At 38.8% G+C, this 270,992-nt stretch overlaps 3 protein-coding genes across 20 annotated transcripts; 2 read left to right on the top strand and 1 right to left on the bottom strand.

Moving 5' to 3' along the window:
• The first annotated feature begins 45,137 nt into the window (after positions 1–45,137).
• LOC136098272 (cadherin-6) lies at positions 45,138–152,827 on the top strand. 8 transcript variants are annotated; one of them, XM_071804500.1, is made up of 14 exons: positions 45,138–45,526; positions 45,684–45,885; positions 83,308–83,390; positions 98,806–99,165; positions 121,795–122,089; positions 123,543–123,662; positions 125,694–125,861; positions 127,753–127,940; positions 129,400–129,653; positions 135,554–135,690; positions 140,197–140,318; positions 141,119–141,236; positions 141,324–141,575; positions 145,350–152,827. In XM_071804500.1, the coding sequence occupies exons 4-14, from the start codon at positions 98,938–98,940 to the stop codon at positions 145,838–145,840; spliced, it is 2,373 nt and encodes a 790-aa protein (XP_071660601.1). In that variant the 5' UTR covers positions 45,138–45,526; positions 45,684–45,885; positions 83,308–83,390; positions 98,806–98,937; the 3' UTR covers positions 145,841–152,827. The 8 variants fall into 8 exon arrangements, with proteins under 8 accessions (XP_071660601.1, XP_071660600.1, XP_071660602.1 ...); XM_071804499.1 differs by having other exon boundaries at positions 45,138–45,554; XM_071804501.1 differs by adding an exon at positions 91,412–91,596 and having other exon boundaries at positions 45,138–45,885.
• A 19,088-nt stretch (positions 152,828–171,915) lies between these two features.
• Positions 171,916–246,864, bottom strand: DROSHA (drosha ribonuclease III). 3 transcript variants are annotated; one of them, XM_065830234.2, is made up of 32 exons: positions 246,771–246,864; positions 243,243–244,100; positions 241,553–241,645; positions 240,394–240,625; positions 239,354–239,495; positions 236,332–236,486; positions 233,203–233,283; positions 230,966–231,052; positions 230,773–230,859; positions 227,774–227,845; positions 226,132–226,213; positions 224,756–224,830; positions 221,155–221,324; positions 216,355–216,479; positions 213,231–213,330; positions 210,143–210,250; positions 205,400–205,507; positions 203,204–203,342; positions 202,467–202,527; positions 200,479–200,538; positions 198,453–198,552; positions 195,383–195,485; positions 192,790–192,860; positions 191,683–191,727; positions 187,859–188,016; positions 186,501–186,606; positions 182,788–182,929; positions 181,726–181,808; positions 181,511–181,614; positions 178,535–178,627; positions 177,688–177,734; positions 171,916–175,258 (listed from the first exon to the last, which is right to left on the bottom strand). In XM_065830234.2, the coding sequence occupies exons 2-32, from the start codon at positions 244,091–244,093 to the stop codon at positions 175,128–175,130; spliced, it is 4,011 nt and encodes a 1,336-aa protein (XP_065686306.1). In that variant the 5' UTR covers positions 244,094–244,100; positions 246,771–246,864; the 3' UTR covers positions 171,916–175,127. The 3 variants fall into 3 exon arrangements, with proteins under 3 accessions (XP_065686306.1, XP_065686307.1, XP_071660598.1); XM_065830235.2 differs by lacking the exon at positions 241,553–241,645; XM_071804497.1 differs by lacking the exon at positions 177,688–177,734 and having other exon boundaries at positions 175,180–175,258.
• On the top strand, positions 246,803–262,597 carry C2H5orf22 (chromosome 2 C5orf22 homolog). 9 transcript variants are annotated; one of them, XM_065830240.2, is made up of 10 exons: positions 247,046–247,063; positions 249,561–249,706; positions 250,109–250,199; positions 250,876–251,025; positions 253,223–253,685; positions 255,753–255,815; positions 257,958–258,079; positions 258,950–259,016; positions 259,629–259,768; positions 261,131–262,597. In XM_065830240.2, the coding sequence occupies exons 4-10, from the start codon at positions 250,901–250,903 to the stop codon at positions 261,261–261,263; spliced, it is 1,113 nt and encodes a 370-aa protein (XP_065686312.1). In that variant the 5' UTR covers positions 247,046–247,063; positions 249,561–249,706; positions 250,109–250,199; positions 250,876–250,900; the 3' UTR covers positions 261,264–262,597. The 9 variants fall into 9 exon arrangements, with proteins under 9 accessions (XP_065686308.1, XP_065686309.1, XP_065686312.1 ...); XM_065830241.2 differs by having other exon boundaries at positions 250,832–251,025; XM_065830236.2 differs by lacking the exons at positions 247,046–247,063; positions 250,109–250,199 and adding an exon at positions 246,803–247,018.
• The last annotated feature ends 8,395 nt before the right edge of the window (positions 262,598–270,992 follow it).

The following is a 270,992-nucleotide window of genomic DNA, read 5'->3' as shown; positions in this document are numbered from 1 at the left end:
AACCTTATTGTAAGGGTTCATCATGTAGATTCCCACATACCCAAGAGCCATGCCAATGGAGAATGTCAAAATCACGAGCAGGTAGACAAGGCTGATAGAAATGAAGATGCCATTTCCACTCTTTGTAAAATAAAAGACCAGCAGTCAACAATGATGTTGCTTAGAGAAGGGATGTGAACAAGTGTTTACAATATAGAACAGCTATTCTACAAGACATTGATAGTCACATGCCAGTTGTCTTGAGAAAGCATAACAAGGAGCATCTATAATATTGCAGTATGAAAGCAGGGTTTAGAAAAACACTGCTTACAGAGGCTGTCTGAACTGTCCTCCTCAAACAAAAAGAAAAAAAGGAGAAAAATTGCACCTCTGCCTCACACAGGAATGCACTGAGGACTGAAGAATTTTGAGAGTCAGGGACTATATCTGCAATGAAATATTAAAAGCAACTGAGGTATTAGAAGAGCCAACCCAGGGACAATTGCTTCTCAGGACCAAGTTGTTTTATTCTCAGCCTCATCTCTGGCAGATCTTCCCAGTTCACTTAAAGGAGACCTTGAGGTAAGCACACTTGAGGTCTCCTCTTCAAGAACACTTCAGAAAACCCTATGCTGAGCAAACACTTGCATATGATCGATAAAAATGTTAGACAAATTGTGACTTGAGAATCAAAACTCTCCCAGTACAGACATTGTCAGCTGCACATAAGTGGCAGGCTGAATTCTGTGTTTAATATTGAAGCTCTCAGTCTAAGGGCAAGCATGAAAACTCAAGAAAATTACTTTGTCCAGTTAGACAGTGAACAACAAGTATCATTTAATACTGATGTTTTGTATTCATACATACAAAGTGTTTGATTTGGGGTTTTTTTTAGCTGTTTATCATACTACTCACACAATGAGTTTAGGGGTTTTCGCTCTTATTATTTTTTTGTTTCCCTATTTTTGTCTGTAAACTATTAATTAAAAATACAGTTTGTGGTTCTCCCTTTGTTAGGTGAGGCTGGTTATTTTGATCCAAAGTATGGTTGACAGAAGGAAAAAAAAAAAATTCTCCCTCCATATGCCAAGAGAGACGTCTTGTCTCCCCATAGACAATTTCATTGTCAGGCAAGCATAAATCCTTAAAGCAGGAGCTAATGTGGTAACAGAATGTTCTATCAATTGTTCTTGGGAATTAAATTATGATTAATAGAGTTTTAGAGATCACCATACCTCAACAGAAAAACACACTAAATATTTAGAAATAATTCCTGATAGCATTGAAGTTTCCTTCAGAAACTTAAGAAACTACTTTCCTTCAGAAACACAGGAACTGGATGGTGACATATTGGCAGCTGCTCTTCAGGTGTCTGAACTGCACAAGTAAATTAATCTTAAAAGAGTCTAATAGCAAACGGCTTAAAAAAAAATAATGACAACACACTACAACTACTTTTCCAAAATTATTCAAGCATTTAGCTGCTAACTGCCTTTCAGTGAAGGCATTTCTGTCTTCTGATTTGTGTGCGGCAATGCTCAATTTTTTTTTTTTTTTTTAAACACCCATTAGTGCTGCGGAGACAATCAAGCTAAGACAGTGTAAATAGTAACCCATATTACAGAGTTCAATTTCAGTTAGTCACTTGGAGCTGTAGATATTTCTGGATTTGGTATATTTCAATAAACTACTATTCTACAGAAGCATTACTGCTGCTGGTGGTAATGGAGAAAAAATAATTCACCAGTCTGAACCTCAGATGCCAGGATATAGTTACAAGGTTAATCAATATTTTAAATTGTATGTAGACATCGATTTTGCTTGAGTAATATGAAGATTCAATATAGAAATTATTGTGATAATGCACAAACCCTCAAAAGGAGGCTTTCTGCACCTACTTCTCATCCTGAAACTACATTTTAAAATTCTTCAGTGTTTCACCAGAAGTTTAAACAGAAAACAAACAAAACAATTATTTCACTTTTTTCCTCCCCCTACCTCTTCCTTGCTCCTTAGTTACAGTTCTCAAAATATAACGGTTTTTGCCAGCTCTGCAAATTCAGGTAGGTAGCACCAATATGCAGGGGAAAAGGCAAGGCACACTGCATATGCAGCTATTGTTAAACAAATAATGAACATTGTTCATTTCAGCTTCATTCAAGACACAGAATATCTCACTGGCCCTGGCAAATGGAAATGAACAGAAATGAAAGTGATTTTTTTCCTTTATAATAATTTTTGGGTTTCTGACAGCATGCAGATTCCAGAAGGAAATATATGTCACAAAATTTGACTTCTTTTTTTTTTTCCTCCTTGGTTTATCTACAGTCACTCTCTGTATAGAGACGATTCTTGTATTTCATAACCTGTAGTATCTGAGACAGAATAATTGTTAACATGTAATTATTCTACCGGTTCCAACTCTCATCTCTACTACCTTCTCCCATGTCCATAGGTAGTGACACAATTTGTTATGTGTTTCTGTACTGACATTATACCAGTGTTCTGCAGAGAAACATACTAAAGTCTATGAGGTATTTAGACACTGCAGTAATGCAGGGCTCATACAAAGGAGTGAGAATGGAAAACAGAGAAAACTCTACACATTCAAGATCTTATCTAGCCCAAAATTCATCTGTGCAGACCGCCTGATTTCTGTATTTTGAGCAATGCAATAGGGATACTCATTCAGAAAAAGTCAAAACAAAGTCAGTACCAGGAACCAACTTGGTTTGTAGCATGACGTGTATTTATGCCTGGCTAGATTACTCAGGCTTTCGCTCTTCTCCCTTCCCTCATCAAGAAAACACAGATAATGATGAGAACAAGCTTTGGCCTGCACTCCTGGGCTGCTTCTGAACTGTGCTTGCAGTAATTCAAGGGAAGGCTTCAAAACCATCTGCATGAATTATGAGGGAGCAGGTCACTTGAGCCACAACTCATCCCTTGTCACATACCTCTGCATACCCTTACGAAGCTGGAGGAATCACTTACACAAAAGCATACTCCATTGGAAATTTAAGCTGGATTTAGGTTGCTCTGCAGTGCTGAAGCAGTGCAAAGTTGCCTTCAGAGATTTGTGAATGTACCTTCTTATTGTTACACCTCAGCTTTCAATGAATTTTCCTCTAGAGAACACACTTTCCTTCTGCTCTTCCTATTGTTTGGGTTATCTTTTGCTATCTACACCACATTATTTATCAGCATCTTGCTCTCCTTTTCTCTTATTAAGTTAGGAAATGCATCTCACAGAATAAGGTGAAGAGAATAAATTACTCACTATGACAGACACATAAAGAACACAAACCCAAGCCTGCACTTCCCAGGAGGAGTCTTTGTACTCTCTGGCTCTCTAAGGAACGAATACCCATAAGCACTTGAGCATGAGCCAGCTGGTACCACTCATCCCCTGCTTAAATCCAATGACCAAGGAGAGATGTTATACACATTGGGGAAATTTCTAGCAGTACTTGTTTGAGAATTTTTAATTCAATTCAATGGTAACCTAGCATACATGGTCTAAGGATGAGGTGGGCTTTAGCACAAAATGTACAAAGTTCCCTTTTACTTTTTTCTCTTCCTCTCCTCCAGAAATAAACAAATGCTAATAATCAGTCACCAACAGTATCACAGCATTAATGATCAATTGAAAAGCACTGCTCCTTCGTGTGATCCTGGGATAGGTCTGTTTGTTTTTAAACCAACAACTGTGTTAAAATGGCAAGGCAATTCTTAATGTTAACACAGTTTTTATTCTTCCTTTTGTTTGACTCCTATAGTTGCTTTTCTTTTTTGCCTTATTAAAAGATTCCTCAATATTATTTTAAATCAAACACTAGCTTTTACTTTATGACATTGAGGTGTTTTGATTAGATCCTCAACTGGTATAAACAGATATAATTCTGTAGGTCTATGAGCTTCTGCAGGTTTACCTTCTGCTATCTATGCCTTTCTATGTCACACTCCAGACAAAAATAAACATGTGCACTAGGTTCACCTTATCAGACAAATTATCAGTGTCGTGATTGATCTTGAAGAGCAGATGTTTTCTAAAATAAGTTTTCTTTAAATGAGGGGGTTAAATATGACCGAATACACTGCAGCAAAACACTGAAGGTAATCAGTAAGACTTTTATTATTTCTTGAGATGGATGGAAATCTGCTATTTCCTACCTTCTCTTCCAATACCCCAAAAAATAATGATGTGATTTAAGAACATAAAGCTTGCAGCTCAATTGTCGCAATTTATGTTCCTGTAAACTTGATGTAAGCCTGAGCAGCACATTTTTTTACTGCATATTGTAAAGGATGGTGTCTAAAAGGTCATAGCAATTTCCACAATTTTATTTCTAGGATATTCTTTTTAAGTTTTTCACAGGAAAGTGTTGAGATTTACCTCTGATGCAACCTACTTCTGTCAAAACTCGAACTTCATGTAAAAAATTGAAGGACTGCCCAATGAATGAGTTCTTTTCTGTAAAATCTGATTGAAAGACAAACCTCATATCATAAGGAGGTATAACATACCCATAAACACATTTCATCTCTAAGTGGGAATGGTAAGCAAGCTCTTGCTCTAACCTTTTCTCTCTATTCACTGAATGTAGTGTTTTTGGATTCTGTTGAGAAGTGTGTCTAATTCATTTTTCCGGCTTAGTGAGACTGTCCCCCAGTCATTTCCTATTTGCTCTCTTGCTGTGAGTGGAGTCATATTCCCAGTGAGAAGTCAGCTCAGTTCCAGTGATTATCTCTGCTGCGTGAGCATTCCCAGACCTGAGCAATGGCCTGAGAGGATGCCTGCTCATGCTGAGAACATAGTTTAACAGTATGTTAATAAACACACGGGGAATGTGTTATGCAAACAAAGGCACATGGCCCCAAGGCAAATCCCTTCACCCTCAGAGATGCAAAAAGAGTAATACATTTGGGGGGAACAAAGGAATAGTACTGCATTTAAGAAGCAGCCTCATTGTAAATGCGTCTAGATTCTCAGTAGGGAGAGCTAACATGAAAACACATTGTCTATCGTTTTCTTTTGCCCTTCCTTTGAAGATCATTAGAGTTAGCATTAAGAGGACTTATACAGATTAAAAGCAGCCAGGTCTGCTCTCACTTCTCAATGAAACAGTTATCATCACAAAGCAGCACACCTTCAACTGGCTATTAATTGAATTCTACTGAAGTCCTTAAAAAGTAGTGGATTTTAACATTAAAACTTTACTGTTTGCCTGTGAAAGACCTTCCACTTCTAGGGTAATATTAAAATGGAGACTTTCAATCACCAGGCTTGAAAATATTTTGTATAGTCACTATTTTTTTTCTAGTCTTATCTATAAAAAAGGATTGGTACCTTCTTAAAACACTCTATGCCCCCACCTCACAGCCCAACACTAAACCTGGAAACTGGCTCAGGTTCTTCAAAAAAGCTAAAATGTCACCAGTCTTCCCTTTTCTTCATCTCTCTTCATCCCTATGCCAATTTTACACTCCAGCCACACAGAGATATGCATTAAGAAGCCTCACATTTTAATATGTCACTTCAATACAGAAAAATTATAATCCTAAACGCATTGGGAAAAAAAAAAAAATATATATATATATATGTGTGTGTGTGTATATAGGAGTGATAAGAAATATCCACTCACTAATTGAAGGTTATTTCAAACTCAGAAGGAAAAAGCATAAGAGAACTCAGTATACATACTCCTTCCTCTGTTTTCATTAATGTTTGTATAATTAATTACAGTCCTCAGGGAAAAAAATAACTAATATTTTATATCCTCCTTAAGTTCTGAAAAGCAATCAAGATCTATAATAGCTTCTGAGTTCTGAAGTTTATTGTAAGCATGTGTGAGTGGGGGAACCATCGTGTTTGGTTGTTTGGTTTTTTTTTTTTTCTGTTTCTTTGTTTTGTTTTGGTTTCTTGTTTTTGTTTTTAAGATAGAAGAAGTAATAATATGTGGCTCTTGGGACTAAAAACATTTTAAAAAATAATAATTCTATGTCCCAATAGCAAATAATACATTTAGGAGCCTGGGATGAATTAAACGACTGGTATTTTTCAGTCTAAAACTGTATCATTTACAAGCTAGTCAATTTGTATCAAATACAACAAAAAATACCCCATAGCATTCTAACACTTTATAGGTCCATGAAGTAAAAAGGAGGAAGGATTTTTTGTTGTCTTCTGTTTGCTACTGTAACCAGATTCTGGGGACACAATTCTGCATGGAAATAGTTGTAAATATGCTCTACATTTCCAGCTCCTGGAGGCAGTTATATTGGACATATTAAAGAGAAGTTTTACAACCAAATCTGAGATGCAGAATGCTCTGATATTGATAAAGTTGCACATCTCTAAGGGTGGGATTAATCCTATCCAAATTTGACTGTTCAGAAAACTAACCTAAGGTCCCTTTATAGTCAACAGAGACAGTTAAGTAACTCCAGTGGGGGATTCTTCCTATCTATCTTGGACATCAATGTTTGTATCCTAATGGGCAGTCTGACACACTCCACTGACTTGCAGAGCACACCTAAATGCGACGCTTAGATTAAAGAACTCATTTTCAGACAACAGAAGTTAGCAAATCTAACCCCATGCTGCAGGCTGTCTGCACTGCAGCTATAGTCAACTGCAAGGTTGTGTTTTTATGAAAGCCTAAGCTGGGAACTGACCTAAGCTGGGTACCATGAGGAGCTGGAACCAGCACAGCAGAGGTTTCACTGTGGGTCACTTGCCTGGGCATCAACCTGGGGCGCTTCATCAGACTGCTCGGGGACTGTGGCCTCAGCCCCTGTGCTGATTTAACAGCTCAGGAAGTTCAGGCTGCCTCCTCACCTTCTGCTCCCAACTGATTCAGCATGATCCTTCTCACTGCTCCCTGTGCTGAGACAGCATACTAAACTAACCTAGGCTGGGAAAAAAAAAAATGTGTAAGGAAGGAACAGGAAGGAATAGTTTTCAAGTCTGCTTACTAAGGCACTGAGGCAGAAGACCCAGTACTGGGAGGGTGTGGGACCTCGGGGCCAGGAATAAAGGAAAGAAAAGCAGGAAGGAGTGAAGAAGGAGCTTCTTGGCAGTGCTGAGCCATTTAACTGGTTTATCTGCACGGTCTGAGGAAACCCAAGTGCTCTGCTACCCTGCAGCACTCGCTGTTGATATCAAGACAGAATGGTTCAAAACTCAAATCTAAACAAAGTACAATCAGTCCTGTGCAATATAGGTAGATACCAAGAAGATAGGCTTGATCTAGAGCATACTGCTCTAACCCCACCTTTTCTCTTGGCAGTGTTACTGAGTAGCCGGTTCACAGTTCTGCCTTGGGAATGGGCTGAGGAGGGTACATGAAGCAAGATAAAGCTGTATTGAGCCCCATGTATTGCAATGTGCACAGTATAGCTCTGAGGATGGAAATCAGGATCTTCCATCTCTTGATAATGGGAAAGAAAATAGCTGAGCACTGCAGCATTGAGTCAGCTAACTATCAAATCCCAGTTTGTTCAGCTTCTTTGGTCTACGAGTATATAAGGACTATGGAAAAGAATGCCCTTCATGAACCATGTGTACAAGAAAGCAATGTGACAGATAGATAAATCCAGATACTTGAGAAAAATATGTTCGCTGCCTGCAGGGCACAATGACAAGGAGAAAATTATAGTCTGTATTGGGTTTTGCAGGAACATAAAATGCATAGATTTTATGCCCTCATGCTCTAGTTTGCTCTGCTGGACTGACAAGGTGCACACATGCATTGGTACCAATTTACACATATTTTTGCACAGTGAGATCCAATGCTACACGGCACGTGTTTCCTACCAAGGCAATGCCCAACCACACCAGCAGTTCTGTAGACCAGCTAGCAATCACTGACTGACTGACACTAAAAGACCGGTCTGTGATCATTCCTTCCCCTTTATCAACACACTGACTATTGCAGCAATAACCATTACATAACATTGTACAAAAACACAGTGCAAAAGCTTAGGTTTACTACACTGCTGATACAATTTACATCCAGCATTTGAAACCTCCCCTCCTTCCTGTGATTTGCAGTAGAAAACAGGGCATTACAGTGCTGGGTGGGCAAAAGCTGAGAGTCTGTTATGAGCCTCAGAGAAGTCAGGACATCACACTTACCTTTTTGGCAAAGTGGTAGTTAGTGAAAATATTGGTGATGATAATAGTAATGAACAGAGAAGCAACCCCTCTTTCATAATCCTGATGCCAGGAACTCTCATTTCTCCCAGTGTAAGCCAGTTGGACAAGCGGGTAGGCATGGCCTCACTGAAGGCTGTATCACATGACCTCCCTCAACATTACTGCTCTGCATCCACTGCCTCCTGTCCCACAACAAAAACTTGCAAGGCAGTGTGGGGCAGTAGCTTAAAAATAGCCATAGGCAAATTCTTCAGTGACTGTTACTTGGGCTCTTATAGCCCCTGAAAGCTCCTGCCCATAGACCTGTCCAAGTCTTGCATAGCCTGAGACAGGGAACATTGCACCCCATTTTAAGTACTTGGCCCATCTTCCTGCTGTGTGACATATTTGGCCATACTGTCTAGGGCAATTTGCATGGGAACTAGCATGCTGGTTATTCTCTGGCACCACTGCCAAGTGCTGTGTAGCTAGAATGACATTTTTCAAGGATGCTAGAGAGTGGAGCAGAACAAGTGTGGGCTTTTTTATTTTCTTGTTTGACCTGTCTCCTTGTCTAATAATAATATTCTAGTGATTATACATGACACGTAACATCCTCCATCTGAACTGCTTCACTACCCTGCAGAAGAAAAAAAAAAAAAAAGGATAGCCTCTGTCCTTACATTATTAAGGGGGAAGGTAAGGAAATATACAGAAAGATATGCTGACTGTGGTGACAGAACATAGCTCATGAGTACACCAGACAGCAGGACTCACAGCCAGTCCTGAGCCTTAACTCTTCGCTTCTCTCATCCCACCTCGCATTCACGATCCTCCTTGCAATCACTCTTTCCCCACCACCTCTCTTCTCCTCTTTTCCCAATAAAATTTTCCCACATTTACATTTGTTATTAATTGTTATTATTTTCTCTAATGTTTTCTTCCTCAACTATACGGTTCTCAGCTAGTATCTTCTGCAAAGTATTGCTTTCAGCAGTCCTATTTCTCTGAGTAAACACATCAGCTCTCCATTACATTTTCTTCCTTGTGTTGTGGTATTTTTTTCTTGATGCTCAAGAAGGAGAAACAAAGAACTGACAATGTAAAAAGGCAGCAGGGGCTGGATATTTCTTCTTGCCTTGCAGGACTTTCTTCACTTTGAGCTGCGCTCAAAAGCACAGGTAGAACAAATGAGTACGGGGAGCAGCAAAAGCAGAGGAAACTAGGAATCATTGGCTATGTCTACTTGTTTCACTTACCTGAAAGACAAACCTACCAGGGAAATCTTGCAGTCTTGCATCTGAGGAATATTTCTGTTTGGCAGAATGACAGGATGACAGAAAGCCCAAGGCACAAGTTGACAGGGGAGCCAAAAAAAGCATTGGTTTGCCCACTAACACAGGTCAGCATTGGACATACTACTACAGCATATCACCCAAATCCAACCGTACAATGGTTCTTGCAAGGTTATAGTCCACAACCCAAAGCATAAGGTCATATTAGTACAGATCTCACTAGAAAACAGTCCAAATATGTGTTAACTTGGGTCCCTAAAGTCTGAATATTACTGTAGGTAGCCGAAAATTGGGCTTATTATCAGACATAGTGAAAGCTGTCAGAATTTCAGCCTTCATTTTCTTAGGCTGAGAATAAGAAGAATCAGGCCATATGCTCTGCAGGTCTTAGAGTACATCTAGATTAAGGTGCAAAAACTTCTATAAATTTAAATCACCTATTTTCCTTGCCATAATTTTGGACAAAAATATAAGGGAGAAAATTCACTTTTTGAAACAAGAATGATACCCACTTTTGCAAAGAATCCTTTAAGTACACCCTCATATGTTGTTTGAATAGGGATAAAACTGTGCTTTGGAAAAAACAGTCCAGAAAAGTCTTTCTTAGACCTCTTCCTCCTCCACACAAAAAGATAATTGCTTCTCAAAGCAGCATGGTAGAGTTCAAGTTCTCTTGTCCTCATAGCAGATCGGCCAATGTGCTCAGCTAACTTGTCATTTGGTTTTTATTTGCAAAGGACAGCATCTGGTACTTAATCTCCAGAGTAGAAGGAATCATTTACACAGATCTGAGATCACTTTGTGACAGGTGCCAAAGCGTCATTTCCAGAGCCTTGTGAGCTGACCATATGCTACATCTTTCCCCAGCTGGAATAAAGACATTGAGACATCATATAATTCATCCGTAGCATAGGATAAATAGATAAATGTGATAAAATTACACCATCTATAAGACTGTATGTCTAAGTCTCAGACAAAGTATGCAAGTAACTGCATGTAAAATAATTACTATGCAAAAACTATGGTTTGGGGCTTAACTACACTTCAGAAGCAAGTAAAGACTAGGTCAAATTTGTAGTTTCGCAGTGAAATGTATCAAATAAAAAAGTCATACCTCAAAAACACTTATTTCCCATAGTCTGTGTTTAATACGTTACAACTCATACAAGACTGAAACCATATTTATAGAAAAGTCTCTACCAATATGTGATTAAAACATGAGAGGATAATGGGAATAATTCACTGAATATTCATTGGAAATAATAATAAAATGATTAAATTATTCCATAATCAAAGTACTTTTTCAATCTGATAACTAAGTTAATGTCCCAAAACTGCAGTACCGGGAGACGAACTAGACCCTGGATGCTAAGGTTTTATTTGTGGGAAGTGATGAGTAGGACCATATGAAACAGTCATGAGATTTCCCTCATCCTTAGTTTCGTCAAAAAATTCTGAACTGAGCTGATGTATAAAAATTGTATGCAGACCTTAATTTTTCCTAAGTAGCAGATGGTTCTAGGGTCTAAACGCAGCCATCCATATTCCTTAATACAGGAGAAAAAAGATGTATCCACATGTTGGTCTCCTGCTTGTCAAAACCCCTCAATAGTCTAAAGAGTGATACCTGGGTAGTTAATTCTAGCATGTTTTCAGAGGCACTGCCTGGGGCAGGAAGCTTTTCTACATTTTTTAGAGGATCTGGAGAGAGAAAGCAGAAGAATACGAAGCATTTAGGGGTCTTCAGGGCAAGAAAGAAAAATCTTGCCTCCCATGATTGATGCTACACAAATGGCATCTCATGCACTTCATAATCTCTACCTTTAATTCTGAAGACCAAGGTAAACTGCAAGAATCCTTTGAACCATGGGTGGCCAGTGTCAATGGGAGGGAGAGGATAAGTAGTGGTTCAGACTCTCCAAACAACCCTGCAGGAGTTTATCCAGAGTCATTCCCTGAAAAAAAGGTTTTTCATGATCTGGACTGTGTAATGAGCATAAGGTTAACAGTTCAACCATCATTAATTTCCAGCCATTTGGGAATGGGTGATTATTTGACAGTAAGGTGTGATCTAAGAGAGGTACTATTATAATGTGGAGACAGCTGCTATTTTTGTACTGCAGCAGAGAGTTGATACAATGGCAAAGCAGTGTGACTGTGGTGAAATTCACAGGGGAACAGACTCCTTCCCAGGGCTCAAATTATCAGTACATTTTCATTGCTGCCTCCAGAAGGAGATACGTAATGCTGTCAGATGCTGTTGAGTTGGGAGTTTTTAAAAAGAGATGGAATTGTATGCATTACAGAAACCAATATTTACACAAGGACAATTCTCTCATGAAATATAAATGCTGGAACTCTGATGGTTATAGCCCCTATTTTGAGATTTTAGATGAGGACAGTAAACTGAAGAGGATGAAATGCCCCCTTACCCACTCAACGTTTTGATTATCACATTTGAATTTTAAAGAGAATAGGGAAAATCCAATCAAAGCTGCATTTATACATGTTCATATTTTATACTGCTGTCCTTGGTACACTCGTTCTCAATCCAAGTAAAGTAACTCTAATTCGGGCTACAGTTCCTGAAAAGGAATGTGAGTTTAATGAAATAAAAGGCTCATCATGCAAAGCCTAAGTTGAGAATAACACCCCATTCTGTTGCCATTACAGACAGAGACAGAAATATATCAAAGTCACCCAGACACTTGAAAGAGAATGGGAAATAAAAGGGACGTGTCCAAGCAGTGCTGGTGGCAGGTGTCAGAAAGCGAACGTCAGTAGGATCAAATAGGAGAGCTTTTCTTTCCTGCTTCTTGAAAGGAAATAAAAAACCCAAGACCCACAGATTCTTATTAAATACAAAGGAAAATTAGATTAAGGTAACACTAAAGGAAAAGCCTGGGGTTCCTACAGCATGTACTTGCAGGGCTTGGCTTACTTGCCTCCCAGGACATAGTACAAAGACAGAGTATTTGGCACCAAGTCTTTGCTAGCATTTCCCTATGGACTGCCTGAAAGAGTTTCTGGGTGGGCTGGAAGACATGTCAAAGCAGTTCAAGGTGCATGAGGTACCTTTTATTCCCCCCACCTTGGTGCAACCCTTTTGTGATGCCCCACTGAAGAACAGCACATACACATACCAAAGAGGTTAAAAGTTCACATCAGCTGGGCCAGATTTGATTCTAAGAAGAAAGGTAATCGGTGTTGGGTACATTGTTCTAGTCCCTACTCTAGAGGGAGCTGATTTAGCTTCCATAGTTAACTAAACTAAGACTCAGGAGAACTGAGTTCATTTCTCAGCTCTGCTGCATGTGTCCTGTTTGAGTTTAGTCAAAACACTTCGGGCACATGTGCACCACACGATAACTGGGCTAGTACTGCTCGTAGCAGAAACCAGTGGTGCACATGTAGCACTGAGCCCAGGACCAGAAGTGATTCATCCACACAACACTAGGTGAAATTGCCAGCTTGGTCTAGAGCCAGCTTGGAAATTCACGCATTGTGCTCCACTGATCCATAGAGATATGTCTACGCTTCTCTACCAGGTGATCAAGCTGGTACCATTTAATACGCTCATTAATATTGCCTAGTTTCATATCCTCCAATGAGCTCCTCTGCTCAGCTCTTTCCCAACTTTATTCAATTTAACTTGTTTGGCAGAAATTTTACTTGCCCATTATCTCTGCAGTTATTTATATCTTTTTCCTGGAAGATTTCAGCCAATGCTTTTCAGTCATTTCCAAGAAAACGGCTAATGAGAAAATACATTATCCTCTTCATGACAATCCTTTCTTTGGAATGCTTTCCTGCAACTGAGCATTAGGCAAAGACTAGAAATTTGTCTGGGGAGAGAAACGAATGAATCAGGGTTGTGCCTTTTGCCCTATACGAAAATTAGCCCAAATGTAGCCAAGTTAAAAGCCTTTGAATAATTGCTGTTTGTGCATATCTACAATAGGCTGCTTTGATTTTAGCAGCTGAATTCCCCAAAGAGACTTCACAGGACATGCTGGAGATTTTCACAGCTCCTGTGCTTGAGGAAGTGGTGTCTGTACTACTAAGCAGAGAACAAAGGAGTTTGTTTGAGCTGAGGGTTATAGGTATGGTTTTCCCCTGTAATGACTGCTTTGATTCAAACATGAGTACTCAAACCAGACAGGATTGTCTTTCACATGCTGTTGGTGCCTCCATTGCTGTTTGCATCCAAGCAGCATGACAGATACAGCTGTCCCATCTGAATATGGGGGAGAAGAGGAAGAAAAGAGACAAATCTGACATAGAGTTGGTGTGGTATGCAAGGGGATATAGAAGTGAATGAATTTACTAGAAAGAGATGAAATAGGATCATGATATTATTGTGACTGATGTAAAGGAGACCTAAACGTACATAATATTACCATGTTTGTTTTATCAACATAGAACTGATGCTTACCCCACATATAAAATATTTAAATTCTGATATCTCCTAATGTTTGAGTACTATTCTTCATAGGTTTATTAAAAAAAAATTACTATCATAAATAGTATCATTTTGTGTGTGCATTCTCCCAAATTTATCTAAATAAAAATATATAAATAAATAAATGGCCAAAGAAAATACAGCAAAACACACACAGACATAAAATTATTTATTTGGCACATTCCTAAAACACATGTAGGTCACCAGCAGTGTTCAAAGCTTTACTGCCAAAACAGAGGTTTCACCACTGAGCTAATGGAGCAGTTGTTTGCTTTAATAGATTGTTGTCCTCCTCGCGGACAGATGCTGAAGGGGTATGCAACACCCCATTCTGGCACATGGTTCCAGGGCAGAGTAGTGACACTCAGGATCTTGGGCTTGAAATATATGCTCAGATCTGTTTATGAGATATCTGACTCAGGAAGGGAGTGAGCCATTGCAGCTCAGACACATCTATTGTTGCTCATAATCTTGGTTTCTTTTCTCATTAAACCAACCAACAAAAGCCTGATCTTGCCTTTTCCTCACCCCTGGCTCCTCAGCCAGACACATACTCAACAGGGTTCTCACTTGACTCCCAACCTTCTTGCCCACCAAGTCTTTATCTCCCTGTCTATGCACAGACCCAGTGCCTTGTTGCCTTTCCTGTGCCACACCCAGCCTCCCCATTCTCTGACCTCCTGCACCGTATGTGCTTTTCACAAGGCCTTCCACCTCCATTCTCCTTGTGTGGGTCTCCTGACTCAACTGTTTCCTTCACTCTTCCAGTCAGATCTGTCCTCCCTTCTGCCTCTTCACCTTCTCTCAGTTCCACAAGATTTGCTTACTACCCTCCCAACCCCTGCAACTTCAGCTTCCTCCCCCTTCTTCACCAGCCCCAGCCTAGCCTCACTTTTGCTTCTTTCCCAGATATCCACCAGTAGCTCTCAGACTAGTTTATACAAACCACAATCTTCAGAGTTTCATAACAAGAACAGATTTTATTGTTCTGCCAAAAAGACGGTAGGCATCATGCCTCACACAAAGGCTATATCCCCAGTGAATTTCAAAGCTTGAAGTTTTTGAGCCTTCTAAAACTGTTTTAGCTTGGTCTAGACAAAATGTTTCTAGTCAGCTCCTTTCTCCAAACCAGATGAGGCATCTCAATACTATGAAAATTTGGCCTCTTGCTAAAAGACAATCAATGAAAATCATTGCAATGCTCAGTGACTACTGCTAAATGACAGACTAGGGAAAGAGTTGGTCAACCCTAAAATTGAGCAATGCCATCAAACACGCAGAGACTAAAAGCTGCTGCAGATAGAGTGCTAGAGTATAAGATAAACTATAGTGAAGTCAATATGAAAAACAAGCAACTAGCCTTTCAATTTAAATGCAGTTTGAATGTAGGTCAGGGAGAACGAGCCACATCAACGTGGTCTAAATTTCACCTGTACCTCTGTGTTTTGTCATTTCTACTAACCAGTTTGAAGTCCAGATATTTATGTACAGCTAATCTGTTCAGTGAACGGCAATCGTTATTTAGATGTGTTTCATGCAATTAATGTAATTTAGTTGACCAGTCATCATTTAGCACCATTCCAAAACTGCAAATAAGGAAGAAAAAAAAAAATTGAACTCAAAGGCTGGATATAAAAATGTAGCTGAAAAATAATAATCTTGCTTTTTTCCCACAAAATCAAAAGAATCACTAAATATGTAATTTGTTTCAAATGAGTCACTCAGATTCATTATTAATTGTACTATCTTTGGCTACTTAGTGTTTTTGATTGCTTTTGATATTCTTTATTATATGATGTTCTAATTATTGTTGTTTATTTATTACAGTAATTGCATTTTAATTGTCTTTAGAGCAACACCCTGATTATCTTGGCAGGGAGGCACTAAATAAATAAAATCATTATTATAATAAACATAACTGATGGTAATAGTTTTTCACTGTGTAATGTTAGTAATGCAGAACAGGGTACATACGCATATATTGTCTGTGAGAGAAAAACAGTAATCAGAACTGAACATTATATATCCAACTCTGCCACTGATTATATCTGTGACTTTGAAAAGTCACTTAGCCTCTTTCTTATCTCCATTTATTCATCTGTGAAAGGATTATCATAACACTATCCAGTCTCCCAGGATTAGTAGGAGAATTAGCTAATGTCTTTAAAGCATTTTGATCTCTTCAAATGAAAAGTGAAAAAAGCTTTAATCTTTAGATTATTAAAGATATAACAGAAAAACTGGTATAATCTACTAAGCCAGAAAGACTTACTCTAATATTAGTATGTCTACCTATAATTGGTGCATTTATATTGTCCACACACTTAGGTATCTTTCACAGATTCACAAATAGCTACTACTAATAAAGGTGCAGGTATGTTCCAGGGGAAAAAAAAAAAAGCCCTCCAAAGTTTCCAATCTGAAGAAAATGGGGGAAGCAGTGTTTTTACAATCATAAATTGTTGCATGTTTCCTATTCCTACATACAAATAATTACAGAAAAAAAACCAAAAACAAACAAACAAACAAACAAACAAAAAAACTTTTTACTTAGGGTGCCAAAAGACAAAAGTTTTTTGCTTTTTTTTTTTTTTCTGTGAATTCACAGCATAAGAATGAAAAAAATTGGGGGGAGAAAGGGAAATGCTACACTCTACAATTCAGTTAAGAGATCCAACTTTTAAAATCAAGGCCACTTTAAAAGTCACAGAAAAAGAACTTCAAAACCAACATTGGGTAATAGAGAGAGGTTGAAGGTTGAATTTTTTGTAAGTTTAAAATATTCTGACTTAGTTTAAACCAAATAATATTGTTCTAGGCTCTTATTCATTATGTTAGACTTTGACCTAATCAACAGGTTTAATTTTTTTTCAGGAAGCTTGTTAGAAACTCCTAAAATTTAGTGAAAGGAACAGAAAGAAGCACAACTTTACACTACAGTATCCTACCTGCTTGCTAGGAATCTTGTGGCTTTTATTAATAAAAGTTGACTAGTTGTTTCCAGCTGGAGATATCCAATCTACTCTCCTTTCTCCATATTCCCATCCAACTTCTTACATGCCTTTTTACTGTTGTAATTAAGAGCCAGCTCAGCTAAAATATAGGAAAATCATCCCAAAAATTAATTCACCTTCACTATGAAAAGGTTCTCTTGTCCTCACTGAGATTCATTTTTCATATCATTATAGAGGGCTACACCTGACATTTGTTCAGAAAATGCTGACTTGTCATTCACAGCTGCATGGTTTCAGTTCTCCTCCTCCCTTGATCTTTGCCTTGTCATGCTTCACTTGCACACATCAATACTGATGCCTCTTGACAGTCAAATTGCTGTTCGTACTCCTATTAATTAAAAATTTATATAGCTGATAATTTGTTAACACTAAGAATGTTGCAGCTATTATTAACGACATTTGACTTCCCATCCTTTTCTCCCCCCAGTGCCATTTGCCATATTATTAATAACTGTAACAGGACCTCATCAAGACACTTCACCAAATGAAATTCTGGTTCTTGTGGAAAAAAAACAAAACCTAAGGACTGTAAACAATAAATTAATATTTTACACATATAGCATCTCCAATACAAAGGTTTCATATTATTTATGTTTCATGTTGGGACAACTGTGTTTGGTAGATACCACCATTACAACTGATTTTATATTGTGATTTTACACTGTGAGATCATGACAAAAGTATTAGAAAGGACTCAGAATATCTCAGGTGAGCCTTCTAAGGTTTATATACCAGATCTGTCAAGCCCTGGGTGTCAGTCATGGTCAATAAAAAACACAGTAGCTGAGCACCTCCAAAAGTCAGACCCCAGATTATTAGGGGCAGGCATCCAAAAACCCAGAAACCCAAGATCAATGACAATTTTCAGCAACTTGCCTGAGGTAATGGAACAGAATCTTGGCAGAGCTAGAAGTATATCCCAGCCTCCTGCTGCTCAGATTGCTCTTGTATCTACTGCGACATCTTCTCTGCTAACAAGGGTCATGCTTAATGTGTCACACTTCTCCCACAAATCCAGAACCAGAGCACTCTGCACACACAGGCAAAAAGGAATTTCACCTTGCCTGATCCCTGTACTTAACTCCTATTAACTTCCAACAACATCTTAAGTGTGTTGGTATTCAGGGCCAGCCAAAGGAACATGTCACGTGCTGCCATCCAGGGTCTCGTCTTCACCATGTTTTCTTTTGGTCAGCATCCTTTCCAGATGGCATTCCTGGCTCTCTGGCTCAACTATCAAAGAAAACTGCATTGAAAAATTCAGTTCTCTAAGACCAGCAGCATCTACATCAGATACCTTCACATTTCATTCTGCCGGCACACTTATTTTCCAGTCACCAGTCAGTCTGTACCCAGTGTTTTGATATCTAGGAGCTGCTGAAACTTCACACTCTCCAAAAATGGGCCTCTCCATCATCTAATCATCCCCCTCACCAAGACTCTCTTCGCATCTCAGAGGCTTAACCAGATCTGCCCAGGCCTTTTAGCCCATGGACATCCAAAGAGCTTTTTTGGCAGGGTAAACTAAAGCAGAGATTTGCAGTACATCACTCTCCCTTCTCCACATTTTTAAACCTATGATTAATGCACTGTGTCTGTCGAGGGTTAAGATTGCGGGGTGACAATCAAACCCTGGTAGATGTATTGTTAACCTCCTCTCCCCCCCACTTCCCCCTTTTGCCTCTCCCTCTCCCCCTTCCCACTAAGGACAGGCAATCGGGAGGGAAAGAAGAAGAGAGAGAAGAGAGTTGGAAAAATTAAAGATGTTTTACTAATGCTACTAATAAGAATAGAGAAAATAATACAAAATATACAAAACCAATCTTGAAAGTCTCAGCAACTGCAGAGCCAGCACCCGAAGTCCTGGATTAGACTCTGTAGCCAACCGGAGCTGGATTCAGTCTCTCACTAGACCTCAGTTCGCAGGGATGACCAGCAAGGTCCTCTCCTAATGTCGGCCATAAACACAAGGGAAGGAAAAAAGAGAAAAGGGATGAGATCCTCGTGATCTCCCACTTTTATATGAAGTATTCATGTGAATGGAATGTTATACCCCATTGGTCAGTTCCTTGGTCACCGGTTTCTCGTTCCCCCTCTCGCGAGATGTCCATCCATGCTTATCAATAAGTTTGCATTCCATTGCTAGGTTTACCAAAACATGTATCTGGTTCTCCAGGAAAATGCAGCTAATATGAAGGCTTTAGCTGACAGGCAAAATTCACTAAAAGAGAAACTTGCTTTTTAACAAAACCAGTACAGTGTCTTATACTTACCCTTCTTTCATAGAAGGATGAAATACTTCAGATTATGTTACAATTACCATGAGTTAAGAGTATGCATTCAAAAATGTTGCCATGGAGCTACTGAAACACTGTGAATTCACAGCTTCACTTCCACTGTAGAAACTTATTTGGATGTCCATACCCACAGCTTATTTGCACAAGTTCTCAGAGAGACCTGAGGCTGGCACCAAGAGAATCAAACCTCCCTGCTTATTATGGTGAAAGGGAGTTGCATATGTTGGAGTCTCTGGGCCTCTTCTTGTCTCTGAATAGCTCCCATTAGCATTTATGGGGGGTATGCACATTGAGGGAAAGAAGAGAATAGGCTCCCACTGAGAAGAGAGCAGACTCCAGCAATTCTATTATTACATTGTGTGCTTTGGTCTTCACTAATCTCAGCAAAGTATCCTCATGCAAGAGTTCTGAAGTGTTTTTTTTTTCTTTTTATCTCCATGGAAATTGTATTTTCTTTTTTTTTAATAAGAAAGGTGACAAATAGTTAGCTTATGCTCCAACTCATTTAAATATCTATTCAGCTCTCAAAAACAAATACCGAATTTGAGGCTTTGCAGATACATTCTTTGCTGGAATAAGTAGAAAACTGTCCTTTGTCCCTGTTCAGACCACTTCAGGATCTGCTTATTCCCTCACCTACCCCGTGTTCTCTTGTAAGCATTTTTACCTGTCAAAGGAAGGTCTCTCCCTTTGTCAAAGGGCCAACAGTCTTTCATAACATGACCAGTTTCCCAACCTTCTGCCGCGCTACCAACAGCACAGCTTCACCACAGGGAGGATAAGCACAGAGCTGGCAGTGACAGGATTTTCACTCTTGCTTGCTCAAAGCAAGATTAAAATGCCAGCGGCTAGTCCCCATTAGCCCCTCTGACTGTTGTTATCACCAGGAGAGGTGAATCAGTGCTGTGCAAATGCTGGGAAATCTAAAGAAAAATGTTAGTGCTAGCAGAAGCACAGAGGCTTAACTGAAGTGCTGATAGAGAATACTTTGGACAGCAAGAACTGATAGTTGTGCTATAGAGAGAAAAAGCCTTCAGAGCTTGCCTTTTATTCTTCAAAAGCACACATGAAAATTTTCATTTAGCTAAGACTTAAATTAAAGATTTGATTTTTAAAAGGTTTATAGTTCTGTCTGATCTGCAAGTAAGTAATGCTGGTGTGACTATATCAATATCAAATGTAAAAGCTAACAGTTTCTTCTCTCTACTTCACACTCACAGCAATGAAAAAGAACCAGCATGATCTAGAGCAGATTTTTTCCCCTTTAATTCAGAAATTCCTTTAATGTAATACCAACTACCAAATAGAAAAACATTTAGGGTCTCCTCAGATTTAGCTCACAGTTAAATTCTTAGAAACTTGGGAAATGCGTAAGTAGGGAAGATTACTGTTTGCTAGAAATTAGTCAGCTTCCTGTGAGGTTACACCATAAAATCTCAGCACCAAAGAGCAAGAAGTGATTTCCATAGGACAAAGGACAAGCTTGAACTTTGGACATTGTTCTGGTATACCATTCCCCCAAAATAAGAGACTGAAAATAAGGTCCAAGATCTTACCATAAACAACAGAGATTAAACCTGGCAGGCAAAAATCAGATTCTCACTTGTCTGGCCCCTTGAAATAAGCCTCAGGAGATGGTTCAGGTGAGAGTTCTCTCCCAAAGAACAGCCCCATGGAGCTCATTTTGAGCAATGAATTACAACCTGAAGATACATAGTTCAGTCAGACAGCTTATTTAATGAGAGAACATCGAGGCACACAGAAGCATTTGTGATGATGCAGGTGTTACAAGCTATTTTGGATGAAGTTAACTACATTTGTACTATTGGGTCATTAAATCTTATTCATTCTTCAAAGATCCTCTCTGCCTACCAGTCACTTCTATGGAAATGAAAACTAAAAGCTCTTATGGCACAGCACTGCCCTGCTCAGCAGAACAGGTGATGATGCTTAAAGCTGTGACTGAGCTAAACAGAACTAAGGTTTGGAAGCAACATTTGGTACACAGCCTCCTCATTAGCAGTATTTAATCTCTGACAGAGCTGAGTGATTCATGTTTTTCAAAACTGCAGAACTTTAGTGATATAGGTGAAAACCTGTAACTGGTAGTTCCCTGATCTGTTGTCCACTTCAAGGGAGGAAAAGCCCAAATGGGGCTTTTTATTCACTTAATAGGGCTACTGAAACCAGTTAAGGACATACACATCCTAATCAAGCAATGTGCTCGAGCCTATGATAAATGATGATTTTGTGTCACCATAAGTGTGCTCCATTGTCCTGGTGCTTTTCTTGTTTCTTTTTTTATGAGTGCTGTCAATGGCTGCTGTAGTCTTGCAAAGTAAACTGATGCCCACACCCAAGTGAAAACACCATTCTTCAAAGTGACTCCTGTTTCCTGTCAAGATACAGGCTTTCTTTCTGGCACACCACAATCCTGATAGCTATTTTTCTCTATGAAGTTCCCACAAGCACTGGAGGTTACTGCATCTTCCAATTTCTGGATTAGGTAGTTTAGCATGCAGAGCAGTGAAAAAATGTCATGTCAGTAACTGAGAAGAGATTCCTGATTTTTCTGTTTTCAGCAACCAAGTCCTTAACCAGTAAGTAGCAAATATAGCAAACAGAAGTTGCCATGTGGAAGGAATTAGACCTAAAACAGACTGGTAACACTGACAGTGACAGATGCCCTTAAGACGGATAGGTGATCAACAGACAGAGAGTCTAGTTCTTTTTTTTTTTTTAAACATTATCTATCGTACATCTTAATGCATCATTCTGTAAATCTTCATCTCTTTTAGAACAAAAGCATTCAGGAAGTCTAATTTATTTTATTTTATTTTGTTTTGTTTTGTTTTATTATTTTTTACCCAATGCATACACTAGGCAGCAACTTAAAAGCAGGAAAAATCAAGTTCAGGACAAACTAGTTGTACTCAAACATTTGTAATTAAGTATGATAACCAATTACAGAAATACCTGGAATAGCTCAGTATTCACTCTGCCACATCAGAGGTTTCCTAATTGTTTTGAAATAACTAGACACCGCTATAGAAAATAAGCAAGATCACAGCATTTGCTAATGAGTCTCAAAAATGGATTTCGCTGCATGAAAATGTTCATTGTCAGGAGAAAGTCTGTGTTCCCAGAATCTTTAGGGTCATTTCCATTTGCATTTGATTGGCAAAAAGTCCTCTTTGTTCTTTTCTTACTTCTCACATCCTCTACAACTCTGTGTTTTTTTTCTTCCCCTCTCTCCCTTCAGTGAGTTGGTGTTATTGTATCAATGTGGTACACTGACTGCTAAAAATATATCCAAATAAGATCCTTTGTGCTGAAGCAGCTAGTATCCACTTCAATTATTACTTAAGTTCTCCATGTTACACTGATTACCTTGAATATAAATTCGGAGATGTATGACTTCTGGAAAATTATATAGCAGAAGATGCAGCAGCAGAGCTCTGAAGAACACACCAGGGTAGTGTATTATGCCATGGATAATACCACTGAAACATTTGTAAAATGTAAAGCTTTCCTGAGCTCTTCTCCTTCCCTTGGGACTCGAACTCTTGTTCAACAAGCTGTTCAAAGCTCACCACTCTCATAAAAACCTACCCAAACAAAAGAGTGACAGTGACTTTTTTTTCATTATTATTATTAAATCACTGTTTCAGGTTGCCAGTTGCTTGCTCTTCCTGCAAGAAAAAAACAGGTACCATTTGACCTACTTGTCCCTGATCCAGCAGTGTTCAGAGCAAGATGAGATCTGATGATAATGAATTTATCTTGAAAAAGGAATTGCAAACTACGTCCCAGGCCCTGCAATCAATTATTCATGTGAGTAACTTTGAACTCAGCAGGAGTACCCACAGGCATAAACTTTCTTATAGGGGGAACAGTTGGCAGGATCAAGACCCACCTTGGGAGGAAGACACACAACATAACATATGAACCCTCTGTGACTCTTTTTATTTTATTATTTTTTCCCCTTTTTGTCTTTGTTATTGTTCAATTTCGTTTGTTAGTCGATTTCCCACTTCCAGCTGGGAGTAGAAGTGAAGATGCCAGAATACAAAGACAAAAGCTGCTGTTGTGCTCAGCTGGAAGAGAAAGTACTAGAAATCTCTCTCTCTCTCTCAAAATAAAAGAAAAAAAAGCATAGAGATTTCCAGACCAGCTTTATATTCCCCAAGGGCATCATGACAGTTCAAAGAAACTTTGTAAAACTTGTAATGGAAAGCAGAGGAAGAAAGGCAAGTTACTTGTGCATTGAAATTGTCCTGTCTAACTTCCCTCAGCCTAACATATGTAATTCTTCTTCATTAAGATGTTAACAGTCCCTACCCAGATGATGCTGCAGAGCCCTCTAGATGCATAAAGACCCAGGTACACATACCATGTAGCTCTCAGGCCTATCACAACAATAGAAAGGACTTTCTTTATGGTCCTCCTCCCAAAGAAAAGGGGCTCAGACACCGCTGGGCAGAGTGGATGTCACCTCTAGAAAACCCTACTACTTTATAAGAAGCACTACCTTGTCTTGGAGCTCAGCTAACCTAGAAAGCAGATGAGATGGCTGGCTGTTGATAAGACAAAGCTTAAATACGTAAGAGACATCTTCCTACACCTGCATCCCTTATTCCAAACCACAAAAACTTGGCCTTAAAAAGTAAATTGCTGAGTCAGGTTAAAGCTGACAAGACAGAGGCAAAGCAGGGGAAAATTCCAAAGAAATTAGGACCTGGGAGGACAAGGTTATAAAACTAATAAAGAAAAGTTAACATTAGGATTACTGGTGTTCCTGAAGAGTAGAAAGGGGAAGACATGTTGAGCTTGAAACTCTTGAAGTAGACCTTGAAACTGGTGGCACTGAGGGGGAAGTAGGAAGACCCTCTCTGAGCTTCTGCATGTTGATTGAGCTAGCATAACCATTACTAACATACTTAGATGTACAACTGTACAAGAATTGCTCAGGAGAGCTGGAACATGTTAGTTAGAAAGGGAGGACTTATTCCTATACAGAGTTGTTCCGTAAGTGTTGTAAAATAAACACATACTATTCATGGCACCAGGCACAGCAAAATACAAACCATGAAATGCCTCATGAAATGCCTAGCTACTCTGTGCAAGCTGTGTGATAGACATTAACAATTTCAGGATCCAACTCTGACAAAAGCCTCCATTAAACAAATTCAGTTCTTCATGCTGTTCTTGGGTAAATAAGCAGAAGAACCCCAACTGAGATTAAGGCATAGGATATCAGTATTTTGCATGGTGTGAGACTACATCCAGAATTCTGTCCTGTTCAGGTGTCCATGCTGCAGGGGGGCGGGAGGGAACTAATAATAAATTGATAAAGGTTATGCGAAGAGCTATTTGTGAAATGTACTGAAACACATGCCCTATGTTCACATTTCTTAGCCTAATTACAAGGAGATGGAAGTATGATTTGGCCAAAGACAGAGCAGTACTACCTGGGGACTCTTCATAAATGTCTCTTCTTTATCTCAATTTAGCAAACAAAAACATAAGAAAAGCCAAAGTCTGGAAGTTGTAACTAGATAAAACTCAAGCCATCGATAAGGCAGACATTTTTAGCAGTGAGGGTAATTAACCACCGAAGTGTTAGAAGTATTACAGGGTAGAATTTCCATCAATGAAAATGTTTTAGTAGGGATAGGATGTCTTCAGTTTTTGGTTTGGAGGGGTTTTTTTGTTGAGTTTTTCTTGGCAAGCTCACATGATAATTAAGTCAATTAGGAAAGTCCTATGTCCTGCATCATTAATTGATCAAAAGAAATGGCTCACAAAAGTGTTTCTTATGGCTGTGCATTTTGCATCCTGAATGCAAGAAAAAAAACTCCTGCAAAACTCCACAGTGCATAGCTGAATGCCATCTGTAATATTGGATTTGTCTTCCTTTCATCCATTGTTTTCCTTTCATCTGTTGATCATGTCCATAAACACTGCCAGTGGTTAGGCTTTATATGGTGCTTACTGGCACAATCCCACCATCTCCTAACTATCAGAGCTATACAAAATATGAAGGAGACCAGTCCTTCCCACCAGCCTACAGAAGCCTTGCGTGGAAAAGTACTCAGAACTACACATTGTTCTCATTTTAGCTCTTATACTGGTTTGAAGTAAAAAGAAACACTCCAAATCACTCTGCATCTTTGGAACTGCAATACCAATGGGTGTCTTTGGGATCACAAATTGTTGCTTGGTCAGAGACAAATTAACAATTCAAACATTTATTAGACCATATGAGCCAAATATAGGTAGAGTAAGTCCTGGCAAGCAACCAGGTAAACACAAGGAGACTTACACATTCTACTGTCAGAAAGAAAACCTTTTCTCTTTGGGAGTTTATTTAAGCCTTGAGAAGAGATTATCTTCTAATATCACTCCTTAGCTGAAACAGCAGATGTTGCAGCAATGCAGATAATCTTGAGATTAGACTGTAAGAACAGAAATTTAAACATCTCTTATTTTGGAGGCGAGTGTTTCAGGCAGGCAGGGAAGATAAGTTCTTTCTTATGGTCATGGCCTTCATGACTTTCAACATTGATGAATGGGAGATTATTGAACTAAATAGGTTTGCACCCTTGACAACCTCAGTATTCTAAGCTATAGCAAATACTTATACAACAGAATTATAGCATACTCTGCAGTAACAGAAAAAAAAAACTTCATAAAGGCTAATAAAAATTGGCATCTGTACCTGAAACACTTAAATTTATACTAAGATCATGCAAAAAAACTATGAACTAAAAATCCTAAACCAAATGAGGTAATAGCTTAAGAAACATAGTAGAAAATGAAACAATTATGTTTTATTTTGCCTTAACTAAAAATTACGGAGATCATAGAGAAGTAGATACATAAATTTGTAGTACATAGACTAAAACAAAAAACTATGGTCAACTTTGTTTAATTCCTTCATGTTTTTTAATACTAAAAATTCCTGGGAAGAACACCTGGGAACCGCACTGCATTTCACAGAAATAGACCTAACCGTGAGAAAAATGATAAGTCCCAAAACAGCAATGGATTTCCAGTTGAGTTTTATTTAAACTCTAACTAAATGACCCACAGGGTCTCTGATAAGCTTAATGAGGCCAAAAGAGCAGTATCTCACCTCTGATCGAGCAAGAGGTAACAATATCTGTTACTCAGGCTAAGGAAAAGATCCTGCTGACTCTGCATGTTGGAAGCCCATTTCATTGATAAATTATGACATGATCATTCTTGCCAGAGCCTCAGTCGTCAGTTGGAAGAAGTTATTACTCAAATTATTCACGTAAAACAGGTCAGATTCATGACATGTCAGCTTTGGACAGACCGCCTCAGGCTATTCAGTGATACAAATACAATTTCACAGCACTCACAAGAGCTTTGGGAGCTTTTTTTGCTAGATTCTTTCCTTAGATTTGGCTGGAATGTTCCCATCATTTCTTAATAATGTACAGGGGGGTGGCCATTGTTAATTAGAACTGATTAAGCTGCTTTACACCCACTCCTCCTGCCTGTGTGCTTACTTGCCTTGTTATAAAGGCAGGATTGCTTCATCTCTGCTGTTGCTGAGTCAGCACTTGTACCACTAAAACAAGCAGCTGTAGGGCTTGGAGAGTGCAATGTAGAGTTAAAGCTGACTATATAGAATGACAGCAGCAACACGCTGCTTGTTTGGACCGGGCATAGTCTCAGTTCTTCCGTTCACAAAACTCAGTGTCCAAACCATTGAACAGTTTGGGTTCTTGCCTGGGCATTGGACTAAAAAGAACAAGTATTTGGTGGAATTTCCAATTATATTCTGACTGACAGGTAGATTTATATAACTAGGAATTACAGTTTCAGGGAATTTAAAACAAATGCCTCAGTTATCATACCAATCACAGATAAACTAGCTCTATCTCCATCACGTTTCATAAAATTCTACTTCATTGAAACTGTTGCCCAGCCAGATCACATGTGCAGGCAACTCCATCACTATGCTCCAGAAACAGAGGCAGAACTGAAGATTCCCTGATCTGACATCATGACACCTTTGTATTTAGTTCAAAATGTAGTCTTTTGAACTACTCTTAAAAAAAAAAAAACAAAACAAACAAACAAACAAAGAAAAGCAAAACAAACAACCAAACAAAAACTAAACCAAACCAACCAAAGAAACAAACAAAAAACCATAGAAGGTGTTTATAAAGCTTTGGGATTTTGTAGATACCAAATATTATGACTAGTATTCAGCCCCTGCACTGCCCACTGCATGACAAGGACTTCATGCACTTAAGTCCCTCCCCTTGGCATTACAGAATCACAGAATGTTAGGGATTGGAAGGGACCTCAAAAGATCATCTAGTCCAATCCTCCTGCCAGAGCAGGAACACCTAGATGAGGTTACCCAGGAAGGTGTCCAGGCAGGTCTTGAATGCCTCCAGAGTAGGAAACTCCACAACCTCCCTGGGCAGCCTGTTCCAGCGTTCCGTCACCCTCACTGAGAAAAAGTTTCTTCTCAAATTTAAGTGGAACCTTTTGTGTTCCGGTTTGTACCCGTTGGCCCTTGTCCTATCATTGGTTGTCACCGAGAAGAGCCTGGCTCCATCCTTGTGACACTCACCCTTCATATATCTGTAAACATTAATAAGGTCACCCCTCAGTCTCCTCTTCCCCAAGCTAAAGAGCCCCAGCTCCCTCAGCCTTTCCTCATAAGGGAGATGCTCCACTCAATCATCTTTGTTGCCCTACGCTAGACTCTCCCCAGCAGTTCCCTGTCCTTCTTGAACTGAGGGGCCCAGAACTGCACACAATATTCCAGACGTGGTCTCACCAGGGCAGAGTAGAGAGGAAGGAGAACCTCTCTCAGTCTACTAACCACCCCCCTTCTAATACACCCCAGAATGCCATTGGCCTTCCTGGCCACAAGGGCACAATGCTGGCTCATGGTCATGAGGAGAGCTTCAGGTATGGCTTGATATTGCAGCTTCAGATATGGCTACAGCACAGTATGGAGATCCTTAATCTAGCTGCCATCCAAATAGTACAAATACCAGGCATAACAGACTTGACACAATAACATGGAGATCAGCGTAGGTCATTCATCCACACTGAACTGACTCCAACCCAAACTAGTCCTTTTGTGATAAAATATCAGATGTAGTCAGTGCAACAGTACTAGTAGACTGGAAGTCCGGAATAAAATCTGAATATAAATCCACATACTTTCATCCTCTGTATTGCTCATTCGTTCTCTCTGTTCCCAGTCCTCTTTGCAGAGCTTGGTGATACTGAGATGCGTGACTGCACACATACCCCACCGTGGGCCTGCCTGCATATGATGAGCTAGGAAAACACAACTGGATAGGTTTCAGCAAAGTATGCTTCTCACCTGCTCTGGATTACAGATACTCAGTTCAGCTCAGTTGACAACACTTTATATTAAACATACCTGCAAACACTCAAAATTTTCACACCTGCAGCGGCGTTGCAGAAATACTGGTGGTGCACTCTAACTTCCAGTGGCACTGCCAGACTACCCACTGCATCTTCCCAACTCCACCACCAATGTCTTTTTCCTCTCCCTTTCAACTGCTTTTTGTTTTTTGAAAACAGTTGGAGCAGCAAGAATCCAAGCACTGTATAAACACTTTTCACATTTTCTCCTTTCTGGTGCATAGTATTTTGGTACCTAGAATTTACTTTGTTCAAGTACTTGAACACATAATATAGGAAAAAGCACACAAACCAAAAGGAAATTGCTTCCTGGCTGAAAGTCCAGCAGATTGTGAATTACTGTAAACTGACAGATAAGTACAGAAATAGCACAGTTTGCACAGAACCACTATTCTGGAAGCAGTTGTTTCCGTTTTAGGAATGCTCACTAACTTGTTGCACACCTATGTAATTTTCTTCATTTTTTTTTTTCCTTTCTCCTGTTTTTATACATGTTACTTTTGTTTATGGAAAAGTTTGTTTTAAACATCTGCACTGTGAAAAAAGAGGAAGGAACCTGCAACAGAACTTTGAGGATGCTCTACCTACATCTTTAACTTGAGGTGAACTGCCCCTGAAATCAAAATGCCTGGTAATTTTAAAAACTAATTTTGATTAGAGTATAACCTAAGACAAACAGCTTTCTAAAATACAAAAAACCTGACATAAACTTCAATTTGTTAAATGCAATTACCAAAAGAACTGGTGAGAAACAAGACAAATAAAAATGGCTATAGTCAAATCTGCATTACCGCTAACTGTGTCCCTAAAGAAAGCTCCGTTACTCCAGGCTTGATTTCAGCCCATTCATTCAGAGATACAGAAAACACTATACCATGCCCTCTGGTCCCCATGTAAAGTCTTTTTCTTTCTGCCACCTCTGAGACTTGGCATTATGTTTACCCCTGCTCCTCTTCAGGAGTGTCCCAGTCCCTTTTACCTGCCCCATCCTCCAGAGTCTCCTCTCACTAAATAGCCTCAGTTGCTCACAGGTAAGAACTTTCCTCCACCAAGAAAGGGTGCACCCACAGAAAGGGCTTCCTCTGGCTCTGTGTCTTCGTACAGGACCATGACCTAACATAAAGCAAACATTCCACATCCCAGCTTTCGTAGTTCAGGTGTTGATCCTATGGGAAAAAAGAAAGCTCTAAAACACAGTTGCAGTGGTTTTGTTGAGAAGAGGAAAGAAAAATATTATAAGTACTTGTGGATTATTTGCATAATCTTTTTGTTCCATCATCCTTACTTATATGTAGCTGTCAGCTAATACTTCCATAATGTTGGGGGCAACAGCTAACTCCCACAGATGGCAAAATTAATGCATAGTACCATGGTAGAAATGACTCACATCTCAAAGTGAGCTTGATTCTGCTCCCACTTCAGAACAGAACAGAAACTTTTTCTGATGAAGCTACAGTGAACTGAGAAAATTCACAGAACTTGTAAAGTGTTCAGATATTACTATGATATTATCTATGCAAATATTGAAATAGATACATTGATCTTCTTTTTCACAACTGAGGTATCTGTTTAGCTCACAATTCCTTTTGCTTCAGTTGATAACTTTCAAACCACCTCATTTTTAACAGTCTCCTATCCTTAAACTCTCCACTTCAATTTATGGTTGAAAATGGTAAAGCTGTAGGAAAAAAAAAAAAGAAAAGAAAAAAAAAAGAAAAGTATTGTACTGATTGTACTGTTCAGATCACTCTACAGTATAATCCAGCCTGATTTCTCAGACAGTCTGGGACAGGAGAACAGGGAAAGCATTTCTCCATTCTCCATTAATAGGAAACTGCAGAAAGATAATGGCAGCTGCTGGAGTGCCACTCCTTGGGCAGATGTCCCTCCTGCCACAAAGGCATTGTTAGTTCTTGTTTCTAGTATGGATCAACCTTTCCTGCAGCATCATGATTGGGAAAGTGATCTGGGTAACCTTATCTCCACTCTACTGCCCTGCAGGAGTATGTGGAATTTCATCTTGACAACAAGATTTGCTGTTGAGGTTTGAAGGAACCTCTGGAGGTCACCTGGTCAAATCCCCCTGCTCAAGCAGGGCCAGAAAGAACAGGTTGCCCAGGATGATGTCCAGCTGACTTTTGAGTATCTCCAAGGACAGAGACTCCATCATCTCTCTGGGCAACCTGAATCAGTGCTTCCTCAGTCTCACAGAGTAAAAGTGTTAATAGATTTTCAGACAGAAACTCCTGTGTTTCTGTGTGTGCCCATTGCCTCTGATCCTGTCACTTAACACCACTGAAAAGATCCTGGCTCCCTCTTCTGTGCACCCTTCAGTTATTTACACATATTGATAAGATCCTACTGAGCCAGCTCTTCTCCGGGCTCAACAGTCCCAGGTCTCTCAGTCTTTCCTCATAGGAGAGATGCTCCAGTCCCTTAATCATCTTTGGGGCCATTTGTTGGACTCTGTCCAGTGTGTCCATGCCTTTCTTGTACCGAGAAACCCAGAACTGGACACAGCACTCCAGGTGTGGCCTCACAAGACTGAATGAAGGGGAAGGATCACAACCCTCCACTTGCTGGCAATACTCTGCTGAATACAGTCCAGGATACCATTAGCCTCCTTTGCCACAAGAGCACACTGGCAGATCATGTTCAATTTATTGTTCACCAGGAGCCTCATGTGGTTTTCCGCAGAGTTCCTTTCCAGCTGGGTGGTCCCCAGCATAGATTGGTGCACAGTGGTTTTCCTCCCCAGGTGCAAGACTTTGTAATTCCTCTTGTGGAACTTCATGAGATTCTTGTCAGTCCATTTCTCCAGCCTGTCAAGGTCCCTCTGGATGGCAGCACAGCCCTCTGGCCTATCAGTCCTTGTTCCTAACTTTGTATCATCAGCAAACTTGCCAAGGGTACTCTCTACCCTATCATCCAGATCATTAATGAAGATGTCAGATGACTAGACCCAGTGTTGCACCCTGGGGTACACTTCTGGTTACCAGCCTCCAACTACACTTTGTTCCTTTGATCATTACCCTCAGGGCCTGTCCATTCAGCCAATTTTCAAACCACTTCACTGTTCATCAAGCCTGTACATTGATAGATTCTCTATGAGGATCTTCTGGGATACATTGTCAAAGGCCTTACTGAAGTCTAAATAGAAAATACCGACTGCTCTCCCCTCATCTACCAGGACAGTCACTAATTTCACTCATATATTCTAATAGCAGAAAAATATGTAGGCACACTTGAACTTTGTTTCAATTCATAGGTGGAGATGAAAAAAAGCAAAGCAAAACAGTACACAGGTAGTGTCCCATGAGCATATTAAGGAACGTGAGCCCTGATCTCCAAAAATAGGATTAATGATAACTGATGCAAACTACAGTAAAAACTGTAAATAAAGTAAGTATGGTGACTATATTTACAAAGCAAGCCAGGTTTTGAGATGTGTTTTGTTTGGGTTTGGGTTTTGTAATTTTGTTTTTGGTTTTTGTTTTGTTTTGCTTTTTAGTTTTAGGGCATCTATCAATATTAGCATGAATTAATGGATACAAAGCAGTGACATGGATTTGCTCCTCATCAGTGAGTCTGTTCCAAAGAAAGGACGTATTTCTGAAAATAGATTGTGGTAAGGTAATATGGAAAGACAGAAAGAAAAAGATTTTGTTCTCTACTACAAAATAGTCATTACAATTTTGTTTTCTGTGATTAGAAAACCAGTATCACAATAGTGTTTTGCAACCCAAGAACACCTTTTAGTTAACCACAAAGACACATCGTGAGCATGGATGGCTAGCAATGTATCTGCCACCTACACAATAGAAGGGGACAAAGCACTGAGGAGGAAAGAAAAAGGACGTTTTCCTATTTATCAACTTCCTAGTCATCCAGACGTTCCATTAGGAAACATCACATCCGTATTTTTCATCTTTTCCTTGCTCCACACCATGTCTTTGATCCCACTTCTTGGATAACTTGGTGTTTGAAAGTGAAGTCTGGAAAGTCAATGAGTTTCTCCTGATTAAAAGACAATGAGGATCTGACTTCAAAGCTCTATGCAAACAAAATAAATAGAGTCACTGTACAAGACAACTGCGATCATGCTGGGCTTATGATTCTGGCAGCTACTTTCAATATTAAGGAGGAGGAAACAGGATGATAGATGCCTTTCTGTACATACCAGACAGATACTTCAAGCCTTTTGTTAACATTCAGAAGAGTTTCTCTATAGTCTCAGAGAAGAGCACAAACACGAATAATATTATTTATGTTGAAACTACATCAGTTGCTGCTGATGACAGTGGTATGGGAAAAGAAAAGTGACGTTACTTCCTCTGCCTTCTGCTCATCAGCAGTATAGTGGCCTAGGAAGAAAGAAAATATAACGTGAGAAATCATAACACTATAGTCAGATCCAAAGCAAAAAATTGTATAATTTTAGTATATATCTCAATAGGCAAACTTTTATTAAATAGTATTCATATGTGTTGTATCTGAATTGTTGTATGCTAAAATATATTTGCAAATATGAGTACATTTATTATTCAAATTAGTTTCTCTGCCTCCCCTGGAAGATACTAATTTGAGATCTAATAACAAAAATGGGATAAAGGATTCTTTTGTTGAAAGGGTGATGAACTAAATTGGTACAAAGTTGATTAAAATAAGCATAAATCACTGCTTTTTAGTCTAGTATTTTGGCTAATTCTGTGGCAAACTGAACACCCAGCTTACAATCTTTTTTGCCCCAAGCAGGAGACATGAGAGAGAAAATACCCAGCAGGGGATAATGTAATGTGACCTTATTGGGGCTTTCCTACAGAGATAATAACACAAGTTTTTGATCATGACATGGCACCCTGCAAGTATACTAGTTAGCTAGGATCCCCTAAAATTTTTATGTATATGAGTGTGGCTTTTTTGCTGCAAAAATGCCAATAATATACAAAATTACTATTGCAATACTAGTGGGATAATTGTATAATATTTACTTGATCCCTATAATGTAAAAACTAGGTACAAGGAAAATAAAAACAAAACAAAACAAACAAAAACCCTGCACCCCTTGAATCCTAAGGTTGCTTTAAAGGAAGAAATAGCAGTTTAGTACTCAAATGCCACTGAAAAGAAAGAGAAGTTTGGCACTCAAGACTGACTAGGCTAAATGTTTACATGCGGTTACACACTCTTTGAATTACAGAGAAACGAGAAGAGTCATAGATGAGCCTGAATCGCAAATTAGATACCACAAAACTAATTTGCTCCATCTAGAGCTTTTGTTTTACTGTAAGCAAATATCTTTTAGCCTGTTCTGCCTATTTTAAGATAAAGACTGTACCGTTCCTAAGATACTCACACTTCTGGAAGCAATCTGCAAAAATACACTATATTCTTCAACTCTGACATGGAGGGACTGCCAGGGAGCTCAGAACAGAATAGCTGGGTTAGCGTAGTTACCTGCCCTGCTTCTCACCTCACACTGCAGTCTTACCCTCACGGCTGTGCCACAACAACCGCTTGTCTGACTGCTCTGTAAACCAGATCACTCAAGTGCTTGTATTTAATAGTAACCCAGAAGGTAACAGTAAAATAACTTCAGTGACCGAGCTCACTGGTTCAACTCTCATCGAGCTGTGTAAGCACAGCTGGGGGTGTTGGGACAGTGAACTGCAATGCAGTCTTCAGCACTTTCCAAGTATCCTCCCCAAACATAATATGCAATTACACCATCCTCAGCCTCTGCAACCTTAAAATCTCTATGCCTTTTACAAAGAATCCCACAAATAATAAGGCTGTGTTTTGACAATATAGTATATTTGGTTTCAGAGATTACTACGGCTCTTGGGTGTAGAGAGGTGACTGTTAACTCACTCTACCAGTTTTGACAGGTGAATTTTCACCAGTTGGCTGTATCAGCAACTGCCTGTTGCCCTATAGCCAATATGGAGCCATTGTACCAACACACAGTCATCTATCACTATGAACCTATGCTCTAGTTCACCAAAAAAAAAAAAAAGCAACACACAGACAAGGTAGCAGCATTTGCTCTACATCACGTCAGCTCAGCCGCTGGAGATCTTGGCACAAATAAATTGCTGAGCAAGTTTGGGAAATCATTTTCAGCCAGCACTAAGGGTGTTTTTCTTTAGAATTTTGCCCACTGCGCAGCGAAGTGAAAGCAGTGATGGATTGTTGTCTGACAGGCGGCTGACGCAACTGGCAAAAGCTAAGTGGAAAGGCCTTCTTGAGGAGGGAGAGCTCCAAAAGCCATTCTGAGAGAGGAACTTTCCCATAAAAGGTAACACCACAGCTAGGAGATTTTGCAGAGAGATTTTTTAATATGACTGGAGCAGCTTTTGCAGTGATTGGTTCCCAGTTTCAAATCAATCCTGGTCACTGCAAGCAGGGTCCACATTCAGTCAACAGCTTCAGAAGTAACAGAAAAAAACCCCTCTGAAAATGTTAGGTCATTTCTTGATACAATCTGCATTTTAGGCAGATTATTTTACACTTTCAAAAGTAACCACTGAATACAGCAGCAGTGTTCACCTCCTCTACTGATGCAGCGCCTCTGCACATGTCATTTTTCATTTCAAGATTTTGGACCTCTGAATAGAGATCCCCTGTCTTTTCACTACAATATTCCTGATCCTTTCTTTTTCTGTTGACTATGCCCCTTTTCCTTACAGATTTCAAAGAGGAGAACTGCATGGGCAGTTTTTCTCCTGCAAAGTAGCCAAGAAAAGTAATGGAAGTATATTGTAAAGCCCAAAACAAGTCAGCATAAGCTAGCGAGTACAAAGGGAGAAAAAAAACTGTAATATTCTGGAGGCAAAATACAAAGATAAGAAATGATCCTCCGTGTGTTCTCACCTTGTTACGCACATAATGTATTCATTGCAGACTTTAATTACTGGTGGGGGTGGAGAAAATAAAAGGGTTGAAGAGGAATGCCAGGGAAAAAGTAATGGAAACCTGACCAGTGACAGGAGCTGATTACTGTTGGCAGACTGTGTAGGTTTCAAATTCATGCTGTGACTTAGGAAGTAAGCCTGGGCTGGGATGCATTTTTCTGGAATATCCCAAAGGAATATCTGTCAGTGATTCATCTAAGCAGCCACTGGATATCATTACCGTTCTACCAAAAATGAAGATAAAATAACAATCTGGAAGAAATAAAAGAAACAAGTGCCCCAGATTTTCTCTCAAACTGTAGCAAAGAGATCACAAGGAAGGGCAAAAAGAAGGAGGGGGGGAAGGAAGAGAGGGCTGAACTTTTCATCTTCATGTCCTCAGTTTGCCTTTAAGCTGTGCATATCTAGTTTACTCTTGTCAGAAGCTACCACCACTGTACTTTGTAGCTCTTAAAGAAAGAGATAATTGCCTTTTTTTTTCCAGCCACATGCTTACTAGTACAGAACTTGTTTTTTTTTTCCCCAGCCCTACACAGTAGGACCTCCATCACTCAGAATAGTATAAGCTTTGCTAGAGATGTTAATGCACTATCCAAAGCAAATACAATGCACAGGCTCTGACATGTTCACTTTTTGAAGTCCTTTTGAACTCAGAATTTCTCTCTTTTTTGTCAGATGAACAGTGGCCAATTATAAATTATGGCTCTTTCCTAAGGCCCACCCCAATATCTCCTATGAGTTATGTACCTACTGGGTGCGTATTATATTAGGCTGGGTTTATATCTCCAAATAGTTGTTGGGTATTTTCTCTACTGTGGTGTTTAGCTAATACATAACTACTCATACAGGAGAAAACAGAAGAAGGAATTAATTCTAGCAAGAAAGTGTCTCATAAATATTTTTTGAGTCAAAGACATGCCAAGAAACTTATTTTTATCTATTGCATCAGATATTCAGCTGGACCTCTAACAACAGTTCACTGATTTACATGAGATACTCCATAGGGTCTATTTGATTTGCAAGTTTAAGTAGAAGATTGTTATCAAAATCGCTGTTCTTATGTATAAACATATAGCTGATCCAAAGAGAATGTAAATTTCTACCACAAACCAAAACTAGCCTAGATTTTCTGAACCTTGTAGGAATTAATTGCAAGAATTACACTTTGGAGCTTTTAAAGTAAGAGGTAATTGCCTCTCTTTCTGTCACAGGCTTACTAATACAGAACTTTAGTTTTTCCGAGTTCTCCACAGTGGGACCCCCATAAGTCAAAGTAATGTAAACTGTGTGAGAGTTGCTAACATTAAACACTACAAAAATATTTAAATGGGCTATACAGTATTTCAAGTGTGAAACAAAGCCTGTGGGTTCAGGAAATATTTTTTTATGGGATTCAAGGAGAACATGTAAACAGGATTTTCTAACTCTTTGTAGTCTGCAGAGCACTCACTGTAGTGCTAATCCCCATAGCACCTCAAGCTCTGTTTCAACAAAGATATTAAGACAGTCCTTCCAGCCTTTGGGGGACCACCCAGATGCCCAAAGTTCAGTCTGTTTCTAATTAACTTGCAGAACTACAGCCTAGGTCAATAAACGAACATGTGCAACAGGAATCCAAGAGCAGCTACTGTCTTCTCCTGTTTTATCATAAGTACTTCCTAGTCTACTTATTTTCACTCAGCTACGAGATAGCCTTTCTTACAAAAACCCGCTTGCATTGCTCTAGTTCCTGCTCAAATGTTTCCCACCTTGCTAGATGGCCCGCTGAATAAGAAACAAGAAAAAGGATCAAGAAGATGATGTTGAGTTCTCTCCTTTTCAGTTCAGTACCTATTAATGGGAACTAGGTACATCCCACAGCGTTGCAGTTCCTAAAATAGCTACAGGAAGAGGAGACAGTGAAATGCAGAAGCCAGTGTGCTAATTCTCTTGTGAATTACTATCACAGTTTGCTACCAATTGAGAAAGTAGATAAAAAAGGTCCTGACTATATGCTCTTTTCTAATGGGGGCTATTCTTATTAAATGCAAAATAAAAGGTTGTTGCTTCTCCTTCTGACTGGAAATCCTTATAATGGAGAGAAAAAAAGACACAAAATTATATTAATACCAGGCTGAACAGCCAGCTGTTTTATAAAGTTTCACTATTTCCTCTGCACTGCAATGGCAACCTGCAGTGACCTGCCACATCCTTAGGGACTGTACTCCAAATGTCACCCATAGAGGTAGTTATGCAACTCCATATGAAAGGAGTCACAAAAAAATCCACAAAGAGTTTGACTCCTGGTTTCTTCAAGTTCCCTGAGAGGACCGAAGCTTGAGGGACAGAGGATGCAGGATGCAAATAACCCTGAAGGATTAAGATAAATGGTTATGAGCAACCAGCATGGAAGCAGGCAAGCTGAAAATTTAAAAAATAGTGTAGCCTCCTAAGAAAAATATATGTATTTACAAACACTGCACAGACAGTGCAGTGTTTGTAAATACATACCTTTTCAGCTGCAATACTACCTTTTCAGCTGCAATACTGCCTTCATTTGAAATTTAAACATTCACTTAAATTCAAAATACCCCTTCCTTCTTAAGATGCAGATTCACATCAGTGTCACTCTTCTACAGTAACAAGACTTTTACATCCATCCACAAGAGGTAGGGACAAGAGAGTCACTACAATATTTGGTCACCGGATTCGAAAAGCTGGGGATCTCTAATGACTAGTCCCTCTGGCAGCTTTGAAGGTAAACACAAGGAGATGCAATTTCCACTCTTCAGATAAAGGCTTTTGTGAGGAAACAGATGAGAACATATTGTGGAGAAGAATAGCCCATGTGAAATTTCATTAAAAATTTTACTAGCCCGCTGCCTTTAGTCAAACATCAAGAACACTGTTATATTATTTAGATAAAATGAGTGCCACACAAAGAACCCACAAAGCTGTGGTGTAAAGGATATTTGTTTTATCTGGGATGACAATATCAGTTGGCAAGTAGAAAGGCAGTAGCAGATTTGCTGATTAGCTCAAGTAAATGCTAATACAAAACTCTAGCTCACTTTGCAAATTCTGTATATAGCTAGAAAAATAACTTCCACAAATGTCCTGGGGACTTTCCATCATTTTTATTATTATGCTGCTATATAATTTCTCCTGAAAAGGGAAAGTATCTTTTAATGTGCAATGTGACACCACATTTTATTCCAATGACACAGTCATTTGAGAAGTTTCCCTCAACCACCCCTCTCCTGCATTTACACAGAGATGCAGTCGTTCAACATTCCCTCAGATTTACCACTACAACAGGTGACTCAAGTGATTTGAGTTACAAAATTAACTTCGGCAACAGTCACTTTTAACCATGTCAATTACTGTGACCAGGTTACAGCACATCCCACACATGGGTTTGATGACAAAACTCCGAAGAGAAGTCAGGTGGGGCAAAGGCAAGAGTGACTAGCCCACAGGTAGTGGATGGGGAAATTACTTAAACTGCTTTGTTAAGAAAAACCTAATGTGGATTTGCAAGCTTAGTGTAAGGTGTGTGTTGCAGAGTTCAAGCCTGGTATAACTCCAGAGATCATTGCAGCCATGCAAGGAATATACTTGGGATTATATGAATCAAAATGTGGAGGATATGGGGGAAAGCAAAGCACCACCTTTTAGAAAACTACTAAAAAATGATCTATTGTTCCATCTGTATATGACCTAACCTACCACACAGACAGGTATATGCATCAATAGTATTATCAGGAAAGATGGAGATTTGGACTAAGTCATAATTCCGAGAAGGAAGAATTGATGAGGTGGGGGGAAGGAGTGACCTGTGGTTCTCAGCAATTCTTATCTGAGATATAAGAAAGATGTGCTTGGATTGAAATCTTTGGTCAGAACCAGACATGGCAGGCATTATGAATAAGAGGATAAGACACTGGTGTGAGCTAGAGTAGAACAGGAATCAGGTCTAGATTTTATCCCTGGATCTAAACTGACCCGTTGTGTGAAGCTTAACTCATTCCATCTCTTCATTTTTCTTTTCAGCATCTTCCTTTCAGCTCTGTTTAGATGACAAACCCTCTGGACCAGGAAGTTTACAAGTGGATGTGCATGTGTGTGTACTACTGAAAAATACACTGCGATTTTGATGTATTAATTATTTGGATAATTTTTTCATGCTTTTTCTCTCATTGTGCTAGGTGCTGTGCAACCAGAGGCAGAAAAGACAGTCTATTCTCCAGAGGTTACTAAAATATAAAGTATGTTCATGTCAGACTCACAAGCAAGTTATTACTGCACAGCAAGTAGCCTACATCAGCTGAAGCATAGTAACTGTTCATATAGTCACTCCTCGCCAGGAATAAAAGGAAGATAATTCTTTTTAGCCCCGTCCCTTGAGAAAAGGGATTGACAATGTCAAATTACATGGCGTTCTCTACCACCTGAGAGTACACACAGAAAGTTACTGTGGCTCAGGCAGTGAGGAGTAACTGGTTAAACCATGGTAACTTACACAGAAAGTCTGAGCCCTAAGAGAAGAGAGACTCAATGGACACGAACAAACAGGGAACTGGCAAGAGTGTTAGCTTCACACAAATAAATAATAGGTTTTGTGGCCAAAATGGGACATTTTGATGGCAAATGAAACTCTGCAGAAGAGTTCTACAGGTTCTGCAATAAATTAGAGGTTTGGGTTGGTTGTTGTTTTTTTGTTTGTTTGGTTGGTTGGTTGGTTTTTATGTTTCAGAAATGAAACTTTTCTTGAAAAATATTTATCTGCATTTTGTAAAAAATTCCCGAAGGACCCAAAACTTTGGCACAGCTGGCAAAATAGCCTTCTAATTTTACTGCAATAATATCGCATGTGGAAAGGAGTAATATCTACAGATTCTGCCTAGTGCCCATGACTAACAAGTCCTACAACAGCTGCATCAAAGGATCACTGATAATATTTCTTATCAGTTACAGAGAAGATATTGAGATTCTGACTGTACCCAAATGACTCACAGTGAAATTTGGTCATGAACTGATTTTATTGTACAAATGATTATTCAGCTAGGGGGATATAATCTGATTTTCCTTTTGCTTCTATCCCATGCATGCAGATGTGTGTAATATCCTCACTTACACTAATGATACAAGCTTTTGGATTTAAAGATCATATTGGTTGTGGTGTATTTGATCTCCATGATGTTTTGAATGGAAGATATTTCTGTCCTTTAAGGCCTCTCCTATGGCAAGTAGAAGTGCTAAATGTTTCTGTGGGTGCAGATTAGAGCAATTATAACTTCATGTACCTGTTGAGGTAATGAAACTCCTGAGGCATTAGCTGCTATTTGCATGTCTTATTTGTTATGCTCACATTTTTATGCTTTTGTCAGGAATCATCAGTCAGACATATTGGTAATGCAGAGGTGAAGGACTCACTATCATTATTAACAGCAGAGTTTCCTTGTAGTTTGCAATGAATGAGGGGTGAACCCCAAAATGGAAGGGTTCAGTTCAGCTGAACATACCTACACTAGGTATATGTGAAACGTATCTATTACCCTTCAACTTGTTACTTTCGCAACACAGTTCTGTAATTACTGACACCAGAAGCAACATAACAACAACTGTTCTTGTGACATTTCAATACCACTGGAATTAGGAGAGGTAAGAAATTCAGTGTATTAAACTTTTAAAATATCTGTTTCAGTATGAGTTCAACTCAAAATGACATTTTTTTTGCCATCCCTAGGCAAAAAAGACATGGACTAGTCACCAGAGGGAAAACTGGGGGAGGGTCATGATGGTCAAGCATTATTCAATCCAGAAGTAATAGCTATTTCTTAAAGAAAAATAGTGCTGTTTGGAACAGTTCAGATGGACACAGAGCAGCAAAGGAATAGCTATCAATGTAGTTGACTAGAAAATTGAATTTCCAGAACACTTTTTGAAATAAATTCTCATATTCAATCAGGTCAAGAAGGTAGAAATTCCAGACTGTTTAGAAGAGCTAAACTATTCAGGAATAAATACAACTATTTAAAGGATAAACTTGAAATTTTATTACTGCTTTATAATTACTTTCATTTTCTGACTTCCACCACTGAAATGGGGAAAGATGGACACTCAAGAAGCCATGAAACCACAACAATTCAGAGAACGGGAATGAATACGCAATACAGGGTTACTTGTAATCACTGGGATCCATCTGGCAAGCCATCACTTCTCTGGTGATCTAGCAGACCAGGGGTATGGGTAGGAGAAGACAGGAAAGGGTTTGGAGCTAACCTATATGGACAGGAGAAGACAGGAAGGTGTTTGGAGCTAACCTGTTTCTTTTCTATTTGCAACAGATTAAGACTAGGAAAACACAATGGGTCACTTTCAGTCCTATGAGAAGCACGTCTGGCTTGAGGAATAGTAAACTGCAATGTTATCTCAGCCCTTACAGTTGCCTGACTAATCCTTCCACACATAGATCTACAGGACTGGATTTAGGGACCTGGAAGACACAGCATTAAAGCTTGAGAAAGCAAAAATTAAAACAACTTGAATTCTATGAGCAAGAATAAATGAAAAATATGGTTAAAATTATCCAACAGCTGATTATTTTCTTGACATTTAATATAAAACTGACACTGAAATTAAAATGATGTAAATATAAAACAAACAAACAAACAAACGAACATACCTTTTTGCTGTATGCAATTTGTCTGCGGAATTCTTTATCACAGAAGGTCAGAAGTGTTAAACTGTGGATTTTCAAAGATCTGGATAGTGAACATGCATAACATCCATAATGATGTGACACCAAGTCAATTATTTATCCTACCTCAAAAATCTTTGTATCATCTGGTCGCCTACCAGGTTCAATGTATTTTTTTTTCCTTCTGCTGCAGTGATGTGAAATTGTATTCATACTCTTTTTTTGGATTTATTTTCTCTCTTCTGTGTGCCCTCACACTCATCCCTCCCTGCCCCATTCTCCCCGCCTCCAAAAAAAAAAAAAAATAGGCAGAAAAGAGTGCAAAGAAGTTCTCTTAGACGGAGGTTTTCCCTTTACAAATTCAGAATAAGTCCCTCAACATTTTTGGAAAATAAACAGGGCTGGGAAAACTCTGAAGTCCCAAATTCTTGTGACGAGTTACGAAGTGAGACCTTCAGATTATTTCATAGATAATGCAGCTTGTAGAAAACCTTCTCATCATCTTCATGACTTTTCTTCTTAGTCCTTAAATCCCACATAGACACCTTCCATCACTTGGAAACAGAATTTCTCCTGAATAGCTTAGAAGAAACCATCACACATTCCTAGCTCCTGCTGTAGCTTGCTTTTGTGCTGATGACTGAGATTCATGGACATTTTCATCACAGTCTGAATGGTTTGAGCATTCCAGAGAGACCACAGAGTCAGAAGTTTACACTTTGGGTCTTCATCCTGGCTAATTCAGTACTGTGACTGTCCATGGGCAGGTATACTTGCTTCAGAGAAGAGCCACAGATGGCACAGATAGGATAGGTATGAGACAGTATGTTTTATGTGGAGTAATCATCCTGATGTCCAAATATTAGATTGGTTCAAGAGCTGGGGGAAAAAAAAAAAAAAAAAAAAAGAGAGAGTTTTGTCTTTCCAGTCTTAGCTAGACTCATAAACATTCAGGCCTTCTTTGAATCTTCTTAAATTCTCCACCTCATGACAGGATAGTTGATTTCAACCAGTGCTGATCTTGATTAATTTTCACCAGTTTAGCTGAGCCTTTCACTCAGCTAATGTGTCAGGTACAGGACACTTCATGGGCTAATGACCTGATCTAGTCTGGGAATTCTAATATCATTACAGCTGTCAACAGAAGAGGGTTGAGGAGGAAGGGCATTGTCTTGACAATGTCCCTCAAGAAAGAGAAAAAAAATTTCATACTTCTTACGCACTTAAAATTGTCAACCACAAACTCATATCACTAACAAGAAGATAAAAATCTAATGTACGTGCTGTGGAGAACACAACAGTTTCTGCACTAACTCTTAATTTTTGACAAAAATATGAAATTCCCTCTTGGACATAAATAACCCTTTCCCATATGAAGAAATAATGAAGATATAAATAAATAAATAAATAAATAAGTCGAAATAAAAGCCTAAGGCAGCCTTATTAGAGCTAACCAGAATGAGATAAATCCAGGAATGAATAATGCCCAAGGAGACCTCAGGGTCAGAGTGGGCAGTGAATCAGACATTGCCAATGCAATATGGCAGGGCAAAATAAAGCCTGCAAATGTGGTTTGTCATAAAGGATAGATACATTGTGTCCAGAAGACTCTCCTGGGAATACTCTGCAAATACTCACTGAGCTCCTGACCTGTCAATGCCAAAACACAACAACAACAAAAAAACCCAACAACAACAAAAACCCAACCAAACAAAAACAAACAAACAAACAAACAAAAAAAAACCAAACAAAAAACCAAACCAAAACAAACAAACAAAAAAAAAACACAAGCCAGAGGAAGTCCAAAGAAGAATATTCAAAATGATCTGCAGGCTGGAAAAGCTCAAAACCTCAGTTGTGTGGAAAGACTAAAATGGTTAGGTAGTGGCAGTGGTACCTAAGTGGCTTTTCAGGGTGATTTGCTGATGTAGAGTTTGCAGAAATATGGAAAGCAGAATCCTGCCCCTTTACACTGCTTTGGCTTTTGTAGGTATCATAGAGAGTCCTTAAAAGCCCAGTCTTGCACTGAAGAAGGACTCCACCAACACAGTCGCTGTAGGGAATAGCTTGAAGGCTTCTTTAAGGAGCTGAGTACAAATTTTAGGTATAACTGCTATGCTGTGGAGATGATGCTGCAGCACTGTAGAAATTACGGCACAAGCAGCAAGATTGTTACCTGAACTTCTGATACTCGGAGTATTTAAACTATACTAAAAGCCCTGAAATGGTCCAGAAACAGGAGGACACAAAAGTGACTTAGGGCCAACACAGACCCATCCTTAAGACATACAGCAAGCAGAAATTGTGAGAGGTGGGTAGGAGAAAGGGAAGAAAACGAAAAAAAAAAAAAGCTTAAGATTGACTAGCAGGGAAAAAATACATCATAAAGGTCAAATTTAAGACTGTGGAGATGTGAGAGGCAAATGGCAGAAAGCTTAACTTCTTGCAACATTTGCCATGAATCTTGAAGAGACACAATGTGACTGAGTTGGAGTGGACTCTTGTCAGGCAAATAATAAACTATCAGGCAATTTCCAGCTTGCCATTTAATATATATTTAGATTAAACCACCCAAAGCTTTATTTCAGGGTAGACTTTGGGCGGGGGGGGCGGGGAGGGGGGCTGTACCACCTGCATGTGTGTAGAGGGGTTCCACAAGTCCTACGGCAAAAGCCGAGATATCAATTCTTACTGCATTAAGATTAGTCACAACCTTGTGAGTGGGAAGCCCTCTAGAAAGAGGGTGCCTGAGCAAAGGCAGGCACCTGGAAAATCCTCTTCCACTGCTTCCCATTCACACAGAAACCACCACGTGTGATCACCCCCACAAAGTCTCATCTCCATTAATAATTCACTGAAATTCTTGATTCATCAAGTCCAGGAAGTTCCCGGGAAGTGTGGGAAAAGGCCACTCGGGCATCTCTGGTGTCAAAAGAAGGACTTAAAACCGGCTCCGAGGATGAGAAACGGCACGGCACAAACACTCGGTTCACAACAGAGGAGCATGACTCTCCCTCCTTTTTATCCCCCCCTCCCCTGATTTTTATTCTGCTTTTACTGTCACTACCAAACGATTAGGAATAAAGCTGGCTGCTCTCCACCTCAAGCTCCGAGCGGCTCTCAGGGGAAGGGGGCTCCTTAGCACAGCCCTCCCCCTCTGCCCTCCCACCGCATTCACTTGCAAATTCCTGCCCGCCCGGAGGAGCCCTCTCCGCGCCCGTGCCCGCTCCGGCATCTCCGTCCCCAGTGCGGCAGCTCTGGTGGCTCCGGCATCCGCAGCGCCAGCGCCAGGAGTGCGTGTGCGAGTGTGTGTGAAAGAGAGTGAGTGTGTGTGTGCGTGCTCCTGCCAGGGAGGCAGGAGGGGAGGGAGGAGTTTGGCTTTTTTTTTCCCCTTTCCCTACCCCCCGCCTTTTTTTTTTTTTTTTTTTTTTTTTTTTTTTTATTAATCAGGAGCACTGAATGGAAACCAATCAGATAGAGAGGCCCCTCGGCTTGGGCTGCCTGCGTGCTGGAGTTAAAAAGTGCTGCTGGCCGACCGGGAGCCCCAGTGAGAGGCGGGGAGGCTGAGCGGCGGGGAGAAGGGGCCGGGGAGCCGCGCTGCAGCCGCGCCGCCGACCTGGGCCAAGTTCGGCCCCGTCGTCCCTGCTTGCCGGTAAGGAGATGCGGCTTCGCACTTCTTTAGGAGCAAGTTTCAACTGTCAGCAGGCACTTGCCGTCTTCCCTTTTTCTTTTTGCCGCTCGTGGAGAGAATGCTAATTTTTTGGGGGGTGGAGAGGGTGGGGGGGCTGGCGGGCGGGGGGAGAGATGTGCAGAGGGAGAGCCAAGCACCTATTTTGCAAAGTTGGCAGTTGTCTTGCAGAGGGCTCTGCACCCCATCCCCGCGATGGAGTGACCCCCGCCTGGGGCTCCGCGGAGTGCCCGGCGGCTCAGGGGCGTGCGGGGACCACGTTTGCTGTCATTTTAAGTCAGGCGAAGCGATGCGGCGTTTTCCTGGGAACTGGTATTGCCAGTAAAGCACTCCGGTCGAGGGGAGGTGGTGAGAAGCGGAGGAGGGTCGCGTGTGTTTGGAAAGGAATAATAAGAATAATAACAACGACAATAATAACAAAAGAAGAAACGTGATAAATAACTACAAAATAATAATAAAATATCCTGTCTCGGTTTCTTGCCTAGTTGTTGTGAAATGGATACAGGGCAAAACCCTTCAGATCACAAGCAAAATCCGAGGCAAAGTACAGAGCTGAATGTAGAGCACAGTTGAAATGAGGCTCTCCCTCATCAAAAAAGAAGGGGGCAGAGGGGGTAGACCCGAAGACACTACAGGAATTGCCAAATGTGAAATCTTTTGATAAAGGAATGAGTTGGGGAGTGATGGAGGTGGTGGAAGAAAGGGGGTAGGCGTACATTTTACAGGAGAGAAGTTGGATAATTGCAGAAAGAAAGTGCTGAATTTGGTTATATTCTAAATGTTTCTAAGGAGCTGGTAGCATACTTTGTATGTCAGATAGATTGAACTATTTATATATTCACATGTGTGTAACACCTACATGCACACACAGAGAAACCAATACACAGTATGTATACCATATATATGTATTCTTATGCAAAAGGTTGAGTCAAGAGATAAACAATAGCAGTAGAGGTCAGTGGCTGTGGAAAGAAGTCTCGTCACTGCTGCAATAAAATCCATATTTTATGGAGACTTAAATGCTGTACTTTGTAAGAGCAAGCGGATGGTCACCTAAGTAACTCCTGATGACATTCAAGGATCAAGAAGTTTAATGACCAAAATTACTCCCAGCATGATGGCACAGCTGCTACTTTAATACATACCAAGAAGATACGGCACCTTCTTCCTTCTACTTGTGTATGATGTGGCATTTTAAAGTTCTGTTAGCACTGCACAGATGACTGTGTAGCAAAAATTGCTTACAGAATGTAAGGTCAGTCCTTCCTCCAAATTTACTGTTCTTCTAGTACAGCAGTAATAAAGAGTACAGTTGTTTGGTACATACATCCTACATGTGTACTTCATGAGCTGTGTGCGTGAACATATGTGCAAGGAGAACACTGCAATTGAGAGCAAGGTTATTTCCATTCCCTTTTGTCATAGGACCATATGTAATAGCACACTGGAAATAACATAATTCCAAGGGAATAAAATTGTCTGAACTGCAGACCTCTTTGGTTTTAATCAAAATAGACGTAACTCTTCTAGTCAAGATAAAGGCTTATCTCATGTATTTACTGGGCTCAAATCTCTATTATGTAGTCAGTTCTGTGCAAAAACGCTTGCATATTACTTAAAGCATTCCATAAAATTGATTAACATCTGTTCCTGAGCAATATAATGCTATGGGTAATGGTGCATCCCTATTCATTTCTTTTTTTCTAATTCCTGTTTAAAGGCAATAAGTTTCCATGTCACAGGAGAGTTGTGTAGGGCTTGGGGGCTTGTGATCAAGATCAAGCAGATTCCTTTGTCGTGGATATATACTGTTTTAAAGGCTTGGCAGCAATGACACAATTGGATAGCTCCTTTAAACAGCCCAAACATGCTAATAAAGACTGCAGGGCTGAATCCCTTTTTCCTCTCTTCTCAGATGTTATCTGACACAGCACCGGTAAATATATAATCTCATATGCTTCTGGCTTTCAGCTGTGCCATAATCTTTCTGAACATATTTCTAGTGGCTTGCAGTTGACTTTTGAGCTGGGGGAGGGAGGGAGAAAGCAGCCAGTCTTTTCAGAATAACATAGTCAGAGGCAGCAATGCTACTGTTGTAGTTCCCTGCAATTATCCTTTGCAGCCATTTAAGGAACTGGGGTCCCCATAGGGACTTATTAGTCTCTCTAGGTATTTTAGCTTTCACACCAGTTCACAGCTCTTGTATATCTCCATGCCAGCACTCCAAAGATTACATCTATAGACATGGTCATCACTTTCTAACCAAGTTGTTCAGCTGGAGATATGAATCTTAACTTCTGAGTCTTTCCTCCCTCCTTTCCTCCCTTGCACAGCTCTCTCATGCAAACAGTAACCTGCCGCTCAAGGCAGCCTTCCCTTTCATAAAGTTTGCATTTTGCCATCTGCTGTTTCCATAATATTTAGTTGAGAGACTTCCTTGAAAGCAAAACACGCACATTGAAAAATGTTGTGGCTTTTTTTTTTTTTTTCCCCTCCTTTCTGCTGAAGATCCTGAAACTAATGCAAACTTGATAGAAGTTATGACCGTGCCTGTGCTCCTCATCAGCTGAGATCCTACCAGGTCACTTCCTCCCTGTGAACAACCCTCTACTCAAGGGTACACTGGTTTCCTGGGGGCAGGATCCTCCCCACGGTCCTCTGTTCCCTTAGGTGTCCTACATCATTTTGCTTTGGCTGAAGATTTCAGCACACCGATCTGCTGCTTGTTAATAGACTCTTGCAGTATTTCAGGGTTTGGAAGTAATTGCTCTTGGGTTTTCCAGTGGATGCCTGCACACTGTGTAGCGGTCAAGCAGATCCAGAGGGCACTGACATTTATCTGTTGTTAAATAAAATAGTGGTCTTCATCTCTTGCTTAACTGAACTTTTTAGTGTGCCACCTGCCCTTCATTGGCTACTATTAAACAATGTTCCCTTTCTAGTGCAATCTTGTAGTATTATGGTTCAAGATGGGCAGGAAATTGCTATGGATCTCCTTGGAAATGGTGGCTAATTACTAAAATGAAAGGTAGCTGAAATCTATAAAAATGAGTGGGTAAAACCTGTTGGAAACAGCAGGCCCCACTGTGGTGGTGCCTCATCTTGCATAATGGTTGTAATTCCTCTAGTGGCTCTGCTGCAATTATACCAGAATAAAGAAGAATTGGTTTTCAGTTTGCTCTTTTTTTATTATCATAAGTGTGTGCCATAGAGGAGCTGTGCCTTGGAAGCTGAGTGTTAGGGAGACTTATTCATTAACCCATTAAAGACCTAGTTAGCCGCAGTAACTGTTGAGATAATTTCAAAGGCTTCATGTCATTTGGTGTTTGCTCCTTTTTCATTTTTTTTTTTTTTTCTAAATAAGCATTTGGGTTCACAGCTCTCAGAAACAGAGCTGATAAACTTAGTTGTGATTATCCTTACTATCAAGTGAGGCTAAAGCGAGTGCCCCATCCTGCACATGAGTGTCTCTATGTACCACCATACCCAATCTTTTCTGCTGACTTTATGAAATATTCAACTTGAAGTATAAACATGGTTCTCAAGTTTAAATGTGTTCTGATTGAGATCAAAATCCAGTAGAAGTTGGTTAGCCCATGCTGCTTGCTTAGTCACGACAGACCTTTCTGAGGGATCTGGAGAAACTGAGCTCTGTGAGGAAAGAGGTGTTACGACATCTCAACTTGTTTCGTTTGGGATGGGGAGACACAAGATGTAGAGGAAATGTTTAATGCAATTCAACGCAGCTGTTATCTGCCTTTGTTAATTAACAAAAAGTACAGGACAGATTATTAGTCCCTGAGTTTTAATGACACCCTTGAAGAATACATAATTAATGCAAAATATCAGCGGAAAACATCATCCCCTCTGGGTGGTATCGTGAGTGATGCTGCAGTGGAACTAGTTAAGGAAAGTGCTGGATAAAAACATTTTTAAAGTTGGAGTTTGAGTACTTCTCTTCACATCCATTTGGGTTTTTCTTGTGATAAATCTCAGCCTAAGAACTCTTCTCTCATCCTTCCCCAATGACTGGCTGATATCTGTTGACACTCTGTCCAGCCTCTGATTCCTAAGGTTCTCCAGGGCACTGCTGTTTGTCCTAATCCTGATCACCCATCAGCAGTTTCCCTTCCCTATTCCAGGCAAAATTATCCCTCCTTTCACTCGTGACCATCTCCTGTACTTATTCCAGGTGTGGCTGGTTGCCAGCATTGTCTTCCACTTTATTTATTTTCCTGGTTGTGCACTTGGCAGTGAAAGGCCCAAACAAATACCATGAATATTTGTATTTATGCTTTTGTTTGTTTGTTGACAGGAGCATTCCCAGAAGAAGATAGGATAACTGTAATTCAGGACAGTCTAGAGTGGTGTGAATTAATGTTACTGGTTGGTACATTCAGTCTTGTGAAGCTGCCCACTCCTTGAGTATTTTCCTCTTTCAAAACAAAGCAAAAATACAGTTTTTCCTGCAGCTGCAACCACCTGAGCAGCAGCAAGGAGCAATGCTGTTGGGGAAGGGAAACTGCACCATTCTGATGAGGGGAGCTTGCGAGCCCTGCCAGGATGGAAAAGGCATATCTGGCACGTTGTCCTTCATGAGTAATAGTGTTGGACCTTCAAAAAGAAGCTTTAAGCAAGGGAGTGATTGCTTGACTGTGACGGTGCCAGAGCACTTGATAGCACTGTGCTGAGACATCCAAGATTACACTGATACTGCATTATCTTTCTTCACATCCAGCCACAAGACACCCTCTCCATACTCAGAGAGGACAAGCACACAGACAAAAGAGCATATACATTTCCATCTGGTTGCATTCAGGAACAGTGCCAACCTTGCTATGTTTTAAGTAACCTGTTTAATAATGGCTTCATTCTGGTCTTGTGGGCAAATATTTTATGGATTAATCAGCCTGTCTTGTCAGGGTATACATATGTATTTATATATATTCAGAAAGTGCTTAGTTCTAGCCAGAATGGGACTATTACATTTGATTTGCAACATTAATACCCGTTGTAACCCCTCAACTCTTTCCTAGTGACACACCACAATACACAGAAGAGAGCATTTTATGAATGAGATCGGTCCTGTACTATCTGAGTACCTTAATTCCTCCCAGCTAAACTAATTCTGTTATCTTGCTGTAATGTTTACAGCTGCCTGTGAGATAATAGGTAGTGTATCTTTCCAGCATTCCCACTTCTGCATCTAATCACAGAGCCAGAGCGGGAGGACCAAGGAGAAGGGTCATCAGGAATTGAAAATTAGCACAGAAATTAAACACTAGCCGAGTTTCCCTGGGTACTGCAGGTGCATGCTTGTCTGCATGTAAGGCAGAGCTGCCTACTCCGTAACTGATGCATTTCAATTGTCAGTTAGCAGCTTCTATAAGCACAAAGGCTGCTTAATCAACACGACCATTAGTGTGTAGCTCTGCTTTGGTGTGAAGGGTAAGACCAAACTCAAAGAAAATACTTGGCTCTGATGGTAACCCCACACTTCATTCTTGAAGGTCATGGGAGCCCAGATCTGTCCTGCGCATGAGGTGGTGAGAAAGCCACATGTGCCAGTGGTCCCAATCAGGGTGCTGGCACCATGCAGCACAGGGGTCAGCCTCTGTACTGACACCCTCACCAGAGGGAAAGCTCTCTCACTTATAAAGATATTCCTGTGTCCTCCTCCCTCATCCTCTTCAGTTCCAAAAATAATTAAAAGCACAGTTGTTTTTAGTTTTGCCCTAAGCATTCAGGTGAAATCTGTTTCCTCCCTGAATTGATTCTCTTTGAGTGCCTGGTGGTTTGTAATTTCAGAGTGTCATTAGTCTGACAATCATTATTTAACAGAAGCATCTTCATGGGCAAAAAGAAAATGAAATAGCTTATAATATCCTGCCAAAAAAATAATCTGATTGTGAGATGCTCTATGGACATTCATGTAAGGGACAAGGCATAGTTGATCAACATGGGGCCTTCTCTCAAAAGCAGTTCAAGTATTCCACAATGTCTAAAAAATACATTTCCAACACATGGCCCTCTGCAAGCCTGGCCTGTGTAACTGGCCTTGTTTTACAGCAGGCGGAAGTGTGTCACAACAGAGGTGAGTGACTTGCCTAAGGTCACATGTGGAGGCTGTAGCACTGCAGGGATGATGAACCAGGATCTTACAGCAAGTACAGCTTCCAGTCAATCCTCCTGCCTCTCTGTTGCTCACTCCAGTTGGAGCTGATCAAAGAATGGATGGGAAAGAAAGAAAAAAAAAAACAGCAAACAAACAACAAACAGATATGGGTCACTTTTTTCATCCAAAAGAAAACCAATTATTTTTCTCAAGGACTCCTTGCAGCCTCTTTGACACTCTCTCCCCAAAGGATTTTCTGGATGTATTTTGCTTGTTTGTTCAGCTGTGCTCTGTGTGGAGGGAAAGAAGGAGGCTGGGGAGATCCAGAGCCGTCTGGGACAAGACTGAATATATTATTCCCGGGAGAAAATAATCTTAACTATCCCTAAGCAAGGTGGTGATGACCTTCCTCTCTACATTAGCCCAGTTGGACTGGCCACAGAGATTTTTTACCATTCCCTGCCTCATCGATTCCCACCTACTTATGCCTGTGGGAGAGAAGAGGATGAAAAAGTCTCATGAAAGGCTGCCTTTTCTGCATGCTGCATGCATGTGGTTTGGGGCAGCCGGAGGTCACATCACACTTTCTCTTGTTCACGTCCATGTCTGTATGAATTCATTTCAAAGCACCCCTGCTTTGTAAACATCTAAAGAGCAGTATTCCTAGTGCACAGATATGAAGGTGAGCCAAAGGGAAGTTGCGTGAATAAGGACATGGTGTACACCAATACCCCTGGCATGGGTATTGATCCCAGTATAAATAAATAGAAGCAAAGTAGAAAAAGAGACATAAAAATGACAGACATGTTAAATTTACAAGTTATATGGCAGGATTAGATACAAATAGTACCAGTTTATGAGCTGTGTGCCACCTACTATGTCCTAACGCTTTTGCAGCTGTCCTTGCAAACTGATCAACCACTACAAGAATTCAAGAGAGCTTATTTCCTCACTTTCACAGTGTGAAGAGTGCTCTGGCAGATCACAGAGCAGGAATATATAGAGTTAGAATCACTTTCAGGGAGCAAATTCCTTTTGTGAAATTGGTGTTCAATTTAGCTGTCACTGCTGAAAAGGAAAAAGATGCAGAAGCAACTTCTAAGTCCACCAGCCACATCCATTGAAGCAATTCATGCTGTGCCAACCAGTTTCATAAATGGAGTTTAGATGAAATACGAAGTTTTAAGTTTAAATAATATGAATGCCTTGCTATGTTATTTCCCTTCTCACTGCTGATAATTACCAAGTTATTTCTGCTATAAACAAAGCAGTGATCTTCTTTTTCTCTGTCTTATCATACCTGGTCCCACAACAGTTTACTTTTAAACATACCAATAAACTGCACTGAAGTCCACGAACTGAATACTGAAGTGCCTTTCTGGATCAAGATGTGGGGATCTTGTAATGAAGTGTTTACATCTTTGTAATTATTTCCATGGTGACTAAACTGTGACCTCCAAAAATTTGTATACTTGGTCTCCCTAAATAGTAGGTTAGGAAAAGTGAGAATGGAAAAAACTTGTTTGAGGAATGATCATAATTTCCCATTGAAACCCCTTCAGCAATATAGTCTGGCTTATTCGTACAGCACGGTGATGGATTCTCTGCTGTTCTTCTGCTCCCATCAGCAGCTGGTGGCAGTTGCAGCAGGGATGCAGAGGACTGGACTGAGGTCGTCACATTCTGGGTAGCTCTGCTGGAACACAGCAGAAGCATCTTTTCTTTGTGCAAGCATCACTGTGCATTACATTTCTAAAGCTAATTCTTAGCTCAGATTCTTCCTTCTGGTGCCTGTGTCTTCAGGTCATCTGCACTGAAGAGGAAGCAGTGCATAAACGTCTGAGGAAAAAAAGCTGGCCCAGTGTATCATATTTATTAATATTTACAACCATCAGCACAATTCTGCAGATAATCTAATCTCAAGCAGCTTTGAAATTAGGTGCTTTTCAGAGCAGTGTTTCCTATCAGAAACAGAAGTGTGCACTTTAATTTGTAGAAAGGACTTCTTTTCTTCTTGAAAAACAGCAACAAAAACAAAACAACACTAAAACAGGCTCCCACTTTTCTGAATGCAAAATTTATATTGTTATTAAATGAAATCTATTATCATGTTACATTAGGGTGTCTTTTGTAGGATTTCTGAAATGTCTCCTCATTATTCTACTGTAATTCATGTGTCAGATATCTCAGAGCTACTTGATATCACAGTTGTTTTAAGGTATGACAGAGTTTTCCTTAGCAACAGGTTGTAATTTCAACCGTGCTGGTAAATGTGAGGTCAGAGGCTGGTTGCTGCAAATCTAGGAGGTTAAAATACACTGAACATCCATCTTTCCTGTTGCAATACCATCCTGAATCCAGATTAGCAAAAATAAATACTGGAGTTACTCAGGAATTAATAGGTTTTCTCCTCTGGGAATGGCACATTTAATTTTAAGTGTATTTTGTGTTTATTACAGGGGTATATAAGTTTTGTCAAACTAGAATTAAACCAGCTTTCATGTAACGCAGGCACCTCAGGTACAGATTTAATTTCGATCCCTGACCTGAGCAAGTATCTGTTACATCTCAAGAGACTGTGGGTCACCACAGGACAGAGCTACTGGAGTGGTGATGCTGCTTGTGAGGGTGGGTACGGGCTTAGCAACAGGCATTCTGACATGTACAGGCATCTCAGCCCTAGGAAGCAGCGAGAAAACTTACTTCTGTAGGTTGAATTTAGCAACAGTGAGCACATAAACTAGATGGCTATCAGTGACCACAGTTTTAGTAACTGTTTAACTGGGACCAGGTTGGTGTAATGCAAAACACCAGGGGTCTTTAGTTAAGTCCCAAACTTAGTGTGTTTGGCTACTGCAGTGATAGAAAGTACTAGATTATGGCCGTGGTAGTGGTTTTCAGCTCTGAGAATGGTAGAATGAACACAAAGAGGAGATACCCAGCCAGCTTCAAGTCCTATTATGCACTTCCTTCAAAGGTGACACTATAGAAGGTTTGATAGTTTTTATATGCACTACTGATGGTAGTGCAAGACTCACGGTTATTCCAGATTTATGTATGGAATGTGCTGTTGTCGAGGGTTAAGATTGCAGGGTGACAATCAAACCCTGGCAGATGTATTGTTAACCTCCTCTCCCCGCCACTTCCCCTTTTTGCCCCTCCCTCTCCCCCTTCCCACTCAGGACAGGCAATCGGGAGGAAAAGAAGGACAGAGAGAAGAGAGTTGGAAAAATTAAAGATGTTTTACTAATGCTACTAATAAGAATAGAGAAAATAATGCAAAATATACAAAACCAATCTTGAAAGTCTCAGCAACTGCAGAGCCAGCACCCAAAGTCCTGGATTAGACTCTGTAGCCAACCGGAGCTGGATTCAGTCTCTCACTAGGCCTCAGTTCGCAGGGACGACCATCAAGATCCTCTCCTAATGTCAGCCATGAGGAGAAGGGAAGGAAAAGGCAAAAGGGACGAGATCCTCGTGATCTCCCACTTTTATATGAAGTATCCACGTGAATGAAATGCTATACACCGTTGGTCAGTCTCTTGGTCACCGGTTTCTCGTTGCCCCTCTCATGAGATGTCCATCCATGCTTATCAATAAGTTAGCATTCCATTGCTAGGTTTACCAAAACATGTGTCTGGTTCTCCAGGAAAATGCAGCTAATATGAAGGCTTTAGCTGACAGACAAAATTCACTAAAAGAGAAACTTGTTTTTTAACAAAACCGGGACAGCTGTACAAAGGGTAATAAGGACATGTTTTTAGGGACCACTCAACTTCCTATGTTCTCCTTCCCTTATATATTTATCTTCTTCCGTTGGAGTGTTTCATGCTTATCTGTTGTTTTATAAGATAACGATTCTTTGCCCAGCTCTGTGCGTGTTAGAATAATAGAATTGTTGGAAAAGACCTTTAAGACTATCAAGAATATCAAGTCCAACCACTAACCTAGCACTTCCAAGACCATCACTAAACCATGTCCCTAAGCACCATGTTGCTTCTGGGAAGACAAGACATACCAGGAAAACAAAAGTTCAGTAGACATCAGTGTGTTGAAAATATGTCTTTGTCCTCACATGGAGCATCACAGGGCTGGTTGAGCGCTCTCTGCATTTGCTATTTCACAATCAACTCTGACTGTCTGAACAGAGCACAGAGACAAGCAAGATTCAGCTGCAAGCTGGGATAGGATGAATTATTGTAAATAACTGAGCTGAGCCATTAGAAATAAGTTGCTAATGTAAGCAAGATTAACTTGATGTGCTGCCTGAAATGAGATATTAGAGATGATAGGGGAGAGAGAAAACTTTTCATTTAGATGGAAACAGGACTGATTAATTAAGCAGTAACGAACAAGGAGCCTTGCCTTAAATTGCTATGAGGCTTGCAGTGCTAATTTAACACAAAGTACAGCTCCCAATTTGTTATTAAATTAAAATGGCTTTTAAAATTGTTTACTTTTTTTTTTTTTTCCTTATTTGCTTCTGTGTGGTAAAATGATTATTCTGGCTAGTTAAAAAAAACAACCAGAGCAACAGAAAGTGTAAGTTGAAGTGGGGAAGTATTGTCCCATTGTGTAATTAAGAAATATACACTAATATCCATGACATCATGAATAAGCACTTCAAAGTAGTAAGTGTGCTCTGTATTGCATATTAAATTCTGCAATTAGCATGCTAACAAGCTGTTTTGAACATACAGTGAAAATGCATTACACTCAAGGAAATGACTGCTTCTTATGTTTTTGGTCTAAAGATCTGCTCACCTGACTGACAAGTATTATTAAGAAATAATAAGGAAGAAACTTTTTTTCCTTTTGTTTCCTTTCCCTTTTTCTTGCAATTTTCAAAGCAATTTTAATTTGGTATCGTACACACTGGAACTTTTGCTACCTTCATCAAAGTATATGATGGAAATGTGAGACATTGTGTGTGAAAGACAAATCCTATGGAACAACAAAGAAAATAACCTTGTAGCGACATTGCTTTTTTAGTCTCAAACTAGTTTCACTCCTGACAGGAATGAGTCTATGTTATTTATTATATGATAGCTCAACAGTAGCAATTTATCATGTATTGTGATGCAATTTGATGGGTTCATTTCTTAAATGAATTATGGATTATGGATTACCTCTGTATATCAACAACAGAGCTGTATCTTTTATGTAAATATTCCCTCAACTTTTCCTTCCTCTTCCAATCCATTTTCCATCATACAGAGATGACTTTTCTTCCATCTAATCTTTCTACTAATAAGGTGTTTAATAATTTAGCAGCCTAAAAAATGAGCTTATTTCAAAGGAGTTGGTATCAATGGTAGTGTAAAAGCCTCAGGCTACGAAAATGTGGATGAGGCTACCAAAGTTTTAGAGTCAGGATGCCAACTGTCTTTCCGCTTCAGGCAGCTATTTTATTAAAGCTGGTATTAAACAACACTGCCTAGGGCCTGATTAACAATGTATGACTTCCTAAGAAGGATTATCAGAAGCCTATCATTTTTATACTTAAAACTTAATTTTAAAACATCTAAGAGAAACCATACCAGGTTTATATTTTTCATTATTTGTTATTTTTATTATTACTGTTGCTGCCTTGGAACATTGCTTATATAAACATTGTGGGCACCAGTTTGTTGTACTGACCTTTTAGTACCTCATCCTCTCACACGTGTCAGAGGGAAAACTAGCTTCTTGTGTCATGTGATGGGCTTGATGTCACAGAATGATGGCTTTTGTCTTTTGATGGGCCGAGTTGCTTTTCACTCTCCCCGGAGTCCATTGGGATAGAGAGTGATTGGCATTTGACAGAGTCAAACTGAGATCTGCAAGCCCAGAAGCTGAATGTTGTCCAGCTAGCATTCCTTTAGAGAATGAAATCCAGATGTACATGACCCAGGCTTGCCTGATGTACCTTTCCAAAGAGGAATTTTCCTTTCTGACATTTACTTTATGCAACTAGTTGGATCTCTGTCTCAGAAGTGTTTTTCCATGACCCTCCCAGCCCTGCTTGTTAGGTTACTGCTGCGCAGCCTCTGCTAGGAGAGAGGGCAGGGTGCGATCCTGCTGTTATATTCTGGGAAGCAACAGAAAAGGAGTTGTTGCTTTTTGCTATTACAGAAGCAGCCCAGGAAGGAGAATGTTATCAGGTGAGAAGAGGATGGAGAGCAGATACAAATAAATCTGCTGGGCAAACTTTTCTCACTCTCCTGAGTATAAAATCAGGCCAAAGACGTGCAGTTTAGTGGAACAGAGTGGATTTTTTTCCACTTCTGGAAAAGCTATTTTTGATCTTTATTTTTAATGTTCAAATATAAAATAATAACAATGGTCTGTTCTGTTATCTGTTTTCAAATTGACCTAGTGGCCCCCCTTGACTTTATCTTCTCCAAGTTCAGTTGCTTCAGAAAATGTTATGATCTATTTTCTGCTTTTTCTTTTTTTTTGCTGTGTATTTCCATTTCTGATACTCTTCAGTGGATTTAACACTCATTTCACCAAGGGTTGGATGTGGTGGTCATAGCCTGTAGAGCTCAGGGAAAAGATTGTCAGCTAGGGGCTATGAGCTCCACTAGCTCACAGCAAGGGAGATGTTATTTTTGTCTTCTTGAGCTTCTCTAGTCAGTAAGACACTAAAAGGCTCAAAAGAAATGCTGATATTTCAGCATCTTCATTGCTTTATTTGAACTCTCAACATCTCCAAAGCTTTTATTTTAATCAATAGTTTAGCTTTTGTCTTGGACTCGAGGGTTTTAAGTTTTAAAATACTAGAGCCATAATCTGAAAACTGCTGGTTATTCACAGCAAAAAATGAGGATTAACACATTCAAATGAAGATTTCTCATTTTGCTGGCTTTTCAGGATTTGATAAATGGAATTTTAGTTTTAGGGTTGCATTCACCTTTAAAGAATCTGCTGTTAGAATGACTCTGAAAACCACAGTCAGAATATTTTCTGGCGACGCTTGTGTTCAGCATGTGCTTGTGGGCCATTACTGTCAGTTGGATTTAAGCAAATGCGGAAAAGATTGTGCTGAATCAGGGACTGAGCAGTACCTGTAAGGAGTAAGGCCCTTAGTATCGGGATTAGCAACACTCAAGGTTTCTATCTTCTCCTTCCATTGTGACTGGAATTTTATCTAGTCACATTCTCAGGCCAAAGAGGTCAAATTCTATTCCGCCATCTTCTAGGGAGCTGTAATGATTAACATGAGCTGAAAAACTGGACCAAGTAAGGAGAACAAAATGCATTAATAAATTATCAAAAGTGGCCATGCCCAGGAACTGATACCAGTCAGCTCCCCCCACTCTCTCGTCACTGCCCCATAAAAAATTCTCAACTGTTTAGCCAGAGAGCAGGAGAGATATCATGGGACTTCTGTGGCCAGCGACACAGCAAACAACAGCACGAGCAAATAGTTCATACTTAATCTGTGTGATGAATTATTTATCCAAACTATTATACAGTAACATATTATTATTTATTTGTATGACATTAGGATCCACAGGTCCAAACTGCATGAAGCAGTGCTCTAACCTAATAGAGTCCCAGTTGGCAAATATGTTTAGAGAATCAGTCTTGGTTGCAGGATTATTTGACCAAAATGTGGCTAACTTCACAGGAAATCATATTAGAACAGAGTGGTTAAGTAAGTTCCATCCTGTAATAGATGTGAAAGTTAAATACATCAGTTATGCTTTTGTCCAATTAAAACCCATTTACTAAAAAATATAGCTGAAGCCCTACTATATTATGATTCATTCTGTAACCACTGGAATGATTTTAAAGTCTTTTGTGTACAGAATATTCAGGTGAAGTTAATGTGATTTCATCCTCTCAAGGATGGCTTCTTGGTTCCCTTAAATGAGTCAGAAAGAAAAAAAAAAAAAAAAAGTAGACCTGTCCATGACACACAAGAGTATCTTATGTAGAGGAACAACATGATATGAAACCTAACATAAGGATATTACAATTCTTGGATGAAAGCAAGAAAATGAACTAGGAAATTAGAAGTACGGTATAAAACATTTGCTGGGAGCTCCTGGAGGTCATTGGAGATCATAATATGTGCCATCAGCAGTCTTCAGGATAAATATGCCCTCAGTGTCACACACCTTTCCACGGTATTTGTGAGTAGGATTGTTGCCAGGAAAATGGCCTCTTCTTTGCCTTTTTTTTTTATTTCATTTTATTCCAGTTCTGTGACTACACAGTCTGAACTAGGCACTCACTAGTGCATAGTTATATATAAGCTATTCAGCTTCAGTCAATAGCTATTTTATGATTATCCCAGATTGCTTTGTCCAGCAAGGATAACACACTTTTGTGAGAAATGTTGGTTTTGTTCCACGAGTTCACAATAGCATGCCACAGTTTGCAGATATGGACAAGATGTATGCGTAAAAAAACCTGCTAGATGAAAAAAAATCTGTCAACACCTGGTTTGTACATATCTCTCAATCTTTGCTTTTGGATGTTCATTACTAATCAAGTTCCACCACACACAAACATACTAAAATTTTCTCCTGTGGATGTCATTTCCAGGAGAACATGGATATCAGCTTGCAGCGGAGTGTCAGCTGGCCTGAATGCAAACCATAAAGCCAAATACCTTCTCACGATGAAAGAGTGGAGACTGAACTGAGATCCATGTTGTACAAATGGCCTCATCTTGGCATGCCTGAAAGAGGGAAATGCATGAAGTTGTGATCTCTTAACATCTGCTCCTGTCTTATCTGAATCCCTTAAAAACGAGCAGACACCCAGCCCTGCATCCACACACTCCAGCTTTAAATGGGTTACTGGTACCCAGCTCTGCACTTTGCCACTTGAGCCTTTCTGCTGCTTCAACCCAGCTCTGAAATGTGTCCCTCCAGTTTCGCTTGTGTAAACAAAAGAACCAAATTAGCATTGCAAGCAACCATTGCCCTCAAAAAACAGTAGTTTTTCTGTGCTCAGTGCATATTTGCCATCTGTTAATGAATTTTAAAAAAGAAAAAAAAAATATCTGGGCCAAGTCCTTAATTGGAGTAAACCCATGTGTAACTCTAGTTACTTTAAGGAACTGTCATTGTCTTTACAAGCAGATGAACGGACCTCTGTGACTGCAAAGCAGAGGATGCTTTGGAGCATTTAGGCTATGCTTTGTTTCTGCCTGACTGAAAGGATTCCAAAAGGAGTGAGCATGTTTTCTCGAAGGCAGCCTTCTGGTTGTTGTCTGCTGTGCAGAATGGGGTGTATACACCTACACACTGCAAGCCTTCTGCACTTCTGGCTGCTTGGCTCTAGGCACAACTCATGTACCTTGTAATATAAATACTCAGATTTGCTTTCTCAGCTCTAACCCTTCCCATGCAAAGTCAGAAGTATGCACACTGTGCCAAAAATAGGAGACTGAACTCTAGCTCCTGCAGAAATGACATCATTAAAAGCCAAAAGCAAAGACGAAAAACGAAAAAGGATGTGTGACCATCTCACACCAGAAAGGATATTTTGATTGTCTGTGAGATTTTTCCTCTATCAGAATAAAACAAACAAAAAAAACTTAAAAGGTTAAAATAACAACCCCAGTTCTTTCAGATTCAGAGCTGAGCATTTTAACCTGTCTCCTGCCTAGTATGAATAGAACATGATAGCCTGGGTCATGCTATACCAGTACTATTCAGGCCACTGGCACTGGGAAAAAATACAGGAGTGACAATGAAATAAATGTAGAATGATGCAAATTTATAAAGAATATGACTTTATTTTACTTCTAAAATTTTCTCTACTTTCAAAAAGAAAAAGAAAGCCTCTTAGCGTTTATCTTTTCCCCACACTACAGTGGATTGGTAAAAATCTCTGGGGGAGGGGTATCTGTGAACAGAACAGAACACCCTTTAAAAGCTTTTAACTAATGCTACTCGAACAAAGTAGTTCAGTAAGACTGTTTAAAAGGCTTCACAAGAGAAAGTTTGCATCTTCATGGCTCACCCTCACATACCTGTCTCTTTCAATGAACTGTTACTCTGCCATTGAGAGAACCTGGCTTGGTGGCTGGTATCACACACCTTTCAGTCTATTGATATCCATGTAGCTGGCATTTCTCAGGGGATTGGCAAGCAGAGGGATTTTTTAGAGCCCTCTTCTTTCAATGGCCCTACTCAAACCCCAGCTAGAACAGATACCAGCAGTCAAAAGCACAGTTAGTACCACCTAATGGTTCTTCAGAGGACTGTGTAAGCAAAACAAGTATTTCTACTCCCTTTCATTTGGAAGATAAAAAATAGTAGGGGATTGTATTAATATCATCATCTGTTGAGAACTTTAATGGCACTGGCCTGTGAACCAGTAGAAAAAGTGGCAGCACTGCAGAATGAGCTCTAGGCTCCTTGGCAAGGTGGGCTGAAGATATTCTCATTGCTGCTGTTTATCCATTATCTGTTCTGTGGACGAATAAAAGCCTTCACCCTCTGCAGCTACCAGTGTCTACACTGCAGAAGCATTGCATCAGTAGAGAGATTTAAAAGAAAAAAGAAAAAACTCATCATTCCAAGGTAGCTGATTTGCCATGGAGGCAGGCACAGGAGATTCCTGAACTTTTGAGCCTCTGAGTTACTGGAAGAGCCTGTGTTTTCTCATATCTGCAGAGAACTAAAGACAGGGGAATCTCTTATCTCAGGGAAGAATTTGCTTTTCTCACACTCTAGTCATGCAGTGAAAGTTAATATACCTGATGTATTTAGGCCACATTTTTTAATCTTAAAGTTTGACTTGAAATATCTCCTGTGATGGAGGAGGAACAGGAAAGGGAGCGGGGAGAGAAAGAGACACTCACAGTTTTGCAACCACCCATTAGAGACCAATTTTTAAAAAGAAATTGGATAACTCAAGGTTTAAGTGCCAGTGCCCTTCCTTTCATGAGTAATACTTACTCGTGCTGAGTTTAATTTTTTTTTTTTATGAAGTGCATTTTATCACTACGTTTAAAAGTCTTTATACTCCAGAGCAGATCACTTGCAAATTTACAATGAAAAATTATTTCATTAACCCAGTGGTGAGTCATTGAAATGGGAGTTTACAGACCTGGACAACAGGGTTTGGAGGTTCTCTGAGTATTCATGGCTTTGCGCACATGTACCTTAACAGAAACACAGGCACACAAAAAGAGACCATATGGTAGGCATTTGTAAATAGAGCAGATTTTGCCCTCACACAAATAGACGTCTATGCAACTAAAATGCACATAGCTGTTCTTTCCATGCAGACACCTTTTTCTTTTACTAAAATATAAGTCACATCTGAGGCACAGCTTTATGTTTCAGTTCATCAGACAGGCAAATCAGTATTCTTCCAAGGGAAAAGTAAAGCAAAAACAAATGAAATTTATAACAGCTGAAGACATGATCCTATTTTCTGTCATTTATACTGTCAGATCAAATGACAGGACATACGTTCACTCTTATCTACATTGGAGATCCTGGAAATATCTTCAATGGAATTTTATGGGTTTGGGAGGTTGAGATTTTGCCTGTAGATTTTAATGAAAGTATTCTCAGCCTATGTGACTAGTGTCAATTGATCAAGCCCTTATATATTAGTTTCTTGGTAGCCTTTATTTTGTCTTGAAATCCACTGCATATGTCATTCCTCGTTATCCACTCTTAACATTCATCTTCCTTAAAGCTCTGACCTGTTATGATAAATATGTTATTATGCAGGGATTTCAATTATCACTAAAAAAGTAAAATTATTAGCGCTTACATATAAGGAAATCCCTGAAAACATGAAGTACACTACGGGGAAGAAATATAAAAGAGCAATCTTAAGTTACTTTTAAGCTAGTCCAACTTATGATTTAGTTTAAGATTTGAGGTTGTCAATTCAGTGAACTAGTAGTTTAGTACACTACCAATAAATTTCTCTCTCAGCCTTTTGGAGCAAGGCAGATTTCAGAACTCTGTTCCTGTGGTCTCACTGGCTCACCCGTGTACAGTCTGACTAAAGACACACAGATGCCTTTGTCACAAGCAACTGGATAAAACAGAGTATATCAAGTAAAGGTGAATGATAATGACTGTAACATTTAACACTTGCATGTTCTTCCGTGTTCAAGTGCTTTGCAAGTAGGAACTAATTACTATACATTCAGTAATAATGGTATGTTCAGAGAGATGTTAAATTGTGTAATAAACTGCTGTGCTGGGATAGGAAATCACTAGATTACAAGACAGAAGGAGGCAGCTTTAGGATAATGCCTCTGTAACCTCACGCACCTAGGTCTCTCACTGGAAACGGCACGAATCTAGACTCCCGCGCGAATACTTGCTCTTTTTTCAGAGAGGCTTATACCTTGACTACACAGTCTCTGCTTCAGCTTTATCAGTGCAAAGGGGCTGCAGGGCTACAGGACCCTCTGGCTTTGTCTATTCATGACAAGACAGAGAAGAAGGGTAGGGAAAACACTTTTTAACTGTCACAAGTTTAAAGAAAGCTGACTAACCGCTGAAGAATTTTTCACTTACATACTGCACAGCAAGAGAGGCAAAATCCCCTCTTCGCTGCTCTGCTCATCCTGCTGTAGCAGAGTCATCTTGTGTTTTCTCCTTGAATTATGTGTTGTCACAAAGAATAAATGACTTGAGAAAAAAGAAATATAATTGCAGGGGAAAAAAAAAATAACCAAAAAGATTTGTCATATTAACCTGATCATAGCTACAGGTAATAGATAATCTCATTATTTCTCCTGTGGAAGAAAAGATAGCTTGTTTTGAAAACTTACTAAATTTTTTTTACGTTTTTTTTATGAAGTGACTAGCATACAAAAAAGAAAAAAGCATCATCTATGGATTTTTGTATGTAGTTACTTGTAGAAAAACTTTCCATGGATAATTCACATTTCAATGTTACCTCATTTTTTAAGTTGATCTAATAACCCTTTTCAGGAATTAAGTCCAGTACATGGAAAAGGTGGTGACAGATGCTTTCTAAGAGGCAGCTGAATTGTGTGGGTTGTGCTTTCTCTCTGCTGACCTGAGCTCTCTCTAGGCTCTCTGGGGCTACCCTAGAGCTGCTCCTCGGGGGTAGCAGGACGCAGTAATACAATTGCCATTGCCCAGCAGGGAACAACCAGGTCATTCTGGGTGAGAGGCAACTACTAGCCAGTGAAGTTTTTGGCATTAATCAAACTTTGGGAATGAGAAGGACGTTCTGTTGACTTGGCCAAGCTCCCAAACAACTGAAGCTTATGGCATTTCTGAGCTTATCCAGAACACATCATTGAAGGCAATTTTGCTTTTCCTTGTAAGGGATGGTGTGTAGGTGAGTTTCCCTCTTTGTGGGTGCTCCAGGCATAGAAAAAGTATACAGCCACTAAATGGCAGTGGTGGGTATGGTAGTTACTGACAATGTTCAGGGTTATAGAAGAACACCCTTCTCCAACTTTAGTTTCTTGACATTAAATATTTATATTGAAATACAAGCGCTGTGAAGTCCAGCGATCACTGGTTCTAATTCAAGAGACAATGCATTTCTAAACCTCTTCAGGATTTATAATCGAGCTTTAGTGAAGGTAGATGTTGCCAGTTTCATGGATGGTAACAGCTCAGGTTGTATTCTGTCTGCTGATCATTGTTTAAGTAGAACTTGATGGTAGTTTCCCTCAGCTAAGATGCTGAACACCTTTTTCTCCTCTCAGCTTTCTAAAAATTAAGTGTAATTCAACTCCTGTGAATGTTAACCTGCAGATTACAATTCCAAATGATGCTCATTTAAAGAGGTCATTATTCTTTATAAACAAACAAACAAAAAAAAATTTTAAAAAAAGTTAGTCCTTTTTTCTCAGTAAGAAGTATGAGTAGTACTCTCCTCCACCTACTCTGTGTTCAGTAAATCCTATAAATTGGGCAAATTCTTAAACCAATTTTTAAAGGTATTACAACACAATTTTACATTAGATAACAGATATGTTGAAAACGTATTTTTTTTCTTTTTATTTTTTTTCCAAAGCCCTTCCTAACACAGTATCTATTCAGCCGTAGTTAGCAAAGCAGTAAGAACTTGGAAGGTATTAGATTATTGGCATAGTTAGCACAGCCCCTGATTTATTTAACTACAAGAAATAGTTAATTTTCTGAAATGTTGTTTAAAGAAAACAATAGCAAACAGAAGGTGTTTATACTCAGAAGACTAGGATAATGCATTTAACAGGAAAGAAAAAAAAAGGCAAACACCAAGATGGGGTCAAAAACAAACAAACAAAAAATCCCCAGCTACCCAAACAGACTGTGAAAAATGGGAATGATTAAAAAAAAAAAAAAAAACAACAACAAAAAGATCAAAAAAACATCTGCATGCTAGTGTTTTCAAGTGCAACAACAGAATAAGAGGAAAAGCCCGATACATTTCAGAAGAAATGTGAGAAGCAAACAAACCAGAAAAAAAAAAAAAAATAAAAAAGGAAAAATATGACTAAGTCAGAAAAAATCAGAGAAAGAAACAGATTGAATCTGTTTGTTCTTTCACAATGGAGCTTCTGCTGGTGACTGCATATTCAGCAGTGTGAATATTATAATTAAAGAATGTCAGCTCAAGCAAAATGTTTTAAAACCTTCCTATTAAGCAGATAAACTGCTTAAAAATACTGATTATATTAGGAAAAAGGGATGTGTTTGTTTTCTGTGTTTCAATTCGTTTCATCTACTATAACACATTTAAATAGCAGATGTCTCTCCCAGGCCACGCGTAATAGCAGTGCTGTTGATTTTGACGCTGAGGTGATAAGCACATATTTTACGGAGGGGTTCGGTGCTGTGCCGCAGATCCCAGAGCTCACTGGTACCCGCACAAGAGTCGAGTCCAGTATCCAGCAGAGCTGCCACAGCAGCAGCCCAGCGGTACCAGCCCTATGCCGTGTCCCGGCTGGTTAACTCTGCCTGTCAGCAGGACAGATGAGATGAGGTGCAGCACAGTCCTGATGCGGCGGGGCTGCTGGCAGCCCCGGGAGGGCTGGGGGGCTCTCTGCATCGCTCTTTGCTGCACAGCCCTGAAGGCATGTTCTTACAAGTGCTGCAGACAAAGAGCATCACTCTCTGGGATGGTGGGCAGCAAGCACTGTGCAGCACTTGATCCCAGATTCAGACCAGAACGGGAGCACTTAAGAGTGAGCTCCCCAGCACTGTGAAATGTGGATGCAAGGTCAATGTAAACCTCTTTCATCTCTGGAGTTTGGAAGATTTTTCACACCTAATTGTAATTAAAGTGACTTCTTCTTTTTGTGATAGCAAGCCGAAGTTAACAGGGTAATGGACAAAGGACAGTTAGAAGTGGAAAAAAAAAAAAAAATTAATATTAGCTCTGGCAGGCACAGGTCGGGCCAGACGAGTCCAGTCTTGCAAATACTTATGCACAGATATATTTTAGAGACACAAATAGTCTCAAGCACTTATGTGTGTGTCCACTTGCTTAACATTCAGAGGTTTAAGGAAGATCTAATCATCACGTGCAATGATCTTAAGGGAGATCATCATTACAATGTAGCTTAAACCCACAACCTTTTAGGTCTCTTTAAGATACTGTTCCAACACAAATAAATCAAAGTTGGATGAACTGTGAAAAATGCCAGTTGAAAAATAACTGCTGATGTATATATTCATCATGAGCTCACGTGAGAACATTTGTCATTTGGAAAGCCACTCTGAGCTTGCTTTTTCAGGACTCAAAAGTATCAGAATATCTTTAGATTTTTGTCAGGTTCTACCTGTGAGGCTGCAGTGCACTTTTTCTCCCCGTTGTGGCCAAGTTTCATGTTGTGAGCAAGACTGTTTACCTGAGGTGTCATTACGAAGTGTGAGAAAATGGTCACCATAAATCATCGATGTGAAAATAAATGCAGCCCCTTGGGATTGCACGATTTCTTCTAAAATGTTCACCTTGCTATGAAGTATTCTGTAATCCAACTATAGGTTTCTGCCTTTTTCAGTTGCTAAAGTGCTGTTCTGCATTTCTAGGTTTCCAGAGAGTCACCATGGCAGTTAGACTGTTAATCCAACCTTGAAGAGCAAACAACAGCACAGGCAACAGCCTGGTTATGAATCTGTAAACATTACCTCATCTGTTTCAGAGAAATTTTGACTCTCTTCCCAATTCATACAATGATATACAAACTACCACCTCCAATGTCAACTGCTTGGGTGCCGAAAACATTAAACAGAACAAAAAATCATGATAAAAAAATCTAGCGTAATAAAACATATGTAACTGCAGCCTGCTGACATGATGATTAGATGATTTTTGAGTCATTCAAAGACAAAACTAAATGCATTTTTCTCACTGTATATGTTTAACTTTTTCTATATAGAAATCTCACAAAAAAATGACCAAACTGGAATTCGGCAGGTGAGTAGAAAGGAGTGCATTCCACTACACGTTTGTGTAGCAGACTTACACAATGTAATATGATGTACATCTAGACAAACAAAAGGCTTCACATTTAACCCATAAGGTTTGAAGAAAATAATATTTAATAAAATCAGTGCTGAACATGAGTTTCCCTTCTAGTTCTTTCATCCAATTGTTTCCTTTCCATGATATAGTAGTTTTATGTTTGGTATCAGAAGGTTATTTACCTCGTGTTCAGAGTCAATTTCTCTTCTTTCCACAGTCTGATCGTAACTACTTTGCTGCTATTTCTTACTCTGTTTTGTTTTAGGCTACTTAATTGGAAACAGTTAAATGGCCCGGATGTCTTATGGCAGAGAAAATAATGATCTTAAACTGTACTAAGCTCCCATAAATATTTCAGTTCATGCTAATTTCTGTGCTTCCAGCTGAGCTGTTTAGAGCACTCAAAACAAAGCAAAACAACCACCAAACTTTTTGTCACAGATAAATATTTTACTAGGTAACAGTGAAAGGATTAGTCCTTCTTTGTGTTTTAAAATGTGTATCACTGAAGGAGATACTAAAAAAAAAAAAAAAAAAAAAAGACTGTCAGTCTTTTCGACCGTTAAATAAATCGTCTAGCTATATGTTCCATCAAAACACCGATTTAATTTTTTTCAAGGTATCCGCGGACCGAGTCTGATTCAACCTTAGTCCCGGGTCGGTGGTGTCTGCCAAGCCTGGAGCTCCCCCGCGTGGCGACCGGGGCGAGGACCGGGGCCGGGAGTCGGAGGGGGGCCCAGGAGCGGGACCGGGGGCCGGCCGGATTCGGGAGTGGGGCTGGAGCCGGGAGCCCAGCTGGGGTCAGGGCCGAGGGCTGCACCGGCCGCTGGGACGGGCTTCCTTGCACCTTCCACTTAGGAATCTCGCACAAGAATTCTGCCGTACCATCAGATACAAGCATGCATCGTTAAACTTGACGCTGCAGCACCGTTTTTAATTATCTTTTTAAAAAGCCCAAACTTTTTTTTTTGCTGTTGTCACTGAGTCTAGTTTTACTGCAAGGTTTTCTCCTAGAGTAATGAAAAAGGGAGAATAGATTCTTCCAGAGCGTAGTTTAGTAAGACTTTGGTGACCTGAGTCATTCTCTTGGGCTATGGCTCATCTCCAGCCCACAATCATCCCTGGAGGCTTTGGGTGTTGCAGATCTTTGGTGTGACTCAGTGGGACCACGGATGCTGTGGCAGTTGCAAGGCCAGGTCATGGCCCTTGTCAGAAGAAGAGGAGCTCCATAAAGAAGGGCTGTGTTGTCCTGCCAGACAGATGGGTTAAACACAGTGAAGGCTGTTAGCACAGGCAGTGAGTGAGGGTCTAAAAATACAATGTCTTTCCACTGAGCATTTACAGTAGAGGCATTTAGCTGCAGGACAGAATGGCACTGTGGAAATTATTTAAAAGGTTTTTGCCACCGGCCATATGCTGCCATGCCACTACCAGCAGTTAGTATTGATAGAGTGCAATATTAAGTACAGTGCAAAATAGCCTGAGATTACTCAAACCAGTCTCCACTGAAGTATAAAATATGTGTGCAGGCTCTGTACTAGAGTGGTTGAGGACCGTGGCCATGTAGACCTCTCTGTGTTTAGGTGTAGGGACAAAAGCTTCCAACCAGGGTGCTGTGTTTGGCCTTTTGTTCAGAGCCCTGCAGAGAAACCTGCATCATCTGACTACAACCCTTCCCTCAATAAGCTCCAGAGTCTATGTTTTAGGTCAGCCTGCACCCTCCATGAGGAGCAAAAGGGTGTCTTTGGCCCCTCTACACCACTTACATTAGCAACATGCAGGTCACAAAGCATGAAGCAAAGCAAAAAAAAAAAATCACGAAGACAGCAAGTACAAAAAGTCACAAGGGTTGATAGCATCAACTCTTTCCCCAAGTTTTTCAGTATCCTTCTTTTGACACATTCAACAAGCCAGCATGCTTTTATTTAGATACACTGCTCCTTCTTGCAGCTTCAATTTATATCCAGCTACTGTCATTTCAAAATACCAGCTTTTGAATCACACATGAAAGTACAGGGCTTAGAAATTTTCCCTCAAACACCCCATGTTTTCTATACTTTTTGCTAGCCCCAGTGAGAGTACTGAAGGAGCACTGTGTCATGTTCAGTACTTTATGCCTGAGATCTGAGTCACAGTATAGTAATATGGACATGATTTTGCCCATCTGTTTCTATATATTGGTTTCTTTAATGGCTTGGTAAAGCACTCATGTAGTTGAGTTACATTAATGGGGACTGAAAATGGATTAAGTTATCGGTTTAATGAATGAAAAATCAAATATCAAAAAGCCCAACCTCCAGCCAGCTAGGTCTCAATTATCAGTCTTTGGCCTTAAATAATTCTGCTATTGTTATTCTCATTCCACAGTCAGACCCTGTTTGCATTAGTGAAGATTGGCACCATTCCTCTAGTACAAATCTGCACTCTCTCAGTCCTGGAAGGCTTATCCCAAAATAGGTGAACTCTCAGACTGAGCAGAGCTTCCTAGCAGTTTTTGTATTACACTCCCTGCAGAGTGTGTAAGTCAGGGTTTGGTCTAAAATGTCCTTTATCACCCTGTTGAATCCCTGCTGTGTTTAGCAGCTGGCACAACTTAAAATAGCCTTCAGGCTACTCTAAATATTGCTGAATTTCCTGGGAACATAGCACTAGAAGGAATCATTTGGGGCATTGACTTCAGCTCTCCCATAATCACAAGTATCCACATAATAGACATCTATTTTGCAGGAGTGCACATCACACTTCACCTTTCACTACATCCTGTAAGCCACTTGAGACTTCAAGTAGAAGAGTCAGAAGTAGCTTAAAAATGGCAAAACCTTGCGATAAAGGGAAGGAAGATATCAAGGATATGGTCTGGCAGAAACTGACAGAGGACTAGTAGTATGTAAGGATGGCTTAAAGCCACCCTTAACCTTACCTTTGCTCCCCAAGCTGCCCTTACGCCACAACTTGGAATGAGTGAGGCTCCCCTGTGCTGCTTTTGTGCAGTGTTGACTTTGTAATGCTTTCTAGAAGTGCAAAGCACTGGCAAAAAGACTTGTGACACTCATTTTAAAGCCCAAATGCTTTGCAACTGTGTAGGAGTTTGAACCATATGGTTTCTGCTTGATCATGGAACGTCATACTGATGAGCTGAAAAATGCATGATAAAATGGCTTCATTCAATATTGACCAGCAGCACGATCACTGTGCTAATGTACTGCCCCAATTCTTGTGTCCTTGTCAATATTATCCCCGTATAAAACATAGGCTCGTGTGACACTGTTCTACTCTCTTTGTACTACATGAAAATCATAACTAAGAAATGCATTGTCTCAAATTGTACCTCTGCTTTTCCTATTTTCTTGCTACATTTCCACTGAAAAACCCACCACAGGCACATTTAATATCTTGATTATTTTAGGAGCCCACTGAAAAGAACTGTGATCCTGTCAATCAGTCTGGTTTATTTTAATGAATAATTAAAAATATGAATGTAAAATATATTCAGAAATTGTTTTCAGGAGCTTGCCAGCTTTTCTATTGCTTATTAGTTAGATTGACAATTACATGTTATTGTTCACCCAATAAACTTCCGTGCAATACTGGACATAGTGGCGAAGCTTCATGTTTCCCAAAAAAGGAGTAGTCCAAAACCAATAATGATTCATTTTCTTCAGAAGTCTACCTGTTTGCAAAGTCTGGAAAAGTTTATGTCCTTATTTTCTAGTACATCTACAGTTCTGTGCTGTAGTTGAGCCAAAACAAGCATATCAAAATGCACATTTTAGAGCACTGATAAGAACATGTCCAAGAAAATAGTCTCGTCAGGGCACACACATCTGTTGTTAGAATAAGCCATAATAAGGGAATGATCTTCAAAGTTTCTCATGTATGAAATATGAAATACAGCAACCAGAAAGTCTTAGGAAAATACTAAAAAAAAAAGTGTTGGCAGTATCTGTAACATGCAGGAACCCTGCCCCCGCTCCCATTTCCCCCTCTCCTTCATGCACTTGCAATATGTTGTAAGGGTGCAAGTGTGAAAAAGTTACTTGTAGGCAGTACGAAGACACTTGTCATTTTTCTTGGTGTGCATTTTTTTTTTGATGGCCAAGCATTATAATTTGGCTATTATCATGGAATGAATTGGGCAGTAGGTTTTGCACCGAGCACATTATTGTTTGTCCTGAAGTCTTGCAAAGGTAATAGAAGTTAGGATATCACTTCAAGTAGATCATAGGGACCTAATCTTCCCTGTAATCTGAATTTAGTTTATGTCCTTGATACTGCGTTACACTGAAAGCTCTCCTCATACCCATCTTAATATAGCAATATACTGACGGTAACCATTCATTCAAGCAAAACCTTGTAAAAATCTATTTTATATAAGAATATGAATAATTTCTGACTTGTTGACTTCTATAACAAAGCAAAAGTTCTTACACTGCATTGTTTCTTGGGAGGGGAGGGAGTGGGTTGGTAGGTTTTGTTTGTAATATTCTGACAGGTATATAATATTTCACATGCTGTATGGGTTTGACTTGTCTTTCCTATTTGTTTAATGCTGTGGGATCAGCAGAGACAAACATCATTTGTCAGATGTCTGCAAATTATAGTTCTCATTCATGTCGCTGTTGTAGTGCGTGCTACCTTCCACTCTTCTGGCTGCTTTGCAGTACACCTCAAAACTCTAAGCTTTGTCGCCCCATGCCTAAATGTATAAACACAGAGGAGAGGAAATATTGTTTTGTTTTATTTTGTTTTTAATGTAACAGAAATATGTACTGCAGGAATCACAGCAGCATGTAATCTTGCTAAACCCAACTTCATCACTGTCCAAAAAGGAATGGGACACATGTGCAGACACAAACAGCAGACCGTGAATGAGAATGCCTCCAGGGTCCCCATGACTGCTTTTGGAAAGTCCATAATACCTCAGATTCTCAGAGTTCAAAGCAGTTTCTAACTCTAGCAGATTAGGATCCCCACATGGAAAGCAGATTAGCTCCACATCAGCCTATTGCTGGGATCTTTGACCATTCCTCTAGATGCTGGCCATTCACTAGATACTGGCCACCTTAAGAGAAGAAATACCAGACTAGATCTGCCATGTATTTGTTCACAAAATGACTCTAATTCTATGTTCCATTTATTTTTTTCCAGTGCTTCAGGAGTTCATATTCTGACTCAGGTTGAACTCTGCTGTGATAAAATAGCTGTGGTCTGGAAGTGTTATGATACCCAGATTTGTAATGCACCAGCTAGAAGAGACAGAAGAACACAGATGTAGCAAATGCCACTGCACAGTATGCTCTCCAGTTACCTGGAGGCGTTATGCTGTACAAAAGCATAATGTCGTCAAGCACTTGGGTGATTTCAGCTCCTCCCTATCCTCAGTATTACCTTGTAAGAGGTATAATTGAGCTCTTTTTTCTGTTCTTTTCAGATTTTTCTTCTATGTGTTTTTGTAAAGTCAAACAAATAGGAAAATTAATAACGGCACATGAGTGCACCACAGAATAATGCTACTTAAGGACTGCTGTGCCCTTGGCTCCAATTAACCTTAGTGTTTGTTATAGACTGCAACCAGCTGCATCAATCACAGTTACTTTGGTTGAGGAAAAAAAAATCCATCATTGTTGCAGCCTCACACAGATACATACATTATTTTCCTAAAGTATCATAATCCTCCACTTACCAAAGAGGGCCTGTGATAGCTGGGAGGAGATGAAACTCAATTTTCCTTCACATCTGCTTGATCCTTCAATATAATCAGCACCGCATGCACCAGGCAAGGTCACAAACTATGGCAATGTTCAGCACAACATGCAATCTCCCCATTCTAGTGCCATTAACTGCTCAGCAACCTCTCCTTCTCCATCCCACTGTTTTTAATCTGCTAGAGCACTTCAGAACAGGAATGGGAGAGCTTGCCTCACAGACCCATTTCCAAGACCGCTGTCACAGATCACACTTTGAGAACGAGTCAGCAGTGAACCACTATCCTGTTTGTTTCAGTGGAATAGGAAAAAGAACATCACAGTGGGATTTCATTTCAGGTCTGCTGGCCACCACCTGCACCTAGGAAGAGATTCTGATGGCACCAGCATTACAGGCATTGCAGTATCTCCTCTGAATAATTTCCTAATACTTTGTCCACTTGTAGCTTATCTAGAGACAATGAGATCCAAATCAGAGTTTATTTTCTTCCTTTCATTTTCAAAAGCTCAGAGAGTCAGTGGTGCCATTGCCCTCTGTTACAAAGGCAGTTATTTGCAGAATTACATAGTCAACCATGCACTACGGTTTTCTGAGAGACTATTTGTTTAACCTGCATTGCTTTGGCTGAATTTTTGATCAAAGCCTGTAGTCTGCTTGAACTGGAAATTAAAGCAGAGCATATATCACATGAGACAAGGGTGGAAGGTTCTGGTGAATCTCATCTAACATTATTTCATATGGCTCTTGTTGTGCTGTAGTTGCTTCCTGCATAAAAGCAGACCTTTCCCAAGCTACCTCCCTGCAGATATGATGGGTCAGATGCACTCCCCTTGGCTTTCCTCACCACCTCTCTCCCTGACACTCATCAGGCTCTCCTTCCACAGACTTCTCTCCCTCCCCAGCTCACAAGAGAGCACCTCAGTACTGCTCTGCCTTACTGTCCCTGCATGAAGTTCTGCCACATGCAAGGGCTAGAATGTCCAAAAGTTAACTGATTACTTTGGAGTTGTCCTTCACTCAAACGAGACAAGGTAAAAGCAAGAAGAAGCATCATGAAATAAGCAGGACAGGCCACAGGTGCACAGAAGTGAAAAAGATAACCAAGTTCCTGTCTTCCGAGTAGCAACATCAGCTCTAAATAGCTCACTCTGTATGTATCCAGTTGATGAGCTGTCAGATACTTCACAGCCCTCTGGCTAAGGATTTGGTTCTTATGCAAACCTCTGACTTCAGATTGCATTCATGCAAGAGGATCTGGGATTTTTATAGAACCAGATGCATCTTTTGGCAAGAGATATATATGCATGTGGTGTGTGTGTAGGGGGGCACACTGAAATTCAAATTCTCCTCTCCATTCTCTTTCCCTGCAAAGGGAATTGTTAACTCAGGGAAGATATTTGTGTCACCAGACCATTATTTTCCCAGTTTCAGAAATGCTATTGTACTTTGGGAATGACAAGGTGCAATGGTCTCCAGCATAGGTGATAAACAGAGTCACCCTACTTGGGGTTGGCCAACCCACTGTAGGACAAAATGTTCTTTGCCATTCGGCAAAGCAAAAATCTCAGTACAGAGCTTCTTCCCACGTGGAGCCTTTCACCACACTTACAGATATGTCACTGGAGAAAAACTAAGTCTGCCCTGAACTTGCAGAACAATCAAAAGAGGTCATTCAGCTTCTTCTCTACCTGGGTCGAACACAAAATGACTGTTTGGAAGGAATAAGTTAAATAAACTTGCTGGAAACATACAACCATTTATTTCAATGAGTGAGAGATAAGATGCAGAAATCCATTCCTCACCTGTGATCCCTACTGTTTTTATGTGCACTGAGGAAGTACTTCTGTCAGTGTGATACCAGCCCATCATTTCTTAGATAATGATCAACATTTTCTCTGTTATGTTCTGCTTCTTAGGCCTCAATTCAGCAAAGCATTCAGGTACGTCTTTATCTTTAAGTCCGCTAGCAGCCTTCTGTAAAAGCATGTAGTTCGAAAGTGCTCTGCTAAATTGGGTCCTTCACAGAACTAAAGAGAAAGCTCACATGAGAGCAAAGCAGCCTTGCTTTCCTTCCAGTCACACTTGTTTTATTCACTTGCTCTTGCTATGTACAGCTGTGGATTGCTGGCACTGTGCTTGGATGAAATTAGAGGGATTCACAGCTTCAAAGATGAGATGTGCTAGCCTTTAAAACAAGCTTGTATAAGCACAGGAAACAAAAGCATCTGTGTAAACAAAGGGAGGCAATACACATATTCACACCTGAGCAAACACACACACTTTTACATGCAGCCCTGTATCAGCAATTCTTCAACAGGTTAGATAGCATTCACTGTATCTGCAGACATAGCTCTCATTTCTGCTATTGCTTTTCCCTTTGCTTTGTGATCAGAGAAACACTGAGGTTGAGCCTGCTGGTTTTCCAACGCACTGCAAAATGTATGAAGAGGTTTCAAAAGCTCTGGCAGTGTCTCATCTATACTGAACTAGCATTATAGTTGTGCTCAGGGAGTGTAGTACACTACAAATAATTGAATTCCTATTTTATTTTGTGTTACCCATGTATTTTTTGAGGTTTTGTACTTTTTGCCTGTAAGCAAGGATTTGTCAGTTGTCTTGCTGAGATTTTGGTGGGAAGGGGAGAGGTTGTTTGATTTTTGAAAAGAAAATGAGATTTTAAAACACATCCTCTAATTCAAAAGATTTGTAAACTCCATGTATAATAATAGATATCAGAGGATCAGAAGTAGGAAAAAATCTTAATATTGCAAATATTGAGCATTTCTGAACTGTCTGCCACAAACAAACCACCAGCTGTCTCAATTCTTCAGGGAGAGCAGCTTTCTTCCTTGTAGTCTTTACTGCCTCAGCTCCTTTCCTACCTTGCCACTAACTACACCAAGAAGCAGCACTGTGTCCATGGCTGATATAAGAAGAGCTAGATTTTATTTCCTGCTCCATTACAGAGTGGCACATGCAAGTCACCATGGAGGTGTTACTATCTTGCGGGCTACCCTCAGTACCAGATAAATATTGATCCTGGATGCCCAGCCAGAGTTCATGGAGCCACTCGTGTCTGAGCACACTTGGCTGACTGGTGCATTAGTTTGGTGCGATCTTGCATTATTCAGGTTCATTGTCATCCCCTTGGAGTTGTATAGGTTGACCTCATGTATGATCCCAAGTCCCATTTCCTTCAATGAGAGGTAGAAATGTTCAGCCCTAATCACATTGGCTCAGGCTTGACACACTCTTATGTATGAGATTTACAAAGATCTGATGTTACTTCAAGACACTTGTGAAAGTCCCTGAGGGAGTTCATCCCTGGGAGTTAGATGCCTTCACAGGATGCACAGAAGCCAGACAGGTGCCTAATTCCCATTAAGTTAACTCGTGCAAGTATTTTTATAAGCCCCCCTTGACACTAATCCCTCTTGGCTTACCTTCCCTCTTCTCCTTCTTCCTTCAATCTTTTAAATAGAAATAGTACTTACAATAAAGATCTGTTACAAGGCTCCACTCAGTGCCTATAAAGTGCTTTTCAACTCTGGGAGAAGTGCCTAAGTGCACAGTATTCAGTGAAATTGGAAACAGTGGGGATTTTTATGGAGATGATGTGCAAACTCTGTTCTATCAGACACATTCATCTCAGATTTCCCTGGTGTCAACATCATACAACTAAAAGAGGGTGCTGAATCCCCAGGGCTCTCCATGCCTTTTGGTACTGCAATTAAATCCCTCAAGTCTGATTCCCATTTCATCTATTTCTACATGACTGAAGCAAGATATGTTGTTTGAGGTGTAAAAGAACAGGAGATATTTTAGCTAAAGCAACATAGTTAAGTCTAAGTTATACTTTGTTATCTTCAGAGAAGACATAATATATAAAGCAACTGCATGACAAACAAAAAACACATAGAAGGACAGCAGGGAAGGGCAGAAGCACACAACTGACAAACCAGTAATTTGGTAACAGGCAGATAAAACACAACGGATTTGTTTATCGGACCATCCTGTTAACCTATAATGCAACATTTAACCTGTTATAATTGAGCTTTCCATTTTGTTATTAGACCTTAATAGCTAAAATGGCATCTTGCAGACCAGGTCAGGAAATACAAACAAGCACAGAGGTTCAGGCACAATCCAGTTCCTTCATCTATTCTGCACAGAATCTGCATCAGCCCCCACTTCACAATGTAACTGGTGTCCTTTTCCTTCATCCTCTTCCGACTGTGCTGCACTGGTGAAGAGACACCACTCCTCCACCTTCAGGCCACCTTCCCATAGCTATTCACACAGACCCACTCCTGGGAACCCTCCCCACTTCCTTTGTGTCAAGGCTGTATAGGTTTGCTACAGATCCGCAAGTTACAGTGAGCTTATTTTGAATGAAATGAGTTAAGGCACAGTGCAGCAAACAACCTCCTCTCCTGGCAAGGCGTACAGAGGAGTGTCTGGTGACAAAAAGGCTCTTAAACCAACACAGCTGCAGCTGAGAGACAACATGTGGACAAGACCTCGCTCCCCCATCTGTGCACATTTGGCTTTGTAAGGTAGAGCTGCGATGCAGTTTATGCTCTACTCATTTAGGCAGGAGCAGGGAAAATGAAAACAATCAGACAGGAGAGAGAACTTGAGCCAAAGCTTCCCCTTTGCTACTGGGCCAAAGAAAGGCTGGAGAGGAGGTTTAGATGTGGTGATTAGGGCAGTCAGATGGACGGTCTGGGTGCTATGAATATTACAGTATGTTACACAGCCTTAGCACAACAAATTGAGAAGGATCCAGCTCAGAAAGCCCCACCAGAGTTCAGTGGCTGGAGGTGGGAAGTGGACTTGAATGCTGTTCCAATCTGGTGGCCACTTTTTGATGTCCCAGCTGAGGCTCCTGAGGGGAATTAGAAAAAGCTTGGTTGAGCTTGTGAATCATGCCAAGTGTTAGTTGCTACATTGCCTGCCTGCATCAGATTTGCATAATTTTGCCCTTTCTCAATAGCAGAAGTGCATGCACCTGGAGGGTTTTGATGGCAGAAGCATGAGTGCCTGGGGAATTCTGGCACTGCCCGGGTCAGCTGGCAGCTGAGAAAAGGTTCAGAGGCTCTAAACGCTGAGCTTCAGGGCCCAAATTCTCTGTCCAGGAGAAATGCTGCTATTGACTGTTTTATTTCAATAGTTGGACAAATATCAGTCCCATAATTTGGAAGCTCCTTTCGCAGTTCTCAACCCGCTTTGTCCTCAAATGTCACCAATCCATTAAAAATCCCACATGATAACCACTCTTACTCCATTCCCTTCTCCCATTTTTTTCCTTCCCAACATACTTACCCCTTTTAAAAGGACCAATCAATAAAACTTGTTCCCAGAACTCTGCTGATTGTGTAAGTTGAAACTGTTATCAGCCACATTTGAGAGAAAAAAAGTATCAAATTACCTATGTTGCCAGCTAATGCCAGAGCAGATTTGGTGCAACAAAATAAATCACTCCATAGACATCCTTGTATGTGTAACATGATATGTTTTGTGAGATAGAGAAGGAAGAAGAAAAGTACCATTTGCTAATTGGAAATGGATTCCACCCTACACTTCTTGAACTTCATGAAAGAAATCCTCTGAATTTAAATAGATATAAGAAAAGAGCAAAAACCAATAAAGAATAAAGTATTACTTTCTGGCCAATAAGAGGTTTTTACTAAAATATTATTGAGTAATAACAAACAAACATGAAAGCTACAGAATTGCACTTGACATCAACGTCTTTTTTTAAATAAACAGACATGTTTGATTATTTGTAATCCAGTATAATCCACTGTGTATTGTTAAATATTTTAAGATAATTTTTCTTCCATTTGTTCTCAGCATGGTTGGTCTGAAGCCAAAATGTTGTTATTTTTAAAGGCAACACTCCACTAAGCATTTTGAATTTCTTTCATGTTGGCTCTTTTTTATAGCATTTTGAAATTGATTGTGCATTACAAATTCAAAAATGTTAAAAACAACTATGGCAGCATATATCTCTTGTGTACATGAACTCATTTCCCAGGGTTTTACTGCAGAAGTGATTCTACCAAGTAGTTGCTAGGAGAAATAAAACAGACTTGTAAATATGGAAAAACAGTTAAAATCCTGTTTTTACACTAGTAAAGCCAAAATGCAACCAGTTTCTCTCTGGACATCTGCTCGAGAAAGAGAAGCAGTTGGACTTCTTAAAATGCTACAGGGATGAAGATGCCACTGGTGGAAGAACTGGGCTGAGCTTTAGCCAGGTCTGGAGAGGATCTGGGTTGTCTATGGGCTGAAACCAGTGCCCAGGTTTTATCATACAGTTTTGAATACACTGTTTAATGGCATTTTGGAGCCAAAAGATGGAGAAAATCAATCTCTGCAAAAAACGTTTCTTCAGTAGAAGGTAACACAGCAATTTTTCTCTGTTAGCTTTTCATTCCGTGGGAGAGAGCACACTTTTGCTCCTCTTGGGGATGCAGCTAGCAGGTAGAGTTTGCTATAATTATTCTGTTCCTCCTGATCCCAACAGGTATTTTTCACCCCACCCCACTGTCCTCCCCATGACAGGCTGCTGCGTCCCCTTCCATCTGCTGTTCTCAGTCTCAACACATTTCTGATCTTGAATTTAAATGCCCAGAATTAACCATGCCACATTTGAAAGTCTGGGGCCAGGATCCAACATGTATTAGTTTGGCTTTTCACTCAGGTGGTATTTTGTCTCAAACAATGAAAACATGTTGTAAGTGCAGATTGGCTTTCACTGCATTCCAGCTCTGGGGTGGCTAGGACACAGGTTGTATTTCCAAATACTATTTGGCAAACATCAGATTAGAAACATGCTTTCCTGAATGAAAATGGAGATTCTCCAACAATCTCTCCTCTCCAGGAGCCGAGGTTTTAATTAAAATATCAATTATTGCAAGACTTGTAATGAAATTGGCAGTCGGCTGTGCTGAACATCTCACATTTCTGCCCTACTCGTACAGGCTTCTAAACAGGTAGCATTCCTTTCTTTCTAAAACTCTCTGCAATGTAAAAAATAAGCTGCATGAGCAGCCCAATTCTCTTGTAAGGTATTTGTGTAGACCTATAACCTCTTTCAGGGATTTCTTCTTAATTTGTATTCATTCACAAGCAGCAGGGAGAATGAAAAGTGTGGCAGCAAGAAACTCATTCCAGGAGTACTGCAGCACCCTGCAGCTTAGCAAAGGCATTTTGTGTAGTTACAGTTCTCCTTTTATTGAACACATCTGCAGCAGTCATTGGATTGGGATGCTTCCTTTATGCCTCCTTGAGAGCTAGTATGTGTCCTGGGTACAAGGTTGAATTTGAAAAATGTTCATCTAGCCTGTGACCAGCTATGGGAATATAAAAACCAGAGTACTTTGATCATATCAAACCACATAAATACTACAATACACTTACAAAAAAAAAAAAAAAAAAAAAAAAAAAGAGAGCGAGAGAAACAATAGAAAGGACTCATGGGTAAACAGCTATTTCTTTGTTATGATCTCACCCTAAAGATTTTCTCATTAAGACCTGATGTGGTTTGGTACGGAGGTGAGCTGGGGCATGGGGTTGGAGATCAAGCCTATAAATAACAGCAAGTAAGAAAATCAGTTTAAAAAATTGTTCAGAGCGTTTTTCCTTGTCTAAAATAGAATTTATAGATTTTGCCCTCCTGCTATGAGGATGAAAATAAATTAGGAAACAACAGCCTCAAAGTGCAATTACAAGCAATTCAGGAAAAAAAAAAAAATCATGACTAAAACAAGTGCAGCTGCAGGCAAAAGGCAGAAGAGGACCCCCAGCCACAAGATTGATGCTACCCAGCCAAAAGTACAAGGAATAGGGTTAGACACTCAGAGCGCTCATGCGGTTCTGTCCTCTCACAGCAGCTGAAAGAGGTGAGATGGCAACACACACTCCCTGATAAACTCAAGGGGAAATTCTGTTTGACTGAGCCAAAGCTGTCTGACACTCCTTTCCTGTTCCTCCCATGCTCTCAAATGTTCAGAAGTAAAATGGTGACCCATTCAACAGGGTCTTTCAAAAAGATGGACCCAGTTTCAAAGCAGTACATTTCACGATGCAACAGGTTACAATTACACAAAAACTTATATTTAGCAGTAATCTAGTGGTAATTGTTTGAAATTCTATGCTCTGCCCTTTCAAGTGGTAAGAGTTTCATTCAAGGGTGGTTTGTGGTTGCAGAGATATAGTGTTTTCAAATTCGGTCTGTCTTTCTGAAATACCCTGTATAGTGCTTTGAAATTGGGTCCATCTGTTTGAAACACCCTGCACTTCAGATTTTCTTCCTGCCGTTTTGCATTTTAACATTCTTCCTGCCACAACTAAAACTATGAGTGTTATGCTCACATACCTATATACAGGGAAAGAAAAAGACAGACATTTAAGAAGTGTAGGTTCCACGCTGTAGAAGTTTGTCAAAGTTTTGCACAATAGAAAACTAACAATATCTTGCTTTCTCCCCCAGCCACAAGTTTTGCTTACATCCCTCCAGGTCAGAAAAAGCACATTTATCAGTAATCTGTCTCTTTCCATCCCACTCACCAAACAGCTGTAATAAAAACAAACAAACAAACAAACAAACAAACAAATAAAAACTTTAATTACTTTGGAACACAAAGGGAAATCTCTCAATTTTGTAACAACTTCGCTAATTTTAAATGGAGTGGGGATTCTTTTTCCTTCGTGTTTTATGCTAGTATATGCTTTCTAGGACACATTTTGTCTTCAATTTACAGCAAGTATTCTTCCAGATTACTACAGGGTCCTCCATCAAATGCAGAAACAAATTGACATTAAAAAGCCACACATTTTCTGTAGGGAGTCACCTTCTGTGAAACTTACCTGCCCATAAGCATGCATAAAAATGCAGTTCCTGGGAAAAAAAAAAAAAAAAAAAAAAAAAAAAAGATTAAATTCTTATCCTGGGGGAATGGAGGAGGGAAGTTGCACTTTTCATAAATCCAAATGTTAGGCTTAACTCAATATGCAGAGTTTAGACAGGGATGATATACTGTACTCCCCCATTTGAGAAAGAATGGCAAGGCAGGCCAGACATTGGCATTATTGGCATTTTTCTATGCAGACAACTCATTTTCCTTCATATGCTTTTTCAGGATGCATGGCTTAGGTGCCTTTTCACTGGGAGCCCTCACAAGAACTGGATCCCATCCCCTTCTCCATCATGTCTGTTCAACGGGTATGGAACTCCACTGAAGTGAACTGTTCTCTTTTCTTTTTTAGCTTTCAAAAGCAGTGAGGCATGTTGGTTTTTTTCTTTTTTTATGATTGAGAAAACAACTCATATGTTGCAATTGGACGCAAATAGGGAGCCAACCGTCACGCTTCCAGGTTCCCTGTTCTTACTAAAGGAGTTGTTTAAGGAGTCTTAAAAGCCCCAGATATGAACAGGAAGGACACATTCCCCCAGACTTCATCATTTGCACAGGAACTGAACTCTAGTGATTCTGTTCATGTATATATCAGTACAAGGAGTATGTCCAGGATGGTCTTGGACTGCAGCTTTTAGATATAGAGATTTACAGAGGTATTTACTGAGCAGCAAAGCACAGGATGCTGTAGTGACTACAGAGCTTCCCAGGACTGCCTTGGCTTTGTCAGGGCCCACTTCAGGTCCTAGAGCATGCCAGAAAGCAAGGCTGCCTAAAGTCACTCTCATCCACATTTCCCTCAAGCCTCCGAATTATGCACTGCATCTCTGAGATGCAGTTCTGAATTTCAGTCATCCTTGACTAATGAATTGATGCTGTCTATTTTGGCACAGAGCTTGTCCCCATGGTGTTAAACTGCTGAAAACAGGGCCTGCCTGAAGAACAAAATTGATGCTGTGACCAAGAGGGTGATCAGAGCCCTCAGTTCTGCATGCAGGCCCCTGCTTTTGATGATGCTTCCCGTGGGCAGCACAGGCGAGGGACACCCACTAAAATTCCTTGCCAGGCTGGACTCTAAGAAAATACATAACCACTAAAATGCTAGTTGATACGTCAGAGTGCCACTGGCCTGAGCTTAATATAAATGTGATGAAAAGGTACATCTGGGGGTGTGCCCTGAGTCTTTCTCACCTGGCTGCATTCCAGGCTCACAGCTGGATAACCAGCTATGTCCCAGCTCTGAAGCACTGCCAAGCTACAAGTCTTCCTGCTGCCACTTCTTCTCTTTCTCCTTGCTGCTACTTCTCATTATTTTTCCCTTTTCCCACACTTCTGCTGCACAAAAATTGCCTGACAAAGAGTGTTACAGTCAAAATCTCATTATGGACACAAGGGAACACACCTTATGTGCAGAGCCAACAATTACAGTTTATTGTTAGTCTAATTAATATTTCAACAATAAAATCAAAATGAATTAAAGAGTTATAATAAGTCCAGTTACGATGATGCTAACATTTACAATCCATATTATCTAATTATTGCTAATTCCCATTAATAGTACAATACAATTTGTTAGCCACCAAATTCTTGGTATCTACATCTTTTTGTCATGTCATGTTCACCTTTCTTATGAGTAACAACAGCAAATAATTAGCACCCTAAGTTCCTCACTGGGAGGAATATGCTGTTGATGATCAGAATTTCTTCTTCTTTGGCCCAGGGTCTGGTTGGGGTTTTCACACAGTCTGTTGCTATTACTTTTCTAATTGGTGTCCCACTTTAGCTACACTTAGGAGTTGTTGGAACAATATACATGGTATAATTTATTTAGGGTATACACATACAATTTCATAGAGTCAAGCTAACAACAAAAAATAATTTGAATATTAGTCACCTGTTTCAGCTAAAACAAGCTAACATAAACTAGGGGCCGACAAGGCTTGAAGTGGCCTGTGTTAAGGTAAAACAAAATCTGCAATATTTCAGCAGCAATGGCAACACCTTATTTCCTGAGATGCAGGGTTGCAAAAGCTATGTTCACATTGGTACTGCTGATGCATGTGCGCTCTCATACATACCAAGTATGTCAATGCTTTTGTCAGTAAAACTCTGCTTACCTAATCGTTTTCCAGTTACAGCCAAAATGGACTGAAGTCAAAGTGTTAGATGTTATTCCCCCAAACACTTTAGGCTTTCTTTCAAGCTGAACTCGCTCAGCTCTATTCATATCTGATGGAGCCACACTTTCATTTCCAGGAACAGCAGCTTGTGGTTTTAAATCTTCGTCCTATTCTGGATGCTGATGTCAAGGAAATGCTTTCACCATTCAGCACTGAAATCAAAGTTCAATTATCACCAGCAATAGTAGCATAACTTTAGCCATTCTTAATACAGGTAGTAGTGTGTAGCACACAGTTGCAAGCTTAAAGAAACATATATTTATATATATATAGTAAATATATATATATAATATATATTATATATGATATATATAATATATCATATATATTATATAATATATGTATTTATATATACACATCAACACTCTGAATACAGTCCTAAGTAAAAATATATTAGACTTCTGAAAAACTTCAGGCATTTATAAACAGAAAGGAATGAAAATCTAAAATCATAAATCTTAAATTGCCCATTGAATGAAATAACATATTTTTTCATAGGCAGCCTGAATCTTGGGTAATCCCTACTGCTTTATAAGTGCCCACACTTGAAAATAAGTCCTCTTACAACCTACAGTGTAAAAGAACCTGCAGTAAATCAGAAGAAAGGGCTGTTGGTTAGAGATTATGGAGAAGGAGCAGACATGGGTAACTCCAAGGCAGACTTTCCCTCATATTACCTGCGTGTACCTAACACCTGCATTGTTGCTAAGTTGCAAGGGCTTTAAATAAGAGGAAGAATCTAATTTCTGTTTTAAAACAGATAAATTATGGATTGGTTATGTAATTGAAGAAGCAACATTTCATTACAAGACAAATCAACAAATAACGTGCAGATGGAGCGAATAAACTGCTGGTGTTTTTTTTATTTTGTCTTGAAATTTGTCTTCACCCAGCAGGTGATGAGTATCACAAAACTGTAAATGTCTTGCAGCTTATTTAAGAAAAGATCATTAAAAACAAAGTTGTCAAAACTTGAGTAGAAATAGATGAAATATTACATAATAATGAGAAGGATACACATGTATGTATTTATGAGTTTATCCATGTTCAGTTTATAATGATTCCCTGGATTTTTCCATGTCCACATTGTGTTCTGGTTTTGAATTAATGCTAAAACATCATGAGATAAGAGGCTTAAATGCCGTTGACCTGATTGCAGTAAGACTTAGTTTTCTAAATGCCTTTGAAGGTCTGGTCTTTATATTCACTCTGTTTCTGTTTTCAGGAATGATAGCTTTGCAATTGTCACAAAATTACTCTGAGGACAAATACAATAAAGATTAAGCGATCAAATTCCTTGGTAACTGAGACTATGCAGGTACCTTAGACAGGTGAATAAACACTCATGTTTGCCTTCAGGGCCCTTTGACAGTTTTCAGCTTACATCCGTTTGCCCATAATCAGAGGTGAGAAGGAAACAGGAAAGCAAAAAGTGGGAGGACTTAAGGACCAAAGCTAAGTGACCTTGACAGGAAGGAGGCTTTTATCTCTCCAGAAGGAAGCAGCCTAAGCTGATGACAGTCAAAATGCACTAGAAGTGCATGCAATATTTAAGATACTGGAGTGTACATATTATGAGTGCAAATAGGTGCAACTTTTAAGAATGTTTGAGATTTGATTAAATGCATCCTTTGTTGCAAAGTCATGGATTTCTCTAGATACAGTCAGTAAACATTTGGTTACTTCATGTGGTATTTAAGCTCCAGTGTTTTCAGCTGTAATCATTAAAATCAGGTGAACAAAAATATTGCCAATAAAAAGAATAGCAACAATTGAAAGAAGCAATAGTAAAACTAAGAAACATTAAAAAATAGGAGTGACACGCTGGCTCTAATGACAGAAAATTGCCATCAGTTTCAGCAAGACTGAGGTTGTTTTTTTTCGGTTTACCATTTTCTGTAAGATCATCAGAGAAATTTAGTTCTGGCTCAAGAAAATACTTAAGACGTATAGAGTAGTCTTTCCACTACGGAAGAACAGCAGATTTACCTTTCTGTGATGTGAAGAGAAGTGTCAGGGATTGTCCTGACACCTCGGCTGGTCAAGTTCCATTTCTTACTGGAAATATTTTCTTTGAGCATTAACTGCTCAGGGGAATACTTTTAGAAGAAAAGGATTTTCTGAAATAAGAAGGAAGTCTCTCTTGTCCAGATTAGTATCTCTTTGGTTTTTTTTAAACAGAGATGTCTGTTTACAGGCATGAAAGCACAAATTATACAGAAATAGTTTCTTCTAGTTCTGCTCCTCCCAAACCACTTATCCAGTGTTTTTGATCTTGGCTATCAATCCCGGCAACTCCATGGAATTAATTCAGAATCAAAACCAAAACTCCACTGAGCGAAGACAACAAATTTTGCTGTCTTCAGTGGCTTGCACAGAGCAATGTTCTGCTGAATCCTGGATCGAGAACAACCATTTGCAACATACATTTTATATTTTTAGGATCAGCTCCTTCAGTTGTCTAAAACAAAATAGCAGAGCTGTCCTAGAAGCTTCTAATCACCAATTTGCTGCATATGATGATTACATAGTTATTTAGCATTAACAATACAGTTAAGAGTTGCAGCATGACTCCCACTCCCTTCCATGGAAAACGATAGCAAAGAGTCTGTCTTGAACAGATTTTAAAAATAAAACACTATATTCAAGTCTCCATTAAACAAGGGGAAGGTTTCAGTAATTCCATTAGAGTCCCAACTTCCAGGAAATATAAACTCTCTTTATATCCCAAAGAGATTCTACATATAATTGCAAAGAATTTACAATACTGTGAACACTATTAAGTTAGATTGGAATGTTTACTCATGAGAAGTAACATTTTTACAGGGATCTGATCTCATACCTCCAAACAGAACTTTCGTACTGGTTTCAATGCCCAAAGAAGTATGTTTTAATAATACAAACAAAAGGGTTAGTCACTTGTATAGTGTTTGATCTTCACAGTGCATTATGTAGAGCTGTGTGAACCAAGAGAGAAAAAATAAAAAAATGCTGTGATTTTAATTTTCTCAATATTCTCAATTAAACAACTCATTAAAGTTTTTCAAAGAACTACTGACATAAATAGCATTATTAAATACTTCAGAAACTATTCAGTCATAGGTGACATTATTCTTTTATATATTTTCATATTCTGAGAAACATAAAATTGCTAGTAAAAATGTATTAAAAAGCCCTTTTCAAAGAAGAAATCCACCTCTCAGATTAGTGATTTGAAAAGCAAGTATGCATGTTTCCTATTCAAGAAACTTCAAGAGTTTCAGAAATATCACTCACTGTTCATGAAACCTCCGTTAGGTAACGAGTCACAGTGGCTGGAATTATGCACTGAAATGGTAAAGTCACCTCACCTGAAGTCACAGGCAGAGTGTAGATGCTTTTGGTGTGCAGTTGTATGATGCATTAATATCATCATGCCTAGACAAGAATGTCCTTGTGGTCAGACTGCTAGAACATCCCTGCCATCATGGTGTGGAATTTATTCACCCAGGATGAACCACAAACATGTCTTATTCCCATTTTAATAGTCATTATACAGTCCTAGTAACTCTCTCAGAAATGGTCAGTCCCTCTCACTGCTGCACTTTTTTTGTTTGGTTAGTTGGGGACTTTTTGGTGGTGGTGGTGTTTGTTTGTGTTTTCTGTTTTTTTAATGCTAACCATGAGGATAGCCCAGGAGGACTTACCATGGCTATTTCTACACTCTGCCATCCAGTCTAGCCCTGGTTGAGAATATCTCCTAAATCCTTAATAGGATCTGAAGTAGGATCAAGAGATCTGAGAATAGAGGCCAGCAGATCTGCATTAGCTCTCCTGTCTTTTGCTACAGCTTCTTAAGCTGTGTAGTTAATAAGGGTAGCATTAAGAAGCTTTTAAAGAAGCTATAACATTTTAGTACAGCCAGTTACTATCACGATCAAAGAAATAATAGGCTCTTTCATCAAAAAAGAGGCATGACCTACTAATCTACAGTTCTTTTAATAGCACATTCGTAATGAAGTGAGTCTTAATGGGCATCCCTCTATTTTCCAATTGATTGCTCCTGTTGGATCATATTTGCACAAATGGAGTTCACTTGCCCACAATCAGCCGAGCATTGCTGGCATTTCTGGTTTGGTAGGACTCTGCATCTGTTTCACAGTGGTAAAGGACCATGGAAGTCTATGCGAAATAAGAAAGCCCTTGACAATCAAATACAAAGCCAAAGTTTAGCTGTTTCTATCCTCCCTAGGTCCAGTACCTCATGTCCCACCTAGTGACTGTTTTTGCCTAATTTCATTGCGGGAAATTAGCAAACGTTTCTGTCAAGAAGTAAAGAAAAATATAGTGAGCTCCAAGCACCCAGAAGAGGGAAAGATGCAAACAGGAGCTGATGAATGGTAGTAAGAAAAACAACTGCTTTGCTCTGCCACAGATGAAATGGGACACACTGGGAACGGGTGTAGCAAGGAGAGTGCCTGTAAGAGGGAACTACAAAAGGCAGGAAGAAGAGATTAGGGTTGCAAAAAAAAAAAAAAGGACAGCAGCAATTAAGTATAGGATTGTGGCTGTTCTAGAAAAGTGAAGAAGTGAAGTTACAGACAGTTGTAGATAAAAAAAAATAATAATCTCTTTAATAAATATGAAAAGCGCATAAGCTCTAATATGTCTAAATTAAAATCAGGTGAACTTTGCTTACGTGTTTGTCCTCAGTTGTACCACCTGCTATAACAATTCTGTTATCTCAGTCTGTGGGCTTCTTCCGAAATAAATCAGGATTTTAGCGATTAATATCATGCTTGACAACAATATATACTGCCCAAAGCACAATCAAAACATTTCTTTTACTTGTGTCTGTTATTGAGCTGCCTAATTACTACTGTCAAAAATAATCAGTCTTTAATGCAAAGATATGCTAGTGCCTGTTGAAAAAGAAACCTTACCTCCTCCTTTCTTTTATTCCTGGTTATGCATATAGCAGTATAGCCTCTGCCTTCATTATCACACTGCAACACTTGAGGGAGAACAGCAATGCCACTAAAACAGCTGCAAGCCCAGGTTTTTCTCTTGTGTTTGGAGAGTATCGCTGACATCTTGGCTTTGAGTAATTGCTGCTCAGCACAGAAAGGATCTGTTGTCTATGGTTCTATCTCATTTAAGGGAGCATGTGGATAATTTTCCTCTGATAGCATAGAGGTAAATGCCTAACAAATGGTAGTCTGAGTGTGTATGGAAAAAGCAAAACAGACTATCTCACCTACATTACAGAAAACAATTTTCAGGGAGAAGCTGACCAGTTTTGGGTTTTTTGTTTGTGTTTTTTTTTTTTTTTAATGTGTCTAAAAATTCGAAATATTTCCTTTAATAGAGATTTTTGGATGGTAGCATCTCATACCTTTCTCAGAATGGAGTCTTGTTTAAAATAGCTCTATTTTTGCTTTACAATTAGACGCCTAAAATGTCACTGAGGCCATCTAGGGGACTTTCAAGTACCGAAGTGTAAAAAGAAATAGAAGCATTCAAACCATGTAGCTTTTTCAGTGGAGAGACAAAATGCTTTCACCTACACACTTTAAGTCACTGAAGAGTCTTTCACTTTCTATTAACTGGGTACAGAGACGAGGCTCCTTTTTCAGACATCAAATTTCAATGCATATGGCAGACTAGATTTCTTTTCGACAACTCTCCTGCTTTGAAGAACCTGCTAATTCCTATTCATGAATAAATAAACAAATAAATAAATAAATCAAAATGTATAGGGAAAACCCTAACTTTATAAAAGCAACTTCAGGTTTGATAGTAGCTTATTACCTATCTGAAAACAGCAGTGACTTTAACAACAGGGTGACAACACTGCAAACTTCTATTGAGTACTGCAACAAGGATTAAGGTTTTCCAACAGCATTTTCATGGCTCTAAGGATAATTTTGATATGGCTGAAAACCCTTTGGCTATGATTCCACACATATCTGCTACTCTCTGCCATTAAGGTATTTGTCAGGAATAAAAGACCCATGTACTATATATGCACAGCAGTAGGAGTGCTACTGATTTGTTCTCCTACTAAATTTAGTTGATTGCTTAACTGATTTAGTCTTCTTTCCATCAAGCAACAACTTAATGTAATTTACAGTATTACCTACGAGTCACATACCTGTCCCTTGTTTTAGATTATAACACAGCACTGGCAGAATGCTTCGCTCTTCAGGGGGACAATGAAATACTGTGAAGGCCTGTCCTCACAGCCCCTGCAAAAGGCAGAAGAAGATAGGAGCCTTTCACAAGACCAGCTCCTGCTCTCTGTTAATGCCACACGGAGGTAGATCGCAAAGACGACAGGATCAGCTAGAACTGGGTTTGTACTTTCTCTTCCATGTAGCTTACCTAGAGCGGTGACCTGCCTGCGACACCTACATAAGGTTGCCACTCTTGCAGCAGTTACTGCTCTGGTCTGTGCATCCAGGGAGTATCAGATCCTTTTCTGGGTGTCCACAAGCCCTCCACCATATGTCAACATCCAGCTGGTATGTGCAGCAAAGGTGCACATGGTGTTTAAAGCACAGATATTCCGCCTCTGACTGGCACACCACCAGAAAAGAAGAATAACCTTGTGATTAAAATGCTGCTGTATAACTCAGGGCACCTAAGTCCAGGTTCCAGCCCTGCCACGACTATTTTTGAACCACAGAAAAGTCAATTAATGCAATCATACAATGGCAACAAGTTTTCTGTGCCATTCCTCTATCTTGTGTGCTGAGGCTGTTTACGCATACTGGATAAAAGATACACTCCCAGTGCGGCTAAATACGGAGACTTAGAGTGGCATCTCTGAAACAAGATGACACTAAGGTGCTTTTCTAATAAAGGGTGAAAAAAAAAATCTGCAAAAAAAAAAAAAGTAGCATCAATTCACTCATCAGCTACTGAATAAAGTTATACAGTCATCTTTTGCCACTGCCATTCATGAGCTAAAGAAGGAGATATACATCTCTCTTTCCCTCTTTTGTCAGTGTGTGCTTTTCTGAACACAGGTGTTCGTGTGCATTCAGGTCCACTTGGGTTAAAGCATTTGCATTGTTCAAAAGGGCCATGTTAATAGATCCCAGTGCAGGGTGGAGGTAGTAGTTATCGTAACATTTCTGCTACATTTATTTTTATAGTTCTGGATCTTTTTTTCCTGCTGAGCACACTGAATAAAAAAATGACTTTGAAAGACACTATAATCAACCACTGCTGGCTGCAATTACATTGTGTACTTGATGTCTTCAGAAAGTCCCTCTAGTTTAAAACCACAAATCTTTCAGTTTGAATTCTCTCCTGGCTCTTTCTGTTTTGTTAATTCAGAAGTGTATTTACAGGAATAAATGCTAGACCATATGGGTTTATATAACAAAAATATCAAAAAGGTGAACATCAGAAGATTAAAATGTCATCATCTGTCTTTACACTGAAAATTTGACATTTTTTTTCTGTTTATGACTGATATTTACAAATGAATGCCTCATAGACAATGAAGGAAAAAGGGCATCTGGATTTCAGAGCTGTATAAGCTGATTCACACTTGAGAAAATTATTAGATGGAGGCTTTCAGATCTGAGTGGTCATAAGAGAGACATAATTGTAAAGTAAGCTCAAACTCAACAACTGTTTTTTTAAGCCCAAGTCAACTATGGGCGAGGCTGCATAGTTATAGCTTCTGAGCGTATGAAACTTTGTTATTTCTGAAAATATCTAGCAAGCAATTCTTTGTTGTGTATGAAAATGTATCAATATGATATATTAATATATATTAATATGACATTAAAAATATACAAATTTGGAAGCTTCCATTTTTTTAAGTTAGCTGAAATACTGTCTTTCCTTTATGCATCTATTGCTATTTTAACCTTTCCCTCCAGTGATGAGGAAGTAATTTTTCTGTAGATTTTCCTTACAGCCTTAATACTTTCCTTGAAGTCTTGCCCACAGGGTAGCAGAAACACATACTTCATGTTTTTAAGGACAGCCCCAACAACAGTCTAGTGTCCTGACTCCTCTGGGTCATTCAGATTTTCTTAGGGACTTGGACATTCCTTCTTTGGTGTGGCTTTGCAACAATATAAAACCCAAGCAAATAATCACCAGATCCTTACCTAACATGTCTTATTCCATGCCACAGACTGTCACACCTTTTGCAACAAATGCAAGACGCGCTATTTGACAATTATCCTCCTCCCCCATCAATTCTCTTCCCACTTTTTGTTCCTCAGTCTTTGACAGTGAAATGTTGATGTCTTCATTTTCCTCAGGCTTGATGGATTAAACACTTGCACCTGATGTATGAGCCAGGAGAAGGATTTTCTAGCAGGACCGTGCGAGTATGGAGAGTATCTCTCCCTGCACGGTCTTTCAAGGGGCCTAGTAGCTGATTCTCCTGCACAGGAAAACCGTGAAGCTAAAGCCTACGGTCCAGTTATCATGGCTGGCGGTTCACTCTGTAGAATCTTGCTCCACATCTTCTGCTAAATTAAATATAACTTAAAGATACCAGGGCAGAACCCTCCTTTTCTTCTAAAGGTGGTGGTAGTGACTTCATATGATCTAGCTATTAATGAAGCCGGGAGCTAGTCTGCATCTTTCCACCAACAACCATAAATCAGACCTGATTTTGGTGTAGTAAAGGCACATACACTGATGCATAGTGTAATCACTTAGAATGAAAAAGCAGTGTTTCTTCTCTGCATTTCTGCATTTTCCCCAAGAACCTATGCAATCTCCATGAGGATGGATGCAGTTTATTGTGTCACATAAATGGAAAAAAAAAATACAACCAACCTAACTATTACTGTTAGCTTAATAGCTTAATTTTCAGGTCCATATTACTCACCCAGGGTATATCAGTATCATTTCCCATGTTCAGTTTCCTAAATTACTATACCACATCATTTATTAACTTTCACCTTCTCATTCAGTCTCATTGTGAAAATAACAGTTTCTTATCAATTCTTGAAAATACAATTAATGTTCATTCCAGTGTTCTAATGGACCTTGATCCTAATGTGCAAAGCTTTGTAGCCAACCCTCAAACAATGAAACTGTACCTAGATGACTAAGGAATAAAAGACCTATTATACTGGCACTTCTGTTTAAATAAAGGATATGTCAGAAACTTTAGAGACACTGATGGTTGTTGGCATATTTAGAGGCTATTTAAAATCTAACAATCAGCAGCCCATAACATTAAAGATGTATAAATACATACAAAAACATAAATGAGTGTGTGGCATCTGAAAAGAAATCATGCTCAAGTCTAGAGTCTAGGACACTTTATAAAGCATATTGCTTTGAGAGCCTATTGAGGGGAGAGTACTATAGGGCTGAACAGAAAGGAATGAAGAAAAAATATTTTCCTTCTACTTTCTGATGCCTCTCATGGGAAGGGTCTGTGTTAGTCCGGTTTATTTCTATCATTTGGGAAGAGCAGCACAACCCACAGTGCTGAGTGGGAGCAGAGGCGAATCCTCTTTGAGGTTTCTCATGTCAAGAACCTGCACCCGATGCCCATCACTGTGCCAAGAAAGCATTACCAGGGCAGACCTCCCTGATTCATAGGAATTACTCCAATAGACATATTTTGTCTCTGATTTAAATCAAGTATTTATCTGGAAAGATGTACATTTGCACTGAATTCTCACATTGGTGGCATTAAGACATTACATTAACAAGATACTGGTAGAGAGGATGAATAGAAAGATCGACTAAAAATATCATCACCTAGGGGAAATAATTCTGAAGTTGATATTTATAGTGATTAAGCAATTGTCTTAAGTTTTGATCCTTCAAAGAGGCATGAACATAGACTTTAAATCTGCGACTTATCACAGTGAAGACAGTTCTGTGATTGCAAGTGACATTGCTTTTATGTTAACAATCATCATACCTAAAGTTAGACTGGGATTTTTTTAAGCTTGGATATGCAGATTCCTTCTTCTCCTGTAAGAAGCCCAGATTTGCTTTATATTTGAGCTGACAGAGCTAAGCCAGTTGTCTGAGGCTGTTGTACAGTAAAACCATTTTTCATTCTTGACAGTTGATTAACACAGTGAGTTCCCCAACCAGCTGATGATTGGGAGAAATGCCATGTTTAAAGTGCCTCTTTTGTCTTTTTGCCTGTGTTTGTGCAATGTGAAGAAAATAATTTTAGCCCCCATTGCAAGGTCCAATCTGTTACATTTGCACACCTCCACTTAAAGAAAATTAAATATCTCCGGTGAATTACTTGTTTTCAAAACAAAAAAAAAAAAAAAAAGGAGTTTGCACAAGGAAAGCTATTACTTTGCAGAGACCTCTCTGGAGCATGAGACCTTGGGACCAGAGCACAAAATGGCATTTAAGAGCCACAGGAGCTCACTCTTTACTAAAGGCTGGGCTCAGAGTATAGTCCTCCTGTTCTTTTTATTCACTCAACTGAATTTATCACTATGACCCGTAAAACAGTTATTAGCACCTACAGGGCAAAGACACCTTGAACTTCAGTTAGGACTCACCCCAATTGCACAGTTAGTGCTTACACCAATTACACACCCCAATTGTCTGTAAAGGTGTGTTTCCTCTCTTACCACTTACAGGGAGGCTGCCGTGGTTTAGCTGCTCTACTGTTTCATGAAGACTATCCAGTCAAGAAGGATATTACAGGATCATGCCCTTATTTGAACATTTTGGACACATCTCTGCAGAGAAGAGCAAAAGGCTGTATTTCACAGCTATGATATCATTCTTGTGAGCTATATTTCAGTATGAGCCACTATAAAACTTCTCCCATGACATCAGAGCTGTGAAATATAGCTGGCTTCAAGTGCAGAAAATTCTCCCACAGGAGTAATTGTTTCCTGGCAATTGGCATTTCAAGGACTGATCCTTTAAAAGACTGGCATAAATCCTGTCCAGGTGATGCTGCTCCAGGAAGCACTACTCAAGAAACATTATGTTCAGGAACATAAGTGTGGGGCCCCACTGTGGGATTCGGCTGTAGGGACAATGAGACGAGCACTGGGGGACCCTGTCAAGTGATAATTTTCACTCCCTCATGCCTCAGCAATCCATGCAGACTTCACTAATAGCAAAGTAATAGGTCTGGTCATCCGCTGTATTCCCTGCCTCAGAGGCTGTCTCCCCAGTAAGGCGAGCCACCCACGCACAGCCAGATCTACCATCTCATTCACCTCCTCACATCTGCCCTCCATGCACAGGTCACTATGGGTGTGCTGGTACAGATCGCCAGCGCTGCCGCTGCCCAGGTCACTAATTAACTGACCTGGGCAGGCCCCAGCCTCCCCATAAAGCAATCCGGCAAGAAAAATGAAGTTCGAAATATTGTGAGACATAATCTCTTCTTTCATATCACATGAGGGAAGATGCCCACTGGAACAAACTCCACTCAGAGATGGGTGTTAGAAGAGTGGATGCTGGCAGACCCATAAAGGACAAGACTCTGTGCAGGTCAGCAGGGAACAGGAGAAGGATAAGAGAGACTATAAAAACTGGGAGAGAATTAAAGCCACCTCAGCTCTCCCTAGCCTGGGGCCTGAGTCTGCCCGTGCATTCCTCTAGCGACCTGCACATTTATTTGCTGGTGCTCCACGAATCACACTGAAGGAATTGCAGAACACATCCTAAATCACAACACTCAAATCTGTACATGGATACAGCTTCCATGACAGAGTTGTTTTTACCTACAGAAAATTCACTGACATTCATGAGAGCTAACTAGTAACCTTCTCTCTTCTCCAGGGGAAGATACAGTGCTTCAAAATTAGTTGTACCTTTTCAATACTTCCTCTAAATGCTAAAAAAATTATTCTTCTCACCCAGAACTTACTTTTTTATGGTGTTTTACTTTGTGAAGCTTTAAAACAATGCTGTTTGAACAGTCCTACTCCATTATCTACTATCCATCTCAAAGCTAAGTGGTATTTCTTTATAGAAAATGATTTACTAAGAGGAACTGTAAGAGACTTGAAGTTATTTTATACAATTTATTACTAAGAGCAATAACAACCAGAAGAGTGGCTAACCTGAGGCATTGTAAATACTTTAACTCCATCAATGTAGCTCAAAGGCTACATTCTGCCTGATTTACACCTTGAAAAAAAACAAACACAAACAATATAGGGAAAAAAATGGTCTTTTATATAGAATGTGATCCAGGTACTGTTGTGTGAAATGTTTACAAAATAAAAGAAATAAAAAACTCTCTTTTCAATTTGGTATAATCTGTTTGTCATTCCATGATCTTTATTTACAAATACTGAAAGCTGCCATATTGAATTTTGAAATGGTTCAGAATGGTTTATGTTTTTTTGATCAGGATATTGAAAAAAATAACTTTTCCAAAGAGCATCTCTGCAAAACCAAATTAAAATTAATCAAATTATTCTTCTCTAAGAATATGGATCTGTTTGGACTAAAGAGTTATCAAATTGTTTATGAAAATATATATATATTGTGGAATGTTTCTGTCAACTAATTCTGATTTCTTCAGATTATAAAATGTTCCAAAGCAGTTCATTAGGCATTTTGCCTGGCAGGTTACCTAAGACACACAGTATAATTTCTTCTTCCTGAATAGAAGCTTTCACCTTTTTTAAAAACTGAAGAATTATCCACACTACGCTATGGTACTGTATGTATAGCTTTTTTTTATTCAGAAAATCATTCAGTCTTCAGACATAGGGATCATTTTCATAATTATTTTGCAGGTGCACAGATATTTAGTATTAGTAATAGTAAGGAGTAGCTAGTACAAGCTAACAGAGATAAACTAACTGTTTGGGGTTTTTTTAGAAGTTATTCATGAAAGCATCGATGTATAGAACTATGTATTTAAAGAACCAAAACTCAGTATAGAACTCTGGCAGTAGATAAGTGAGGAAATCAAAATGTCCACTTAACTACCTACGCAGTATCTACCAGGTCTAGCATGTGGAACATATTGACAAATATGCATGTTTATTTCACTAACTTGTTTACCTGACCCTTCCTAAATGAAATCAAAGGCAAAACTCCTTAAATGTGAGGGAAAATCATGGAATTATCTAAGTTCAGACTCTTCAGCCCATAACTATAGCAACAGAATGCCTCCTGGGAAGACAGAGTGCACTCTTGCTAGACCTTCTTTGGTGTAATAAGGTAACCTCATCAAGGTCCCTAGTCAGAAACTGATCAGTTACACCTCAAATTCCAGGCAGTAAAAGGAGAAAAGCCTGGTTTGTCTTAGTCAATTAATGGAACTAACCGGAGTTTAAAAAGTGGGGAGGAAATAAATAAATGAATGAATGAATAAGTGAATAAATGTATAAATAAATAACATCACAAGCAACTCACACAAACCCAAACATTGAGACTCCTTCCTCCTACTCAGTATAGATTCACACAGATTATTTGAAGGACCATTTGCAATATTTTGAACCAGAAACAGCCCAGCTTTCCATCACTATTACTCTTCTACTTTTTGGGTTTATTTGCTGTAGTGATGAATGTTAAGTATCTTTGAAAATGTTTAAAAAGTTGGTATTTTTCTTTTCAGAGATCCTTTCAGACTGTGAAGACTATTTAAAGGAAGACGGCATGAGATTGGATTCAGTGCAGTAAAGTAGGTTAGTTTGAGGACAAGAAAAGAAAAAAAAAGTCATTATTTAGACCTTCTTGTGTTGCCGTGATGAGAACTTACCACTGCTTCTGGCTGCTGTTTTGGGCTGGTCAGCCCCACCAAAGTTTCTTAACTCCACTATCCAAAAGGACTAGCAGCTTTCCAGAAAAGGAAAAGATTTTGGTATTGTCTGGAAACAGCAGGCAAGACCTTCATCGTTCCAAAAGGAGCTGGATGTGGAATCAGTTCTTTTTATTGGAGGAATACACAGGAACTGACTACCAATATGTTGGCAAGGTAAGACTCTTTCATACACATCTATGTTTTGATCTTAGAAGCACTAGAAAGCCAGCAATAACAAGTAGGTAAAAACAATGCTGGCTACAGCTTTTAGTTCACCTGTCTGCCCAGATTCTGCTGAGGAGTAGTTCAGCAGAAAGGTTAGTACACTTAAGCTTCAAATTGTAATCCACAGCAGGAAGTTCCTCATTTAACCAGCAAGTCCCATGACCAATCATGCACAATTATGGTGAATATTTTGCTTTTCATTTTTGTTTGGAAATAATGCAGCTTCATTATACGGTGGTCTGGGCCAAATATTTAGCTTTAAAATGTAATCTTTTTTTTCCCCTCATACTCATGAATTTTCCTAGAGTCAAACTATATAAACTAGAAGAAGTTTTGTTCCAAGATGCTTAGGATTCACAGTACACACATTTTGTTGAGGATTCTCTCTATGTAGCAAAAGGCAACCATTTCCTTTTTTTTTTTTCCCACTGCACACAACAATGATGCAGCCATTTTCTGAGGAGCTTTTGTGGTGCCACTGAGGACTCTGTGACATGACCATAGTATCACAAGCCATGCTGTTACAAAGAATTGAAGAACACTTTGCTTGTACACTAGAAGCAACAGACAGCTTGAAATTTCTAAGTTCAAAACATGCTGACAGTTAAAAAAGGGTCTCTAAAAATAATAAAAATTACAAATAAAAAAAAAAAAAATCATAGCTTCACTCTGAGAATATCCACCTCCCCAAGCAGCATATCTTTATGTGAATTGTGGAGCTAATGCACTTGTGGTAAGTCTAGAGACTCTACACTGTCCAGGGTGCCATAGTCTATAGGAGTCTCTCTTGAAGAATGCAGAAATTATGCTATTGATGATGACACATTAAAAGTAGAAAAAATACAGCTTAGTTTTCCAAACTAAAGTGGGATTGTCTCTGATCTAGTTTGATCTCTCAAGCTTCTTAGCAAAGGCTGCAGATCACAGTGGTTTGACATTTTATCTCCCTCTGCAAGCTTCTGAGCATTCCCATGAGAGATGGTGGCTGCTTTTCTTGCCTGCCAATCAGCTGTCAGTCAAAGTTAGATGTGACACTCCTTTCCTGCTAACTGGCTGCAAGGCACAATTCAAATGAAGAGCTAATCAGCTGGTGTAATACTCACAGAGCTCCAACCAGGATAATCAGCATTCATAAAGGGTAACATTAAGACCATTCTACAGGAAAAAGCCAAAGGCAGAGAATCCTCAGAGAGGAGAAGCAGAGAGGGAAGACAAGACAGTAAGGAGAAAAAAAAAAAAAAGCCAGAATAAGAGAGAAGAACTAAAAAGACAGACACGGATGGAGAAGAAGCTTTGCAAAGAGAAATCAAGGCAGAGGAAAGGGACATCAAACGAGGATAGAGGATAGGAGCCAGGAGAAAAGGGTTACCTAAGGAGAGTACAAATAAAAACAGAAGATGAGATGATGAAGGAAGAAAAAAAAAAAAAAAGTAAGAAATATAGAGTCAAGGAAAAAAACAACAACAAAAATGAAACAACAACAACAAAAAAACAAACCCAAACTCCAAAACAAACAAACAAACAAACAAAACCAACCAACACCAAGAAAACAAAGGACAACCATCTTCTACACACACTCCTCTTTCACAGTCTGCTCAGGCGGAATGGGGTAACTGAGAATCTCTTTCTCCAAAGATAAATAATGTGCTGCTGAGGCAAGTCCTACAGTCTGCCATTTTCAATGTGAATTTTGACATTAAACCTGCTCAGCTCCAAGTCCTCCGTTCTCTCCACTGCAGAATTTTAGTAGAAACTATTGGCTACAGAGGGACTGATGGTGGAGTAAATATTCCTGCAGGACAAGTTTGCTGATAGTTAAAAAACGATCTAGTTGGACCAGAAAATGAAGAAAGTTTGAACTGGAGTCATTGAGAGAGAAAAAAATGTAGTTATTTTTAAAAGTTGTTGTTCTGCCTATTGGTACTTTAATACACTTACGATTACAAATCGTAGAAATGACACATAATGTATAAATGTCATTGATTCTGTGTCCCTGGGCTGTTCACAAGTGGCCTTTCATATGTCTTTCAAATGCCAGAACTGCTCACACCCTTGTAATTGAACAATTAGCCAAGAGGCATGGAAGAGCAGCCATTTATTATTAGAGAAAGTTGAGTGTTGGTGTGAGTATAGATGATAGAAACAGCCAAATGTCTCCAAATGAAGGTAACCAGGCAATTTAACTGAGCAATTAAACTTGATTGGTGTGGGCAAATGAGAATAATGAACATGTTTGTGAAGCTTTCCATGCCTAAGCACACACAAAACAAAGTAGCCCTTTTTTGGTACCTGTGAGTACTATCAGTCTTTAAAAAGTGCTCCCCAGTTTTGTATGCTACACACTTTAGTGTCAGCCCAAAGATGCTACTGTGTCACACTGAACAAGGATATGTGGCTGCCAACAAGAAGCTCCTGGTGTTATCCATGTAAGTTGATTGTATGCTGTGGCTCTGACACTAGATCCACCATTTTATTACCCAGTTCTTGTATTCCTGAATTTCATTCCTATATATTCATGAAATAAAGCCTTTTAAAAAAATTAGAAATTCATATCTCCAGTCTTGGTTAGCCTCAAACATAATAATATAAGGAACTTGCAGAAAAGTTTTAGACTGGAATTATTCATCGCACTGCTGAATAACTTGTGAACTACAGCTATTCATTGAAGTGTGCTTGATGGGCACAGTGACATTTTAACCTGAAGATATCTTTTCTTCTGGTTAAGAAATTATGGCACTTGGCAGGGACTCAATCCCAAAATAAAATAAAAGGATTACATGAGCATCAAAGTAGAGAAGTGCCCAGCACTACTGGCCAGCCAAAGTCTGCAACATTTTATTTGGGTTTTAAAAGAGATCTAGTTGTACCTGTGGCTGCTTTGTACAATTTCAAAGAACTGGGGTGAATGCATCTCTGAATCACAGGTAAACAATCAAGCAGTATTGCAGATGTATATAGAAACATATACTATGTTCCCTAGAAGTCTTCAGATATTCCCGCACGAAAAATCTGCCCTGTTCCAAGATTATACTCAAAGGTATAGTTACCATTTGTATGCACTTGATGTCTTTGTATGGCTGTCCCATTGGCTACATAAAATTCATGTACTTGCATCCGTCACTGAGTGGTCTTGTCAGAGCACAAACCTACAAATCATTGTTACACAAAGGGACAGGATGTCTCTTTCTTTTACACTAAAGGAAGATCTGAACTAGTCTTAAATCTTACCCATTAATCCAGAAACAGCTTCTGGCAGCCTAGAGTGGAGAGGTTCAACTGTCTTTACTGATAACAACAGGCACAACTGTGGGATAGTTTTGTCACACTCTGCCTGTCTGGCACTAAAAGTAAACTTCTAGACATAATTTTCATTTTTACTGTGTCTTATTGATGTTCATATAGTTCAAGCAGTAGGCTTACCTGGAAACTATCTGATGTTACTGCCTGTACAACCTATCATAAACAATCATCCCCTGCTGACAACACAATTTTTCAAGGAAGATAAAGTCAAAGTCCTGCTGCTATGTGGCTAGGCAAAGCAGAAAGGGTACTGCATTATTCTGGGCAAAACCAGAATCCTTCGGTGCTGAAAGAACCACCATGAAAGATAAGTTCCCCTCTGTCAGGAACAGTTAAGGCACCATTGGTCCTACTTTGGAGGAGGAGGGGGTGAACTGAATGATATAATGTAGTCTCAGTACTGTTTTTCTTTCTTTTACCTGATTTTACTTCTGGCTACAAGTATTCTAAAAGCAAGCAGAACTCTCCCTTGCAGTGTATTTCACCAGAAGCAAATCAAACAAAAGATAGTATCTCTCCTAATGATTGCAAGTAGTGGGACTAAGTCACATACTGAGACAAAAATATCTGGCTGTGAGCAGGCACAAAGGGCTATTTAAACAAGGAAAATTATTGTAATGTAATACAGTCCATGTATTTTCAGCATTTGAGGCAATAACAGGTCACATTACTCCAATGGTTAAAAGGTATCATATCTTAGTTGGATGATGTGACAACTAGCAAAAGAAACTTTCACGTCCTCTCAGATCTTTAGTACACTAGCATTCTGTACTTATCATCAAAACTTTTGACCCCCCCAAAACGTAAGACTTGAAAGGTCGAACTGAAATAATTCTTCCCATCTTCATTTCTATTGGCAAACACTTGCTCAGTATTTGTTTTCTTTACCTTGTAACTTGCACAGTGACACATCAGATGCCTTCAGCTTCCTGTTCCAAACGCAGTGACTATTTGTAATCTTTATGAGGTCTGAAATTCAAATTTCCGCTTGTGACTTCTGTTTATTCAGGGAGTCTGCTCAAAACAGTTTTTAATGTCTTCTGACACTCACAATATATTTTCTCCAGGTCTACATTCTGCACCCTGTTTCCAGGAGAACTGACAGTCAGAGAGACAGGCTTTAAGTCTCTGAATGACCTCTCAGTCCTGAACAATTCCTGGGCTTGAAGTAGCTCACAGCAAAACTGAAGACAGCTGTCAGTCATCCCTAGGTTGCATCACTCAATCTGAGGGACTTTGAGAGTTGCAGCACTGCCCACAGCGTACACAAGGCTCTGGGCTGGACCCCTGCCCCTGGCAAGTCCTCAACAGTATTTTTTACACAGCTAAATGTGCACATGGAATTTGACTTGATGCTCTACCTCTCAGAGGACCTCCACGCCCTTTACCATGCAGGAGGAGGACTAAAGTTTTGCACCCTTTCAGATTTAGGCTGCCTCCAGCATATCACTGGTATGAGGGTGCTGTGATCCTTGGGGAGCACTGACAGCTGTCTGCACCACTCTCTGCAGAGGAATTTCTCTCTTAGCAGAGCACAGGGTTTTCATGGGCCTTGCTTCTGACAAGAAAGTGTTAAGGTCCTTTATGCATACCAATATTAGTTACTTGCAATGATATGTTTAACTCTGTGGTAAAAGAAGCATTAAGACAAGCTTTTTACAGGTGAGGAAACTGATGTACAGGCAGGTTAAATGACCCTAAGCACACCTAAAAGTCAGAAATTTCTAAACCGGGATTTTAAAATAAACAAAAATCAGAGTTCTTAGCCCCTTTCTCCCTTCCTGTTTAAATACTTAAGTCACCTGCCTCCTACTTCAAAAGGCTGAATACTTGTCATTCTCTTAAAAAGTAAAACAAATGCTGAGGCACATCTGCACTTCCTTTATTCTTCATCCATCATTCATATTTTATGTTCCACCACTTGACTTTCCCAACTGCCCTTCATTCCTATATTGAATTGCACACACATACATACACTTGTCTCATATTCCTCTTTGAAAGATTTACTGGTACTGATAGAAGTCTGTACAGTCGGTCTCTGTGGAATAGAGATAGCTCTGAAATGAGGGACAGTTGAGAGGTTAGAGGCCCAGGACGACAATCTAGAAACAGCTTGCAGATTTAAAACTGTCATATGGGGGTTGAGAAAGGAGATAATGAGAAATGGGTGGGATGGGCAAGAATGTTATTCAGGAAATGAAAAGGCAGGAAATATAGCATAGTTAGTACTTACGATCATCATAATTGTGAATCTACTTGGCATCATCCTTGTACCCAAATATATTACACAATATAAAAGCCTTACAACCATCTGTTTCAAACACGGCACATTTCCTACATCATGGCATGTGTTGGTACTTACAGTGTAATGGTACGTAACCTCCTCCCCTTCTTCCCATTTGTCGAGGGTTAAGATTGCGGGGTGACAATCAAACCCTGGCAGATGTATTATTAACCTCCTCTCCCTCCCACTTCCTTCTTTTTGCCCCTCCCTCTCCCCCCTTACCACTAAGGACAGGCGATCGGGAGGAAAAGAAGGACAGAGAGAAGAGAGTTGGAAAAATTAAAGATGTTTTACTAATGCTACTAGTAAGAATAGAGAAAATAATACAAAATGTACAAAACCAATCTTGTGAGTCTCAGCAACTGCAGAGCCAGCACCCAAAGTCCTGGATTAGACTCTGTAGCCAACCGGAGCTGGATTCAGTCTCTCACTAGGCCTCAGTTCGCAGGGACGACCAGCAAGGTCCCCTCCTAATGTCAGCCATAAGTAGAAGGGAAGGAAAAAAGGGACGAGAACCTCGTGATCTCCCACTTTTATATGAAGTATCCACGTGAATGGAATGCTATACACCATTGGTCAGTCTCTCGGTCAGTTTCTCGTTGCCCCTCTCCTGAGATGTCCATCCGTGCTTATCAATAAGTTTGCATTCCATTGCTAGGTTTACCAAAACATGTGTCTGGTTCTCCAGGAAAATGCAGCTAATATGAAGGCTTTAGCTGACAGGCAAAATTCACTAAAAGATAAACTTGTTTTTTAACAAAACCAGGACACCATTCTACCTAGAGAAGCAAATACTGGCATGCTTAAGCCAATATTTCTGTTAATTATTGTTTTTCTTTTTTTTGTGTCCCAAACTAAATAATTTTGTTTTCCATATGTTAATGACCCACTCAGACAGGGGTTACATTTTGGACCGTATCTTTTTACAGATTGTCCTATCCTACCCTTGTCAGCAATCATCTACATGTCTTCTTAAATTGTGTGCCCTTAGACTTCTGGCTGTAGAAAGACAGCTGAGCATGTTAATCTTCTTCCCCAAGGACAGACTGCAGGTGAAGTTCATGCTTTATTTTGTGTTAGTTGGACCACTGGTCTTTGGAACTGTGATTAGCATTTTCTTATTTGTTTGTACAGCACAGTAAAATCCTCACTATAAAGCTGCAATGACATGAATATAGAACTTGCAGGCTAGCAACAGCAAAAAAAAAAACCCTTTTTCAGACTCAAGACAAAGAACCATTGTTATTCCACCATTTGTTGTTTACAGTTGGGTCACCAAAAATATTAAACCATAAATCTTTGAGAAATCTCTTTATTAAATGAAATCCATATTGTCTGTGACTACCTTTTTTCTGCTGCCATTTCCGTCACTGGTGAACATAGGTTCACAGTGGGGCAACAGCACATTGAGAGCTGTGGCCAGTCAGTATAACATTTCAAAACACAAACTGAAAATGTGTTGTGATGTTAATAGCTACTCTTGATCCATATGCACTAATGCAGACTGTGGCTTTCTTTCACCCTTAATGGGGTGAAAAAAAACCTCAGCATCCACTTGCAAGTACTTCAGGGTTCAGTGAAGCTTGTAGTTATCATGAAAGTCTGAGGTGGCAGGCGAAGGAAATGGAAAAATCACCCTCTGGAAGTAAGGGAGAAAAGAAAAATATCAATCCTTTCTCTCTGCTACTTTCCCAAAAAAAATCTCTGAACAACAAGGGTTGTAAACAAACCAAATACTGAGTGATCTGCAAATTAAAAATATACATTTAGGAAGAAGGGGAAAAACAGATCAGCATATGTTTTTGCTGGATATATCGTTCCCATTCTTTCCACGGTTGTTTATTTTGGAGTCATATCATCCAAAGACTGTAGCTCTTCTGTCTCCAACTTGCATATGCTATGTCGTACAGGGCAGGGTTCCAAGAAGTGCTCAGCTGAAATGGCCTCTCTGTACAGGGATATAGTCTATCTGGCACTATTTCTTGCTTTGTCTCTTTGTGAAACATCAAGCAATATTTCACCATTGGATGTCTATTGGAAAAAAGAAGGATTTACCGTCCCACACAGGCTCTCATAATGGTCATTCAGTCATCTTTACCATGTTTGTTAGCTTTACCAATACAATATATTCATGCTGGAAGGCAATATGAAGGTAAATCAAGTCAATTGTATAACTTCTGTGTTTAACATCATGTTGTCATTAATGGAAGGTTAAGTTTTCCCTAGAAGACAGAACCAAACAGTATAACTGCACTTGTGGCTCTATGACATGCTTCCTCCTACCTTGCAGCTCTTGCAATCAAGCTGATCAGGGCACTGAGAGATGATTTAAAGGGCATGCAAACAGAGGTGTCAGAACATTCATAGTTTCTTCTCACTCCATTTTCTTTCTGTGGTTTTACACATTTCAGGTCAGTTGCTTAAAACAGAGTTAATGCTGCTTACAGCTGCTAAAATTCTTCACAGAATGCCCTGTACACATAGGGAAAAACAACTACCGAGGAGGTTGTGGGCCAAGAATTAATGCTCTCTGCATGAAAACTCTTGCATGTATATCCATGGTAATTGTAAACTGCTGTGAGCTTGACCCTCCTGCTACTTCCAAGTAACAAAGCCCGTCAGAATCTATATCATGCACCCTGATAGACCCACCTTATGCAAATGCCTATTAATTTACCTACAGAAAATATTTTATGAGAAATTCCTTTTAGATTATTTAGATTGATTGGAGCATACCAATTACATGTGCTTCAGAAATAATTATTTTATTTCATCAATCATAAAATCATAGAATTGTTTATGTTGGAAAAGACCTTTAAGGTCATCAGGTCCAACCATTACCCCAACACTGACAAGTCCACCACTAAACCAGGTCCCTAAGCACCAGACATCTACATGTTTTTTATATATCTCCAGGCGTGATGACTCAACCACTTCCCTGGGCGGCCTGTTCCAGTGCTTCACAACCATTTCACAAAGAAGTTTTCACTAATATCCAGTCTAAACCTCCCCTGGTGCAACTGAAGGCCATTTCTTCTCCCCTCCCCTCCCCTCCCCTCCCCTCCCCTCCCCTCCCCTCCCCTCCCCTCCCCTCCCCTCCCCTCTCTCCTCCCCTCCTCCTCCCTTCCCCTCCCCTCCCAAAGAAGACCTCATCTACTTGATCTCTTTGTGCAGGTAGTCTGTAGCAGATGCCTAGTGTGATGTCTTGTGTTAATATGTGCTCTTTTCCACAATCTCTTGACTGATTTGTCACCTGTTCCAAAGCAAAGCTTTGACCAGCTACCTGAGCTGGTCATTTGCTAATCTACCTCCTTGCCCTCCTGGCCTGGTCTTTCCAAAGGGCCTACATTCTTCTGCTGCAGCATTCAAGCCACGTGAGCTACCCCTTCACATCCCAAGTAATGAACTTTGAGAAATTACTCATTTGAAAGAATAATCTACTCAATGGCAGCCTTGGCTAATGTTTCCCATAAATATATTCCTAGTTGAGCAGACTTTCTCAAGAGGTTCCTGTTGAAATTTAAATGTGCAGCCTTTTAGATTGTACCTGCTGTCTCACACAAATCCTTAACTATCTGTTTACAAGTCACAAACTTTTGTTTAGAAACAAAGCTGGGGAACAAAACAGCATGGAGACATTTTTCATATTTCAAGCTTCTGATCTGTAGAACTAGATGATCCAGACATGCAAATGAAGGTTCAACTAAACCTGTGCATATGAATTAATTTCCTTCTTCCTAAGTCTTCATTTAAATCTGAATGTGGGTTCTCATTTATTTTAGTGTTTTTCTACATTCTCCCTTCTCCATCCCCCTACTTTCCTCCCTGCCACACACACTTTTAGATAGCATATAAAATTCATACACGTATTTCAGGAGTTGATTGTCAGCATCAAGCACTCAGAATATCAAAGGGTCACCTTTGTCAGTAAGCAAAGGATGAGCATTTGCTTTCAAGCGCATCCATCAGGGAGTAGTCAGAAGCTGTTACTTGCTGAAGAAGCCTGATGTTTTATTCAACTATAACCCAGTAAAAACATTTCTGGATATTAGGCCAAAGGGTTGTTTTGTTTTTTTCCTAGTTCATTTTTAAGATATATTCTCCCCTACCCCCACAGGAGAACAGACATTTTCACAGAATTAGAAGTGTACTTGTTCATAAATCTTAATTAAGTTGCTGTATTTGCCAACTAGATAAATTTGAGGCACTTCTGAAAGCCTATGAGTCCAAAGAACACATTTTCTCAGTGATGAAATGGATAATTCTGACCACTGATAAAGAGTAAGGAATTATCCCTGGGTAAGTTCCCTGAGAAATTAAAGCTGGGCATGTATCACTAACTACACTGATTACAAAATTTAGAGAACTAGGGACATATACTAAAACATATTATTGACTATAGAAGTGCGTGATTATTGAATGTACTATTTTTTTAAAAAATAAAATCTCCTAATCTTGGAAGAATACCTACTGTCATCTACAATGTGAGTTCACTTTTTGATTAAATGATGTGGTACAGGACAGAAGTCCCATTATAGTCAGTTGGAGATTTTCAAATTGACTGAAAAAATATTTAGATCAAACCCATAAAAGCATTTTGCCAAAAAACGGCTGGGTACACAGAAAACCTCATATGTTTTTTGTTTTCCCCTATGTAATTTTTAAAATATGAGATACATCATAAAATCATTTTGGTTGGAAGAGACCCTCAAGATCATCAAGTCCAACTGTTAACCCAGCAATGCCACGAAAGCATGTCCCTAAGTATCTGGGCCTTTTGGCTCAGTGAATATCTTTTCTTGCAAAAAGGAAAATGGAACATGTTTTATATATTAATTAGTAACCTTAAACAGTGGAGATACATTAACTATGCTGTAGGTACCTTTACCTGTGCACGCACCTGTCTTTTACATATAAAAGGATATCAGGATATTGGAACTATTTTGCTCTGATTGGAAAAAAGCTATAACAAAGGTAGGTGCTCTTGAACTGCATGCACAATTCATATTGAAAAATGGGGGTTTAGAGGAGAGATTTCCCAGGGAGGCATCCTTCCCTTTAGGGACTCATTGTATCCCCACTGAAAGGCATTACAAGCTAGACAATTATCCTTAAACTCACAGCTCAGCCACAGACATGGAAACAGCTACATTTCTTTTCACTTTACCACAAAGTCTTATATCTGAAGATACCTCAAAATGTTATTTGAGCTAATAGAACCAGTCCCAGGCTGCAGAAACTCTCCCATCTACCCCATCCCTTAGCTATTCTCTGGTGGCAGTAACCTTCAACTGGTGGATAATAATAAACAACTGAAAGCAATTAGATTTTCTAGAATTGCAGCTGGATTATGAACAAGCCATCCCCCCACACTCTAAATGCAGCAGGCTGTGGGAAAGCTACAGAATTGCTAGTCTTTGCTCCAGTTAAATAATCCTCAGTCTTTCCACAGTCTATCACAGAAAAAAATACACCCAAGGCTCTCAAATCATGTTATAATCATTACATACAGAAATGGACATTGTTAACAACCCACATTTTACTGCAGGGAGAATGCAGAGGCATCAAATAGTGATCTGTCTAAGATCAGACAGGAAGACTCTGACAGAGATAATATTAAAACCTGCCAGTCCTGTATTTTTGGCTACAAGCCTATCTTTTCCTTGCATATCTGTTGGGTTTTTTTGTTGTTTTTGGTTTTTTTTTTTTTTTTTGGTCAAAGAAACACGCCTAAATGCACTCCACTTCTTGTTTGTATTTTTTTTATACCAAGAAAATAATCGGTGATGCTTCAAACTAATTTTCCTAGTCAATCTTTAAGACTCACACTTGAATCCAGTGACAGACTGTTTAGTTACAGTGGTAAATTTGCAGTGATGAGAAAGTCTTTTTCCTAAAAGAAATTACTTATACGGCTCTTTATGGATTTCAAGGATCCAAAGGTTTGAGTTTTCATTCCTGACCGTGGAAGTATATACACTAGGTAAGAAAATAACTTTTAATCCCTCTGCTTAGATACTCATATAGAGAGTTTTCTTAGTACCTGAGGTAAGATATTATAAGACTGGGGGTCCTTAATGCTTTTTAGTAAGTGAACGCTGATGCCTCAACTAAAACTATTCGTCATGTCTACCAGGTAGTGTTGCTACCACACAGTTTAAAAACATCGGCAAAAATACATGACGGGAAGTATGACAAAGAGATGTCAGATGCTAAAACAGATGGACCAAAAAGCACAATATATGTATTTTTTTTTTAACTGTCTTGGTCTTCTGTAAGAGAACAACTAGGTCTCTGTGCTTCTATGAGGGTAATTGCAGAAGTCTGTACAATGCTGTTTTGTTACCATCGCTACTGTGATGGTAACAGACAAAGGCATAATGAAACACAACTTCTGTAAGTAAAACTGGGAAAATTAAGGTTAGAACTGAAGATTTTTTTTTTTTTTTAAAGTGACAGGCAGAATTCTTTTGAGTCTAGAAGGAAGCGTGGCTATCTTTCTTATTGTTAGACAGTAGTTCAAAGACAAGGTTTTTTAAACAACATGAAATTCAAGGACCTGTATGTAGGAAGAGAGACAAATAAAACTGCATTACCACAGAAGAGCTGAGCGGCACTATGCTCAGGAGAAAATGGAGACACCTTTACCTAGTTCACAGATTTGCTATCTATTTATTAAGATTTGATGAGTTGTCCTTAAAGAGAAGAGCCAAAAGAATAAGGGACCTTCCTGGTCCAAAGTAGTGCAGTGCAGGACAAAAGCTCTTGTGGCATTGTCCCTATTTAATCACAGTGAAGAGCAGCAGCAGCTGGGAAACCCAAAAGGGAAAATTGCTGATAGGCCCTAGGCAATGTTGAAGTGATTGACACTTTCCAATTGATCTTTTGCAAAGTTGATTAGCTGTGGCTGCATGTTTTCACTTCAGGTTATAAAACCCATTTCTGATTTTGAAGGCTGGGTAATAAAGGTGTGAGTCACCAGCATATGGATATTTATTCTTAGCTTCATACATTTAAAAGAGAACAACAGGTTTGCAACTACTGTTTGAGCAGCTTATTCTATAAACCAAGGGTCACAACATCAGCCAAACTGTTGTCCCTGTCTTATCTCAGGTGATGTGGTCTCACATATAGCCCTCACAAAAAGAGAACGAAAGAAGCCTTCCAGCCTGCCCAGAGGGTCCAAACCAAGAGCCTTTTGCCTCTTGTCCGTAGTCAAACAACAAATTCATATTGCAGGACCCTTTATATTCTATTTCTTTTTGTTTGGTTGGTTTGTTTCAGTCCAGCACCCTTTACTTTTATTATAGGTCTTTTCTGTGTTTTGTGTGTTTTGAAATCAGATGTCACCATCTTTTATTCTCAGTTTGCCTATGGAGTACCTGATTGCTTCTGAATCTTGAAGTGTTCTCAGTGCTTTTTGGTCCATTCATTTCCTGAAGTTGTTCAGCAGCACAAGATCAGTTTTTAGCTTCTCTTAGTGTCATTCATTCACAGGGAACAGATTGACACTCCTACTTTTAAAACTGAATGAGAAAGATCACTGACATTTTGATACTCCCAAGAAACAGAAAGATAGCATCACCTTGGTGAATTTTCTTTTCCTAGATGTTTTTGATTCTTCCTGTGGTTCCCGATATCATGACAATCTGTTTTGTTTTGTTTTGTTTTTAGGCTTATACTGCTGTTACTGAGCACTTCTATCTGACTTATAGCTTTTTTACCATTTGCAGTGGGTGCAATTTTAGCATTAACTTCTTTTTTTTTTTTGTATCTCATGGAATCTTTTTGGTAAAAATCTCAGGTTTAGAACTAAGAACCAGTACTTAGGTTAAAGGGAGCCCTTAGAGGGCATTACTGTTTTACCCTTCCTCTGGTATACTCTGAGGTGTTTATATTAATAAGACTTTTCAGTTGCATTTTGATACCGCAAGTATTGGATAGCTGTATAATTTACATTTTTTATTATTTTTTTTTTTTACTGAGTTATTCTTCTAATATACCTGATTCCATGCAACCAAATCTGATATAGCTTACTTAAAAGAAGTAGCTTGCCAATATGAACTTTATATGAAATTATAGTCTGTTATGTATTGTTATATTAATAGGATCTCATAGCATTCAGCTAGGGATTAAAGTGTTCAGCCAGGGCTTAAAGTGTTTCTGATTCTGCTGTACAACCTCTTACAAACAAAACCCAAGAAAGTAAACACAATGTAAATAGTATACAGTATATTTCCCAATAACTCAAAAGAAACCAACACCCCAAAATGCAGAAATCTCATTCTTCAGTGCTGTATTTCACTAGTTTACTACAGATTTAGTGTTTACATGCCTGATTTCAGTACTGAATTTTATCCTTTATTGCTGACCAGGGTATCATGCAGGAAGAAAAGGAAGTTCTTCAAAATGGAAGGGATAGAAACAGGATAAAAATGCAATGTTCTTGAAACAGGAGTTATTTAAAAACAAACAAACAAACAAACAAACAAACAAACAAACAACAATGCACAGTAAATGATCATAAATTAGAAACAGCAAGAGCAAGAGAAGGACAAAATCTTGAATGTTTTAGTCATGGGATGACAGGAAGAAGATAGTTTGATATGGCAATGAAAATGGCAAATGTTTGTACTCATTTCTAATAGAGACAGGAAAATCTTCACTCATTTGTCATAGAGATAGGAAAATATTAACATCATTGTTCAAAGACCTGTGTCCATTTACACGGAAGGCAAATTGAAGTGCAGAAAAAAGACTAGGATCATCAGCCCTTCATATCTGATCCTTTCTTCATTGGAATCCACTTGATGTGAAAATGAGGGACTGGGGTTGTGAACAGGATTCCAGCTGAGGACTCAGAAGTGCCTATTTTGCAAGTCTGTATGTAGGCTGGTAGCCTTGCAAAGGAAAATAGTGAGAGCATATGGGATTGTTATCTATAAATGTTGGATGAGGAAGAATATATGCGTGTGGGAGGAAGTTCTTAAAACAGAAAATCAATGCTAGCGCAAGAACAGCACACGTGATCTTGGAAACCAAGACTCCTTCTAACCACCAGAGCGTCAATTTCTTCAATCAGCAACTGAGTACTTGTTGAACCTTTTTCTTCACTAGATACAATGGGAAGCAGGTTAAAACTGCATTAAAAATCTGAAACACTCAGGAATCAGTCACACTAAACCATATTCAGGTTTACTGTATTAACTATACTATAGTAACTATACTTACTGTAGTAAACGAATCACTTTCTGTATTAACTAATGTAAGTATTTTATGAACCATGACATGTGTAAGTTCAAGAAAGTGATGAACAATGAAGACTGCTGATTGCTTAGAACAGCAGATCTTGGGTTAGTGAGGACATGAAAAAAGTGAAAATCTACTTCAAGTGGCTGTTGCAGCACTGTAACAGCCCCTGTGTGGAACTGCTGTGTCTGACAGCTATACATTTGGAATCATGGTGCTGTGATCTAGAAAGGCTGGGTCTGTTTGCAATTCTTTTTAATCTTGTGAATTTTTTTTTTTTTTTCCTGAAAATTACAGTTCTTGAATCTTACTTCAAACTCCAGCCCTCCAGCTCTTTTGAGGGCGTAGAGTATAAATTTTCATATAATCTTCAAATTACTTTATATAAGAATGGAAAGGAATCACCTCTTCTAGATTCGCTAAACACCAACGAAAGCTGGAAGCACTGTAACATCTTTCTCCTGTTGTCTTTCAATTTATTTTTTTTTAGCATCTACCTTCCTATTTTTATCAGACATTTAAGCTGCATTTTGGAAATAATGGTCCCTAAGGGCAGGTACCTAAGTCTTGATATAACCTTTCAGATATCTGAAGTGAGTAGATAACTATCTTCAGCACTCTACCTTCTATCTCACTCCATTGGCCCTCTCTAAATTTTTTTTAAAATCAATTCATTGCTTTCAGTTAAATTTTATAGGGGAATAAAGGTGTCAAAACCATTAATTTCATATACAGTTCAGAAGAATAGCAGCTGCATAAGGCAAATAAACCTACAGTGTGCCTTGACTGATCAAATGACTGTTCTATAAACACACATATATGACACCACCAACTACAGGCCATGTTGTCTCTTCTTCAGCCAGTATTTAGGAAATACAAGAAGCAGCAGCATTTTGCAGTCAAGAGGTTTTGAGAACAGGGGTTGGAGCAGGAAGTACAAAATACCATGCAGTGGGTAGAATACTTTGTGTTAGGGGTGAGTCAGATAGAGAGGTTATGTGGACCACAAAATGAAATCAATTGGTTGTGTAGATATTTGCCCTGATGATACATCATTTAGTGTGTGTATATATTAGTAGGTATATGGAACATATATAGTGTTTGGGGGGCATTTTTTGTGCATTAGAAAAAAGTCTACGCTCAAATTTCAGCAAAGTATATGTAAATACTTATTACCTAATGTGCAAAAACAATGCCATTTTCCTTTTAACACAGAGTCACCAAGTGAAGCATAACCTTTGGCACCGATTATTTGGTTATATTAGTGGTGTTGATTATGATATTAACTGAAGAGGTTGGTTGATGCTATAGGGATATAGAGCACTGGAAGTGACAGGGAACAGTGTAAGGCTGTTATTATTCTGAAATTGAAACTTTGTGCAATATTATAGTATTAGTAGTTTCATTTTAAGCACTTCACTTTTTCTGAATGTTGTACCATTGCACTACATAACCTCAAGAAATCCATGTGGTTGAATTTGTTCATTACTAGATAGAACAATCTGGGGAGGGTCTTTTTACAAGGGCATGTAGTGATAGGACAAGGGGTAATCGTTTAAAACTGAAAGAGGGTAGATTTAGATCAGGTATAAGAAAGAAATTCTTCACCATGAGGGCAGTGAAGCACTGGGACAGGCTGCCCAGAGAAGCTGTGGATGGCCCATGCCTGGAAGTGTTCAAGGCCAGGTTCAATGGGGTTTTGAGCAACTTGGTGTAGTGGAAGGTTTCCGTGTCCATGGCAAGGGAGTTGAAACTAGATTATCTTTAAGGTTCCTTCCAACCCAAGTGATTCTATTATTCTAGGACTTTATTGTTTGGATCTACCCATTTTTGAGTGAAATCATGTGCTATGAATACTGCCAAGAGTAAACCTGTAATTCTCTTTGTTAGCTAGATACCAACTACCTACTAACTATTTTAATAATTGGTCTCTATTTCTTTATTATATTAGGAGACAAAAATGTGACCACAGCAATCCCAGAATAGCAAGTTCCTCTTATAAATGCAAACAAATAATAAGACATAACAGGGAGCTTATTTCTGGATGATTGTAGGTTGATGGTTTAGCACGTACATCCCAAGGTCTATTGACTTTGATCTTTGCTGAGGTTCAGTAACTGCTCTGAAATTCAGTGAGTAGGTTGTGATATTCGCAACAGGAAACAGAACTTGGTCTGCAGAGTGGATGGAAAATCATCCTACCCACCGACTTGCCAGGTATCATAACTGGCAATATGACATTAGCAGGAGCCAAACTGTAATTTACAGCTGACTTGCACAACCTAAAGCCACTGCATAAATTAGATTAACTGTACTGTTTAAATGAGTGCTATAGAGTGAGGTAGAGGAAGGATGTTATTTCATTCTGGAGAATATTCATGGCCTGCAATTTCAAGTTTTTGGAATTTAATTACCACATTTATAAAATCACATTTTCAGTAGAATCATGTTACAAATATGCACATTAGAAAGCCGCTTCTCTCAAATGTATTCCATTTAAACACTCAAAAAAGTTAGTGCTTAGCCTTACCCTGTTAAAATATATGGGATCTCACTTTCTTTATACAGTTTGGGTACTGCTGTTTCATACAGTTTCATACAAAGCTGAATTTAACATGGTTAGAAAAGGTCCCTGAGGTACGCCAGCCCTGACTGTCCCTGCCCAGCCCCTGGGCTCCCTCCCCTAGCCCATGGCCCAGGACCCCATGTCAGGCCCCAGATCCATCATCCCCTGCCCCACTAGCACTGCAGTATGGCTGGCCTCCAGCTCCCCACAGCCCTGCTCTGCTTGGTCATGGGCCCTGCTGAGCTGGGTTCCCCTATGGGCCCACATTGTGTCCTGGCCTTGGCCCACTTTGGCCCCAGAGAGGTGCCTGATGGCCATGGCTGGAAATGCCCTGGCTGCCCAACTCCTGGCTGCAATAGTGGGATGGGCCCTCACTGCCAGGCCCTGCCATGATCAACCCAGGGATACACCACCCCCCACCTTTGTTTAAATACACTAACACTGCTTCTTTTGGGAGTGCTGCCAACGTTCTGGAGTATAGCTCATGACTTTGTAATACTAGAGATGGGCAATAATGAATTGTACAACTTAATGCCGATTAGATTTGCTGTTTTCATGCTGTATCAGTTTATAGTCCTACTGTAAAAACACATGAAAGACGCCCTTCAATTCTTCCCACATGCTAAATTAATTCCTATGTTTGTAGCATAGGTCCAAATCAATTTTTAGAACTTTGGTAAAATTTTCCTAGAGTGTTGTTTTAAAGTGAAGTGATACTATCTATTGGAGATGAATGCAAAGGCTGTAAATACATTCACTCTGGAAATTAGGGGGAAAAAAAAAAAAGCCCATGGTACAAGTACTTTTACTTGCCTTTTCCTTTTCGTTGTGCTGAAGATATACCATTCCCATTGCCCTTGGTGCTTTCAGAGGGCTCTGACAGAGACTGCAGAGAAGGAGGCTACTCCTGATTACGGCAAATTTGAAAATAAAAACAACAATGCTCCTTTTAAATTTATTATGTATGTGACAACAAGCAGAATGTTGAACACAAGCAGCTAATTCTGCAGTCTTGCATGGACCTTGAACACCTCTTCCTGGAGGCATGAAGCCTCTCCTGTTTTCAGACCAGGTGTATTTGAATGTTTTAGGCCAGGACATTTCAGGGAGGGCAGAAGAAAGGCAGGGGTTGGACAGTTTTTATCCGACTGCAAGTCATTACTAGCAAACCAGATGGTTCACTTAACAGTGGTATTAAAGTAAAATGAGTAAAAGTATGCCTAGGGCATAGTAAAATCTTTAATTTGTCGTTCATCCTCTGCCTTAGCCAGTGATTGATGGACGATTTCACAAAAGTGTCCAGATTAGATTCTAAATGAAACAATTTACTCTAATATTAATAAAGAGCAATTGCTGATGCATTTACTTTTTATTGCATAGACTTAGTTCTTCACAATTTTGCTTACCTTTAGGGTATTACTCAGTTCAGTCTGAGCACTCAATTGAAATTAAGTAACACTGAGTTCCTGTGGAAATCAAAGCTACCCTTACATGGAGTCCTAAAAACTTTTGGCTGAAGTAACTTTGTCTTGACTAATGGTAATTCGATACAGCCCAGGTGACAGGAGCACTGTGTCCCAAGACATTTTATTCTATCCCATGACCATCTGCCATAGCCCATTTATCTGACCAACTTTATGCAGAGGATAATGGATACTCTTTTGCAACATGGGTTAGCACACAGAATGAAGCTATAATATCTTGCATTGGTTAGGACTGGAGCTGCTAAAAGCATCTGCAGTACTATTTATATGCATATCTCATCACAGCAAACTTCCTTTGTGGTGATGAATCTGGATAGTGAAAAATAACTTCAACTTTAAAAGAAAGTGGGGGTTCTTATTACTACTAATTTCATCTTCATAATCTAACAATAGTGTTAAGTTTTATATACAAAACCATCAACTGTGTTTTTAAGTGTGTCTCACCTCCAGGCCCTTCTTTTAGCCTCAACTTGCACCATTTCTTTCTCCTTTAACTTTACTCACAGTTTATTTTTTTCAACATGGTGATCGTAGCAACTTCCACCTTAATAGTGGCCACACAGACAAAATATTAATTACAGGATAAACTGACAGTTAATAAAGAATAAAACAGATTATTGTCTTTGCCTACATAAAACATTTCTACCAAGGAAACAGTCAAGGACCGGTGAATGTTACAAATTTCTAATCTACGAGAAACTTTTCTAGAGATCTGTTTGTTTTTTCTAATATATAAAAACATTTTTTTCGGAGAAGAAGAGGACAAAAATCCGAGCTACTTTGGCTCAGCTATTAAGCAGTTGATCCATGTGTTGTGATATAAGCTTATCCCACAAAAACCCTGATGACAAGCATTTAGAGAACTATCCTAATTTACTGAAATCAAAAATACTATAATCATACATTTCGAGATCCTTCATGAGTCAGGTTCTCTAGGCCACATATGCTGACACATTGTAAGTTCACTGTTGGTCTGAAGAACAGGCACTCAGCCAGCCTTAGCTCTACATAATACACTCTGGCAGATAGGACATGATCTCCCCAGGGCTTCGCTTTCACAGTAAATAATCCACTTATAGCCTGGCCAGCTGAGTACTTTGTTCTGTTGTGTCTTAGGAAAGTTGTAAAACTAAAGGTATTGAAGCTGGAAAGGATCTTGTCAGAGGCAAGGTTTATTTTCAAATGTTAGTGCTGTTGCTGAAGGGCTAGAGATTGAACCTTTGATGAAGATCACCTCATTCTCAATATTGATGAGTCATTATGCTGAGATATACTTTGCCTTGATATCCAAAACCACAGCTGATTTTACACAGGTGAATTAATTGTGGAGGAGGAGCGGAAATTTCATAAACTACGGATTTAAAAAAAATCACACAATTTCCATTTTTAGTCATTTAGGTGTTCTGGACTAGATGAAGAATATTAAGGAAGAAAATTCCCAGGGGTTCCACCACCCTTTCTAGCTTGATCTTTTTCTGCTATCTTGTTAATTGAAACCAGGTTTAACTAAACTGATGATAAAAATGAGCTTGAGAGTTGAGCCTGTAATAAGTGTCACAACAGAACTATTCCATGATTCATATGAATTCATAGTAGTCCATTATTGAGGGCTGTTTTTTTTTTCTTTTTCCCAGTATGATGCAGATAAAGTTAAAGAGGCTTTCAAGGCAAACAAAAGTTGAATATTTGATGTGAAACAGTAATAAAAAATACCGTTTTAAAGGCAAAATTCTTTTTATGCATTTTTGTTCCTGGATGCCTTAGAGGAAAATTATACTCAAATATCCTATTGAAATTACTTCCTGCAGTAGACTTCTAGTCTGATTTCTTAACAAGCAGGTCTAACAGATATTCATCAGAGGCTGAGATTATATCTAGCAAATCATATAATTCCTGCAGGCCCTGTGGCCAAGTATATTGGCCAACTGAATGAGACTCAGGAGACCTGAATTCTATTCCAGGTTCCAATACTAGCCTTCTGAGAAACTTCAAGTTTCTATGCATCGTTATCCAAAAAACAGAGCAAATGGTTCTGACTGCTTCTGTGAAGGGTTTTGAAATCTACTTATGAAAAATGTTGCATAGAAGCTACTATTGGTGTCCTTATTATCAAGAGAAAGGGCTCTATGCAAATCACATGAAATGCTTTTTTTCTCCCTGAAGAACAAAATTAAGAAGAATGCTTCAGCACATCTGCTAACGATTAAACATACTACAGTGCTGCTATTTTGCATTATTGGGCACTTTTGAGATGTGTGTTGACAAAGAGTTTTACCCTAAAACACATGATTTGTTGCATGGCTCATGCATTCTGTAGGGACTGTAGGCATAAATGTACATGATGGAGCACCATGCCACGAAGTGGGTTGTCAGTGGGCTGCCAGCAAAGCACTGATCTGGGCAGAAAGTTGAAGGGAGCTCAGAACATTGACCCTCTGGTCATGCTGAAGGCTTCCTTTCCAGCATGGTAGGTGCATGGCCAAGCCCTGGTTATGTGAAGATTTTCTATATTCTTTCAACCTACAAATCTTTCTCTTCTACAAAGCATGCCATACAGCAATGTTAAGTACTTTGCCACATAGTCAAATGGCTGGTTTTTTTTTTTTCTAATTTGTGTACAGGAAAAGAGAAGCAAAGAGCTGGTTGAGAAAGTCCAGCTCTCCTGATTCATAAACCTGTCTCTTCTACAAAATAAATAATTTCCAGGAATCTGTTACCTAATAGATTACTTTTTCCCACAAATTTCATCACCTATGCCTTGACTTTAGAAGCCATTTTAACGTTTCATTTTTAAATTTTTTATTTTCTCTAACGTAACAATGAAAATAATTGTAGTTAATTAGCCTTGATTTTAAGGCCAGGAGGGATAAATAAGGTTTTATCAAAGGAATAGCCATGAGAGTATGATTTTATCAGTTGTACATTGTGCTTGTGCTTAGCAGTATTCAAGAGACATGGAAATCTCCTGGGGGAAAAAAAAAATATTGTTTGGGTAGCTCATCCTTTTTATGTTACTTACTATCATTTTCTTATTTCCCCTGTTTAGACAATGTCCCTTTGCATAAGGCAACTGACCCCTTCATTGCCAGTGCTGGAATGTTCTAGTATGCCTGCCCACCTCTGCTCTTCTTTTGCCACATCTGTAAATGCATATATTTATCTGTTGTTCATGTATGTATTTAGTATATTATTATGTTGTTCACTGTGTGGTGTATTACATAATGTCCACAGGCAGCAAGAGCAGAGCATCCAGAATTTAAACTCAAGAAGTGGCTGACCTGATCGCTTGTTAATTCCTTCCTTAGTGCAATTCCTAAATCCAATATTTTTCCACTGTAGGATCTGACTGTCCTATATCTGCCTAGGATTCTACTTGGGCCACTAACATTTAGATCTGACTGATGTATGCTTAGCTTGGGAAAGTGATCTGCAGCTTCAGCTCATGGTTTTCCTCAGGCAATTTCTTACCATATTGCAGATCATTTCAATTCCAACATCAAGACACAACTCTATCAATTCACTGTTCCTACTGTGGTATCATCTCATTTTCCAAAAGCAGTGTGCAGCTTCTTGGCTGGGTATTAATAATAGTAAAACATCTATCATGGTATCAGTTAAAGTATCTAGAATTGTGTTTCAATTATTTATTTTCCTTTTTTGTTTTGTTTTGTTTTTAATTCCCATTTCACCACCAGCTGCATTCAGACCAGGATAAAGGAGATGGATCACTTAAGTACATCCTTTCTGGAGATGGAGCAGGAGACCTCTTCATTATCAATGAAAACACTGGTGACATCCAGGCCACAAAGAGACTAGACAGGGAAGAAAAGCCTGTCTACATACTCCGTGCCCAGGCTATAAACAGAAGGACTGGAAGACCAGTGGAACCAGAATCTGAGTTCATCATTAAGATCCATGATATCAATGACAATGAGCCAATGTTTACAAAGGATGTTTACAATGCCAGCATTCCTGAAATGTCAGATGTTGGTAGGTGCCAACTAATAATTGATTTCAGTGTCTAATCTGGGTTCTTTCTGTGGACTTAATAAAGGGCTAGAAGTTTACAGGCACTGAATACAGACATCCACTGGAGTCTGGAGTAAAGCAGCTTAGCCATTTTAAAAAAAACTGACTCCAGGAAAACAGTGACAAGTTTGATGGAATCAGATGTGTCAGCTGAGTGAAATCCACTCCCTGTGTTGTACTAGAAAAATAAAACAGTGAAAGAGAGGTGTGCTAAGTTGTGTTACACAACATATGTAGAGTTTAATACACTTTGTTAATATGGTTTAGTAGCAGTGTAATAAGATGGTAATCCATGGTCACCTAAGTGTGTCCACACCATCCCTAGATCTGTTCAGCAACCATTCTTTAGTTCAGGAGGGTAAAAAAAAAAAAAAATAATGGAAAAGTACAGGAGCAGAAGTGGTTTTACACAACTCGGGCATGAAAACTGTCACTTGAGTCGACCCATCACTGATTCAGAGACACAACGTTAACTTCCTTTGCTGCTCTTTTTGTGCAAAAGGAAAAAGGTCCAAAATCTATTGAAGTCCATTGAAATCTTTCTATTGATTTAAAATGTATCAAGCTGTAGGAATAAGTAAAAATAGATAAATAAATAAATAAAATAAAATAAAATAACTTCCTTGAAATATGGTTTAAGATTGGATCTTTTCCAGAGAAGTTGACAGGTTTTGATTCTTTGTCTCTGATTCTTGGGGAGGTCATTTTGATTTCTTTGTCAGAGAGATATAGATGGTTAAACTGCAAGAGGCACATTTCTAATCTGAAATAATATCCAGAGAGAGAAGTATTAATTAATCATAAGAATGAGATTAAAATAAAGCTCAAGCAGTATGAAAATAAAGACTTTGAGGCATACTGTCTGCTCTCATTCATGGGTCTTGTCACATGGATGAAATCTCATCTGGTGAAGGAAGAATGTAATATTCACAAATCTGTTTCAAATGCCAAAACCAGAGCTCATTTTGTATGTTTGTTAACACTTTGCCTAGGGTTCAACACCGATTCTTTCTCTAGAAGACACATGAAATAAACAGATTTATATTCCTATGTCAAATACCTTACAAACATAAGTAAATTTGTGAAAGTATATTCTTGACTTAGATTCAAATTCTAAATGCCTTCAATATCTAGGGGAGAGTGTATTTCTAGTTTCTTCACAAGATATATGATGAAGGATCTACACATCCAATCAATAACTGTATATTTTAATGAAGAGAGAATAAACCAACTTTTTGTTTGTTTGTTTTGTAGCTATGTGTCTTATGAACAGAGAAGCTGCTACAAAATAAGAATATCTCTAACTTTTTGCCACAAGTTTGACCTGAACCTGAAGTATGTTTTTCTGCATCATAAACTGCCTTGGCCATGAAAAAAACTGTAGATTTATATTTTCTTTAATTTATCATTGCAGGTACCTTTGTTGTGCAAGTCACTGCAACTGATGCTGATGATCCTACATATGGCAACAGCGCTAAAGTTGTCTACAGCATTCTTCAGGGACAACCATATTTCTCCGTTGAATCTGAGACAGGTCAGGGGACCTTATCTGTCACTCTATGACAATGTCTGCAATTTAAAATGACATACTGAGACAAGCTAGGACATATTAGACAAAAACTTCAAAGAGATTACCTTTTACTGAGTGCAAAATCTGGCAAATTTAACAGAGCAATACATCAGTAAACATGACACCTACCTTAATTTAATCTTAACAATGAAGTCTAATAAATACAATTAGTACAGGATGTGAACCCCTTTTCAATCATTTTTAACAAGCAGTGGGTACAGAGGCTGCTGGGGATGCTTAAATTAAACCAAATAGGTTGGCTTTTAGAAGAAAATGAGAAACAGGTGGGTGTGTAAAGAAGTGTTTAATTCTCATAGATCTTCATAACGGCTAAATTAAGACTGAGGACTTGTTCAGCTTAGGGTTTTTTTTTTTCTCCTTCTGCTTCTTCAAAACTTGTTTAAAGTAATTATAATTTCTGTACATCTGCAACATATCACTTTAATGTTAATTTTATGGAAGAAATCTTAATTAAAAATAATGATAGAAGAGGTAAAATTGGCTGTTGCACCACACTGGAAGATCACAAATAGAATCTGAAATTTCTGAGTTCTGTTTTTGGAAGACATTTAAATTATACGCAGTGACTGGAATTTTTTATGGGCTGAATAACAGCCAGCTTTTCAACCTGTGCATGTAAAACACGTGAATTCTGACTGACTGAATCTGCTGTACCATCGACTATCAGACTACACAGATATTCTCTTCCCAAGATTTATAACAAACTTCTCCATCAAGAAACAAAGGATTTCAACAAACTCCTTAAATGGGAACATCCATTGTGATAGGTGGCTGGAAGCTAAAGAAATCAGTTCTCTTCAGGACCATTACAGGAAAGGAATTGATTATCCCAGACAATTAATCAGGTTTTAGTATTGTTTCTTACATAAATCTTAAGAGACTTGGGCAAGGAAAAGGAGGGAGAGATTAGACGTCTCAAAGAAAAATATGAGGTGAAAGAATGTACAAAATTCTGAAAAGAGGGAAAGTCAAGATCGAAGGGACCTTCTCTTCAAGAGTAAGGTATTAGATACTACAGGCAAGGATTTTTGCACTGATGGACTCATTCTGACTTGGACATTACACTATTTAGAGTTATAATAAGGATAATGTAGCTGGGAGTTCACCAGTAATAATCTCTTAGCAAGAGGGTTGCATGGGGCACAGAGGGGAATCAAAGTAAACCACAGGCTTGATCTTCCTGCCATGGAAATCAATTGCAAAACTCCTAGAGTGAAATGAGTCTCCGTCAAAGCCGCTGTAAATTTTGCCATGGATTTCAGTGCTTGAATTTCACCCCTTTTGCTACAAAGGAGTCAGTTCTTAGCCTTAAGATATCCAGTCATTTTGCTTCATGGTAAAACTGAAAGATTGAATTTCAATAGGAGTTGGCCTCACAACTGGTATTTGTGCCTTTGAAGAAGGAAACAGCATGCAAAATCATTTCAATAATTGTATAAATAGAAATATATATAATTGGGCATTCTTCGATGCTCACAATTTTCTTAACTACTTTCTCTTCTTCCTTTTAATATTGTTGTACTGCCTCTTTAATTATGTCTTGCTGGAGTTAGCTTTTTTTTTTTTTTTTTTACCACATCTGTCAAAACAAAAATATTGACAGAACAGGAGAGAAAAGACAGAGCACATTATAATGAACAAAGAGCCTTTTTCCAGTTCAGTAAGAGATTTTAGCATGGAACCGAAAGGGGGTAAATAGTTATGTAAAATAACACTGCTCACAAATAGGTAGAATGTCTTTCTGGGAATGCCACTAATATTGTGTCTGTCACATAGACTGCAGCCTGAGATATGATATGACAAGTCTATAATTTAATGTGCCATCTTATAACGGTAAATATTTGTACTGGGCAAAGTTTACTTATTACACAGAGACTGTTTTGTTCTTTAAGCTGTGGGTTTTTTTAAATAAGAATTCCCATCAAAGTCAGTACCTTACCTGTGAGTTTTCCCTCTTTAATTTTCATATTTCAGGTATTATTAAAACTGCTTTGCTAAACATGGACCGTGAAAACAGGGAACAGTACCAAGTGGTCATCCAGGCTAAGGACATGGGAGGTCAGATGGGCGGATTATCGGGAACCACTACCGTGAACATCACATTGACTGATGTAAACGACAATCCACCTCGCTTCCCCCAGAGTACGGAATATTTACATTCTAAGTCTTTACAGTAGAATGGACAAAAATTGATATCTTTTTTTCCACTTCAGGTATTATTTCTGCTGTCATGAAATTACTGAGTATTAGACTTCCTGTAAGAAAGAAACAGACAAAACGCAAGCAAGCAATAGGATCATGCTAATGTTAATTGCAATAACTGGGAACCGTACCTTTAATATTTTTACTCCAGTTGCAGTAGATAGTCTGAGAGGTAAATTAATGTACAGAATCATTATTTTTCCTCTGAATTAAATAGCTTTGACTGATATAATCTTTATTTCGTGATCAATATTATTTCTGTTAGACTTTGTCATTGACTGTGTTTTAAGATAACCACTCTAATCAAACATATTTAAGTTTTGAAACATTTATTTAAGTACATAAACTGATCCCAAGAGCAATTCTATCAAAATGTATACTTACACCTGGGAACCATTTACCTCATTGGACAAAAGCACATACATAAATATACAAGATATTTCTACCTGTTTTTCTTCCCAGATCATTTGATAGATATCTGTGTGATATCCAAGGGAATCACTTGAGTCAGATCTTAGAAAGTAATTTCTATTGGACATAAGTGATTCAAAGTGATTCAGCTTTCGTCCACGTCTTTTCTTTTCTTCTTTTCTTTTTCTTTTCTTTTCTTTTCTTTTCTTTTCTTTTCTTTTCTTTTCTTTTCTTTTCTTTTCTTTTCTTTTCTTTTCTTTTCTTTTCTTTTCTTTTCTTTTCTTTTCTTTTCTTTTCTTTTTTCTTCTCTTTTCTTCTCTTTTCTTCTCTTTTCTTCTCTTTTCTTCTCTTTTCTTCTTTCCTTCTCTTTCCTTCTCTTTCCTTCTCTTTCCTTCTCTTTCCTTTTCTTTTCCCTTTCCTTTCCTTTCCTTTCCTTTCCTTTCCTTTCCTTTCCTTTCCTTTCCTTTCCTTTCCTTTCCTTTCCTTTCCTTTCCTTTCCTTTCCTTTCCTTTCCTTTCCTTTCCTTTCCTTTCCTTTCCTTTCCTTTCCTTTCCTTTCCTTTCCTTTCCTTTCCTCTCCTCTCCTCTCCTCTCCTCTCCTCTCCTCTCCTCTCCTCTCCTCTCCTCTCCTCTCCTCTCCTCTCCTCTCCTCTCCTCTCCTCTCCTCTCCTCTCCTCTCCTCTCCTTTCTCTTATTTTTTTCTTTCTCTAGCACTGCTCTGTGTGTGATGTGTGTGTATCACAGTGTCAGTGTGTGTCAAAGTCAAGAGCAGCTGTTAGAGAAAATAATTGCAGATAGTATCAGACAAATCAGCAAGCTTTGGCAGATAAGTCACCAGGAAAGTTATTGGAAGCAACTTGTCATTTAAGTTCAAAGTCTGTTCTTAGCTGTGGGCAAAGCATTTCCATTTAAATTAGAGCAACTCAAGAGAAAATATAGCACTCTGCCTCCAATGAGTTAATTATACATCTCTGGACATAAATGTCTTCAATTTAAAAGCAGAAGATACAGCTTCATAATGCCAACATTCCCCAAGTAGAATTTTTTCAGAGGAAAATACAACATAACACATTATTAATAGGCATTTGCCTGGATTTGGGTTTTGTGTTACTAAGCTGCATTGGCCTCTGGCAGTTCCTAATATTTGTCTTCTGGCTTCAAAACATTTACTATATACGATTTTGATATGACCAACAGAGAATCTGGTGATGTCTAGAAAGGGACATATGTTGATATAGATATATGTATCTGGGAAAACTAAATGCCTATCCTTCCTACTAGAAAAGGCTGTTTCCCCAGGAAGGCCTGAAAACACAGCGAGTAACCCACCTGTGCATGCCCAGCATCGACAGTGGGCTGAGAGTGGGTGTCCAAAGTACCATGAGACTGACTGACAAAATGTCTTTCTCTGTTTGCTGCAGGCACATACCAATTCAGAACTCCTGAGTCTATGCCACCTGATTCACCAGTTGGCAGGATAAAAGCTAATGATGCTGATGTGGATGAAAATGCAGAGATTGAATACAGCATCACTGAGGGGGATGGATATGACATGTTTGGAATTACCACAGACAAGGACACACAAGAAGGAATTATAACTGTCAAAAAGGTACACAATTTAACACGCTTAACCCCAGCTTCTGAAATACCAGCCAAAACTTTATCTAGCACAATTTTTTTTCCTTTTGTAGTGTAATGTGTTATTTCTTTTGAATACTATCTATACGGAAACTTCACATTCCCTATGTAAAGTTTCTTTTATACAAGCTATTGAGGTCCTTCTCATACTCTCCTGTACTAAACCAATGCACATACTTCGAAGGACCTGAGAGAGTAAATAACCTAGAGAGTGGGATAGGACTGAGAAAAAAATTCTACAATCTGAACACGTCCACAGAATAACTCAAGGAGGCACCACCATCCAACAGTGGTTTTCTCCCTGTGATGTTTACAGGATTTGCTCACCTACTAGAAGGTCTTAAGATCACAGAAATAATCAGTATCACATTACCTACTTTACACTACCAGAAGGTGTTGAATTGTATAGCTATAATGTATTAAAATATATAAACAAATTTATTTTGACTCACTTTTTGTAAAAATGTAATGAATAAATCCAACAGCGTACTTTTGCTTTAGAAAAAAATAATCACAGTGTTTTGCTGGATCACAATAGACATCAGCTACTAGGTTATACATTGGCTGTCAGAACAGGTTTGAGAAATATTGTTTACAGTGGGTTATCAGGCAAGCTTGATAAGGTTACAGATATCATCCCCCCATCAGTTCAAGTTCAGTCATCACTAGATAGACATTGTGTAGATTTTCTGAACATGCACTTGCTTGTTGATATCAGTACGACACCTGTCATTACTTGTTTTTTAGAAGATGCCTTCCAGGGGCTGATTATGATATTGGTCTAACTCTGTTTGTATTTCTGTCTGTTGCTGACAGAAGCTGTGAATCTTCTACAACATAATGGGGAAAAAAAGGGGGTGACTACTCTCTCCCCACATTTCTTCAAGTACTGCGACAAAAAGTTGCTAAATGCTGTTTCTTTATACTTTAAACAGAGTGTGATATAGTGTAGCTTATCATAAAATCATGTTTTCTTTGATGGGTAGTCCTGGATGTCTAGACACTAGATGTCACAGTGATTTGTTCCAGTGTTGGAATGCCAATATTTAAACAAGAAGTTGCTAGAAAATATTCCCACCTTTAGAGTGTGGTGTTTAAAGGGAGGGAATAGAGAAGAATCCATCAAAATGCCAAAAATGACAGAATGAAAGACATGAAGAGGTAAGACCATCTAAGAAGGAAAGATGAATTGATGTTTAGGAGTTCCAGGCATACAGGTCTCTGAAAAAGTCTTTTTTTTCTATACCGTATCATCAGTAACATAGAGCCCTGTCTTTCTTCTTTCTGCTGGCATTATAATTCCTGTTCAGTCTCCTGTTATCTAGCACAGGTCTCTCCATGAAATCCCCCCATTTAGCTCATCTGGCTGTAAAACCAGAGCAATCCCCACAGACCTTTCAAACTTGATTTTGATTTTGTTGTTTCCTCAGGCATTGGATTTTGAAAATAAAAACCTGTATATTCTGAAAGTGGAAGCTACCAATACTCATGTGGACCCTCGATTCCTGTACCTGGGTCCATTCAAGGACTCGGCTACAGTCAGAATTCAGGTGGAGGATGTAGATGAACCCCCTGTGTTCAGCAGACCAGCATACATAATGGAAGTGAAAGAAGATGTTCCAATGAACACTGTAATAGGAACAGTAACTGCTCAGGATCCAGATGCTGCCAAGAACCCTGTCAAGTAAGCACACACTATTTTGGTTTGTGTGTAAATTTTTTACAACTATAATTTTGATTTTTTTTCCTGTCAGTACACACGCAAAAAAATCACTTTTAACAATGAAATTGTTCAGGTATGCTTAAATATGGAGTATTGTAGATGGTAAACAATCACTCCCACTTAAGCATATCTAGGTATGTATGATTGTGTTTGGATGGCCCTTGCATCTTGAATTATATCCTGCCTTCTTCAGTAACTAATGTTCGTGGTTATTTCTACCATAGAAGAATTTACTGCAAAAACGGCACTAAGATGTTAGTGTTTTTACATCTTCTGCATTTTCCAGTGCAATGTGGTGCATTGTCTTGGCTATATGACAGGGGGGTGATTCAGCAGCCCTCTCCTCTCCCATCTGTCCAGACCTACTTAACAGGGGTCACATTTACCTTCCCTAAACTGCAAGTAGAAATGCCTTATAAGCAGCTCCTGTGCACACACAGACTCTGATCTCACTTGTATTAGTGTAAGGTTAGTAAGATAAGAATCGGTCTCACGGACTTCATAAATTACACTTGCCATGAATCAATAGTCTTAGAGGAAGTGGAGGAAATCTTGAGGTTGGAGTAGCTAAACCTAAGCCTTTGTTTTTTTGAAAGTGAACAGGTACAACGTTTCAGTAAATTTAAAAACATATTGGAGTATTTAAGTCATATTGGATAGAGTATAAAATAACCTTTAAATAGTTGCGTGCTTCAATTAAAGTTCATTGCTACTGACAAGGCAGTAAGAGGAGGAAATGAAAAGTACAGCAATATTAAATCCAGGTCAGTTTTCAGTATGTCTCTGGATCAGGCACCTTGGACATGCAATAGTACTCTTAAGATCAAATAGAACAATGCAGCTTTAATAGAAAGCCACTCCATCAATACTTTGCACTTATGCAAACAACTATCTTTCAACAAGACATCTTACCATGTTTATGAGGCATGAGTAAGTTTTAAGCTCTCAGTCATCTTGCAATAGGAGAAAATACTATCATCTTATTTTCCTAGATGAAGAAACTAAATCTAAAGCATTTCTGGCAGAAACCCTGTCTGTCTCAGTTTACATGAAATTAATTCTTGATTGAGACTAAGCCTGCTAATTTTAATTAAGGTTTACTTTCATTTCTGTCACGACATGCAACAGTTATATCGAGTTCTGGACTAGCAGAGCACAGTAACTTAAAGAGCAACATAATGTTTTGTTGACTTTGGTGAAGTCCAGGGACAGAATGAACGATCTCTATAGCATATCTTCATGGGCATGCTAGCATGAAAATGAAAAATTGGTTAGGGTGACACCTGGGCCCCTTGGAGTCATCATATGAATCTGCTTTTTTATATCTAATGGCACCGTAGATTGAGGGGAGTGCTTCCCTCTGCTTCCCTGTGGTGATAACTACAACTATTCGCATTTCACAGCAGCAGCAGCAGCCCTTAATTATAAGTGATTTACAGTGGATAGGGATTATGCTGTTCAATGTTGAATACTGCCTACTGGCTCTTCTCTGTTAATTGAATCTGTGTGCTAAAACTTACCTGTCTTTCAAAAGGCAGATCTTTAATACAGTACAGGTACTTTGCCTATTAAAGTATTAAATAATTATTGAGCAAAATTTAGTCAAGGTGTTCAAAATTGATGCAGTGCAGCAGAAGACTTGTCTCCGTTATACCTTCATAACATGCAGCAACCAAGGTGAAAGGAGAAGAAAAAGAAAAATGAGGAAAAGGTTAAAATAAAAGAAATAAATGCAGCAAGAGAAACATGAAAATCAGTAAGAGGGGAAGGAAAATGTCAGAGAGCCGTAGTCTGGGAGATGTTAGTTTGCAATAAATGTAATTTTATGGTGCTAATATCTTGGGTATCCCCTAGAATTTAGGGGCACAGGTTGAGTCTGCATCTTTTTGACCGAGTGATTTTTTTTTTTTCTTTTTTCATCATGCAATAGAGATGCTAAATCCAATTTTCACTCTGAGCTTCAGGGAAGATGCAATTAGAGTATATATATATGACTTGTCACTTGCTTGTCAATTTTTCTTGATGGTTAAAATAAAATCTTTAGACACTTGATATTACAATGAAAATCTTTCATTTTCTCCTCTCCTCGAGTGAAGATTTCTTTTTAAACAAACTGACGCTCAGCTCTGTTAGATGAAAGTCCCTTTGATCTTCCATTAAAGGAAACCTTCACAATATCATTATGAAAATGCATTATGAAAAATTCACACACATCCCTTCCTGACCCACAAATCTTCCTGACTTGTGGCTACATTATCTAGCAAGCTGCCAAACATCAGAAGACAATGAAGCAATAGCAAAATATGAAGTGGATATCTGCCCTGATTGTAAGAGTGCATAAGCATTCATGACCTACCTATTGGTAGAGCTGGATTTCATCAGTCCAGTCCTTACAAATAAGCCTTATTGTGGCATGACATTAAGAAAATGCAAAAATACACCCATAACTGTATTTGAATATGCATCCATGTGTAGCGACATTAAAACACTCCTTAGTAACACTCAACTGTCCAGCTATATTATAAAAAGTTTTCCATTCTGTTTGTGTTTAATTTAAACAGAAATGTTATGAACCTCTGCATATTGAAAAAAATAATTCTGCAACTGGCACTGCTGTATTGTACATCAGATCTTTTTAAATTGTTAGCTGAGTTTTTTTGCCATAGTAACTCCTCAGAGGCATAATGAAGTTCATCAGTCACTGGAACTGTCTCCCTGCTGTGATGTGATTTACTAAAGTGTCCTAGATGAAAATGTTCTGCAAACAAATGTAAAGCTTAATTTCGTTCATGTATTTTACTGACAACATGTTTGCATGTGTTAGATTCTCTCTTTCACCCTCCTTCCTGTGATGTATGAGGAGAGACTGAAATCTGCACAGATACCTTTTAACTTCCTAGCTTGTCAATTCCTCGAGGTTTGAAAAGGATGAAGTCCTGAAATCTGACAAATACACACCAGTGATTTAATTAAATAAATGTAAAAATTAGTTTGATGTTGCCTGCTTAATTCTTACTAGGTTATGATCTGTAAGTCAGAATCACCACAAATTCAACATAATTAACAGCCCTTGATCAAAAGAGACTGAATTATACAAACTGAGAAACAGAAGTGACAGTCTAGCTTATTAAAATCATCCTTCTAGACCAGGGTTAATGGAATAATTAGAATATACTTTAACTGCGTTGATCTTGTATGTGTTTTGTTTTGGATGTGAAGAAATAAAATTAGCATTTCATTAAGGAGCTCTTCTTGGGTATTTTTTTGTTTTGTTTTGGGGTTTTGTTTGTTTTTTGCGTTTCTTTTTTGGTTGGTTGTTTTTTTGTGAGTTTAACTTTCCACTGTACAGATGACTGAATATGCATACAGTTTTACAAGGACTTATATTTTAAAATCCTTAATATCCTGAGGAAGAAGTCCTCAATATTACAGATCTGGTAACCTTATAAAAAGTACAGAACATTTTTTTAAAATTTCCTCCAGATACTGTACCACACATTGAATTTGGGAAATCTTAAAAAGATAGTGATTACAATATGCCAAGGCATTAAAATATGCTAAAGCAGTAAGATATTTTAAGTCCATTCATAATATGAGGCGTGAGTGAAAGCATAATTGAAGAAAAAAACAAAACAATGAAGGAACAACTTGTGCCTAAAGCTAGTTGCTTACTTAAATATTTTGCTGAATAAGAGCCTTAACATACTATTACAGTTGGCTGGAAAATGTAATCTATGGAAAATCCTGATATTTCACTTCAAATAAGAATGCAAAGTCTAGATTTACTGCAAAATGGAAATACTAAAGTATTTCAACTGAAAGATATGGAAATGAGCTACAGAAGATCTGAAAAATAATTGAATTCACAAAATACCAACGTAATATCATATGAAAGCCAGAATGAATGAAAGTTAAAATGAAATGTTTACCATATCAAATACTTTGTCAAAATATAAGAGAGTCAGACCAGTTTGTATAAACTTGTTTCCATCAAACATTTTAGCTAAGTCAACAAATTCACATGCACTATTTGCATTTGGACAAAACAAGACAGCTTGCTGGAGCTGTCCCATCAGTCAGCGCTGCATGTTACAAACCTTCACTCATACTCTCTTCAAGCTAACATTTTCAAGCTAACGTTACAGTGCTGCATAGAAGTACTAAGTTATTGACATCATTGCTGACTATGCAGATGACTTTGCAGTACCATTAGGAAAGTGACAGAAATTAATAAAAACTAAATCAATTCCTGAAAAACTGGCAAGCTGTGCCCATGCAAGTCCTGCCAAAAAAAGTTAGTTTTTTCTGTGAGTACCTTGAATCTCATTTGGTTGTTTTCATAAGAGGTTAATATGGAAAAAGACAAACAATTTAATGCAAATAATTTATACCTGAATACTTGATGGTTTGGTTTTGTTTTGTTTAGGAAGGTAGATTACACCAAAATTCTAATTTTAGAATAAGACCAGTCAAATTTGCTGTGGCTATTATATCTTTTTTTTTTTTTTTTAATTTTTTTAACTTACAGAAAAGAAAAACAAAATGCAGTTATAAGATAATTAGCAAGTTAGTTCATTTTAAACCTTTGACAGAATCGTGTTTAAACTGGATTCTTCTATTCTCTCCTTCCATGCAAGGTCTTTTTCAGTAGTTAAGAGACACTGCACAAGTACTGGGAAATCCGTACAGAATACGGGAAGTGCCATGCTGCTGCTCCTAGGGCAGAGCCAGGAATGGAAATTTTTCTTCAGCCTCTGCATTCCCCTCAATTCTGCAGTGGCAGTAAACTCTGTCAGTAATTCTCCTGGCCCAGTTTTCATCTGACTGCATACCACCTCAGCTGTATCTTCATCCTTGTCTGGATACAAAGGACCATGTCCCCTGTCAAGTAGCTGCCATGTTTCCAAGCTGCCTTGTCTCCATCAACGTGGCCTGCAAGACCAAGGGAGGACACGGAGCTTTCTGAGGCTCTGTCCTGGCTTGTACTTCAGCGCACATTTGACCTTGCAACAAGAGCAGAACAATGCAATGGCATTCTTGCTTTAGCAACATCAGAGACATATTTCTGTCAAAACTTCCATAATTTATGTAAGAATTTTCTCTTTGTGAGAGATGAAACCAAGTTGCAGTATTTAAATTAAGACGGTAGCACCCTCTTCCATGAGCTGGAGTTCTCTGCTTTTAAAGTTGGATTCAGTTCAGCAGAAAAAGTGAAAGATCAGACTGAAATTCAGTCCATGTTCAGACTCCAAGTTCCTCCAGAGCTTGTTAGCATTCATTTTCACATTTAAACACCATCAAGCAGGGCTGAGCATGTTAGTTTTAATTAATTACAGCAAATCTTTATGTGATATGTACTATGGAATAATGAATCTCTGTTCCGTGCTGACTTGTTTTTGGGGGCTGTTTTTCACTGGGAAGTGAAAGGCTGAAATGCACTCCAGCTGTCAAATCTTATATCAGGAATGATTTGGAACTGTTGAGATACCAAACCGTAAAAAGAGAGTTTTATAATGGGAAAGTCAACTCAGCCTTAAAATAAACTTAATATCTTTCAGGACACAGACTTCACATTTCTCACTAAAAACAAAGCTTCAATAATTCTCAGAGGTATGTAAATTCTGCAGTAATTCACTTATTCGTTGACAATGCTCCACCTTCTAAATCAAACCTCCAATGTGTCATTATCCAGTAGCTCAGAACTAGCTCTTTGTGTGAATATATAAAGACTCTGAAGCCTGCACTGAAAACAAAAGGCAACTGCATTTACTAGCTCTTTGATGTCTAGTCTCAGAAAATAGTTTAAGACCATAGAAAATAAAAGGAAAGCATTCTCCTAACCCCTGTCTCTGTATTTCCAGGTACTCTGTAGATCGACACACTGATATGGACAGAGTATTCAACATCAATTCAGGAAATGGTTCCATATTTACCTCAAAACCCCTTGACCGGGAAACACTGCTGTGGCACAACATTACAGTAATAGCAGCAGAGATCAGTAAGTCAAACCTAAATAGCACTGTTGTCCCTGATATAATGGATTTAGCCTTCTAGCTGAGCATGGGAAACAACGGCTGGACAGATGTCAGGTTATATGGATAGTCCACTCAATACTACTGAAGAAGCAGAAACTGCAAGAGGTGGTCTGCAGTTTTGTATTTACTAGGGACACAGTTCATGAAGAGGTAACTTAGCTGAATAGGGAGGAAAGGTAAAAATTTTCTGCTTTCTAATCAGCAGTAGCCATTTTTAATTTTGAATGTGATTGTTGAATTTTGAAATTGGTCTGCAGCAAGCAAGCTGTTTTAAAGCCAAACTGCATTCCATGGCTGAATTCAGTCTGATCCAGACTGAATATAGCACAGGCTCAATGTTTTCAGCTAAGACTGAGGTGGCTGGGCTGAGGTAGGTGTCCAGATCTTAATCCGTTTTAAAGATTTTCCTTTTTAATTTCTTTCACATCCTTTGAAATTACAAGCTCTAGTTACAAATCAGTCTGTCACTTAGTTTAGGATTGCTCAGAAGCAATCTTGTGATAATACTGGTCATGTTGATTGTATGAGTGAAAATACCAGGGAACTAGATAAGGGCATGTATGCTTGGTGGTCTAAATAATCAATTCTCATTATTTTAATACATTAACTATAAGCATGTGACATGCTTAAATATTAGGGAATGCAATTCTTATCACTTTTGCAGAGTCACAGTGCATATGATTGTGAATTGTGGTGGAATGCTATATAGATCTAATATAAACACCAGCTCTATGACCATCACAAAGTCTTTGTGCAATTCAGAGGACAAATGGCTTTTTCCTTTCAACATAAACTCAGATAATAGAAGTTCTACTTTGTTATGTTGTGTATATGGTTCAACCAGCTGCTGAATGGTGAGAAGAGTGTAACTAAGGAGTACTTGACTCCAGCTTGCTTTATTCTGTAGGTTTTTTTTAAACTGAAAACTGCTGTGAAACAAGAGTATTGAAGCAAGCAGATGGGGTTATGTGAAAGAGTAGTGGGCTATAGCCTACAGGAATTATGCTTCTTAATAATTTTCTCCCTGTCTTGAAAGTTTACGTCTTTTAATGCTAGGTATGTGGTTTCAGCATACCAAATACTGACTTCTGGCTGACTGTTAGTCAGGTGTTTGTGTTTCTATGAAGTCTTTGAAGAAACAATCTAGGATCAAGACTTGTACACTACTGACTGAGTTCCTCATAGAGGACCAGGGGAAAAATAGACACCTAAAAAGGAAAGAATAGCAAGAACATTTGGGAAGAACACTTACATTGATCCCAGAGGAGCTGAAATAATAGACAGTAGCATCTATATGAAATACTCATTTATTTCCTTGCCTCCTCTCTGAAGGACAGACCTTCTACTTGGCCCAACACTCTCAACTAAATCTTTTGTTTAGAGACAGACACACTGGTGTGTGTCTCAATTACTATTCCTCTTTAGTTTGAATCCTTCTAGGCTGCAGCAAGGTTCTTCCCAGGTTTTGCTTCACTGAGCCTAGACCAAACTGGGCATGACTGGGGTAGATGCCTTCCAAAGGCAATTTTCTTGGTTGAAATGTAGCTACTGTCTAAACAAGCATTGGTCTGATCCAGGCTTCATCACTAGTTTTAGTCTCAAGAAACTAGACTGGAAAACACCACTGCTCAATACTCCTAGCAAAACCCAGTAATTTCTAGCAAGGCTAGCTAAAATCCCATTCCACTGAATTCTAGCTAATCACTGATTGCTCAGTGACATAGCATCCCATCAAACTCCAGGCATATGTCACTGAAGTAATCTAAAATAAATATCCAGTAAAGTTACAGGCAGGGGTCACACTCAGGTGGACGGGTGCTCTCTTTGACAGAAAAAAAAAAAAAAAAAAGAAGTCAGAAAAAGAAACACCTTTCAGTGATGACTGTTCTTCATTTCATTTTACAGTAGAAAAAATATGAAAATATAGAAGCTGTTTTGCCCTTAATTGTCTAGAATTGTCAGTAAGTCTAGATAGCTCAATTTTTTAATGTTCTGCTTTTTCACCAGTATGAGCTGCAGTTGCTCAGCAGCCCAGAGAATCGTGCTGTGAATGTTGTGAACAAATAGTTGGTGAAACACTGCGTCAATGTATCTGCCATTGTCAGAAGGCAAACTGGTGTTAAACTCAGTAAACAGGGCTACTGATTCACAGCTGCCGAATTATAGCCGATCTAGGTGGGGAGAATTCCCAGAGTATTTTTAAATATTCTTTACTTAACACTTAAGGGTAAATCAAATGCTGGTAGGACTTTGAGGATGTATTCAGAAAAAGAAAAATCTTAAACAGTTTGGTTGCTGGCTCAACAGAAGACATACTACTATGGAGGTGAATAGATTTAAGCAGTTCATTGAGTGTGTGTGGCTCTTTTTTGAGATGGAGCCCAGCAGTAATTAAAGGATAATGTAAACAAATTAACCTACATCAATTGTTTCACAAACATATTTTGAAAGATTACCAAAAAAAAAAGACTTAAAGTTGTATACATATATTTCAACTTATATTTTGAGTAAATCAGAAAAAGGAGCTTGTCCGTAGACCACAGAGTTTTTATGAAGATTCTATTTATTAAAGTATCATTTTAAACTGCAAGTATCTTAAGCTCCTAGAAGTAAAATGAAAATATGTAGCTCATGGTTCAAAAAGCAGGAAAGAAAACAATTGTAATTCTTGAGGAGAAACACATTTGCCAATATATTTGAATATATTTTTTTAGAAAAGTATGCCCTTATAAAATAGTCTCGCCAATAGTCCTGCAACTTCAAATGAGTACCTTTGATTTCTGCCTGTTATAAAACCTCAACATTTATATTGATGGATTTTAGCACAGAATTCAGCCTACTCTATATTATGCATAAACTGTTATTTTATATATTGAATGAATTTAGCCCAATGGCTCATATTAGAAAGTAGTTTATGCTTAATGGAATCATATTAACTTCAATGGGACTGTGGAGCTTTAAAGCACAATATTTTGTTCAAATGACTGAGATCTGTAATATAAATATACAGTGCCAATTTTGGAGAAGGCATTTTCAAATTTATAAAACTATGATAAACACAGTAATAGGACTTTTATTAAAGCCTAACTCAAAAAGCTATTCTAATGAATGCTTGTAGAAGCATATAGTCTTAGATCTGCTATATTTTATTGCATTATTTTTTTCACTTGAATCATAGGTTAAAGTGCATCAATAAACTATATTAACATCAGTGGGAAATTAACATAACAAAACTCAATGTGAGCCCTTATGAAAGGGAGGGGGAAGGTGTTTATTGTGAAAGAAACTCATTTTGATCACATTCACTCATAGATTTCACTCTTTCACATTCCCACACCCACACAGTCCCAGGAACTGATGTGGTTATGTCTGGATGACCTGGCCTAGATGGTTTTTTTGTATGATATAGAGCACAAAGGACACAAATCAGGTCCTGGCAAAGTCTCTTGGTTTTCTTTTGATCAGTGATGACAAATTGGTTTGGGAGCAGGTATTGTACCTTTAAGGATTTGACGGTTGTTATGATGTGACTTTTTGCCTCAGAATCTTGCCTATTTCACCATTCATGGCTCCTAGGTGAGGTTGCTGCCTGTTGCCTTTCCTCCTTATTTTGTGTATCTTCATGACTAAAACCTGTCTCCCTGAAACAGAAAAAGGAATAGTCTGTACAATATGTGGTCCATTTCCAAATGTTTCAATTTTCATCTAGAAAGATGACAATATTTTCATCACTATGTTCAGGGATATCCTTGTCAAATTCAATCTCTTGGCACTATACAGTCCTTATAGGGGAAAAAAACATGTTTACTTATGGGGATCTGCAGATTCTATGCAATGCCTATGTTCTTCAGCTGATACATTTTAGTGTTAAGTCTAGAAATCAGCCAAATAAATTCTCAACAGATTAGAGAATATCGGTGATCACAGCCACGGTTACTATTTACATAACATAATGGTAATCATGGTAGTTTAAGGAACTGTGTCATAAGATTTGCAGGGGTCAGATTATTATATATCACAGGAGGAGAGGGAAAAAACATTCAGTCACATCTTCATGACTCTTCAGTCTTCCTGTTTCAGAGTTAAGAAAGAGAATATGTTTTAGAAACTTTGTTTCACCAAACTGTATCAGTTAGGTTAATAAATAGATTTCATTTAATTCCAGTATTACATATATATATAATACATAGATTCATAATCATACTTGTAGTGTTCAAAAGAATTTGTAAATCCTGGGCTCCCATCTAATCTTAACTGCATAGCTTACACAGAATCAGAGTAATGATAAAAAAGCACAATTTTTTGGAATTCACCATGTAACACATTCCCTAGAAATCAACAGAATGTAAGTGGAGTGTTGTGAGAAGAATTAAGGCAATGAGTTCCTAAGTCTTTCCTTTTCTTCTCCTGCACTGAGTCAGTAGCTGGTCTAAAGAAAATCTCTATTATTTCTGGTTTTATCATTTCAGACAACCCAAAACAAAGCAGTCGTGTCCCAGTGTTCATTAAGGTTTTGGATGTAAATGACAATGCTCCAGAGTTTGCCATGTTTTATGAGACCTTCGTATGTGAAAATGCAAAAGCGGAACAGGTGTGTTTTCTGTTTGTACTAAGAAAATATTCCAAATTAATTGAGGTTTCTACTATTCTTGCATCACCTCATCAAGGAACGTACTTTGTATTGTATCAAACTGTCAGTTTTCCAAAATTAAACTAGACAGTGGCTGCACATTATCTGTTTGCACTTAGTGTTCTTGCAGTTAATGTGACAGTATGTTTTACACTGTTGTTTTCTGTACTGTACCTTTTTATCCCTGATTCAGTTTTGCTCTGTGATTATTTATTGAGGTTCCTCCACTGTCTCCTTCAAAAATTTTCAGGTCCATAACTGTTCCAGGTCCTGTCTGTGATATAAATATTTCCTGACAGATAACTCACTTTACCAGTCCTGTAATGAAATGGTTCAAAGTAGCAGGTAATTTGGAAGATTCATCCAAACAAATCCTGTGACAGGAAATTTGGGTAGATAAATAAACAGTCATCTTGGATTGTCTCACTTTTCATCTCTATTGCTTGTAACACGCAAAAGTTTCCTACCCATCTGGACTGGCATCAAACCAAATCTGCTCTTGAATTCAACATGATTTTCCCACCAGCTTTCAAATTCATTATGTTACTGGTTGATGGTATGCAACGCAATAGCATGAGGATCCTAAACAGCATCACCAGTGCATACATCACTTTTGCTAAGCTCGCCATAGCAGCAGCAGCTGCTTTAAAGCAGAAGAAAAAAAAAAATACAATAAGATCACTTTACAATCCTAGTAAATAGTAAATAAATAAGCATAAGGTCCACTGACTTTGAAGATAATTTTTTTCTTATTGTTTCAGCTGATACAAACATTAAGTGCTGTTGATAAAGATGACTCTCACAGTGGACATCAGTTTTCATTCTCCTTAGCTCCTGAAGCAGCCAGCAGCTCAAACTTTACACTACAGGACAACAGAGGTGAATTTATAGGAAGATTTTTCTTTATTATCTCATCCTTGCTTTCAGTCTTCAGATGAAGTTTTAATGTGTATTTTATGTTTCTAGACAACACAGCAGGGATTTTCACACGAAAAAACAGATATAACCGGCATGAAATGAGTACCTACTTCTTACCAGTGGTAATATCAGACAATGACTACCCTATCCAGAGCAGCACTGAAACGGTGACTATTCGAGTATGTGCTTGTGACCACCGAGGAAAGATGCTGTCCTGTAATGCAGAAGCCTTGATTCATCCTACTGGTCTTAGCACTGGGGCTCTTATTGCTATTCTTCTCTGTATCATTATATTACTTGGTAAGTAGCTCAGAGGCATTTTTTTCCCTTCATGGTTATTTTGCAGCAAATAGGTCTTTGTCTTATCCTGCAGTTTTATTATTTTATTTCCTTCTGTGAGGGCTGCTACAGATGAGGTGCATAGAACACATCCTAAATAATCTTAGTTATCTAAAAGTTAGCAATGGCCAAGCAAGAAGAGGCAGCTGGGCTCCACTCTCTGGTCAAGGGAAAGAGACAGGCACATGTAGAGAGACATTCATTCCAACTCCATATTCGTATCTGAGGTGGACCAGGGTTAATCACCCTCTGCAGTTGTCCATCTCTTTCTGTTGACCATAGATAGCCAGATAACTCTTTTTTTAAACAACTAATTTCCCATGTCTAAACTGAGGAGAAACAAGTCTTAGTGCTTCTGTGCTGCTGGAAAAAAAATGCTGAAATGGGGTGGCTACTAAAGCATTCTCCCAAAAGCTGCAGGGTCCCCCTTTCAGGCACCTGTGAATATGAAGAGACTGAATCCTGAATGTGGAGAATATACAGATTCCTGGCTACAGTACTTACAAGTGGTCAACTTTTTTTTTATAAAAATAAAGACAGTTTGCAACATCTCTCAAATTCCTCTCACTCAGGTACCAGCCCTCTTCTACAGCACCAGTGATGGGTCCCTCAGCCATTAGACATCAGAAATGTTATTAGTTCACCTTTAGTGTCTGGCCACAAAAGAAGGAATCAGATTGATTTTATAGCAGTAGTGTCAAGGAGGGGAAAAAAGGTTTCTCCAGTGATTCAATTTCTTTCTGTCATACTCATATATTCCTTGGACATGCGCATCACCACTGCAAAATCATCCTGATCTTCACTGTTAACAAAATTTCTCTCTCCAGTGATCAAAGATCATGTTGTGATTCTCAGACTTTAACAATACAGTCATGGCTTGTTCAAACAAGCACTGTCCCATTTGCAGAAAAGATTCCCACAATAACAACCTTGCCCTTAATTTACCATTAAATTCATTTTTCAAAACATGGTGTCATCACCTTTAAGGCCTGAGCTCACTTTATATTAAGTTCCTTCCCAGAAAAAGAAATCTAATGCTGCAGATAGTCTTGCACTTGTTAGTACAACTGTGCTCATTAATATCAATCTGACATTAAATGATTTCCTGTTTTATGTCAATTGAAAAGAATTGATTCTGTGTGCTAAGCAGCACTTTATGTCAATTACTGCTCATGCCACCATGCACCACAAGCAGATTTTGAATTAACTCAGCTATGTAATTTTCTATTTTCAGGCTGGTTGCAGGGTTTGCATGTGCAACCAGTACTGAGTGAAAAACAATACTCTGGGCAGACCTGAAACACAACTTAAAGTTCAGCAGCAACAAAAAGTGACAGTAAATTCCTAGGTTTATTTGCAGTTTGAGTAAGACTAGCAGCTTATCAGGAGGCCTCAGATACTGTTAAACACTGACATGCAAATAGAAGTGATGTACTTTAACATATATTTTCTAATGAGTTTTTTTGCCTGCAAGTTCAGTACAAAATAAGAAAACCCAGGTATCAGAGATATGACATAATTATAAAAGTCTCATCCTTGCATATTCTGTGTAACTCCTTTTTTATTAATGAGATAATTCAGCAACCCTTCATTCCTACACATTCTCAGATCATTCTACCAGTTGCTATTCCAGAAGCCCATTCAAAATCAACACTGTGTTTTTCAGGTTCTCCGAAATTTTCTTCAGCTAGCTCTGTTCTCTCACATAGATCTCCCCCCAATACCCCCACATAGTGCCACAGCTTTATGCTTTTAAGGAAGATAATTCTCTCCTATTGTATTTTTGCATAGCAGTACAAAGAAGCATCACTCAGATCAGGACCCTTACGTGACACTATACATAAATCTTCACCATTAACATGAGAGCCTGAAGCTTTCACCATCTGAATCATAGAATCATAGAATAGTTCGGGTTGGGAGAAACCTGCAAAGATCATCTAGTCCAACCCCCTGCAATAAACAGGGATAACTTCAACTAGATCACGTTGCTCAGAGCCCCATCCAGCCCGGCCTTGAATGTCTCCAGGGATGGGCCATCTACCACCCCTCTGAACCAGCCCTCCTATTCCCTCAGTTTTACCACCTCACTTATATCCTTTCAACTCTTATTAATAGATGTCAATATGACACAGCAGGAATTAGAGAATTTTCCTACTTTATCCTATTTTCTTGGGATCCCTCTACAGTCAGTGAAGAGTATGAGACCCTTCCATAACATGCTTGAGTACACCTACAGATAGCATCTTGCTCTAAGTAAACCTGCAGGGAATCCATCATAAAAAAGAAAAGAGGGGAATGTGGGGGGCTAAAATCTTGTTTTGAGGATGTCCTTAGTCCTTGATTTTTGCCCTTAACAGGGTTACAAATGAGGAAGGGAGTGCCAAAAACAGTTACCGCGCTTTAACTCACCATTTTGGAAATACAGCTGACATGAAAGATAATTTTGAACCACCTCATATATTTAGGCATTTTCTTATTTGGTTTATCTTGTTATGAAAAAACTATAAAGACAGCAAGATAATTTTTTCTCAGAGTTGGCACATCAGAGCGGAAATACTGAGCACTCTCGACCTCAGACTATGAAAGCAGCAGAGATAGTAGTAATATATTGCAGCTCCTTGCTGCTGTTAATTTGTAAATATTAAGTTATTTAACCATCTTAAGGTAGTATCCTGCTGAGAAATCTGAAATTAGCTTCTAAAGGAAATAACATGTTGAATATAAAGGCAACCATGAGGCTGATGTGGCCCTCAATGAAAATGAGTTTGACAACCTTCCCACTCTTTCTGCCGGGGATTTCAAACTCATTTTCATTGAGGGTCACATCAGCCTCATGGTTGCCTTCAAATAATCAAATGCAATTTTAGGACTGTATAAGTGTAATTACTCCTACATTTATCTATGCCCACTTCCCCAGCAATATCAGAGATCCTTATTGAGTAAAAATATTCAAATTTGAATCATGTCCTTGGAAAGAGTTCCTGCCCTCCAAATAAATGAAATGTAGATATATATATGTGCACATACACACACACTTCAGAATGGCAGGCATTAAATTATCTGTTTGAGAAATCTCATGCCTTTGGCAGATTAAATAATATCATTACCATATCTCATCAGTCTAAGAGTTGAGGCATGTAGTTTTTTAAGGTGATGTAGATTGTAAAAACACACCAGAAAAGATAATAAAACTTGAACTTTTTGCTGGCTACAAATCCACTCCATATTCCAAGCTTTTTTCCAGAGGAGGACTGACTTCCTTATCTTGAAATGCAGCTTTGATAACCTATTGTCATAGGCCAGTATATACCAGCCTTGTCCACAGCACAAAGCACATCTCATAACAGGGGTTCAAGGTAAATAACACCTGATGTTACTTATATTGGAGAAAGTGTTTCTTCCTTCCCAACTCTCATGAAACTAGTTCTGTTCTCAAGGCAACAAAATTGCTATATGACTGAGTAAAAATGTGTCTGTTGACAAAAAGATACTCCACTTGGCTTCTTATAAGCTTGATGGCTCCTTTTCTTCCAGTGCATATCCATGCCACTTCATCTCCCAGAGTACCCACAGGCAAAGCAAGCACAGTCTGAAAACCTGACATGCACATCTGCAGTTTTGCAACACCTCTTTGAAAACTTTGAATTTGAGCAGAGTCACAGCATTTCTTCTGGATTTTAATGGAATTCAGGATAAACCTTTCCCTTTCTCTTCCCCTGTTATTTTTGTTTCCAGTTACAGTGGTGCTGTTTGCAGCACTGAGACGGCAACGGAAAAAAGAGCCTTTGATTATTTCTAAAGAAGACATCAGAGACAACATTGTCAGTTATAATGATGAAGGTGGTGGAGAAGAAGACACCCAGGCATTTGATATCGGCACCCTAAGGAATCCTGAAGCCATAGACGATAATAAATTACGCAGAGACATTGTGCCAGAAACACTTTTTATGCCACGGCGGACTGCAACAGCACGAGATAACACGGATGTCAGAGATTTCATTAACCAAAGGTTAAAGGAAAATGATACAGATCCAACAGCACCCCCATATGACTCATTAGCCACCTACGCATATGAAGGTAATGGTTCTGTGGCCGAGTCACTCAGCTCCTTGGAGTCAATGACTACAGATGGAGATCAGGACTACGATTACCTCAGTGACTGGGGGCCTCGGTTTAAAAAGCTGGCAGATATGTATGGCGCAATGGACAGTGACAAAGACTCTTAGTATATTGCCTTTTTTTTTAGTTCCTTCCTCATATTCAGAAACAGCATTGAGATATGTGAAGTGGCTATTTCTTTCTATTTCTCCACAGTTGTGTGAAAGGGTGCTCTGTTCTACCCATTTGAGTTGTCTAATGACTGCAGTCTGTGTGGATCAGCCGTCAGAAAGCTTTTTCTAGCATCATTTTAGGAGCTTCCAAGAGGCAAAGTTCTTGTTTTTAGTGCATCCAGTTTACCAAGCCAATCTTACAAGCACGGCAGTAGTGGAAGGGAAAAAAGGATCAGATGGGGGGCAATATTTTCACTTGTTCTGCTTATACTGTAAATTGGAGTATATTACTGTTTAAGCTCACTTGCTCTTTTTACTTGTATTCGGACTATTCAGCTCAGACGACTGCTCTGTCAATTGTGTGTTGCACATCCCAATGTAATGAGGTACTTTAGCTTACCCTATGTATTATAGTCAAAAGTAGTGGTGATGGAATGAAGGTTTATTATACAAGTAGAGTAAGCCAAGAAAAAACATCAAACATGCATTTTACTCATGAGGAGAGTAAAAAGGTCTAATGGTCATTTAAATCTAAGTGTTTTTCTAGAACTCACCGTTGCCCCCAATGCACTGAATCATACTAACACACACATATATATAGTTCATTGACTGCTATGTATATATACTTCTGACCTAGCATTGCTGGAGAGATGTGTGTGTGTGCATGTGTGTGCAGTCAGTAGCCCCAATATCTAATTCTTAGATGATTTCCCAGTTCTAACCCAGACTTGCCTTGTGGTATGGGGAAAGTCACCTAATTCATCTCCAGATTAGATTATGACTTGGTGGAAGGAGCAGATCATGACTGTGTTTTTCTTGGTACCTTTTCCAGTTCAGTGATGGCCAGCCACTATACTGGGGAGATGGGAGTCAGGCTTTTCATATCCATCTACTTCTGCCTGTTCTCATGTGCAGGAGGGAGTAGTAGCCCCAAGGTGACGGCCACCTGTTGCCCATTAGGGCAAAAGAAGCAACTGCAAAGGAGGAAAGTGCTTTTTTTTGTCCTGGCCTTCCCTGCCTGGATGCCTGGGTTGACTTCCCGATTGACTATCTGTCCAGTTCTGCTATCTGTAAAGTGGGGAAGTACTGCCTACCTCATCAGGATGTTGCAAGAATTGCATGTCATTTGGAAATGCTTTACAGATAGAAAATGCTGGCATTCTGCCAGATGAAGTAATTTCTCATACTTTTGGGTGGTTGTTTTTTTCATGTTTTTTGTTGGTTTGTTTGGTTTGGGGGTTTTTCTTTGGTTGTTTTGTTTTCCTTCCAGATTCAAGCCCTGAACACACAAGTAAACAAGAATCATAGAATCATTTTGGTTAGAAGAGACCATCAGGATCACCGAGTCAAACCATAACCTAAACTAACTCTAGCACTAAACCATATCCCTAAGAACCTTGTCTAAATGCCTTTTAAACACCTCCAGGGATGGGGACTCCAAACTTCCCTGGGCAGCCTGTTCCAATAACTGACAACCATATTTTCAGTTGTCATTCCAGTCGCCTGAAAAGAAGGGTTTATAACTATAACCGTTTTTGTTTTTAATAAACTACTCAGTCAGCATTGTTAAGGACTTCACCAAAAGGCAAAATTTTAAACACCTGTCTGTCTGTGTGTGTTCATCTGCTTTGCCAAGCTAAGTAACTTTTGTTCAGGGCTAGAGCGGAAGAAGACACCCTAGTCTCAGGCCAAAACAATTTTCTTTTATAGTTTGGGCACCACTTCAGTATTTCTGTTGGTTTGTCAAATGCATGCAGTTGCTACTCTACAAACCCAGCCATCTAGGAGAGGCAATCTGGATAAAAATAATGGGCTGCCATGGGAAATACCCAATTCCAGGAGCTAAGAGCAACCCCTACTCCCAAAGTAGGTACACAGCCCACAGTATTATACCCAGAAAAGAAGGTGGTTTTTTTTTTTAATATACCTCATACATAACTCATTTCGTGTATTTCATTTTGAAACAGTATTTAATACCAGAATTACAGGCCTGGATCTATTTTCCCCCTCCCCTAAATCTTAAATGATTCAGTCTGAAAACTAAACACCAGCTCCAATTTAAAAATAAAAAGAGAAGGGAAAAAAATTAATAAACAGAAAATTTAAAAGGATTAAAAATTAATCCCTGGAATTCATTACTCCTAGAGAGTTAAATAAAGAGAGAAGTAAGATTCTCAAGTAGTAGACTTTTACAAGCATGACAACATCATTTCAGCTTTTGCAAACCAGCTCACAACAAAGAGGATGAACCAGCCACGCTGCAGTGCTGTGTGGAACTGGGAAGGACTGCTTCACAGGGGAATGCCACACATTTACAGGTTTAGGGCAAGGCAGCTAATGGCTCACAGATGCCCAGCATGATAGATTAGGTGGGGTTTCAGAGTAGAGGAACTCAGAGTTTCAAAGGGAGCTGAGCCCCCAGTTTCATTGATGGAGTCCTCTCACAGTGTTTAAAACCAGCAGGGCAAGGTGCCCAACCCCATCGCTTGGTGAGCCTGGGTCTGCCATTCCCATTGCATTAGCAGTTGCACAACTAGGCACTATTTATGTCCTCCTCAAGGCTTTTCTGTAATTTAAGATTTTAAGAGTCTTTGAAAATCTAGCTCTCCATGTCCTCCTTGAGCATCCAGAAGGCAACCTGTTTGAAACCTGGCTCTGATACGCAGGAGGGGCCACCTGGATTTCAGGTACATGGAGGAGCAACAGATGCTCAGCATCACCTGCCACAGGTCCCCCACTTCAGTCTGCTCTCCTCATAGAATCAGCAGAGACAGCTCACCCCTCAGGGGGCTCTTCCAAATTGCTCCCCGCCACACACCTGTGTCTCACCCTTCCCTGCATGGGGTGCAAATCGCCTCAAGCTCAGAGACAAGTTGGACACCCAAAGCGAGTCAGTGAACTCTCCTTCCCCTCCTGAAGCCCTGAGGAAACAGATGTTTGTGCAGAGAGGACAGCAGAAGTGGCTGTGAAACCACGCATATATTCAGCCCTGAGAATCACCCCCAACTCACAGGGAAGAGGGAGCCACTGTCGCTTGGCTGAAAACAGACATTGCACCCTGAAAGTGCGTGCCGGGCTACATCGCAGGTCAGCTTGCGTTGGTCACTCCTCAGGTTGGCATAACAAGGTAGGGGAATCGCTGATCTTGTAACTACTTTCCTACGCTTTCCCAGTGATTTTGTCTGATTTGGTGATTGCTAGTAGCAGTCCAAGCTTGAGTTTCTTTTTTTTTTTTTCCCCTTTGAATTGAAAGCTGGTTTTATGTTGTCCATTGAGTGACACAGTGAATAGTAGAGTGGCTACTCATGTCTGTTGTATAAATATGTTATATGTAAAATTATGTTATGTCACCACAGATAAGGTGCCTGAATAGCAAATGGATTCTTATAAGAAAATTCAAGGCAAACTTGCATCCAAATTATTATTTATGCATCTAGGTTTTAAGGTCTGTTTTTTCCTGCAAATTAGACAGATTTATCATCTCTCACACAGCAAGAGGAGTTCAATTCTGTCTTTTCTTCTTGCTTGGCAGTACCACAAAGTGCAATTTATAAAATCAGTACTGCATATTAAATATTGAAAGTGCCATATTGCAGTGAATACAAAATTTTACAGTAGTATTTCTTTGCACTTTGTTGCATGCTGGCATGCTAGATGATAGAAATAAGTATTTAACAATGCTTTCACACAATGTTAAAATTGTCATTTATAGATAAAAAATGCTAGACTATAAGCTATGAAGTGAGTTTCAAGGCTGTTTTAAGCCTGCTCTTCTTACAACCACACCTATTTGAGAAGAAAAAAATATTATTAGGATGTTTAGCTAAGTCAGGTAGAGAAATGAGCAATGCAGTTGGCTTTGAATTTGGAAAAGCATCTGATCTAGCAACAGGGGATGTGTTAAAAGATACCAAGGAATTCAGTGGAGTTAACAAGAAACAGGGGCATGTTTACATGGGAGAGTTTTCCAGCCTTGCTGCTGTACAACAATAACATCTCTACACTTGAAATTAAATAAGGTTTCTAGTATAGCCATTTAATCCCAACTCCAGAAACAGCTACTTTATTCCAGAAAAATGATTGGTTTTTTACTCCAAAAGAATTACTATTTCGGGTTAAAATGATTTCTTTCCTGAGGCAGCACCAGTACGGGGAGACACAAGAGCACGTCTCCAATGCAGTTGTGTCAGGATGTGTCTTTGTGCAGACAAGGGCTTGGAAGAGAGCTGACGCAGAAACTTGCAGCAAGTTCTGGACAAGGGAATTCGGGGATTTCCACAGGACTCTACTAACAGCACCACAGGACTGGGATGTGTCCCTAAACCTGACATACACAGAGATATATCTAACCATGAGAAAAACAAGTTGTTTGTGTTTTTCAGTTACTGCTGGGAAACATTCTGAGTAGAAGAACACTCCATCTGTACCAACACCAATATTTTCTAAATTTATCCTAAGAAAAAGATACATTTTTCTGTTTTATATTATGTTAGTTGTCTTAATTCATTCTATTGACAAGCACTTCCAGCTGTTGAATGTGAATGGGAGAGGCAACCTTCAAATGATCCTGTTTTGGAAGTAGCAAGCTACAATGCAAGGCACAACATTCCCATTTCTCTGTCACAAAATAAACAAAAAAATCCCACAAAAAACAACTAAGTGAATAAACGTAGTACCATAAAAAGCAGAACAGTCACAAAGAAGTAGAACAGGGAGAAATGGCTTTGGCAATATGTGTCTGCACATGTACAGAGTGAATAAAAAGAAGGGAAATAATAAACATTAAATGCTGGCCACATTTCAAAACCATACATATCCATGTTCTGCAGGGCCAACAGCGCACAGTTATTTCTAACACTTCCAGGTTTCCTATAGCAGCCAGAAGGAGATTTGTATGGATAGGAAACAAGACATCATCTTTTTCGGTCCAAGCAAATTAAATCCAGGCCATTTCTCTGCAGATCTCTAGGAGAGAAGGTTGCTTAGCATGATTATTGTTAAAACATGTTAAATTTCTGTGGCAGACCTATCCTGATGGCCTTCTGCAGGGTGAATTATGGACAGTGTTTCTAAGAAGGTAACTCTCTGAACACCACCATGTTAGCTCTTCCTGTCACCATCTGTTTTAAATATTTCCATGTTTCTGTTGGTTATAAGTAGAATTGAAGTGTTTCAGAAGACCACTGTCCCAGCTGGATATTGCCATCCCCTACCCATTTGTGTTTCAATTAACACTGCCATCTGAGCTCTCTTGTCATATGGGAGCTGACAAATTAAGAGTCATTACGCTACTTCTAATGAGTATGAACTATGTCATCAGTTGTGAAAAACAGGGGTTTTTTTCAACCCCTCCGGATGTGTGAAACAGCAGCCTCCTCTAATAAATGTCAAAAGCCACAATGTATTTGAATTTCACTTTAGTCTTCAGAATGACTTGTTTTTTTCAAGCTTGTTTCTGTACTTAAAGAAGAGGAACAAAAGCATATTTAATGTCCACAGCCTCATGCATTGCTTCAGAAGGAAGGGAAAAATACATCAGCCCACACAATGTTTTAATGTCAGTCTCTCCCCACAGTGGTTTTATTCAGGTACAGTTGGACCAATCTTGATCCTCCCCATTGTTTTGAAACATTACACGTTACAGCCCAGGCCTAGATTTGCCATACCCTAAACATTTTACCAAACAGTTGATAAAAATCAATTGTAGGTATTCAAAAGCCATGGCTGGCATTAGAGAGAGTAAAAGAGTCAGAGAACTGGGAGTTTCAGGAAAAAAGAACAAAAAGTGAATTTTACAGGGGGCACAAGGGGAGGTAATTAGTCATGTGCAAGGCAGGCCCATGACACTTAGAAGCCACAAAGTTGTCATATTACACATAGAGTTACTGGATTTCAAAGGAGTTTTTACAGAATCTGCTCTTTCTTTTCCTGCATGTGTCTTTTGCTGCTAACTTCAAATTTCTCCTTCCACAAAGTTGGTTTGACAATGCATAAGTCCAGCATACAGAGAAATCCTTTCCACTCCCACGGGCTTTTGACCTCCCCTATGAGACTGCACTATTTATGTAAATATATCTGGAGACACTTTCTATAAGCTTTTAGTTTTCTATGATCTATTACTTCAGTGTTTATTAAAGAAACAAATGTATAGAATTATTAAGCATTCAGGTGAACACAACAAAGAAAGAACACTGCAAACACAATTTTTTTCTGGATTTTGACACACAAAAGAACTCGTCAGAATCACTGTACTGTTTTAAATCTGTGATTACTTTCAATGCTTTGAAAAATTAAACTTAAAAGAATGGCCTTATAATAAATGCTATGTGCATCTTAACTGTGTTACTGAGCAAAATCAATCTGGCAAACTCCTATTGCAATTTGTGATTTTTAAACCCTTAAAATAAATGCTTCTCAGTATTGATTTTTTTTTAATTAAAAATACTTCCAAACATAAATTGAAACTGATGCTGCCACCTGGGAAGATTTACTTGCTGGCATGCTCCAGCCACACACACAGTCTCTTGCGATGTCACCCCCTGGTTGTGCCGAGGGACCCTCAGCATCGGATGGATCTGGTCATTGCTCAGCACAGATGGACGTTCGCAGGTGATAACATTTTGGTCACCCAAGAGATTTACATCTAGAAGCTTCCCTGTGTTGCAGAGGGACCCATGCTGGAATGATTATCTCTTCTGCAGTGTGGATGGGCAGTTTGTGATGGTCAGATGGCAAGTGTGCACTCTCTCCCTTATATTTCCTGTTCACTGTACTGGCTTCTTTTTGGGGGGTGGGGGACAGGGGGAAATGAAACTAAAGGATTTAATGAGAAACCAATTTGAACAACAATTTCTCACGGACAGAGTGAATTTGCCTTTTTGCAAATTGATTTTTGTAACAAGTTATTTATATGATACTACTTAATAAATTGGTTTTTTCTAACTTGTTTATTTTTTTTCCTAATTATCTCTAACTATGGTTTGTATTTACTACACTATCATAAAGATAAGCCTTTGAAAAGATTCTGCAATCACTTTAAGACACAAGGGTAAATTGACTCAGTCTTTTAAATGCCATTTCTAAGTGTCTGGCTTGCAAAATGCTATAAGAACAGTAGGATCTCTATTCTGTCAGCAGTGAGGCTTTCCAAAAGAGTGATATTATTTCAGACGACATAATTTAGTGATGCTTACTATGAGGAGGATATCGGTCTATGATCACTAGCCAAATTTTGACTAGCCAAGGTTTCCCAGGAAGTCAGCAGGAGCATTGTCAAAGTAAAGCATGTGGAATACCTTCCTTGAAGCATATAAAGATCATATAAATTATAATAGCACTGTTCAGTTATTTGCTTTTCATTGTATGAGATCCAAAAAAAGATTTAAAGGCACAGTTCACTCATGGAGAGTCTGAATGTCATTTGCAGTATCTTTTTTTACACACAGTAAACAATCTCCAGAAAAATTATTCACTTTAAGACTTCCTCAATAAAATATATGACTGCATCTCCAGAAATTCCATCATATTTAGATTTCTTCCTAAATACAAGGACAAAGAAAAGAGTGTGAAAGGTCACAGCAAAGCTGTACTTAATCAAAAGCATTAGAATTAACCACAAAAAGCAACCCGTTTAGCACTGAAACCTGGATGTGATTTATAAAAGAACTGAGTAACTTAGAATCATAGAATGTCCTGAGTTGGAAAGGACCTGCAAGGATCATCGAGTCGAGCTCCTGTCCTTGCATATGACAACTCAACAGTTCACACATGTCTGATGGCATTTTCCAGTCTCTTGAATACTGTCAGGCATGGGGCTGTGACTGCCTCCCTGGGGAGCCTGTTCCAGTGCTCTTTTGTAACCAGTTAGAGGAATTAGCCTAAACATCCACCTGCAGCCTTTGGTGGACCCGCAGAAGAAAACTTCTGTATGACAGCCCAAGAAATCAGTTTTTTTAGATCAGAAGGCTATAAATACATAGGTCTACATAGCAATTAAAAGTGTTTATTTTTAACCATCTTATTATCTGAACATCAAATTGCAGAAACCATGCACTGCCTCATACATAGAGGATGGCACACCCCGGTATGGACCTGCACTTGCTGGTGCAAGCACAGAGCAGCAGCAGTTACCCTGTCTCTTGGCTCTTACTTTTTGCATCAGGGCAGCCCTACATGATTTCACAACTTGTGCTTCTCATGTTCCAGGCAAAGACAGTAGCAGCAGCAGAAATGCTGGTTGTCCACCTGCTGAGAGATGGCCCAGGCTCTGCAAACCTCCACGTGTACTGAGGCTCTGAGTGCCAGAAGCAGAAGAGAAGGGCCCTACCACTTTAATTTATGTGAAAGAGGAATCTGCCCAATTTATTTTCTTCTTGTTTGATTTACTATATCAAAGAGCATCTTGATCACAAAGAAAAGACCACTAAAGGCTAACATTTCAGCTAGAAAACGTTTGATTCTCAGACATGAATTTACCAGTCTCACATATGTAAAATAACTCCGCCCCCCAACAAGCAACACACAGAGTACAAACCTCCCAATATTCATCTTTCATTAATGCTACCAAAGTCATTACAGAAACAAGGCAGCTAGACAAGCTACTGAAGCCTACAGTCTCTTACTTTAAAAAAGTTTAACCAGCCCTTGTTGAATTTCAAGGACAGCTCAAATATGGAAACTAAATAAAAAAGTAATAAGATGAACCGATTCTTGAATACTTGTATAAAAATTGCAGGAATGATCACTTACATGAATAGCCAAGTGAGTTCAGTGTTGGTCTTTCCAATCTCAGTTAATGTTACTTTTGACACTGTAAATGAAATAAAAGTTTGTTGGATAAAGTACAAACATTAAGAAAAAAAAAAAGTACAGATTCTTACCCAAAGCCTTTGTAGCCTTTCCTCTTACTTACCAGTACTACTACATCTTTCCCTGTTATTGGCACAGCCAGATATCTAGAAAATACCCACACTCTACCTTTTCTTTTCTCCAGACTGACCACACCAACTAACAGGTCCTTGGCTATGTCTGTCCCCACACCAGATCCCCAAGCACCTCTGTCCCTCCAGTCAGAAAGGCTGATTCCATTTTCCTTATTCCCCACAAATTAGAAAGCAAACATGAGCATTGTCGGGAGTCCTCCATCACTCACTATTTCAGAATCACTCCAGTACTCATTACACAAATTTTAAACCACAGAGTGCACAAACCCATGGATATTTTTACTTGTTGTGGAAATAATACTCATGGCCTGATAGGACCTTAATATGTATTTTACTTTATTTAAGCAAAAGAGAAAAAACTTACTAGGATCGGGAAAACAGAGCCAGGGAATCAGGAAGACTGTATGCAAGGGGGCATACTGGCCTGAATCTTCCAAAGAGCCTTGGGGTGGTTCCTCCATCATTTAAAACAAAATGAAACAAAACAAAAAACAAAATGAAACAAAACAAAAAACAAAATGAAACCAAACCAAACAAAACAAACCACATCACAACAACCCCACCACATACAGAATCACCCATATACAGCTGGAACTTTGACTTTCTTAACTCAGAACTTTGCTAGCTGTCTGTTCATGCATTCATCTTAATTAATAAACAAGTTAATAAATCCCCTCCAGATTGTTTTTACATGTTTTTCTAAACATCTGCTTCTACCTATATTGTTAGACAAAGCTGCTTTCTTCTACAACTCAGCTGGGGAGCTTATTTCTCTCTCTTTCAGGATGCAATTGGGTATTTCACATCCATTATCGTAATTGGAAGCAAGCTTAACCTGTTTCCCAATTACAGATCCAGCTTATTAGAACAAATAAACTCTTAAACTTCCTTTAATAAAATAAAACCAAAAATGCCCCCAAAGAACAAACCTAAACTTTGGTAACAAGTCATTGAAAAGAGGGTTGAATAAAAGAGCTCTAGTAAATCAAGGTGTAAAGAAGCCAGTATAGGGACAGAAGGAAAAAAGGGGTGTCCAAGGGGCTCGGTCTCTGACACAGCATTCCTATCAGTCTGCTGACTGGTGGCTCGCAGAAGGTGTACTTTCAGCCCCCGCCATATGCCAAGACATCTCTTTCAGAACAAACAAAACAGAGCTAGGTAGACCTTTGTCTTGCCACTGCTGTGCATTTTGATGGCCCAACTCTTTTATAGTTAGAGTATGAATCCAGGTTCTCTCTATCTCGTCCTTCTCACACCTGTCCCAGGTGCTAACAGTTATGTTCAGATGGGCATGAACCTACTAGCTATTGACAAAGACAGAAAGCTTAAAGGGATAAAAGGAATCCAGTGAAAAGAGGGCCAAGCTACCTGTTATTGCTCTAAATTATGGTTTGGTCAGCCATACTCCTCCATATGGCCTTTGTTCTCTTGCTTACCCACTTTTTGTCACAGTGTCAAATGTATCAAATCTTGAGTTTCCCATACCAGACACCCTGCTTTTTACATATTTATGAAGACAACAGATTTATACATTTCTATTTGGCTTCCCATAGATGCCATCAGCTTTTTGAGATGCGACCACCTTTTGTGCACATGTTGGATACTAGTCTAAGAAATGTTGTGCAGAAATTATTCCACGTGTTCTACTACCTACTTGCACAGAGAGCAGGATAAAGGGGCAAAATATTGAGCACACAAGGTTATATTCTGCCCACCTACAGCATCTACCAGATACTGATCCACTGATGAGTGCCCCCCCCTTGCCAAGTTTGCACGTGCAGAAATAGTAACTATGATGCTATTTCGTTGTTTTCTGGTATTGTTAACATTTCTCTAAAGATTTTTTTACAGTTGTGAGTAACAAAAAAAGTCAAAACTGCACTTTGAGATTCACCGTTCTAATATCTTGGTATTTAATCAACCTGTAATATAATATTGATTACAGATGCCCTGGAGACAAGAGATTGGTACTTGCCTTTCGAGCAAATACTTCATATAGCTCTTTGTTGCAGAAAGAGCCTTTCAAATGTTTTGATACCAAATATCCATCTGGTCCATGGGCTCGCTCACTTGCGCAGTCAGAATTTTATCATTGATTTTGGCAGGAGTGAAATGCGACTCCTGAAAGACAATGCTAGTTAACCGTTTGATGACCAGCATGAAGCACAACAGAGGACAAAGGGACTCAGAGTATAGGTGTTACTCCTGAGGACTATGAAAGAAAAGAACCACATGCAAACAAAGACCTCTGGCAGGAGGATCACATAAAACATTGTCCCAAGACTGTAGCATTTCATTTTATTGCCTGTTAACAATTACCTTGCAAAACCAAAATAACTCCTTATTGTATGTCAGCTGAGACATCATAAAATCCTATCAACTGTCTCCCTTCTCTCTCTCAGTTCATCTCCACTGAAGTTCATGTTCCTGCTGCAGGCAGTGCTTGCTTTGTGCCAGCTCTGGCCACTACTCCTGCATAGCCAGTCTCTAAACCAACGGGACCAAAGCTGAACTGCAAACTTACACTATATACTAACTATATACATATAATTCTGTTATGCTAATGATTACTCAGTCTTAGCATCTTACTCCATCTCGTCTTTTGAAACCCTACTGGGTACTTAGCCCACGTTCCTGTCTACCCCTACAATTGTAAACAGATTATTCACATTACACTGATGTACATAGCTCTGGGCACTCACTAGGTACCTTTTAATTGTTGGTAAAGTCCAAAAGACCTTTTCTGAATGTGCAGTACTGCCAGCAAACAAGTTATTCCTGTCATCACTGGAGCTAGTGTTGTGCTGAAGTGAGAAAATGCAAACTCCAGAAGATACTTTATTTACTTAAGCAAAAACACTTTCTACTTAGATTGCCTTCCCACTGCCCAGTCTCTCTGGGACAGCAGTGAGATACAGGCCACCAGAACTCTTTCTAGGCTTTTTAGCAAATAAGACATATTTTTTATTTGGTATGAGGGGTGCGGAGTACAGGAAAAGGAGACACAAATATCATTGTTCCAACAATGAAAGGAAGGCCCAGAAAGTAGCTTTAGGAAGCTGTGTTCCTCATGAAAACTGTGGCCAGATAGTACTTTCTTCCTATCCCTCCATCCCCTTGGTACCAGACATGGAAGAGGGACAAGAGAGTATGACTGTGTTTGTCTCACCTAAGGACAAAAACGGGTTGACAGGGAAGAACGTGTAAAGGAGTACTGAGGGTCATCTGAACAAATGCTGTTCCTGACAGAAATATAACTTGGACTGTAATAAAGGGTTAGAGGCCATATTTACATCTCTCCCACAAACCTGAACCATTTGTAACACAGGCACGCAAGAGCTAATCAAAGGAAATTCAGACATCCAAAGACTGCTTCAAAAATTATGGAGTTAGTCTCTAAAACTTGATGTGGGCTCAGAAAATGACTCCGATTTTATTCTATTTTATTCTATTTTATTCTATTTTATTTTATTTTATTTTATTTTATTTTATTTTATTTTATTTTATTTTATTTTATTTTATTTTATTTTATTTTATTGTTAGTTAGCCTGTTAGTTCACTGAAATTAAAGGCACTAGTCCTGGTGTTTAAAATGAAAAAATATGCAGTATTTGTGCCTTATTTTCTTCAACTCTGAGACAAGGATTCAAATTCTAATCAGTCTGTTATTGGAAAAAACACTTCCATGCTTGGGAACACATGCTGATATGCTGCAGGTGTGAGAGTTTATACTTGTGACAAAATCATCCTATGTAGTGTTAGGCCCTGTCCATTCCAGTCCTCAAAAATGCTGACACTTTACTGCATTAGATTCTTATCCATTCCTGCAGCAACTTTGAGTCATTTACCATAAAGTCAGAATAAGAATACTTGGATGAAGTAGCTTGGGAGAGAACTCACAAACATGTGAATAGACTCTAGTCCAGGGTTCATTAACACAATTAATGTCATATTCACAAACTTGCTCCATTTGAGGGGACAGGTACAGCACCCACTTCTTTGAAACTGGTTCCATACAAATGTACCCGTGTATCCCTCTGCAATAAATGAAAACATGTCGGCCTGTTTAATTTCTTATTATGTCCCGGACTAACGTAATATCCTTCTTTATTGCCAATGGTTCTGCACCTGTAGGAGGATGTTTGTCTAATCAGATGTTGCTTGCCACGTTCTGCTTTGTTCTACTGTGCAGTAATTATATTGAAGATGCATTGGGCTGCACAGTTTTAATGAATAAATGATGCTTTGGCATATTGGTTGTAAAAAGTCTTGGAGTCAGTTTGAAGAAAAAAAGAGAAGAAGGAAATTAAGTTCCCAGTCTCCCACAATGGGTGGACAGACAGACACATCTCTGCAGAGTGATAGAACAAGTCAAGGAATAATTCACCAGGCTATTAAAAAGTAATAATGTTAACAAACATCTAGTGCTACTGAAACATTTATATCCCCGTCATACAAGCTATTCTGTACCTGAACAGGCTAAAACTCACATGTGTATGTGTTTACATAAACAGCTTCTTTCTGTGTTACAGATAACTCAGACTCAATAATTACTTTTTTCAAAAAAGTATTTTTGTCAGGGAAAACAAAAGGTCAAACTTCTTGTGTTTTCTTGTATTTGCTTTTATATATTCTAGAAGAAATAAGTCTGCCAGGCATAAAGACACAGTTTATAACTCAGACTTGTTGATAATTCTATGAAGAATTAGCATGAATTTGTATTTTGTGCTTCCTTAGCTCTGGCTGAGTTGAAAGAATTGATTCTTAATTTCAAATACTTATTTATTTTTAAAGTCATTTTAGTTATCTGAAAGAAAAGTTTCATCAGGGAAGGATGACCAGTCTTTTTAACTAGAGTGGCACAAATAGTATCTTTATAATGTGGTGCCTATTGTACTTAAGGTTTGAGGTACAATAACCACAATGCTCCTTCAAATTCCCTCATTTAAAAGAAAGGTCATTTTCTGCTTTCAAGTCTCTTGAACTAAGAAAGAAAGATAGAGGAGACAGCTATAGCTCTTTGTAGTACTGCTTAGATGTGAAGGTTAATCATAAAGTGCAGTACTGTTTTTAAATGTTTCAAAATGTAAAATAGAGATGCACTCAGACCTGCCTCATAAATGGACCATTCTAGTTGCAACTTTGAGAAATTAATTCCTGGCTCTGCTTCTTTTTACTGGGAAAGAAAACATAGTGGCCTTTTGGGGCAAGATCTTTAAAGATTTTCGATGAGATTTATGTGGCAGAAAGAGCTCTCAGAAATAAATCGATATAACTAAGTACAGCACTCTCATGCAATCATGATGATCAGGAAAACTGGCTGCATCATCGGAGTGGCTGTCATTTTCTCACTTGTATTGTGTGAGATTGTCGAAGGTTTCTCACAACGTTGAAATCAAAACCTCTGGTTGACAGCAGCCAGTGACAACAGAGGGGTTCAGGAGGAAGGAGCTGTATCTTCTCAAGCTCATGAGTTTCTATACACAATTCTTTTTTGGACAGACTCAAGATTATCACTCCCTGGCACTGGATTGTCAGCACAGGCACATTCTCAGATTGCAGCTGTCCCTCTAGTAGATAATCTTTAGAAACAAATGTGAGGCCAGAGACTGCAAGGAAAAAATATATTCTTGCACTTTTTATGCATTGAACCTATTAATTTATTTGATGATATTTTTAATTAACCTATTTGTAAAGAACAGCAAGACAATGTCTCATCTTGAAATGCTAAGCAGGATGTTTCTGCTCATCAGCTCTTCACTCTCTCATCATCAGATGAACTAATTGCAGAGCGTCTTTTTGTTTGGCTCCTTCTATTTCATACTAATTTCCATTGCATGGCCCCTTGGCATCATTCTGTTTTTCTGCTGTTAGGTTTTTTCAGGTACTGCAAGGAACTGGTATGGGCAGGACTCTTCTCAGCAATGCATGGAGAAAATTACAGTTCCCACCCCAGCAAACTTGCCAATGACAGGTAGCAGATGTCCAAAGGAATTCAGGTGTAAACCAGTAAGAATCAGGAAATTAAGGATTAGGAACTAAGCCTGCCTAGACACTTCTGAAAATCCTGTTAGACATTTACGTGCGGGTCATTGTGCTTAAATGTAACTGTAAACCTGGTCTGGCCTTTTTTAAATGGAAAAGCATCCAAAGCAGGATACACACACTGAATGCTATGCTTGCATTTTAATTACAAAGCACAAACTATGACTGCTTCTTCAAATGTATGCACCAGACACCTCAACATATGTATCACAAATTATGCAGAACCTATGTAAGTCTGGGCAGCTTGCAAATAGGGTATGCACCAGTGTGAAGTGGAAGCAACAGGAATATAAAGTCCTACTCGAAAAACATAAAGGCTATAGATCTCTTTTTTTTTGGGAGGGGGGAACTGTGGCAGTTGTCTTAAAAATACACGAAGTTTGTTGCTGATGGACATTAAAAACATGAAACAGTGGAATAAAAGAGAGAGTATTATGCAGTATTTTTGTGGAAATGTCCCTCACAGCATTTTAAGGTCAGTTCTGCTGCTTAACTATTAGTCTTAAACATATGAGAAAAAAGATCAAATTAGTCAAAATGCTTAGCTGTTCTGGTGATTAAAAAAAAAAAAAAAAAAAAAGATGAGGAAAACAAAAATTAGAGGAAGAGAAGAAAGAAAGAAAGGAACTGACAAGAGTAACACAGGGGAAAAGAGAAACCGCAGGAGGAAAATGAATAAATATCTTCAAGTTAACCATGTAGATGGAAGAAGAAAATTATGCCAAGTCTCAGAAGAAAACAGAAAAAGAAATAATGGCCACAAGCAAAAGAAGGAAAAGTTTAGGCTAAAGATGAGCAGAACATCTAATTCAAAGGTAGCTGAGGCTCAATTAATCACATATTTAAGAACACTGGACCAAGAATAAAAATGATGGAGGGAGCAGATCTGTAAATTTAAGTTTTGAAATGAAACAAAAAAGAAAGTCTACCCTGGCATGAAGTCCATGATTTTTCTCCACAATGGTCTGATTAACTTCAGATTGGCACAGTGTTCAAATTCTGTTGCTCACGACATATTTTTTATTATTATTACACCTGCTTGTTTGTAATTTTTTTCTTTTGTGACAGCTGACATCAATGCTATTCTTTCCTCCTTTTTTTTTTTTTTTTAATTTTATCTTATTTGACTTGTCATCAGTTATACTTCAGTTACCACATCTCCTCAGCTCATCATTTTGCCCCCTTTTCATCCAGCTCCTCAATCAGTATATAGACACAGATGCTTCCTTTGCAGTAAGCACTGATTTGACTGTACATTCCTTCAGTTGCACTTACCTCAAGTGTTTTGAATTCTGTCATGTTCCAAGAGAGCCTGTAGCTGTTCTGGTGTAACTGGTGACTGTTAAAAGCTGTGCAAATGCATGACCCTTGTTCAACATGGGGCTGGTTTTCAACAGATCTTTTCTGTTAAGAGACATCTGTGTTTCATTAAGTACATTATGATTTAACACATAGCATAGATGTTGTTTCATCAGCAATATCTACTTGATATTTTCACAAACTGTAAATTCATGCTTTCAAAGTCTCAGTTACTTGCACGCCAAGGTTTCATTTCAAGGTTCAACTTCCAGCTCAATTTAGATGTTTATTAAAGTCAAGGGAAGGATGCTATCAATTCAGATGAATTTAGAATGAGACCTTATATTTATATTCAAGCTTAAGTAACCCAGAACATAAATATGATATTTGGATCCTTTACCACGCAGTCAGTACAACAGCTTCCACTTCTGCTATCACAGCCGGCAGTCTAATTCAATGGTTTGTCTTAAGTTCTCACACAACTCTCCATACATTTGTATTCAAGTGCTCAAAAAGCCATAACAGACTTACACTTCCACGACTGTAAAGTTAAGAAGTGCTATCTTCTTTCGAAGATGGGAGATTGACTCGGTTAAAAAGGAGTCGGGTATCTACATAACTTTGATTACCTATGTCAAAAGAACTTCTGTGGTGTTCCAGAAGCCCTTCAGCTTTTCCTGAAAAAGCACTTGAATCTGAATTTGCCAGCATGTGGCCACAATGCAGGGAAATCTGGATGAAGCCCCAGCACTGCAATGACTTCATGAGCAGGTTGATGTAGCAGTAAGGAGCTTATGTAAGTCCAGGGACACCAGCAGTAGGTAAAAGGGGAAGAAAGGAAAGACAAAGTTCATAGTCCCTTAACAATTTTCTCCTTATTTTGCCATTGTTGAGGTTAATTAACAATAATACATGTCAGTGCTAGAGGAACAAAGCAGACTGCAGTTTTTACTTCTCTCCCATGTTTTCCATAGCAGTGACCAGACCTTGGGATCTAACCTCTGTGAATGGTTTATCTTTGCCTTCCAATTAATTAGCTTCATTTCTCTTATGATGTGCATTATCTGGGGAATTTATGTGGTTTAAAACATTAAAATATTAATCTTCTTGACATTTGAAAATACTCTCACTTCTGAGACCCTGTCACTCCTCCTCACATCTGCACATAAGGTGATTGCTGAGGGAGTCATATGGGGATAAGGAAAAGTGCTCTTCACAGCAATAGCTATGCAAAGTGTTAAGGAGGCTATGCCATGCTGGCTCAATTTGAGCACTCATGTCTTATCACAGCTACATGCCACAAATGTTTAAAGCCTTGATTCAATTCATCTGACTATGGGCATTGGACTAATCAGAAAGATAAAAGAGCTGTCACTTGTCAGTTCTCAGACAGGAGTGGGTAATTCATGAACTGGGCTCTGGACGTGTTACTTTCTCTCCACTTCTCATAGCAGGGTCCAAAGGGACCACAGCTATGACTGCAGTGCCTATTATTTGCTAGGATGTGTTTCAACCTTTGAGTTTAGTACTGTAGATGAACCTGCTGGGAGTTCTTGAGTTCGGGGCATTTTGTTTTTAATAGATGCAACTTGCTGCAAGTTCTCACTTCAGACGTCCTTAAGAGTCTGTTGTGCTGGCCTATGCTCCCCTCCACGCTCTGTGTAATTACATGCATGCAAGCTGCAAACAAGTGCTACTGAAAATTCATCTTACAGCAGCAGAAGCTAAATCAACACACTTCCTCCACTATTTTGGCTAAGGTTCTTGAAAAACAGAGACTACTCTGCAGAGACAGGTACATTCACAAGTCGCTGGTATTCACCTTCAGCAAAATAACAGCCCTCAGCCTTTTCTCCACTATTACTTCCTTGGACATGTGAGCGGGATCAATGAGAATTCAGCTTCTGAAAGTGCCATGCTGAAAGTCAAAAGAGGAGCTTCATATCTCTTTTCACTGGAACCTCTTCTGAGGGGGTGTCTCCTCCAGACTCGCCTTCTCTGCATATGCTTCCTTGTACGGAAAAATTGCTGAACAAAAGAAACTGAGTTAAGGTGAACATCTTGAGTTGTATTACAAGTTTTAAGACAGAAGCATGTGATCTATTCTGAAAGTCCCTGATGATTTATTTAGTGGGCATATTTTTACATTGTTTCCTTTAACATCAGAGAAAAGGTGCCTTTGGAGAGGCATGGCTTTTATCTCATCTGCTTTAAAATCACACTACAGATCTCAAAAGAAAGGCTATGCTGTGTCAAAATTTAAAACATTCACCTTATGCCTGTCATCCAAAGTAGATGAAATATGTGTCACCGAGTTTTAAATGATTGCTTATGCTGCCAATCATAGTCAGATTCTCAACTGAGTAATAGAAGTTCCCACTGTTTTCCTGAAAGCGATGAAGCTGAGTCTTTTTATACAAGAAAGGGATCTGGTCCTTAAGTTTCAGCGTCTTCCAAATCCAAAGTAATTTTATCTACTTAAATAATTCATAATCATAACCTATTTTTCATTAATTTGACTATGTTCTCATTCCTCTTGGGCTTGGTACTTACAGTTTAGCTCTACTGCAAAACAACAACTATGTGAAATTAGCACTTTCTTACTCAGCAGATCGCTTTCCTGTGGGAAGTCAGAAAGAGTGCTGCTAAACTTACCATTAAAAGTGCTAATTTTTCCCCACCCTGCTGTCTGCTTTCCACCCAGCAGAACCAACACAGCTGAGGGGAAGCAAACAGGACAGGATTTTGGCTCATGTGTTTATGGGACTGTTAACCAAACTGCAGGGTCCCCTGAGCAACCCCTGGGTCTCTGGGTCGTGCCAACTGCTACACTCCTGCTGCAGATAGCAGGGGGATGTTTGCACAAACAAAGCTTGCTAAGCTCACTAATATTAAAGTCAAATCAACGTGAGTCCCCAATCCCAGTTGATGTGCTCAACTCAACAGAGAATGTCACGTGCTTAAAATTAATCCTAGCCATAAGCATTGCAGAGTCAGGACCACAAGTCTACGGGCTAAAAACCAAATAAGGCTATTTGCTTATGTTCTGTAAAACTTCTCGTGTGTGAACTCTTCTGCGACAGTCCTGAGAAATTTGCTTAGTTAAAATAGATCATGGAATCAGACTGAGGGTCCCAAAAATCAAATAAGATTTGGGGACTATTTCTTACATTGTAAGTGATAAACTTATTGCTCTTTCAATGACTGGTGAAGTAACATTGGTGTAAGATCTCTTGTGGAAGACAATACAGTGTGAGGCAACACACACTCTGATGTATCCAATTTTTTTTTTTCTACTTTTCAAGATAAGTCCTTTCCAAAACCTGTGGTACAAATTCAGGATTTGTTTCCCCCTAGAAAGTATGCGTGATACATAATAAGCCCAGGAATTTTCAAAACCACTTTCAATTTCTCTTTGCCATAAGATATTCTTTATTACCGGAATGTTCTTCAAGTTTAAACAGTCTCTTAACATATGACTAAATCACTTCATCTGTCAAAAGGTAAAGGGCAAATGAGTTATAAGGGCAGCTAGGTCATCAGAAGTCATTCTCTTTGGATCCAATGTAGTAACAAATACACTCAGTCTTCCAAACAACTAAAGTCCCGAAAGGCCACAAATCCTAGTTTTGCAACAGGCCAACCTATTCAACACAAAGGTCAGTATCATTAAACAGAATAAACAAACCAATCCTATAGCCAGAAATGACAGATCTGCCTAGGAGATGAAGGAATGATGCAGCTGTATCCCTGGGTCTCCTTCACTGGCACAGTCCCAAACTTGTTTATACACACACACACACTCTTGTCTGTTTAACTCCCTACACTTATATGCATATATATGTCCATACAATGTCTGCATGAGTGTGACCAGACAAAAATCCCCCCAAAACGTGGGAAACCATGAGAGAAGCCATTACCAAAACAGTGTGGAAGCAATAGCTGATCGAACTGAGGTCTTCTGCATGTGTACCGTCCTCTGGACTCTCTGTCTTTCTCCTCATTACCTCACAGGAAACTCTGTTTCAGTCAGAGATTAACCACAGCTTACAAAGAGGGAAGCCCTGCTTATACCTTCAGCTCTCATTCCTGTCTCACCAGCTTCTGCCAGTCACAGCTGCACTGAAACCCATGTTCATTTCTCTGCCTCTCTTCTTACTGGCTGAAAATGGGTATGTTCCCACTCACCCACCTCAGCACTAGTGCTCGATGCTGCCAGCCCAGAGACTGTGCTCCAGCATGCAGTGAGTGATCTTGCCCCCACTTCTACCTCCTATCACTGCAATGTGGGTTGGCGACCACTAATCCTCCTGCAGGAGCAATTACACATGGTAGTACAAGTCTGAGAAGAGGGGCCACTGTTCTTTTTTACTCATGTTAACCCATGGCCCAGACTACCTTTCTGTAGCCATTACTGGAAGGCAAACAGTTCTCATAGAATTTATTTTCAAGGAAACGAGGAAATTGCATGGCACTTCAAAATCAAGTACTTTGCATAAATGAGAGAACAGCTGTTTGCATGCTTGTTTTTGTTTGTAGCCATGCTGAAGTATAGTACACGTGCTTAGAGCCATACTAACATCTAATGGGTTTGGTGGGGATACGATCTGACTTAAAAAAACACCAGCTGTAATGCCTGGCTGTGAATCCAAGCCAGAGAGCTGCCTTGTTCTGCACGTGCAAACAGAGCCAACGCCAGCTCTGCCACAACACACCGCTTATTACCACTCGAGTGACACCTGTCACATGCCCTGTCACAATGTGGCCCTTGGAGCTATGAGCCTGAGCTGCCACAGCAGGAGGTGAACAGCAAACATGAATGTGCTGGCTGCGGAGAGAGATTCCTACCATGCAGCACCAGCCACTTGAATTCTGTTTCACTTTTTAAAATTACTTTTATAAGCTTTCAGTATGAAAGAGATTACGTAAAACCACATTCTAGTTTGCTGTGTCTGAAATTTAAAATGCCTGCCTTAATGCAGAAATAAAACAACTACTATATCTGAAGATAAATGCTGTAAATAAGTAGCTATGTGGTATGAAGAGAGCACAAATCTCAGCCGGGACTTGACAGACTCAGGTTCTATTCTCGCTTCTACCCTTGACCTCTTCAGTGACTTTGAGTAAGTCATTGCTTACTTTCTAGTTCTTTCTGTGTCAGGGATTGCCTGTCATTTTTGTGTTCATATAGTGTTTGGTCTGAAAAGCCCTAGTGCTAGTGAAGATCTCCAGATACTACTACAATACGAACAATATATAAAAACCTGTTAAACAAACAATGAACACAGAGAACACCTTTTTCTCTTGGTAAAGAAGTATCATGTTGCGATGAGGGAAAACTTCAGATATTTCATAAAGAAATAAATATATACATCTAGACATATATATCTGCATTCACTTCAAACATACATATTCAAATATGTCCCTAATTAAACTCCAGATACCTATTAGAGCTTTGTTAGATTATTTCCCAACACTGTATCTTGAAATACTGAAGCTTTATCACCTCAGTTCTACTTATAATAAAAAGTATCGATTTGCTCTATCTTATCTTCAAGATTTACACTCTGGCTTTGCATAAAACTCAACTTTTAATTCATTTTTAAAGCCATCATTTCAAGCATATGGCACAGAATTGTATTTACTTATAATGAAACTCCATATTTTTCAGTACATATTTGAAAGTGGTTAACGTGTTTTCTGTCCCAATCAATCTGCTTCTCAGCAGTCAGTGTTGAAATAGGCCTTTTTCTAGTGTTTTAGGTAACAGTTCTGCATTTTTGTACCTCTCTCTCATTGCTTACATGTATAAATGTCCATTTATAAACTGCCAGCTGAAATAGATACCAAACATAATCCAATTGCCTAAATTCGCAACATAAGCTGCAAAAAATACGTCACTACATGCCTTAACACTTCACAATTTCTCTTAAAATGTCTGACAGAATCCCCTCAACATTATAGTGGAAAGATTCAGGATTTTCTTTGCGTGGGTGTACAGTGAGGCTTCTGTTCTCGCTATTGGCACTTGATTTCTGATATAAATGTTGAGGTACAACTTGCAAGGCCAAAGAGTTCATGGTCATTTATTTTCTTTTCTCACAGTGGGCAAGGAGTTGATGCTGTATCTGCTAACCAAAAGTAAGCATCTGGAAAGTTTGAAACAGGAGGCAGTAGTGCTGTGGACCACATTAAAAACAAATAGAAAAACAGTGAACACATTAAAAAATGAAAACAAAAAGACAAAACAAAACAGAACAAAAACAAAAAACAAGCCACAAACAAACAAAAAAAACCCCAATAAAACCAAACAAAACACAAAGAAACCATAACATACAAAACCCCACGTATACACAAAACTAAAAAACAACAACAAAAACACACAAAAAACCCCCAAATAAACTAAAAAACAACCAACCACATATTGATAGCAATAGGAGCAAAGGGAATATGAAGTCTTGAAAAGCAGTTACTGGGTAAAGCCATTGAGTTCTCTGAAAATTTGGAGGGCTTATGAAGTTGGCTGTGTCCCACCACTTTCAACGTCTGGTTAAGCCCTGATTCAAAATATAGTGAGTGACAACACAAGAACTGAGCTGCGATATTGGTTGTAAAATCTGACACATTCTGACAGGTGGAAAACGTATTTAAAATTTTTAGCTTCATTTTTGGAGGAAGGAAAAAGACAACAATATTAAATGGCAAATTTTAAATATCATAAACAGTTTTTTTCTTTTTTTCCTTTGAATGGCATGATATTTATTTTTTTTCTTAATGATAACAAAGGCAAAAGATTCTCATGTATTTGACAATGCTTTATCATCCCAAGAACAGAAGGTAAGAGCAGAAATTTTGGATGACTTGTCCAATGAGGTCATTAAAAATTCCTATCTTAGAGAATTTTAACTAGATTATTTTCTTTAAGAAAAAAAGACTTTATCATTGGATATTGAAAAAATATTATCATTTTCAAGTCCTGTTGGATTGGGAGATGGCTGCTTTTTGTTTGCTAGTTCAAGTACCCCTCTGGAAACAGGGTTGTAACACTTGAATTGTAGTTCTAGTTGCCAGCAAAACCTAGTCACCATGTCAGGACTGTTCTGACACAGTAAATGGCTGAAGTAATGACAGGAGGAAATCTGTAGGGAAGCAATATTATTTTTTTTTTTTTTTAATATTGGCCAAGCTTGCACCAGTGGGGTCCCATGGGTTCCCATGACTACCATCCCCATCTTTAAATAAAGTAACAAGCTGCCTCTAGTGACAAACACTCACCCATCACTACTGCATCACTTCTGGACCACTGAGGTATGAGCTATTTCTGCCACCAGTAAAAGTTCACAATTTGTCAGCTCAAGAGCCTGTCCTTTGCTAATGGATTACTTCTGAAATGTCTGCTGTAAGTGGAAGTTTTTATTTATTTATTTACCTTTTCTAAAAATGTGTACAAGCAACGAACTGTTTAGGCTCCGGATTCTTGGAGTAGAATCCCTAATTTTAGAGACCTTCTCAATCATTGTTTCCCAAGACTCCACAGGAGAAAGGGATGAGGGTGACAGCACCCAGCCTGCATGGCCAAGTTCCCCTTTTCTCCCTCAAAGATACCCTCGTGTATGGGAAGAGAAATACAGCAGGCTTTCAAAGATAAGAAGATACTCAATCCACAGACTGGGGCAGCCACTGGATGAGGCATCATTGCCCTACCACAGACCTCCTGAGGCCTGGACCCAAGTGACTATTTCGTTCTTGTTTTCACATCTCAGCAACAGAATAAATAGCCCCTTATTCCCTCCACACAAATGCTGTGAAGAGCAACATAATCCAATGCTTGAGACATTCAGGTATGATTGTATTTTAAGTCATAGGTATTACATTTATACACTTATTCATGAAAGATTTTGGAATCCCTTTGAGCAATGTAGTGAGGATTTAGACAAAAGATTAAGACACTTAGTGAGGTTTTGAGTGTAATTTGGTGCTTCCTTTGTTATCTATAGAAAGCAAATGAATAAAAGGGTCTCTGAGGTAACCTGCTCCTTGATGGATAGGAAAATCTGAGTGCCTGGAGAACATAACCAATTTCATCTCAGATCCCCAGAAAGAATTGGTAAAAGTTGAGAGTACCTGAAAAAACAGGCATCAAAACAAAAAAATCCAGGAGAATCAGAGAAGATAGTCACTCTTTCATCTTTGAGCAGTCCTTGTCTTTTGACGTTTTAAAAGCAGAAGGCATATTTCCTTTAATTTCTCTCACAGACTCAGTCTACCTCTTCTGGCTAATGCACTCAGCTCTGGGGCTTCCTGACTCCCTGTCAGATTTTCCCTCACATCGATACCAGCCAACGCATTCTGGTCAGCAACACTCCTTTCCCTCAGTTTCCTATCTTCCAGGTCAGGAACATGCTTATGAGCAGAAAGTTGAGACACAAGTGCTTGGGATGGTCTTCTCTTCTGTAAGTTCAGAGGGTTGCTCTAGCTGAGCACCTCACTGCAACAGCATTGAGGTAGGTTACCATAGAGAGAAGAAAAGGAAAACAAGATCAGTGCAAAGCTATTCACGCTTCTTTCCTTCTACAGAGAGAGAACTGCTTTAAAAGAGGAATCCAGAGAAATGCTAAGGAAATGTGATGGTCTTACCCAGCATTTCATTGCTAGACAGACATAGTATGTCCATAAACATGAAAAGTTTGCTAAGAAATACACCATCTGTAACTCAGGCTGAGAACACGAAATACATCGGAATATGAGGGAAGAAAAAGTAACAAAATATTTCAAAAAGGCCTTTCTCACTAAAATAAAACTCTTCACCTTGTTTATAATTTAAGTGACCAGTACAGCTCCAGATGTGCAATCTCTTTCGATCTGTATCCTCATACAAAAATAAATTGTGTCTTAAAAATACAAGGAGTTAATCTGTTTTTCAGTAGCGGTTTAACGAGCAGCTCTGAAATAAGAATAAATTTTATTCAGACGTGTCAAGACAGGTGAGAGATCAGATTCCCTGCTTCACCTACAATATTGTTATGTGGTTTTTGTTTTTTGTTTTTTTTTTTTTTTCCTTAGTGTAATAAGTAAATGCTTGTTCATCATGCAGCCACCAGTTTATCTTGCAGCTGCTTACCTGGTTATTCATATTTGCTTTACTACGAATGAAAGAACAGCAGAATCTGGAACACTTGTCCCTGAACACCATGGCTTTCTGGCAAGAATAGTTACCAGCAACCAACGATGGGACATGTCACATTTATTTTCTGAACCTATTCACAGGAAACTCTGAGTCAGTCCAGGAGCTAAACGTTTAAGCTTGCAGGCAGCAAAAGACAGCAGAGCACTCTTCAACTGCATGTTACCACCACTCTGCAACAAACAAAACAGTAACCACTTTCTAGTCATTATTTCTCATTTAGGCAAAACTATTTCAAATGTTCATCGACAGATATATAATCTGCGAGGGGGATAGCGGGGAGAGAAGCAGGGTAGGATATATGGGTCACAGAAATTTCTATCACAATACCATCCCCAAGGAAGACAATGTGCAATGGTACAAAGTAGATAACCAGCTCCATAAGCTCTTACAGGGTTTCGCAAACTTCCACCAAATAGAAACTTGTTACAAGTGATCCGTTTACTTCATTTAAATATGTAGCCTGTATAGTCAGAGTCTTTGAAGTAGGGAGACAGATGATCAGGATTTGCCTTTTGATCTTTCCAAATTGTTTTAGCAAGTAACAACTATGCCTGAAGTCTTTTCTGGAAAATTTTATTAGCAACAATGTTTACAATAGTCTCAGAGACCAAGGTTCTTTCAGTATCACTGTTAAATAATCTTACAGAAACTGAAATCTTGCAAAGCTAACTCAGGCTCTGCAAAGAACTATGATTAATTTTATGTAAATTCAATTAAAAGTCCTAATGAAATGAGCTACAATTATATTCAATGTTTTGTACATGTGCACATTAAAAAAAAAAAAAAAAAAAAAAGATGTGCTTTCACAAGATCTGCTGGATCCACACAGACCTCAGGCTTGTTCTTTGTTCATCTACTTGTATCCAAATCAAGTCAATGGATCTTGCATGAGAACCTCTAGATCAGATTAAGCTCTGAAGCAATCAAAAAAGGACCTCACCTTATCAATAAGCCAGAGACACCTTCACGTTTCTGAAAAAGCAGCCAAAGTTGCCTAGTTATAGACTACGGTTGTTCCACAGATTAGCATAAATTTAGTAATATTTTTTTCCCCAAATTTAAGGCAACTTAAAGAAACAACTTTCTCTCCTGTGTGTGTGTCATGAAAGACTGTGCTCACATTACACATTCCAGGCACCCCCTTAAAGTATCAGAAACATTCACAGCCACTGTTATTAGACAGTGCACAGAGAGAAAGACACTGTGGTTATGACATAGACAAAGGAAATGTGAATTTCTTTAATTTTGTTTTCTGCCCTCAAGACAAGGAAAGCAAAATTTCTTCAGGCAATCTTCCTAGCCCGTGCTCATACAATGAAAAAATGGTTATCATCTGCATTTTATTGAGGAAGACCTAATATTAATTAACTGTAGTAATGGAATGCAGAAATAGTTTTAAAAGTTTGTTGGTTTTCAAGCAATTTCTGGGTCAAAGAAGTGAAGAGAACAGTTCTGGGTTCCTCCCCCCAAACAGCACAACTGATAAATTAAATCTGTTTTTATGCAAATGTTTATAAATAAGCTCACAGTCTTCTTACAGCTGAGAAGTGAAATTACATATAGGAAGAACGAAAAAATATTAAAATATGAGTTAATTCCACTGGGGTACACTGGTTTGCAAAGCAACCATACACCTGAAAATTAAGTCACTGCACATTCTACTTGTTAAACACATGAATCTGGTCACAGTTAAAACGCAAAAATGAAATAATTGTGTACACAATTACCCTTAACCCTCAACCATTGCACCATTTCAACTTACAGCTAGAAGCAGATGGGCAATTCTACAAAAGAATTTGAAATACAAAAGACTTGAGGGCAAGGGAGTTAAGCTCCTTGCTATTCAAGCATGCTGCTGTTCAGAGGCATTCCAGCTTTTTCTTTACAGACTGAAGTTATAAGGAGTTACAATCACTTCTCAGAAGTCAAAGAAGAACAGCATCCAGCAGAGAGTTGCACCTTGCCTTTATCTTGTTTTTATCCCCTCCTTTATTTTAACAGTTTATTTTCATTCTCTAAATTAGACCTTTATTTATTTATTCCCCCCCCCCTTATCCTCTAGATGGATTTAAAACATTAACCCATCAAGAAAAGGCAATCATAGAAGCTGGAAAATGTGAGGTAGTGCTCTGGGGTCAAGTATAGAAACCAAAAGCAAACCAAATCAAACCAACATATTTAAGTGCATCTTGCACTGCATGTGCACATATTGATTAGCTCAGTAGTTAAACTTCAGGAAGACATTTGGGTAGTTTGAATGTTTCAGCTATGACTGTGTCTATTTTGGCACCTGCAATAAAGTGCTTTCATGGATGCCCATCACACACCAAACGACAGGTGTTTCAGAGAACTGCTGGACAAGTTGCTTAGCATAGCGTGGTCATTGAGCAACTTTTATTTCAGGAGTCTGTATGAATTCTTTGGGCCAGACTTGTGCATCTGCACTCATGAAGCTGCTTGGTATTTATCACATACATCTGTGTTACTTATATTAGAAAAAAATGTATAAAAAACTTTCCAAAAAGGATCTCAAGCAGGAAGAAAATGCACAGTTAAGAAAAATAAGAGTTGCATCTATTTAATTTATCAGAAAAGAAAATGAAATGACTATAAAATATGTACTAAGTGACTGTTTTAACTCAGAAATCAGGACAATGAAAATTAATGGTTTGAAGCAGGCAAATTAGAACAGTGCACCAACATCTACAACGAAGCTGGTAGTCAGAGGGAAAACACACCAACAAACACAGTGGATGTTCCACTTTCGGTACCGTTCAGAGCTTTCTGTCTAATAGAAGCTGCAGACACCAACAAATCAAGGAAACTGGGTGACTGCAAACTATGTGTCACCTTTGAACTACACCTTGTGGACAAATTCTGCCCGTTTTCAATGAACCTACCTGGAATGGCATCTGTATGGAGTTTCTAATACACCATTTGACTATTATCATCACACTGGTATCTTCTGGACAAAGAAATACATTAGACACCAGTCTGAGAGACCATGAAGTTGAGAATGAAATTAAACTTGCAAATGTAAACTTGCTTCATTCTCTGCAAAACAGGTTGTCATTCTCTGACTTTATAATTATCTTTTTTTCTGTTTTCTTAGAGTTTTATAATATTGATTCAAAGACAAAACCCCACAACCTCCAACACATGTGTGTGTCACATTCCAGATGTGGAACACACTGCTTAAAACTTAATATCTCCTTTGATTAAATTACTGTACCAGTTTCTGTAAAAGGACCTGAAATTTATGGCTCTGGTTTAGCAGAGTCAAGAAGTACATTCAGCTGCAAAACTTAAGTTAGTTACATGCTTAAGTGCTCTGCTGAAATAATTTCTCATAATACTTTCCTCCTCCACAGTTGAGTTCATGCAATAACTTGGCTGGTCACTGACAAAACATCATTTGGACGTAGAAGACAATTGTTAAACAGCTTTTCCTCCTACAGGTTTTTGAAATTAATACTTTATTACTTCATACAAGACAGTAAAAATACTAAAAATAATCCCACAACTTTTCCTAAAACTTAAAAGGATTTAAAACCAAATCTTATTAAAAAGCCAAACAAACTTTGCACTTTAAACCAAACTAGAGAAATAACATATATACACAAACTTTTTAAAGAGGAGATTATGATTCTCTATTTGATATCAACAGGCATTCCTCATTCATCATCTGCAAGAAACTAGGTTAGGTCTCCATAGGCCACAGTCAGAGTTATTAAGTAAGTAAATATGCCACTGCTTCTGTGCCCTCCTTTTATTTCCTTGCTTCTTCAGTCTCATCTGGCTCTCTCTCCTGGTGCTCTCTTTCCCACCTCATTTCTTTCAACTCTTGTCTGTACTTCCGTTCAATGAAGCGTTTCTGATGGGCCATCTGGGGAAAGTTATCTGACACAAGGAGAAATATTTTATATTAATAAACAAACTGGTAACACAGAAAGTCTCAACTTTTTTTTTTTTTTTTTTAACTTTGATGAGATTAAGGGTAGGGGGAAATAATGTTATTACCATTTTTACCCAGTTATTTCTAATAAGCCCTAGTAAACCAGGGCTGTGTCTGATAAGACTTTGGTTTCTTTATGATTTCCACATCTCTTTCTCCTGCTACAAAGCACTGCCAAATCTAATACACTCACAAAAATAAAATATAAAATCCTGGTATAGCAACTTGGCCAGGTATTGCCTGGATTTTACATTCTGTTCCCTTAGCAACAGGTGGTCAATACTGAAAAATGAGTGTGTGACTATTGCCAGTGCTGTCAGGGTTTTTTGTCTTGTCCTCACTCCAAAAAGTATAAGCCACTGCTTCCAAGCACTGTATAGATGCTCCCATATTATTATTATTTTAGACCATGCAGAATTCACCAGATGCCCCACACGGCAGGGTTCCTAATGGGAAAGTAATAGTGTAGCAAAATGGAAAGTAGCAATATCTATTCCTGAAGAAGTCAGTGCTTGGCTATGTACCAGAATACAGCCTTAGCAAAGTCTTAAGAGCATGGATGAGTGAAGACTGGCTAAAACAGACGAGACAAGGCTGAGGTGATGAGGAAATAGCTGTGAGGATGGATGCTTTCAATTTCAGACATTTGTCCATTGGCTTGTATGTTTGTACACTAGTTAGAACTGAGGTTGTAAAACCAGCTTATATAATTGATCAGAACTGCTTTCAGTTTAGTGCACAGCTGACAGAATATGATGTTTTCTGCACAACCAGGGTGCTGACATTCATCTGTGTGTCTGTGCTGCAGAGACCTGCACCCTCTAGCCCATCAGAAAACAAAGAGATGGTAGAGTACACGGTAGCCTGCAGTTGGCAAATCCTGTCAGGATGACACAGAGCTCTGGGATCAGCACTGGCTACCTGTCTGTGTCTGAGATGAACGCAAAAGGTCACTACACTGACCTTTAAAGCCATAAACAAATCTGGGAGATGTCTCAGCAAAGGATTGCTCTCTATCTACTCGGCTATCAGAAGGGAATTCAGCTGAGGCTCCTCCGGCAGGAGTCCCTTGACATCAAGTGTCATCCTCCTCTTTCTGGGTCCCAGGCAGCACAGGTTTGTTCAACTAAACAACATGGTGCAGAAGTCACATAATCTGCAGGAGTCTGTTCTAGGGCAGAATTACTTTCTGCAGCTTTGTTTTACTGACTGGTGAAATTCACGTCTTTTATTATATACTACAGAAATAAAAGGTTTATTCATCAGTTATTTACAACTCAGGCATAGGAAAGTATATTTATTTAAAACAAAAAGCAATCTAAACAAAAGCAAATAGTTTTTAAATTGCTGCTGTTTTTTAAAACACTAGTGCTTTGTTTAATGGAATTCTGGGATATCTTGTTGCTCATGTGCACCATAAAATGAAAATCAGATTTTCAGCACTGTGCCTGTAATGTGATGCTTTAAAAACTCTGAAGAACTCAGCTTGGTAGCAACCTGTTTGTTTATAATCCATTTAAGATGTTGAGAAAGGAATCTACTAAATAAACTCATTTTGGTTATCGTATATATAAACAATACATGAAAATTACTTTTACTTGAATTTAACTACTTATAAATTAAAAACAAAAACCAACTTCACTCCACAAATAAATACAAATTAGAACAAGTGTCCATAGGGGCTGTGGAGCTTCCATCCCTAAAGACAGTCAAAAAGCGACTGGCAAGGCACTAAGAAACGTGACCTAAACTGAAAGTTTGCTTTGTTTTGAGGGGTAGTTGGAGTACAGACCTCTAGAGGTCTATGGTATTCAAACAAATATGTATGTTAGAAAAGAGCTGTGAAGTCCTTAGACTGACAGGAGATGAAGCTTACAGTTTCTGAGCGGTGATACTGTCACAAGAAAAACACTCAAAGAAAATTTCATTTTGCAGGTATTCAGTGGAGGAGGGAAGTTACATTGACTGGGGATCTGTCTGTTAGATTTTAATCTAGTCTACTCTTTAATCTGATATCAAATTTAATTTTCTGTATTGGCAACTGAAAATTTTCCTCCTCCCCTAAACCACACTGTCAGAGACTAAGTAGTCCCATCTCACTGCATGGAAATCCTCAATGAGACTTCGCTGCACAGGGTTACCTAGTTGCAACATCTGTTGCTGAAACTCCCTTTAAAAACTACTTGTTTGTATCATATTAACCTCATCTGTTACAAAATTGTCTTGAAAGTATTGAATGGAAAACCTGATGCTCAGAAGCTGATGGTATTCAGCATACATGTTCTGTTCAAATCTTATGCCCCACAAAACCTACACCTTCCCAAAGACCAAGGATGTACACTAAATTATTTTCTTTGTTGCCCAAATATCTTACATTTTTCAAGTGCATCCATTGCAGCTCCCATTTCTGCTTGCTGAATACTGTGAAAGCCAAACAAAAACATGTTACATGAAATCTAAGTTGTACAGAATAAACTAAGGTTTCTGACAAAGTGGAACACTAGCTACTCTTTTGTAATAAAACTCTCTAGATAATTGGTAGCTAGTAATTCCCACAGTGTATGATATATGAGTCTTTCCATAAATATGTGAGCAATAGCAGTACTGCTCCAGCAGAATATTTTTAAACATAGATCAATAACACTAGTAGAATATTCTAGTCCATTCTTCACTGAAGCATTTGCTTTCACTTGAGAGAAAAGAAAAAAAAAGAACAAAATCACATAGGTGTGAACACTATAAAACCCATGGTATTTTTATAACCACCACCAGATTTGGTAGTAAAAAATAAGATGAGGTCTTTGAGGTTCATGGTTGAAGTCTTCTCAACTTTGGAAAACATTCTAAAATGCCTAGAAGTAACAACATGAGATAAAAAAACCCGAGAGACTTGCTCCCATAAGTCGGACAGCAATTCAGTAGCAAAGCCAAAGATAATGTTTCCTGGAAGCTGTTCTGCAGTTTCTAGTGTCAGAGCCACAGATCAGTTAGCATTGCTACCCGCCTTGCAGGCAAGTTCACCAAAAAAGCCTAAGATACAAAACCATATAGATGTTGAACCCCTCAGGTATTCCTGAGATGGAATTTCAGAATAGTTTGAAGGTAGACCTATAGCTTTCCTTTTCTAAGGCCAACCACACACTTGTCTATTTCCATGGCTAGTCATTTTGGACACTGACACACTCCAACTCTAACATCCCAAGATTAATTTTTTATTATACCTTGGGCCTTTACCGCATCCTATTCTTTCCCCTTTGAAGTAAACAGCTACTGTGTATGTCCTGGCATGAGATGGTCCCACTGTCTGCAAAGTCCTGAAATGAGAAAGATACGATTTATTCACATAGGAAGTACTAAAAAACAGAATCTGTCTGTGGCAGATACATCACTGAGCTTTCAGTCCTATCAATACATACAGTGGAATTAATACAAAGCATGGAGCAAGGGTTGAAAGACACCTGTACAATTCACATTAACCCAGAGATTACCAGCACGGCACACAATAAAAAGAAGAAATTTACATAAAATCACAGAATATTAGGGATTCGTAGGGATCTCAAAAGATCATCTAGTCCAATCCCCCTGCTGGGGCAGGAACACCTAGATGAGGTTACACAGGAAGGTGTCCAGGTGGGTTTTGAATGTCTCCAGAGTAGGAGACTCCACAACCCCCCTGGGCAGCCTGTTCCAGTGTTCTGTTACCCTTACTGAGAAGAACTTACTTCTCAAATTTAAGTGGAACCTCTTGTGTTCCAGTTTAAACCCATTACCCCTTGTCCTATTGTTGGTTGTCACCAAGAAAAGCCTGGCTCCATCCTCATGACACTCACCCTTTATGTATTTGTAAACATTACTGAGGTCACCCCTCAGTCTCCTCTTCTCCAAGCTAAATGCTCCACTCCACCATCTTTGTTGCCCTGCGTTGGACTTTCTCCAGCAGTTCCCTGTCCTTCTGGAACTGAGGGGCCCAGAACTGGACACAATATTCCAGATGTGGTCTCACCAGGGCAGAGTAGAGGGGAAGGAGAACCTCTCTTGACCTACGTAACCACCCCCCTTCTAATACACCCCAGGATGCCATTGGCCTTTCTGGCCACAAGGGCACAGTGCTGGCTCATGGTCATCCTACTGTCCACCAAGACCCCCAGGTCCCTTTCCCCTACACTGCTCTCTAATAGGTCATTTCCCAACTTATACTGGAACCTGGGGTTGTTTCTACCCAGATGCAATACTCTACACTTGCCTTTGTTATATTTAATTACATTTTTCCCCACCGAATTCTCCAGCCTGTCCAGGTCTCCCTGGACGGCAGCACAGCCTTCTGGCATGTCAGCTACTCCTTGTTTATAAAATGTACCTTGTTTATATTGGTTATATTTATTCCTTCAGGTTCACTTAGGAGTACCATATGAAAATTAAAACTTTAGCCTATAAGCAAAAATGCAAAATGTAACACAAAGTGCTTAAACACTGTAAAAACACTTGTAATAAAGTTATATAAACTGCGTGTAGCTGTGCAATTATAAATAATCAAGCCGATATGATTACTGTGCAAACTAAAATTTTAGTCCCTGGGAGTTGTGCAGTTATTTAGGTTTTAAAAGGACTTAATATTGGACATGGTAGCTCTCTTCTGTGAATTATCATACTACAAAGAAATTTTCCATCAACTTTGAAAAGTTACAGTTTGTCACAAAACAAACTTTCCATCTGAGCTGAAGTCCAGGACATGCAGCAACCACTATCTAAAGTGAAAAAAAAAATTATTCCACAGACATCCAATGAATTGATATTTCTGCTGTTTCTTCCTGCTGTCCCAAATCTCTCCCCACTGTCAGCTCAAATTCTGCCCACTATCTTGTTTCTTTTTGAAAGAAGCATCAATTTCACATCAATTTTTAAAGTATCTAACTACAGTGCTTTGTCTCCATGTGCTGCGACAAGAGCAAATAAAGCCCACCCCAAATTTAAAAGCAATAGTACTGACTGCAGTGAAACATATAACCCCAAGAAAAGGAATTTAACAAGATAATAGGAAGATAACAGCATATTACTAGCTCTAAGCTGTACTATAAAAATCGATTTATCATCACAGCAAAACAAAACAAACATTTGGTACTTGATACTGTGTGGATTTTAGAAGAATCAGGAATTGTTTCTTTTGTATTCATCTCCCTCACTGAAGACAAAGCTGTGAGCCCTCATACAGAGACACTGAAGAGTCAGATTTGCAGAGCATCAGTTGCAATGTTAAAGCGATCATATTTCTGAAGCGCACTGTTTGCCACTACAACTGAACTGCTACATTTCAATCGAAAACTTTATTATGCTAAATATGATGAATGCACTTAGACTTTCATTCTTCATCATTTTTGATTTTGTAATTCCAACACCACAAGCCTTGAACTTTCATAGCCTTTATCTCTTCTTTTGAGGGCTAAAACTGCATCCATTCTTACATTAATTGAATGGATATGGATGCAGTATGCAATCTGAAGTTTATTGTTACATCTTTGAAGCAGCTATTATGTTCTTTTTCAACTGAAAGAGAGTACGGTGATCCATCCCATCCAACTTCAGGTATCTAACTGAGGGGTACAAGTTAAAACATTCATTACTCTGAACTTCCTCTATCACTGAAGAGGAGGACGTAAACGAGCTGAATTGCACAGCAAAAATGTCCAAAACGTGTGTTGCCCTTCAGTGCCTGAGACTGTGGATTAGAAAGAGTCTATAATCAGGATGTGTAACACAAGGCGTTTATTATGTTTGCTTAAAATGCAGAGTGGAGAGAAACTTCATACTATTACTGAAAATGGAATGGACGTATCTTGACTTTACTCCCTGTCACTGTTCCATTCCCTTAATTTAAAATACTGCCATTCCTCACATTAAAAGAAGAACAAATACAGACTGATGCCAATGAAATACTTCATTAAAACACAGAAATCATATTTCCCCTTGCAACTGTACACAGTAAAATGCTTACTAATTCTTCCTTGTAATGTCTTAAAACACCTAATACTTGGAAAACATTGGTTCAGCATTTTCCATCTTCAGACAAAGAGAGACTAGAGGGCTTGGATAACTAGAATAAAACCAAACTAGGGGAAAAACATAGGGTGACTGATCACATCTTCATCCACATACAAGACAGACTGATAATTGGCTTGTATTCATCAGATATCAGTTCTTACTTGTAAAGAGGAATGTCTGGCTCTTTTCCTTCTGTCCTGAGAGTCAAGCAGCACTGTTGAAGCTGAGATTTAGGATCATTCCAATCTTGATTTAAAATAAATTCCTGTAAGAAGTTCACAAAGATGCTTTTAAGATTGAGAGATTGCAGTAAGTCCCAAATGCAATAATGTGTTAAAACACAGTGTCAGGAAAGTAGGAACCTGACTGATCTTACCTTTAGACGTGGGAAAAAGCATACATTCATGAAAGTGTGAACATATTCCAAATCTTTATCAATGTACAGGGCAGCAATAAAGGCTGCGAAGAAAAAAAAAAACCACAAACATAAAATCGTGCTGCCACACATCCAAAAAGAACGTTAACGGCTTGCACTTTTACAAACGAGTATCTCTGAGTACTCAAAAGCCATATTCAATTACATTTCACAGCAGTGATCTGATGAGGGTATTATTATCCTGCATACACAGGAAAAAATAAAGTTGACCAAGAGATTAAGTGATTTACCCAAATCCACTCAGTCATTTAAAGGGCTAGAAACAACACCCAGATCCTAATCTCACTTTTTAACCAGGAGACCATGGATACTTACAAATAAATCACTACTGGGTACAATAAAAAAGTTTTAGATATAAATCAGTCCTGTTTGCGTTATTTCCATTTGCTTAGAGGATTTGACAAAAGCCGAGGGGTCTGAATGGCTCACAAAATATATCAAAATATACAGGATACAGATTTACTTTCTTTGCAGAATATTTATCACTGTTTCCACTTTCTTTGGAAAGAAGTTAGCACAAAGTTCCATAAATGGACTAAAAATAATTTAATTTCCATGTAGGTTTCCCTCTCGTGGAATGACCATTTTTAAGCCTCCCAAAATTCAGTCAAATGAACCACAGATACACTCACTCGCTCACTTATCTTCTAACAGTAACAATAACATATTAATGAAACATTGAAAGTGCTGTTAAATAGCTCCACTCAGATTACACGCTTTAACTTTCTAGACATGCTTTTGACCTGGTCATCATGAACCCTCAACTTCAAAGCCTACAACTTTGTATCTGCAATTAGAGCTCCTTCATGCATTCATACACTTTTTAAAAATCTAGGCTGGTGTTCAAAAATCTGGCTCTCAGAGGTATAGGCATAATTCATTTGAAAACTTGAACATACATTTTTAATAGTGATTTGTGGGATTTCTAATGGCTTTCTTAAACAAGCCCCAAGGAAAAAGAAATTGCGTAAGTACTAAGCTGTCATAACCAAGATAACTCACATTCCAAGAGATCGGCCAAAGTCTTAGTTCGAAGAGCTACAGGTCTTTTTGTCTTGTCATTAGTGATGGCAAATTCTTGCATACCCAGCTCTTCTGCCACCTTGGCCTGAGTCCTGTTGTTTACCAAAGAACTTCTCAACAGCTGCAACAGAAAAAAGGTCCACTCAATGGTAACAACAAGCAACGTTAAACTGTAAAAGGCAGGGAGGGAGAGCTGGGGAAAAAAAGTTCTAACCTTGTAGCCTCTCATTTTATTTATGTTTTGTTTCAGCACACCTCAAATGATTTACATAAACACACACACACGTTATTTCTATTGCTAATTTTTCGTTCTGTTTCAATTCTTCTCACCAAATTTTATTTATTCTATGGACACATTACTTCTGCTGATACATCTTGCATTTCAAATGCTTGGTTGTGCGTTTGCAGTCATATACCATCTCTTCAACAGTCCTGTACTTTTTCAGATAATTTGCATTTCTCCAGTTTAAGTAAAACACAGTTAAATACTTTTTACCACATTAAGTATTAACATACAATATTCTAGAGTCTATAGAGCAGGTTCCAGTGTCCACCAAATAAGAAATAAATAGGTAGCAATTAAAACAAATACACATTAAAGCACGATAGTCTGGTGTTTCTGAACAAGTAGACAAGGAAGATGCTCTATTCATTTGGCCAGAGACGAAAATGCACAGCTGGAGAGCCTGTATGTACAGTTTGCTTTACTGAAAGCAGTTCGGCTGAGCTGGTGCATCTCTGACAAAGATCCAGCTCTAACATTTTCAGTGTAAGATTATGTTCAGGACATCTGGTTCTCCAGCAGAGTTCCCTGAAGTGCTTAACCCTGGCTCCAGGCAGATCGCTTAAACAAACATAGAGCTCTGGGAAAGATACAATTCAATACAGCTTGAGGGACTATTTTTGATTTTTAGGGTTTCATACAAGTTTTTGAACCCCTGGTTAAGGTGAGCTTTTTTTTTTTTTCTGTTTCTTTGCTTTTTTCCTTTAAATTAAACATCATTAATTTAAGAAGTTAGGGATATTATGGGAGGTGGGGGTGGGATCGAAAGAATGTCTCTCTTTTCCACTGTTTATATGTTATGTAGAGTTCAGTATCTGCATACACACTTTTTTTCTCTTTGTCTTCCATTTCACATTTGCTCAGCTTATTAGATCCAAGTTATATGCTACCTGGCTCCAGCACGCCAAGTGATCTTATGAAAATAAAGATTTATTTCCTGTACTTGATACTTCATCTCTGACAACAGATAAAGAACTGTATGTTCATAATTTGTTTGGCAATGATGTATGAAGCAGATATTCACACCTTGATCTTCATAAACTAGGCAGACAGCAGACAGGATTACTACCTGCCTCCTTAATATCTGCTTAAACTCATCTTCTACTTGTTCCTTTCCAAATTTTTCCCCTGTTAGGTCCTTAAGATACATAAACAATACTTTCCCCAACAAAATTCTAAGTACGATATGGAACCTACATGACAGAAGCACAGTATCATGTGACAAAGATCTGTTTGTTGTAATGGGAAAAGAAGAATCTCTTTTGGTGTGTTTGCAGAGTATTTCTTCTGATGGCAGCCATAATCATGATTAGGAGTATTGTAAAACAAAGAGCAATATATACACTACACAGTGAATTAGAAATGGAAAAAAAACAGTTATCCTTCTAGCACTGTGGTTATCAACTTGCTCTGTATCAGAATTTGTCTCTTCTACAAGTGTGATCTAGCAAGAAACTTCATTCCCCTTAATGATATGGGGAAGACATGGTACCTGTGCCTTCCCAGCACCTTGCTTAGAACTCTCCTCTGCTCTGTCAACACACAGCCTGCATCACTGCAGATGCTGTAACATGTGACAGATGTTCAACTGGAGCTTAACTCTAATTAGAAAGCAATTTTTTTTATTCTTCCATCTTCACACAGCATTATCATCCATGACAGCAGCATAAGCCAGTACTGGAGAATCTGTATCTTCCAATTGTGAACAAAATTTTGATCTCTTTTTTGGCCAATCACTTGGCTATGTAGATAAGACTACATTCTCTTTTCTTTTTTTAAATACGGTTAATTTACAGACAAGTAATCACTACACACTGGGAAGCCACTACGTTGCCAGTAAAATTGAATCTTCCTATCCTTGACCAAAAGTGTCCTCAACACTACAAAGACCATTCAGCTTATGTTCCATTATTACTTCAAATACAAGTATGTTCCCAGACAACAGAAGAAAGAGCTGACAACTTCTTTTTCACTGCACGCACATCCCCGGAGTTGAAATTTTATTCTGGGCATTGCCTACTTCCTTACATCTTACTGTGTTTTCAGTATCCATTCCACTCTAACTTTCTAGTTTCCCCTATAAACCTGGACTGTACAACTTGTTCTACTTGCCAGCTCACTAATCATTAAATTAAGCATCACTGAGATGTTCTGATCATTTATCTAGTATTTACACCCGTTAATAGCAACACTTCATACTCTTCTTGCCAAATAGTTCTTGAAAGATTTATCTTACTATAACAACACTGATGTCTACATTCTTAAAAGTCACGTACAAAGCATAAAAAGCCCCACGAATCTTGGATTTCTGCCTTATGTTTTTGTTTCTCTGAAGAATGAATAAGACAAGGTTCTTTCTCTTTTAACTTTTACTTCAAAAGTTCAGGCTTTATCTACTCTGTCTCCTGAATAGTGCAGAGGAATCCACACAAATATAAATGAAACTTAAGAACTAGTGAAGAAAAATTACTTTTAGTCAGAGCATATGTTTTCTTCCTTATAAACAGCTCTAGCTCAAATACCCAAGAATATTCTTGAAAACCCACTGTCTGCTAGAGACTTAGCATTGCTGTCTCTTTATTGATTGGAGAAAACCACTCTGAGTAGCTAAGAAACCTACAGTGCTACTTTCCAATTTTAACTAGAAGACTGAACTCATATCCCTGATATATGTATTATACTTTCGTTCTAGTCAAGACTTCAAAACAAAGAAAAATTTAGTAAGCTTAAGAAAATGTCTTCCTCACATATAAAGCCACAGCTGTCTAGCTGCAGTACTAAATGGATCAATCAGGAATAAAACACACATATACTACCATCCTGTGTTTAAAGTGCTGTAAATTGGTGAAACATCCCCAAACTGGGTTGTTCAGAGCTCAGATACTAGAGGCTGAAAGGCTACAGTAATCAACAGCAGATTACAGTAACAATAGTAAAATTAAATTTATAAGATACCACAGGAGCTTCACACTGGAGACAACAGGAAAATCAGACTAAAATAGATGCAAAAACTCCTTATCTGGAAACATAACCCTGCCTGGTTGCTGGTGTAACAGTTTAGAAGTCATGAATAAAAAAAGTCATGTGATGTGTCTACTTAAAAACAATGGTTCAAGACACCCATCTTTAAACAAGAACTAGTCTTATCTCCCAATTTCATCACTGACATCCTTAAAATTACTGATCCATTTCACAGACAGAACAAAAATTATTGCAGTGGGCTCATAAATCACCATTTACTATTCATTGCAGTGTTCATGACTTAAAATTAACAAAGCCTTATTAAGAGCACTGGTTGCTGAGGCTTCTTTTATTAATCAAATTCAGAATAATTCACTAGCTTCTCCCATAATTTCAGTCTCCATCCCACTCTCGCTTTCCTGGACAGCATGATTGATGGCAGTCTCACCGTTAAGTGCCCTTCATGATGATCAGGGAAATGTATGAATAAATACTCTGTGGCTACCAACTGCATTATGGAGTCACCCAGGAATTCCATCCTCTGGTTGTGGCCTCTGAAAAATGAGACATCAATGCAGCAAAATCAATAAGCACTCAGGAAGGAAAAAACAAAACCAGCATGCACACACAAATTAAAATAAAGAATGATCTGTAAGTGAGCCTTGCTCATTTCCAAACACATTTAAGACACTTTTCCAGTGTTAACGTGGTGAAATGAAAACATAGTTCATTACTGTTGTAACAACAACTTTCAGAAAAAAGCAAATCAGGGTAGGTACATATAATCAAATGAGAAGAGCAGTTGACATCAAGGGGAAAGGTCCCTATCTGTGACTTCTTATAAAAAAGTGAATTAATGAATGCAACAACTTCAATAAAGAGAAATATCTGTCCATTCACAAAAAATAAAGGGAGCAGGGTTTAAACCCATATGAGGTCTTGGACTGGGTGATCACTGGTGCGGCTCTGCTTTTTGCTTCAAAATGGGGCCTGGCAGCTCCACACACCACAGAACACAAGGGTTCCACTTTACCAAAGGGTATGGTTTTACTTCTTTCCTCTGCCCAAATGTACCTCCAAGTACGTTTTGCTGCTGTCTCGGGAGTCATGTGTAAACACCCATGAGGCAGGAGGCTCAGAAGAAACACCAGGATGGCTCTCTAACATCTTCTGTAGTCTTTCCCAAGGTATCCACTACTGACTATGGTCACAGACGCGATACTGAGCCAGGTGGGCTTGCAAACATAGCTGCTCTACTCTCTTCCGGAGAACAGACAGAATCATAGAATCATTTCAGTTGGAAGAGACTCTCACGATCATTGAGTCCAACCATAACCTAACCTAACTCTAGCACTAAACCATGTCCCTAATAACCTCATCTAAACATCTTTTAAACACCTCCAGGGATAGTGATTCCACCACTTCCCTGGGCAGCCTGTTCCAATGCCTGACAATCCTTTCCTAATATTCAATCTCAACCTCCCCTGGTACAAACTTGAGGCCATTTTCTCTTGTCCTATACTTGCTACTTGGGAGAAGAGATCAACACCCTCCATGCTACAACCTCCTCTCAGGTAGTTGTAGACAGCAATAAGGTCTCCCCTCAGCCTCCTTTTCTCAAGGCTAAACAGCCGCAGTTCCCTCAACCTCTCCTTATCAGACTTGTGCTCCAGGCCCCTCACCAGCTACGTCGCCCTCTGCAGTCTGCACTGAAATAACATCCCATATTTGTTTACAAATAAAGCAACTTGGGATACTAACAGAAGGACCAATAAAGCAATATGAGGACTCTTTCTGTGTACTTACAGAGTCAGATGGTTAAAGCCTACTGTCCTCAGAGTGAATGCACGTGCTAGAAGCCGAACATGAGTAAAGATGACTCCAATTGCGTCCTCAAACTCTGTAAGCTTCTGAAGAACTGGAGAGGTCTCAATGAGCTGCCTGTCAGTGTTGGACTCCTGCAGCTGTAAACAGAATGAAGTACAAATAATGAGAAGCTGACACGGTTTCAGAACTTTTCAGAGAAAAGCAAGCCTCCTGTAAACTAAGGGCAACAAAATATACTGAACAAGTTTTTTCTGTAAAGAGCTGAACTGAGAAAACCCAGTTTCCTCTGGTTTTTTGTCTTGTATAATATTCTGGGTCAGCTGAGACAGGGTTAATTTCTACACTGCCAGGATGCCTGACCCAGAAGTAACCAAAGGGGGTATTGATACAACATGAGGTCATGCTCATTTACATAGGGGAGGAGCTGGGGGGGCAGTCTCTCTGGCTCTGGCTGGCATGGCCAGTGCAGTCAGGGTTGGCTCATTCTTGACCATACAGTTTGGTACTCTTGTATTTTTGGTGTGAGTCACGGCTTGGGGCAAGGGCCATTTCACAGTGTGAGCTGTGGACAGGGCAACGGGGCAGTTTTTCAGTGCAAGCTGCAGTTGGGAGCCTGGTTATCACTTTGGAAAGAGGTGGGTTGTCGCTACATGGATTGGTTTGTGCTGTGTGCCCATCACTTTTGTAGGTTCTTCCATTACTGTTGTTATTACTGTTTGTTTGGGGTTTTTTTCTGTCATTTGATATTCTGTTAAACTGTTCCTGTTCCAACCCATGAGTTTTGCCTTAGTTTTCTGATTCTCCTCCCCATCCCATCAGGGGCAGAGTGAGCAGCAGCTTGTGGTTTTAGCTGCCAGCTGGAAGGGGAACTGGGCCTAAACTATGACAGTCCTTTTTGGAAAGCAAGGTAGAAGAAATGATGGGTTGGAATAACAACAGAGCTAACCACAGTGTGTTAAAGTTTACTACATTAGTTAAGTCATGATGTTTCTTTCTTTGTTCACACGGCTGAATTCCTACACGCCTTATGTGTTCCCTGCAATGCTGTTTATTACATCTGGGAAAAGGATTAGATTGATCATATTGCTGTCCCATATAATATCAACCTATAAGTTGATTTCATTTCTTACATAGCTCTGCTGGTATTTTCATAAGATATCGTTGGTATTTCCATAGCTCAGGTGCCATTTCTCGAAATTGATTAGCAATCGCACCCAGTCTATGGAGAATATGGGGGCACGAGGGGGTGAATTTTCCCTCATTTCTTCACCTCCCTTTTCTCCTTTGGCTTAGGTGCAACAGTTTTTGAGGATTTTGAACACCCTGGGGATATTCAAGCTAGCATGCTCTGGTTGCTATGTCTTCTGAATATGTGCCAGGTCATATATAGGGTTACAAAAGGATGTGTTAAGAATATCATCCAAGGTTGGATGGTCATGGGTGGAATGACACGTGGGAAAACATGGGCAGATATCTAGAAAATTTCTTGCCTCTGATGGTTTGGAGTTTCACTCCTGAACAACTGTAGGATCCTGATGAGGTGATATAATATTTAAAAGCAAAATGCTCTGGCTATTCCAAAAAAGCACTGAAGAACATCAAAACTACTCACAGGTGGACCAAGCTGCCAAGATTGAAGTGTCTCAGGTAGATTTGGACTGGCAACACAAATGTGAATAACTCAGTGGGCCCATGATGCAACATACAGATGGGCTCGTGATCAAGGGATGGGCAAAGGCAAACCCATCTGTGGAACTGCTTTTACTCAGGGACCTGGGTGCACTTGGTGCGTAATGCTGAAGGATGGAGGAATCCAATGTGTACCTCAGGGGGATTTGATTGTGGATGAGAATACTCCCATTATGTGAATTGTATGATGGCAATTGCTGCATAATACTATACATCAGACCAACAATATTCAGTAAGTATCTTGCAGGTTAAAGAAGAATGAACAAAACTCAATAAAGCGTGACAATGATGGAACCAAAGCTTGCTCCAACAGCTGGTAACCATCCACCTTCACTAGTTGTGCCTTTGTTTTCTGATTTTCCTCCCCATCCCAACAGGGGCAGGGGAGGGGTGAGTGAGCAAAACATGATTTTACCTGCCAGCTGGGGTGGGGGACCAGAGCTAAACTACAGGACATAATTACTCAAAGAAGAAGTGAGAACTAAAGTAACAGTTGAAGCAGTTATAACATATTGCATACATAGTCTTGTCTCTACACGTGGCGAACATGGTCTACTTATTTTAACAAAACACGTACAACTGTATGTGTCTGAGCTTTTTAATATTATCATATTGCTTGCAACTGAGCAACAGATTCAAAAATTATTAGAATAGGGCTGGCAGACTGACAGCATGTCAAGATGAGACAAAATCCAAATCTATTTCTCCCACTTTCCTTATATATATATATATATATATATATATAAATTCAATAATACATACTTAGTATATGAAATTCAAAAGGGCACAATAACACAAGAAAATGAAAATTATCATTTCAGTTCAGTATCTTTCCTTATCAGTTTCTTGTCTGATCTCCTTAGTATGGTGATACTGTTAAATGGTTTTCTGGAACTGGGAAATGGTTTAAGCATTTCCTCCAGCCAGTCCAGGCATCTCTTCCGTATTGCAATGCCTTTGAGGAGGAATCATCCAGATCAGGATGCCTGAAGGTGAAGTAAGAATAGCCTTTTTTTTTTTAAGTGGCATTAAAATCTCTTTTGGTTTGTTGTCTCTCCCTTTTCTATTAATTGATTACACTCAATTTGCCTTTTTCCTTAAATGCTACTGAGCTTTCAGCTGACATTTTCATAAAATTACATATTCCAGCACCAAAATCCCACACTTGGGTGATAATGGTCAGTTTGGAGTTCAGTTGTATATGTAGCTGAGATTGCTTTTTGCTCCTTCATGCACAGTCCTTTTTATTTACCTGCACAGAATTTCTTCTGCTTTTTTACTCCATAGTTAGTCACTCTTGCATTCTCGCGATCAGACCGCAATTCTTCAGTCTGCTGTTTTCCCTGCTACCCTGAAATACTTGGTATTGTCAACAAACAGCCACTTCACTGCTCATCCTCTTCCCTAAGCTATCGATGTGAACAGCCTGTACTTCAGCAAAGACCCCCAGGGAAATCTGCCAGCAATTTCCATCCCTTGTAAGATGTGGTCATTTCACTCCTGTTCTCCATTTCTTATGTCTCGGCCACTCCTTTAAATCTTCTAAGGGCTGACACTATTCACTGGGGTTCCTATATTTTTTTCTCCTTTTTTTTTTGAAAACACATTTTTAAAAGCTGTTTCTGAGTGCTTTTCCAATAGCTTCTCAGGAAACCCAGCAGACAGTAACATCTGCATCATTATATGCTTTTCTGTTTCCTCTAAAATGTAGTCATTTGTGAGGTAGGACTTGCCCTTTACATGTTGACTCTTTCTAAAGGGACTGCATTTATCTGGTTTATCCTAACCTTGAGAAGATGAACGAGATGCTACCAAAATGTTACCTCTCACTAGATCTATTGTATAAGCACAGTTATATATCAAGCATGAGAGCCAAGGAAAGGTGGATGATTAATCCTCAGGGAGGCAGACACTCATTATTTATTAAAACAAAATAAAAACAATAACAACAAACAAAAAAAATCCAAAACCAAACACAAAGGCAAATATATATACACTCATTTAGCTACTTTTCAGCACAATTTCTGAGATGTCATTACAATGGAAACCTATGAAAAAGCATCCCTGAAAATAAAACAGAGCCAGAAATTTATTATAGAAAGGGATACACTTACTTGAAGTGGGTGTAGTGGATAATTAAGCCATACATCCCGCAGGTCCTGCAAACATTGAAAGATGCCTTTAATGCTCAAGGGAGTCATTTAACAAATTCCACAGTACTAAATAAAATGTCATTACTTGAAATACCAAACTATTTCAGGTGCTGACTCTGCTTATTGCAAATTCAATAGTGCTGGCAAACTAATTTTTAAAATCGTGTATTTGCTCTTGAAACTGCCTGTAGTCTCCCAATTAGCTTGTGTCAAAGAGGTGGGAAAATCCTTGAACCAAATAAAAAGTGGTTAAAGGAAGAAAAAGATTTGTTTAAGCCTCAGGACTAACTTTATTTGCAAGTACTCCTCAGCAGCAAGTTTGACTTCACCAAAGGCAAAGACTAAAAAAGGAAAAAAACCTCACTTTCTTCTATTTAATATAGGCTTCCTTCACTACAGGCACTGAGCAGCAAAAGAACACTGACTTAAAATAAGCTTCAAAATACTTTTATTTCTAATAAGCTTTGTAATTTCACAGACTCAGAGACTTTCAAGAAGGAAAACACTGTATATTCACTCCCTCACCATCGCCACATGTATTGTCTCAGCAGTATGTATTGGTTACTTTCCTTAGCCATTATATGGGATAAATTCCAACTAAAAGTGATTTAAGACACACTATGCAAGAACAGATAGACTTTAATAATGCAACTGGGTAAATATTGGATGCAATCCTCTGTATTTTTTTTCAAAGGTATGTTTAAAAATTTTAGGAGTGGGAGGATTTAACTAATGAAACAGGAACAGTTGCTTGACATGTCCATCATTTCCCCACAGCACACATCTCTATTGTCAGAGCAACACTTCGAACGGAAGTCTGCAGGTTTCCCATGTCACCTGCCCTTCCCTACCTAATCCAACCAAGACAATGCACACCTGAGGAAACATCATAATTTTTTTGCCTGAATCAGTGCAGCTTGTGGTCCTAAACACACCACGCTATATTCAGTTGCCAGGAAATATATACAGCAGGTATATTCCTGTTCATTTGTGATTCTCTAGTAAAATAATGGACAAAAAAGCATACCTTCAGTTATTTTTAAAATAGAATTCAAATCATATAAATACCTTGTCATTGAAGAGTAAACGTCCAAATAATTGTTTCGCTTCTTCTAGGCTCCCCTCTAGATAAACAGCTCCTGCATGAGGGGACCAAGATGTCAATGGTCGATAGTGCATTAGTACTTAGAAAATTCCTAAGCACAGGCAAATCAAAGATCTCTGCCTTGTTCATCTCCAATACATCTATTTTTAAAAGTATGCTTTTGTACTAATACCTATTTTTTTGAGAAATGTAAGGTGTTTTAAACACCAACATAAATCAATTGTCATAAAATTAATAGAAAAAATCTGAAATAGTTAAATCAGTGATAGAAAATTATACATCCAAAGAGCAAAGATTAAACAAATTAGGCTAGAAGCTATCTATTTCTACAACTAGTTTCCAGTAATCAACTAACTATACCACATATGTAGACAGTGAAAGCCATGAAATACATTTCAACAGCTGGCAAATAATTTTCATTTATTCTGTACTTTGAATAACATTAAATTCTGTCAGGACTATTCCAAACCTCAGGGTCTACCCAATATCACAATAAGGCATTGTCTGAACTGGAAACAGCACCTCTGCACCTCTCAGCTTCTGGAGATTAAAGTGCTTAAAAAACAAAAGAAAACCTCACAAAAATAACCAAAAACCCCCACAACAAAACAAACCAAACAAATCAAGCTCAAACAAAACCAACCCCCCCACACATATACAGCCCTCGCTAGCCCTCCACATGACCCTCAGTAACAAGCTCTGCAAAATTTGTGCCAGTATATTATATTTTGTGTGTACCATATAAACTGTATCTGCACAGGCACTTTATACATTCAGTATCAACATTTTGTCCTTTGGTACTCTTTAGAGCAGGGCTTCTGAAAACCTCAAACTATTTCTTGTAAGCATATCTGTATGAAAGCAAAGGGAATAGGTAACTATCTGAAGAACACAGAGAAAAGGAATCGATATTCCCACATATAGGGAGAATATTGTTGGCCTTGCTGCGTCTTTCCCTTCCTCTTTCCTTTCAGTTTCTCCCTAAGTCAACTACTTTCTCTGGACTCTTTGGAGAACAGTTTTGGGGGTTTATAACACTATGTTGCCAGAGGCATATTATGACAGCACAGAATTTCAAACAGGTCCTAGGTAGCCTGCTTATAATCTTGGTTCTTAATTTCATCACAGGAAAGAAGTGCCAGACTTTAACAAAGGTTCTCAAGTAGGAGCTCCAGACCCCACATATACTTTTGTAGTCCCTTAACAAGCTCCCAGATTTTAGCTATGGCCCTGACAAGAATCTTATTGTTCAATTAACTTTATGAATAACTTTGTATTGGAGGTTAAACAGCAAGCCTGCCCTCTTAGTAAATCTCAATGCTTGCCAAATAGCCTTCATCATTATATCCCAGACAAGCTGAAGTTTATGAAAAAAGCCACAGATACATATCTAGTGTTCCTTTTCAATATTTTATTTTAAAATTAAAGATCAAAGCAGTCATTGAAAGTGAAATAGAGTTAAAAAGAGAAATCTTATTTCTTGATAAGATTAAATGCAATTTGGCCCAAGGAAGAATGCACAGAACTGTTGAGAGCTAAGACAACTAAGATCTATTCTTTGAAACAAGACAAAATGGTTTAGGAGCTTCTGTAGTACGTAAAGACCTGGATCAGGGCTAAACAACTCCTATAGCTACTGTCACGTACAGTACATTTGGATGAATATGAATCCAAAACAGTGAGATTTAGCTTGCTTTGTGTATTCAAACAAGTAAAGTTTTATAAAAATATGTTCTTTATAATAGAGCTTGTGTGGATATAACAGATCAGATTTCCACCTTATTGTTTACTTATTTGGTAACTGTGGTCAAGTAGTCCTGATTTCTTCTCCAACATAAATTTATTGAGTAGCCAAGCCAACCACTGATCAGCATCTTAATGCCCAGCAGCAAATTTGACACAACTTCCCTTCACCCTTAGAGAGGGATTTGGTAGTTTTATTACACTAACCCTAGCATATTGCTGTGCTTTTTATTTGTAAGGAGAATGCAAAGACCAAAAAATATTTACTTGGCACATGTCATATTTAATTCACAGGACAAGGTTAGCTGGGCACAGCGGAAGGGGGCTGGTAACCTGGCTGGGAGCGCCTGGTGCATTTGGAAAGCAAGCAGCAGAGTTTAAAATGCAGGGCTAAAGTGGGACTCTACATTTTGCAGATCTGTGCAAGTACTACTGGAAGCAGTGGGCCTGCACTTTTCCTGCCAGGACATGGTGGCTGAACTCCCTCCCTTCAGATGGGTGCAGGTGGCAGGCCCTGGTGGCACACGAGAGGTGGAATTCTGCACCACAACGGTATGAAATGAGTGCATCTTCAGTGCATGGAAGGCAGGATACAGAAGATGAGATTTTCACTGAAATTCTGCATAGCCATCATGCTATACACACAGCATATATGCAGGAGATGGGAAGAGATAAAGAAGGTTTAAGAAGCTTTACTATCACCTACCCTTACTAACACACCTTCAAAACAGACCCATGCTTTCTCCACAGTCAACATGGCACCTAGACATACTAAAATATAACTGTCTGTCCACACAAACACACATGCTTTACCTATTAGGGCTTCAAAGCAGTTGGCCATTGCATGGCGGAGATCCGATTCCCTGCAAAGGTCTGGACCATGAGCATAAAGCATAAACCGATCTAGCTCCAGCTTCTGCAGAATATTTGGAAAGAGTTAAAACCACAGCTTTGGAAGTACAGCAGTACCAGTTCTAGTCACTAGAGTTCAATTACACTGTTATTATGCAGCAACTGAGTTTGAGGAAACTTTGAAGCTTTTCTCCACAGCTTCAGCTCAGACACACGCTAAAATTAGAAGACTTCATGTTTGTTATCAGTGGCAAGTAACTAGAGTGTGATAGTGTGGGAAAGCTAAGAATTATCAAACCAAACTGTCAAGGGAAGCCAGACCAAAACCACGTTATTAGTGAGATTTAGGAATGAGTTCAACAAGAGAGCTGAGGGTGTGACAGAAAAATAGCCTGATACCAGCTGGATGGTGCAATGTCATGTGTTTCTTGATGGTAGTTTGCCCTCATGTGATTTGCCTTAAGAAATACCAAAGGGACATTCAAAGGGAGGGGCATTAGCATTAAGGAAAAAGATTTTTGCCTCCAAGAAGAAGATAAAGTAGAACAGTGAGGAACAGGAGCTCTGGTAGACATAATCCATTGAACATCTGGTTTTTTCCTTTAAGAGCATCAACAGGTGGCAGCAACAAAAGCCTCTGGGCTCTGCAAGGAGAAGACTGATGCTTTAATCCACAGTGCCACCTAGCTTTCTTTTCCCTTTCAAATGTGCATCATAAACATTTATCTGTTGCCTAAACCTTTGTTCTGCTTGTCAGTCAGAGTCTCAGGTAGTGAGTCAGATATATTACATAATGTGTGATAATTCAGCTATAGAAATGCAGGTAAGAGCTACTAGAATCTCTTTACATATTCATCTTGTTGACACAAAAGCATTATTTTGCTTTTAAAAAAAATATTTGGGCATCCTGCAAAGTTTGTATGAGAATAAGTTCTTCCCAAATGGGTGTAAGCTTCTACTAACTAATTTCTCATCAACTTTCAACTTCATCTTCCTGGAGTATATTTTAGAGGTAAAAGTGGAGACTAAGTTGTTTGAGGTACATAGTTTAGACATATTTCAACTGGAAAAAATGAGTTTTCCATTTTCAATGAATGACAGCCTACTCAGTGCTCCAGAACACAGTGAATTACCACTTCCCATGTGCCATTGCACTCTATAAAGTGCGGAAAGTGCTCATTAGAGTCAACATAAAAGTGGAACATTGATTGGTTTATATCGAATTTAGGCTTCCTACAGATTACTGTCATTGTTCATGTTAACAGGTGTTGTTTGGGTACTGGTGTGCCTCCCCCCATCTCCAATGACTTATCTCAATTTTCAGACTTGCATTCAGCTTTTTTTGCATGTGTTTTGCTTCTCATTTTTTGATCACAGTATGTTTAAGATTATTTTTTTAAATTTCTGCTACAATGTCCCTTAGAGGCTACATAAATTTATCATTTGATCCTCAATTAAAACAGCATTCCACATGCACAGAGAAGTTGAGGAGCTGTGAATTATGTTGAGTAAGTAAACTGAACGCAACATGACATTGCAGGGGCTAATTAAAGCAGATGAAACCAGGAACATTGTATAAGACATAGTCGAGGAAAAAAGGGTAAGTTGAGAAATTAGGAATGTACAGATATCTATTATTTACAGCTGTATCTAACATAAATAAATAGTTTTAAAATGTTGCAATAAAATATTAAAAAATTGTCCATGTACACAGGCTGTGAACAGAGCTTTAAGAATATATGAGCTTTCCTGACGCAGGTTTTAAAATAGTAACATGAATTCAAATGTCAGGCAATTTAATACTACATTTGTAAACAGAACCTTGATTTGAAACATTTCAATCAATTCTGCTTATCTAAATAATTAAAGAAAGCTTTGGAGGAAAGTGTTTGTGTTCATTTCTTACCCTCTGCCTCTCCTGAGAACTGAGCAAAAAGATGACATGTTAGAAATCATGCCAAAATCTCAAGATTGGATATGCTTGTTTAAATTACTGTGTGAATACGAACAGAGAAGACTAAAATAGCACTTGAAAACTACCAGCAGTACACAGTGGACATGTGTGTGCAGATGCATGCATAGCTTAATACATTAAAAAACAGTCTGAGATTTACTGACATAAAAAATGTGCTAACAAAATCAAGTATGAATAAGGGAATACCAAATTATCTTTGAAAAGAGACTTAATCAACATTCTGTATCATATTTCTGCCCCTCAGTATCATGTAGAAATGTAAAAAGCTCTGCCATTCACAGAACTAAATTAAATAAAATTATTTTCTTTCTGATGGGATAATACAACTTTTCACCAAAAGCCTTTCTCACATATTTCTCCTTCACAGTTCACAGTGGATCTGAAAATGATTGTGCAGGTTAGGGAACAGACAAGATGATTTTTTTCCCCCCACTTTCTCTACCACCTCCTGCCATGTTCTCCCTACATGTTCTATCAGGAAGTCCTTTTATAAACAACCAGTTTGTTTCGTTTTCTTCCCTAAATTTCTGCTATCAGCAATTTAAAGGTAAATATAGACATACCTTCAACATAAGCATCCTAAAAACTTATCTTTCTGCCTGCAGAAATTACTGCTTCTAAAAGCATGCTTTGGAGAAAACAACAGGTCCTACTTCATCTTCAAAATCTACTTGCAAATTGAAAAGCATTCTTATATTGCAAATCTTGTACACAAAACACAGTAAAGACACTGATGTTCAAAGTAGATAGACCCCTCAAGAAGTAATCCACACACTAATATCCTGTTGCCCTGAAAATAAGACAGGGTCTTATACAATTTTTTTCTCTAAAAGATGCTTACTTTTTTACATGTATAGCTGCCTGAACACTATTTTAATTGACTTTTTTATGAACTGTAACTAGGTCTTATTTTTGGAGTAGGGTTTATATTTCGAGCATCCTGAAAAATCCTGAAAAATCATGGTAGGGCTTATTTTCGGGGTAAGTCTTATTTTCAGGGAAACAGGGTATTATTCTACCTATAAATGGAAAATATGGAGATGTATAGAACTGTACCTTAGCCAACATGGCCAGGTGTTGGTTCTGCACGATGGCAGTGCGGTACGTAGCTAATCCTCCTTCCTCCAGAGTGGGAAACAGGTAGTACAAGTGGACACTGGCAAAACAAAAACCAGATCAGATGCAGTCAGCATTTGAAGATGAACCACGCATGCTCCTAGGGAACTGTGTCTTTCCCTCAGCTCCCAGCTGGTAATACAGGTTACTTCTTGAAGTACGGTAAAGAAACAAACTTTAAAACAATGCTCAATGTCTGACTGGATAGCACTGGCAACAGGGGTGGAAGAGTGCTGTTGCTCTACTGAGCAGCACATAATTTCTAAATCCCTGTGATGGCATGTAGTTCCCTCATCTGAAGGCTTCTACCCTGTAACTGCAGCGGGTTCAGCAAGGTTGACAGCCAGAGGATGCTGAGGAATAAAGCACAAGGGAACTGCTGGCCTTAAGGAAGGCTGTGCTGCAGGTGATGATACTACTTGTTCAGGCTGAACCACCACTCAGGATACTTGTTTTATAAGTTTCTTACAGCACTTTAACAGATGCTAGCAAAGCCAAAGAATAGAACTCAACAGACTGTATTTATCAAATGTGCAAGTCATTAATACCCTAGAAAAAAGAAACAATGAGTAAAAAATCACAGGCTTTCAGCTGCCCTTAATGATGTTTGTAATCATGCAAGTAAGAAAATTCATAAAACAGAAACAAACAAAGTAATTCAGTGATCCAACCAAGATCTGAGTAAAGGATATTTTTTTCTGAATATCTTCATATATGGCTATCTAACCCATGTTGGAAAGAAGCTAATACAGAGAGGGTTTTCAGCATCCCACAAATAAAGCCATGGATGGCACTAATTAATAGTATATTTAATTAACCCAGTACATAGGGAGAAAAGTGCAGATGGATGCAAGATTATTTAAGGGCAAAAACTGATGTGAAACTTAGAGGCAATTTATTCAAGCATAATAATTCACAAAGAAAGAGACCTGAAGTCAAGAGAGTTAGAAAAAAATTCTAACTTAAATAGGTGCTTACATGCTCTATTAAATAGAAATATAGTTCAGTTTTTTTCTGAACTGAAACAAAAGTTAGCTCAAAAAGTCAATTGATGGTTGATGAACAATGACAATGAAAAATGCAAGACGTTTTAATCAGCAAGTCTTCCATCTTCTCAGCCTGTGCTGTTGTATGAGAGAAAAGGCCACGGGCTTTAAGGGCAGTGGAGACCTTTATAGACTAATAGCTTTTAATACTGAGTAGGTAATGCCTAGTAGAAAATGGAGATGTAAGGGCAGTCTTGCTATTCATATAACAAACTTGCTTAAAGAAAAGCTTTACAGTAAACAAGACTACTCCCCTATTAAAAAATGTAGAACAAAGCAGCTGAAAAGAGATCATAACCTTTCTTTTGTGCAAACTGCCTGCCTCTACTACTCAGGTAAGAGGGGCCAGTGTAGGTAACTGATAATATCTCTGTGTTGTTCACTGATTTCAGAATACTGAAAACAGACCAAAACTGCAGCAATGTTTGATGAAACATGGTTTTTTTGTTATTGTTTCTAAATAAATTACATTTGTGCTCGGCTATTTTATTTACATACAGACATAATGGAAGCTACAGCCCTAATAACTGAAAATATAAAAACTGCAACACATTCAATATTACCAGTAAATGCTTTTCATTTGTAACTACAGAAAACCAACCCATGGAAATAAAATGGCATGCTAGGAAAAACATCTTTCCTTTAAAAAAAGGGTACAAGGTTTGACTTGCCTGTAGCTGTAAAATCTCTAGCCGAAAACAACTTAAAATTGCACTCCATGAAACACAAACTCTAGTTTTTCATTTTGCAGTCTTCCCTGTTGTATCATCAGCACTGAAGGAGTTTTCAAGGGAGCTGTGTGCAGATGTGCAGGATTGCAAACATGCACAGTCAGAAAGGAGACGTTACAAAGCTTAATAAGCCCGATAGTATGACAATACCATACAAAGGTGAGGACTGTTGAAAAATTCCCCATTTACCTTGTTAAGAACTCCACTACAGCATCTCCCAGAAATTCTAAACGCTCGTTGTGGTTAATCCTGAAAAAGGCATTTTAAGTTCTATTATCAGCTAAGTAACACATGCTGGTTATTTACACAATACAAGTAAAACAGGAGCAACCAGAGTTGATCACTAACCAGCCATGACAGACATTCTTGCATCCTCTCTGAGTTAAAATCCTTTCCAAACCAGAATAACAACTACATGAATCTTGAAACTCAGGATTGACACTATCATATTTGAAACTTCAACATGTTCCATTCTGAGCTATTGTCAGAGCTTAAAGAATGCAGAAAGGAAACAGCACCACTGATTGGCACTGAGGTCAGGTTACTTTGTCCATCAGAGGACACCAGTGTTGAAACAAACAGCTGGTCTTCAGTTTTGTGCATGCAACTGGGGACATGCACATAATTAAGACCAACACCTGCAGGGTGTGATGGCTCTGCAACAGATTAGTTGGTATGGCAGAGCTACAAGGGAGTCAGTACTTTCATTTTTCATAGCACCTTTAAACGCCCTGTTTTCTGTAACTTCCTTTGAGCTCAAAAGAAAAAAAATGGTTGTACAAGAAGAGGCATTCAAAGATGCCATTAAGCTTGTAGAATCGCATATCTCCTGTGTTTTCCTTTTCTTCTATCACTGTTCTTGATTTTCCTTTGTTTTGCAAAATGTTTCATTTCCTTCGAACTCTCTGCCTGCTTATATAACAAAGGACTAACAGGACACAGCAGCTGAAAAAGAATATGAATTTGTCTTTGAATACACACAAGCTTCTACTCTACACATAAAAGCATATAGGTAGCACCATTTTGACTTGAGATATGATTGCAACAGAATCAAGTCCATTGCCACAGGATTTTTTTTTTTTTTTTAATCCAGATGATCTCTCTCAAGTGTTTGACAGCTTTTATTGTGATTTGTACCACCCTAACAACTATATAGTTAGTCTAATTTCTGCAATAGCAGACCTTTGTTACTGACTGAAAGAATTCAGGTACCTCTGCTGTGTAAAACAAAGTGCAAGCAAAACTACAATTCCTCTGCATAGCAACACAGTGGAAAACAAAGATCTCTCTGAAGTGATTTTATATTTGTATGTTATTTTGCGTGAATTAATGGAATTTAGCCTTATCTCTTGTTATCTTAAGAGGGCTGAAATAAGCTTGAAGCTGACTCTAAAAGAAAATGGCATGGTCTAGCTCAAACAGCACTTGGGGAACTTTGCAACAAAAAATTATTCAATGTCTCTCATTCCTGAGGTTCCTCCAAAATGATGACTCTTACAAGGCTGAGTTACAGCACTAATTAACTAAATACACTCTGACCTCTAGTTCATGCATTTAGGACATTTCACATGCAACTGCTTCTTGCATGAGCCCTATGAGCTTTGTTTATTCAGTTTGGCTAGATATAGGTCTTGTGGCTATAAACCACATCTTAAACGTTATTTATTTGCACAGAATTCTTAGTGGTCATTTAAGGATTATTACATTACAACATTAATGGGTTTTGCATACGTCTTTAAATTGAACCAATAAATCAACTAAGCCCACTTTCAGTATCACACTCATGTTAACAAGGTGTCATGCCAGGAAGGTACTACTGTGAGGAAACGTGATGGAGAATCCAATTTATAGCAATGATATCAACAACAACAAATCTTATTTTTTAGTCTGCAGAAAGCAAAAAGGTAGCCTGTTAGTCCTCCTTATTTCAAGGATAAACAGAAATGATAGTATTATCTTTTAAAACCTTCCTCAGGAGCTTTCTGCGGGCAACACCAAACATTCACTATGTCAGTGCTAATGGAGGTTCAGCACATCTTCATAATATAAAAGTAAATTCAAAATGACTTTTCATTTCAACTATTTGCCAAAGCTGCTGCTGACAGTAAGTTGGTTGTTTCTATCAAACGTCTCCCACTGCAACAGCTTCACTACTTGAAAACCGTTATTTCCATTACCTGGAAGGAGCTGGATCATCCTGTCCCAAACGGGACATGATATTTATCAGGGTGTTTATGCCTAGAAATATAAACAATGCAGCATTAAATAAATGGCCACTAATTCAGTTCGAATAGGTTTGGAAAATAATTATTCAAAATGTTACTTTGTAATTGCTGCACACAAGATCATCCCATTGTTCACAGCATTTACTTGCAGCAAGTATAATCCTTACAGATGCTCTCTGCCTGACTGCAGTCCCATTACAATACTATTGGACTTTTGCGTTCAAAGCACCAGATAAAAATACCACCTTTGCATAAAAAAGACATTCCAAATATTACATAAACAATGAAAAATTTACTTCAGTACAACTCAATATACTTTTAAGGGGTAAGGAATATTCTGCAGCAGACAGACCACATATTTTTCACATTAATAAAACATTTTTACAAAATATCCTCCAGTTGCTCACCATGTTGAGCAGTAAATTAAGAAAACAGTATTTGCCAAAAATCAAAGAAAATACATCCTCCCATTTGTAATCCTTGTTTTTTCTCAGCTCTTTACTTGTTGACAGATTTGAAAAAATCCAGTCTTTTAAAAAGATATCACTGGCATCTGTGTATAACCATTGAAAACCTCCACTGAAGGGATCTCTCAGAAGAATAATGGCCAATGAGATAATAATGGACAAAGATTTTCTTACTGATTAATTGTGAGGTGAGAGAAAAATAGTAGTGGTGTAACAGCATACCTTTTTTTCTCATGTGCATATGGTGAACTTTTCTATCTCCATACTTCGGTTGTCGAATCCCACAGTTGGATAAGGAATTTCTAGCATGATCTGGATTCATTCCAAAGTTTAAGTGATGGCTTGGATGAGTCATGGCAAGCTATAATACAGCAGATACAGGAAAAAAAAAAAAGTAGTCTTAGATGTGTTCTTGCAAAAGTAAGAAAAAAAAATCTTAAGACTTGTAGCTAATAATTGTTTTATTTTTGTTTGAAGAAAGGCTACAAAGTGATGTTGTCAAATAGTAGCTTGGTTCCAGCAATTTAAACGTAGGATGTACTATTTCAGATGTCAGCCAGTTTAAGTAATTAAAATTCAACTGTTTTTTGGGGTTTTCTTTTTTTTTTGTTTTTTTGTTTATTTGTTTGTTTTGTGTTTTTTTTTTTTTTTTTTCTTTCAAGAAAAATCAGTTTAGGAGAGAAAAAGAATGAACTGTTGACTTGCCTTAAGAGTTCTGTCACCAGCTTTGCTGACCTGATTTCAATACATTTACTTATTTAAACTTATATTCACTGTAACATTCCAGCATAAATATTCATATTAAAAATATGAACAACTAAAAGAACTTTTCAATCATTCACATATTTGATTTAGGTTAATTAAAAACCTATAAAACTTTCCTACTTCAAAATACCAAACAATGACAAACAAGTATATAATTTCCGGCATGGTTATTCACAGAAGATCTCTTTCTCTTGTGACTATACAGGACCACTCTTCAACTGGAAGTGAACAGCAATGGAAGGATTGGTTTTCTGTTTTCCATTTGTACCATCTCACATTATCAAAAGCTTACTGTGCTGCTGACACCATCACTACAAAAATGGCAGCAGTAAATAGAACTATAGCTAGTTTTTATGATTTTATCCTGCAAACTCACACATCTTCCCTTTTACACACACACACCTAAAAATATTATGCACGTAGAAATGTATGTGTACATACACCTTGTATATAAAACAAGAGATACATTGGCAAATTCAAGCTGCAGAAATCACTTCTGAAACACTTGCAGGACTGTGACCCAGGACATTCAAGTAGTTCATTCAAACATTGTCTGTGCTTTCCAAACACAAGACTTCGACAAATTTTAATTATTTTAGACAGTAAAATTACATTTTATCAACAGTAAGAACTTTCTATCAGTCCTTTCTAATTCCTCACTAATATTAATAAGTTAGCCATACCATCACTGCATTTTTATCTTTCATATTAAAACTAAGGCAGCCTGTGAACAATCAAATCCTACAAGATGCTCAGTGTTCAGTGTAACTTTCAGTAGGACAAACCCTGGAAACCAACTTCCAGGAAACAGAGAAGCTATGAGAAAAGATTTCTTCATATTCCTCTGCTTAAAGTCGTTTGAGAGTGAAGCCTCCATACACATACAGAAACTGCACGTTTTCAACTTAGAGAAGATGCACCTTTTTCAGCCCCAGTCAGTGGAGGGAGATGATGCTTATTTCAGGGGGAAATCCTGTAACTTCAGAAACCAGTAACTTCAGAAGAAACATAAAAGGAAAGAGGCCACCACGCCAAGAGTCAGCTTTCTGGAGCTGATCAATTCCAAATATGCATTCAAAACAAACAAGAAATTCTCCTCTCCAGTTCCTGCCCTTGTTTGTAAATGCAAAAATTTCATCATGTACTTCTAGAAATCTAGAGCTCAATAGAAGTTTGCAAATTCCTTTTCACTAGCTATAAATGCAAAATAAATAGGCAGTGCTTAAGTTCTTATTTTTTGGAAAAACAGACCACGAAAGGAAGAAGCAAGGCATGTGTGCTCATCTGCAGATTAACATTGTATTTTTCACAAATATCTAAAAACAGCATTTACATGGAAATAATGAGTAATGCACCCAACCACCTTCTCAGTAAGTATATTTTTGTCTTTTTATTCATTACAAGTACATCCAGACCAGTACGTCTGGAGCAAAGGAAGGTACGTGCCTATATGCACAACAGACTTCTCTATTTCGAAGTCTCGTGGGATAACTTAAATAGAGAAAGATCTGCAGTGCAAGTAACCAAGTACATCGAAGCTGTGGCAAGGCAGTGCATTTCTCAAATTTGTCCAGTAGGCAGGATTATGGATAAACTCAGTAATATTTGATATCAGGACAAACCAGCAAGTAGTTGATTTTTTTCATATCTTACCTGCAGCAAACACCTGTCTCGAAAAGTGTAGCCTATCAATTTGTCCAAATGCATCAGACACTGATGGTAGCGGACATGGTGGGTAAGGACAGGAAGCATCATTGCGTGCTAAAAAACAATTGCAATAAGGAAAAACATTCAACATCAGTATACAGAGCACTCAGCTGACTAAACTATAAATACAAAGACAATTATGAACGTTGGGAAACCTTGATATTTTTTTTTCCTCTTTCAAACCAAAACACTGAAACCCAGTGTTGTGACAAACTGAAAATTTGGGTTTCAGTGTTTTGGTTTAAATGAGGAAAAAAAAAATGGTTTCCTAATTAAGTGCTCTGATGATAAGGGTTAAGTCAATTTTGTCCATCTGCATAATCAGAGTGGGGGCACAGCCTCACCTGGACTAAATAAATAAATACATAAAACCAGTCTTCTACTTAAATATTTTGAATGAGGTAAAAAAAAAATAAATCTCGTCACCAGTTACATCAAATTTCAATAAACTGTGACTCAATACAATGCTATATGCTTCTACCTTTTAACCAGCTTTACCAAATAACAGCAGGTATTTGATTTTCGAGCATAGTTATTAGTGCCTTGCTTCATTTCCTTCTGAGGAAGGGCTTCTTGAAATGCTGTAGTCTGGTGTTTCCTGTCTTAATGTGCTAAAAACTATCAGAAAGGTTGCTGTATGATCACCTAGGAAACAGATAACTTTTCTTCTGTTTGGGAAAGTTTCAATAAAAATGTCAGCAACTCTGTGTTGCAACAACAACAGTCTACCTCTTTCAATGTTGTAATGCAGGAGTTCTACACTAATATTGACTTCAAATGGATCTGGGTTGAAATAAGTAGTACAGTTTTTCGGTACAGTAGTACAGCAAGAATGATATTGACATCAAAAATTTTGCATAGGAGTGAACAGTAAGAACTACAGCAGAAATGTCAGTATTTAAATAAATATATGCATGTGACCATTTTTGTGGCACTGATAAAAATTCTGCTTCTTCTAACCATTCCTATTAGTAACACGACATGCATATTTTCAAAAGAATTAGGTGTTTTAAGGAAATCAAAATCTGAAGGCTATCACTATTAATTTCAGAATGAGGAACGTGTGTGATTACAGAATATGCATGTATAGTGTGAAGACATGCAAGAAAAACAAGCATGCAAGGCAGATGATACATAATTTACAGAATAAATTAGGCTATAGATTTCTGCACATCATTAAAGAAAGAACAGCAGAAGACACAAACTGGTGAATGTCACAAGATTCAGAAGTTAAGAATAACGAATGGCAATGCTTTCTGTTTAAGCAAAAGACTGCAAAATTCTTGAGAACTGAACACACAGCTGGAAAGTTATCATTGAGCCATTCAGGTTGGAAATGATCTTTAAAATCAAGTCCAATTGTTAACACTGCCAAATCCACCTCTAAACCACGTCTCTAAGCACCACATCTACACATCCTGTAAACACCTCCAGGGATGGTGATTCCACCACTTCCCTGGGCAGCCTGTTCCAGTGCCCAGCAACCCTTTCCTTGAAGGCATTTTTCCTAATACCCAATCTGAACTGTCCCTGGTCTCATCACTTGCTACTTGGAAGAATAGACCAACACCCTCCATGCTACAACCTCCTTTCAGGTAGGTGTAGAGAGCGATAAGGTCTCCCCTCAGCCTCTTCCAAGGTAAACAGTCCCAGTTCTGGCAGCTTTTCCTCATCAGTCTTGTGCTTCAGAGCCCTCATCAGTCTTGTTATCCTCCTCTGAACTCTCCCCAGCACCTCGATGTCTTTCTTGCAATGAGGGGCCCAAAACTGAACATAGGGTTTGAGGTGAGGCCTCATCAGTGCCAAATACAGGGGGACTATCGCTTCCCTAGTCCTGCTGGCCGTAGTATTTCTGGTACAAGCCAGGGTGCTGTCAGTCTTTTTGGCCACCTGGGCACACTGCTGGCTCATGTTCTGTCAGCTGTCAATCAACACCGCCAGGTCCTTTTCCACCAGATGGAAGTAGCTAGTTAACACCAAGAAAAAGACGCTGAATGGCAGAAAAATGCAAAACCACTCCAAGCAAATTGAGCAAGTGAAATTGTATTTTTTTACCATGTCACTCATTCAGAGTTTTCTTAGGGTAATTTACAACCTAGGGGAACACCCCTCTCATCTCTTTATAAACATATAGGTGTGCTTCCTACGTCTTCTTTCACAGAAGGAATTAATTACAAAATAAAATCAAAAATCCTCAAATTTATTTCATGGGACAACTTTGCTTCCCTGTCTATATGTTCCACTGCACTAGGCAGAAAGAGTCCCTCAAGCAAGGTTTAATATTGTTTGTACCAATACAACTGGCCCTAAGTTTGAGGACTGAAATATCAAGTTTTAGATTTTTATCAGCTGTGGTGCAGTGAACAAAGAATTGACATCTCTCTGGGAGCAAAGAGAAGGCCTTTACTTTGACTGTTGCAATTATATTGACAAAGTGCTGCTTTCATGGCATCAACTACTAGATTGATTCAGTTAATGTGCATCATGTTGGATTATAGCTGTTTGATGTTTCTGATGTTTTATATATGTATTTCTTTATAAGAAAATAAAATATATGCTTAAAAAAATTGCATTAGGATAAAGAATGGTTAGTGACCAAGTCTCCTTAAACCATATGGCCACAGGAGTTACCCCATAATTTTGGTACTTGCATTTGCTTATAATAAGTAACTTTTTTTTCTTGTTTTTAGAGATATATGATTCTAACTACGCTGCATGTTATTCTCTTGCTGCAGCTGGTATGGCAAGGCAGGGACTCTCTCAGGTGCCCTAAGCTAGTGCCACCATCCCCCATGCTGCCAGATGCTCCTGACCTGAAGCTACTAAGAATAACCAGGTGAGCTGAAATATTTTGAAATGCATCATTTCTCTCCTCAGCCTGAACACTTCAAACAGCTGCTGAGAGCCCACCAGCAATAATACAGGCAATGATGGTAGTGTGTGTATGTTGGGGTGAGGGGAGAGTGGAGTGGTATTTTCTCTATGTGGTTCCATCCTGCCAGACTGCATACTAAGTGCTGCCCAGCTTGGTGGCCAAGCAGTGCACTTCATCTACTGGATAGTTTCAAGTGAGTCTGCCAGAACACAGCCATTTTACATTTTTGGAACATTTCACTCAACCTTTTTCCTCCCCTTCCAAGTAGTTAATTTCTGAGACTGTGAAGACCAGTGTCATTACTGCTACGTGTAACTTAGAGCAACTATAATGTATCAGAGTGACTTAAAAGAGTTTAAATTTCTAAATGGCAATGCTTTTAAAAGCATTAATCTTAAATCACTGCACTTTAGCTCTGTCCACAGAGTCAATTTCTGTGTATTTATTTTTAGTCTTCTTTAATCTGGGAAAAAGCATTTAGCAACAGTAGCAGTCTTTCATTTTACAGACATACAGTTGGTCTGTTACAGACATACTCTTGGCCTCTCAAAGAAATCAAATCAAAGGATCTTCATACAAGAACTGACTGATTTAGATGTTACGGCTGCAGATGGGCACAAAAACATGAAATAGCTTTTCTTTCATTGTTCTTCAGTGTTTTGCTGTCCTACAACAACAAAATGAAACAGGAATAACCAAGACAACATTTAGAGATAAATCACAGAAGTTATTATGAATAATACAACTGTTTCAAAGCTCCTAAATTGGAAATTTACACTGTTTACTTGTGAAAATACATATAATGTACAACAAAAAATTAGAAAAGGGCTGTAATTTTCCTCAGCTATGTGAGAAGATACTGTTCGACTATGCTCTTTCTTTGACTTCAGGAACAACAGTAGAATCATGAGAAACATTTCAGACAGAAGAAAAGCAATTTTACTTATTCGCATTTCTCTCCCATTAGAATTTCCCCTTGGCCTTACCAGACTTCTAAGATAATAACAAGATTTCTACCTATACCTTTGCCTAGCAACTCTCAAACTTTATACTTGATACTGTTAAGTTAATATGAAATCGTAAGCATTTAATTCTTAAAAAGCATCTCCAAAACAACAGCTAAAAAATTATGCAAGTATACCTCTAGTATAATTATTTGGCCATTATAACTACTTGAATTTTACTAATACAACATTATATAAAAATTGCACTTATTTTTATCATATCACAAAGCTAGTGGCTGTCAATTCCTTGAGAAGAAGATCTGGCAGAGATCTGTACCTTGGAGACGTCATGTGTATGAAACAGAGTATCTGAAAGTTATCTTCCCACTGAGGGTCACCTGGCTTAATTCAAAAGTTAGTTGTGGTGTGTCATTTGTTTGTTAGTTTTTCTTTTCTTTCAAGTAAAGAGATATTTCTTCATGCTTCACTGTAAAACTATTTTTTTTAAATATGTAAATATAAAAATATATTAAACCAAAAATATCTAACCCCAACCCAACTGAAGGATGAAGAAGCCCTTGGAGTTTGACAGTAGACTTGACATTTGGCTAAGCCCCTGATTCAACCTGGCCATTTCTAGTCCCTCTCCCTTGGCAAGAAAACTAAAATTTTAAATTAACTTTTTGTGTGTGTGTGTGTGTGGAGGGGGTAGACCGGACACTAGAACAGTTCCCTAAATCAACAGATCTTACTTGAGGCAAAAGTATTCATTTCCATTTGGTTCTTCAGCCTAGAATTAGAGCAAACCCTTCGGAGAGGTAAATGGCAGCTATCAAGAACGGATATCAGATAACTCTGTGATTTCCTCACCTGGCAGACGTCAGAGCGTATCCCTGTTTTCCAGAATCCTTGGCTACTCAACTCGACGGTCACTTCACGTCTCATTGTGTTCTTCTGACGAATTTTCTGCAGTGCTTCCTGGACAGGGAATAAGCACAGCCTCTGTAAACATCTTTCTACAACAAAGCAGCATCAATGCACATCAGTGTATTCACAATACCCATTTAATGTTCACTTCTGGTGAGCAGTTTCTAAGACTAGTCCACATCTTTTAACTGCCAGCCACAAACTGTGGTGGATGTGCTGGAGTAGAGCATAGACAGAGGATTTTGGGAGACTGAGAAGGGAACAGAGGCGATTACATTTTTTTATTGCAAATGACAGTCAGTCCCACTTATACATTCAAGATGATACATAAGTAAGCAAGTTAAGATCCTTGTAAAGAAAGCACCTTCTTTACCCACATGTGCAAAACAACCTCTTCATTCAAGTCCATCACCATGAGTACTTCTGCTTTGAAACATTCAGTAAGAGAACAGACTAAGTAAAAGAAAGGCTTTACTTTGTGATTTTGGCTACTTCATAACAGTTCCTGTTCAACATCGTCAGTACTCCCAGTCTGGGAAAGAGGTCAGCATTCACTAGTCCTGTAACCTATTATGATGTAATCTAACAATATTATTTCATTTTAAAAATCAAAAGAAAAAAAAAAGTATTTTGGATTGATAACTGGCTGTTTGGTGTTCTGTATACAGTTTATTTGTCTCTAGAAACTATGAAAGGGACAGAATCATTAAAAGAAAATATTTTCTGTAAAAATGGAATGAAAGAAAAACAGCTAAAACAAATCACCCCTGGATCAGGATCTCCCGGTTCCATAACTACAAAGCCTCCAGGGTCTGCAAGCTCCCCACACAGCTTGCACTAATGGTAAAGACTCCCCCAGTGCTCTACTTCAGAACACAAAACTTTTCAAAGCTGCAACCCATCCTCCCTCTCCTTCTCCTTTGCACTACAGGGCACTTGCTCAAAGCTGTTTCCTTCCAGCTTCCAGTATGAAGCCTGTGAGCATCTCTGGGCAGGAATGGGCTGTGTCTTCTGTTCTACAGAGACTCACAGAGTGGTTCCAAGAGGCACATCTATCCAGATGCAGATTCATCAAACCTCAGACACCTTGATACTGAGGCGTCTAGGGTAGGAGACTAGTTAGTCCTGTCTCCTTTTATATTCAACGAAGGGGAATAAATGGCTTCAAAACATGCATTTCTCTCTCCACAGACTTCAAAGTGAGCCTTCAGGTCTCAATTTATGCACCTACTATAAATGCTCAAAGTTAGGTTAGAGGAATAAAGCCCTCAGGCATGACCTTGTCAGAACTAATAACATCATACAATCTCAAAGTAGTGAATGACTGATGGCAGAGGGAACACAGATGCTTACAGCACCACACCCCTTGTGCACTGTCTAAAATTTGCATTTTGACGCTGTGTCATTGGATATTTTCTGAGACAGGTGTTACAGTGTTTGCTAGACCTAGCTGTACTTTCAGGCTGACTGGCTCAAGAATGCTCCAATGTTAATAATAATAATATATGGGTCATCATTGTGAAAAGCCAATGTACTGGTCAGATACAGCCCTACAGTTCCTCGAAGTTGCTGACACATCCACTGGCAAAACGCATAGGTTATCCTTACATAAAGCTTCTGCTTCAGCCCCTGTATGCCTCACTGATGGCAAACTATTTGATAAACTCATTATCCCAGATAACATGGTCTAGAAACAAAAATCAGCACACCACACAGTGATAAATACCACAGCAGCATTTTCTTTTTTGAAGCAAAACAATTATCCTCCTACATCCAATCCACTACAATTTTAGAAGTAAGTCATCCGTTAGCTCCTAATGAAAAGTTGCCCATAAAACAATGGTCTTCCCTTCTACTTGCTCCAAGTCTAGAAAGATGTAGCAAAAAATTATCTCTTAAAGGGAGATTTTTTTTTCCTTACAACTGTGGCACAGTTAAGTCACAACACTGTTTTTTTACCCACTTAAAAGGCAGCTAAGGGCTTATTTAATATCAGCATAAATAAAATCTTAATTAAGACTCTTGCTCATGCAACAGCATACTATGCTTTGCAGTAATAATAAAAATCAGGTGCAATGTCAAATTATCAAACATTTACTGCAACCAAAGCTACACAATTAGCAAACTGGAGAAGACTCAGGAATTGGACTCAATGATTCTCATGGGTCCTTTCCAACTCCGGATATTCTATGGTTCTGTGAATCATCAGGGTTTCTGATCAATACAAAACACCACTTAATTAAATTCCATCCAGTAGCAAAGAAGTTATTTTTTCCTCTGCATATTCTTTAAGTAACTTGCTCAATTAAGGGTGCCTGATAGACATGCACCAGACAAATTCAAAGCTACAGTGCAAGATTGCAAAAAAATAGATATCCGAGAGCAGGCTCCTTTAATCTATATTTAGGTTACTTTATTTTTCTGATTTTAATTCCCGATTGGTTGAGCATCTGCACTTAGGAAATGTTTATTGCTCATTATATCGGGGGAAAAAAAGAGAGAAAAGATAAAAATTCAACAAATACCTAATTTTTCATTAGAGATTACTGAAAATAACAACTACCAGATGATTTTAACTCAAAGATCTTAAGGAATGTCACTAAGACTGCCTAACAAATTACAGTTTAAAATCATGCACAAGTGTGGCTGTTTTTATGTCAGCATAGAAGTGTTTAAAATTACGAGCCAGTTACAAGTGCACTCTGAAGTAAAAAGTCCTTCTCTATGCTAATTCTTGAAACCACTAATGGCAATGTCTATAAAAAAGTTATGTTTCTACAACGATCATTTCTATAATTGGGAAAAAATAGCAGTAGTTTGAATGCTGAAAAAAGTTAAAAAAAAAAAAAACAAACAAACACCACAAACATTCACAAACACGCAAAGATAAAAATAAAATCAGTGTTAACAGCCTGAAAATAAAATCTTTTGTGAAAGATTTCTGTTGTTGCCATAAATAGGATGGTCATGTGGATTTATTCCATCCTGAGTTAGCGTGTTCAATTATCAGTTATAGGAAGGCCCAGCATACCTCTCTTTGTGATAATTTCTGTTTATCAGCCTGTTTGACTTTGGGACTATTAGCCAGCAGGTGACGCAGCTTCACATAACTCTTCCACAGTTTTTGGTATCTAAAGGACAAAACCAGAAAACAAATATTTTGGTTGACACAACAAAAGCCTCTCACCATTTATCCTTATGAGCACACCAGCTGCTAATAATGCATTCATTTACACACAGATTGTCTACAAGCATCTTTTAGCTTCAGGAAAATCTCAAAGCATTTTCCAAGACAGGTGACAGTGTCTCTGCAGTTGATCCAGTGGGGTGGGCACAGCAGCAGAGTGGAGGCATCACTGTGCAGTGTGAGTTGAACAGCAAAGCTCAGGGCAGAACCCAGGCCTTACAGATATCCACTCGTCCTCTCCAAAGGCCTAGGTTCCCCATACTGAAAAGACTTGTCCGCAGCATGACATCTCAATTCACGCAGGTGAAAACTCTCTCTTCTCCACAGGGTTCACCCATCACTCACTGAAAAGCAGCAATAACTGTTCCCAAGAAGTGCAAGTCCTTAGACTGGCTGAAACATTTCAGTGAAGCACACCAGGAAGAGCTCTGCAAGTCATGTGCAATGCAAAGTCATTTTGTGAACAGTGAAACAAAAGTTTCATTCCCTATTGGTTTGCGCTGAATGGAAAGAGTAAGTCAAGTTTTCTCTGTGGTTAGCATATACTTTAAGTTTCTGGTTGTCTCCAATGGTCTAGTTTTTTGTGTTTGTTTGTTTGTTTGTTTTGAGGGCATCTAATCGCACATGAACTTTAATAACAGAACTTCCCCGGCTGGGAGCCCCTCTGTGACCTAGCACAGATTTTCACAAAACTTGTAAGAATTTACTCCATTTGTAGCAACATCCCACTATTACATTCCGATGAAACTGACCAACAGGTTCAAAAGTTACTCTGGTAGGAGCAACAAAAAGAATCATGACATGGACTTTCTGTTCTTAGGAAACAATGTTATCTTCAAAATAGTATCACCTCTGTAGAGTTTTTTCAAGAAAACACATAAACCCAGACTTTTAATAGGAAGTGGGGAATCAGAGGACAGGAAATAAGTTTACCCATGTTATTTATCTCCTTCTATATTTACATTATAAAAGAAGATCCTTCTAAGCACCAACTTAGAGCAGTGGTTTTAGTTGGAAGTTACCACATTAGTAGCAAAGCAGTAAATGAAGCAGCAGCACTTTTACTATTTCATATTCTTTCCAGCATCCCACATTCACAGGCACACAAACAGATCTTTTCTTATTGGCATTTTTTCCATAGCTATTTCTCTGCAGCATTCTTGAACATATAGTCTCTGCCTCTAGAGATGCTGACATTTTTGAGTCTATAAGCACATCTGAAATAGTCAATCCATAGATTTTTCTTATGCTCTGTTCTCCGCATTTCTGAAATCTACAGAATAGCCAAGTCTATTTCTGACAAATTCCAATTCAAATAAGAAAATGAGTTAATAACAAATCAACCAACCAGAAAACAAACAAATGCCATTATGAGGTTTCAGCCCAAAACCAAGAACCTAAAACTATGATCTACAATACACATTTTACTACCAGTATTAATATGGGTGAAATATGCTATGTTATTACAGCTAAGTTTGAGAATTAATAAAGAGATTACAATAAAAAAAATATGCATTAAAACCTGATAAAGAAAAGACACACTAGAGGAGAATCTTTTCTGGACTTCATCTATTTCACACATATACCATAGTTAAGCTTGAGATTTACAATGGCACCACAGAGGTCTTTCACAAAAACTGCACTGTTACTCTGATAAAAAGAAGCAGGCCTAAATTCTGTAAGCAGCTCTGGGAAAGAAACAAAACAAACAAAAAAAAGCCATGAAAATTGTAAAGAAAGGTAAAATACAAAGGTGTGATAAGAATATTTTTTTGTATCTTTATACTGTTTTCAATGCACATAGGAGTGATTGAGCCTCAAAACCACAGGTGAAAATCAACACCCTTAAAAGACACTGGACAGAATTGCATGAGAAAAAAAACAATCTTAACTATACACGTGCAAGAGATGGGCTCTGTACTGTCTGTCTTCATGCAGAAAGTAGATCTCCAAATCATCTGAAGAGTTCCCTGAAACTGCCAGAAATTAAGAATTCTGAATGAAATCCAGCAATCACTATTATGCCATTACATGAATCCACAGGAAACAGTATTTGTTGCTCTGCCTGAAGTCCTGATTCCCTCTCTGCTCCTTCACTATATTAATTCCAATCTCTATAAGGATATAAAAGATACAGAGAAAAGTAGCATGAATGCAACAGCTTCCAAGCTAGAGAACAGTACATAGACTTGCTCCTTCAGGGCGTAGAAAGAGAAAACTAAGTAGGATATGGCAGGGTGCAAGAAACATATATTTCATGAAGAAAGCAAACAGAAAATGGCTATACACTTCATTATTAGATGTAAGACTTGAAGAGCATCTAATCAAATGATCAAGTAGCAACTCTGAAACAAGTCAGTCCCTTTTCATAGGTTGCAAAATAGTACTGGGGAAGTGATTACCTGGAATCTTCTCCCTACCAAGTAGCATAAAAAAAAAATTGAACTGTGATTTGAGAAATTTAGACAAGGAAGGTCACAGAATCACAGAATTGGCTAGGTTGGAAAAGACCTCAGAGATCATCAAGTCCAACCCTTGGTCCATTCAGAGGTGTTAAAATGATCTAAACACAACCTCTAGCTTAGAAGTCCATATGCTACAGACCTTTGGAAGCCTGGGTGTTCCTCCCTCTCTGCCTTCCTGTTACACTATTCTCTCTCCAAAACCCTGCAATTGGCCTCTCAGAGAAATAACATGGAGCTTAAGGAACCTTTGGTTTGACCTAGAAGAGCTCTTCTCAGATTGAGAAACTTCACACTGTGCATACATGCATGCACATGTAGTTCAGCAGATTCTGAATTATGCCAGAAAAAAAGTTATACCTTGTCTATAACATAGAGCTTGTGTTCAAAGTCATAAGCACTAAGCTTTATATCAGACTCAATTAAGCATATAAACAAGCCCTATATAAGCCACAAATTGACAATAATGAGTTTCTGAACAAACAATGGAAAGAAAAGCATCTTACTGAGGATCTCCAGCATAACTGAGTTGAGCAGGTCGTATCCCAAAGTGGACAATAATGGGGAAAGTAATTACATCAGGATTGAACTGTTCGCGGTCCAGTTGATCAATACGCACTGAGCTGGGTTTCTAGGAGAAAAAAAACAAAATATACCTAAGTGACAATATCTCCATGGAAAATTTATTGCTTCTAGCCTACAGTATCCAGGAACCACAAAGCAGCAATATTCCAAGCTTATTAAAATACACATAGAACTAATCATTAATATTATAATAAATATTTGTCAATAACAATGACTGAAACAAAGTTAATCAACTTAGCCCTCTCAGCAAAAAAAGGAAGTATTTTTATTTTCATTTTACAAGTCAGGAAATTCACAGTTTGATTATTTCTGAAGAGATAAAGCAACTTTCTTTGGTTGAACTTCACACTGGAAATAAAATCAGGATTAGTATTCTGGTATCTAAGCTCCCACATGCCTGAGTAGTTCACTAAGATCGGGTTACCTCTCTAATTTTAGTTCTGTTCCTGATTTCCTCAAGTGAAGCCATTAGAGGCATTCAATCACACTGACTAAACAGCATTAAAAAATCTGTCACACTACTCTTAGAAAAGGCTGCTAGGCTGAGGTGTACAACGAGGAATACAGTCTTGTATAATGAGGAGACTTTTGTCCTTTTTACACTTCAAAACAGAACTTCTTTTTATAGTTAAAAAGGACAGTGTAGGAGGCAACTTTTGCTTCAGCACTAAAAACGCAGAAAATGAGTAACTGCATGTCACTGCAGAAGATGTGCTGTTTGCAGAGCTCTCAATCACTTATCTAACATATTTAAAAACTGAGTTCAAGGAACACAGTTTGTCTCCAAGTAAACATTTTGTCCATCACCTGGCAAGCTGCTTTGTTATCTGTCTGCTTACTTCCCACTTTGCAGTCAGCTGGATGATGCCAAAACTTTCTGCTTTTCTAAGGTTTCAGAAAAAGGGCATTATTCTAGATACCCACATCTCAAAACTTCTAATTTAGAATTGTGCATTTCTCAAATATAAGTTTCAGAGTTACAGAAACAGCTCCCACCATTCTCTTCATAAAACAAAAGCTGTGTCAAAAACAAAGCTTTCACCCTTCAAACCACCTTGGTAGAACTGTTCATAAGGATCATTTTCTGCATGGATAAGCAAAGTCAATTCTAGGAATAAAGGTAACCCTCATCAGGTAACCACATTTCCAACCTACTCTAGAAAAAAAAAAAAAACCACCTTATTTAAAACTTTGACTTTCATATAGAGAAACATTTTCCAAGGGAAAAGTGTTTATTAGCTTCCCTTTGGACACATGGTGACTGAACACAAGTTACATCACTCTGTAGCCCAAAAAAAAAAAAAAAAAGGAGAAAAAGATTAAAAAGTTAGCTTATGCTGCCAGGTTTTAAATGAATAAAAAAATAAAAGAAACCAAGAAAAAAGAAGACAAGTTTTTCCCCCACAGCACTTTCAATAAAAAGGAATCAGGACAACAAAATCTAATGAAAAACATGGGGAGAATTTGTAGCAGGTAGAATGCTGTTCTCCAAACCAGAGCTTAAAGTCCTGAAATGAAAGTTTATCTGGTTTTGTGGGGTTTGCGGAAAGCCTATTTGAAGAGTTTTCATCTTCACAGAAATTGTTCTTTGATTCTCCCCTCTCTCAACATTAAAAAAGAGAAATTTCTTCCATTCCCACCCCCTCGCAGCTACTTCTCTGAGAACCAAGATGGCAAAACATAATTAATAGAATATGAAACAATAATTATACTCAATACACCAATTATATTCAATAAATTAAAAAAATACAGATAGTTTTCCTATTCAAATGTTTCGCATTTCAGACACTTAAATAGAAGTAATCTGATCTTCAAAAGTGAGCAAGGGAGAAAAGTTCTCAATACGCCTATAACAGGGTCTCTGTGAAACGTGTGGCCTCAGGATCACTGAAAACCAGACTCTCTATTTAAATGCCTTTGAGTTTTGTCACTCAGTTACAGAGCTGTTCACAGATGCCTGGTAACAACCTGGACACAACAAATCCTTGTTTAAGACTTAATCACAATTGTTCCTTCACTGAGGGTGATGAGAGGGGAGTAGCCAGGCTGCGCTTCTTCCCTTCTGTGTAGTGAACCCCAGCTTCATATCTGGTGCCAATTCTGAAGGTTTAAGTGAACAAAAAACACCAAACAGAAGCACAGAGTATAAATTGTACACCAGCAGACAGGACACAAGCAAATTAGATGTTATTCTTCCAGATTTCTATACCTGTGTTCTTGTAAAAGAAGTGCTGCGAGAGACCATGTAATAATCGCAACCTTGCTTTTAAAATCTCATTGAAAACAAATAAATTTAAACGGAACAGAGGCCCATTATCTTTGTTTCCTACTACAAACCTCATCAATCAAGGTTTTGCTGATATTAGAAGACACGATGAGATAGCATGCAGAAGTAGCACCTAAGTATGTTAAAATACATATATATTTGTATTAGTGATAAAAGCAGCAATATTTTAGAAAGAGTGAAGTATTAAAGAGGATTAAAATTTGTGAACCTTTAATTCTATTCCAACACAAAGTTTCACTGAACTAATGAAACACTGTCAATAAATTAAAAGGTTTTAAATAATGCTGAACTATTGTTAGATGTTTAAGTAATGGGATTTACATGCCTATCAATTTTTTTCCCTTCTCCATCATGCATATACATGCACTTCACTTTAAAACAACAAACCCACAAAAAAACCCCAAAATAACAGGAAAAAAACACAACCTCCCCACACTAAAAAAAACCAAAACACCTCACAAAAACAAAAACCACATATAAAAAACCTAGAGATGCTCACAAGATGAATTATTATTTCTGAAGTGATGTTGTGGAGGAAAGCAGCAAAATATAATACAGCGGTTTTACTTTGTTGCGTTAGGTGGATTGATTTGAATTGAAGAGCTGTCATTTTCTGAAACAGTTTCACATTGTCTAACAGAACTGTTTTGTGTTCTAAAGTTGTAAAATGCATAGAAAATACTTTCATACTCTATTTTTCACTTACTTTCATATTCAGTAGTATATGCCGCAATGAACAGAAAAAAATCCATAAACTAAGAAGAAAGTCATGGCAATCTTCTTGAGAGAAAATAAATGTTCTAAAGATGGCATTGCAACATGACAACATTTCAAAGTACTGCAGATTTGTTTTATGCTTACAAATTTTGATGTTCACATGCATCTCTAAAACTTTGCCATATAGAATGAAAAGTTTGTCAGTAAAAATCACATAAAATCTCAAAATTAACACTAACACAAACTGCACTGCCCTGTGCATAGACATTTACAGTTCATTTACACAAAGAAGCAGCATATATGTGTTCCTTCATGCTAAACAAAACAGCACATTTTCAACTAGCTGAAATCTGCAAAGCTTCAGCAAAATCACAAATGCTATGTCAGTGTACACCACTCAGACACTGACACTCGTACACTAGCATGTACCTTGTATCACAGAAACTATAGGCAACATCAAGATAAACAGTTAAGGCTGCCTAACAATGTCTATTAAGAGATTCTGGATTAGCACTCGGTTTTAACCAGCTCAGGGAGAATTTTTCGTACTGAGAGTTCACGTGCATTCTGTATTTCATGTTCCCACAGATGATCTTATTTTCCTTTTGGTCTAGAAAATTTTAGCCTGAACGAAAAGACCAAGAACGAAATCAAGGGCAAAATAAATTATCCTGTCCAAGTTATGATTATCTTATAAAGTAGTTTAGTAAATGTAACACTGCCATTCTTAAAAATATAAACTTGAAAAAATATATTTAGGAAGTCACCTTGGCTGCAGTTTGGGGACAGGTTTTTCAGTTAGCAAACTACATTTCCACTTAAGCTTGATACCAAGTCACACTTTTTCTGGAAAAGCTAAGAAGTGTAGCTATGAGCAAAAGAGGAAAATTAAGTCAGGGAAAGAAAGGTACTACAACTGCAAAAGCTACATGGCAGTCTAAAATATTCCAAAACACGCCTCCACTACTGAGACGTCACTTTGCAATACTGACCAAACCACACAAAGACAACCCTGCAGCTTTTATACAGCATCATCTATTCTTGTGACCCACATTTCTCAAGTGTAAAAGTCAGAAAAGTGGGCTAAATTCACATAAACACTGGAGTTGAAAGGCACTGTGTTCAGAGCAACTATGCTTTAAAATACTAATTGTTTCAAAAATAATAAGGCCATAGGGGTTTCAAGCTTGGCACTGAAAATTAATGGATGCATTCATTAATGTACGTAAAATTCCTCAGTGTGAGCGACAGTAACATAAAAACAAAGTGGGAAAAAAAAATAGGTAGAAAACACCTCTTCCATATTCAGGCCAGAATCAGGATAGAGCTCTTTAAATAGAGCTAGGGGGTCAAAAGGGGAAGATGAAAGAAAACAGCAGTTAGTAATTCTCTGGTGCTGTGTCAGGCAAAAAGAATGAGATCAAGCACATGAAAACTGTCTTAAGAAAACAGGAAAGCAGAGGAGCAAACTACAGTTTCACATATATAAAATATAGCCATTCCTTTTATTGTGCACACTGAAATAGTGCTCATCTGAAAATCTGCCCTTCAGTAGAGCGGCAAAGGGTGCAATTCTTTCCAGACTGGAACAAGTCAATGAACTGTTCCTACAGCAATCTGCAACTCCTTCCTTTCCAATTCAGCCTGTTGCAGACCCTCTGAAACAAGACATGTATGTGTCATTGGGCTGTTCATAAATCAGAATTATTTGCTTTACCATGCCAGGGCTGGTAACAATCATTCCTTTGCATTCTTCTGCATATTTCTGCCATTCCAGTTCTTCCCACTGAAGCATGTTGGCAATCTCCTCTTCAGGCACCAGAGCTTTACTGCATCGCAACAAGTAGAGAAGAATCTGATGCATTGAGAGTACTTCTTTCCCTCCATCTTAAAAACATAAATAAATAAACACATTTCAGATATTCTCTCCTAAACAATGAGCAAAAAAGAAAATATGCAGAACATAAAATATTTGGATGAGCAAAATAAAATGCAAAATGCTTAAGCAGCTTGACAAATACAAAGGCAAATGTTTTATTGATGAATACTGCACATGTATAAACACTTTGCTAAACGGGAAGCAATAACGGTAACGGTAGCAAGAGTAACAGTTTCATCATACAGTAAAGCTGAAGTTTCTAACTTGTCTGAAAAACTTTAAAATGAATAGGTAGAATAATCAGTTATATCTTCCTTTTCACTCTTTTATCATTCTTTTTACAATGGTAGTTAAAAAGCCTTTCGGCATTTATGCAGCTTTTTTAGAAAAACACTCAAAATTTTACAGGATACTTCTAGATGACTGTAGCAAGTTATCCTTACATTTTAAACTCATCTGTAGTGCTTACATGCTGTACCTGCAGCAATGAAGACTTAAAAGCCTCATGTCGTCTCCTGTCACTCAATGAATTGATGGCATGTGAAAACTGCTAAATACTTCTACCCCAGGAAAAATGCACAGCAAAGGCTGCTTGTAACAAAGGAAGACAGTATAATAAACATCTGACTGGCTCCAGGTAGACAATTACAGATGAAGATGCAAACAGGAAAGACAAACGAACAACAGTTCTGACAGACCACCACTCAGAAGACACTGACTATTCAGATTCAGTATGTCCACTCATATGAGTAAAAAGATAGACATGTTACTACAGTGCTTTAATTTTGACACATACCTCTCCGACCCTCTCCTTCAATAACAGCCTGTTAATTTGTAGGTATGGAGGTACCTTCCAATTTCATCCCCAGAGCACAAACATTGATTTGCCTTCTTCAGTAAGCAGAAGCAATCTCATCCTGCCACTGAGTACATTCTATCACTACACACACACAAAAAAAAAAGGAATAGAGAACAAAAGAGAAGCCCTAGAGCAACTTGGGGGATGATGCCACAGCACAAGGAATGTAATCCCAGACACAGAAAAGTCCTTGCATAACAGCAGTGCTGCATAAGATGATGTCCTCTACACAACACACGAAAACAAGCGCTTCTCCTACTTTGTCTGGGATTACAGCACGGTGGTACAAAAAAGATGAAAGGGAGTGATATCACTTGGCCTCTTAGAACAATGAACCTCATTCAAACTTCAAGAGGGAATCTTGAACGGAGAAAAGACACCCCAACTTCACTGGAAACAGAGCTACAGGGTAGATTATTCAGTGTGCAAAGTTTTCCTTCAAATTAAAGCGAGACTCTGTTCACAAGACTCATCTTTGTCAAAAACCACATTATACTGTTAAGCAAGAGGTAGCCTATGTCCAACAATCACTAAAAAAAAAAAAAAAACCAAACAAACCCAACAACAGCTATAGCCTTACTTGCTGAAGACCATGTACTGGAAGGGTGCTAAACAGTTAGAGACCTGACCTTCCCAGAGTCAAGACATCTGGTACTTGTGACCTCAAATATTTTATTCTAATCTTTTTCTCTCATAATACATTTAGCATCATAAAAATCTATGACAATGAATACAATACAGCAACTATTCTACATGCTATGTATCTCTGGCACTCAGTGAACCTGGTACGATTAGCTCAAAGCTTAGAGCTACCCCAAGGCCTGTCTCTAAGTAATTCACATAAAAAACATGGCATCCCAAACCTCATATTTTCAGATCACGTTACAAAAATAAGGAACTAGAGGCGATGGGAAATTACCAATTCATTTCTACCTTAAAAGAGACAGTTGATGAATGTGTGGAGATCTGTTGCACCAATATATCTTTTTTGATTAGACATAAAGTTCTGCAAACATACCTGAAGGAAATAGATTTCCAGTTTCTGAAAATTAAAAACCTCGAAGGATATCTCAAAAAATAATCAAAACAAAATGCAAACTTTATTAAAAACTATCTGTCATAAAGATGCTAAAAGGCAACTATTTATGCAAAAATATCAGGAAAAAGGCATTTTTATAAAGAGTTAGAAGGCTGGGAACCGTCAAGAGGAAGCACACAGGAATATGTGTTATAGAAACTTCTCTCCCTATCAGTCAACAATCCCACAGCACAGAAAGAGCTGTCTTCTAAACTGAAATTAAAAAAAAAAAAAATCAGAATATAAAAACCTCAAACTAATAGGAAAACACCCTCAAGCTACACAAACCAGGCAGGTCAAACTTGTTCTCATTTTGTGATGAGGTCAAGTTAATCAGCCACATGTGGCTTGATGGCTTATTTTGTAAATTGCTTCAGCAGAACCAAATCAATGTTTGCTAGCAAGCCTCAGAGCTCTGCTTCTGATTGAACAGTGTTGTGCATCCAGGAAGGAACAACAATTAGAAATATCGTCATCTAGCCATCAGTACTCTCCACATCAATGAGATAAACCTCATTTAGCTACAGCTATAATTAATAACCCAACTAAGTTTGAAAGCCCAGAGCAGAGAGCACCTCCAGGCCACAGTCTTCTTGATGAAGATTGTTCCATGTCTCATCTGCACCCTCAGTCCAGCAGCTGAAACGCATCCTCCTGTCCACACAACATTTCTGGAACAATCACTGGCAGGACCTCAGCAGGACATGTTTTCAACGGAGCCGTGACATTTATAGCAACTGAAAGTCTGTCCTAGTATCTTAGGATGTGTTAAATGCCTGCATAAGCTGTTCACTCAAAACAAGTGTAATGCTCTACACTGAGGCTTGTCCTTGGCTGGCAGGCTAGGGCTGAATTGCATAGGAATGGTGTTTTTCTGTCTTTCACTATTTGCTGCAAGGTCTAAGCTTGCATTAAGATAAAGAAAAGAAAGAAAGAAACAATCAGAACAACATGTGCTCAGGGGTGCCAATCATGCTAACCCTCGAAACTGCACATCAAGAATTTCAATATAATCACACAGTATCCTGAAGAGCACAGGGGAGATGAAATTCAATTTCACACATAAGATTAGATAATACCGCTCCTCAAATGCCACAGCTCCATCACAGGACACAACAGGAATGACCCAGAACCACCTAAAATCACCTCAGAGACAAAAGCTAGAAGTGAGACCTGGCCTACCCATCTGAATCCCAGTGCTAAGTAACTCAGCCACATTGCAAGTGAGCACTAAAGACTTCAGATGGAAGCACCAGAACTCTAGACTGACTGAAACATTTCACTTACAATAAGCTGCTTTTTTTTGGCTTTTTGTTGTTGTTGTTTATTTTTTGTTTGTTTCTTTGTTTGTTGGGGTTGGGGGAGGAGCATAGTTTTTTGGGTTTGTTTTGGTGTTGTTGTTTTGGGGAGCTTTGGAGGAGGTCGTTTTTGTTTTTTTGTTTTGTTTTGCTTTGGGTATTTTTAGATCTAATTTTCATAAAGCTACATAATACAAACATTACCTGGAAGAAATCTCACAAATCGTGGCATGAAGTGAAATCTGGGGCAGCAAACAGAATCACTTTCAAGTGAAGGACCTTAAATATGAAAAAAAATACAGGAAATTATGAACAGCAATGTATTTGTAAAAGAAGAAAACAAAAGGTAACTCTACTGTAGATTAAATCAATGAATGGTAATTAGATTTGATAGGGCCTAAGTTTTAATCAGAAAAGTAACAAAATGCATGGCAGAGAGGAACATAGTAACAACTTCTAGTGAAAGCTTTCACATGGATAATTTCAAAGCAAGCTACAATAACTTAAAAAGAAGCTAACAAAATCACAGTAGTTTCATTTGAAACAGTGATACAGAAAAGATTATTTTATATCAGTAATTCACTTAAGTCTTACAGACACAAACACTAGTTTATCAGTCCCTTCCAATTAGTAGGGTGTTTTCCAGTTACAAAGATAATAAGGAAATTTCTGTGATGCTATTTTGCATGGGTTTTTTTTGTTTGGTTGGCTGTTTTTTTTCTTTTTCATTTCCTATTTCATCATCCAAAGCTTTACATGAAAATAAATGCCAAACCAGTGAGTACCTGGTGTTAAAAAAGAAAGAACTATCAGAACCAGTGATATGAAAGACAATATTGACATCAGAACACCTTTAGTATCAAACCAAAGAAGGCTACACAAAATATATGAAAACTGTATGCTACTCTGTTTAACTGCAATAAGTGCATCTCCATAGATAAAGCCAAGACACCAAAAGACACCTACATATTCTGAAATGAAACTCCTTTTATATTCTCATTTTTATTTTAGACCAGGGGAAGGATCATCCCTGAAACTCTCCTTTGTTACAGTCTTCATAGAAACATAGATTTTCATCTTGTCAAGCCAAAACTTTCATGTATAATGATATAATACATTATCCCTCTATGGCTGGTTGTATGGCACTGCTTTGTAAGTTGACTGTAGAGAAACACTGTATGAGTAACCTGTTTGTTAGCTTGTAAAAACAGATAGAACAGTTTATCTGACACTTTGGCTTTCAGAATACCGTGCACACAACACGGTGCAATATTAAACATACATTAATATTCTAAATTAGATTCAAAAGAACAGTTTCAGATTAAAGAATAAATTCAGTTTATCTGAGTGAACACAATGCTAAGTTTGCATTTCAGCTGCTACAGTCCACACTAATGAACTCTAATATATTTCATCTTCTTGAAGAAGAAACTGGAAGTCCATCCTTCTCGCATAAACCACCATTTGACTTTGCTCTTTTGAGGCCCATCCCCATTTTTTCTTTTTAAAACAAAGAACATCACAAAATAGCTGCAACTAATTCCAATTTTCTATGGTTTTTTTCCCTAAATAAAAGTTACCTTTAAGATTCCAGTCATAGAGCTCCAAAATATCTTTGAATAGATATGAAGAGAACAGCTCAAGACCCCTCACACAAAAATTCTGGGGAAAGAAAAAAAATAAACCAGACTTATAATTATATAGCACTGTAATACAAATAATGCCACTCAGATATATATAAACAAAACGATAACAAAAACAGTGGCTTCATATTTGCCAACCGCTAGACACTGGCCTTTGGAAACAGTACTGATATATCTGTAATCATCTACTGTAACATAACACAGCGATCTCTTCAGAAAGCACCGTAAAGAAAGCATTTTAATGAGCACACTTTAGCCAATGTCCAAATAGGCAGAAATTATGAACCGTGCACTTATATCCTTTCACCTGAATAAGCTAAGCAGATGACATATTTCTGAGAAGGACCTTTTTTGTAACTCACTTCTTCCTATATTTTCATATTAAAACTTTATAAATCACCATCTGTGATATCATGATCACGTCCATAGCAACATATCAGTACAATGCAAATTGAGGACTTTGACCTTAAGAGCCAACAGGAAAGGAGAAAAAAAAAAAAAAGAAAAAAAGAAAAATAATTAGATTCTTCTCATCAAGCAGGGAAGCAGCTCCCCTAAAGCAAATAGCTTTCATTCAGAAATGAAAGGACATGAAAAGCCTTCCTTAAGAAATAGTATCAGGCCAGGTTGATATAAATTGTATGTGTATGATACTGGTCATAAATTTCAAAACCAACAAGACAACCTCTTTCCCAAGAGCCCTTTAGTAAAGATGGTCTTAAAAGAGTGTTGTAGCCAATTGCTGTGGCCAATTGACCAAAAGACCAAAAAATTGTCAAATTCCCTATTTTGCTTGGTGGCTGTTTGCTGTTTCAGAGCAAGATCTGGAGACAACACAGCAGATTAAGTAACAAGAAATGAATTGCTTTGATCACGTTAATCTTGCTGAGGAATTTCAGGGCTCTTGCATATATTTAGATGCTGTTGAGTAACAAAGAGAAAACTAGAAAGAAAAATGTAAATATATGTGACTAAATTAAATGCTGATCCTATCTTTGTAGTTAATATGCAGGGGTGTTTCTGTACCTACACATGCTGTTCCACTGCAGCAATTTACTTCGCAAACTGGCTTCACCAGGACTAATTTGTAATAAAAAAAATTATGAACCGAATGTGCTTTGTTTGTATCCACCGGAAATTTGTTTTGGCAACAGCTTATATTAAGTACTGATAAACAACCTTCAGAGCTTCAAACTCACGATTAAGTGTCACCTCTGCCACTGACTTATGTAGTCCTGGCAAACCAGCACCTCCACATGCCTTACTGTTGTCATCCATAAAAAAAGGATAATGCCTAATTCAGCTCACAGATAAGAGTACCTGGCATATATTGTATATAACTTAAAATGAAAAGAAGCTACAGATATAAGCACTTCTTACTATTTGATTTTAATATATGATAGCCTAGGTAGATGGATTTATGGTACTACCTGTGAGTGCAAGCTCCTTTTCAGCCATTTGTTCAGAACACAGCCTGTCTCTCAGAGACTTCACAAAATGGGATTCTGAAGAGTTTAATCCATTAAGCATATCAACAACTCATAACCACTCTGACTTTTTGACTAATTATCCTTCTTACCTCAGGCATCATCTCCTCAATGAAATGAATTGTATAGTCAATGTTAAATCTGATTACTTTACACAGAGGAATCTGGAAGAAAAATAGAAATTTAGCATGAAAAAATATACAGCATCACATGTATAGCTAATACAATTTTGTATGCAAAGGTATTACTGTCTGCTGAAAACAGCATTTAATAAAACAGCTGCTCTGGGGGATCATGCAAAGACAGGAACAGAAACATGTGCAAGGGAAGTAACAGTTCTAACCTCCACCTCCGTAACAACACAGGGCTGACAGGATGGATGGTAAAGGAAGATTAAATAATGCCATCTACTGGAGAAAAAATTTTCTTTGGAAGAAAAAGCAAAGCTCAGTAAACCCATCTTTTTTCTCACTTGTGTATTTGAAAGTGAATTTATTGTTGGTGACACAACGTGTCAGATTGATACAGCGACCTGAAGGCAAGGTGTTTTCAGCATATTGTCAATTCTGTTAGCTATACTGTCTTAAAATATGGCCTTAAGTCATAGCAACATAATGCAAGAACTTCAGGATAAATTTATAGGTTTATACTAATTTCATCCAACAAATGTTCTCAGAACTTCATTCAACTAATTGGTTAAGACAAACATCTAGTTCCTTTTTTTCACCTTTGAAAAAAGGTTCTTTGGTTTGCAAAGTCCATGCACTGCTGAAGGTGTGTGATTTTTTGTCTTTTTTTTTAATGAGATTTTTTAAAGCAAAAATGTAAAAGACTAAAGAAAGGCCTAATCTTACCCTACATATCTACAGGTCTAAGCAAGTGTTACTATTCACTGGCCTTGCAAGCATAAAAGAATCTTAGAACCATTCAATGGTCTGTGAAAGTGAGGCAAGTATGCATTGATAAGCATACAAATAAATATCCGAACAGTGCTGGGGCTGCACTGAAATCAATGGACTTAGCAGAGGCGCAATATTCTGCTTGCATTTTCTTGCAGCCCAGTGTCAAACACCTGACTATTTTGTCTACAGAAATCTGTTGGTATCTGCATGATAAAGTAAGAAGCTACAACAAACAATCAAACAAAAAAAATGCATTTCCTATAATTTGATACAATATAAAATGCAAATGCAAAAATAAAAAACCTTGCAAGTTGAACGTCCTTAGAACCTGAGAAGAGGAAAATCTGTCACATTTAAACCAGTGGGGCTTAAAAAAAATACAGAGAGTGTTTGCTTACTTTCTACCATGTAAGTTCAACCATGAAAGGATGTTTGGATTCTCAGTGAATTTGAGTTCCATGTACACATGCAAATGCATAGCAAAGGAACATGAGGTTGGTACTATCAAATTGTTTTGGTAGTTATATTAAGAAAATTAGAATTTCTCTTATGACTGTACTAACCATTTTCTCTAATATCTTATCTGCTCAGTTATTACTGAATAATAGTAAAAACAGTAGTAAGACTTCTAACAGTGTGCCAAGATAAGACTTCAAGTTACAGAAATTTGTTTCATTCAAAGATGTTGGTGTTTGGATCTCTATTTTTGCTACTCTTTGCCACCTTTCTTTTATCAAATATGTTCCAAAATGTCTCCAAAAGAGTAGTTTTTATGTTGCCAAAAATCATCTCAAGATAACAAGAGACTTCTTCTAAAGGGCTTTATACCTGTTAGAAACAGGAACTGACAAAACAGTGTTGCTTTGTATTGCCCTGTAAAAAAGTAATTTGCTGCTGATCACTTCCCCTATTTGGAATGAGAAAGAAAAAAACAAACAAAAAACACACATGCACTTTATGATAAGAGTAAGCTCAATGCCTTCACTAACTACTCAGGTCAGATAAGAGTTTTCCTTGTTCTCATATATTAAAGATTTCCACAACTCTGCCTTCCTGTCATGCAGTAGACAGAAAAAATATAAAGATAAGGTGGGTTTTTAGCCTTTTAATGGGAGTAAAACCAAACTGTTCCTTTTTGCTCATTTGCAAAGTGAAAATGTAAAGCCTTGGGTCAAATTCGCCTGAGCCCCAAGGCTGAGTTGATGCTACCTGGCAGGAATGCTTCACGCTGCAACCCCAGCGGCTGAACTCTACTCTCTTACTGACTTCTCATCAACATAACAGTCTCTTCCCCTGATCACCAAAAGTAAAGTGTTGCCATACATATTATGCAAGTGAACTGTCACAGGAAAAAATGCTTTATTCTCAGTGCCTCTAAGTACCAGTATTCTTACATCCCAGTACTGAACTGATAACCATGCTTACACTGGGTTTTGGCATTGGTGGTGTAACTATTAATATGTATAAAATCAAGGAAACAAACCTACAATATTTAAAAAAAACAGTTATTGGAATATCAAGATAACAAAAAAATCTTCAAATGTACAGAAACTAAGTATTTGCATGTTTTTCATTCAGATATGGTTAACAGCTTATACTGGAAAAGCAGGGCAGTCAGGTACCAGCCACGTCCTTTTCTTGTTATATGACTTTCAAAACATAAAATTAATTGATTTTAAATAGCTAAGACTTTTAATAAAAATCATAACTTGCCTAGTTCCTGAAGAAGATGAACAGATGTAGTGGATAGGTCTAAGTAAGTTTTTAGAAGAGAGAAATCCTTTTAGAGTGGATCTCTGAAACAAGTCAATTTGTCACTTTAAGGGAAAACCTTTTTCTCTTGCTGTTTTTTTCAACTCTTTCAACTTAACAAACCTCCTCATCCAATTTAATCAAATCAACAGTTTTAACAATTTACTCCATGGTTTGTTTCACTTCCAAATTGTGAAACATATAAAAACATTGCTTTGATGCACACCACAGTCTCAGTCACAGTTTGAAGACAATGCTTAATACAATTAGTAGAGAAAAAACCTGAGACTCATTAGCACAAGCGTGCTTCCCATGTCCCCAGTCCTGGTGCAATGTCTGTAACATACCTACACCATTATTTTACAGAAATTCTACTCAGGGCAGAAACAGCTTGCCTTCTAAACAAAACCCATGTATATAACAATTAAAATACTTACGTTTGTTAGTGGGGCATGTGCAAACATTGAGAACCCTTCAAAGATATATTCGTGGTCATCATACTCAATAACAGTAGGTCTGTCTGTCTAAAAAAGGCAAACAAAACCACCATGAATAAACAAGAAGTAGCACTACTTCCATCATTGAAAACAAAATTAGAGTCCCAGCCAGAATTCTTTATAAAGTACTTACTAAGAAGTTTGTGGGAGGCGACACAGTAATTCGATAATGGTATAGTCTTCCAGCATTGTTGGTCATGGGGCGACACGGTTTAATGGGCTTAAAGAAAGAGATAAGTAGAATTATGTGTAGAGTCAAGGCAAATTTAGGTTAAAAGAGAGAATAAAGCATTTCTAATAGCCATGAAATATGCACTAGGAAAAATTAAATAAAAGCAGGTAGTCATAATTAAGCATTCTGGGAAGAGGGAAAGTCAGGCCTTATCTGCAATTTCACTTTAAGAAATATTTTTAAAGCTATTCAAAAAGAAAAAGGGTGAAAAACACTGCTGCAACTTTTTCATCTTCCATTTGACTCTCCAACTTTCTTACACCCAGCAGTCAGTTGTTTAGGTACCAGACCAACTTCCTCTTTTATAAAATCTGTTTCAGGAAACTCATTTTAAAAGCTTACGAAAAGGAACCTGGATCTCACATAAGGAGATCTCAAAGTATGTTATCAAGACAGACAAGTATCAGCTCATCTGCCTGGGGTAAATCTGGGGCCTGTAGAGATGGGATTAGAGGTATTAGTCCATCACCCAGATGCTGCTCTGGTAACCCAGCTCTGTTTGGTAGGTTGTAATGCCTGCCTGCAAGGAGCAATGGCAGGCAGCCCTCCGCGTGCTCTGATGCAACACCAAATGTCTGGGACTCAGGTTTTCTTCCAGCTTGCTCTGAAGCAGTCCAGTTTAAAGACTTAATCCTCAGCAGTCAGACAAAACCAGTTTCTTGCATGCCCTACATTCCATCTGCTGCAGCTCAGAGGCTGCCACCAGCCTGTTCAAAATTCATCTGTCTGCATGGTAAAAAATAAATAACTAAAAAATCACTGCAATGAGCAAGGTATAATAGTACTCTAAACAGCATTACAAAAAGCTCGTCTGATGGCAATGGAAGCTGCTACACCACTACGCAGCTCTGTGCACTTTGCTAAAACCCATCCAATAAGGAGCATAATTGCTCTGGCTGTTCAGTCCTAATTAAGCTTCTCACTGCTGTGATGGGAGAGTTAAAACTGGTCTGTTTAAAGGTAGGCGGTTTTAGCTACAGGACACTGTGAAAACTGTATATCCTAGGAGATTTTCTGAAACCTCAAACTGTCAGTTGGCCTTGCTCCAGGAAGCAGCTGTCTTCATGTAGCAAGTTTTATATACCAGTTTTATCCTGCTAAAATTTTCTCCCTCCTTCTCTGCAGGAAAAACACTACAGACAACTTGGGGAGGAACTGATCCTGAACTGAAGCAATTTATAGTAAGACCAAAGTCATTTTTCTGAAATGGAATAATTCACAGAAACAAACATTCACAAATCTTTAACTGCAGAGAAATAAAAGAATGTTTCAGTAAATATATGTAAAAATACATGCTGAAAAATTAAATTCTTCAAGAAAAATTACAACAGTAAATTGTAAAACCTACATATTAACATTCTTAAACTCTTTCATAAGAACAAAGTGTTTTAGAATAAAAAAGCTTGAGGTGGTCTGAGTATTGTTTTTCTTTCCAGAAACAATACTGATCATGGAGCATGATCTGCAAAAATGAATACTTCTAAAGAAAAATAATCAAATACTATTTCCACAACATTTTTCAAAAGAAAGGCAGTCATTATAAAATATGTTTCAGGATGCTGATGAAGCCATTTTTTTCAAATCACCAATTAACTGTTTGAGAGTGTACAGACAGCACCGTGTACAGTACAGACATGCTCTAGTGCTACAGCAAGAACATCTCCTGACAGGCTTCCTGCTCCTGTCACAGCAGGATTACTATTTTATTTACTTTTCCTTTTACTTTTAAAGCAATCCCTTCACAAAAAGGGCCTTCATAACATACTCATCCACTTAAAGATGGCAGATGTTTAATAACAAGTTCTTTTTTATTAATGTAATTGTGTTTCAGAAACTCAAAAAAAAACCAAACCAAACCAAACCAAAATACCTGGGAAAAAAACAAACAAACAAACAAAAAAACCACAACCAAAAAAAAAACCAACCTTGAACTGAAAAATACAAGTAAAAGTTTTCCATAGTTTTCAGGTAGATTTCATTACTGGTATTGCATTTTCAATACGAGGTTATACATATAAAGTTGCACAGGAGTTTTTACTAAGCCTGTAAATTGTGGGAAAAAAACCCTCAAATCATCCCAAGTATGAGTCTACAGCAGCAAGTTTGTATTCATAATTGCAATTCTTAGAATTACTTACCTCTTCACCAGGATAAATGCCGTGTCTTATGCCTGTTCGTCGGGCTTTAGCACTGCACTTGCACAAAGGTCCATCATTCATCTGTCAAAAACAGAATAGGATTCTATTTTTATTGAAAAATGGTTTTGGAAAACTATGTTGGCTTTAATGCCCAGGGTGCTGAAGCTTCTAAAAGCCTGCCATGCTTAGATTAAGTGGATGTTCTTAAGCCAATAACACTGAAAACAATATAGACTAATGTAAGAAAACTGCACGACAGCATTAGAACTTCATCACTGTTACAGAAGCACAGGATGGAAAAACGCTCTCAGCAGAGTTGTACTATGCTATCACATACATCTTTTCAATTTCTTATACATAAAAAACAGCACATTGTCTAAAATCAGATTCAGATCCTAAATATGCACATGCAAATATTTACATGCTGAAATCTCCATGTTCAAACAGTTTCACTCAGTTCACTGACTGAAATCCCTTCCCCGATCAAGCCCTCTGCAATGTCACAAGGCTACCACGAAAAGTAGGCAAAGCAGACCATTTGACGATTTTACTTGTTACTTTAATGAAGTAACGAGAACGCTTCAAACGCATCCTGCAGACATATCAGAAAAAAGAAGGGGAAAAATATCCACTGCATTATTCTGTATAGGTGCATCAAACAGCTATATCACAAAAGGTCACTGCACATTGTATAAAGCTAGTGCTTTTCACTTTTATGACCAAGTTCAATGCAAGCTATCAATTACTGCAACACCCTAAAGCCTTCTGCTCCTAACATCATGCCCATTGCAGAAACTCAACAAAAGAAAACCCAGAACCAAGTCAGAGAAACTAATGAAGTTTCCAAGCTCAGGCTTTAATGGTGTTTTTCAGAGTTTGAATCCAAGAACTAAAACATTATTTTTAGACTTAGAAAAAACTCAACAACCCTATAATGCAATGCAAAAACTAGCAGAACTTTCTGTGCCATTATATGCAGCCTGAAAATGGACACAGCATCCATGGGAGGGCTACAGAGCATCATCAACAAATAGATAGTGTGAAGATACCTCAGGAAGCAAGAACCACCAAACTGCTGTTAATGGAGTCCTCAGAAAAATAGCAGAGGGACACAACTTTTTAGATTTGATGTTAATTCTCCGAATGTTAATCTCAGCTGATTTCTTTGAACAGGCACAGCGCATAGGAACGTAAGAAGTAGAGCACTTCTCGACTTCTCTGGGAACTTAGTCATGCAATCTTAACAACAGAGTGACATGACAGCTTTTTGTTCACACATTTTTTGCCACACTCTTGAGACCCTGGAGGAAAGTATAGGCTCAATGAAACTGAATCATGCTTATATGTAAAATCATACTTCCCCACTGGGTTATACTGCCACAAAAAAAGAGAGTTAAAAAATGCAGTCAATAGCAAATTGCTCATCACTTCTCCAAAAATAAGGGCCTACTGAGGCTATTAAAATAACCATCACTTATTTTTGAAAATGTCATCCTTAATTCTTAGGACTATTCAGCACTTAAACTGCCTCTGTTACATTAAATGTGCAGACTGAAACAGAGGGAGACATGAAGCACCTGTAAAGTCCAAAACTTGAAAAGCAAGTAAGATACATACCTACCTTGTCCCTAACAACACAGCTCATGGACAAAAAAAAAAGGCAGAAGAGCAACCATGAAGTGATGATGAAATGATATTGAAAGATCACAATTCTATATAAATTAAGGCAATGGCTTCTAAGTTTCTCTGATCAAAAGGGCAACACAAACAAGCAGATAACACTTGTAAGCAAAAGGCCACTGTTGTGGCATCAGCTTTTACAATTTATTTTCTGGCAACAGCCAGCACTGCTGGAGATTATCCAAAATAACAAGCGCACTGCTCAGACTGAAAGTTGGGAAGATCCATCCTAAAAATCTAATTCTGTGTCAGACAGTGTACTTGTATGTGCCAGCATGCATGGCAATCATTCCTGTTTTATGTAGTGATAGTTAGAAAGCCTTCTGGCATACCAGATAAATACTTAGGAAAACTTCAAGCATTTTCAAATAAAATCTGCTCAGAAGTATTACAGCATTGATAAGCTCACCATGATCTGATTTCAACCCCTTTAAGAAAGACGAAGGGTCAGTGTCAAGAAAGTTCTTGGGAATGAAAGTTTTTCAGCAAGAAATTCATAAACCACACATTACTGAGTCTATTATTCCCACAGCTATTCCACTTCTTTTTATTTAGCTAACATTCTTAACAGCTACATTACTTTGAAGTGTGCCCAAGAGCTACACAATTTTTTCAGTTAAATAACTAAACAGTTTGCTAATTTTGTTTTCCATACAAATAAAAACAGCTAGCCATGCTTGGTCATTTTTTTTTAACTAGAAGCATAAACATGAGCCTGTAATAGAATATTCAACAGACCTTTGAATTACGACAGCAGCAATAAGCATGGCAGTATCTCTTGGCATTATGATTTGTTGCATGCTAAACTCATGCATCACACAAAGTGCCAGAAAAATAAATTTACTGAGTTGCCATTTGACAATGAGTTAGAACAGACTGTAAAACATTTAAGTAAGAAAGATGAAGATGGCATATTTGCAAATAAAAACTAGTGTTCTGTGCAACATATGCATTCAAAACAACACTTCATGAGCTCAACAATTACATTTAATGAGAACTATAATCTCCATGCAATTACAAAACCACCACTAAACAAGAAATTAGGAGCATTAACTGCATATTTAAAACATTATTTATCATTATGAGCTGAGAGCTTTTAGGTGTAAAATTTGTTATGGAGATGAACATGCTGCCTTTTCTCCATCCCAGAATTCATCTGTGTACCTTTATCTCAGGGCTAAGAGGATAGCACTAGTACACTGCTAGCAATTCAGGTTTTATTAACATTGTCAGACATGTTTCCAGCTGAATAATCCCCATGATTCACAAGCTGGAACCACATTCTTGAAATCAAAAATGAGGTGCTTTCAACAAGATGAGAGAGAAAAGGGAAAAAGGGGGTAAAAATGTGTACTGAACGACGTCAGTGTGTTTGAAAACAACACAGCATTTGAGGTCTACAGGGAAGAATGACTTTCAGACAAAAGGCACTTTTTCCTCTCACCATACCTGTCCTGGATCATTGTACCACAGTTCTTCATGGAGACGATCAGGATGTGCTTTTTTACGCTTAATTTCTGCGATGACGTCGAAAACTTCTGAATCCGAACTGCTAGAGCAGCTGCTGTCATCTTCAGAGTCACAGTCTGTGTCACTGGAGCTCTCTGATTCACACAGGGGAAATAAAGTCAGCTGAAAATCACTTCCACACACTCTTCTCCAAGATAAATGCATTCTATAACATAACATGGCTAACTGTTGCATACTGAAATTTATTAAAGTTGTGCATGGCATTCACACAAATGAGAAGAGAGACAGCAACTGCATTTTTAATTAAAAATGACTGCATGTGCCATGGATATTAAATGCCTGCAACCACCGCATCTGCTTGTATGCAGGAGATTGCTGTTTGACTGTCTGGGAGCACGACTGATCAGTTGTAGAAGAACAGCATCAGTTACTTGACATTAAAGGTTACAGAGGTAATACCAACACAAGTATTACTGTAAAGTTAAAAACAAACCAAAAAAAAGAGAGAAAATAAAAAGAATACACATATGGTCACTAGTATGAGCTAAACAGAACTTCTTGTTTAGAAGTTAATCCTGCTTGCTATGAGCAAAGTGCTTATGTCTAGCTTCATTTTGCCTAAAAATGCTCTTGTCTGTAGCAGAATATTGTCTATTTAAGAGTTTTGAAACAGCATATATGTATAGAATTATTATAGAACAAGTACTGTTAGATTAATTTTTCAAAATAAATTATTTCTAATAAATCCATTACCACCTACTAGAAGTCACAGACAAGAAGAAAACCTAGAACTAATAGCTGAGTGAATCCAGTCATAAGATTATTGGAAACCCTATTCTGTGAGCTTTCCTCCTTTTTAAGACATTTTCCTTTGTATTAACTGAAACAAATTCTCTGATGCATCAGAGATGAATACAATGGTAAAGAAAAAAAAAAAAGGATCGGCAGATGTTCTTAACTTGTTAAAATGTCTCCTTTGTGGTGTTGCCAAACTAATGTTAGTAAGTGTCTGGACTTAATTAAAACAAACAAACAAACAAACAAACAAAAACCACACAGAGCCTGATCTCACATATTTATAACCTCCTGTCATACTTATAAGTGACTCCCTTTCTAATGCATGTAATGCCATTCAATTCCACAGATCACCTCAGCTCCAATTTAAAAAGTGCCTTCATAACCAAGATATATACCATGACGCAAGTAAGGTTTATTACTGGAAGAAGGGATACAGTATTTCTTCCATGTCTAACTTCTGACTTCAGAGAAAACTTATTACTACACTGCCAGTCTTTTGAAATACTGTGAAAGTATGGTTTAAAATATATGCATTTCTTGAATACAAGATTCTCCTTAGTTAAAAGGAAAATGAGGGAGAGAGAGAAAACCCAGGAATATCTAAATAAGCATGTACTCATATTCCCTACAAATATTCACAAACACTTGAGTTTTAAAAGTTCTCTCATAGACATTAATCAGCTGTGCAAATCTAATTTTAGGTGCAAAATGAGTGTAGGATCTTCAAAAATAAGCTGGAATTCTGAAAAATCAATGCAAACTTTCGGTTTCATATACTGAAATCAGCCTAAAATCTAAAATTGTTCTTGGAGTTCATCGCTATTTTACTGCAATACACAATTATGTTAACACAAGGCAGAACAGAGACAGCATTTATTTAAGTACTAAGACAACTGTCCAGAAGCCTGGCTGTAGGAGAAGCTGGCACAGCCACCAAGGCAGCCCAGCGGGCCAGTGCAGAGGCAAAGTGTTTGAGTCCTCCAAAAAGAGTGGAAAAAGAAACACAGAAGTTGCTCTTGGCTCTGTCATATTTGAGTTTGAAGCAGCAAAGGAACCCCTTCTGCAGAGATCTGAGGAAGAGAAGCTTTACACAGGTATGTTGAATGTAGGAGTTCCATCTTTGCTTCATCCACATGAAAATGTATCTCCTGAAAAACCCTACAGTTAACTTCATTAATGATTCTTGAGTGAATTTTGAATATGTGCAAATCCACTGTTTAAAAAAACAAAAATGTGTTTCCTTTACAATAGTGAACTAACATTTTAATCTGTATTTAATTTTTTCTTTCATCTTTATTGTATCTTTTTATACCACCAGCATGCATCTGACCATGTCATTATATACTCGTATTTCAACTTCAGAACTTTTGATACAATTTTTAAAGACTTACTAAGCTCAGATATGACAGTCTGAAGCAGCTCAATGAGCAAACATGAAGTATCAGTTAAAAAGGAAGCCCAGAGTATCTAAATTAACGTGATATACCCAAGAATTTATTGAACTAATGCAACTGACTGAAAAAAGCACACTATGAAACACCAAAATGCTGGAAGTATCGAAAGAAAAGGTAACAGTCCTCACAAAGCAGGAAAAATAGCTTCTGCTGACCTCTGAGTAAACAAATTGCTATCAAAACTACGACCTGCTAATTCACCAGTATTTCCCCAATAACCAATATGGCTAGCAGACATATTTCCCTGCAAGAAGATCCATAGGGGTGATGCATGACAAGGCAGACAAACTGCGTTTTGAAAACTGATACTTCTGCCCAACATTATAATAAGCAGAGTTGCACAAGTAAAATACAATCCAGAAGAAAGATGAAGTCAGTGCCATAAGGAGCAGCCATATCAGTTTATCATCACTACTCTTGCTTCCTTTTTAGAAATATAAGACCAGGAGCTCCTCAAAGCCTCTTGCATGTCATGCTTTGGTCTATGCGATCCTGTTCAGGGCACTTTCATGCCGTGGAAGAGACTTTAGCATACAGTAGTGCTGGATACTCTCCATTTTCCCTTAGGTTTCCTGGGTAAAGAATGTAGCTCTATTTCTGTCAAAAGCGACAGTAAAACTACCATGGATACACAATAGAAAGGAAGGATTTAAGAAACACAGATTAACCTACCAACATTATTAAATACACACAACTTCCCAAACCAGGTTAACTACAGATTACAGAGCTTTGTCAACATTTCTGCCTACCTAAGTCTTCATCCAGCTTGGTCTTTGGTGGCTCCCATGGTGGCCTGGCTGCTTTGGCCTTTGCCTGTCGCTTTCCTAACTCCTCATCAAACTTTTCATACAGATCTCTGAGCTTGCTTGTTCCTACCACAGTAGAGTCACCCTGTTAATTAAAAAACAGAAAAAAAAGTGTTAAAATAGAACACAAACACAACATGCACCAGTGTTTCACAATGAAAAGAGAGGGAGAAGACAGATCTCAGCGTAGTTCAACAAAACATGGAAGTACTTGTTAAGGCTTTAGCATACCATTACTTGCTTCACCAGGTGAATTAACAGAGAAATTGCTTCATCTGCTGGTGCATTATCATCAAACCTTTGGCCTAACAAAGCAGAACTACAGTTAAACATCTTTAGTACAGCTCAGTATTGATTCTTAGGAGGCTTAGAAGAAAAAAAAGAGACCTGTGACAGTATTTTTGCAATTTAAAAGAATTTTGCCACGTACAAACAATACAAAACTCAACTCATATTGTTGCCTGCTTTGAATCACCATGAATTCAGTCTCCATGTCATTCTCAAAAAAACCCTACAACCAACCACAAAAAAAACACAAAACCAACCAAACAAAAAACAAAACAAAAAACCACCAGCAATCTCCCCCCCAATACTACTCCACCAGCAAGTGTTATTGTCAAGTACAAAGACTCCTGACTTGCCCCTTCCGTACAAAATTTCTTCAAGGTTGTGGCAATATAGGGTGATTGAGGCATCTTTGCTCGAATACGGTTATAATGGAAAAAAAAAAAACAACCTTCACTCCCAGAGACAAAAAGGTACCCCTCTTCCACATACTAATCTGAATGAAAACAGAAGAAACTGATGAAAATAGAGAAGAATACCAACTAATAAAGTTCTTAGCAGGGTTAAAAGACTGAGATGGTTGGGAGGAGAGAAGGATTAAATGACGCAGAACATGATCCTACTGGAAGGTTCACATTAATCAAGTAATCGCATAAAGGACTGCGTACAATAATTTGAGAGTTTTCTCACAAACATACCACTTGATCCATAGGGTCACTGGAATAATAGTTTTCAGAATGGGTACAGCGAACCCAGACTGGTTTAAGCAATTCCTCATCTTCCTCTTCATTTTTTTCAGATGCATTCTCCTCTGATTCCTTGTCTTTTATAGCAGTATAGTTTTTCTCTTTGCTGGAGCTCTGGTTCTCAGACCACCTTTCTCTGTCCTCCTCCCATCGGGGTCTCTTTCTCTCTCTGCTTGGAGAACGGCTTAGTGGGAAAAAGTAGACAAAAGCAATTACCTTTATTACTTTAATAGTGACAGTTTTGTAATGAAAAACAAATAGTTTCAGATCAGTACATCATTCTGTCATATAAATCAAAGTAAAATCCAATTGCCTCTTCCTGCTTTTAACTTGCAATGTAAAGACCATTTTGTTGTTCTGACCTCCTACAAAAATGACTTTAAAATGAAAGTGTTTTTGTGCTTTAAACCTCATTCAAGAATTAGGATGAAAAATATATCTATCAAAAAATAAAAAACCTCCTTGCATTCTAGATTATTTTCTTTAAATTTTGTTCTGAAGTTGAAAACTTATCACTAAAAACTAAGTCACATCACTCACAACTAGAAGGTACAACATGAAGAAGTTTTAATACATAGCCCACAAACAATGTGCATGAACAAAGAATTAGAGTTTTATTAAAAGGACTATACAGAAGTCACGCTGCTTATGTTACTCTAACTCTGGTACTCCTTTGAACACACAATTTGTGATATTGCAATGCTTTCAAAAGCTGAATGTGGGAAAACTACAAAATCAATGAAGTTGCACTGATTACAACTATCCAAGATTCAGAAAGAGAGGAGCACAAATATAAAATAAGCTCCTAAAAGACTAAACATAGAATGACTTCAAATAATCTTGGTATTTTACAGACTGGAAGCAGATGTAAGAGGAAGTCTTTAGGACACAGCAGCAAAGCCTTCTCTCTAGAGGCTAATTCTGTCTCTAATTCTGCAAGGTCTTGAGATAACTGACATTTGCATGTATAACTAGATGGTTATAAATTTAAGACACTCATCTCTTCTGATTTTCAAAACATGTATGTATGCATATATGCATACACAAAAACTCACACGTGTGGATGTGCAGAGCCCCAAAGACACAAGAGACCGAGTGTAACCTTCCTTACCTTCCTGCTCTCTTGTAATCTTTCTTGTAGGATCTGTCTGGTGACAGTGATCTTCTGCTGTCACGGTGCCTATGCCTCTCCCTCTCCCGCTCCCTTGGAGAGTTCAAAACATAAGTTAAATGAGAAATCTGGTATTTCATACATTTCACACCTGAAACGAGCACAGAAGCAGGCTGAGATCATGTTACGTAAAAATAACACACAAGTGCTGGCTGCTAAAAACCCAGGCATTCTTAACACTGACCTTCAAGGAATTTGTAAAAGACAGTCACCTGTTTCCTCCGCCTTTGTCATAAAGCTATCTATCTCAATACAATGGTTAATTCATACGATACAGAGGTAAATTCTATAAATTCATCACAGGAATTGTTGCCATTCTTGCTCTTCTCCTGTTACAAATGGCAAAGGGTAAGATTATTTTATCTTTAACCATTCTTAATGCCTCAAGGAAGGGAAAGAAAACCTATTCCATGCACAATAGCTTTGTAAACCCAGCAGTCATTCAAGTGTTTCAGACAAGCCCTCCGTGATAGCCAGCTCAAGCACACACAAAAAACTTGATAGACACAGAATTTCTGCATCATGCTGAAACTATGAATATCATCTACAAAACTCAACTTGTACATACACATAAAGAACTTGATCACACAACTTAAGGCTCGGGGAAGAGTGGCTGGAAAGCTGCCTGGCAGAATATGATCGGGAGGTGTTGGTTGACAGCCAGCTGAGTATGAGCCAGCAGTGTGCCCAGGCAGACAAGAAGGCCAACAGCATCCTGGTTTGTATCTGCAATAGTGTGGTCAGCAGGACTAGGGAAGTGATTGTTCCCCTGTACTCTGCACTAGTGACACCACACTTCATTATACATCCAAAAATAAGCAGTCCACACTAATCCATCTGAATCATAAGATGTCAACATAGCCTACAACTTGCCTATTTCTTTTAACTGGTGTATTCTAATTTTCACTGTGGTCCTCTTTTGAGATCACAGGCTGGCTTGCTGAGGCCTTCACCCTGAACAGAATCACACAGGCAGGTCTAAGCGTCCTCTGGGAGGTCCCATAAAGCCTGCACACATCTGTGCTAGTCTCTCACAAGGATGAGGACAGAGGAGGATGAAGAAGGCCGAGCAACATGCTTTTCACTAGAACACCTCACTGCAGGGATTAGATATGTGCACTTATCAGACTACTAAACCCCCCAGGTTCTGTTTTTCTACAAACACAGAACTTATTCAAAGAAAGATCTAATTCAAATACCACCCAAAACCCTGATTCTGGTACTTAAATCTTGAAATTTGAAGAGCTGGGACCTTTTGTAAGGTTCAACTTTGAAAACAGTCTTCGCAAACAGTTGTGCCAGCTCTACTTTCATGCCACATATGCACAAGTTTCTATGGTAAGCACCCATGAGAGTAGAGCACCACTCAGTCATTCACTCAGTTTTCAAACAAGAGCTTCTTTGATTTCAACTGTCTCCATGGACAAGGGAAACAAGTCTGCCAGCTCACAAAGGTGAGGGATAAACAGTGCTCCTGAAAGACGTCAAAACAGTAGCTCTTTCCATCAGACCCAAGTACAACCTTCCACGCTAGAGGGAAAAACAAGGGTGAAGGAAAAACATTGATGCAAACAAACACTATGGGACAACGACAGCTTTCCTTCTGCAGGCAGAAGATACCTGAAGTTACCTGTTACGCTCATAACTTCTGTGATGAGGCGATATCCTTCCTCGTTCATAATCTGTCCGGTGCCGACTGCTTTCCTGTCTCCTCCTATCCGGACTCCGGCCTCGATCTCGACGATCCCCATGGTTAGTGGACCGATGCCTGTCAGCATGAATGTGACTGTGTTCACGATGTCGGTGCTCGTCGTAGTGCTTGCTCCTCTCTGGGGACCGCCGATCACTTTGCGACTTCTCTCCCTGGTACTGACTCGTGTGCCGGAAGTGGCTGCCGCCGCCACTGCTGTTGGCAGTGCTGCTCTGAAAAGAGCCAGAGTTGTGCTGATAGCTATTGAAGGTGGGCGGTGGGAAAGACTGTTGTGAATACCCTGTGGAGTACATGGGCTGGTAGTTGACTTGCTGTGGTATGACTGGTGGGGGAGGAGGATGCGGTACTGTGGGAGGCGGTATCATGTAGGGAAAGGTGCTTTGTCCAGCAGGAGTTCCTGGCACAGGAGCATTGCTCGGATTTGGCACAGGCGGAGGAGCAGGAGGGAAGCACGGAGGCACTGGGAAGCTCTGCCTCATCTGGTGGTTTGGAAATGGTGGCCTCACAGGACACTGGCTGATGGGATTTTGTGTGGAAGGGGGCACTGGAGGAGGATAGGGCACAAAGTCTGGCCTGGGAGGCATGTAACCAGTGGTCGGAGGGTTTGAATAGGTTGTTGGAGGGGCAGTTTGCTGGTCATACTGGTATTGTACGGAGGGCTGTTGTGGGTGAAGCTGCCGTAGGTTTTGAGGGCGGTAGGTCTGTGTTGAAGTTCTTGTTCCCAGTCCCCCTTGACCACGGGGACATCCTCGTCCAGAATGGAAAGACATGACTCACCTTTAATGAGGAAAATAAAAGTCCAACGTCACACAACTTTTGTAGGATGTTCTTAATGCATTTGTAGGAACCACTCTCAAAGCGCTGAAATTCTATTTTCTGCAACTTCCTTTAATAGAAGCCATGAGTGATGTGCACTCTTTCACTGGGAGCTTTGTGCTCCTCAGACCTCTAGCACAGGTCATTTATGCAACTTTGATTCCTTTAAGCCTATAATCGACAAAAGCACCCTACCATCTTTAATCCAGAACCCAAAATGGACCACAGCCTCTGATTTAGGGTAATGTTAATTTCAACAAATGATTGATATGATGACTGGTCAGGGATACAAGTGCCTCTCCAAGTACTCACTAGACACTTTGATATAAAGCCTTCAGATACCCATACCAAATAAACCACTAATTTTAACAACTACAATTGTCATTCAAAGTCCCATAACAAGAATTCCTTTCTAGAACATGATTCTAAACTTCAGGTAGAACAACTTCACTAATACCTAATTGCAAGCAAACTGGACCAACAAATCATGTAAACTTTAAAGGAGATAATAGAAATTTACATTGACAATTGAGACACCAATTCAGTAAAGGACCAAATTTAACAAATATTTCAAAGTATTTATGGTTATATAGGTATATTTTTGTGGAACCAGGATCTTCAGGTTAGAGAAAAAAAGTTATGTAGACTGTGCTGTTACTCTAATTTCATTGAAATAAATGTTTCCCAAAACATCCCTTAGCTGTCTGCTTGGCCCTGTTACCTTTCCAGCAATGGCCACTGCTTCAAGTAGGTGTAAACCTTGCTCAAAACTAAGCATGTATTTAATGCATTGTATTAATGTTTGTAAATGAAAACCACTGCACTTCACTGAAGTTAAAATTCATTCTTTAATTACAACATTAAGTTTCAAAAATTGGAAAAAAGAAAAAAATTAAAATAAAATTTAAAAATTCATTCATGGTGTCTTGGTTGGAATGGAGGCAGAGGAAAAAAAAGTCACTGAACTCAAATCCTGTTTTCCATAAGGGGGAGGAAAAAAAAAGAAAGAGACACACACATCATTAGAAAGATCACTGGATTACAAAAACAAAGCCTCTCTTTTACTGAGGCTTTGCTGACGCTGAAGTACACACACAGAATGTTCTCCCACCTGCTATTATACTATGCAACATGGCCAACCTGGACTGCTCAGAGCACTGATTTCAGCTGCATTCTTGTGCCAGTGCTGCAAAAGACATAGCTTGCTGAGAGACAGCGGATGACTTGTGGTGAATCAGAGGGAAAAAGGAGAAGAAATTAAGGGGGAAAGGACAGACATCAAGGAGGAAGAACTGAGAGGACCCTTTGTCTCTCCTTACATAGGCAGGGCTTAATGGAAGCCACTGGAATTGCTTGTGGTGGCATTCATCCCCTCTTCAGAGCAACTGGACAATAGCTAAAGTGAGGATCCCTCATTTATAGGAGGCAGTGGCCATGACGGTAAAGCCACTTGTTCCTTCCAGTCAGCCTGTGCCTGCTCAGCACCATCCAACCCCATAACGGTTCTCAAAAGAACCAATGGGGGGGGGGGGGCAGGGGAAGAACATTTCTATGTTTTTGTCTGGCAGTAGTGCAACCTTTTGCGATCATTAATTCTAATCTATCAAATACTGACTCAATTTAGCTTTAGTTCTCCAGTCATGATATTACACAGCTCAGGCTTGTAACAGAAAATTGCTTTATACTTTGCTGACATTTACATACACATTCTATTTAAACAGGTTGAGCTAAATTATTATTAACTTGAACAAATTAAAGCAAAGTCTACTGTACCACAGTGCCTTGCCTTAAAGTACATTCCTTTTTTGTGTCATGGGATTCCAAAAAATAGAGCTGTAAGATTTCCTCTACACCCGAGAACTACTCCGGTTCTACCACTTTAATTTTACTGCTTCAGAATGTTCAGAACCACAGCTGAAAAAAAAAAAAACACCAAAAAAAAACAACACAACAACAACAACAAAAAAAAAAGACAAAAAACAAAAAACAAAAACCACAAAAAAACCCATGAAATTATTTGAAACACCCAAATTATTTTACAGCTTCTTTTGCTGAAAACTTTGGTTATGTCCCATTTTCAGATAAGTAAGCTCCAGTACACCGAAAAAGACAAACTCTCCTTTTCTGTCACCTAGAAGAGAAAGTTTATTGCACTGATAGAAGCTATCACACACAAACTTTTCTCTCCCTGCAGGCACACAGCTGAGGGCAACAGGCCGCATCCAACCACCGCCTCCCAACGGTCCGTAACGGCTTCCAACGGCCACCGAAGGGTCAGCGGTAACAAACACAGCGACGAGACCGACACCCGGGCCAGGCAGGCTCTGCCGCGCCGCCTTCCTGCCACACGGAGCGGCCTCCTCAGCAGCAGGCCAGCCTGGCGGCTGCCGCAGGAGGCGCTGCCGGCAGGGGCCGTCCGGGTCCCGCCACCCCGACTCCCACCCGCACCGAGGAACCCGCCAGCACCGGCGCCACCTCGACCGTTCCTGCAGTGTCCCGGGTACAGGCCCCCACCGCCCGCCAACCACACACGCCGCACGGGGAACTGCGGCACAGCCAGCAGAGTGGCCTAAGGGAAGGCCCCACCCGCCCCGCAGCCCCCGGGCAGGCAGCCGCGTCCGCCAAGCCCACCTGGCGCCCCGCCGCCGCGGCCAGCCCGGCCCGCAGCGCCCCGCGTCCGGAAGAGGAAAACGGTGGGAGGGCGCTGCCGGCGGAAGCACCGCCCGCCGGGAGACAGTGGCGCGGAGAGGCCGGGCTGCGCTGCGGGGCCACGCCGGGCCCGGCGCCGCCTAGGCATGAGCGGCGGGGAGCGGTCCCACGGGGGAGGCCTGCGGGCCTACCCGGCGCTGCCGGTGTGGGTGGTGGAGGACCACCAGGATGTGAGTGCTGAGAGGCCGGGCCGGGCGGTGGAACGTGGGGAGTAGGTGCTTTTCTTCCTTCCCTCCCCGTGGTGTGTATGTAGGTGGGAGCGAAGGAGGGGGGCACGGTGGAACCCGGTAGGATGCGGCTTCCCGCGGTGTAACCGGGGTCTCCCCGCTCCGGGCGCTTCCTTGGGAATAGTTTCCCCCCCTGCTTCGCAGACGTGCACGGATATTAAACCTGCTCTCTCTTGCACTACGGAAACATAAGTTCACTGCCCAGGTGACCTGAATTTCCTTCCCGTTTCAATGATTAATGCCATGATTGGATTTTGGTATCTTCTTAATTATTGTTGAGTCTTTTTTTTTTTTCTTTCACTCTTAATTGTTGTAGTTAAAAAGAAGTATTACCTGCATACCTACATTATGCTGCTCTTAGAATTAGCTAGTATTGGGAACTCAACCCTACGCAGTAAATGGCATGTTGACACCTAGTTGATAAATATAATCACATACCTACTTGGGGATTGGCTGCCACTCGATGAGAAATGTCGAATTTGGAACTTTGCAGTTTTACTTAATTCGTTATACAAGGGGGTGAAGAAGGAGCTGCTGTTGAACTGCTCTGTCTGTTTTCTTTTATGGTTTGTTTATAGCAACATAAGCTGAGGCCTTACTCCCAAGTAAGTGGATTTGTTATCCCGTGGTGCAGAAGCCAGCAGATTTCAGTGAGGGTTGCTGGGGGCAGGAAGACCTTATGGAGGAAACAGTGAGAAATTTTAACTCTCAGTATTGTGTTAAGAGAAAATTTTAGTGTAATAAAATTTATTAAAGAAAATGTTCTGAGCTTGTAAGAATATGGTTTAACACAGATAATTTTTGCCAGGACTCACTGAAATATATGGTGCTATGACAGCTGTTTTTCCATGGTAACCAAGGACTAAGGGTGTCACTGTGATAGGAGTACTAAGATAATAACTAGTAATTGTCTTTGTTTTACTCTTTAGACTTCTGGTTTCAATTAAGTTAACAAAGTCTGTTCATACTAAATATATATGCAGGGTGTTCAGTACATGTGTGTATATGCATTGGTCTGTGTTGCATAAAGCATATATGGCCATTCATCCCAAAGTATAAGAATTTCAGAGAAACTTTATATAGTCCTTTGCAGACACTGATGTTCCTCTAGGGCAAGGGGTCACTAGATGTATCATACTTTGATTAATAGTAACAGCTGGTATAAAGGAAATTTTATTCTTAATCCAAAGTAGGAGAACTTGCAAGGTTAGAGATCCTAGTCACTCATGTCTTCCACCCTCTCCTAGTCTCACAATTTGTAGTAACGCTTACCTGAGAGGAAACTTGAATTGCAAAGATTGTAGGTTTTTCAGGTAGGCCTAATCTGTTCCTTTTTCCAAATGAGTAAAGGTTACGGATCAGGGAACCCCTGTTATTTTTAACTTCATTTAGTCTGCTGTTACAGTAGTATGCATGTTAGTACATACGTAGTGGTTAAATTGAGGAATTTATTACTAGACAGATGGAATGCAGTCCAAATTTCAGCTGTCAGTCATGTTTTAAGATTATGTCCATGCAGTACACAGGATTTGTCATATTAATCAGTTTTGTGCCAAAAAATTATCTCAATTTCTGTTGTAACGTAGATATCATGTGTAATTTTTATTGCCTAATCTTTTGACGGCCTTTACATTCTCTGTATAATAGGAATGTGCTTCACAATCCTTACTGGGTTTGTTCTGGCAGCTAAGGCGGTTACTGTCCTGTAACAGTGGGAGGGTTTCCCTCGGCTGCAGTTCAGTGTAAGAGATATCATGAATCAGCCGTCAGTTTTCTCATTTTGTCACCCTACATTATTGTACTTCAGTGGTTTGCTGCACTATAAATTGATGAGTTGTCTCATCTCCTGTTTTTCCCACTTTTGAGTGAAGACCTTCAGCAGGGGATAGGGTCGAGCAGTTAATAAAGGTAGCCTCTTTATTGAAGACACTAAATCATGTAGGGATTAGGAATTAAGGCCTTTCTTCAGTGGGGATAGGTTAAAAGATCAGCTAAAGTTTAAATGATGATGGGTCAGTTTTCACTCTCTAATTAGTTGACTTATAAAGCACAAGTAATGAGATGGTTTTGTCTTCACAGCACCCATATATGGTGAGGAAGCTTTATATCATGGAGCAGGCAATGTTATGCAGAAGAGGAAAGGCATTTCTGAGGCTCAGTTGTAAATGAAAAAAAATAGCAATTCAGTTTAATGATTAGTGAGAATTGCTTCTGCAAACAAGGCTTTCAATGAAGAAGGAAAGAGCGAGTAAAGCTATTATTCTTCAGCAGTTTCTTGTGTGAAACTCTTGGGCTCATGATTACAGTTCATCAGCTGTCTTGCTGGTGGAGTTGTTCCCCCTTTGTATTGTTTTCTGCTGCCTCCTCCTCCCTCTAAACCGAATTCTAAAAGAATAAGAGTGGGACTAGTGTTTTTGCTGTTGAAGCCGTTGCATTTTTCAACTCACTGGTTGTGGTGGAATTATTTTTATTTGTGTTGTTTTAGGTGCTGCCTTTCATCTATCGTGCCATTGGTTCAAAGCATCTTCCTGCCAGTAACATCAGCTTTGTTCATCTTGATTCCCATCCAGACCTTCTTATTCCTGTGAATATGCCTGCAGACACTGTATTTGACAAAGAAGCTCTTTTTAGGTAAGTCCTGGCTACTGCATCAGAATACTTTTAAATCTGCTTCCTGCTGTCTTTCATTTAGAGTGAACATTGGTATGACTGCATACAAGATATGAACAAGAGATGTAAGTCAGCCTCAATTTGTATCTTGTCTTTTCACTTTTGCTGAAAACTTTATTTTTTTGGACAGAAAAAGTTATGTTTGTGAGTTTTGAATGTGATCAGATATTAAGATTACATATCAAGCAATTTAAGACTTAAAAATTTACTTCATTTAGTAGTATATCATGTTATTAGGCCAATAAGTTCCTCTGAGTAACAGGACAGCTCCCTGAGTGGATGCTTTATGTCTGAAGAACTGTGATTTTAAAACAGCCTTTCTTTCTTCATACTGAAAAATTGACTTTGAGATTGAAATAACAGCTCCTGTGTTGACATGGTGAATATGTGAAGTTGAACAAGACTTTCTTCTAAGAGCATTAAGACCAATATTTTCCTCCAACTTCTTAGGAAGGTAACAAGCCACAGAGTTCTTTGCTATTGTCTTTTCCTGTTTTAAAATAAATTTTGCTTCAGTGTTATGGTGATTTACAGCAATGACAAAATTATGTAATTGATATGTAAGCAATTGTGTCATGCTACCTGTAGTCAATATTTTGTTTTCTATGTTGGATGAATAAGAATTTTTGTGGACTACAACGTACACCTAAAAGTAGGGCTTTGATAATCAGGAAAGTTGCTATTCTGTAAGTGCTGATTGACTCACTTTAATTACTGAGATTATATTTAGAAGCTACCTAGAGCAGTTTACACTAGAATACTCCTTGAGGTCCGTTTGAAGTTATTTAGAACAGTGTTGATGATGCTCCTTGTACTTTCCTCTGTGTGAGGTATCAAGAATAAAAGGGCAACAAATCTGTGTAGTTTATAATCAAAGTGCCATACTAAGAGTGAAGCTGATTGCACTATGTAAGGCTTTTTAAAATTCTACTGTGACATTTTTGGTCTATCTTATGATTAAAGATTTCCCCCTTTTTCTTTCTTTGATGTGAACCTTACACAGAGTACTAGTTTCAGATAATTTGCATGGGGGCTTTCAAGATGTGGAAGATGATTTTTGTGTTCTTGACCATGTTTTACTTACAGGGAAAGTAACAGTATTATCTCCAGCCTTTCTCCATTCATTACAGTGAATTAAGTATTGAGAACTGGATTATGCCTGCTGTTTATGCTGGCCATATTTCTCAAGTAGTGTGGCTTCACCCACCCTGGTCGCAGCAGATCTCAGAAGGAAAACACCATTTTTTAATTGGGAAAGACATATCAACAACTACAATCAGGTAAATTGTCTGCTGTCTATGAAAGGCTATCTCTATATTTTTTCATGTTTTTATTTTCTTTTGATGTTTGTTTTTTGGTTTATTTTTTGTGTCGTCTTGGCTAAATATGAAAATTTAATTTGTATTTGTGAGTTCCATAGGACCTAATGTGACTATTTGTGTGAGTGCGTACAGTTAAAATTGTGCCTTAAATTTTTTCTAACTATTCTAACTATTCACATTTCATTTCAGCAACCTAAGTTTTAAATCAGTTCTCTTCAATAAAGTCAAAATCTCAGAAAGCAGTGATCTTTAACAGAGAATTCAGGTATCAGAGGGCAGCAATTAGATCCTCCTCAGTCCTCCCAGGACAAAACAAATCCAGTTCCCTCAGCTTGCCCATTGTATGCTCTGGCCCTTTAATCACCTTAGTGGCCCTTCTTCAGTTTGTTGTTGTCTCTCTTGTCCTGGAGACTCAAGCCTGGGCAGAGTACATCAAATGTGACCTCACTGGTGCTGAACAAGAGGAGAAATCTCTTCCCTGACCTTGATGATTCTGTTTTCTCACGTGTGATAGTGGTGGTGTTCTTTAAAGTTAATATACTAGTGAAGTACTGGGACAGGTACACAGGCAGATGGTAAATTCTTCATTTGATAAAGTCAAAACTGAACTGGTTGAGGCCCTGGGTAGCCTCACCTAGCATTGAAGTTAGATCTGCTTCGATTAGATGATTAATGAGAGACTTCCAGATGTCCCTTCCAGTCTTAATCATTCTGTGATTTGAGTTCTGGTGACAGCCCCTCATAATTCTGTGGGATGCAGTCAATGACAGTTTTACATTTGCCATATTCAGTATGTTGTGTACAGCTTATATGGACATGTACAAATCATGTCTCTTGTCAGCATATCAGAATAAATCCTTTGAGGCAACAGAAGGCAGCAGAGAAATGCTTTGTTTTACCACCTAAAATAAAACACAAAAACTCTACAACTCTGAATATGAGTCCTAAAGTAAACCTAAACAGTCAGACAAAAGCTGGTGCTTTCAGTAACGTTTAACCGTGAGAACTAGCACATATGTAGAAACACTTCATGATGGCTGAATATCGCTACCACAGATCCTCTAGTCACCTCAGCAACCTTGAAAACAACATTTCCAGCCGACTTTTGAAGAAGGTTCTTGAGGTTCTAGGCTTACAAAAATAATGAAGGAAGAAAGGGAAAAAAATACAAACTTCCTGAAAGTTTTTTTGGTGACAGGTGGCTAGGCAATAGATAACTTAGTGTCCCACTAAGGGAAAGGCTGTAGCATGAGCGTGTGTTGAACCCTGGAGAATTTCTGAGAAGAGACCCTGTGAATGCCCCATCAACAAGATGGAGTTGTGATCCAGGCTCTCACCTTAGCAGGCTTAGGATAATCCAGATACAAGGGAACTAAGCTTCACATTTCTGCTGTTCATGAAATCATTTGTCTTTGTGGTTGATTGATGATGACACCCTGTAATCAAATGAGGCCTTAACACAAGTGAGCAGAAGTTCACACTTCTTAAGCTTATTTTTTAATCTGAATTTATGATGCTTAAGGCTTCGTGTACTGAAATATGCCTTGAAAATAACATTATTTAAATTTTCACTGTAACCATTGATATGTAGGTATTCATCCTTGAGTTACCTGCCCTCTCCCATTTAGAACAGGGAATCTCTGTTGGTGGTGAAGTTAAATGCTACCTATTAATTCATACTATTTTACTTTTACTAAATCAGTATCCATGGGTTTTAGGGCACTTCTCAAACACAACTAACAGAATTTTCCTTAAAAAGCATGGAATCCAAGATAAAATATCCATAGCTTTGCAGTCTTATATTCCATAATATTGACAATATCTTGTTAAATTCTGAATGTTGTCTTTAAAATGCAATTCAATGGCAAATTAACCTTAGTAGTGTGTAATGTAGAATCTTTTTCTTAACCATTCAAAACTTTGTAGGGCTATCATAAAAAATAGAGAATGAATTTTAATAGATTGATTCAGGAATAAAGTAGATAAAACTTCAACTAAAAGACCTGCAAATTAAAATAAATAATTTTGTGTATGCTATTGCTTTCATTACCCATCAAAAATCTGTTCATTCTTCTCAGGATTCCTTCAGGGTACATACTTTTTCCTAAGCTTTTTGTGAAGGTGTATATTAACTGTGAGTTATTGTCAATTGTAGGGTTACGGGCACAGATCATTACTTTTTAAGTGATGGTCTTTATGTCTCTGCTGATCAGCTAGAAAACCAGAAGCCTTTAAATTTATATGTCATTCTCATCAATCCTACTGAAGCATCAAACAGCCAGGAAGAAAATGGTGAAGCAGGATCTGCTAAGAGACTGAAGCTAAATACAGATGACACAGCAAGCACCACTTCTGCCTCCTCATCAGTGGCTCCTGGTGACCCTGATCACAGCACCCCAAGTCTGAAGAAAAAGGAAGTACAAAATGCAGGTGCCCCAAACAAGGCAGAATCGTTGTCATCATGCTCAGCTTCAAGATCTCTCAGAAATGGTGAATGCCCAATGAGGGAAGTTGTTAAAGATGTCTGCCAAGCACTGCAGAAAGGGGATGCATATGTTTTAGACATCGACTTAGATTTTTTTTCAGTTAAAAATCCGTTTAAAGAAATGTACACAAAGGTAAGCATGACAATGGAGAGGCCTCTTGTCATTCACAAAAGAGTGCCAGTCCTAGCATTTATATCTATGGAGAAACTTTCATCTAAGCTAATTAGCTGATCGTGATTAAGGATTCATGGCAATATGTGAAATAGAAGCGTTCTAAGGGAGCGTACACTCCAAAGAGTTACAACAAACTAATAAGGCTGTCACAGCTTAATACAACAACCTAAATTCCTTATGTATGAAATCGGTATTGATTGCCCATCCAAGCTCAGAGTTGTGTCACTCACTTCTGCTTGTTACTTGGGACATAAAAGCTACACTTGGGTTTCTGGGGGTAATGTTCCAAATACCCACAGGAAGATTCGTCAGGGAGGCGTGACAGATGATATAATTTTTTATGATACTGGAAAGCCACAATGATATCAGGAGACTCTGCCCTTCGAAAAGGCATGGTGGTGGTGATCATCTAAAGAGTAGTGACTTGTCCCGATGAGAGGCTGTTATTCTCGTTTTCTTTGTCCGCAGTGCTGTGTGTGAGGATGAGCAAGCAGCTCTTGTCTCTGATGTAATGGCTTTGAGTTTGAGACTCTGCTTGGTATTCCATTTATAACTTGACTGCCCAGCAAAGGTAGTTCACCTGTATAGAGTCATAAATATATAGATCCTCAAAGGTGCAAAGCAGTTAGGACCTTTTCTTGATGTGTACAGGATTTTAGGAACTAACTGATATACCCTGAAAGTTTGGTGTGGCATTTAGGTTTACAAATTCCTCTGCAATATCCTGACTGTTTTTAGCATTTGAATCTGTCTTGTTAACACTGTTTTAACTTCACCCTGTGCTGGAGAACATCTGACATGTTTGAGTTTTGGCTAGACTACTGCTTCCTTGTTCACCCTAAAGAAGTGAATATAGGGTCCTTGACCTCTAGTAGCTTTTGACATTCAGTATTTATGATCACAGTATCTTCAGACAATGTGCAGTGCCAGCTGTTCTGAATCACAAAAAGAAGCAAACAGCACAGGGAAAGCACTGTGGGGATCTTGCCATATAAGAATAAAATTCAATACCCCTCTGAGAGGTTGAAATACATTCTGAATAAAGTAATAAAGGATTTGGGGGGGACATGAGTCAGTTTGAGGGAGGGGGCAGTTTTTTGGTTTGTTTCTTATTTTTTGAGTTTCGTGCTATGATAGGTTCCTAATTATAGGAGCCACTTTTTGAAGTGGACTTGCCCAAAGCACCCAGTGTACCTTTATTGATATAATGATTTCATTTGCAGTTAATGTTTCTTAATTGTGTTCCCTCTGTAGTAAATTATGATAATTCCATCAGAAAATTTTTCCCAAGTTAACACTTGAAATATAAAAATCAAGGAAATGCTAAAAAGCAAATATAGTTCACCAATCCAGAAGAGTATTGTCTTCCCAGCAAAAAAGTCTAAAATCCAAAACATTGCCCTAAATATGCTTTGCATTTCTGTAAAAATTGAATAGTCTTCCCACCCTTTCTCCCTCTGCTCTGAAAAATTCAGGAGTGTTCACCTGTTTAATGCTGTTAAGTAAATAATGAGATCTGTTTATCCTTGGTTAACTAAACCTGAGTATTATCAAGGAGTAGAGCTGACAAGACTCTGTAATAATTCACTTGTGAAATTGTTGGCCAGCCAGCGTGAAGCCTTTACCTGTCCTGTCTTCCTTTACAATCAGAGTCTCATGTTGGTTTTGCCTGCCTAAATCTGCCATCTCAGTTTTACTCAACAGCTCATTGGAACCTTAGTTCAGTAACATCTATATTTAATTTCAGAGACTTTTAAAGACTGTAAATACTTAGGTTTTGAAGATGTGTTATTGAAGTCAGATTTAAAATTAAGCAATTCCAAAATGTTTGGTTGGGGCCATGAAGTATTGCTTTCTCAAGCCTCACAGCCCCTTCCTCACCTGCATTTATAGAGTAGTCTACAGTACTAGAGCACAGGAATGATCCCGTGGATCAAATTATTTTTCTGAAGCAGGGAAGCTTTGCAGATTTTGCTTCTCATTTTAAGAGTCTAATTTTTTGCCTCTTTTTTTTCTTTTTCGAAGACAGAATATGAACTATTGCAAGAGTTGTACAATTTCGAGAAGCCTCATAGAAATGCAACAGAGGTATGGTATTTCCTTGTGGGATGTATGAGAGAATGATTCTTTTGATTTATCCAATTAAAATGAGTTACAGCAAGGAAGGAACCTATGAAATGTTCTAAATGAAGTGATCTCCAATTAAGTTGTGCAACATGCTGAATGCTAATCAGCAGCATCTTAGGAATTCTTTCCTATTAAACATTTTGGTTAAACATGCGAATTGCCTAAATATTTAGCATAAGTATGAAAATTAATTTCTGTAAACAAGTGGTAATTGACAAGGAAGCAATGAAAACATAATAAGTCGTCTACAATCTTGTTCTTTTTATGGCTTAACAGGATTTTGCTTTGTGGTTTGTTTTGGTCTGGGTTTTTGTGGTTCTCTTTTTATTCCTCCAAGCGCTCACCTTCCTTGCTCCAGTTGCTCTTCCTTGATAGTCAGAACTGTGCTGAATGCCTAACTAGTATTTTACCTATTTATTTAGATGTGGTAAGGTCAGTATTATACCACTGTAATGTACTTTTCATTCTATGCGTTGTGTACTTCTTAATCATTCTGTAACTGCCAAAATAGTCATTCAGCCCTTAGCCCAAACCATGGAGACAGCCATATTGATGGTCATTACACCAAGTGATTTCTAAACAAGGTCTTGTCTTTGCTCTTGTAGTCTCATCTGAACACTAGTACAGAGAGATTCAACACATATAATTAACACAGATTAATGAATCCTAATCAAGATGTGTGTATAAAAAAACTGGTTTATGTGAAAGATTGTCAAATTGATGTTCATATTTCTTAATCAACAATAAAAACAAGTACATGTTTAAAAAGTAGTTAAATGTAAAAGGGATAAATGTTTGTGATATAAGTGCCCAATATGATTTCAGGGCCTAAGTTATTTACAAAACCCAACAAATTTCTAGGAGACAACTGGAATGCTTAGCAGGCAGTGAGTAACAGATAGGTATAGAACTGAACAAGGCAAAACTAGATTAATGGGTAGTTTTATAGTGAGACAGTGAATGTTAAAGGGTTCAAAGGTAGAAAGATAATGAACTTTGTGTTTTTCAAAGTTTCAGAAAATATCCTAAATGTCTACTCTCTTAAAATCTGTTTTCATACTTCCAGGGTACAGTTAGATGCATGTTTCTACAATACTACCAGATAATAGTGTGGTGTTTGGGTTTTTTGTTGTTTGTTTATTTTTTTTTAAGTAGTATAAAGGGGGATTGGATGTGTCTTTAAGGTTAATTACTGGTGCTGCTTAGAAAAGTATCTTATAGGTACCCCAGAATTATTAAGCTGTACTTCATGAGTGGTTGATACCCTCAGCTTCTCTTAAAGTTATCCCAAAGTTGACATCACTGGCCAAAAGAAGCAACATCTGTTCCATGATATGGCCAGCAGAATCCTAAGAGGGAATCGTTACAGTCTTAATTGTTACCCATCTATTCCAATATGCTTTTTAACAATTTTCCGTCACACACCACTGCATTTTTAATACCAAATATGCCAAGCATTGCTTTTCATTTGATATGTTATATAGGATATCTTTCTGCAAATGTTTGCATGTACAACTGTATTCATCTATATAGCCTCACTCCAAAAAGATTGCCTCTTTATGTGTTCTGAACTTTATAAGAAAGGGCATAAACCTTTGCGGGATCAGAGCAGTAAATGACACTTTAAATTAATTCCATGTTTTTTTCAGGCACACAAAGCTGAAACAACCTCAAAGCATCAAATAGCCCATTTTGTTTTTCTGAAAATGCATTTGATTTATATATTTTTTTTTAACGTAAAAAATAAATTCTCCTTTCATTATGAAAATGTAAAGCTCATACTCATCTGAGCATTTCTGTGCTATGGAAACAAACCCAACAATTAGTCATATACAGTATCTAACGTTCCCTGGCATATTCTGCCAGAATGTAGATGTGACTTTTTCTCATTTATTGTGGGAAAGACAGAACAAAGGGAGGTGATTTATTCTGAAGGTATTAATTCTGATCCTCTTGAAAATATATTCTGTAGTAATGAATCAGTTGTTTCTGAATCCTCACTTGCAGTACCTCAGTCATTTCAGAATTTAAATCGTAGAATAAGCCATGACATTCTTACCTCTCTTTTTTTTCGTAACATAGTTCTTATGTGCTTATTTAAAGGAGGGTTTGCTAGATTGTGTTGAAAACCGTGTTCATCAGCTAGAAGACCTGGAAGCAGCATTTGCAGATTTATGTGACAATGATGATGAAGAGACCATACAGAAGTGGGCTTCATATCCTGGGTAGGAGATTTCTAAATGGCGTAAAACGCAATCAGTAGTTTAGGAACTGATTAGTCTAGCACTTTGTTAACAGAAAAAGAGAGAAGCTGAATAGGATCTACACAAGGCTACTGCTTTTCCTTTAGTTCTAGAGGAGAAAGAGTCAGACAAAACAAAAGGCAGTCTGTCTTCAGTGCTGCGATAAGCCTTCCAAGATCATCCTTGTACAGATTCATGCAAATGCTGTTGCCTGTAGAGGGAGGCAGATTTGGTGACTAAAAAAGCAGCAAACTACAGAGGACATGGAGAAGGATGTTGGTGCTCCCAAAGGCTCTGCTTTCTGTGGAAAAATGGAACTGAATGAAAGGCTGTAGCTGAGTGATAGTGTCCACAAAATATCCTGGCAGAATCCTCTGTGCTTTTAAACTGTTTTTAACTGAAAAGAAACAGCAAAAGTCTGAGCTTTCCCTTGATAGGAGAATCACTCATTTTTCCCATCAAATGCAGCAGCAGCTACTGCCAGACGTGTATATCAGTGATTGCAAGCATTTCCAGTCAAGTTCGGGCAACTTTAAGCTACAACGATTTCTCTCTAGATCTGCCCTAAAGTAAGTGCAAACAGCCCTTACCAGAGACAGGTATGAGTATAGGGGCTTGCTAAGAAAGGCCTAGTGAAACAGTACAATAATACTGATAATTTCCGTTTTTCTTGAGTGCAAGATGACACAGAGGGGCAAATTTCATTTTCAAGCTCTAGGCCATGATAACCTCTACTTTTTTTCTCTCTCTCTCTGTCTCTCTGTCTTTTTTTTTTCTTTTCTTTTTTTAACCACTTATGGTAAGTATGTTTCCAACTATTTATGTAACCAGCTGGTTTTGTTTCTACTGCAGAATGAAGGCACTTGTCCCGCTAGTTCACAGTTTGAAAGCCAGGATGGAAAGCCCAGACTATGAAATGGTAGGTGGCTAGGGAAAAGTACAGAAAGTAGGCATATTTAGAAAACATTGCTTCAACAGGGAGGGAAAAGATCACTCTTCATTTCAGGCTTGCTTCTTGATTCAGCACTTTGTGAGATTTCAGTACTTTCCCTTTTTTTATATGTCTTTTATTACGTAGTCTAGCTTTTCTTTTTAAAACTTCTAAAATTCTACTCTGCCTGTTTATATTTAGGCAGCATTAATGTGATGTTCCAGGATGGTGGTGTCTCAGGGTACTTACTGTGAAGGAAGGTTTCACTTCACCAGAATCTGTTGATATACCTTATAGAACCTAGGGTACCTCCCTGTAAAAGATCAGACCTATCATCTTCAAGGGCTGCAGCATGCTCTGAATTCATAGGAGAGGAACAGTGTACTGGAGATAATAAAACAATCCATATAACCTCCAGAATTTTATTATTTTTGTTTAAAGAACAAGTTGGGAGGGAAAAAAACAAAAAACCCTTTTACTGCCTGAAGTGGTGTAAGTTACCTACTGGGCTAGAGAAGGTATCATAGAGATGTTTTACACAGATAAACTATATCAATAATTCATCAACAGAAATTTAATCTCTGTTTAATTTACATGCAGGTCCATCAAGCTGGTCTGACCTGTGATTATATGGAGCTTCCCCACCATATTAGCACTGAAGAGGAGATCGAAGGCCTCATACAATCCATTAAAATTCTACTAAAAGATATGCCTAAGCCCACACTGGTGACAGTTGCTCGGTAAGACTATGTAGATACTTTAAAATGCTCAGACTGAAGCTAAATGATTCAATCAATATAGCACTGTTTGGCACATCTTAACAGTACAGTGAAAATTGACATCTGAAAATGTTGATCATAAGGCAGTGACAGTATCTACACAGGTAAGGGAAAGTTCTGCGCTGATGGTTGGTTTTGCTGGGCTTTGGAGCAGCTAGCGCAGATCTCAAAAGCAGCAGAAACGTGACTTAATGAGCTTCCGCACACGTTACACAGAGCCTGTGATGAGGCCTTGTGTGTGTTGCAGTTGACAGCTGTCACTGGAGTTCATACATCTCCACTGCTTTTGTTACTTGTGCCAGTTAGAGCAAAGCCAGCTTGTACAAGCTTTCATGGGCTGAAATCACAACTTCATTACTCTCTTGTTCTAGGGTTCATTGTACTACAGATAAGTTTTCTGTTTTCAGTGCAACTTCTGACAGAAGTGGTTTTCATCTAATAGGCTGAAAATGATTTATATCCTAGAAAGCTCTAGTAAAGCTTTGTATGGGATAAAAGTTATGCTTCCAGGACTGTAGGGAAATTATGTGGAAGAACAGGATGGAGTTTGAGGCCAGGGACCTGAGAGAACCAGGGATCTATCCTGGCAGAACCGAATTTGAAGGCCGCAGTGTATCCGTTGACAAATTATTGTAATTTAATCACTTCAAAAATACTAAGTGTGCCCTTAAAGGGCAGACAACATTAGTAGAAACTGACATGAAATAGTTTTTGTCAACAAGAAGTAGCAGGGCTAAATACCTACAATAAAAGAAAGCTGTACTTCCTGGTAACTGCAGGCTTACTATCCACTGCTGCAGAGAAAACACAGAATCATTTAAGTAAATCTTGACAGATATAAAATCCAAGAAGTGTCAACTCTACTTTTTTAGTGAACTGCAAAGAGATACTAGTAATAGTGTTCCTGTAAGTGATGTTTATATCCCAGGGGCTATGAGATTTGTTTTTCATATTTTCTCACCTGTTTTACTAGTAGCATTTGAATTTTTGAATCTTATATTTCCATCAGTCCTTTAATTACATCTTATGCTTGAACTTTGACTGAAGCATGTTCTGTGTCAGAGTCAGGATGAGAGTCTACGTGGAAGGATTCATAAGTCATGTTCCTAATCTGCTCCAGTCTTTCTGATCAACTTCAGGCAAACTGTTGCTATTGAAAGTTGTGAGGAGAAGCACTGTCATGCACTTTGAACGAATACTGGTAGGCACAACTCAGCACAGTTTGAAAGTAGCTTCAGCCTAGACACAGAGCATTACACGAATAAAAAAATGTGGTGACAATGGTGGTATCTGTATTCATGCTTTTTCAATTCCTTGTTACAGATCAAGTTTGGATGACTATTGCCCTTCAGAGCAGGTTGACATCATTCAAGAGAAGGTTCTCAGTGTGCTAGGTTCAGTGTATGGCACGCTAGATGTGCACTTAGATTACTCAAGCACCTCATCTTCTTTGTGACCTTTCTTCATGTATTGCTCTCTAATGCAGTGGATTAATTCAAATTGCATATTAGCTATGGTTGCAAGGGGAAAAATACTGTTGTTTCAGCAGGTGGCACTACAACCTAGGCTGACCAAGAGCTAGTTTTGAGTTGCATGTCTTTCTCCAAGTCAGCTGCATCTGAACTGTTAACTGTTTGAGTTTGTGAACAAACAAGTTTGTGATTAGTTCTGTGATTATAATTTTTACTGTCTTGGTTCTTAAAACTGGTTGTGAGATAAACTACTTTTGTCCCTAAAATGTATTTTTTTCACCTGATTTGTCTTAAGTTTCTGTAAAAAAAAAGTAATTATGTATATATAACTTTTAAAAATAAATTTATTTCTTCTATGTAATTAAACATTTTTTAATTGAGTTTGGTGAGTAACAGAGAGGTTCCTGAGTTGCACTGTAGCTTTTAAAAAATTACCTCAATAATGCCATTAAGATATTACATTTACATAGTCGTCTTTCTTAACTGCTGTGCTCGAAATGAGCAGTCATCCATCTGTCATTTCTTTAGAGCAGCTTATGGCTTCTACCCCATCCACGGAATATCATTTATATTTATATGCCATTCCATTGTCTTATTTTGCCTTAGAGTATTATCACGGAGGCACCTTAGAAGTCAATTTCTGTAGTCAATAAGCTCCAAACAGACTTTATTCTAACCAGAACTGTTAAGTGCAAAACCAACTAGAGATGGGGTTTATTCAAAATTATTCAGGACTCCAGCAATGTTATATTAATACAACACAGGTTTGGATACTGGTTTGGAGTTCAGTTATTACACAACTGATTCAAACTCAGGGGATCAGAGTGATTATTCAAAATGCACATCTTCTCACTCATACAAAGCGAGGACTCCCAAAGGTACCCAGAAGATGAATTACCAATAAGGCAAGGTGTCTCAGTCCTCCAGGAGTTTTCCTTAGATGGCCAGTCTAAGAAGGAGAATCTTTGACTGCAGACGTGCTGTTCTGAAGAAGATCCGACTCAGTGGGGTTCTGCAGTGGACTCCATTTATACCCCAGTTGAATCTGAGCTGTGGTCATTTATGGTGGTGGTCCGGAAGGGGTGGAGAGTACATCTGTCACAACTATTTTGTTAGATAATGGCTTGGTATTTTCATTTTTAACCTATTTTTGAATATTAAGAAGTATGTGTGTATGTGCATGCTTTTATCTTTTGAATCCTGTAAGGAGTTGAATGGATGTTTTCTTCAGAAACAATGATTTAATTTCACTGAAGTCATCAGAAAAACCTTCTGTACCAGGTTTTTGCTAATTTCAGTGTTGCTATTTGGAAAATAACTGTTTTAGAACTATTTAATTTATAAAGTAATCTGGTTCTAGAGAAAACTGCCACTTCTGAGGGTGGGGGAAACACACAGGATTTATTTGAGAATGAAACAGAAATGGAGAAAACAATATCCCACCTAGAATATAATCTTTTATTGTGAACAAATTTTCCTTGTAATTTCTTCTGAAATAGTTAAGTTCATTTGTTAACATTAGTATTTGCTCTACAGAGACCTCATGCACTTTTGCAGTTTACTACTTCTGCTGTTGATATGACTATATTATGGATTGTAGATAGATAATATTTTAAAATATTTCTTCCCGTAGAATAAATTCCATGACCGTGGGCCCATTTGCTTCTTGCTTATGCCTTCTGTCACAAAGATGTGGCTACCCTTGGATCCAAGATCCTTAATACTTCATAAATAATGGAGAGCCATAGATTGCATACTTACCTTGCTTATAAAAGCCCAAAACTCCGATCACGTACTACTTGTGTAAAAGTTTTAGCTTATTTTAAAATAAAGGATGTTTTTTGCTGGACTTAGATTGTAGAAAACAAACCAAAGAACAACAAGAAAACACACACACATTGGCTTAAAGGTGCCAGGTGTACTGTAGAGAATTATGTTAGCCTTGGAAAGAGAAGTGTGCAGGGTGGGATAGCACAGTTATGCCTGGCTGATACTCACCTGCTGTGTTCCAGAGTATCTGCAGTACATCAGCTTGTACCGGCTGCAGGTGCCCAAGTGCCGGCAGCAGCAGCAGTTCCGGGGCTGCCGGGTTGGCCCCTGTGAGGAGCGGCCGGCGCTGCCCCGTGCCGGACACAGCAGGCTCCAGCGGCCCCAGCGCAGGGCACAGCTGAGCCCCTCAGCCACGGGCGGGCGCCTCGGGGAAAGCCTGGGGAAGAAAGGGCAAAACGCTGCCCGGCAGCCAGGACTGAGGGAAACTGTGTGAGAAACAGCCCTGCCAGCCCCGAGGGGAGAGCAGGAGGAGGGGAGGAGCTGCTTCCGGCTCCCCCACAGAGATTCCCCTGCGGCCCCGGGAAAAACCGCCCTGGTGTTTCCCTGCAGCCTCTGGGAGAGAACCATACCAGAGAGGTGGATATTTTCCAATGGAACACCAGCCCACGGAGCAGAGGAGAAGTATGAGGAGAAAGGAGTAGCAGGGAGAAACTGTTACCCATCCTGTCCTGTCCTGGTACTTGAAACTGTCCTGAGCATTTCCCAGGGGCTTAGATACCCAGGGGCCAGCCCAGGCAACACAAGCCCTCAGAGCCATGACTGCAACCAGGGTGACTTCTCCCCGCCTCCCTCAGGTCTGTCCGGCACTGGCTCTTCTCATTGTCAGGATGTGCCCAAGCTCTCAAGTCAGCCCAGTCTCAGGGACCCAGCCGAGCCACCAGCTCTTACAGCTGGAGGGAAGGAGCAAAGGGGAGAAGTTGGTGCTGCTGAGCAGGTTGTCTGGCCTGTGTTTCTGACTGCAAAAGGGAAGATGCCTTTCAGTTCTCTAATGAGCTCTTCTTTCATGAGTGTGGTGGGTTAACCACACCACCCAATCTAGATGCTCTAGATTTAGATCTACACATAGAGACACGAACTTTATTTATGGCATTGAATCAAATCTATTTCATGGCTCAGAATTCTGGATCTGCAGCCCTGTTCCTTGACTGCTATCCCATGAGGCAGCTATTGCAGAAATAATACTCTTCCTCAAGAATCTCTCCTCATAGAAATGCTACAAGTCTTAGCCTCTCCAAACACAGGCTGAGAAGGTAGAACTGCATGTAGATCAAGAGAATTCCTGTTTACCCAAGATGTTTGGGGCATTTCCTTTAAAGTTAGGGTGATGGTGGGGAATAGTTTTAATGAAATCAGCCCTAATTACATTGTTTTGACAAGAGTGTGGGCCCATTGCATTGGGAAGAAGGATGGCTTGACCTCCGTCTGGCACACCACCATGCTGTGTTTTCATTGCACCATTTCAAGAACGTTTGATCTGCACTTCAGAACAAACACAAAACCCCACTTCTGTCCTTCCTCTTTTTCTGTTCCTCGAACCCCCTTTCAAAATGCAACATCAGTCAGAGCACCTTTTGACTTGATAGACGAAGCAGTTACAGAGTCACAGATTAGCACCCGGAGAAAACAGGGGTCTGAAATCTTTCCAAACTGATAACAGTCTGCCAGTCATTTCCGTGAACCTGTCATGCTAGAATCCATTCAGACAGCACCTTCACAACCACAAAGCCAGTAAGGTTACTGCCTTTTCTTAGGGAAATACCTCGTTGTTCATATTCAGCTGTTTTGTAGTGTCAAAGTTTGATTGCAGGGCGATAATAAACTGTGGCAGATGCTTTGTTAACCCCCTCTGCCTCCCAGTCCACCTTAGCCCCCCCTCCCCACTAAGTACAGGTGATTGGAAGGCAAAGAAGGACAGAGAGAGTTGGAAAAAGTTAAAAATATTTTACTAATGCTACTAATAAAAACAGAGAAAATAATACAAAATACACAAAACAAGTCTTGAAAATCGTAGCAAAGAACTGCTCTGGCAACAGCAGGACACACCCAGAAGTCCTGAGCTGGACTCTGGAGCAAACTGGAACTGGCTTCAGTCTGTCGCTAGGCCTCATTTCACAGGGATGACTCGCAAGGTCCTCTCCTGATGTCGGCCATAGTCCAAGAGAAAAAAGGGACAAGATCCTCATCATCCCCCACTTTTATACAAAGTATCACGTGAATGGGATGGAATACTTAGCTGGTCAGTTTTAGTCACCTGTTCAGTTCGCTTCTACTTGCCCCTCTCACTTACAGGACATGCATCAACGACCTTGCATTCCATTGCTATGTCTACCAAAACATGTATGCTACTTTAGAATAAAGTGCAGTTACTAAGACAACTTTAGCTGAAAGAAAAACTTACTAAAAGAGAAACTTGTCCTTAACAAAACCAGGACACATAGCCTGAAGTTTGAGCCAAAGTATGAACATCCTTTTTTTCTGATGTTAAACTCACTGCAGATTGCTACATTATAGCCTAGGAATAAGTTTATTTTACTAAGAAGAACCCTCCAGGGGCATATGAAAAAGACCATAACATATTAATAGATCTGTTAAGTACACATATCTGCTTTATTGTCCAGTAAGATAGGACCAGGACTACTGAAAGCCTTCCTAACATATTTACTAGGTTGAACTGATTACTGAACAAAAACACAATAATACAATCATTATTTTCAAAGGGATTTACAATCAGAAAGACAATAATCAGCCCAATCAAAATGGGATGAAGAAGATCGAACTTGTTATGGCACACTTTGGAGCTGGCAGAGGCACCAGGTAAGATGTGTGCTGGCAGAAAGGGAAAGGATAAGCCATTTGCTTTGATGCAAAATGATCTGACAACATTACGATGCCCCGTCATTCACAACGGTAGCCAAGTACATCTGTTAACCCTTTCACAGATACAAAGCTATCCCTGGAAGTTGAATGGCATTTTTGTTAGTCTGTAATCCATCTCCTCCTTCACCTGCTGTTGGGGCTCTGGGGCACTGACAGCCCTTGCTGACCTGGCTTGTTCCTGTGCGATCACTGGACTGCTGATGAGACCTGCTGCTGTCACCACCCAGCCCTGCTCACCTGGCTGCAGTGCCGCAGCTCTGCCCTGTGGGTATGTGTCATGGTCCATTTGGCGATGGACTTGTGATGGTTCATTTACCTTGATCTCGAAGCGCAAAATTAAGGCAACCAAAATGCCAAGGGGTTATAATTCAGTCAAACAGTCTTACTTTATTACTTTGCCTGTAAAGCGGCACGCAATAGAGGAAGTAGAGAAAAAGGGAAAGAAAAAGAAAAGAGGGAAAGAGGGTTGGTTACCACCATGGATCCAAAGGCGTCCCTATGGTCCCAGATCCCAAACAGCATCCTACCGGTCCTCTGTCGTGATCTGTGATCCTTTGGTGGGGAAATCTCAATGAAGTCCAGTCAGGAACCATCTTTTATGCTTCTTTGCCCCAACTCACTCCCATGGGTCGAGGCCAATCTCCACCTTTGTTTTGCAACCCAGGCTTAACTGCGCAGGCTTGAAAAGTCCTCGCTTTGCTTGCCAGGACCCATCTGTGCCTGCGTGGCCTCACATTCAGGGGTCTCTTTATGGTCCATTGGGTGACCTGAAGACCCTTGGTGAGCTCCTGTGCATGCTCTTATTCGTTGGCCTTTGTAACAGAGAGGAGGTGGGGGGCAAGTTTGGCTGAAGTAGCAGGTAAAAATACATTTTCTGAACAGCAGCTATAGTCCCCAGGTCGAAGAGACCTGTATAACACAATCCCTTTAAAGAGGTGAGGGCAAGCTTGGCTGAGGCAGCAGGTGAAGTCCACACAGCAGCTATTGTTACCAGTAGCTCTCGAGTCAGAGAGACCTGTGCAACACAATTTTTCTCCTCAAGCCTCTCTCCAAGTCATTGTCCATCTGTTCTTGAGGATCATCACGTCCAACTCCTGCCCCTGCATATGACAAACCCACAGTTCACACCATGAGTCTGAGGATGTTGTCCAATCTCTTCTTGAACACTGACAGGCTTGGGGCTGTGACACCTCCCTGAGGAGCCTGTTCCAGTGCTCCACCACCCTCTGGGTGAAGAACCTTTTCCTAATGTCCAACCTAAACCTCCCCTGGCACATCTTCCTTGGGTCCTGCCACTGGTCACCATTGTGAAGAGATCAACACCTGCCACTCCTCCTCCCCTTGTGAGGAAGCTGTAGCCACCATGATATCTTTCCTCAGTGGCTGACCTCCCCACAGGACCTGGAGCATTTTCTGCCAGACCTGGCTGCTGCTGCCTAAAGGTGCATCCAGCACATGGGGGAGAACCTAACTACACACTGTGGTGAGCCCACACATGTCTCCCTCCCTCTCCTTTGGTATGCCCAGAACTCTCAAGAGTGGCCTGCACCACTCACAGAATCCACATCTGTGATTTTTGCCAACCTCAAGGCTTTTAAACAAAGTGATGCCTGTTTTGTTCATGGCCCACAACCATTAGTATGGATTTTTGCAGCAGCCTCTGCCTCAGATTTCTGCCTCTGCACACTTCTCATTTTTCTGGCCTTATATATGAGTCTGATTCACCATGGTCTGAAGGATGAGGGAGACTAAATACTACAGCAAAACAGCTGAGGTAATTTGAGAGCTGGGAAAAGAAGTGCCACAATTAAACAAAGTCTTCCACACTAAAGCCATCTGTGAATAGAGGGGGCTGCCTCTGTGGAAGACAGTAGTTGCAGGCACAGCATTTTTACTTTGACTTTCATGGACTCATTATTTGTATAGTCTTCTGAATACTTCACAACACTCAGTTCTTTCTAAACTGCATTAATTATCACAGCATAACAACATATCTTAATGCAGTGAGCATTTGAGGATAGCGCTATGGGGTTTCATTAGAACTTAAAACATCAGCTATGCCTTAAAATCACACTTCATTTTCATTACTATTCCAAAATTTGTCATCACAAATTGCCTGTTCTGCCAAGTAACTAAATAAAACCAGCATTTCTTGGTACTGTGGTAGTGCAGAATGTTTTGTTCCCTTGTCTAGTTTACCTGTTGAAAAGGAGAGTAGCTAGTTTTTAACAGATTTGCATCTCCTATGACAGTCAAGTCCTAAGAACAATGCTACACTGAGTGGAGCCTGCAGATTTCTGCTCACCAACAACTCAGGCATCCTGGGTTATGTTGAATTTAAATACTGCTAACCATGATGATCGCTGACTGAGAGCTGCTGAAGTTCTGGTACATACAGTACTCCAATGAGAACATACCTTTTAGTTTCAAAATAAGCAGTGGTATGTCACTGCAGAATTATCACTGTGTCATGAACATATATATAGACCTGGTATCACTGCTGAAGTACATAGATTGGCCTTCCAAACATCAAGTAAATACAAAAGAAAACATGAAAAAGATCTTATTGCAAAGAACTTCAAGATACCATCTTGGGCTAACAGCTATTCCAAGTCTCTGTTGGAAGAGGAAAGATGAAGGAATAGTCACCTGAAAAGGGGACTGCAGCCACCTTTAGGCAATGGTCATCATGCTAGTGAGGTCCTTCAGTTTGCTCTACAATGTGCTGAGTACTCGAGCACATTTGAAATGTCTCTACACTAATGTGCACAACTTGAGGAATAAACAAGAGGAGCTAGAATCTTTGGCTCAGTCCCAGAGCTATGGCATCACTGGCATAAGTGAAACCTGGTGGGATGAGTCCTGTGACTGGTGTGCTGTGATGGGTGGTTATCCCTCTTCAGGAGGGATAGGCAGAGCAGGCGAGGCGGGGGGGGGTGCTGTATGTAAGGGAGGGGTTGGTGTTTGCACCTGGTGATGGCATGCTTGAGAGCCTCTGGGTAAGGATGAAGGAGAAAGCAAATAAAGTGGATGTTGTTGTGGGAGTCTACTGTCAACCACCCAGCCAAGACAATTATACCGGTGAATTATTCTACAAGGAATTAAGGAATATCTCTAAATCAGCTGTCCTTATGGTGATATTGACTTCCCAGACTTTGACTGGGAATATCATACAGTGGACACAAACAGAAAATTCAGGAAATTCCTGAAGCACATTGAAGGTAACTTCTTGGTACAGGTACTCAGGGAGTCAACTAGGAAAGGTACCCTCTTAGATTTGTTGTTTATAAACAGAAAGGGTCTTGTGGGCAAAGTGATGATTGCTGGCTGCCTTGGTCATAGTGACTACAAAGTAGTTGAGTTTCAAGTTGTTGGCTAAAAGAGGAGAACTGCCAGGAAAGCTTTGACCCTGGACATGGTGAGAACAGACTTCAGGCTACTGAAGGAGCTAATCAGCAATATTTCCTGGGAATCTACTTTTACTTGAATGCTAGTCACAAGATGTTTGTCTTCCTGGAAAAATTAATCTTAGACCTAGTATTTTCTCTGAGACTTTCATACCAGTTACATATGATCTTTTGAACACTCAGTTATATTCTTACTTCATTGTAATGAGATAACTGACTTGGATTAATTAGCCTGGAACAACAGCAAGATATTAAAATGAAGTGCACGTTTGAGAATGTTGTGGGGTTTCTCTTGCAATTAGAATTTAAATGACTGTTTATGATGACAGTTCATTTCCATTTTTATTCTTAAATCCATCAGCACTGGTTTTGTCAAGAAATTGAATGAAACTGACTTTTTCAGCACTGCAGTAAAATATGTCTTTTTTACTTCTCTTCTCTGAGACACTGACACAGGAGTCACTTAAGATGAGGCTGTTTGTGATACAGTCTTAAAAAAAAAAAAAATAAGTTGTAAGAAGAAAAGCCTTTTAAAACTGCATTTTCTTATACTGCTTTGAAACACAGAATAGCTAGCCTGACTTGGATATGATCTTTATGTTTTAAAATACAGTGTTTGGTGCAGCCTTAAGAACCAAAGATAGGCAATGATTGTATTTGCATGTATATACAGATGGAGGATTTACTAACACAGAAAGCCACAGAGCCATCCAGAAATGGGCAATTATTTCTCAGACACAGAAACTTATAACAAGTCCTGTAAAAGCAGAGCTTCGGCTTCCTCTGACAGAAAATTAAAGCCAAACTGAACAGAGGGTTCAAGTTCAGAAGCAGAAAGTAACACCTATGCTTTATTTTCCCTTGTATGAGTACAAAAAGCAAGAATGCTCTAGGAAGTGTGGGTATTTACTTCTGATATTTCCTTCTAGTACAAATATCTTACATATGCTTAAGAAAATCAGAAGGCATGCAGAAGACTTTCTAAAGAGGAGGACACTGTAGATGAACTGGCTTAAGCTACAGTAGCTGGGTATTCATACCGAAACACGACAAGCAATATTAACTCAAGTTTCTCAGTATGCAGCGGTAGTAAGGGAACCAAATGGCATCTCTTGAGTAAAAGTGGCACCTACTTCATCCATATTGTCATCTTCATCTTCAAGAGGACACATTTTTAAAATCATATTTCTTGATCTTATTTTTATGGGTGAACACATGCGCCTGGAATCACCACAGTGAAACTGAATAATATGATTTTCTGTTGTTTTCAAACAATGGGAAAAATACAAACAAACAAACAATGCATATTAAAAAAACCCCAAACAAACAGAAAATAACCCCACCAACACAGCGTATGACAACATTCCACTCCATCCTAGGCTAGACACAGCCATCAGATTTCTGCTTGAAGAAAAAGAGATCTATTAAAACCCCATAAATACAGGAATCCCAGTTCATGTAGGAGCTCATCACATGTAGTTGGCATTCACCCTTTTCTTGGGGAAACCAAAAACCCTAGGAGGAGTCAAAAATCACCCCAAGAGTGAACAAACCTTTAGAGCTCTGCTAGTTTAACTATACTGAAAGAACTGAATTAGC

The sequence above is a fragment of the Patagioenas fasciata genome, chromosome 2 (genome assembly GCF_037038585.1).
Source record: "Patagioenas fasciata isolate bPatFas1 chromosome 2, bPatFas1.hap1, whole genome shotgun sequence".
Lineage (NCBI taxonomy): Eukaryota > Metazoa > Chordata > Aves > Columbiformes > Columbidae > Patagioenas > Patagioenas fasciata.
The sequence above is the reverse complement of the archived record's forward strand: the minus strand, read 5'-3'. Positions and strand labels throughout refer to the sequence as shown.

Bases quoted from the DNA above. Each gene is read 5' to 3' on its own strand.
- DROSHA (XM_065830234.2), bottom strand. From the start codon at position 244,093: ATGTCTTTCCATTCTGGACGAGGATGTCCCCGTGGTCAAGGGGGACTG. The intron at 231,053-233,202 runs GTAAGTAATTCT...TCTTTCTTTAAG, and splicing joins GCATTTATCCTGGTGAAGAG to CCCATTAAACCGTGTCGCCC. The intron at 181,615-181,725 runs GTAAGATCAGTC...AACTTCTTACAG, and splicing joins GCTTTTTCCCACGTCTAAAG to GAATTTATTTTAAATCAAGA.
- LOC136098272 (XM_071804500.1), top strand. From the start codon at position 98,938: ATGAGAACTTACCACTGCTTCTGGCTGCTGTTTTGGGCTGGTCAGCCC. The intron at 123,663-125,693 runs GTCAGGGGACCT...TTCATATTTCAG, and splicing joins CTCCGTTGAATCTGAGACAG to GTATTATTAAAACTGCTTTG. The intron at 127,941-129,399 runs GTACACAATTTA...TTGTTTCCTCAG, and splicing joins GAATTATAACTGTCAAAAAG to GCATTGGATTTTGAAAATAA.
- C2H5orf22 (XM_065830236.2), top strand. From the start codon at position 246,935: ATGAGCGGCGGGGAGCGGTCCCACGGGGGAGGCCTGCGGGCCTACCCG. The intron at 253,686-255,752 runs GTAAGCATGACA...TCTTTTTCGAAG, and splicing joins TTAAAGAAATGTACACAAAG to ACAGAATATGAACTATTGCA. The intron at 255,816-257,957 runs GTATGGTATTTC...GCTTATTTAAAG, and splicing joins CTCATAGAAATGCAACAGAG to GAGGGTTTGCTAGATTGTGT.